The sequence below is a fragment of the Ctenopharyngodon idella genome, chromosome 20, assembly GCF_019924925.1.
Source record: "Ctenopharyngodon idella isolate HZGC_01 chromosome 20, HZGC01, whole genome shotgun sequence".
Taxonomy (NCBI): domain Eukaryota; kingdom Metazoa; phylum Chordata; class Actinopteri; order Cypriniformes; family Xenocyprididae; genus Ctenopharyngodon; species Ctenopharyngodon idella.
In genome coordinates, this window is record NC_067239.1 from 3315942 (window position 1) to 3578069 (window position 262128).

The following is a 262128-nucleotide window of genomic DNA, read 5'->3' on the forward strand; positions in this document are numbered from 1 at the left end:
ACAATTATCCTTGATCTTCACTGCTTGTAAGGAACTGAGGGTAAAACAGGATTCTCACACAGGATTGCGCTTAATCAGCAAATACTGCACTTCCATAACAAACTCATTCAGAAAGCCTCTGTCTAAGTTCTGTTTGTGCCTAGGTTAATGGAAGCAGCCATTCCCAGCTGCAGCATACATGAAATGAAACCTGTGGGAACCACAGCAGCAGTACAGTAAGATCAGCATCAAGCTATGTAAAGATTAAAGATGCAGTCAGTGACTCCTGAGAAACACTGTTGATATTTGAAATCATCCCAAATAAACACACCCCTGCTCCACCGCCAAAATGGACCAACACGCAATGCAAGAGTGGATGTCGTGTCATTATAGCTGAAACGAAGCAAAATAATGCTTCGTGAAAAATAAAGCGAAGATGGCAAACAAACAATAAAGAACAAAAAATGAACATACAGTACAGAAGAGTATATCCAAGCAAGAGTTAGTTGTTAGTCTCTAGCAGCACACCAGCTCCAGACGAACAATGATACTCAAAACTGTCCTGTTATTATAGCTTATATTACAACAACAGCATATCTTGGTTCTGTGAAACATAGCACACCTGTGGTTTTCTTTACACATCACATTATGCATAAAAAGAAAAGAATTTACATTTTGAAATTTTGGCAGAAATATTAAATTAAATTAGTAAATTATAGCATACATTTTGAACTATAATAACCTTGATATCTTTCTTAAAGGGATAGTTCACCCAAAAATGAAATTTCTGTCATCATTACTCACCCTCAAGCTGTTCCAAACCTGTATGAATTTCTTTTTGTGCTGAACACAAAAGAAGATATTTTGAAAAATATGAGTAACCAAACAGTTGATGGACCCCATTGACTTCCATAGTATGGAAAACAAATACTATGGAAGTCAATGGTGCTCTTTAACTGTTTGGTTACTGATACATACAGGTTTGGAACAGCTTGAGGGTGAGTAAATGATAACTGAATGTTAATTTTTGGATGAACTATCCCTTTAATACTGCCATCGAGGGACAAATAAAAATATTATATTGAATATTGCTGCAAAGTCTATATCAAATGTTCTGATATAGCAAATGCCTTGTATTTCTCACACTGACCTACTGGCCTACAGAATCATTATGGTTTGACAAGCTCTAGCTGACAAACAAATAAATGGTGTTTGAGCACCTTTACTGGCTGCCTGTAGCACTGCACTCCTATCTATAGTTTCAGTTTCCCCTTTCAAGTTCTCTGAAGTCACACGCTACAGACACGCCTTTTTGCACTTTGAGGCTCTAACACAAATAATCAGGAAATGAATTCAACTCTTCGGCTCAAAGAACCTGCAACGTAAGCTGTTGTGTCTGTCGCTCTTGTTCATATGCAGTGAAATGGCAGAAGCCAGTATTTCAGTGGGACAGGACGAGTTCAGCTGTCCAGTGTGTCTGGATCTACTGAAGAATCCAGTGACCATTCCTTGTGGACACAGTTACTGTATGAGCTGTATTACCGGCTGCTGGAATCAGGATGATCAGAAGGGAGTTAATAGCTGCCCTCAGTGCAGACAGACCTTCACTCCAAGACCAGCTTTAGGTAAAAACACCATTTTGGCTGACATGGTGGAAAAACTGAAGAAGACTAAACTCCAAGCTGCTGTTCCTGCTGGATCTGGAGATGTGGAGTGTGACGTCTGCACTGGAAGAAAACACAAAGCTGTCAAGTCCTGTCTGGTGTGTCTGGAATCTTACTGTCAAACTCATTTTGAACGTCATGAAGAATTTCGCCCAGGAAAGCCACACAAAATGATTGATGCCACTGGACGACTCCAGCAGATGATCTGTCCTCAACACGGTAAACAACTGGAAATCTACTGCCGCACTGACCAGTGCTGTATTTGTTACCTGTGTACAGTTGATGAGCACAAAAACCACGACACTGTAACAGCTACAGCAGAGAGGACAGAGAAGCAGGTATTAATCAAATTATATTACTAATTTAACATTTACAAAATTACATTTCACATACTTAAAATGTAAAAGCTGCTCCACTCTTTCTGGGTTAAGAATATTTTAATATTTGTCCATTTGTAAGGAAAGAGCCAAGAGGCACTTTTTAAATGGCAAAAATGATTATAGGCTATCAGTATATTTCATTATAAACAGGATGTGACAATGTGTTTTTAAATCAGCGTGTGTAGATGAAAGCTATATTTTAAGAGTGTAGTCATTACATTTTAATGAAATAGTGGTTTTCAGTTTTAAGTAAGACTGCTGATCGTTTGTAATAGGATGCGAGTGCATACCGTAAGTGCAGTTACATAAACAGTGTTTGTATATCATTAACATTACATATGAAGTCTAGTGATTTAGTGACTCAAAAATAATTCTGTTAGAGCATTTTTCAGCAATTTTGTTGTTCAACAGAAACATCTGGAACAAACACAAAGAAACTTCCAGAAGAGAATCCAGCAGAGAGAGAAAGATCTTCAGGAGCTGAAAGAGGTTGTGCAGACTCATAAGGTGGGTTTTCTACGTGTCGACTGAGCCCAGTGGCACACAGTCCATGTGCAACTCTTGTGCAAGAGCTGATTGTGATGTGTGTCCTAACAGCGCTCCACAAAGGCAGAAGTAAAGAACAGTGAGAGGATCTTTGCTGAGTTGATCCGCTCCATTGAGAGAAGCCGATCCAGGGTGACACAGCTGATCAAATCTCGGGAAAAGACTGTAGTGAGATCAGCTGAAAAACTCATGAAGCAAATGAAGCAGGAGACTGATGACCTGAAGAGACAAGATGCTGAGATTGAGCAGCTTTCACACACAGAGCATCACATCCTTTTCCTACAGGTAGTAGAACAGGATAGTGATATATATACTAATATATATATATATATATATATATATATATATATGCTGAATGGTTGATATCTTGTCTGCTGAGCTACTTCTTGTCTTTATTTGATGACTGTTGTTTGTCTGCAGAGTTCCCAGTATTTCCCATTTCCCCCCGAATCAACAAATATTTTCAAGATTGTCATCAACACTCGCATCCATTATGATGATATTAGAAAATCTGTCTCTCTGCTACAACAGAAAGTTGAGGATTTCTGCAAAGAGGAGATAGGAAAGATATCTGGTAGAGGTAAAGTACTGTGGATGTTCAAATATTTGATGTGCATCATGTAACATATAGATGTGATTGTTATAAATTTTCTCTTTGAATAAACATCATAATTTAAATGACTGTTTGTTTCCATAGTGAGACACATTGAAGTCAATTTCTCATCTGAGGAAGAAGAGGATGAGGAGGAAGATGAGGATGAGGAGGAAGATGAGGAGAAAGATGAGGATGAGGACGAGAAGGAAGATGAGGATGAGGAGGAAGTTGAGGATGAGGACGAGAAAAAAGAGGAAGATGAGGATGAGGAGGAAGATGAGGATGAGGACGAGGAGGAAGTTGAGGATGAGGACGAGAAGAAAGAAGAAGATGAGGATGAGGAGGAAGATGAGGATGAGGACGAGGAGGAGGTTGAGGATAAGGACGAGAAGAAAGAGGAAGATGAGGATGAGGAGGGAGATGAGGATGAGGAGGGAGATGAGGATGAGGAGGACTTACAATGTAAGGTTACTAAAAAAATGCACACACAATGTATGCTTGTAGGCAGTGCTGGATAGTAAATGACTATATGTGATTTGAATTGTGTAATCAGGTTTCAAAAAGTAATTGTAATTAGATTATATTGTATTATAAAAGCTCATAATCAGATTACAGTTACAGTTCTTATTTACATGTAATGCAGGGATTCCCAAATTTATTTTGTCAGCAGAACCTCTTTGAATTAATATATTCACTTGAAGTTCCCCCTGAGTTAATAAGTTAACAACATATACACTATTATGGTCTGTCAAGATGTTGCAGGATGTAATGCAGTGCCATGTTGACTGCATTATCCACTAACCTGTCTGCTCAATAAGCAAACTGATGGGGTTCTAGCAAGGGTCCATTGATATCCTTTAGGTGGGCCAATACCAGGCTCTCAAATGACTTCATGACCACGGACATGAAAAGAAACAGGTCTGTAAGTCATTCAGTCCTGTGATCTTTGGATCATTTGGGATGGGGATGATGGTGAAGCGTTTGAACCAGGAAGGGACTTTGCACTGCTCCAGAGATCTGTTGAAGATCTGGGTGAAGATGGGTGAAAGCTAGTCTGCACAGACTATCAGGATGAGACACTGTTTGGGCCAAGAGCTTTCCTAATCTTCTGTCTTGTATTTGGTGATGTCTTTCAGGCTTTTCCACAATGATAACTGAAAACTTTCAGCTTTTCAGAGTAGCTTCTCTTAGCTTCTTACCAGTGTTTTTTTGTTTGTTTGTTTGTTTGTTTTGGCCAAATTATACAAGACTTGTCCCAACTTCTGTAGGCATCTTCTTTGGCCTGACTAAGCTGTCTGAGTTTTGCTGTAAACCAGGGTTTGCTGTATTTGAAAGTTAAATAAGTCATGGTGGGAACATACATGTCCTCACTGAAACTGACGTAGGATGTCACAGTATCGGTGAGCTCATCCAGATCAGTGACTGCAGCCAAAACACTCCATTCAGTGGAGTCAAAACAGTCTTGTAGATCCTTCTCCCCTTTGTAGGTGCATCTCTTTACAGTTCTTACTGCAGGTTTAGCAGATTTAAGTTTCTGCCTGTAGGTCAGGAGAAGATGAACTAGGCAGTGATCAGAGCATCCCAAAGCTGCTCTGGGAACTGAGCAATACACATTCTTTGTTGTGGTGTAGTAGTGGTAAAGAATGTTTCTGTCTCTGGTGGGGCATGTAATGGCCTCTGTGTATTTGGGCAACTCAAGGGAAAGGTTTGCTCTGTTAAAGTCCCAGAGAATAATATCAGAGTCTGGATGTTGTTGCTCCATGTTGTTTATTCCATTTTGCATAGACTTGAGGAGGGATGCTCTGAACAGATGGAAGCCTGGCAGATGTAATCTACTGTCCAGAATAGATTAGTTTAGCCAGGTTTCTATGTAGCACAAAGTAGCAGAACTGGAAATGTCCTTATTTGTCCTGGTAAGGAGAAGAATTTCACCTGTAGGTGAATAATTCACAATGGGGTTTTAAAGCCAAACTGTCAGAGCTTTACAAACATGTCAACACATTTCACTGATTTGAAAATAAGTAGGTGAGAATTGCCTAAAGCAGTTCATCCACTGTAAATGTTATGAGAAAAAAGTTATTAAAGACAGAACAAACAAACAATTAATTAAAAAAACCTAGGAGCTCCACAAACCAAGAACTTATGGAACATCTCAGTCGTTTGTTTTATATTACAAATTTGCACCTTTTCTTGACTAAATGATTAACTCTAGACCATGAACTTTCCTCCACAGTGTCACAGTCATTGTCCAGGTTCTTCAGAAAACCAGGCTCACAGCCCAGACCCTCCACAACATTAGAGTCATGGTCCAGGAGCTTTAGAGTGCCAGGCTCACAGCCCAGACCCTCCACAACATTAGAGTCACTGTCCAGAAGCTTCAGAGATCCAGGGTCACAGCCCAGATCCTCCACAACATTAGAGTCACGGTCCAGGAACTTCAGAGATCCAGGGTCACAGCCCAGACCCTCAACAACATTAGAGTCACTGTCCAGAAGCTTCAGAGATCCAGGGTCACAGCCCAGATCCTCCACAACATTAGAGTCACGGTCCAGGAACTTGAGAGATCCAAGGTCACAGCCCAGATCCTCCAGAACATTAGAGTCACGGTCCAGGAACTTCAGAGATCCAGGGTCACAGCCCAGACCCTCCACAACATTAGAGTCACTGTCCAGAAGCTTCAGAGATCCAGGGTCACAGCCCAGATCCTCCACAACATTAGAGTCACGGTCCAGGAACTTCAGAGATCCAGGGTCACAGCCCAGATCCTCCACAACATTAGAGTCACGGTCCAGGAACTTCAGAGATCCAGGGTCACAGACCCTCCACAACATTAGAGTCATGGTCCAGAAGCTTCAGAAATCCAGGGTCGAGGGGCGCTCGCGGACCCTGGAGAAGATGGCCACCTAATTTGTAGCTCCGCTCCCAATTGTTTAATAAATTGCTGCCCTCTTCGATTTAAGTTTAAGAATCTCCTAATTAAAAAGCTCAGTACACGACTAACATGTCTGAGACTCAAGATCCAAAGGACTTATGAACTTCACGGTCACAGAAAAAGAAGAAACAAACTGCTTCAGCAGAAACATCCTCATCTTCAACGGAACAAACTGACCCAACTTTGAATGAAATACAAGCGCTTAGCACCCGGCTGGGGAACATTGATGGTCATTTTGACACTATCGAAAATTGTCTTGATGCTATATCAACCTCGGTTTCTGCAATTCACAAGACTTTATCCAACTTATCACAAAGTGTGTCTTCAAGTGAAACCTGCTTAATGGAAGCTGAAAACAGAATTTCCACCACAGAAGACGCTCTGCGGGCCCGCAAGGGTGAACTTTCTGCTTTGACGAAAACGGTGAATCAACTTCAAGCTAAAGTGGATGACGTTGTGAAGAAGATCTTAGTCGATTGCAAAATGTGGATTCGCGTACCCGGCCAAGCTGTGTTGTTTTCATGATTTGGAGCTTTGCACTTTCAGTACTCCAGCCGCAGTGGAGGAGTTCACAGAGACTTTCCAAAATAAGTGATAAAGGGATTCTTATAATACTCTCTCATCTTTGTCATATTCAGAGGAGTAGTAATTTTCCCGGGTTCTCATATGCCATTTATTTGTTTCTAATCTGTTTGGAATGGCAGATGTGACTGTTAGTCCATTTAACGGACTTTACGGACATAATACATAATACAACTCCCACTCAAACTAACTGATCTGCTTTATGCCACGCTAGGGCTGAACTTAATCTTGATCAAACCAATCATGTTAAAAAGCTACTGTTTCTTTCCAAACAAAATTATTACGAGCATGCAAACAAATCTGGTAGACTGTTAGCATATCAGATTTTAAAAAAAAAACAATCTGAGAAAACAATTAAGTCTCTAAAGATGCCGGATGGTATCACAACATACGATCCTGCACTGATAAGCAATACATTTCGATCCTACTATGAATCACTATACTGTTCACAAAACAGTGCTTCACAATTAGAATTTCAATACTCACATCAAATTCAAAATACATTTTTATGGACGTACTGGATATTATTCGGCGCCATGATGAACATTGCAATTCCGGTGTTGTGCATAAGCTGCCGTCGCATTCTTCGTGCTGTCTGTATAAAGATACAGAGCAGAGACTGTGCAGCAAGTTGTATTGACAGACTTTAGCGATTTAAAGAAGAGAAAACTTCAGAATAATGTCACAGAACTCATTCATGAAGTTGTGTGACCAACACACGGCATTTGATCGAATTATTGAGTTTACACAAGGTAAAGTTTAATTGCAATATTGCCAAAATCCCATTATAATCGCATCATGAGGGTGGATGTAAAAACATTGATTGATCCGAGCTTATGCACCTCTGTTTTTGAATGAAAAAAGCATTTGTGGATAAATTTGTTAATACCCAATAAAAAATGGAAAAAAATGCACTAGTGTGATTTAATTTTTAACCAGGAAGTTGCATGAAATGTTTTTATTTTGTACAAAATAGTCATTTTTGACCAGGAACACCACAAATGACCAGCCTACAAAAAAATAGCTCATAAATCTCTCGTTATGCTGTATTATCACCAAATATTTTTCCCACCGGTTAATCGATGTGACAACACCAGTAATCCCGGTATCACCGGGTGGAGTTTTGTTTATCAACATTGGAGTTTTCCCTCTTTTCCACCTCGCTCTTAAATTGCTTATGAATGCCAAATTAGTGATTAGTTATAGTAATTAATTAATTAGTGGCATTCAGTTTTTTATTTGTAGCGTCTGTTCTCTAACTGAATTAAATTATTTTTATTACTAAAATGACAGTGGGGGCGGGGTTTTCATGTTTTATAAGGACATTCCACAAATAATATTTTTATACTGTACAAACTGTATATTCTATCCCCTAACCCTAAACACAACCCTCACAGAAAACTTTCTGCATTTTTATATTTTCAAAAAAAAAACGTAGTGTGATTATTATAAGCTGTCTTCCTCATAGGGACCAAAAAAAAATTCCCCACAAGGACAAGAATTTTAGATATTGCCGTCTTTGTGGGAACATATTGTCCCCATAATGTAGGGAATACCTGAACAACGCAAACACCTTTGCAGCTCGTTCATGACTTTCCCAGCAGTCTAGAGGAAAAAAGTACAGAATCCAAACATGCAGGACTTATCCCTCTTGACAGGACACAAGAATGCATCTCATTCCAGAATACAAATAAGACACACACAGGACAAAAGGACAGACAACTTCTCTGTCTTGCTTTAAAAGCAAGCATTGTATTTGAATACGCAGTCTCTGTAGTTGTGGTTTAGCATGGGGGAAAACCGAATCCCACTTACCAAATCATTTAAATTAGGGAAATGATAGATATCTAACAGATTTGGCTATTGTTAGGTTTACTTGTTTTGTGTTTAGCACTGTCCATGAGGGGGCGACCCTCTCCATGTAGATTAGAAGACACTACTGTTTAGAAGCCAATATGCCTTAACTTTTCGTCTGATGTTAGTGAAGATAATTTTAATTGTATTTCTCAAAAGTGCACTTCATGTATTAAACTCTTTTAATTACTAAAAACTATACACCAATAATGACAGAAAACGTATCAACAAGCACAAAATTCAGCTTGATCCAGTGCAAAAATCTGGCACGTGAGAGTCTAAGGGAGAGTGTTGGACAGTCTTTACAGAAGATGTAAATGAAGACTTAATGCAACAGTTAGAGCCACACACATTCACCCTGTTAAAAGACTAATACACAGAACAAGATATAAAAAAAACACCCACACATCTTGTCTGTGGTCTTGTTTTGGAGGCTTTTTTTCATATTGCTCAGATCGACACTGATGTGCTCATTTTAATGAATGAGTGTGTGCTGGTGGGCTTGTATGTGTGTGTGTGTGTGTGTGTGTGTGTGTGTACTGTTTTGTATTCCATGCAGGTCTCTGTCGCCAACAGCCGATCTATATTTAGCCTTACACGTGAGGCAGCAGGAAACAGGAGGGTAATGCTGCTCTAAAAATACCCCCGTTCCTATCGCTAGAACTTCTCATCATCAATCTTTGACGTACTTTCCCCTGCGTTCTTTTATTTAATCATATCACATACATTAACTTCCTGAATGCATTTTTTCCCCTTTATCATTATGTGCCCTGTTATCATTGTACTGATTTACATCTAACTCGTTTCTGTTTAATTTGTAGCTCTCAGCTCCCTACTGCTGCCTTGCTGTTTTTAATTGGTTTTTTTTTGTTTTGTTTTGTTTTTTTCATTTTTAAAGTCACCATAAAATCAAAATGGACAATTCTTGTGTTTTTTTAACAGGATATTATTAATGATTTTCCACATTTACCCTGTTATGACACGACTGAAGGTCATGAGGGTCTTTAACTTAATGTTCTTAAGTGAATTAAATAAAGGATTGATGATGGTGACATCTATTCCCCTTGCAGTGTGCCACTTCAGAGGAAGAAAGACAAAAGAACAAAAAGTTACTCAGATTTTCCATCACCAGTGGAGGAAATTAGCAGTTATTAGCAGTCATCAGTGATCAAAGAGGTGATGTAAAATACTCCGAAACAGGCATCTACACAAACATAACAGATTTAGGCACAATATAACACTTCTCAACTCGTTCTGGTCCTCTCTGAGTGTAAATGATGGTTTTATCTGTCACTTTACTTATTCGGAAGCTCCTTTACTTCTCATGTGTTTGAGTTTTAAACTAGCTGACAACATTACCAACACACAGCAACGTCAGATGCTAACGTTACTATATTGAAACACGTGCGAATATAGTTAGCGCGCTAATACGCTAATCGCGATAAGCATCTCACTTTAACAACTTCGATAAGGCATTTCAAAAATACATATACAGAGATGTACGTTATCTTGGTTGCAGTATGCCAGTTACCCGCTTGCAAAATTGTTGTGTACACAGAACAACTTTTTTGAACGTTAATGAACTTTTTAATCTGCTATATAATATTGAACTATAACACTCTAATCAACTGATTTTAATGTAATGGCTTTTATATATTTAAAATCTATTTATCTGTATCTATTTACATATTTACTTATCTAAAATGAAACTGGGATACATAAATTAAGGACATGAACACAAAACATAACGTTACGTTAGACTGTATGTTTTCTTACCTGATAAATTATTACCCCCCTCGTTGAGGTCTCTACCTGATTGCCTAATCCTAACCCCACCCCTAATCCTAAACCTACCAATACTAAGGGGGGTAATAATTTGGTGGGGGTCAGAATTCGGCGTCGATATGTTTGCATGACCCTTTCTCTGTATTCACATTCCAGCTTTTGTTCTCAGTTGACAAGTCACAACTCAAATTCGCTCAAAATAAGAATTTAACACCTAAGACCCGTAAGACCTTCGTTCATCTTCAGAACACAAATTAAGATATTTTTGATAAAATCCGGTGGCTCAGTGAGGACTGCATCGCCAGCAACAACACTCCTGTTTTCAATGCCCATAAAGCTACTAAAAACAGTTCATTTGACTACAGTGGTTCAACTTTAATATTATAAACCGACAAAAATACTTTATGTATGCCAAAAATAACAAAATAGCTACTTTATTCCACAATATCTAGTGATGGGCGATTTCAAAACACTGCTTCATGAAGCTTCGAAGCTTAACGAATCATTTGTTTAGAAACAGTGGTTCATAGCGCCAAAATCCCATGATTTCAGTAAACGAGGCTTCGTTACGTCATAAGTGTTTTGAAACTTCAATAGTTCACTTGACTCTGGAAGTTTGATACATGCTCCGAACCACTGATTCGAAACAAATGATTCGTTAGGCTTCGAAGCTTCATGAAGCAGTGTTTTGAAATCAGCCATCACTAGATATTAATTGTTGAATAAAGTCGCTATTTTGTTATTTTTAGCGCACAAAAAGTATTCTCGTTGCTTTATAACATTAAGGTTGAACCACTGTAGTCACATGAACTGTTTTAAACATGTTTTTAGTAGCTTTCTGGGCATTAAAAAAGAGAGTGTTATTGCTGGCTATGCAGGCCTCAAAAATTTGATCAAAAATATCTTAATTTGTGTTCAGAAGATGAACGAAGGTCTTACGGGTGTAGAACGACATGAGGGTGAGTAATTAATGACCTATTTTTCATTTTTGAGTGAACTAACCCTTTAATCTTGCCGAGCAGCAGCAGCACACAGACAACTGAAACTGATGTATTTTCAATTTTGAGGCGCGCACAGTTGTCATTGGCCATTTTCCTGGATGAGAGTCAGATTAACCAATCATGATCAAAGCAACAGGGTGAAACAACCAATAGCAATTGTTTCAGCGTTGTTATGGAGCAAAATCTGTGTATTTTGTTTTATTTGTAGTATAATGTTGTTTCAACAACTGACATTATTTCAAACTTATTTCAACTTCGAAGGTTCGGTCATGTGCCGGCTGGGGTTTCACTCAGATATATAGTAAGTCACAATAGGGAAGAAAACACTATCACAACTTCCATTTCATGTCGACTTTAAGATGCGATGTAAAGTTCGAGATGTTTTGTTTTTTTTCAGTGAAAATCTGCAAATATTTCTCAGCTTACAGGCTGTAGTTCAGCCTCTTAGTTATGAAAAATAATTAAATAAATTAATAAATAATAGCTATGTCTTCCTACATGGTTGTTTAAGAAATAAAAACATACACACTTCATCAATTAGGGTTAAAGGAACTGTTCATTGTTTGAAAGCACAATATCATTGTAATATATAATGAGACTGTTTGGCCACCAAAACACAACAGTATTATCTTCTTTTAATTTAATACTTTTAACAATCAGTTAATTCAGTAGCAAACAATGCAAGATACATATTTGAAATCATCCTTGCTGAAATAAAGATGTTACTGCAGGCTACAGTTGTCACATTAGAAAAGACATTATCTGACTTCAGGGCCGTAGCTATGGTATCCAGGGCCCCGGTGCAGGTTGTAACTGTGGGCCCCCTTTGTTGGGGGGTGGAGTGTCATTGAAATCTATGATGTTTATTGTGACTATCCAGTGCTATCAGAAGTTTGATGAAGATGACACGGTTTTGTGATAGAACAGAGTTTGCTGCCAATACAGTAAATGTTCTCACTGTACCATATGACTGATTCTATATTGTGGTATAATAATAATACAGCTCTTTTAAAATGTTACTTACAAATAAAGAGAGAATTTGTTGATGTCATGATTGTGAAAGATAATCGAACAGATACTCTTTGCTTCTGCTCTTTGCTTCTGATCCATCTTGCTTGCTCTTTACTTTGACTGACTTTTTCTTTTGGGATCATAGAACCATGTTCTTTTGGCACACGTATGCTCAAATTATTGATGATTCAAGTGGCTCCATAAACAGGGGAGATGGTTGCAGAACACCTCGACACAGGTATTCACTGTTCTCTGTTTTATCAATGACCTTGCAACATTTTGCCATCTTCTAAAATAATGCTATTGTCTGGCTTTGAAGAAATGGCATTGCCTCTTTGAGTACTTTGTGAAGTTGTGCCATCTTGGATGTCTTTGATCCTTTTCACAATCCGTGTAAGAGGGCTCTTTCCTGAGCGCACCATTCTCTTCAACTGCTGCATGTAATTCTCAAATGGGAAGGCACTGCATTCATCCGGACAGCCACAAGTTATTGCATCAGAAGCTAGATGAAGCATTGAATGTACATTGTACACAAAGAATGATGGTCCGTACAGCTCCCTGCCCTTAGCTCATACAGGTCTTGCCACAGAATTCCTGATAAAACCAGGAATTGTCTAAGCTCTATTACCACTCAATCAAGGACTACATTTCCCATAATCCATTGCTCATTACCTCTGACTATATAAGCCTGGTTTTCTCAGCCATTCTTTGCGAAGTCTTGCATGTGTCATTGCTGCATTTCTGAACGTTCTGTTTTTGGTTTTCTCATGTTCATGGTTTTGACCCACTGCCTGTTTTCTGGATCACCCTGTTTACCCGAGATTCCTTCCTGGTGTTTGTTTTGGACTGTTTGCCTGTGTTTTGACCTCTTGCCTGTTTTTGGGATTACGTCTTTGGATTACTCAACCTTTGCATCTCCGAGCAGTTCATGACATTTATGAACAAGAGGACCTTTGCAAGCACAGATTTTACATGACATTTCACAGTGGTAAGTTCCTAAAGATCGGTGAATGGTCTTACAAAATTGAGAGCCCCATAGCTAAACACTTCATCAACGTTGTAATGTTAGCTAGCAAGCTAGCGGAGCAACAAATAATACAACATACTTACAGGTTGTGATCCATAAACAACTGATTGTCCCAACAAAGTGGGAACTGCTCCATCTTTCAAGAGAAGCTTTTGTGCGTAGCCGGCATTGTACTCTCTTAGGTTCTGGAAGCTGTCCTTTGTAAAATGTGTGGCACACAGATAAATGTTGGGGTTATAATGTTCAGGAACAGAGTTAAAAATAAATTTAGTCTGAAATTTAGTCCAGTTTAAAAGCAAGTCTCTTCAACATGGCAACAACGCGCTACTAAAGCAGGTCTTCTCTTGCGCAGCTCAACCAGGCCTCTCTTTTTTTTTTTTTGCGTATTCCATGGGTGGGGAGTATTTAAAGGAGTGACTTCACAAGTCGTTTGTAGTCCCAACAAGCCGTTTGTTGTAGTTCTTGAAAAGTGCTTTCTGTTAAAGAGAAAATCTCCCTTTGGAGTGGACTTTGAACTTTAACCTTGCAGATCTTTTTTATACTCAAATAGCAACAATACACAATAACTAAAGTTGAAAAAGTGAAAAAGCATAATAGGACCCTTTTAAGGCACTGAATCTTGTCATAATGTCTTGACCATGAAAAGTCGCTCTGTAAACTCTGAGCTGTGCATGTGCTCATCTGTGTGGGCTGTGCAGTTCCTAGTGTTCCCTCAGATTTTCTCCTTGAGGTGCGAGTGTGTGCATGTGTGGGCGGCTCAAGCGCACGTGCCGCTTGTTGGGAGCATTTTATCAATCGAACCAATGACGCATGTGTGTCTCAGGGTTTACAAACACATTGTCACAATTACTGGACTGCACACATCTGCTTCCTTACTGTCAAACACACACTGTAATGATTTGAATGTTTGGGTCTCTCACATAGTGTTTATATTACATCATACAGCACTTTTAGAACTACAAATAATACTGTAATACATTTAATTTACATGCATTGTATGTAGGCTAACACAGACCCTGTAAAGTGTTACTAGAGATTAATGTGAACATATATGTCATATTTATAAAGAAAATGGTATGAAATACAAATCAGCAAACAGTTGAAATAAGTCAAATTATACTGTATATAGATCAGAAATCAAGCTTTCTGTAGATTGGGTTTTAATTGGGGACTGAATCAGGATGCATATGGACCTCCAGAGGTTTGTGTGTTTGCTTGACGTCATCTTGCGTCAGCAAAAAATGTCACATGCGGATAAACAGGATGGTTGCCATGGTGGTTATAACTTAAATCTACATGCATCAGTCTTTCAATGTTTGCATGTTCAGATTGCACTTATCATTCCCAATCACACACAAACACAATCTGTCCAGTGGAAAACTGTCTTTAAGGTACATACTAAGTTCACTGCCTTTAAGTCAAGTAAAGTCACCTTTATTTATATAGCGCTTTATACAATAGAGATTGTTTTAATGCAGCTTTACAGTGATGACAGGAAAATTATGTGTTTCAGCTGAAGTTCTGTTGTAAAGTTCATCAATTATTAAAGGGTTAGCTCACCCAAAAATGAAAATTCTATAATTTATTACTCACTCGAGACATTCCACATCCGTAAGAACTTCGCTCATCTTCGGAACACAAATTAAGATCTTATTAATGAAGTCTTTCTGTCCCTCCATAGAGATCCAATGCAACTACCACTTTCAAGGTCCAGAAAGGTAGTAAAGACATCATTAAAGTACTCCATGTGACTCTAGTGGTTTAACCTTAGTTTTATGAAGCGACGTGAGTGCTTTGTTTGTGCAAAAAAACATAATTTAGCACGTTACTTACAAAAATATTGATCTGCAATGCGCGTTCATGAGAGCATCGCGACGCATGCGTATTGTGTGTTGTGTTCAGACTCGCGCGTCAACGCACGTGCGAGTGTTCACGAGAGCTTCGCGACGCACGCGTGTTGTGTTCAGACTCGTGCACTTGCGTGAGTGTTTACGAGAGCTTTGCGACGTATGCGTGTTGTGGTCAGAATCGCGCATCACGAGAGCATCACAAAGCATGCGTTTTGTTCACGTGAGAGCTGACATTGTTACGTGAACATGTTTTGGATAATATTATTTTGTAAATAAAGTGGTAAATGATGTTTTTTTTTTTTTTGCACAAACAAAGCACTCGTGTCGCTTCATAAAATTAAGGATAAACCATTGGAGTCACATGTTTTACTTTAATGATGTCTTTCCTACCTTTCTGGACCTTGGAGTGGTAGTTGCGTTGGATCTCTGTGGAGGGACACAAACCTCTCAGACTTCATCAAAAAGATCTCAATTTGCGTTCCGAAGATGAACGAAGGTCTTACGGATGTGGAACGACACGAGGGTGTGTAATAAATGATTTTTCGGTGAACTAACCCTTTAAATTAGTTAATTTAATCTATAAGCAGTTCTGCAGAAAACAGTGATGTTATCGTTTAGCTCTGTTCAGTTCTCATAGCCTACAACAGCGTCAGTACAGTCAGATCAGTAATATTGAATATTAAGTGTCCCAACTAAGCAAGCCAGAGACAACAGTGGCAAAGATTAGGAACCCAAATTCTATTAGGTGACAGAATGGAGAAAAAAACCTAAACCAGGCTCAGTCGGGGGGCCAGTTCTCCTCAGGCCAAAGAATGAACACGGTGTGATTATAACGTAGACTGCATCACAAGTCAGAATTCAGATCAGGATCAGTAACATTCATACTATATATTCATCCAGTTCCTTTTTCTTGAAGATCAGATTCATCAGATTCATCATGCTGGTACGCAGCCAAAGCCTGCTATAGCATTTTGGTCTTGTCTAGGTGCAGGTCCACCATCTGATCTGGATATGACTACTCATTCCAGCAGTTAAGTGTTGACGCAGCTCTCACTCCACATTAAAGTTATGTTCTGTCATAAATCAAATGAAGTGGGTCAGCTTAAGAAATGAAAGAGTGTCAGAAACTGACAGCATATATCTGGCAGGATTAAGTTATTAAGTTATTACAAAAATTACGGCTGTAGTGCTTCATAGTTTGCAGATTTAGAGCATTACAAATAATACATATATTGAAAAAAACCTTATCTTTACTTTGCAGTTTTATACAAAAAAAAAATGGCCTTGTCGCACTGGATTTTACTAAAACTATTTTTGATTTGGAAGCATATTGAAATGGATCTCTCTTTCTTTAGTAAACCTTAAACATGAAGGTATGACGCATGAGACCATCATATGTGCATTTTTTTAAATCTATCCATATGATAGATATGCGTTTATCTGATCATTTCAGGATCACGCTGGTGGCGTGATTAGGCTAGTAATATTTACAGGATGTGTATGTGTGTATCATTAATGTCTTAATGATAATTTAAAAATGCAGAAAGGTAGAGTATAGAAAATGTCATTAGCTCAGTATAAAAACTGTGTTCGATTCTGACAGCATTGTTATAAAATTATGGAGAAAATTTTCAGTGCTCAAAGCGCTCATGGCCACATACTTCTGACACACTCAGCTGAAATTTAAAAGAACATTTATCATCTTTCATGTGCATGCTGTCAATCAAAAGACATGGCAGATGAAAAGAAACAAGACAAAGTTCTAAAATAGCACTTCAAAAGAGTGCTGAAAAAATGATCAAACCAAACACATCCTCAACACAGAGGTTGACGTCTGATTTGCCACTCATTTCACTATCCACAAGTTCATGTACAGTATGCAATGAATCATTTGTACAAATGTACAATACTGTTTGTATACTGCCAATAACTATCCATTGGCTTCTTAATAAGTTTTAGTTTGGTTGAAGTTGAAGTTATTAAAGTAAGTATTCAAGTTTACTATATTTTTTAGTAGTGTGGAGTGTTATATACCTGCTGTATGACTGTCACTGAAAAAACAGACTGAGACATTGGATAGTAAGTTTTTTGTCATTTTATTTTTCTCTTCATTTTACTCAGTTTCAGTCTTATTTTTTGCAACTGTAATGAGGTTTTATATATATTAAAAAAATCATAGAAAAGCTAAGTTTTAACTTTTCATAAGCACCGATAAGGTGGGGTTGATGGAAATTATATTCCTCCAATCATGCAATGCACATCACTCAGAGACATTAGCCACATTTAAAGGGTTTTACTTATAGTAATAATTAAATACTTAAGTAATTAGATAAAAGCATTAATGATCTTTCAGACTAAGGTTCTTTCCACATGAGATAAATAAATAAATATGCAATTTATAAATATGCAAATAAATAGCAAATAAATTTAAATAATAGCTTTAATAGGATTAATGATAATGCTTTCAATAATTATATATATATATATATATATATATATATATATATATATAGATATATTTATTTATTTATTTTTATTTTTTTTTAAACATGTGGCATATGTGGTACATCTTACATAAAGAGCCCATGTCAATCAAATGAGCTCTTCTTTGGCCACTGAATGAAGCTGACAGTGCAATTATACAACTTGCACAAAGAATATGAAAACTTATTCTCTATAAAAATTTGAGATGTTCAACACACATACAACTATAACCCACATATATACTTCACATTTTTGAATTCTTTTTGATTATCAACAGTGTTTCCCTGAATCCATGTTCAGATTAGCAAACACCCTGATCCTTGTAGCAATCACATAAATACACACAAAAGAGATCCAAAAGCAGGGTCCAAAATTAGTCTTTTGCCTCACCTGCCAATAGAAGGTATAAATTTACTGGACATAAATATTTTATTTCATTGAGTAAACTGTATTTTGCATGTTTGTTTTTTCAAAAGTAGTATTATTCCTGCATATTGGTGAGTGCACTTACAGCTTCATATACAAACTGTTCTCCATTGATGCGTCCGAAATCGCATCCTATATAGTAGATACTCTAACTTTACTTCTTGAAGTTTGTGACCGTTAAAAAGGTATGTTCTATATGGTATGAATGTGTGTGGCATGAAGTACTACATCCGTCAAATTGTCACTGTCATGTGACCTACGCTGTCAGTTGAGTCGCTTCACTGCCCTTCACACAAATCATCTCCTGTTTCCTTATGGGATAATACAATTTCCATTGAATGCGCACTCCAGAATCTTGCCGGAAGTAGTAGGTCATCCAGGTACTTTTCGCCTACTGTTTTATAACTAAGTATGAATTCAGACAAACTACTTGGCTCACATGCTGTTTTTCACATACTATATAGTATGGAAGTATTTGGATGCAGCACATTTCTCTGTAGAACTGCTTACAGTATTAGGGTTTTGTTTCTCATTTTTAAGTTTTGGTGGCTTAATGTGAGTAATATGTATCATGTAGCAGTTCTTAATTATTTAATCAATTTATTTTTAAGTGTTAAGTTTGGCCCCTGTCGGAAAAGTCTTTCCAAATTGTCTTAGAGGGCCAGAAACAAAAGTATTTACTATTACAATCTTAGAAAGAAAGGGGTTCAATGGGGTTTTATATAGAACCCTAAACCCTTTATTCCAAAAAGGTTCCATATAAGGAAAAATTTATTAAAGGTGCCCTAGAATTTAAAATTGAATTTACCTTGGCATAGTTGAATAATTAGAATTCTGTAGAATTAGAATTCTGCATTTTTCCCATACACTTTTGGAAAATCGCAAAAAATAAGCTCTGTGTTTAACAAAGGGTTATGACACTTACACGTTTTGTCTATCAAGATAATCTTTACAAGTTAACACAATATTTATACATTTTGAAGCTTAAATAAAGTTGTCAGATATAAAAAGCTAACAGTAGGCTATAAACGGACTACAGCACACCATGGTCGCAGATCAACGTCACCACCACCAAGCTTCCTCACACTTTATTTAAAAAACAACTTTATTTAAAAACAAGCTCGCTGATTATGATCTGCGCTGTGCATGAATACTTGTCCACTTGTTCATGAGAAATGCTGTCCAAATGTCCTGTTTGTCATGATGACGTCTAAAGTCCCGCCAAAGGAAGTAGTCCCTTTTAGCAATTTGTTAGCAACCGCCGTTTTTAAGACACAATAAAGGTTTAAAAAAATCACAAGTGGGTTATAACTGGTGTGTTTTATGTCATAGATCAAAACGTGAAAATATTTAGAGGCTTTGTTAACCACAGACCTTATTTCAGGCGATTTAGCAAAAACCCATTCAAAAAACCCATAGACTTTAGGGCGATGGAACCGTAAGTCCTAAAATGCTAACTCAATTCCGGGTTTTGCATACAAAAACACGTCATCTCTGAGGTACTCTATTAACGTCGTGGAGCTGCACAGCCGAATCATCAGACGTTCTGCAGGTATTGTGAAGCATGCAAGTAGTGACAATAGCGAAAATGGCAGATGGATCGATAATAACTGTTCATGATCCATGATATCATGATATATTTAGTGATATTTGTAAATTGTCTTTCTAAATGTTTCGTTAGCATGTTGCTAATGTACTGTTAAATGTGGTTAAAGTTACCATTGTTTCTTGGCAGGAACACACCAAGCCAACGGTCGACGGTCCCCGTCGGGCAGTTTTTGTTCGTCGGCCGACTAAGTTTTCTCAGTGTCTTCCGCACCGTCTGCTTTTTTTCGGCCGATTCAACATGTTGAATCGGCATCGGAGCTCGTTGGTCCGTCGGGCCATCTGATCATTCTGATTGGCTGTTCAGCTACTGCCACCTGCTGGTACGGAAAGGCATTTCCTCTTACGCAGGCGCAGAACGGATGTGCTACTTGGCCGTCGGCTGTCGAGCGTCGGTTTGGCGTGTCAGGCCAACTTTGGACCCAGATGCTGCTGACGTGAGCCAACCCCGCAGTCTGCTTTCGTCGTCACTAGTTCGTCGGCGTCGGTTTGGTGTGTTCCTTTATTCACGGAGACCATGTTGTTATTTTTATTTTTAAACGCTTGCAGTCTGTATAATTCATAAACGCATCTTCATTCTTTATAAATCTCTCCAACAGTGTAGCATTAGCCCCGTTAGCCACGGAGCATTATCAAACTCATTCAGAATCAAATGTAAATATCCATAAAAATAATTACCATACTTACGTGATCTGATATGCTGCATCATGAACACTTTTTAAAGATCCATTTTGAGAGTTATATTAGCTGTGTGAACTTATTCTATTGTTTATGCAATGTGTTATAGAGTTGCGACTCATGCGAGCTTGGGGGCGGGGAGCACGAGCATTTAAAGGTGTACACACACTGAATCGGCGCATTTTTAATTACACCCCAAAATAGGCAGTTAAAACATGGTATGATAAAATAAAATTATCCTGTGATGGAACATGTAAAAGGTTTTACAAAATTGATGCAACTCTTGATGGAAATAACATGACAACATTTATTTCCATCAAGATGTGCATGTCAAGATCTTGTATTGACAATGCAAGAGGTGAACACTCTGTAAAGTCTACTCCAGCACATCCCAAAAACTTACTGAGGTTTTCATGTGTGAAAATGATTCTTCATGCTCCCTCCCGATTCTTTCACAGTTTGAGCCCAATGAATCTTGGCTTTCTCATCCTGGAATATGGCCATGATGTGTCTTCCTACATGGTTGTTTAAGAAATAAAAAGCTATACACTCCATCAGTTAGGGAAAGAAAAACTGTTCCCAAACATATAACATGCTAGGAACATATAATAATAATCACAGCAATAATGATCCAATCATAGACTCTTAAGTATTTGACTATTTAAATCCAAACAGGTTTCTCCAACAGACATACACCTTCACGTTTACCAAAGCAACTTTCAAGAATGCATATGTGTTTGTTCCCTCAGCAGATAACTAAGATGTGCGTAACACTTCATTTAAAAGTTCAATGAGCCAAAAAAAAAACCCTCATACATTGTGTCAGTTGTCCATAAGAAACCACTTGTTCCAAATAAATAAATAAATAAATAAAAAAACAATCATCAATATGTTGTTCGGAAATATTTTGCTCTCAGCGTCTTAATTGAGGCATATGTCAAAGTCTATTTACTCCCCTTTGAGACAAGTGAATACACACACTCACCGCACGAGTATAAACACACACCCACACACAGGCTCAGGTGTTACGGTTTGGCGTTTTTGGTAGCTTTGCCATGAGCAGGCACCGTTTCCAAGGTGATCTCCAGACTGTCAATCTCGGAGCATCTCCGCCCCCTCACAATCACCCGCACGGACTTCTTACACTCCATTGTTTGGCTCTTTGGTTTGAGTTCTTTTATCACTCTAGGTTCTCGTTCCGGCTCCAATTCGGGTTCGGTGCTGTCCTGCAGAGACAACTGCACAGTGTTCACGTTGACGGGACAGCGGCGTGGGAAGTGCTTAAACTGCTCAAATGGGTCGTTGCACCTTTCGCAAGGGCAGTGACAATGACCTACGGGCCCCCCCATGGAATCTGAGATGGATTGGCCTCTTCGCCGCAGGGGCCGCAGACTGAGGGCTAGCGATGGGCGGTAGCTCCAGCGGGGAAAACATTGGCACAGGCAGTGGTGCACGCAAACCCCTCGCAGGGAGCGCATGTCCTTGCAGAGGAGGTGGCGGAAGTTGGGTTTGAGCAAGAGGTAGATGAGAGGGTTATAAAGAGTGGAGGATTTGGCAAAAACTGCGGGGATGGCAAAGGCCAGGGGCGAGATGTCCTCAAAATGGCCGAACGCCGCCCACATAGACACCAGTGCGTACGGACTCCATGCAGTGAAGAATCCTATACACACCGCCACACTCAACTTCAGAAAGACAGAGAAAGATCATGAAAGAGACGCCATGAAGAACCTCATGAGGACCATCATGAGATCATTTTACAACATTGGAGGAGTTTACATGTATGTCGGGCAGCTGTTGGCTGCTTTTCCTGATTTTTTTTTTAAAGAAAGTTTTTGAAAGAAGTCTCTTATGCTCACCAAGGCTGCATTTATCACAAATATAGCAAAAGCATAAATATTGTGAAATATTCTAACAATTTAAAACAATTGTTTTCTAATTTAATACATTTAAAAATGTATTTTATTTCTGTGATGGCAAAACCACAAATCTTGATATTTAAATAAAAAAAAAAAATCATTTAATAATTAATGTGGTTTTGAGTGGAAAATTAACTATTTGTCTAATTGTTGTGTGATGTAGTTACTGTATGTTAGTGTGTCAACAGTTTTGAAAACGTATCTTTATCTTAAAGGGTTAGTTCACCCAAAAATGAAAATTCTGTCATTATTTACTCACCCTCATGTTGTTCCAAACCCGTAAGACTTTCATTCATCTTCGGAACACAAAAGATCTTTTTGATGAAATCTGTGAGATTTCTGACCCTCCATTGACAGCTACACAACTGACACTTTGGCACTTCAAAAAGTTCATAAAGAGATCGTAAAACTAATCCATATGAATTGAGTGGTTTAGTCCAAATTTTCTGAAGAGAGACAATCACTTTATTGATGAACACACTGAATTTAGGCTTAAATTCACATGTAAACATTCATCAACTCGCACATCAGTTGTGGTAAACAAAAGCTCAAGCATGTTTGCTTGACGCATGCGAGAACCAATAAGGGTTCATTCTCCTGGTTACGCAGCACGCTTGAGCTTCCGCAAGAACCAATGAGGTTCATTCTCGTGTTACACAACACTTTTGAGCTTCTGCAAGAGTTTTTGTGTGTCATTCAGGTTCGGCTGAGCTTCTGTTTATGTTCGCTGATCAATGTTTATGTGTGAGTAAAAGCCTAAATTAAATCTGTTCATCATATAAAGCGATTGAGTCTCTTCAGAAAATTTGGACTAAACCACTCAGTTCATATGGATTAGTTTTACGATCTCTTTATGAACTTTTTGAAGTGTCAAAATTTCAGTTGAGCAGTGGTCTATGTAGGGACAGAAAGCTCTCAAATTTCATCAAAAAGATTTTCATTTGTTTTCCGAAGATGAACGAAAGTCTTACGGGTTTGGAACAACATGAGGGTGATTAAATAATGAGTGCATGACACTCAAAAATGAATTTTTTTTCATCACTTACTCACCCTCAAGTTGTTCCAAACCTGTATGAGTTTCTTTCTTCTGTTGAACACAAAATAAGATATTTTGAAGAATGTTGGTAACCAGACAGTTGGCGGTAGCCATTGACTTCCATAGTAGAAAAAAAGTACTCAAAAAGTCATTGGCTACCATCAACTGTCTGGTTACCAACAATCTTTAAAACATCTTCTTTTGTGTTCAACAGAATAAAGAAACCCATGACAAAATTTTAATTTTTGGGTGAACTATCCCTTTAAGTAAAAGTAAACACTTGTTAGTAATTGTGAAAAAGAAGAGGATATTTTCATCAAAAGACAAAAACTGCTAAAACAGTAAACCGTGTGAAAAAAACAAAGACTGCACCTTTACCTTCACTATAATGGCCTGGATGTTCCCCATGCGTGTCTGCGCTGAGACGTGCTGCTCCACCGCTCTGCGGGACTCTCGGACCGTGAGCAGTATGCGTGTGTAGGAGACAATGATGATGCCACACGGCAGCAGGTAACAGGCGATGAAGAGCACTGTGGTGTAGGAGCGGGCAACTGAGTTGTGATTGGACCAGGCCCAGTCGATACAGCAGGCCGTGCCGTAGGGTTCCGGACCATACTGCCCCCAGTGGGCAAGAGGGGAGCAAGCGAACACGAGAGCATAGGCCCACGCACACGCTATTAACACACGACCGTGCTCATAGCTGAACCTATTACCTACAGATACATACATATACATTATAGATGGCTACAAATATAATATAATATAATTTGAATCATTCTCTCAACTGAAGTGTTCACAAAATACTGATTTATTCAGGAATGAAACATTAAACCAAAAAATAGTACATTTGTAAATTGCAAAATAGATGTATTTTTACTAGTGGACTTTTGGACCCCACTGAATTTAACATAATAAAAACTATAATGTATAAGGTATGAATACCGTGAAGTGGATAGCAGACTTTGAGGCAGCAAACAGTGCTGAGTATAGTGAGAGTGGTCAGAGAGCAGATCCCGAACAAAACACCACAGAAGGCATAGACTACACAGACTGTCCTTCCATAAAGCCACCTGCAAAAAAACAGAAACAACACTCAGTAAGAAACGTCAAGATCAGGTAAGATCAATGATAGATATTTGATGTAACATTCAGAAGTTATTTCAATATAAAACAAATGTGGTCTAGACCTTCTCAACGAAGGATCTTATTTTCCCTTTTCTGCAAAATCACCATTTTTGCATTGCACAATATAGCTATTTAATAAAACCACTATATTTTGACTCAAAAACAAGACAAGGCAAGTTTTTTTATGTAGTGAATTTTATAGACCGAGGTCATTTAACTTGCTTTATGCACATATAGGAGAAACAGGGCTTGACATTAACTTTTTTGCTCACCAGTCACTGTGGCTAGTGGTTTTCCAAAGTTTCTAGCTGCTCAGCATTTTCACTGGCCACAATTTTGACATCAATACCATGGGGAAAAACTGCCTTATAGATATTTTTAATATCATCTCATAATTTGTCAGCAGGTATATTAGGCTGCTGTCACTTTAAGATCTGACTCACGGATCCATTATACTGTTACACATGCGTTTTCTTTCTCAAAGGTTTATGTTCACTTAAAACTTAACTGACTGTGTTTACCTGAATACTCACCAAGACCGGCATTTTGACATTATTTTGTGTGTATTTGACTGTTTAAGTGCAATAAGCAGCAAAAAAGAACTCAATTTAGTACTGAGAGGCGGCTTTATGTGTGCACACTTTGAGTGTGAGCACAAAATCTGCAGAAATGAGTAAAATTATGTGCAATACGCACAATACCACGCCGAAATTCAAGCCCTGTAACACCAACAATATTCATCTGGATCAAATGAAACAAGAGAGTGAGGGGAGGAGGGTTTGTGTGTCAACTTGCTGTCGGAGAGATGAGAGAGAGAAAGAGCAGCTGGTATCGTGTATATATTCTGAGGAAAATGAGTATTGGAAGAGTTTCAGATATTTCAGTATCTATATGTATCGAAAAGTCAATATTTTTGACAACAGTACATTAGACTTAGTTTATTATTTCAGACGCCTTTTTTTCCAAACACTATGCCTGTAAAATGTATATTATATATAAAACTCAACCCACCAAAGTGACTGCGTTACACGCTACTGCTGAAATACACCCGCATTTGACAGATGTTAATGTCAAGCCCTGAGGAGAAATATAAATGTTTAAAATCATTAAGGATAAAGAATACAAATTATAATAAACATAAAGAAATAAAATTTTAATTAAAAATGTATTTAATACAAATATAAAATGTTAACAAAATAAGACTGAAATAAATTACTATTCTTATGAACTGCATTAACCTAACAATTTGTATTTTACATATTGTTGGGTTAATGCAGTTCATTATAATACTGACATAGCGTTAATACTCATTAAAAAAAAGTGCATAAATGCAAATTACAGACTGAATAGGAAAACTGATCATTTTGTTAAGGCATAAACAACAGTATTCATGCAATTTACCAGCGTAACAAACTTAGGCAAAGTATTGTGTCAGGATAATCCACATAACCAAGTGACAGATGAATTTGTGCCAAAATATTGTAGAGTTTGATTGCATGCATGTCCTCTGATGTCAAAAAGAAAAGATAGGGGAAGCATTTTCTCCTGTTTATTGTGCTATGCATGATTATATGATTGGTTGCATTTTATCTGCTGTCTTACACCCACCCAACAAATGTGTGATAAAGTACATTCTCCCCTTGTAATGGATTGAGTTTGTTTGCCTGATGTACAATCCACCTCCGCCACAAAATGAGAAAGACATAAATAATGCACATCTCTGACTTGCGTTGCATTCCGGACTCAGCATGAAGTCACACAAGCTAGTGATTGCAATTGTCATTCTTAACCACAGTCTGGAGTAAAGGACAGTTTAACCTTGATGACTGTGGTCTGGATTTATGTGTGAGAAGTGCTCTGGCTGTGACACAGAGTCGCTCTGTACAAAAGGAGCCATTCAGATTTGGTCTGTCTACTGCATTCTTTACATGACTGCTCCCATTATCATTATCTTTGAGTTTACCAGCCGGTTTCCTCTTGATGGAGCATTGAACTGTGTGTGTGTGTTTGTGTGCATGTCTTATATGAACCATTTTGCCTTGGAAACACGATAAGCTGAAGCAAAGTGAAAAGTATGTGTGTACAGGACACAGAGAGAAGAAGAGAGGGAGAGCGCAAAGAAAAAATTAAACCTTTACAAACTCTGAAAACCTATTCATACTGTAATTGTTTCTCATGCGGACCTAAGTTATTTTCAACATTTACAGGGGTTAATCGTGATTTTATTGTTGTCCAAATCCAAAAATGTCTACCACTGCCCATGTAAAAATTCTCAGCCGAATTACCTACTGTTTTTGACAAACACCGAGGTCGTGTGGTAATTTAACTGCCATCCAAATCCACATCTCTGAGTTTATTAAAGGCAATAAATCTAAATCATTTCGTAAATCCTTTTTGAAAATATTTAAAAATATGGTAACACTTTACAATAAGGTCTCATTTGTTAACATTAGTTAAGCTCTTTTTGATGAAGTCTGAGAGGTTTCTGTCCCTCCATAGAGATCCAATGCAACTACCACTCCAAGGTCCAGAAAGTTAGTAAAGACATCATTAAAGTACTACATGTGACTCCAGTGGCTTAAACTCAATTTTATGAAGCAACGTGAGTGCTTTGTTTGCGCAAAACACAAAATATACCACTTTATTTACAAAAATATTGATCTGCAATGCGCGTTCACAAGAGCTTCACGAAGCATGCGTGTTGTGTTCAGACTCACGTGTCAACTCAACGTGCATGCGCGAGCGTACACAAGAGCATCACAACGCATGCGTGTTGTGTTCAGACTCACACGTCATCTCAACGCACATGCGCGAGTGTTCACGAGAGCATCGCGATGCATGTGTTTTGTGGTCAGACTCGTGCGTCAACTCAACATGTGCAAGTGTTTACGAGAGCATCGCGACGCATGCGTGTTATGTTCAGACTCACACGTCAACTCAACGCACATGCTTGAGTGTTCACGAGAGCTTCACGACGCATCCGTGTTGTGTTCAGACTCACGTCAACTCAACGCACGTGTGCGAGTGTTCACGAGAGCATCACGACACATGCGTTTTGTGGTCAGACTCGTGTGTCAACTCAACGCACGTGCGCAAGCATTCATGAGAGCATCGCGACGCATGTGTGTTGTGTTCAGACTCACGTCAACAACGCACATGCGCGAGTGTTCACGAGAGCTTCACGACGCATGTGTGTTGTGTTCAGACTCACGTCAACTTAATGCACATGCGCGAGCATTCAAGAGAGCTTCACGACGCATGCGTGTTGTGTTCAGACTCACGCGTCAACTTAACGCACATGAGCAAGTGTTCACGAGAGCTTCATGACGCATGCATGTTTGTATTCACGTGAGAGCTGGCTTTGTTGCGTGAACACACTTCGGATAATATTATTTTGTAAATAAAGTGGTAAATTATGTTTTTTGCACAAACAAAGCACTTCATAAAATCGAGTTTAAGCCACTGGAGTCACATGTATTACTTTCATGATGTCTTTTTCCTACCTTTCTGGACCTTGGAGTAGTAGTTGTGTTGGATCTCTATGGAGAGACAGAAACACTTCATCAAAAAGATCTCAATTTGTATTCTGAAGATGAATGAAGGTCTTATGGATGTGTAATGACTCGAGGGTTTTCATTTTTATTTTTGGGTTAACTAACCCTTTAACAAAGATTAATAAATGCTGTAGAAGTGCAGTTCATTATTAGTTCATGTAGTTAACTAACGCTAACTAATGAACCTTATTGTAAAGTGTTACCAAAAATATAAACAAAGCAACTGGGTTTACCTTATGTAAACAGGTTACATTAACTTATTTCTGCATCATTTTAAGAGATAAAATGCAACACAGAAAACCATTTGTCCATTTTCATGTTGAGCATAAGACTGAACATGTGACTAAACATGTGACTGACCAAACGCATGAGTTTTATTACTAAGGAGCCATGTCGATTTATTTTTACAGATGTCCTCATGAGAAACAATTTCCATCCTAATAGGGCTTAAGGCCAAAAACCAATAACCCCCAATAAAAATAAATGTAGGGGTCTCCTGCTGTTACAGTTACACTGCAGCACAGCCTGCATGCTGCTTATGTACGCGGTCCAAAAAGGTCCTCAAACTTCTCTCTTTCCTGTACTTTTGCCATTTTTTATTTTCTTATTTGTGGTACCTGTGGGCAAGGCTTGAGGTGACCGCGAGGGGGTAGAGGCTGAGGGTCATGCCCAGGTCACTGATGGCCAGGTTAATAATGAAGAACTCGGCTGGTTTTAACAGGTGCTTCTTCTTGTAGGACACATACAGCAGCATACTGTTTCCACATAGTGAACAAACACCTGCAGGACAAAAAATGTGAGATGAATTTGTGGTATTATGTGGCACAAAATCTTTCTGAAGCTTCATTTTTTATCAACCAACATATTGGACCTAAACTATGCTCTCATTTATAAATTCTTGATAAAAGTAGAACAGTTGCAGAAAATATATTTGTCAGTTTAGGCATTAGTCCCAAAACCTGGTGTTTTGAAGTGATTGGCTTCCTCAGGAGTTTTTAGAAAGGCAGTTTTTGATTTATTACTTTCATAACATTATTTAAACAAAATTTTTCAGCTACATAAATTACACATACTTCAAACGTGATGGTAATACTCCACAATTAGGTCTCATTAGTTTACATTAGCTCATGCATAAACTAACATTAACTAAAAATGAGTAAAGCATCTGTCACAGTATTTATTTTGGGGGGTTTTACAGTTTTTTATTAATAAAGTAAATGGTATTTGATCCGCGATCCCACTAGTGAAGTTAGACCCCCAAATTGTTGTGCCTCGTTAAGGTGATGTCACTGTCTGAGAACTACGGTGGCCCAGTAGTGCACAACACAACGAAATTAAAAAAGCAAACATAAGTTCACAACACAACGAAATAAAGCCACAGCACAACGAAAATGCTCCCGACCACTAGGGGTCTCTCAGAGCTCGGTAAAGTTAGTTTTCCTTGGCACTGTTCTATAAAGTCGACAGTCTTATAAAGATATCAATAGCATGATTAGTTTTAAGTATGTAAACATTGTATATCGACATTAGATCATGTGTACATCAAAGTCACACCATCTGCAAATGATGTGATTCCAAAGACTTTTCATTAAAGTTTTTGGTACTTTTGGTCCACATATTTTATCAATTATTAACAAATGTCTGTCTCAGAGTTGTGTCCCAATGAGTTTGAAGCATGCGGTACAGCCCCTGCTAAAGAAACCTGGTCTGGACCATTCTGTGCATCAAAATTTCCATCCTATTTCTAAACTTCCTTTCATAGCAAAAATTCTAAAGGTTGTATTCTGTCAGTTGTCTTCATTCGAAGCCAATATCCTGGATAAGTTTCAGTCGGGTTTAAGAACCAGCCATAGTACAGAGTCTGCCCTCATTAGGGTGCCATGACATTTTATTAAGAGCTGACCATGGAAACTGTGTCGGCCTTGTCTTGCTAGACTTGAGTGCAGCTTTTGACACACTGGATCGTGTCATTCTGCCTTGAGCTGTGTGTCGGGGTAAATGAAGTGGCCTTGGTTCTCTTACATGGAGGGCAGAACATTCGCGGCAAAGATTGGAAACCATCATTCTTCTTCTGCTCCTATAACTTACTGGGTACCTCAGGGCTTTATTCTACTTTTCTCCCTTTACATGTTGCCATTGGGCTCCATATTTAATAAACATGACATTTTATATCACTGTTATGAAGATGATACAGAGTTGTATTTTCCTTTTAAAGCAGGAAATAATGTGGCTGATTGCCTTGAGGATGTGAAATGCTGGATGAATTCCAATTTCCTAATGTTACATGACAGAAAGTCTGAAATTGTAATTTTTCTGCAAAAAAGCACAGTGTGTACTGCCTGGGACAGTTCCCATCCTGCATAAATAGTCATGTGTCATTAATTTTTGACTCAGACCTCAAATTGGACCGTTAAATATATGCAGTGGTAAAAAATTTGACTTAAGAGTATATTATTCAATCATCCTCAAGATCGTTAAGATCAAATTCTCAGATTGTGCTTTAGATTCCGCTCACACGTCTTAAGATTATGCATTTTCAGTTGTGCCTCCCAGATTGTGGAATGATCTTCCTTTCTTTGTGCATTCTTCGACTACTGTACAGATGTTTAAATCACGTCTTAAGACCCACTTGTACTCATAGGTGTATGATATGTTTGTATATTTAATGTGTTTATATCATTGTACAACACTTTGCTTTTACAGTTTTTAAAGTGCTCTGTAAATGATGGATGGATGGATGGATGGATGGATGGATGGAATGATTTATCAATGTTAAAGGGTTAGTTCACCCAAAAATGAAAATAATTCCATCAAACAAAATTGGAGTTATATTAAAAAAAATATTCTGGCTCTTCCAAGCTTTATAATGTGAGTAAATAGTAATGATATTTTAAAGCCCAAAAGAACATATCCATCCATCAGAAAAGTAATCCATACGACTCCAGGGGGGTTAATAAAAGTCTTCTAAAGCAAAGCAATGCGTTTTTGCAAGAAAAATATCCATATCTGTAACTTTATAAACTAGAATCACTGGCTTCCATACGCGAGTCGATTCAGGCAGAAGAGTGAACTCTGACCTGACACATGACGCATTGATGAACGCAGAAGTGCAAAAGAGCAAACAAAACACCGGTCACAAATTAGAAGTCTAAAACGAGAATTTTTAAATGTTGGAGGAGCTTGAGTTTGTTGCCCAGCCCTGTTTGTTTGAACCGTGAGAGGCGTCTACTCTCACCTAAACTTACACTACTCCTACATCCTACGTCATACCCCAGACCTCGACTCTTTCGTGAACATGCGGACAGACGTTACTGGAAGCTAGTGATTATAGTCTATAAAGTTATAAATATGAATAATTTTCTTACAAAAACACATAGCTTTCTTAAATCTTGAGAAACACATGCATTAAACTATGCGTCTGGACTCATTCTCAAATGAATGTAAAAACACCTACATTCCAAGGTAAATTTATGTTAATAATTTAAGAGTTATGCATTTAAGCACTGATTCAGGTAAAGTTGATATAGCAACAAAAGAGTTAACTATAGTTTCTATAGTGGCAAATAGTAATGCTTGCAATACCACACTTTATTGCAGCACATATCTAGTGCTGCTTGAAAGTTTGTGAACCCCTTGCAGAATCTGTGAAAATGTGTTTTTTAATAATTTTAACAAAATAAGAGGGATCATACAATATGCATGTTATTTTTTTATTTAGTACTGCCCTGAGTAATATATTTTACATAAAAGATGTTTACATATAATCCATAAGACAAAAAATAGCTGAATTTATTAAAATGACCCAGTTCAAAAGTTTGTGAACCATTGATTCTTAATACTGTGTGTGGTTACCTGGATGATCCACGACTGTTTTTTTGTTGTGTGATGGTTGTTCATGAGTCTCTTGTTTGTTCTGAGCATTTAAACTGAGCTCTGTTCTTCAGAAAAATCCTCCTGGTCCTGCAAATTCTTCAGTTTTCCACTATCTTTTGCATATTTGAACCCTTTACAGCAGTGACTATATGATTTTGAGATCCGTCTTTTCACACTGAGGACAACTGAGGGACTCAAACACAACTATTACAAAAGTTTCAAACATTCACTGATGCTCCAGAAGGAAACATGATGCATTAAGAGTCAGGGGTGAAAACTTTTGAACAGGACAAAGATGTCCAAATATTTCTTTTTTTTATTTTTATTATATTTTTTATTTTTATTTTTTCATTTAGTACTGCCCTAGCAACAGAAGACACTTAAATGTTTGCCAGAAGACACATTAAGTACAATATTCCTTGATCTTCAAATTCAAAGGTTTTCACTCCTGACTCTTAATGGATCGTGTTTCCTTCTGGAGCATCAGTGAATGTTTGAACCTTTTTTAATAGTTGTGTTTGAGTCCCTCAGTTGTCCTCCATGTGAAAAGATGGATCTCAGAATCATACAATCACTGCTGGAAAGGGTTCAAATATGCCAAAGATGCTGGAAAACTGAAGAATCTGCAGAACCTGGAGGATTTTTCTGAAGAACAGAGCTCAGTTTAACTGCTCAGGACAAACAAGCGACTCATGAACAACCATCACAAAACAAACAAACAGTCGTAGATCATCCAGGTAACCACACACAGTATTAAGAATCAAGGGTTCATAAACTTTTGAATTAGGTCATATTTATAAAATCGGCTATTCTTTTTTTTTTTTTTTTTTGTCTTGTGGACTTTATGTAAACATCATTTATGTAAAATATCTTACTCAGGACAGTACTAAATAAAAAATGACATGCATTTTGTATAATATTAAATAAATTACTCACATTACTCAAATTACTCACATTTTCACAGATTCCTTAAGTGGTTCACAAACTTTCAAGCAGTCTGTATAATAAGTATTCTTTTTTTTTTTTTTTACCACTTTATGAGCAAATTTGCTCATGCTGTTCACAGAAATCTCTAATTCATTCTGTTTTGTAAAGCTGAGTGAGCAACAGTAAACAAGAGGATGGAGCTTAGTGAAAAGCTAATAATTAAATGCTTAGAAGTGCTGTTGTGTACGACAACTTTGTGACCAGCAACAGGCCATTAGAAATAGTAATGTTGGTTAATGTAAGATTAGACTGTTTTTCTTTTTTTCCTCCTTGATTTATAAACATTTGGACTGATATTAGATTATTAAATAGCTGTTCCAGCCATTTACATTATTATAGACTTGCTTTAAGGCTTAACAACAATGATTTGAAGGAATATTCCTTGCCTGTCAGATTTCAGCATTATTAAATCAGCTTTAATTGGATAAGACATTGCCTCAACTACTTCATAAAATGGAACTTGGAAAAATGGAAATTATATCATAAAATGCGTTTTTGGTCTATTAAGCAATCTGACAGAAATTTTCAGCAAACTCCCTTTAGATCATGAACCAAAGTGTCAGGAAATCTCATCAAATTTACACTGTAGTGTCTAAGCTTCAAATGTGCTCTGAGCCCTTCTGTAAAGGAACAGCACACACACCACTGAAGGCTGAAACCTTGGTTTAAGGACTTATAGCAATAAACTTAAGCTTTAATGCATGTGACACTGAGATCTTTCATCAATAAAACACGCCATGGTAAAATTCCCATGAAAGGTATCATGTAAATAACCTGACACATGGTGTCAAGGTGTATTTCACAGTAATGAAAGACTGAATGTGCATTATCACTCTTGGTACAGCTTCTTATCAAATAAATAGAAATGAAATATTGATTTTAGAATGATTTTATGTTTCTTGCAAAGTATATAAAGCTTCCGCTAACGGACCTTTTTCACATTACTCCACTATTGCATTCCCACAACTTTTCAAAAGAGTGATACAAATGGTCATATAATATTCAATCATTATTTAAAAATGAAAATATGAAAAACAAGTTTTTATGAATTATTCCGTAAATGCCTTATCAGTTTGTGAATAGGGTCCATACTCCATTACATTGACTTTGCGTCATATATTTGATCAATGTAATCAGATACATTCCTTTTGGATAATTTAGGTTATATCTCCCTTTATAAGATGTGATTTTAAGTTTTTGCTGAAATATTTCTTTATTTTTCTGACATTAACCATGATGTTAAACTGCAAATTTTTACACTTAGTTTTGACATCTTCCTCACTGAAAATTTCCACACTTGTAAAATCTTCTTAAACTCATAATAGAAAGAATACCAAATTTCTCAAGGACCATAATCTTTTCTTCCTCTTATGTTCTTTTGTATGTTTCAAATGCAGCTCTTTTTCTTTTTGCAATCAACAATAAATGACAAAAATACTCCATTACGATGTAGAAAACAATATATTAGAAGTAATACGAGACAGCTTAAATAGCAAAGTTATGTTGCTATGGTCAACAGTAAAATATACAGTTCAACAGTTATTGTATACAAATATTTGATGGTTCAGTGGTCCGAATCAAGTACAGATGCAACGAGAGGGAATAAAAGAGAGTGAGAGGCAAGAGACACAGAATAAAGGTGAAGGTCAATGCTCTGTATGTCGAATTGCAAAAGCCAATTAGCATTTGGCATGTAAGTGTCCTGGCACTCAATCCACCTCCATTGTTTCTGTACCGAGCGCATCAGTAATTATGAAGCTGAAAGTGAACACTTTCATCAACCGTCTAATTGTTTTAATCACGCTGCAATGAGCTATGCAAGGAACCGACAAATAAGTAAATAAATAAATAAATCATTTAGACCAAGGAGGATTGTAAGATGTTCTGTAGTGTTCCACCGACAGTTTGTTTCACATAAATAATCAATGAACACTGCAGAGATCCACAGTGCACTTCAAATGAAACATTACGGCACTACAGCGTTTTCTATCAAAGCAAACTGAGGGCAGCACAACAGAAAATGCCTACTTGTGTTCGCGCTTTGTGTGCAGGCAAAGGTGTTACCTTCAATCCAGCCATTCATCAAACAGAAAGGACGTTTGCAGAGATCTTTATTAGAAGGAGAATAGATGCTGAGTTGAGTTTAAATAACATGACTACACACACACACACACACAGTCTACACAAAGTGTGTAGCATATATGCGCATGCAAGGGTGAAACTGTGGCGCTTTAGCATGCAGTATTTTAATACAAAAGCCATGTTATTCACAAATTACCATGAAGAAATGCTCAGGTATACCTGGCTGCAGACAGAATGGGGCGGAGCAACATGTGGGGGGGCAACATGTGTTGGCAAAGCTAACCCCACCACCATTGTAAAGGTATTTTAGCCTAATTAATTATATTTCCTCTTTATATTTGCTATAAACCTTTATCGCTTTACCCTGCAGTCAGTTCACCCTCTGCCTATGAAACAGGTTATTCAGAAGGGCGTTTGTGTGCATGTATTAGTGATCATTGCAGCAGAAATTGATCAATTATGTGTGTAGTTTGTGTGTGATGTGGGAAACAGCAAAGCACTTTATCGTGGAACATATATAGCCTACATTTTGCATTTATCTGAACCGCTGAATTTGTTTTAAAGGGGACCTATTATGCCTCTTTTTACAAGATGTAATAAAAAGTCTCTGGTGTCCCCAGAATGTTTCTGTGAAGTTTCAGCTCAAAATACCCCACAGATCATTTAATATAGCAAGTTGTAAATGGGTTTTTGAGTGGAAGGAAAAACATGCTGTTTTTGTGCATGTATCTTTAAATGCAAATGAGCTGCTGCTCCCCGCCCCACTTTCCAGAAGAGGGTGGAGCTTTAACAGCTCATGCCTCGAATACTCTGCCAAAAACTAACAAAACATCTGTTTAGTTTTGATTATCATCTCTGTCATGGCCACGCTCACGTGACATTGAAATTCTTCGTCATCATGAAAGTTATTTATTTGCATGCGTTTTAAAGCCATAACAGTTTAATCTTCTAATATATGGTTTTCTGAGCGCACACATCCAAAGACAAGCTGGCTGTCAGACGATGCATCGCTTCAGTATTAAACTGAGTTCTCTTTCACGTCTTATTGCACTTAAACTGACAAATACACACAAGGTTATGTCTAAAACACACAAAGTTCACATACACACAGTCGGTTATGTCTGTGAATGTAAACAGCAGGGAAAGAAATCACATGTGTATATTAGATCTGTGTATTAAAGTGACAGCAGCGTAATATACAGTACCTACTGCTGTTAATATGAACCAAACAACAAAAGAAAAACAGAAGATCACTCACTGCTCTTGACTGAATAACTTTGGTAGCTTTAATAAGAATACATTTCTGACTTGAATGCTGCTGTTAAATGCTCTGGTGAGGAGATAAACATGGTGGACTGTGTACAGCTCACTGAGGGGAGGAGCTAAGCTAATAGGGCAGAGTCCGTCAGCAGTCGTGGGCGGGGCTTCTTACATAAGAGTAGGGGGAAATCTGGAACTGCTCATTTGGAGAGACTGTTTATGATTTATGGGGATTAAAAAAAAAAGGAATGGGTGGATTTTTACCATTATAGGCTGGTTGTTTACACACACTGTGGACACACATCTGTGTTCAAACACCTTATAAAAGTCAATTTTGCATAATAGTTCCCCTTTAAAAGTTAACTAAAAGACACCAAAAGAATCATTAATTTCTTTGAGGGTATTAAAGCTGCGGGTTTCTTAAAGAAAAAGAAAAAGAAAGTAAAATGAAACATTTTTGCTCAATGGGAACATAAACAATTAATTTAAATATTATCTGATCAGTTTATTACCCCCTAATATCCATTTGTGATCATTTTTTATAACCACATAAGAATCTTTTGTCTTTTCTATATGAACATGTGCAGGTGTATCATGGCCATAACCAACAATCTGGACATGTGTACATATTTCATTTTCAAAAATAGTACCTGAGGTTATATAAAACCACATGAAAAATCAGCAGTAGAAAAAAACTCTTATAACATTCAAATAACATTCGAATAACACACTAGCTCTAGTACACCATCTTCACAGGGTACAGTAGAAATATGCCAAATATATGAGCTTTGGCCATGATGAAGGCTAGGCTATTTCATTCATTTTATCAATGACGGAATCCACAACATACAGTACATTAATGGCCAAGTTAATTTAGCACGGCAAAACACACTATATGTATTTTGAATACATATATGTATTGCATGTCTGTGTATGTGTGCTCTTTATTCTATACTACTCATGATTTGCCTTACCGCAAATTGCACAGTGTTCAAATTGTGATCAAATTCCACTGGCTTGTTTGTGCCATAATTCCTTAAGTGATTCAGGCACTAAAACAACACATCCAGCGCACAAACAAAAAATGCTATCACCAAGCACAATTCCTAGTGCTCTGATAATCACAAACCTACCTGTATCACTTACTATCACCTGCATGTGGTGAACAATTATATATCATTAAAAACATCCAGCATCGGAGATGTAAATACTGAGAGTGCAGAACTGTACACCTGTGCGCTGTTTCACTCACTTATGTTAATATAAGGGCACAGGATGCCAGGACTTTTATCTGAAACACCACAGGCATGTAATTGCCTGAGCGGTCCATGCTTTCTCTCAGTGGTAGATGGAAAACCTGTAATTCTGTTATGGTTCACAGAACAAACTTGATGAGAATGCAGATGAAAAAATAAATGAATTCTCGCTCTCACCAAAAAGGGCGTAAACCACGCCCACTGTGATGTCAGCAGCCACCGGGATGTTAGACTGGAAGGTGCTGTTATCCAGTCCTCGCATCTGTAACACACACACACAGATCTGGAGTGATTGTGACAATTTTCTCCATCATTGTTGGACAAGAAAAATGAACACCAAGGAAAACCTCAAAAAAAAAAAAAAAAAAAAAAGCTCACACACTTACAGAGCAGATATGTGGATTACAGAAGACTGCTATGGCTTTATAATGAACTACCTTGATATTCTTTGAGTCCATTATTTTGATGTATCTGGGAATGAGTCAGGAATCTGTGCCATATGTGTTCCCATAACTTACTACTGATATCATTTGTAGGACATTGAACTTAGTCTCATTATTTAATGGATTTGACTGTTTAAGAGTAAAAATACTAAATATAGGCTATATATATATATATATATATATATATATGTCAACCATGTCAAAAGACTTTGCACATAATTCATTCAAACCTTTTAAATATTGCTTTTATTGAAATTAATATATAAAGCTTTCACTGCCTGGGTATTTTTTCTAAAATGCTTTATGCATTTCTAAGAAAATACATAAGTCTTTGCCTGTGCATTTTTGTTTAACCCCTTCCATGCAACCCCCATTTTGGCAAGGGGGGTAAAATAACATACCCAAAATATAAAGTTTGTCATTCTGAATGGACACATAACCAACATATATTTAGAAAGCCAGCACTTGAGAGTTTACTCTTCAAGACTCGGAATTACTCAGACTGTTATTAATATGGAGATATACAGTCAAACCAAAATGTATTCAGACACCTTGAACATTTCATTCATTAATACAGTTTATTCACTATAGTTTAAAAAAATGGTAATAAAATATGACAAAATCTCAGAGTGAAACTGTGTCAGAAAAAAATTATCTTACTTATGTCAGATAACACTTAAGCAAAATATGGTCAGGTCTAAGTGTCTGAATAATTTTTTTGGTTCCAAATTTTTATCAATTTTACTGGTAGTCCACTGTATATAGAATTCTTGGGTACAATATGTCACAGTTTACTTTATTTTGCTATCCTCACTTACATAAATGAACTATAGTGTCCTGAACCCACTAGGAAAAATATATCAAAAATGTCTGAATAATTTTTGGTTTGACTGTGTAAGCTTGAACATAAAAATATTAAGAACATTATTTTTAAATGTATAGAAATATTATGTGGCTGTGTTGTAGCAACTTACACTCTAGAAATGCTGGGTTAAAAACAACCCAAGTTGGGTTAAAGATGGACAAACCCAGCAATTGGGTTGTTTTAACCCAGCGGTTGGGTTAAATGTTTGCCCGACCTGCTGGGTAGTTTTATTTAACTCAACTATTGTTTAAAAATTACTGTATTGCTTGCTTAAAATGAACCCAAAATATGTTGGAGGTTTATTAATATGAATTTGGGTTCATTTTAAGCCAGCCACAAGCCAAATAAAACTACCCAGCACGTTGGTCAAACATTTAACCCAACCGCTGGGTTAAAACAACCCAATTACTGTGTTTGTCCATTTTCAACCCAACTTGGGTTGTTTTTAAGCCAGCATTTTTTTTTTTTTGAGTGTAGAAACACAATGAAGCTGAAGCCACAAGTCTGCTCATGCTTCATTTCAAATCTGAGGATGTTATCTCTAAAATTACGAATTTTATTAAGTGTTTTCTAAGACCATGTTATGTGTGTTTTTAGAGAAGGCTAATAAAAGGCTAATAAAAATATGTATTGCCCCCTCCCTGTAATGCTGCATTCACATGGGGCATCCGCATCAACGCTTGACGGAGGGCGTGTCTGAAGTTTGCGCTGACACGACCGTCATAGTGACAACAGCCAATCACATTACTTTCCGGTGTTGCATGAACGGAACTGGCTAGCGTCTGTGATCTGATTGGCTGACGCCTATGTTGGCGCTTGAAAAGTTGAGAAATCTTCAACTTCTGCCGCGAGCAACACGAGTGAAGCGACGCAACGGAACCCACAATTCAGTTCGGTAATGCATGAAGTCACCCATTCAAAGTAAATGAGAAGCGTTAACACAGACGCCCCGTGTGAATGCAGTGTAAGCTCCCTTGCAGTCTATTATCTATGTCTGGTGTGGCGAACTGCCCCATTCATGTTTCTGTTGTTCTCACTCGACAAACCTTTCACACCTCTGCCGGGTATGAGACCTAATCTTCATTATTCTTTTATCATTATTCTTTTGTTTATATTCAGAGGCCATTAGCCTTTATTCTGGCATTATGGCTTTCCACATCCACATCGCTTTGATGCCAATATACACTTATCCACCTAATATAAATAGTCTTTTTAGAAAACAAAACAAAACATTTTCTTATGAACTTATGTGAATTCTTTTGACATCATACATCATGAAATATAACTAACATTAGAGCTACAATTAGCATAAAGCTGTAATAACTTCCTATTGTGATCTAATGTGGATTTCAGTCATATAATGTTGTTGAAATATGTTATGTATAGCCTTTTATATGCAGCTAATCACTACACCTGCTTAGCATTTAGAATGTAAACATCCGTTATTGATAATACCCCAGATCTCATGAAAATCACACACAAATCATATACTATCGTAATCATTTGTTTATTAGCTTCTTTGGGTTGGTTTTTTAAGGAGCTCTGAACGAGGAAGTGTACAGGATAACGTCATCTGGACGGGCAGGAATTATGGTCACATTATATGATTGACAAGTCTAGTTCATAATGCACACAAACCCGGACAGGTCAGACAGACAGGTCAGACAGACACTTAAAAAAAAGTGTAAATAAAGCATCTGCCAAATGAATGCAATTAAATAATGCAATTAAAGTTCTTATGCAGTTCACAGTTAATCCTGACATCAAGGCTAAGAAGTATTGTTGTGAAGATTTGTAAATAAACGTGTCAAAGCTTTGAGTCAGTTGATCTGCCTCTCAAAACCAGTCTGAAGAAAATAAAATGATGATAGATTGTTCATTTTAGTATGAGCTGTTCCTTTAACCTGCTTGCAAACACAGCTACAGATGAAAGATTGCCAGAGAGAAGGAGATGGGGCGAACGAAAATCTGCTGACAGTACCAAGTTATTCTTCTATCGCATGGCCTCCTTATCTTGTACAATCATTTCAGAAAACATTTGGGCATGCTTGCTCAATCCTTCCTATAATCTCCTTTTCAGTCAATCTGGAGCTAAATCGTTTGTCTCAATTTGTATTAGAAACGTGTGCATGTGAGCTCTAGACCCTTTGACTTTTTGCTGAGAGTAACAGTTGTGCATAATTCTTAAAAACTGTGTGTATAGCCTTTTAAGTTTCATTAGGCTAATTGCCAGGCTCTTTAAATCACATCTGTATAAATATTCCATCTCTCTCCCTCTTCCTTACCTACTTCCCTCAAACGCACACATGCAGCATACTGATCAGCTGTGGAGCTAAAGGCTGAGTCTGCACACCCAAACCTCTCCGGAGACTGAGAATCCCAGACCTACACTTTGTTCTTCTACACAAATTCATTCTGTTAGTAAAAGAGCTTTAATGTTTTATGGTATATACGCAAACTGACAGCATTCCCTTAAGACAAGTCATCAAAGAACTCTGTACATCCTGGAGGAAGAAAAAAGGTACTGTTTCACTGGTGACCTAATATTTCGCGGCCTTCCTCAGATGTATTGAGATCTGAATCTCACCACAAGGCTGCTTTGTGAATAATATTTTGTGTACATAATATGTAAGCCAAACAGTTCCTCATGATTACTCAGCTAACAAAAATGTGTTCTACGAACATGTTGCTAACATTGCAATTAGGTTATGAAAACATAATTTCTGATTGTTCTCTGACCGTTTAAAACATTCAGTTATTTTCAGCATTTAAAAAACAAAAATTGTGAACGTTAAGGGAACATTCCGTTTTATTATTTTTCAAACATTATGTTAACTTTACTTTTTACTGTTTTTGGAATATTCTGAAACAAGTAGTAATATTAAAAAAAAACAAAAAACAGACGAATATGCAACTAAAATGTTTCACCAAAAAAAGATCAATAAATGATGTATAAATAAAGTTTTTGTGCCAACATTTTGAGAACATTATTAAACATCAGGGGCCAGTTGCATGAACATAGCCTTTTTACAAGATGTAATATAGTCTCTGGTGTCCCCAGAATGTGTCTGTGAAGTTTCAGCTAAAAATACCCCACAGATCATTTATTATACCATTTTGTAAATGCTATTTTTGAACGGAAGGAAAAACATGCTGTTTTCGTGCATGGGTCTTTAAATGCAAATGAGCTGCTGCTCCCCGCCCCCTGCTTTCCAGAAGAGGGCGGAGCCTGTACAGCTTACGCCTCAGATATTCTGCCAAAAACTAAAACATCTGTTTTATCTTGGTTTTGATTATTATCTTATTCGCAGTCACGCTCATGTGACATTGCAGTTCCTCCTCATCATGAAAGTTAATTATTTGCATGCGTTTTAAAGCCATAACAGATTAATCTTCATATATATGGTTTTCTGAGTGCACACATCTGAAGCACGCACACACAGAAAGCTGACTGTAAGACAGGCGCGTCGTGTGAGTATTAAACTAAGTTCTCTTTCTCGTCTTATTGCACTTAAACTGTGAAATACACACAAGGTTATGTCAAAAACACAAATTTCACAAACACAGTCGGTTATGTCTGTGAACGTAATGATCTATTAACATTACTGAAGAATGTTTGCTCATAACTTTGAGGGAACCTTGCCAGAACATTAGCCAAAGTTCATAGAACGTTCCCTGTTAGCTGGGTAGAATATATAAATGAATATATCGCTTTTGCCTGTAAAAATTACAGATATCATCAACATCCCTTTGAACATTCGCTTCTAGTCTGCCATTTCAGCTTCTCACGCATACAAACACACATTCATCTTTGTTGAGTCTCTTCGCTCGAAGTGTTATTATTAATGCCAAATATTCGCACAGCCAAAGGCTGGTTGGGGGTTGCATTCCTCAAATTAACAAAACTAGATTTTGCTCCAAAATGACTTCACTCCATACCTGTACTACAAGATTATTTAAAAACACTGCAGCCTGGAGTGTTTGGTGCCTGTGATGTTGCACATATCTCATATTTCTTATTAAAAAACAGCTTCAGAACAGTCAAAACACACACAGCACAGCACAGTACTGGCAATGCCAGCGATTCTGTGAAGTTGATGAATGCTCACACAGCTCAAACTGGCATATGTGATTCTTTGTAAAACTGATAATTAGAGAATGCCTTTAATTCACCTGCTGCTTGATCCATCAGTGCGGTAAAAACATCAGCTGAGAAATGAGGATCAGTCAGCCAAACAGTCATCCACTGATTACACACACAACACATGAATATACATATGAATGCAGTGCCATTCACAACGGAAAGGTCTGAGGTCTCAGTCTGTGATTTAATAAAGGAGGGACCACTGTGCTGTCTCCATCAGATTGTCTTCACGTCTCCAGATATGCATTTATAACTCAATCTATATGTATTGTAACCCACTCTCTACAGGGCATGCATTTATATCAGTCAGCCGCACTGATTCAAAATCCATCTGCATTTGAAGTCGGTTCCAAGAAGAAAGTGTGGTTTTGTCATTTATGTTTGCACCGTCGTCACGTATACTCAGTCTGCTAATAAGCTGAGAAAACTTCATCTCACATCTGAATTTACCATGAAATGATAAACAACAGTTCTGAGGATATTTTCAGAGTTCATAAATGAGGAAAACAAGCTGTAAATATAAGTAATAATAAGTCTTGTGGAAGTCATATGATATCAGTATGACCTAACCACAGTAGACATTGAGAGAGATAATATTTAGATAAGTGGGGGGGAGCCTTTAGGGGTCCTGTAAGAAACTGTCGTACATTTTATATGCATCAGTTCAATTTGAGGACAAATTTAAGAGAGCTTTTTCAGTCATCACACTGAACGGAGTAAAAAGAAAAATATCTTTGACTCTGACTTTTACCTGAGCGTTTTAGATGTGACACTGTCTCAGTCCGCATCACATTCACATTGGTGTTTTTAGGAAGCCAAACAATCTGATTTGACTTAAAAAATCATCATTGAAATTTTGGGTCTACAGACTGGACTTAGATAAAGCCAGGATTAGGCCTTAGTTCAATTAGGACATTTAAGTATAGCTTTTATAAACATTACTGGTGTGCATCTTGAGACAAAACAATGGCACTGATATATTTTAAGATATGTCTGTGCAAGATGCTCTTAGTTAAAACAAACATGCATTTTAGTCTGGGACTAGGCTTAAAGGGTTAGTTCACCTGAAAATGAAAATTCTGTCATTATTTACTCACCCTCATGTCGTTCCACACCCGTAAGACTTTCGTTCATCTTCAGAGCACAAATGGAGATCTTTTTGATGAAATCTGAGAGCTTTCTCTCCCTCCATAATTATCACTTTGACACTTCAAAAAGTTCATAAAGAGATCATAAAACTAATAAAAGACTAAATTCAATCTGTTCATCATATAAAGCGATCGAGTCTCTTCAGAAAATTTGGACTAAACCGCTCAATTCATAGTTTTACAATCTCTTTATGATCTTTTTGAAGCGTCAAAGAAGTGGTAGATGCATATCTGTGTATGGAGGGACAGAAAGCTCTCGGATTTCATCAAAAAGACTTTATTTGTGTTTCGAAGATGAACTAAAGTCTTACGGGTGTGGAACGACATGAGGGTGAGTAATTAATGACAGAATTTCCATTTTTGGGTAAACTAACCCTTTAAGCCTAGTCTGTGAAACCGGAGGTTAATGTAGAAATTCAGATCTCACAGTGTAAAGCTATAAAATAAACAGTAAATATACAGAAAGTAACTGCTTAAACTGAATTAACTAAATTATTTTTTAAACAATTAACTCATTGACTATAAATTTATTTAAACAATTTACAGGCCCCGTAAGGCATTAAGACAAGCTTTCAAAGATTTTGAAAATATTTTATCCATTTATCCCAACAAATCTGCTGTATCTTCATTCCATTCTAATAATAATATTATGTTTATATTACATATTGCGAATCGCAACTAACGGCTCAGTCCACCGCTCACCCCTCCCTTTTAAAGTACAAAGAGAAGCTACGGTGGCCGACACAGATGAAGATGTCGTCATCTGAGACAGCAGAGAGTAGCCAATGAGCAGTTTGTCCGTTTAGGGCTACTGTAGAAACATGCCGCGCAAAACGGAGATTTCGATGTAAGGGGACCAGCGGTGTATGTAGATAGAAATGGCTCATTCTAAGATAATAAAAAAAGAACGGTTCATTATGTAAGGTCTTTATTCACCACTGAAAGCATAGGTATGTATATTATATTGCATTTCTGTCAATAGATCCTCCTAAATATTACACACTGGACCTTTAACTCCAAGACAAAAACATATTACTATTGTACACTGTAAAATGTAAAATGAATAGTTAATTACTAAAGGACAGTAGTAAAATTGCAATACTTTTATGTCTTCATTTCTTCACTTGCAGCTTTTATTTTAGGGGAAAACTGCACTGAGTCCTTTCTTTTAGAGCAAGGGTTTTCAACAGGGGGTCAAATGCGGTATTTCAAGTGGTCTGCCAATTACTGTTTGACCTCAGACTAATACAGCACTTGTTCCACTGCTAAGTTTGGTAACATGAGGTCTCTGTATCTACTAATGCAGCTTTGGGTCACCATGATTTTGCTAAGTAAGACATGTTCCTGGATCAACATATTTTGTTGATCGTGGAACAACATTCCTGTCCAAAAATGTAGTCTTAACCATATTCCTAAACCTAACCCTACTATAACTTATCCATAAAATCAGAGTGAAATGACAGGTGAATAACAGATGTATAAGCACCTAAACCTGGTTGTAAGCCTAAACGTGACATAAACGGTAAACTCGTCCCTCGAATCTGATTGGTTGATTGGAATGTTGTTCCAGGATCAACAAAGATGTTGAACCAGAAACATGTTGTACTTGGTGAAATCAGGTTCACTGGCAGCCTTGGCCTGAAAGACTGAAGACCTTTATTTAGAGTGAACCACAAAACCCAACAAACTAATGTAAGTGTCAATCACTGTGTGATTTCCAAAGCTTGATTGTACAGAAAGCATTTTTTTTCTTAAGATTTACAAGAAACAGCCTATATATCATAAACATTCCTGATTATAATCACACAAACTGACTGTATTAACTGTCTGCAGAGGGTTTTAAACAGTATTATGTGCTTTCCTGTCTGTTTTGATACAGTATGCCCCAGTGTCTGGCACTTTCATGTTTTCATCACAGTAATATACTTCCTAAGTATGATGAACTGTTAAAGCACTATAAGAATGTATGTCAATTTACTATATTGATAGAAGGAGGGGCTGCAGTCAGGGACGGGTGAAGGAGGAAAGAAAGTGTTACACTGCTCTTCATCTATGAGATGAGAAGCACAACAGACTCCAGGCTCAGACCACAGGCACAGCTAAAGGCTGTTATCAATGAACTTCAATGGGAAATGCACTAGTAAAACTGCAGATTTAGAAGGAAAAGGCATTAAATATAATTTAAGGTATTTATTAGATTACTGGAATATTTTAAATATTAATATGAGCTAAACAAAATTATCATAGTATGGTTTGTTGGTCTCTGTTTCAGTAACTGTAGATCTGTGGTTGAAGAGAGTTTCACTGCGGCAGCAGCAGGAGTGTTGTAACACAGGGCGGGAAATGAGCTAGAGCTGGGAGAAATCACCGTCGCACATGACCTCCATCCCTCTGTGTGACAGTAAAAGCTGTAAGTCTCACTATAAAAAAAACATAAAGGTTTCATGTACAAAAGTACAGTAAAATATCACACCTGGCTTGCAATTTGAGATTATGTTAATGGATGTTAAATGATAGAACTGGTTACATCTGAATCAGCAGTTTCTCTTGTTTTCATCTTAAAAAAGGATTAAAAAAATATATAGTGGTTGATCATACATGAAGGGTTGTAACCATGTACTTATACTGGACCCACAAAAATGGTACAAAATAGGACAAAATTACATGCATTTATTGGCGAGGACATTGCATACACTCCGACTGACTTTATATCAGCTTAATGATATTTTCTATGGCCTAACCCAACCTAATCCTCAACCTACCCATCACAGAAACATGTGCAAAACACTAGATTTAAATAAAACATGTTTTGGCCAATTTATGAACCTTTTTAACTGAAGACCAGTAAAATGTCCTTACTAGTTGGTTGTCATATTATTTCACTATATAAGTGAGAACATTTGGCCCTTACAAGTACAGCCAAACCTGTACACACACACGCTGGGTTACCAACATGCCGCATTTTTACTTTTTTAATTTTACAAGTTGTTTTTCTCATGGGCACAAAAAAATAAATAAATAAATAAAATAAAATCACAAAGCCAAAAGTGTCTGGTATTATGTCCTTTTATTGTTCTATATTTCATAGTTCTATTGTTCTCTCTCTCTCTCTCATATAATATTTTATTTATTTATTTATTATATATGTATATATATATATATATATATATATATATATATACACACATACATACATACATACATACATACACAGTATCTCACAGAAGTGAGTACACGCCTCACATTTTTGTAAATATTTTATTATATCTTTTCATGTGACAACACTGAAGAAATGACACTTTGCTACAATGTAAAGTAGTGAGTGTACAGCTTGTATAACAGTGTAAATTTGCTGTCTCTTCAAAATAACTCAACACACAGCCATTAATGTCTAAACCGCTGGCCACAAAATTGAGTACACCCCTAAGTGAAAATGTCCAAATTGGGCCCAAAGTGTCAATATTTTGTGTGGCCACCATTATTTTCCAGCACTGCCTTAACCCTCTTGGGCATGGAGTTCACCAGAGCTTCACAGGTTGTCACTGGAGTCCTCTTCCACTCCTCCATGTTAGAGACGTTGCGCTCCTCCACCTTCCGTTTGAGGATGCCCCACAGATGCTCCATAGGGTTTAGGTCTGGAGACATGTTTGGCCAGTCCATCACCTTTACTCTCAGCTTCTTTAGCAAGGCAGTGGTCGTCTTGGAGGTGTGTTTGGGGTCGTTATCATGTTGGAATACTGCCATGCGACCCAGTCTCCGAAGGGAAGGGATCATGCTCTGCTCATTCATGGTTCCCTCAATGAACTGTAGCTCCCCAGTGCCGGCAGCACTCATGCAGCCCCAGACCATGACACTCCCACCACCATGCTTGACTGAAGGCAAGACACACTTGTCTTTGCACTCCTCACCTGGTTGCCGCCACACACACTTGACACCATCTGAACTAAATAAGTTTATCTTGGTCTCATCAGACCACAGGACATGGTTCCTTAATCTGCTTGTCTTCAGCAAACTGTTTGCGGGCTTTCTTGTGCATCATCTTTAGAAGAGGCTACCTTCTGGGACGACAGCCATGCAGACCAATTAGATGCAGTGTGCGGCGTATGGTCTGAGCACTGACAGGCTGACCCCCCACCCCTTCAACCTCTGCAGCAATGCTGGCAGCACTCATACCTCTATTTCCCAAACACAGCCTCTGGATATGACGCTGAGCACGTGCACTCAACTTCTTTGGTCGACCATGGTGAGGCCTGTTCTGAGTGGAACCTGTCCTGTTAAACCGCTGTATGGTCTTGGCCACCGTGCTGCAGCTCAGTTTCAGGGTCTTGGCAATCTTCTTATAGCCTACGCCATCTTTATGTAGAGCAACAATTCTTTTTTTTCAGATCCTCAGAGTTCTTTGCCATGAGGTGCCATGTTGAACTTCCAGTGACCAGTATGAGAGAGTGAGAGCGATAACACCAAATTTAACACACCTGCTCCCCATTCACACCTGAGACCTTGTAACACTAACGAGTCACAGGACAACGGGGAGAGAAAATGGCTAATTGGGCCCAATTTGGACATTTTCACTTAGGGGTGTACTCAATTTTGTGGCCAGCGGTTTAGACATTAATGGCTGTGTGTTGAGTTATTTTGAAGGGACAGCAAATTTACACTGTTATACAAGCTGTACACTCACTACTTTACATTGTAGCAAAGTGTCATTTCTTCAGTGTTGTCACATGAAAAGATATAATAAAATATTTACAAAAATGTGAGGGGTGTACTCACTTCTGTGAGATACTAATATATATATATATATATATATATATATATATATATATATATATATATATATATATATATATATATATATCACACACCACGTTCCAACTTTTTATGCAAGTGACATATCAGTAAGATTTCAGTTCAATAAACATTCAGATTTTAGTTTTTCTAAGAAAATGTTTGTTTGTTTATTTATTTATCCATGTCTTTTTAGATAACTGGTATCAATCTCAGACAAAATAATTTGCTGTCTATGGTCTATGGAAACCCTACTTAGAGGTTGTTCCACATTATTAAGCAAGTCACAGTTCTCACGCAATATGGGGAGGAAGAAAGATCTTTCTGAAGATGAAAAGCATGAAATGGTCCGATGTTGTGCAAAAGGCATGAAAACAACTAATATTGTGTGAAAAGTGAATGGAGATTATCAAATTATCATAAGATTTGTGAGTGATTTAGAGCACAGCAGAACTCAGTCAGATAAAGGCTTTTTAATGAAAGTTCCTGTCAAAAAAATTAATTGTATTAAAAGGGCAGCTATAAAAAGCCAGTGTTGAGCAGCAAACAGGTATTTGAAGCTGCTGGTGTCTCTGGAGTCTCAAGAAGCTCTCCATGCAGGCTGGCAGTTGTGCGTAAAGATGCATTTTAGCCACCACTAACCAAACCTCACAAAGAGAAACATTTACAGTGGGTGTAGAAATACATTTTCAAACAGTTTTATTGCTGTGGTGTTTTTTTGCAGCATGGGATAGTGCATAGTGCATTGTATTTCAGAAGACACTATCCTCCTTTTTATACCATAGCTGAAAATGGCCAGTTATGAACTCCACATCTCTTGCAAAAGTCATTTTAATACCCTCAGAGACCCTAAAGGGACCTTCCATCTCACTTCTCAATATTCCAGCCCAAATCATCACCAGCTAACTCCTCGCTGACGTCGCAGTCTTGTTGGAACGTGGTGGCCATTCACCAACCATCCAGAAATCCATCCATTTAGACCATCCATTATAGTACGGCATTAATCAGTGAATAAAACTATTTAAAAATGAGTCTTCATGTATTTCTAAACCCACTGTAAATGTTTCTATTTGTGAGCTTTGGTTTGGAGAGGCTGAAATGCATCTTTATGCACAACTGCCAGCCTGCATGGAGAGCTTCTTGAGACTCCAGAGACACCAGCAGCTTCAAATACCCGTTTGCTGCTCAACACTGGCTTTTTTTTTTTTATAGCTGCCCTTTTAATACAATTAATTTTTTTGACAGGAACTTTCATTAATAAGCCTTTATCTGACCGAGTTCTGCTGTGCTCTAAATCACTCACAAATCTTATGATAATTCGATAATCTCCATTCAGTTTTCACACAATATTAGTTGTTTTCATGCCTTTTGCACAACATTGCACCATTTCATGCTTTTCATCTTCAGAAAGATCTTTCTTCCTCCCCATATTGCATGAGAACTGTGACTTGCTTAATAATGTGGAACAACCTCTAAGTAGGGTTTCCATAGACCTGGCAAATTATTTTGTCTGAAATGGATACCAGTTATCTAAAAAGACATGGATAAATAAACAAACATTTTCTTAGAAAAACTAAAATCTGAATGTTTATTCTACTGAAATCTTAATGATATGTCACTTGCATAATAATTTGGAATGCGGTATATATATATATATATATATATATATATATATATATATATATATATATATATACATACATTTTAATACAATTTTTACAAATGAGGACTTCCCTAAAAGGATGTTGTCAGATTTAACTCAGTTCTGGGTACAGTTATGCATCCAAAATATGATTAAGTAGATACAGTAGACACATACAGTACACACAAAGATGACTTCTAAATTTGGTAACCTAAACCTAACGCATATTATAACAGAAAACTTTATGCATTTTTACAATTTTAAACATACTATATTATTATTATTAGGCTATTATTATTATTATTATTATTATTAACAAATGAGGCCATCCCTAAAAGGAGGTTTTAGGATACTTTTGTAAGGTTTATCTCATATCTGAATACACATTTGTCCCCAAAATATATACAAGGTAAACGCGCAAGCACGCACACACGCACGCACGCACGCACGCACGCACGCACGCACACACACACACACACACACACACACACACACACACACACACACACACACATTCTGTTATGTTTTTAGAGTCGTTAGCTATTGCTGTTAGAGTTGCTCTATCGATATATTTATTTTTAAATCGTTTTCTTTTATTTATTTATATTTTTTAATTAAAATGAAATGAGCGAAGGGAGGCGATAAATATTCTGAAATATAAGTAGCCTACATTTGATTGCAACAATAAAGTCACTTAAAAATTGTAAAATGTAGGCTACATGTGTATTTGTTGTTACAAACACCCAAGTAGTGGGGTTGATAGTGACAGCACTCTGTGTTTGACAATTATGCAGTTTATGAATAAGTTATAAACTGCATTAATTTGCAGCAGGTAAACATGGAGATGAAATATTAAAGTTTGAAACATACACTGCAAAATAACTCTTGAGATACAGACTTTTAAGCAAAATGTGTTACAACACTCCCCCGGTCTCAATGCGAAGAGAAGCGCAACACTCACAGCCAATAAGCGCACAATCCTTCAGCTTCTTTCATTCACTAATAAGAACAAATCCTGGGAAAACACAAACACGTGAGTTTGAGGCGCTGGATTACAACTAATCAACAAGTGTATGGGGTGTATGCATGATGAATGCCATCGTGAGACACCAAAACTGAAGAGAAAAGCGGAATAATAGCAGACACTCGGGTTTCTGGCGCGCGTCTTACCAGCACCAAACTCTCGCGTCCACACCTGCCCCGTGCGCGCGCTATCTATCCACATGCACCTGCTCGCCTGGACATATTCGATGTCATCACTCAGCAAATTCCTTCAATGCAAAGTGGGTTCAAACAACCCTGACTTCCACTCAACATCACCCTCTTACCATGGCAGCGGTCAGCCTCGCCTCTCCTCGGGAAGCCGAAGGGATTCCTCCGCTTTATCCGTCAAAGCTCCGCAGTTCGGACCCACATCGCGGTGGCACGCGCAGTCGAGTGGATGCGCGTGGGAGACCAAAAGCGAGATCAGACCTTCCGGTGGTGATCAGAGTTTTTCCTCAAAACTGTGTGCGCAAACGCACGTGCAGGTGATCCCGAGGGGTTCACAGTGAGTTGTGAATGACCCCCCCTCCCCTTTCTATAAAAGAGCTGTTGTACTGAATGTCTGATGTGCGCGACGGTTAAGAAACATTTTGACGACAGCGCGCGTTACTGTAATGCAGCCTCACACACACTACACTAGATCAAGTGCAAAACTATTAGTGCTTTAAGGCTGCTTTTTTTCTTATTCAAAATTGAATGTATGAATAATTACAATAAGCAAATAATAAAAAAGAAAACAGAAGACATGGAAAGGAAAGGAACGGAAAGACACGAACGGAGATGAAAAGGAAAGAGGAAAGAACGAAACGCAACAGAAAGGAAGGGTAAGGGAAAAGAAAACAAAGAGGGGGACAAAATTGCATTTAATGAATAAAATATCGGCAAGCCTTCAGGATAACCAGAGATTAGCTTTAACCTATTTAATCCCATCCACCATTTGTGAGGAAAAATTACTTTTGAGTTGAAAGGGTCTAAAAAGAAGTTGTTGCTGTATTAAAATACACAGCTTTGAGCACAAATTAAGGCAGACTGAATTTCAATTATTTTTGACGACTTTGTTAAAAAATACAACCACTTAAAAAAAAAAAAAAAAAAAAAAACGTAAACCACTATAAACCGTGCTGTGATTCCGCACACGAGCGCGCGCGCACGCACATCAAATCGAACGTGAGCGCTCATGCAATCTGAAGCGCATGGAATTATGCAGTGGCGGGAAGCGTGTACGCGGAGGTTCACCGGGCTGAACAATCCTTTCCTCCAGCGTAATTTTACCGTTGACAGTTTATCACACATACACATATGTTCAAGGTCTATTTTTAGTTAAGCCTTTATCCAGAATACCTTTACAACTAACTGTAACTAAATAAACTTAATCATGTGATTTACAGTAGCACGATGATTTAATGTAGACCATGCCGTTTCTTTTAATGTTTGTGAATTAAAAGAATAATGTTAGTCAATTAGTTAAACAATCGTTCCAAATGTTCATTTGGACCTGAGCAGATATAAATGAATGTTCAATAACTGAAATAAACTGTTTACAAACTCTTTACAAGACATGTGGATTCAGATATCTAGAATGTTGTTTTTTAAGGGATAGTGCACCCAAAATGAAGATTCTGTCATCATTTACTCGCCCTCAAGTTGTTCCAAACCTGTATTAATTTCTTCAAAATATGATATTTAGAAGGATATTGGTAACCAAACAGCTGTGGGGCACCATTGACTTCCATAGTATTTTTTCCCCATACTATGGAAGTCAGTGATGCCGTCAACTGTTTGATTACAAACATTCTTCTGAATATAGGCTATTCTTTTGTATTCAGCAGAAGAAAGAAATTAATACACCCTTGGAACAACTTGAGGGTGAGTAAATGACAATTTAAATTTTTGGGTGAACTATCCCTTTAAATCTGGTTATGGCATTTAGGTCAAAGACTATAGAATAACACAAGACGTGTCACTCGTATTGTTTTGAATGGGAGAAAGTGTAACGCGCAATATGGCGGAATAAGTCCCGCCTTCAAAATAAGAGCCAATCGCCGACTGGTAAAGTCATCGCGTCACTGCAGTGGCCGTTAGAAGCACCGGTTTCTATAGAAACAGTCAGACGCGCGCCTCCTAAACGAGGCACAAGAGACGCGCATTTAGGTCTGCGCATGCGCATTAGCTTGATCCAGCCTAAAAAAATAGTTTTTTGTCATGATTCGAGCGTTTGGAAAAAAATGTATGAGACAGCTGTTGTCAGATTTCATTGGTGATTTCAAATATGAAATTTAATCGAAAGCTTGGCAAACAGCTTTGGAGAATTTGATGTTTCCCCATTTAAAGAGATAGGAGTTGCACTTGCATGCCGAGAGGCGTTTCAAAGATGGCCGCCGAGTGAAATGACTTGTCTTAAAGGGACTTTCTTTAGGTTAAAGTCCCCCTGTGGTGAAAATCAAGTTTTTAATGTGCATGTGGTGATTTTAATATGCTTTGAGACAAACAATGTGCAAATTCATAAGTCAACACGATTGCTGAATATTTTCTCTTTAAAACTGCAGTGGAAAAAAGACGGATTTAAATCGCTGGTGTCTGTGACGTCACAAACTACCTTGTAACCAATCACGTCAACGAGCCGACGGGCTTTAGCATATAATTAACTCACCGCTCATGGGAGTTTCAAAGAAGCCAGGTTATCCCGGTATATTTTTCTGTTGATATGAAAAATCGTGTAGATTTAGCAATATGGCGGCTGTATGATGTATATTATGATGTTATGATGAACTATATGTCTTTCTCCACTGACGTTCTGAGTTGTTCAAAGCGTTTGTAAGGATACTGATTGTTAGAAGGCAGCTGACTCTGAGATGACGAACCGGGAACATGGTTTGTGTAACATTAGTAACACAGTATTAGCAGCTGTTTGATCATGTAGTCAAGCAAAAGGCCAATCATATTAATTACATCATGTGTCAAACGTTATAAAAAGCGATAGTGCAGCGTTTACCTCAGTAAGTTGACCGAGTGGATCTCTGAGCCCGTGTGAGTAAGTGGAGGTGGGGCTAATTATCATATTCATAGATCCGCTTATACTAAATAAGTCAAGGGTGTAGAGTTACATTCAAGCTATTTTAAGGCATGAAGAATTTATTATTATTATTTTTTTTTTTTACATGAAAAAATGTTTAAATATGTAATTCTGGTGATCAAACATAAGTTTTAAGGGATAAAATTATTGACTACAGGGGGATTTTAATGTGTTTGTACCAAATGGTGATTATTATCAGAATAGGCCTATTCATGTGCATGTAAATGCAGGAGAAAGGGAAAGCAACACTGAAAAACAACTATAGTTGAGTTTTCAAAGTGGGTAATTTTACTGAAAATTATTCCAGTAATAAACCATCATAATAAAAGAAATCTCAAACCTCAGACGATAATTTCAGATAATTATTATTATTAAAACAGTATGGCAAAAGAAAAACTTTTGTGATTTTGAAAAAAGTTCAGAGATGAAATATTCATTTGTGCTAGAACAAAGTATGAAGCATTCAGGGAAGAAAAAAAAAAAAAAAAAAATCAAATGTGTGTGTGCACTTATGTCTATTGCTCTGAAATTCATCACATTCCTTTCACTGATGTTTCAGCTGCCAACGTCAACAGAATGATGTTCAAGCATGTAGGTTTTTTTAGCTAGTTTTTGTTTGTTTCAGGGACAAAATGCATACCATTTTAGATGAACCTAGTGGTCCAATCCAGCAGTCCAACTTTACATACAGAAAATAAAAGCACAATGACACTGACAGAACCAGCCGTGTTGAACCATTTTAGACCAGAAAAGCATTTCTGGCAAGATTCTGAAGCTCTGTTGTGTGTTACACTTGTTAAAAATTCCAGAAGCCAATAAGTCAGGCACAAAAAAAGAAAAATACTATTATTAAAAACAAATCAAAAGCCTCATATTCATCATTTACCACAATTACATGCTTCCCAGGGACTGCATATTAGAGAACAAACTTGTGCGTTGTGCGCTTGGTAAATGGTACTTGTCAAATCAATATAGTAAATTGCATGTTTAAAAGAACAAACCCTAAGAAGACAACAGGCAGCCAGTTTCTTGGTTATTGGTTACATTTTATTCTATGTACAGTAATTTGTTATAAATATAATACATCATTTTTTTTCAGAAAAGCAGTCATGTAGATACATTTAAATAACAGTTTGATCATAGTAGTGGAAATGACAATGAGAGCTGAGGTGGTGGGAGAGGATGATTGGTTTGTAGAAAATTAAAAATTTCCAGAGAAAACAGCACAGCCCACCCACACAAAGATGCACAAACAAAAATATGCTCTCAAACTGTGACTTTTACCCTCTTACAGGTCCTTAAAAGTCTCACTGGGCAACATGGATTCTGCCAATTCCTCACTGGGTTACGAACATTAAGATGGCTCCTCGTCTGGACTTCACCAATCCCGCTGGCTTCTCATAAGGTGATGTTAAGTTGCAGTCTGACTGAATGAGGCAGAATACGCCATCCTTTCAGCAGTTGCAATGTTCTCAACCGCAGCTCATCAGGTTACAGCGTTTCATCTTCTGGTTTTAAGATAGCACTGGAGATGTTTTTATGTTACTGTGGCAACAGATCGCAACCATGAGATAGCCAGCAGGGCAGAATGAGGCAGAGATGCATTGCCATTTACATTACCACATGTTTGGGATCTTGAAAAAAAAAAAAAAAAAAAATGTAGTTCTAAAAACAAAAATATTTCATAAAACAAGCAAAAATCTTCAAAAAAAAAAAAAAAATACATGTCTGACACGAGAGATAAATTAACATGGGATCCAGTCACGCTTCAGGTGCATTTAAGACGAAACATCTAGAGTCTGTTTGTGTTTAGCTCACCATGGCAAGCACATCAGATGCAGTGTTAAGTTGAAATATTTGTGTTCAAGTCTTTTTAATTACTTATCTCTCTCTCAATTAGATTTTGCTTAAGCAAGAAGTAGAAAAATCTTGGACTCCGGTCTGTTTCATTTATTTAGGTGAGCTGAGAACAGGACAACGTCGCGGAGTTACTCAAACGCTGTTGATGATAATAAGCGCAGGCATGGCGCTCTGCTGGCTGGTCTCACACATAGCGCTGGTCTGTGCCAACTTGGCAAAAACACGAGGTGTGCCCAAATTATAAACTCCAGCCTGGAAGAAACAGGCTTTCAAGGAAAGCGTGTACACCTCTTGTGCTTGGAGTTGCAACTTATATTGGGTCTGGCCCAGCCAGCTAAACGAACCATGCACTTCCAGAGACTCCGGGCTGCATAAAGAGACAACGAGAGTGTGAGACAAATACTCTAAATATTGATAACATTTGGACTTTAAGGCCCCGGTATACTCACGCTGAAGTTGTTTTTAGTTCTTCGCTTAGGGGTAAAAATAAGTTCGAAATACGTGACCAGTGGTATACTGTTAGTGAACTGTTGAGAACGGCATTTAGATGAATATGTAAATGTGTGCTGCACGCTTACAATAACAATATAAACAACAAAAATGACAGCGGGGAGAAAACAGGAGTTAAAGAGATAGTCCACCCAAAAATTTAAATTATCCCATGATTTACTCACCCTCAAGCCATCCTAGGTGTATAAGACTGTCTTCTTTTAGACGAACACAATTGGAGTTATATTAAAAAAATATCCTGGCTCTTCCAAGCTTTATAATGGGAGTGAATGGTGCTTACAGTTTTGAAGCTCAAAAAAGCTCATCCATCCATCATAAAAGTAATCCATATGACTCCAGGAGGTTAATAAAGGCCTTCTGAAGTGAAGCAATTGGTTTTTGTAAGAAAAATATCCATATTTACAACTTTATAAACTATAATATCTAGCTTCCAGCAAATGGCTGTACACATCGAGTTACGGCGAAAGAGTAACCGCTGACACGACGTATGACGTAGGAGTAGTGTAAGCTTAGACGACCTCTTGCGGTTCAAACAAATAGGGCTGGGCAACAAACTGAAGCTCCTCTTCTCTTATATCGAAATCCTCTGACATTTCTATTTAAAAATTCTCAATTTAGACTTCTAATTCATGACTGGTGTTTTATTTTACTCTATCCTCTGTGCTTCCACATTCGTCAATATGTCATGTGTCATGTCAGAGGTTACGTTTCCGCCGCAAGTCAACTTGTGTATTGATGTTTGCTGCAAGCTGGTTATTATAGTTTATAAAGTTATAAATATGGATATTTTTCTTACAAAAATCCATTGCTTCACTTCAAAAAGCACTTTGTTAACCCCCTGGAGTCCTATGGTTTACTTTTATGGATGGATGGATGGATGGATGCGCTTTTTTGGGCTTCAAAACTGTGAGAAGAGCCAGGATATTTTTTAATACATCTCTGATTGTGTTCATCTGAAAGAAGATAGTCATATACATCTAGGATGGCTTGAGGGTGAGTAAATCATGGGATAATTTTAATTTTTGTGTGAATTATCCCTTTAAGAAAGCATCTGATCAGTGATGTGGATATGTTCGCACCAGCTCTGCAATTTGGCAGTTCAGTAAAGTCACGTCACATTTATTTAGGCTATATAGCAATAGATTGTTTAAAAGCAAGCAGGTTTACATTATTAAATATGAAAAACTGTCAGTATCTCTTTCAACTAGATCTACATCATTGTCTACTAAAAAGCAGCTCTCCAGCTTTCTCAACCTCGATGGACTGAAGCGAAGAAATTAAGATTTCCACGTCAAAGAAGGCAGAGCCTCAGAGCCACACCTACCTATTATGTCACTTCCACGGACCAATGGTAGTTCAAAAGGTGTTTACCAGCCAAAGCGAACTTTTTCGGAAAGTTTGCCTTGGCAAGCCATTTCGAACTCCCGAAACAACACCAACAAACTTTGTTCTGACCTGATTTTGTTCAAAATGACGTCACACGTTAGTTTTTCGATTTTGCTTGAAGTATATCGGGGCCTTTAGGTATCAGGAAAAACAGATGTACCTGGTCGTTTTATGCCGCAGATCAATGATGACGTCTACCTGAGCCAAGGAACAGTTGGACAACGTCAGGGTGACTGGTACCATACATAAACTAGGGAAGAAAAGGAAAAAAAAAGAAAAAAAGAAAGTCAAGTACAGCAAGACTTGAAAGATGGGTTTCAGATGTAGGTCTAATTCTTGAAATTTCTCCTCTTGACGCAGTGCATTGTGCAACCTCCACAAAAGTATGGCTGCATGATATATTGAAATTAATATACATCGAAATATCACAAATGTACATGGCGATATGCATATTGCAATAATAGGCTACTTCCAAAAGCTGCAAAAAGTCAAAGTTTTAGGTCAACACGTATAGCAGAGAATAGACTGGGCAGGCGACTGTTACTTACGTGTGACTTGCTTGATGTTAAAAAGAGTTATTAAGCACAATAAGCTGCAGAAAACAACTAACATGATGACACACCTGAAGCGCACACACAGAAAGCCGCCTCTCAGACAACGAGCGATCGCAAATTCAGTTCTCTTTTGCACCTTATCACACTCCAATGGTCAAATACACAGTGTTATGTTAAAATGCCTTTCTTGGCGAGTATTCATGTGAACACAGTCGGTAATACAGTATACCTCTTGACTGAATAACTTTTGTAGCTTTAATATGAATCGTATATTTAATTCACGTGAAGACTGTGCAGTTTTATTTCTACATTTAATTATTCATTTTCTGTATTGTTTCTTACTTGAATGCTGTTTATTTCATTTGTATCTTTGTCCTATTATTTGTAATTGATTTGTGACATTACTATTTATGTAATGCTAAAACACTGCTGTTCACTTTCAGGTGAAGTAGTAAGGCTTTCTTTTCACAGAAAGAATGTGAAACATTTATTGGTTATATCAGTTTATAGTTTTTAAATATATTTAAATATAATTTAAATTGATTTTCCACACTTATAGCATTATCGTATTGCATATTGAATATCACATTATTTAACAAGTTATCTCATACCGTGCAGCCCAACACAAAAGCAAACCAAAAACAAACAGTTTATTCTTTAATTGAAAAATGCACTAGAAAACAACCTTTCTTGCATCTCATGACCTCATATTGGAACTCAATGCGCCCAAGTTTTCAAGCCAGACAAAATTGATTATTTCATTTTGTGATGTAAGAGAGAGCGGTCTTGACTTTCATCTGGATATTACTTTGATCAATGGTTCTCATAACTTCTGTTAATCCCATACTGGTGCGCAGCAACTTTAAGTCATTTGTCCTGAAGCACAAATATGGATGGACTAAACCTCTGCCTCTTGAACCTCCTGAACATTTATCTCATAATGCTACAAGATGTTTGGTTCAATTTCCTGGCAAATCTTTCTTTATGTTAGGGCTGTTGCACAGTGGGATGTTTTTAGGTTTTAAATCCTGTTCCTATCTCCCTCCCCATCCTAAAAAAAAAAAAAAAAAAAAATTAAAATAACTACATTAAATAAAAAAATTAACCCTATATATTTTGTAAAAAGCATGTTATAGATTTTATTTTGAACGATTATTTTGGAACTTGTAACATTTCATCAAAATGTCAACTAGATTTTCCAGTGAAAACGAATGCCGAACTTCTCAGACCATTTAGTCTGCTAAAACTTTGCTCCTCCACAATCGACCTCAAGCTCACATTCATTTTGAAGTGCAATGCACATATCTCAAAATTCAATCAACAACTGATGAATAGAACCAAGTCCCGCCCTACATCTCTTTTCTTTTCCGATAATCCATTACACTCGCATGTACATCACATTACGGAAGAAAAGATTTGCTGCTACTTCAGTTTCATCTCAGCTTTAAGTACTTTTTTCCAACTGTGGTTTTATTTCAGCTAGTGTGATATCCTGACTGAAAAGAAGGAGAAAAAAAACAAACAAAAAAAAACAACTACAAGCTATTTGTCTGTTCACACTAAGGTCCTGTTTACACCTGTTATTAAGATGTGTTTTGGTCGATTGGATCACAAGTAGATGAGGGAGACATACTCGTTTACATCAGGTGTTTCAATCCATCTCTTTTGTCTTTTGTCTTCGAGGGGAGGGTCTATGGCCAGGTAAATGTATGGGTTTTTTCAGATCTTTCGATCTAATGGCCAAATAAACTAGAGCAATTTACATATGAATGCGCACGGAGACAACAGGAAAACATTGGGAGAGTATCAGCTTTTGTTTCTGCTCTGACAGCCGCAAGACTGGCCGAATGCTGTGAGTGTGTGTTAGAAATCAGGAATGGTGAGAGAACATTGTGCTTGGTATGTTTTTCATCTTCAATCCAAACTTGGGTCTTCAGCTGACAAAGTTTAAATCCTGTCTGGTTGGCATGCTTCCCATAATGTTTACATGTTAGGTCAGTAGGTGGAGAATGGCGGTCTTTTGCAGCTGTTCAAACACAATCGACCACATGAGTGTCTACACTACGAAAGCAATCCGTTCGAATGTGTTTTCGACTACTTTTGGAATTTGTCGAAAGTGGACAAGCTCAAAACGTTTTACACACCGTTTCCACCTGTATTTAGCGTTGTCTACTTGTGATCCATTCGACCAAAAAGCATCAGCAGGTGGAAACGGTCTAGAAGTGACTATGCTGCGTTACGCAGTCAATCTGAATGTATCTGATGTGCAGTATATAGCTATGCTGTGTGGGATTTTTGGCCAATGAGATTTCACTATGGATAGTGCCACCAAAATAGAAAGCAACAAAGTGACAAAATGTCCTAACGCTTGTGTTTGGTTAGGTCAAAAAAAATTGACAGGAAAGAGCTTTTAGTGCTTGACAGATTTGATTAAGACACTTTGTAAGGGTTGTTTATAGTGGCAGGGACTTGGGTCTATCCATCGGTTGTTGCTTGGATGAAGGAAGATCTTAATTCCTTAAGTCCAGCAAACATCACCAGAGAGAAGTCTGTCGTTTCACCAGATCACTTGCAATAAGATGCATTTAGAAAATTTCCATTTCATACCGACTTGTGATTCATCTCGAATATGTTTTGCATTTAGGTTAGTTTGACCGAGGACAGGCCTTTGTTTCTCACAGAATGACCAAATAAATTTATGCGAGCACATTCGCAAAAAATCCAAAGCTATGAGTGATGACTGAGTGCTTAGAGTGCCATAACCTCGACCTGGTCCAGTTTATCTCAATCTTTCACACTTTAATGCGAACACACCTACTTTCCACGCACCACTGCAGAGCTAGGCCAGACAAACGCTCCTGTGGGCGTAACTGGGCATTAGTGTACGTCTGTGCAAGTCTTATCACCTCCGAAACACAGTCGGTGGATTTCGGTAAACCAATTCATGTCTCTTTGAGGTTTTTAAGAGTGTTTGTTTGTGTGCGCTTCACCTCTTTTGTGGGAAGGGATGATCATAAGACTCTGGGTAGTGGAGGCAGGTCTTTATGAGGTGGGAAAGCTGTTCCAGAGAGGGCTTGCTTACAGGAGGTGGAATGTCAGGCTTGAACTTCAAAAGCACCATCTCCTGAGTTTCCTAAAAGACAAAAAAGCAGAAGTTTTATTCAATCTGAATTCTGAAAATAGCTTTGTTAAAGAAAGCTTTTCATTTGGTTTAAAGTGCGTACATGGCTGAGAGAAGGAAACGAGGTGGATGACTCTGAATGAACGTAAAAGGGAGAAAAGCACGTGAGTGTTTCTATAAAAAGACTTTGAGATCAACATGTCTGACGCCATTCCCTCACGTGAGGGACTTCCTCTGCCATGAGTGAGTGTTGCTATGCAACGGCGCGCAGAGAGAAATTTTAGACTGGATGGAATCAGGCCCAACAGGAGGAGGGAAACAGAGGGGGAAAAAATTAATGAGCAAAAAGAACAACTGAAATAACAAGTGCATGTGTCTTTAAATGCAAATGAGCTGCTGCTCCCCACCCCACTTTCCAGAAGAGGGCGGAGCCTGTACAGCTCGTGCCTCAAAATTGGTTTTGATTATCATCTCTATCACGGTCACACTCACGTGACATTGCAGTTCTTCATCATCATGAAAATTAATTATCTGCATGAAAGTTAATTGTCTGCATGCGTTTTAAAGCTGTATCAGTTTAAACTTCTAAAATATGGTTTTATGACTTTTTTGGCATTTTTGTGGAAAATGTCACATTTTTTTCAGGATTCTTTGTTGAATAGAAAGTTCAAAAGAACAGCATTTATTTGAATGGAAATATTTGTACCATTATGAATATCTACTGCCACTTTTAATGCATCCTTGCGGAATAAAAGTCTTTCAAAATCAAAACTTAATGGCCCCAAACTTTTGAATAGTAGTGTGGGTTTGGAATGACATGAAGGTGAGTAAATGATGACACAATGTTATTTTCTGAGTGTACCACTTTTTTAATGCACAATATCTGCTTGGCATCTACTACACTTACAATGTATAGTCATCAAATCAGCAGAGAGCTGTCATTTTGTACAAAACACCCACACAGAACTCTCCAATTCCTTCACCTTGCTAATACCATATATTAAATCCTTGTGAACACACACACACACACACACACACACACCTGCTTTTTCTGCTGCTTATTTTTCCCATTACAGAGCTATAACAGGCAAGATAATTCTCTGCAGTGAACATCAGTAAACACATTAACCGTCTGTATATTAATCTACAGATTGAAAAAGAGTAATCTCTAGTCTGGAAAGTCAGCATGCAGATCCAAACGCAGACACACGAAGGTCAGAGCCTGTCTCTCTGTGCTGTCTGGCTCTCTGACCGTTTAAAGCACCTTTGGATGAATCCATCTTCATAAAGAGCCGGACTCACTTATAATGCTCTCAAAGTCACTTTGCTCTTGCACTCTGTCTCAGATGGAGAAAATAGAAAGTCAAATTATGAGAGGAAGACTTGAACGAGAGCCAGAGCAGAGGACTCTGTATTTATCTTGTATTCGAGGGCTGTACGCACTTCTCTTATCATGGTGTAGGGATTTAAAGTACATTCATGTAAAGTATTGAGTAGCATCATACAGCCTCATTTGAAGCTAATTTGCAGTACACACACTGAAATTAAACTATCAAGGCCAGACACCTCACAAGGAAACTTAATGTTCTAATGTTAGAAAAAGAAGGGGATAAAGACAAAGTGCATGGTGTGAAATGCTGAAAAAAAGACGTAATGCGAAGGCCAAAAATGTCCATCTGTGATGGGCTCTATTAATTTGGTGAGGCTTAGAGGGGTCTGGGTTCCTCTGGGGCACTCACACATTCTAGTGAACCACTCTGAGACCCCTGAGAAAGTGTTAAAACTCACCAAATGTTCAATTTACTAAATGTCACAGAGTTTTTGCAAGGAACATAAGCATATTAAAGGGAAAGTTCACCCAAAAAGTAAAATTCTGATATAATTTACTCACCCTCATGTGATTCCAAACCAATAAGACTTTCGTTCATATTCAAAACACAAATTAAGCCATTTTTAATGAAACCTGAGATTTTTCTGCCCATTCTACCAAACACTTCATAAAGCTCATACAGACATTGTAAAAGAAAACCATATGAAGTCATCTAAAAAAAACCAAGTGTGTCCGACTACGTCCCGCAGTACTACAAACCACGCCCCTACTAATTACGCCCCCTGCAATGAAACAGCCATTCAGGATGTCATCAGAGCCCCACCCGCTGATGTCATCACTAGTGCTGCTCTTCTTCTACTTCACCTTCTTTGTTTTTTAAGCTTCACTTTCGCCACCTAGTGATGAGGCATATAGATCGTATAACATCACCATTTTAATTATTAAGTATTTTAATTATGAAGCTTAACAGTAAATTTTTTTTTTATGGAAAGGGTAGGTTTAGGGTAAGGTTTAGGTGTGGGGGTAGGTTTTTAGCTATAATTACCATGTATTAATTTGTAGGGCTGCCTTTGACTAAAAAATTTTCTGGTCGACTAGTAGTCGTTCATATTAAGCATTAGTCGACTAATCGCACGTGTATTAATAAACCATATAAATCATAATAATGAGCCTTTAATGCCTAAATAGCCTAATCAGCGCTTAAGCGCATGCATAAAGCTTGCCACAGCACACAAGCAGAAGTAATAATTATAAATGCGTCAGGGAAATACAGCAAGGAGAATGTTTTAACATTTTAATAATTAATTAATAAACTAGTGTTTTCTGTATTTTCGGATGCAGCGATGAAGTTGACGATGCTGACTTGTCATCTCCGCAGTAGTGGATGCGCCTATGTGCACGTTTCATACGGATTACATAACATGAAAATATTTGTTTTCCATTTGAATTAGTTCATTTAAAAAGTAGACATTTCACTTTCTATAGATATGTTTTTCATGTCTGTGTGACAAGTTTACAAGGTGTTTCGGTTCTTTCTTTTTTCCGACCTCAAGTTCACAGAGAGAGACGGCAGAAATCGCACCGTTTGCTTTCATTATTTTACAAAAGTATGTTTTGTTGTTATTGTGAGTGCCCGCAAATAAGCGTAGACTCTTTACAGATTCAAAAGATGCATTACTCTTATCTGTATGACCAAAAATAACATTTTAAGTGCAAGTGATCGCACCGGCGCCTCCATGTTAGCGGTCATGCAGTAAGCGCGCTACTATTCAGCTTTCACACTCCCCACAAACACTTGAATAGCCCACATTTTTCTAGGTTAACGTTAAAGTGAGAGGCCATGAAAAGTTGCTTCTACTTACGTTTCATATGATAAGCCATATTTGAGGTCGATGAATGAGCATTTGGATCTCATGCCCGATGTACTGCATTTATTATTTAGACCAGCTGTTAACGATCTGTCCGTCACAGACTGCGTGACTTTGCCACTTCCTGTGGAGTATTTTTTTCTTGCGACTAATAAAATTTTGGTCGACTAAGCCTCTTCTCGTCAACTAACGGTTAGCCGACTATTAGGGGGGAAGCCCTATTAATAGTATAATGTTTTACTACAAAGCGGTTATTTCAAAATTAATACGATTCGTAAGCAATACAAGCTCATCTTACAAACATTTCATACATAAAACATAAAATAATTTGCTTTAAATGATTGTTTTAGTCAATGACATCCACACTGGTTTCTTTGCAGGAGGCATAACTTCTTGTAGTAGGCATAATTTGCAGGGGAATGGTTTGTAGTACCCTTCTCCAAAAAACATGATCGCTTTATATGATTTTATTCACATACTGATCAACATGCATACACAAAACCCATCAAATATGGTAAACAATCTCAACAAACCTCATTGGTTCTTGCACGTCAAGCAAGTATATGTTTTAAGCCTCTGTTTCCCATATTTGATGTGCTCTATGTATGTGCATCATATAAAGCAATCGTGTCTCTTCAGAAGACTTGGATTAAACTACTTGATTCACATGGATTGCTTTTACCATCTTTTTACTAACGTTTTGAAGTGCCAAAGTTTTAATGGAATAAACTTTCAATGGAAGGTCAGAAATCTCTTTAGGTTAAGGGAAATCAAAGAAAAATGAACAACACTATACAGTAGTTTCCATCAATGCAGTGAACTACTTTTTTGGCTTCCACAAGTATCCAGGTGTCTCCAATAAAATCACACACAATGATGAGCTTCAAGGTCTGTGTCCTCCATTTTATCTATCCTTGCGCCATGAGTATCAAAGAAACTTTCTTCCAACCTTCACCCTTCATAAAACGCTGCAAGGTCAGGAGACTGAAATTATTTATTTTTTTTCACATTCTTCAATGTGCCTTTATAACTACCCATGCCCTACAAAAGTATCAAGGCTCTGATACACTCCTGACACATCAAGCACATAAAAACGACTTGAAGCGAGAGTGTCAACAAATGCCTTAACAATTCTGATGTCCATGACTTGAGCGATACCGAAAGATGAACACAGCCATGAATTAAAATCTCTTTGACCTCTCTATAATAAGTTGGTTTGATCTCTGATGGATCTAATCAGAAAGTAATTCAAGAAAGGCATGCCTTCAGTGATTTAGTTCAGTGCTCAAGTGCGTTATCTTGAGTTAACCGTTTGCCAGTTGGGAAGAATCAATCGGTGATGAATCAGTTCACTAAAATTCAATAAAATTTGATTTCCAACCCTACTTTATGAGACTAACATAGGCTCAGTAAAGGTGATGATACACGGGGCAACTTTTTGATCAATGTTGCCGAGCGAAGTTGCTTGGGCACTTTCCCAACAAATTTCTATCTGGATACTTTAGATCGAAATTTGTTGCCCATTCTCAATAGGAAAGTGCCCAAGCAACATCGCTTGGTAACATTGCTCCAAAATTTGCCCCATGTATCATCAACTTGAGACAATTTTCTTGCAGCATCAAATGACAAGACATTTTAAAGTTATAGGCCAAAACTTAGACAGCCAGGTCATTTGTAAGGCCCACATAAGTCAAGACATTTATTTGCAATTAAATTTAAAACATCTGTATAAAATATTATAAAGTTTTGAGAATTGTTACTTTGAGTTTGGATCTTTCACTGATACACTAAAAAAAAGGGCAAACTATTGCTTAGCAAATGTCATTTTGTGTTCATTCAATTGAGCGCTTAACCTGAATGTACTAAGATGAGGACATCTTGGGCCTTGTTTATTCCCGTCTATACCTGGTGTTTTAATCCTTCTCTTTTGTCCACTTTCAAGCACTTCTGTCCTGATTTCTTCAAGAGGATGGTTTATGGGCAGGTAAATGTATGGCTTTTTTCAGATCTTTCGATCTAATGGATGAAACTCACGCAATTTGCATATGAATGCAACCAGAGATGATGGAAAACCACACAGAGAGCATCAGCTTTCGTTTCTGCTCTGATAGACCGCTCCGAACGCTGTGAGTGTGTGTTAGAAATCAGGAATGGTGAGCGAACGTACATTTTTCGTCTTCAAACCAAACTCGGGTCTTCAGCCGACAAAGTTTAAATCCTGTCCGGTTAGCGCGCTTCCCATAATGTTTATGCATTAGGTCAGTAGGCGGAGAGTAGGTGGTCTTTAGTGGCTGTTTGAACACATTTGACCACATAAGCACCTACACTATGAAAGCAATCCATGCGTTTTCAAGTGGTTCAAAGTTAAAAAATTTTTAGACCATGTTTACACCTGTATTTAGCGTTGTCCACTTGTGATCCGATCGACAAAAACGCATCTTAATACCAGGTGTAAACAGGGCCTTGGTCTGTCAATGAAGGACAATTGAAAACACACACAAAATATTATTTGGTCATGTGCATACGTAAGTATACACTCACCGAGTCTCGTTGAAAAGATACAGTGGTCTCCTGCACTAGAGGAAGTGACTATATTCTCTATGGAGTGACGCTATATTTATGCACATTTATAAAGCACCCATGTGAAAAGATGAATAGCAAAAGAGTGACATTGTGAGATATTGTGTACTGTATGTGCAGTACCTCTTTCTGCGAGAGCGAGCAGGCCTCTTTGCCAATGGTTTGCAGTGCAACATGAAGCTGCCCCTCTAAAATGAGCTGCTTGTTATCCTCCACAACATATGCCTAAAACAATACATGGCATGATTAAAACAATGACATTCTGACCTTAAATCTTCAATAGTGTCACCAAGCATTAATTACAACAAAAATTCTGTGAGATAAAAGTGACGATTTTCTATTGACAGTAAAAGTCATTAACACCAGCAGTGTTAAAGCCCAGTGTATTGATCCAATACCAACACTTGCTAAATAATTAAGTCAATAAGTTTGGCGAATAAACATAAGTTGCTGGTAATATTTTTAGGAATCATGTTCTAATAAAGGGTTTAAATCAGTCTCAAACAGAAATTTCCCAGGGGCCAGTTGAATCAGTTGAAGAGCTTACAAAAATTAATTTTTAACTGTAGTTACTTATGGAAGGTGACATATTCCTACCCATTGGAGGAATAAAAACTATATGCAGATTTGGACTGCACTTCTTACTGTTAAAAAGTAGTGCTGTTAACAGAATAATCATCATTAATCTTATGATTTCTGAACAGTCCTCAGGAAACAGAAAGAATAAGAAACAGTCATATTATCAAATTTGGTAAATGTGTTATTGTGCTATTAGGTAAATCATAAATTACTGCCTTGGACATTAGGTTAACATTGTTAACTTTGCTAGTCCTAATAATTCTTTAATAAACAAATAAAATAACCCAAAATATAAAAAATTAAAAATGTATATATTTTAGGGGTGTAATGGAACATGTATTCGTCCCGAACCGTCAAGTACAGACAATGAATACAGTCAGTCACAGGCGATCCACACTCTAATCCCGAAGGGGGCAGCGTGTGGTAATGCAACGCTGTTTGCTAACCGGCACAACAAGAAAAAGCACAGAAGAACAGATGATCTATGCATAGATGTGTTTACGTGTAATCTCTCAACCAGTGTTTCAACCACAAAAACACATCAGTAAAACAGCATGAGAATAATATCTCACGTAGCATTACATTTACCTCGGGCAAGTCATTTAGTGTCCACAGCATGTTAGTTCACTGGAGAAATGAACTCTAGAGGGAGCATTTCACTAAATATATGCACTATACTAGCTTGTATATTCATTATATTTACTTTACCTGTTAGTAATATCTTAACTATTTAATAATATTTAAATAAATGTGTCATGAAAACAAGTTATGACAGTAACTGTGTAAATGATCATATTTCAAAAATGAATTGGAGTAGAAAAATAATTGTATAATTAGATTTAGAAGTTAATGCAAAACCTGCCTTGTGTGCAATTTACATGTTTTTTTTTATTTTTTATTTGAGTGTTTATTATTATATCAAAAAACAAATAATAAATGTAATAGTTTGGGCTCTGTTGTTAAATTATAACCTTTAATATTATAGTAATGTGCAAGAAAGGGCTCCCTGTATATAGTTTACAGCATTAGCTGAAATAGATTTATTTTATCCTTAAGAAAATGTTAATTATAATTGAATTTATTTAAAGAGAGACATATTTTGTTCAATAAACCATGTTTAATAAAAAAAGAAGAAAAAAGATGCAATTCTATGTCTAGTTTTCTCCCTCCTGTTGTACTGAACCGTGACTTCAGTACCGAGGTACTGATGTTTGTGTACCATTACCTTCCAAAGGACGATGATGTCAAGCTCTACTTCACTGCATTTTCTGATGATGTTTGTAACACTCTCATCAATCCCGCTCTGAGGCGGGAGGTTGTGTCTCTGCATTTGACTAGCACCACCTGCGGACACGCCTCCTCTCCTGGGCTCAGCGGGCAGACTCCTCCGGAAGAAAAAATCAGCACATGGAGTGGTAGAGCTGACAATCTAATGAAAGAGGAAAAGACAAAGAGAAAGAAATATGCAGAGGACAATTGAGAAGCTGAAGGAGGAAGACAGCGAGTGACGCTTAATCAAAAAGTCATTCACGAAAAGCGTGCCCTTTAGCGGGCACTTCAGTGTTTAGTTCAGTGCGTTATCTTGAGTCCATCGTCTGACGATCAATTGATTCACTAAAATTTTATTTCAGTCAAAATCATTGAACTAGTAGTGAGAACAAAAGGGCTTTCTTACTTGTTCGTTGCCAAGGTTGAGGTCGGCAAAGGTGTATTTTTCTGCTGCATCTGAAGTAGCTGAGACATTGAGAACAATAAAAGTCAGCATGTTCAAACATCAGTGTGTCAAACACAGTTTGCTGTGTTTTCATTGGCCGAAAGCAGCTGATTGTGGATGCAAAGTCATATCTAGAAATTTATTTGATAAAATGCGATTCTATCTATCTAAGTTTATGCACATTGTCTTACAGAATAAGAAAACCCAGCTGTAGACACATAATCATGATGGATGTTTTTCCATCGAAGTTTATGCAACTGTCACATGATCTGCTAAGGATGAGGCTGTGAGGGTTTGTGTATATATGTGCATGTACTGGAAGCCTTACCTTCCTCTGTTCTGCATCTGGTGGCTTTGAAGCACAGCTTCCCCCTCTCCCTGCTGGCCAGCTTAGAGTCTGCAAACACAACATGAAATGAAGGAAAAGACAAGAAAAAAAGATGAGCGTTCATCCACTTATTCTCAGAAAACCTCTTTTTGATGCTCCCACATCATAGGCCCCCATACACAAAAACAGTTTCGATGTCAAGGCCAGTTAATTAAGCAAGTTCAAAATTTCAAAGTGCACTGATGAATGCAGGGCACTTTCCTTGTTTCTCTATTATTATTTCAAAGGACAAGTTTTAATTAGGCACACATTAGACCACCTTGAACAACATATTCAGTATTTTTGAATGTATATTCAACTTTGGTCACAATTGCATGTATTTTCATAAACCACATGACAGTTTTGTGTGTGTAAAGGCCCCAGTATACTCACTGGAAAGTTTTATTTTTCTCTTTTCACTTAGGGGTAAAAAGCTTGAAATTTAATGCTAGGATTAAAGAGCATTGCTCTATAAAACAGATTGATTTAAAGAAATCAGCTTTCCAGTATTAAACATGAAAAAACAGTGTCAGTGTTGCTTACAATTAGAACTACTATAAAGCAACACTCCAGTGTGTCCATGTTTTTACTCGGTCCGAACTGAATTCCACAAAACTGAATACAAACGAACTCTGTTTTGGCCTGATTTTATTCGAAATGACATAACACCAGTTCATTCTTTGAATTCGAGGCCTTAGCAGCCCAAAAAGTCATTATTTACAGAAATCTTCTCTGTCATAGCTCTCAAATCTCATTTGTGTTTGTGCATATTTAAAGGCACAATATGTAAGATTTTTGGATTAAAATATCCAAAAACCACTAGAACAGTGTTATATATTTTGTTGACTTGAATACTTGCATTATCCCAGGTATTTCCAAGAATGTTTAAATCCAGAGAAATAAGCAATTTTAACCAGGACACGGACCATGTCCATGCTTCGCCTATCAATGACATCATACCTGCGTTATCCTCGATTTCCAGTTTTATGGTTCCATGGAAACACCAAAGACGCTTTATTATATTATATGTTTTATTAGACAGGTGAACAACTGTTTGAATACATTTATAGACAGAAAAACAGCTCAACACATTTAATCTTATTGTTTGAATCTCGTTTTCTTGATTTTCCGCGAGTACCATGTTTTTATGCCTCAGAGAAAAACACTATTTTGTCAAGTAGCTTACATAGCATAATCAGATGCAGCTTTATTTTTAGTAGCAGTAATACAGCATTTTCTCCGTCATTCAATGTTTTAAAATCAATTGTATGCCATTTATCAACACAAGCCATCCAGCATTTAATGATATTCTAATATCGATCTAGCTTACTGCAGTGTGCAACAAGTGTCTCACAGCAGCTGCCGAGCGAACACACAGAGTAACGTTATAACATAATTTTCCACACACTCAAATGTATCTAATATGATAAACAGTGCTGTGTTACTCCACATACGCTTGACCAGAAGAAGCGGAAGCGCTGACTGTGGCATAATAAAACTCCCGCTGCTCTCAAGCCATGTGTCGCACTCGTCTCTCATTAGCAATCGCTCCAGCGGCCTCGTTCCGCTCCCACAGCTCTCGGCCAGCATATCATTTCTGTCCGAGTCCCATTGGATTCTTTTCCACTGGTTGTGAGGTAAAGACGACAACTCCCAAGATTCCGCGCTCAATCTCGGTGTCATCAAACTACGCCTTTGTTTTGAATAGGCCTTGAATTTACATACAAATTTTCCTTTTAAAATTGCTAGATTTGTTGTCATTGACCATAAATGCCATTGGTCATCATTTTTCTTGTAACTATGTACCAAATTTGAATATGCGAAGTGAAATCAGTCATATGGGACTGAAACACCATTAAGGTGAACAAATGATGACTGAATGCTTATTTTTGAGTTAACAATTAAAGGGATAGTTCACCCAAAAATGAAAATTCGATCATCATTCACTCACCCTCATCTCGTAACAAACCCATAAGACTTTCGATCATCAGAACACAAATTAAGATAATTTTAATATTCTTTCATGATTCTTTCAATCTGTTCATCATATAAAAGTGATCGTGTCTCTTCAGAAGACTTTGATTAAACCACTCTACTTTTAAAATTTCTTTATGTACTTTGTGAAGTGTCAAAGTTTTGCTGAAATGTACTTTCAATCTCTCAGGTTTCATTAAAAAACATCTTCATTTGTGTTTTGAAGTTGTACAAAAGTCTTATTGGTTCTGAATGAAATGACCTTGAGTAAATGATGACAGAATTTTTATTTTTTGGTGAACAAACAATCCATCAGCCATTGTGATAAACACATCAAACTTTCAGATTATATCTTCAGAACTCAAGGTCTTTCAATCCCATGATGCTCTGTGCTCATGTTTTATTTTAAAAAAAAAAATATTTAAAGACATATAAATCTTACAACAAGGCAGCATTCATTATTTGTTTGTAGCTGCAGGTCCGTCCTCCATCATCTCCTCAGGTTAGTCACTCTGTTCCATCAGACTTTTTAATTAAATAAAATAAATTAATAAAAACTACTGAATTAAAGAACTTCCAAAAGGCGATGCAGCGTAAACACAAACACTGTTAAACACAAGTCGCTGGGCTTCTGTGTGAGACAGAAGACTGATTTTTTAAGTTCACACACTTAACAAGCAGACACAGATTTAGCCTTGGAAGTGTTGCGCTCGGTTAAAAATGCATTATTTTCAAGCCATGTGTTCATTTACACTTTCACATAATGAAATGTATTTACCCATCTGAAGCTGAAGCTACGAAACGAGCGCATGCACAGGATTTATAAGCCTGGATCATTCATATGCCTGGATGTTTCACGAACTCAGCACAATTTGAATGTGACCCAATTTCATCTCAGCATTTCAGAGCTGCTACATCACTCTCTGCAGGGTGTGTACTAGCATGCGTTTCACATTGTTTAAGGTGTCAGTGCACCCGTACAGATGACTCAACACAAACACAATGTGAACCACTTTCAATGGGCCACTTAATGGCTGCCGGTCACAGAGTGTATCATCGTGTGTTAGTTGCTGTTTCCAGCTTCTTTTGATATTTTGCCCGCCCCGCTGGCATGCAATCAAATTCCATTTCATCAATATTCACAGTGCTGGCGGTATATATGGACTTATGTAGGCAGATCGCTCTCTAAACAGTCACCGTGATTTTGCCGAATAAGACTACTGTATTTTGTTGATCCTGGAACAACATCCCTGTCTGAAGATTTAGTCTTAACCATAACCCTACCCTTAAACCTAACCCTACCCATAAATTATCCCTAAAATCAGAGTGAAATGATGTAAAAGCTCCCAAACCTGGTTGTAAGCCTAAACTTGGTAAACTATAAACTTGTCCCTCAAATCTGATTGCTTGATTGGAATGTTGTTCCAAGATTAACAAAAAATGTTGATCCAGGAACATGTTGTACTTCACACAGCACTTTAACGAAAGATCCGTGTGATGCTTCAAAGAAACTAGTACTACAAACGTGCAAATCCACATATTAAAACTCACTAGTTGGTGGTTTGTCTGAAGTAGGGGCTTTCAAACTTTTTGAAACCAAGATTCCCCAAACATGATGATTTCCCCTTTTCTAAAATAAAGGCAGTTTTCAAAGTGTTCCTTTAATTTTTTGTGCAGTGTGTGTGTAGAAGTGGATGGAAATGTGTGGCTGGAAATGAAAATTATCAACCTACAGAGGTATGAATTCAAAGACAAGCCGAAAATCAAAGTGAAAAAATGATGCAGCAGGCTAGTCCATTTTGCTGAAATTTCTTTGCAGCAACTCAAAATGATACTCAGCAGTTTGTATGGCCTCCACATGCTTGTATGCATGCCTGACACCATTAGGGCAAGCTCCTAATAAGACGACGGATGGTTTCCTGGGGTATTTCCTCCCAGATCTGGACCAGGACATCACTGAGGTGCAACCTAGCGGCGTCGGATGGACCGAAACATAATGTCCCAGAGGTGTTCTATTGGATTTAGGTCAGGCGAGCGTGGGGGCCATTCAATGGTATCAATCCCTTCATCCTCCAGGAACTCCAGCATTGTTGTGCACCAGGAGGAACCTAGGACCCACTGCACCAGCGCAGGGTCTGACAATGGGTCCAAGGATTTCATCCCGATACCTAATGATAGTCAGGGTGCCATTGTCTAGCCTGTAGAGGACTGTGTGTCCCTCTATTGATATGCCTTCCCAAACCATCACTGACCCACCAAATGCCAAATGCCAATCAAGCTCCATGGTGCCGGGCAGTGAGCACAGGGCCCACTAGAGGACGTCGGGCCCTCAGGCCACCCTCATGAAGTCTGTTTCTGATGGTTTGGTCAGAGACATTCACACCAGTGGCCTGCTAGAGGTCATTTTGTAGGGCTCTGGCGGTGCCCATCTATCCTATTCTCTAATTAAAAAGTGTTCCTTTAATTTTTTTTGAGCAGTGTGTATGTGTGTGTGTATGTGTATGTGTATATATATATATATATATATATATTTATTATATAATCTCTCTCATGGGAAAATCCTTTAAAAGGACAAAGACAAAGACATCGCTTTACTCAGTGGACATTCGAACTGATTTTTTTATTAATGGATATAACATTATGGACATCGACCTGGAGAATTAATGCTATATCAGATGCAGGTAATACACTCGTTTAGTTGATCTCTCTCTCATAATACCATAATACTCTACATAATACAATAAGCTTCAATGAAGCGACTCAACGTTCCTTCATTACTAGTTCTAAAGTGACGTTTTAGAATTAGTAATAGAGACTTGGGCTCAACTGTTAAACTGTCAACTTGAGATTTGAATCCATGGTGGAAGGAAAGAAGGAAGTAGTTCTGCACAAAAGAGGGTTTTAAAGACACTTCGTTGTTTCTTATTTATTTACACTTGTGCTGCAGAACTGTTCTACAAACGCAATATCACAAATCCTAAATGTTTTATTAGGGCCGTAAATTAGTAATTGGCCGTAAAGTTCTTTCTTTTTTTTTTTTTTTTTTACATTCGTCAAATTTGATAAAATTTCTGTTTCATTCTGAATGAAAATTGTATGGAAATATGAGATTAATGGCAATTATTTTGTCCTACTGGCACCACAAATTTGCATAAAAAAATCTAGATATATTAGTCAGTTTCTGGATGACCATTCTGCCAACCCTTAGAAGAAATATCTACACATGCAATCATACACACAGAAACAATTTCACCACCACTATCATCATTATCTCAGTCAGCAGGACCAGTTATATTCAGCACCTGAATGCAGTCACTGTATCCATAGTAACTATAATAAACCTTGATAAGTGCCAAGGAGAAGAATCAAAATTATGATTATCCTGAGCTCAAGATGAGACGAGTAAAAAGGACAAAAGAATAAAAATACATATAATTTATGAAGGCCCACCATTATTCACTTTTGGACATAGTGTAGACATAAACACATCTCCTTTTGTGGTGGACAGAAGAAAAAACTCATACTGGTTTGGAACCCAATTCAATGTTTGGGTGAACTACTTCCTTTAAAAGGAGCGATCCACAGTCTATCAAGCAATGTTGAGCAAAACACTTAACACCCCAGGTGGCTGAGGGAGGAATAAAAGTGACTGCTAAGCGACTAAGTGCATTTTCCCCAAAGCATTCTAGAGGATTCGTACCTTTATCTCCCACAGGGTTGATGCACTTGTGTAGCCTCCATTGCCGACTGCTGCTGGACACTTGAACTATGTGGAACTCACGAACACCTGCTTCACTCTGAGAGAGCGAGAAAGAGAGAAGATTCACATTCAGAAGATGAGATTAAGCTGATCTCCACAGAGAAATCAACTCAGATAACAGAGGAATGGGTGGGGACTGTGCAAAGACCAATGATTTGGGCCATCAAATTAATATGACAATATACTAATATAATATAGAGTAATATACACTACACTACAATACAATACTATATAATTTAGTTAAGGAAGTAATATAATATAATATAATATTTTTTAAAAATGTCTATTCAACGCTTTACTCGTCTGCCACAATAACGTAATGCATTTGAATCTTCTTTATTTGGAGGCTTTTCTCAACAAATATTGATATAAGTGATTAATTGTACTTAATGTGATTACTCAGAACGTCATAAATTTATTTTCATTTATATTTATTCATTTTGACAGCCCTGCTTATGACGTGTTTTCTTAACCTGCATGGAAAAAGTCAAGTTTAGGAGAAAACCTCATATATATATATATATATATATATATATATATATATATATATATATATATATATATATATATATATATATATATATATATATATATATATATATATATATTTTTTTTTTTTTTAATTGGTACCAGCAGGTATTGAAAATTTACTTGTGTATGCTCAATTACCTCATTTTAAAATGTAGATTACCTTTGCTGTCATCTAACACTCACTTCAAGATAAAATTGAAAACACTAATAATAATTTAATAACACTGTTAAATGTGATCTTAAGCAAATCTCAAGATGAGTGTTTCATTTTTATGCTGTACATTATAATGCTGTGAAGCCTAAATTCACTTGTAGCATTCAAAACACTTAATTTTAGTTGTCAAATTTATTTTTTTATTTATTTAGATATAATAGTTTATTATTTTATTACTATATTATAATTTTAATATCTGTGCATCCCTAATTCCACAGTGTTTATGCATATCAGAAAGTGCAAAAAGAGAAAGTATTAACATGAAAAAAAAAAAAGACACAGCAGCTCTGCACGAGTCGTCCGTGTGAGGGAAAGAGCTCACCGTGTTAATGTTCTCCACGTCTACAAAGACCAGCATGCTGCCGTTCTTCTCCTCCCTTCCTCTGCCCTCCTCTGTCTCTCTCTCTCTGCCGTGCAGCGTGTTGCTGCGGCTGGCCGTGGCTCTGACGCTGAGAGAGCGACTTGCGCAGATGAAAGCCGTGTGCCGAAGGACCCTGTGACTAAAAGATTCAGAGAAAGTAAAGATGAGTCACTGGATGTCGTGTGACACATTATCAAACACTAAATGACGTTACAGGACAATTAGTCCTCGTTAAACATCAGACAGAAAATTCCCAAATGAAAATGTATGTGCTCATGTTTGATCATCATCCACTTAACAGTGTAAAAACAAAATTGCTCAGCATAAAAAATAGCCAATGAAAGGAAATGAAACTGTCTTTAACACTCTATATGCAGTACGAGTTCTATTTTTGGGCTTTTTCCTTTATTAGATAGAACAGTCAAAGAGAGAGAGGAATGGAGTGGAGAAAGAACCACAAACCGTGACTCAAAGTTATGTCACCCGAAGTACTGTTGTGCTATATGTTGGCACACTACCCACAAAGCTATGTCTTTGACTGACCAATATTTCTTACCAATATTTACAAATTTCTACTTGGTTATCAGTTTGTCAATACCCATAAATGCTGTCATTTTGTGGGTCTCTAAAAAATAGCATCCTTTTAACTAGAAACAACGGTATCCACAGGCAAAGTAGCTTACTTACGGAATGTATTGTTTGTTTAACTTAACCATAAAGTACTTTTATATACTTTTTACATTACAGCAATTCACTGTCAAGTGATCAAAACACCTCTAGAAACATAAATTTATAACTATTACATATATATAGTAATATTGTTACTAATATTACTATTATTTCTATTTAAAAATAGTAAAACATTACTGTAATATTATTATTAATGATCATAACTTTGTATTGTTTAACAATAAATAAAATGTAATATTTTCAAACACTTCTAACAGTTTTAGTAATTAAAGGGTTAGTTCACCCAAAAATGAAAATTCTGTCATTTATTACTCACCCTCATGCCGTTCCACACCCGTAAGACCTTCGTTAATCTTCGGAACACAAATTAAGATATTTTTGTTGAAATCCGATGGCACAGTGAGGCCTCCATAGCCAGCAATGACATTTCCTCTCTCAAGATCCATTAATGTACTAAAAACATATTTAAATCAGTTCATGTGAGTATAGTGGTTTAATATTAATATTATAACGCGACGAGAATATTTTTGGTGCACCAAAAAAAACAAAATAACAACTTATATAGTGATGGCCGATTTCAAAACACTGCTTCAGGAAGCTTTGGAGCGTTATGAATCGGCGTGTCGAATCATGATTCGGATCACGTGTCAAACCGCCAAACTGCTGAAATCACGTGACTTTGGCGCTCTGAACCGCTGATTTGAAATGCTCCGAAGCTTCCTGAAGCAGTGTTTTGAAATCGGCCATCACTATATAAGTCGTTATTTTGTTTTTTTGGTGCACCAAAAATATTCTCGTCGCTTTATAATATTAATATCGAACCACTGTACTCACATGAACTGATTTAAATATGTTTTTAGTACATTAATGGATCTTGAGAGAGGAAATGTCATTGCTGGCTATGGAGGCCTCACTGTGCCATCGGATTTCAACAAAAATATCTTAATTTGTGTTCCGAAGATTAACGAAGGTCTTACGGGTGTGGAACGGCATGAGGGTGAGTACATTATGTAAAAAGAAATTACATTATTTTCATTTTTGGGTGAACTAACCCTTTAAAATATTCATAATGCATGTTTGTATTATTGTAGTCTAATTATTAAAAAATTTAATTAAAAATTGCTTCTGCATACTAGTTATCAGACACTTAAATATAACATTAACCTTTGTCTATATTGCAAAAAAACCCCTCTTTTTTAAGTACTTAATCTGTAAGTACACTTAAGTTCAAATAAATAAATGCAGGCTGCTGCTACTACTTCCACCATGTGAAGTCTTAGTTGTGGTTATGTATTCATATAAACTTGCGAGATATAAAGTCAGAATTGCATGATATAAACTCACAGTTGTCATTAAAAAGTCAGAATTATCAACTTGTAATTCTAAGAAAAAACGTCAGTCTTTTTTCCCCCTCACAATCGGACTTATGTCGGATTTATATCTCGCAATTCTGACTTTATAAGACGCAATCGAGTTTATATCATGTAATTCTGACTTTATAACTCGCAGTTGTGAGATAAAAAGTCACAATCACCTTTTTTATTTTTTTATTTAGTGGCGGAAACGAGCTTCCATAGAATACAGCCAAAAAAGCTGCACTTGCCTGAGGAAACCTTCTCAAACAAACAAACCCAGTGTAGTTCTTTTTATTGTCCATTATTAGTAAATGTGTAAATAGCCATGTACCTGAGTTTGGCAGTCTTCTCTATACTCTCATAGTAAAACAGGAAGTTGATTTCATGGACACCCTCTCGGTCAGGCCCCCTGAGCCACAGTGGGATCTGTAACGCCTCCCCTGGTCCCAACACACCTTGTGACAGGGGAATCTCTGCCACCACCGGCCGGTCACCGCTGGTGACCCCGAACACTGCTGGTGACACGAGCGTCACAGTGGCCGCTGACGGGGGCATGGACACAGTCTTGTAGGCGGAGCAGTGCTCTGCTGCTGTGGGGGTCACTGGGGTAAGGTCAGAGGTGGCACTCCCGAACGTGAAGAACTCTGGGTGTGTGGATGCCACCCGAAGACCAGTGAGAGGGACCGCACTCACGTTCACAAACTCCACCCATGCTTTTCGGATCTCGCCACACAATAAACCAGTAGGGAAGTTAATGAAAAACACCTGGGGGGAAAAGAGAAATAGTGATTACATGGTTTGTCTAACAAAGAACTGATTCCTTGCATAAAGTCTGGTCCACATGTAGCTTGTTCTCACCAAGAACCACCACTTTCAGTATATATAGAGTAAAACAGATACCATCACTACCGTTCATATCACTGTGTATACAAGCGCTGAGGAAGCAATCACATGGCAGCAAGTCAGTGCATTTAGGCATGTAGACATGGTTAAGATGATCTGCTGAAGTGCAAACTGAACATCAGAATGGGGAGGAAAGGTGATTTAAATGACTCTGAACGTGGCATGGTTGTTGGTGCCATACGGGCTGGTCTGAGTATTTCAGAAACTGCTGATCTACTGGGATTTTCATGCACAACCATCTCCGGGGTTTACAGAGTATTGTCCGAAAAAGAGAGAATAAGTTGAGTGTAAGTTCTGTGGGCAACAATGCCCTGCTGATGTCAGAGTCAGAGGAGAATGGCCAGACTCATTCCAGCTGGTAGAAAGGCAACAGTAACTCAAATAACAACTTGTTACAACAGAGGTATGCAGAAGAGATCCAATTAAACTTACAGTACTAACCGTTTCCCCAATCTCGTTTGCTTATGAAGTTGACACGTGATGAATCTGCATTTTGGCTGTCATAGCAAATGAAATTTCCTTTAGCCTATGCTAAATGGCTCGTCAAAAACTGTTCTTTAAAAAGTCGATTTTTCACAGGTGTTTACCCGTATTTTGAATTAGCCATTTCATTGTGAAGTTGTGTTGTGTTTTGTTTTAGGAGTGAAGGACATTTCCATAAAATGAACGGATGTCCTGGCAGAAAATTACCAGTATACCTTTTTTGTTTTCTATGGATTTTTTTTCCCTCTGAGGTGTAGTGGGTCAGGCATTTAATCAATATTATTAAATCTTAACAAAGTGTAATTCATTAGAAGGATTTAGTACGCTTCAATATTTGACCACTGTTTATGATAAATACATGCAATGTTATAGTACTTAAATAATAAAAAAAATACAAATAATGGTCCTCAATCATTACATTTTACAATGTGTTACAGTTACAAAAAATGAAATCCATAATCATTAAAGCATTTGGTAACAAACAGAGATTGTGAGTGATTATGACAGTAAAGGTTGTAAGTTTCAAATATAGCTAATGAATAAAAAAAATATATAAATATATCATTTGTATGTTGACACATACATATATACAAATTAACTTATAAAACAGAAGTTGTTATATTAGAAGCTCTAGGTGTACCCTGAAACTCAGCTCACTCGTTTGATTGTTAAAAAGCGCAAAAAAGGGTTCATACGGTCACCCTTGATATAACATTTTCTGGAGTCTCGTTTGCAAAATGAAACGAAAATGAAAAATTTGAAAACTTAATTTGGTGCATTTTAATTTTTATTCCAGTTAGTTTTAAAGGTTTTCATTATAGTTTTTTTTTTAATCCAACATTCAAAGCTTATCATAACCTGGTTATTCATATGGTTATCATAACTACCTGGTTATGTTATTTTATTTTAGCTAATGCAATGTTTTTAATTAGTTTCAGTTTTCGTTAAAACCATAACACTGAATCAAACGGGTTTATTTTATTTTGAATCAAATAACGACACACATACATAATCGCGCCTCCTGCCATTTATTTGTGACATTTGGAGAAATATTTTTGTATTCCCACATGTTCACTTCATATTTCTTCAGAAAGAATCGTCATTTCTATTAATTTTCCACAGGCGAGTCTGGCACCCCCAACTCAAATATCAAGCTACGCCTATGCAATAGAAGACTGGAAAAATTGCCTGGTCTGATGAGTCTCGATTTCTGCTGTGACATTTAGATGGAGGGTCAGAATTTGGTGTAAACAACATGAAAGCATGGATCCATCCTGCCTTGTATCAGTAGTTAAGGCTGCTGGTGGGTGTGTAATGGTGTGAGGGATATTTTCTTGGCACACCTTGGGTGCCTTAGTACCAATCTAGCATAATTTAAACACCACAGCCTACCCGAGTATTGTTGCCGACCATGTCCATCCCTTTATGACCACAGTGTGTCCATCTTCTGATGGCTACTTCCAGCAGGATAATACACCATGTCACAAAGCTCAAATCACCTCAAACTGGTTTCTTGAACATGTCAAGGAGTTCACTATAAATGACCAACACAGTCACCAGATCTCAATCCATTAGGGATGAGCTGGAATGGGAGATTCGCATCATGGATGTGTAGCCGACAAATCTTTAGAAGCTGTGTGATGCTATCATGTCAATAAAGACTGAAATCTCTCAGGAATTTTTCCAGCACCTTGTTGAATCTATGCCACAAAGAATTAAGGCAGTTCTGAAGGCAATAGTGGTCCAACCAGCTACTAGAGCAAGGTGTTGCTAATAAAGTGGCTGTGGATTGTATATTACGAGAAAATTCTAGGGCTGCCCCCTAATACTCCACTAATCATTAGTCGACTAGAAGAGGCTTAGTCAACCAAGAATGTTATTAGTTTTTAATTTTATTAGTAAAAAAAAAAAAACAACTTTGTGGCGAAGTCACGCAGTCCATGAAGGACAGATCGCTAGCGGCGGGTCCTTGTGGTAATTAAAGTATTTCGGACAGGAAATCCAAACATTCGCCTATCTTCCATCGACCTAAAATATGGCTTATCATTTGAAACATGTAAGTAGTAGCAACGTTATCCTAGATAAATGTGTGCTATTATTAGGTTTGTGCAGAGTGTGGAAGCTGAAGTATAGCGCACTTTACCGCATGACATGGATGTGCTGGCGCAATCACTAGCATTTTTTCCTGATAACAGCGGAAAAAAATTAAAATACTCCGTCATTTTTGAGCATACAGATAAGAGTAAATACATCATTCAAAACTGTAAAAGGTCTTTTATTTGTGTAAACTCACAATAACAAGAAAACGTTGTGCCTTTTTAAAATAGTGAAAACAAACAGGATGCGCTTTCTGCCGTTTCAGTCTCTGTGAACGTCAAAAAAATAAAACAAAACTCAGTGTATACTTGCCTCACAGAATTATTTCTATAGAAAGCTTGAAATGTCAAGTGATTGTCAACCAATTCAAATGGAAAATCAATATTCTCAGATTATGCAATCTGTATGAAATGTGCATATAGGCGAGCCCACTACTACACAGATGACGAGTCAGCATTGTTGACTTAATCTCTGCAGCCGAAAACAAAGAAAACATTAGCAATAAATTACTAAAATGTTGAGACAGTCTCCTTGCTGTTTTTTCACGATACATTCATAATCATTACTTTTGCCGGTGCACTGTGGCAAGCTTTATGTGAGTGCTGATTAGGCTCATTATTGTGAATTACATGGTTTATTAATATACATGTGCGATTAGTTGATTAATCGCTTAAATTAACGTCTACTAGTTGAATAGAAAAATCTTTAGTCGTGGACAGCCCTACAAAATTCAAGTGTTTTTTACCTTGGATGCATGTAAACCTATTGTAGGAGACAATATATATTGGGGCACTTTAAAGGGTTAGTACACCCCAAAATGAAAATTCTGTCATTAATTACTAACCCTCATGTCGTTCCAAACCCGTAATATTTTCGTTCATCTTCGGGTCACATATACGATCAAGTCTCTTCAGAAAATTAGGACTAAACCACTCAATTCATATGGATTAGTTTTACGATCTCTTTATGAACTTTATGAAGTGTCAAAGATCAAGTTGTGTAGCTGTCTATGGAGGGACAGAAAGCTCTCAGATTTCATCAAAAAAGATCTTCGTGTACCAAAGATGAACAAAAGTCTTATGGGTTTGGAACAATATGAGGGTGAGAAATTAATGACAGAATTTTCATTTTTGGGTGATTCCTTTAAGGTCAAACTTTGATTGACTCAAACACACCTCCAGTAAGGGCATCGGAGGGGTGATAATGGGGTCCAGGCGGCGGTCTGATCCATATCTGACGGAAGTCTTTTCTTCTTTGGTCACATTGAGTCTGGGCCCCTGGATCTCCAGATTCTGCTGTCCACGCACACACATCAGATCACCGGCCGGTGAGCCTGCAGCACAATCCGACCACATCTACAGTTAGTGTTACATCACATAAATCCCATTCACTGATGGTTTCAGTGTTTACACGCGTGTCGAAGAATGTGCATTTGTGTTACACCTTCACTGTTGCCCACTTCTCCAGTGTCCAGGTTGTACACCACACCAAGAACATGCAACTCTCCTGTCTTACGAGGAAGCAGCTTCAAACGAGCCTGGGAAAGTGGAAGAGAGAGACAGCCAATTCAGTTAAAGCAATGTGAAAAAAGAGAGACTAGAAAGGGAGAGAGAAGAGGAAAAGGTGCTCGAACCACTTTGGTCTCCTCTGGACTTATGGTGAACTCTGGAATGACTTGCGTATCAATGATGTCATTGAGGGCCGTGGTCTGGAACGGATTCAAATGCACAGAAGTTAATCAAACTGATGAGAAACTCAAAGCTGGATGCCTCAGGCACGATGAACCGAGAGACAATTAACAGTCTTACTTCTTTCAAAGACACTGCCTCTTTCTCATTGGTGATGGTTTCTCCAGTTTTGCCTCCCTGAGGGTCTGAGAAGTCTTTCAGAGTAAACTTCCACAGCAGAGACAGAGCCGACAGAGCCAAGGGAACCTTCAAGGGGTTACGGAAAACCACCTCCACAATGATGGGTTCTGTGATGCAAAATTAGAAAGAAGTCAATGTATTAATAGCAAACGACATGACAGAAGGAGAACAATACATGACTCAGGATCTGAGGATGTACCAGGTGAGCTGATACAGTGAAAGGCAAATGCAAAAGGCTCAAGTATCCTGAAGCTTGATACGTCACAAAAATATATGTTTATATACACAAATATACATAATATTTATTAAAGCTTGTGACAATTGTCATATTTACTTGTTGTTAAAATACCATGTTCTGTAGGGCTGCAACAACTAATCGATAAAATCGATTATTATCGATAATGAAAATAATTGACGTCACTTTACAGTAGTGAATAACACATTTCTATGGACAAAACACATATGAAAAATAGCAGAGGACACAGAGTGAGTTGCTGCGGGAAAGGTACATGATTCAAGTTGTCCGAAACATGAGAATGCTTTATATTTATAAGCCCTTCAAACAAGTTTACGCATTTATGCTTTGACCGACACGTGTGCAGCTTAATGTCTCTGACACGTGTTTACCTGAATGCATAACTTACGTTTTATGGTTATATCCTTATCTGTAAATGTTAGAAAGTCCCGCGAGTATTTTCATTTTGCATATTCTAACAAGCGTCTTGTTAAACAGACTTCAACGAATGAGCGCCGGTGGGCGCATGTGTGTCAAACAGATGGAGCACAATAATTCTGATTAAAATACATAAAAAAAAATATACATTCAAATACATTAAAAAATAATAACAAGAAGAAAAAATAATAGACAGATTAATCGATTATCAAAATAATCATTGGTTTCAGCCCTAATGTTCTGTAATGTTTGTTAATAAATACAAAAAAAAAAAAAAAAAACCCACAAAAATCTGACCATTTGTAGTTTAGGCCTTAATTATGACTTTCAAATATACACTACCATTCAAAAGTTTGGGTTCAGCTAGATTTACATTTTTTTTTAAATCTCAAATGCATACAAAGGCTGCAATTACTTGACCAAAATACAGTAAAATAGTAAAATAACAGTTTTCCATTTTAATATATCTAAAATGTAATTTATTCCTGTGATCAAAGCTGATGTTTTCGTCATCATTAATACAGTCTTCAGTTTCACATGATCCTTCAGAAATCAATCTAATATGCTGATTTGATGCTCAAGAAACATTTCTGATTATTTCTTATTTGAAATAGAAATCTTTTGTAACATTACAAATGTCTGTCACTTTTGATTAATTTCATCTGTCATTGCTGAATAAAAGTATTAATTTCTTTAAAAAAATTTGACCCTAAACTTTTGAATGATACATGGCTATTAGTTACTCATTATATCCTCAAAAACTAAAACAAACAAACAAATCTATGTAATAGTGGTAATATTATCAATATTGGCACTTCTAATTCTTGGTTAAACAAATATGATTTAAAATATTTTTAGTTTTAGTTTTTATTTTAGGTGCAATTAAGCCTGATTAAATTACAGAAAAGTGTGCACTTAAATAGTTAAACAATTTTAACTGATTTAAGCCCTGTATTATATCAGATTTTTTTGTCAACAAGCAAACATTTTTACTGAGCATTTAAAAGAATGAAACGGCTTATATTTTTCCTTGTCGCCTGTCTTTTTGACATCATTACTGAAGGACTGAGCACATTCTTGAGGTGCCATTCAGTGCTGTCAAGACAATTTGCCTGCAGCTCTATTTTTATTACTCACATTTACAGCTTGTCTGATTGGCTCAAACATAATATCTGTTGTTTCCATGAGCAAAGATCAGGTACATTTGAGAGAACCTGCACCAACCATTGAAATGAACAGGAATGCTACCATATAGCTTTCTCCAGGTATCATAGACTTCCTTGTCTAAACCTCGTCAGAAAAAGGCAGAGAAGGGTCAAACCTATGCAACAACCAAATAACTACTTGATCTCACATAAAAACTCTGGAATCGTCATATTTACAAATAGTATGTTTCCTTTGATGTGCTTTGCTGCTGAAATATTTGCTAATAAAGGAATAAAAATAAGTAGGAACATGGCAAGGTCACCAAAGGTTGTTTGCAGGTTCTTCCTGTTCCTCTACACTCCTCCCCTTGCTGTGGGGTGTTGAGAGGTGAATGTTCATCCATTATGATAACTAATTCATTTCTATGATCAATACTAGTTTCACTTGCACTACTGAATATTCCACTGACGAGGCAAACCGGGTCAAATCCAGGAAAGGGTCTCTGCGCTTCATTAGCTCTCACAGTCAGTTTCTACAGATCTTAATGAAATAAAGAGGAAAGCAAATGGTGAATAATGGATCCCAGTCCAATTAAAAATTGACTAATAAACCAAAAACGAAGCCCCGGAAGGCATCAAAAGCAATCACAAGGCCCCTTAAGTGCTTCAAAACCTCAACAGAAACCAAGAGTTAACGGAGCAATCAAAGGAATGGAAGTGTCTTAAAAATGAAAATCCAAAAGACCAAATATATAGCACAAATAAAAATGCTTAAAAAGCAAGTGGAGGAGGGAAAACATACCCTCTACCACAGCGAGGGGGTATCTGAGGTTGTCTGTCTGGCTGTTTAAGAAGCACTGGGAGGGCTGGAAGGTGATGGGCACCGTCCCTCTGTTCGCCACGGCGACGACCTGCTCCTCCAACTCTCTCCACAGTTGGGAAAGATCGCGGTCAAACTCCTGATCCAAAGTGACATGTGTTGCGGCCTGTTTCTCGCCTGTTGAAAAACAAGTCAGAGATTACAAAATGCAACTGATTACATACAGGTGAGACAAATAATATGGGCATAAATATCTAGAATTTAAGTTCAAATTGGTATGGATGTGTAAATAAAACTTTATATTTTAATAGCGGTCACTGGCCATCATTAATTACTATTTTGCATTCACTAACTAATTATAAAAATAAGTATGTATTCATAAAAAATTATTCCATGTTATCTGCATGTATAATTATACAAGAAAAAAAGCGTTTAAAATATCTCGATGAAATTTATTAAAGGCACAATATGTAGTTTTTCGCCTCTAGAGGTCGCCTATTTAAAACAAAGGCGTAGCTTGAAGCCGAGATTGAGCGCAGAATCATGGGAGGTGCTGTCTTTACCTCACAGCTGGTGAAAATCTGATGGGATTCGGGTAGAAATTATGTTCATGGATGATATTATTTACGTTACTGTAGTATGAAGCAGAGCAGGAGAAACCACTCGAGCGATTGCAAATGAGAGACGAGCGCGACATGTCTCGAGAGCAGCGGGACTTTTATTATGCCACAGCCGCCGCTTCCGCTTCTTCCAGTCAAGTGTATGTGCGTATGTTATGCAGCTCTGTTTATCATATTAGATACATTTGAGTGTGTGGAAAATGATGTTATAACATTACTCTGTGTGTTCGCTCGAAAGCTGCTATGAGACATTTGTTGCACACTGCAGTAAGCTAGATCGATTTTAGAATATCATATTAATAAATGCTGGATGGCTTGTGTTGATAAATGGCATGCAATTAATTTTAAAACATATTGTATGATGGAGAGAATGCTGTATTACTGCTACTAAAAATAAAGCTGCATCTGATTATGCCATGTTAGCCAATTGACAAAATAGTGTTTTTCAAAATAGAGGCATAAAAACATGGTACTCGCGGAAAATCAAGAAAACGAGATTCAAACAATAAGACCAAAATTGTTGAGCTATATAACAATGATTAGTTTTATGTCTATAAATGCATTCAAACAGTTGCTCACCTGTCTAATAAAACACATAATATATTGGTATTTCCATGGTTTCTACAAAATAAAACCGGAAACCGAGGGTAACGTGGGTATGATGTCATTGATAGGCGACGCACGGACACGGTCCATGTCCTGGTTAAAATTGCTTATTTCTCTGGAAATAAACATTTTTGAAAACATTTGGGATAATGTAAGTACTCAAGTCAACAAAATTTATAACACTGTTCTAGTGGTTTTTGGATATTTTAATCCAAAAATCTTACATATTGTGCCTTTAATAGTCAGTAGGATTTTTCTGAAAAAAAAAATGTCTTTTTTTTTAAGCAAGAATGCATCAAATTAATCAAAAGTGACAGAAGACTGTTTACATTGTTAGAAAAGATTTCTATTTCAAATAAATGCGGTTCTTTTGAATTTTGATCAAAGAATCCTGAAAAAAAAAAAAAAAAAAAGTATCACGGTTTCCGCAAAAAAAAAAAAAAAAAACCTGTTTTCAACATTTATGATAATAAGAAATGTTTCTTGAGCATCAAAACAGCACATTACAATGATTTCAGAAATAAATTACATTTTAAAATAAATTAAAAAAGAAAACACTTATTTTAAATTGTATTCTACTGTTGAACACACTGTGTGGTCCAAATGTCTGAGATCAACACTAAAAATCTAGGATTCAAAACTCAGAAATAAGCAGAATGCTTTAGGATTGAAAACAAAGCAACATTTACAGTATGACATAAATAGTGAGGAATCTTAAATGTTTCTTTCATTCTTTTATTCATTTTATAGTCTCCTAATCAAATAATTACATTTGTGACATTGATCATGTGACACTTTACAGACGAACAGATGTTCTTCTTTCACTGAAGCTCAAGACACTCTTTGGATCATTTCAGAGAATATGGAAAATGAGGTTTCCTCACACATTTCTTCTATCCTTACAAATATGAGTGACAAATAATGGTAGTGAAAAAGGAATATTTGTGAATTAAGAATATATAAACTCAACAGAGCTGCCTTATGTCCAATCAGCTGGTGTCTCAGAGGACATTTGGGATTCAGAGCCTAAGGCAAGCGAAGCACTGGAACAGACAACAGGTACGTTTATTTATCATTCAACACACATCACATCACTACACCCCCATCCCCCAACTCCCTGCTCCCCCTTCAGTGTGAGATCCGGGCAAAGACTTTAATTAAAAAGGTTTTCACACCTCCTCGGGCCTGTTCTCTTCACTCCAACATTCAATTCCCTGTTTTTTTTTTTTTTTTTTTTTTTACATGCGAGTTCCGTGATATTCCTGAGTCTTTTTGTTTGCTTCTCTTTAATTGAAGCAGAGCTCGTTGCAGATATCGAATGTAGTAGTCCGTGTTCTTTCTCTTATTTTAAATGTAATTTATTCTGTGAAGTGAGGGGCAGCTCCTCAGCACTGCTCATCTCTTTTGAGTCTCATTTGAAGTTTTCACTGGAAATTACTTTTTTTTTTTTTTAATCTGAGTACATAAATGGTGCTGTGTTCATCTTCATTTCACTGTGGGCATGATGAGAGAAAGGTCATCACAACTTAATTTGGATGTTAAAATATGTCATCCGTAACAGTTGTGCTGTGCTATGTTTATTCATGTGCAGGAACAGTCAATTACGTCACTATTCAGTTCACTTTCTAAGGGAATACGATTGCTTTTTGTGTGAATAATGACTAAAATTACTTTTCTTTTATACAGAAATGCTTTGAATATACACTACCGTTCAAAAGTTTGTGGACAGTAAGATGATTTAAATGTTTTTGAAAGAAGTCTAATGCTAAATACCAAGGCATTTATTTGATTTAAAATACAGTAATATTGTGAAATATTATTACAATTTAAAACAAGAAGATTTTTACAAAATGTAAAATAAGTGTCTGTGTATGTGAAGTTTTAGCTCAAAATAACCCAAAAAAACATTAATTACAGCACTTTTTGGGGGTGAGCAAAAATGCGCCGTTTTTGAGTGTGTCCCTTTAAATGCAAATGAGCTGTTGCTCCCGGCCCCCTTTCCAGAAGAGGGCGGAGTTTCAAGAACTCATGCTCCGGAATACAGGCAACAAAAAAACAAGACAATCTCAAGCACCAAAAATGTCACAAAGGGCACTCATTTGCAATTTTTAACTAGGAAACTCGTTTATGATAATTCAGATAGCACGTGAGGATAGCATCAGTTCTAGATATGACGTTTGAGCACGAAGTGTTGGTATTTACCATAGACTGTATAAAACAATGGACGTAGTGTCTGTGACATCACCTGTAGTTTTCTGAAGAGCATTTTTGAAGCCCAAAGTGGGCAGAGCCGGCCGTCGCCATCTTGGCAGCGCGTCACTCCTGGATAACCGAAAATGGTATCTGAACTCTTATATATATATATAAAAATTCGGATGCAAAAGCCGCTAAACGCCACCTTCGTCGAAAATGCGATAATGATATTGAGCAAATGCTCTCCGCACATAAGTAGCTATATGTTCATCAAATACTTTCACTTCAAATCTGCTAAATCTGCTAAATCAGCCCATTCAGAAATACCAGTTTGTTTGCAGAAACCACTAAACGCCATTTCCCTTTGTCAGCAAAAGCCTGTAAGTCCACAGAAGAACCAATCGGAAAGACGCGAATCAAATCATATGATTTCAAGACGAATGACAGTGTGCGTATGAACCGGCTTTCAATTGACGAGCTGCAAGTTATCATCATGTTTTGTCCATCGTTACAGTGGCAATGACAGGATTTCACAAGTAGCAAGTGAACACAACAGTGTTCCTTTTTCTGCTGTAAAACTCACAGAAACAGACGTTTTACGATGTCTCGTTGTCTGAAGAGGTGGACTTGGAGGTTTTTGCAAAAAAAAAAGTTAAATTTTGAATTGACGTGACATTTTTGAAAATAAGGCATTGCAATAACTGACTAACAACCTTTTCATTGCCATTAAAGTGAAATTACTGAACCTAAACATAGGAGCCTGGTAAAAAAAATGCTCATTTAAAAGAAAACATGTCAGACGGACTTAAAGGTTTTTGCAATGGAACTCTTTATATATACTTCCAATATAGTCTGTGTTAGTAAATGTTACGCTATTCATCAAGTCCCGCACGCTCACAAAATCTCCCATTATAATCAACGAAGCCGCCTACACTGCAAAATTAATCTCTTACTTACATTGTATCAGCACTCACAGAGATTTCTCAAGAGTGCATAATTCTTCTATAACGGGATGCTCAGCACACTCAATAGAAGTGCATATGATTGGCTGTAATGCTCAAAGGTGCAAAAAAACAATGCGAAAAAAAAAACATCTTAGATCTCAAACATGGCCTCTCTGCACTCCAACTGATGGAAATTTGTCATAGTGATGGAGAACTTTAATCCCTGATAACGGTTTGTAACAACATGAGGGCAAATAAATATATACTTTTTTATTTATTTATATACATTATTTAAAACATACTTTTTTATTTTCTGATGAACTGTCCCTTTCTGTGAATGTGTGAGACACACAGAGGGTGCTTACCTTCAGCGAGTCTACGTTCATGGCCGAAGAAGACGCGTGTTTGTGAGCTGTGCAGACAGGGCAGGGGCAGCTGCGGGAGGGAGCTCTCACCGGTCAACTGACTCATGCTCTGAGGGCAAAAGGTCAAAGGCTCATAAATATCAACATCATTTTCACTTCTTTTCACCTACAAGTTGTACTCAGGCATCCACTGAGTACCATCCCTTCAATGGATGCCTTCTGATTGGCCAACAAAGGTCATGTGATCCTGCATTGCTTCTGCACAGTAAATATTTTACATCAAATGATCAGTATTAAGGCCCATTGACAGCAGGAATAAAGAGCATAAAGATAATTATAATAGCATGTCTCTTTATTTTAAGTGCAGGCTGCTGCTTTAAAGTCTGGTGGACTCTGTTTGGCCGTCATTGTTTTTATAATTCATCAAATCTGAAAGTGATTTCAATGATATCATTCCTCTGTGTCTTAACTGTTATAGCTGTGGTGTAGACGTCCCTGTTCTCAAAGAATTATAACAATTCTTAAAACGTTATAGTTATTGTCCTTGATGTTTTGTTTATAAATAACGCTATACTAGGATATGTTTTGAACGTAACAGCCAATTACAGCGTTGTTACTGTTAACTAAAACTATTAAAATCATTGTCGGTAACTGAAATTAAACTGAAATAAAATATCAATATTAGATGGAAAAACTATTAAAAAAAAAATAAAAAAAATAGAAATTAAGGCTGAAAATTAACACGTTAACACATGCGATTAATTTTTTCAGTTTAACGTGTTAAAAATATTTAACGCAATTAATACAGAATCTGTTTTTTTTGTGTCTGTGTCTGTGCGAGACACACAGACACAGAAAATTAAATTAATTTAATTTTAAAATTAAATTAAAAAGGCACATAAAATAATGAAAAACAAAAATTGAAATGAAAATATAAAAATCAAATTCAAATATTAATAAATACTATATAAATACTAATAGTAATCACTAAATACTAGTAGTGTTTAAATACTAAAATACCCATTCCCAGTCTCATTTCACTTTTAATCATGCAAACTCATAACAAAAAGTCACATATTGTATCAGTTAAGAGCAAAGAGAACTTTGCCTTCAATGAAATGAGACACTGGTATTTTACACAACTGTTCCTGGAATGGTAGATTGGCAGCGTAAAACTCCCATTAAGAAACAAGGCAAAGCAGAATGTTGTCATTTCCTCTTGTTATGTATTCAGGCCCAATGCTTGAGGGTGATGGAGTTTTGTAGACCAGAACCACACAAGGACAGAGCGCTGATGAGACGGACTCAACCAAACGATGACGAAAGAGCCGTCTCGCACAGACACAGACAGTTAAACTCAGGGCTAAAGTCTGATTGTGGTGGGGGAAAAAACTGGGTCAGTGGCCTGAATGTGACACTATCAGAGTCTAGCTGCTTTCTGAGAGCAATACAAGAAAATGTAGCCTGGTTCAATGTGAAAACTGCTCTTATCTTATGACTCTGTTTGGATAAATAGTAAAAATGGCATGTGGTAAAAAGTAAAAACATAATTAACTGTCATTATTTTCATAATTGAGTAACCGGTGGATTATTTTGGTGATTAATCAAGTAATCGGATATTTTTGGGTGGTAATACCAATGAGGCAATAATTTTTGGTTCAAATAAAGTATCAAAAGCAAGTAATCATATGGTTTTATAGAACAACACTGTTAAAATACATAATATAACATACATAATAGAAACAATCATTTTATGTATATTATGCCTGCAGAGGGCGCCAACGGCCTGGTGTTTTTACACTTTACAGCAGATCAAATCCTCCAAAACCAAACATTTAAATCTTTGATATTCGGATACTTCCTTATGATGTAAATGGTACAGCCACTGTAATTTCTTGAACAAGAATATGTGGACATCAAAACATGCAAACTCAGAGCGAGGGTAAAACTTTCGTTTTGAAATCTTGATGAACAGTTCGCATATTTAGAAACATATTGATGTATTCTCCTGTGTTGGCGTAGGTTTATAAATGTTTTACCTTACCGATCTGATGAAATGGCACAGATTGTGTTCCCAGATGAACGTTATAAGCAATCCAAACTCACAGCATATGCAGAGATGGAGATTGAGACGCGCTCCACGCATGTAAATGATAACAGTTCATGTGGAGCAAAATCTACTGTGAATGGAGCCGCTCTGAGACACACGTGATCTACACGCATGTAAATATATTAAACCCGCAGGGCATATATTTATGTAATTGAATCGTAGCCTTTGTGAATTCACAATAGCACTATGCCATAGTTTGGTTTTTAAATGGTTTTAATACATTGTGCAGCCTAAGAAAACAATCTAATAATGCAGTTCATGGATTCTCGTCCGTGAAATGCGCCACTATTTTGCTGTTATCAATTTTTAAAATTGAGTATTTGAATTTAATCAAGGAACCGTGACAGCCTTAATATTTTCCTTACATCTTAAAACATGAGTGTACACATAATAATCATTATTTTCAAAAAAGTTTGAATATACAATACTGTTCAAAAGATTGTTTGATGTTTATGAAAGAAGTCTCTTCTGCTCACCAAGGCAGCATATTTTTGATTAAAAATAAAGTAAAAACAATAATATTGAGAAATGTTGTTACAATTTAAAATAACTGTTTTCTATTTGAATATATTTTCAAATGTAATTTACACCTGTGACAGAAAGCTGAATTTTCAGCATCATTACTCCATCTTTAGTGTCACATGATCCTTCAGAAATCATTCTAATATGATGATTTGCTGCTCAAGAAACATTACTATCATCAATGTTGAAAACAGTCATGCTGCTTTATAATTTTGCAGAAATTATACTGGTTTTTTTCCCCAGGATTCTCTAATGAATAGAAAGTTCAAAAGAGCAACATTTATTTGAAATAGAAAACTGTTGTAACATTATAAATGTCTTTAATATCAGATCAACTGAATGCATCCTTGCTAAAGAAAAGCGTTATTTTCTTTAAAAACTTTTGAACAGTATAGTATATTTCCAAGGTAAAAATATTTTGTACAAATATCATTCATTAATAATTCAGAAATATCATTAAGCTTTGTTGGCTGCACTACATAACTTTGATTTGCTAGACAAAAACTTTCAAATATTTATAATATTTTAACAAAAATAATTAGCTTATTATTATATTCTACCTATGGTTTTCTTTTCAAGAATGAGGCTTTGTACCATCCTAACATTTTTAACTTTATGAATAGTTAATTTTAAGGTCCATTTTGATTTCATCTTGACAAAATGTGATACCCGTGTGTGTTGCTAACCTTGAACACATAGAGGTATTCCCTGAGGAAAGCAGCCTGCTGTACAGCCGACTGTTTGCTGTCATTGATGAGAATGTGCCGGAAGGCGGCCACTGCGTTTTCCGGCTGCCGCAGAGTGAAGGACTGCCGACCTATGGTGAAGTTGATGTGATCTTCAGCCAGTGACCAACCTTTACCTTTATACACCTGCAAAGCCTGGCAGTAGCACCTCAGTGCATGTCTCTTCTGGAACAGAGAAAGAGAGAGTGTGAACTGACATATTAAAAGAATACACCCACATCCATGTGAGCACTTCATCATGTTACTGCGACGTCCAGTAGCTTTCACAGCTGTTCAAGCAGCATCAGCTTCCAGGTGAAAATTGACAGCCTGACCTCATCTGACCCTGTAAACACAGTCGCCCTTTCTGGCTACTTCAGAATGGGTGCCATTTCAGACCCTGTAGGCTTTAGTTTTAGTCATGGCAATAAGCAGCAAACTTAGATGAGCAGGTTTCATCCACTTTGAAGAAGTTATGACTAAAAATAATGCGATTTTAAATTTACATTTCAATTATCTCAACACGTGATCCATTTAATACAGTGGTTTTCAACCTTTTTGGCTCCAAGGCAACCCACTGTCAAAGACCCCCCCCAAGATATTTCTGCTACAATGAGAAATGCTCACTTTCAAACTTTATTTACAGAAATAGCTATTTTAAACCTTGTTTCTTGCGTCTGCAGTCATACCTGTCCAGCTTTGCTGAAACGATGACCAGCCAGTATCATGTGGAAGGCAAACTTCCTCACCATGGGGCTGCGCATATTAATGAAGCAGTGAGCCGCCTGCTCCAATAGGATTGCACTCCGCAGGTCAGAGTCCTATCAGAGAGGAAAAGAGGAAGTGAAGTGAAGTGTCCCAGCCATGGGAAATCCCCTTAACCAATGAAAGGATACTATGACAAAGATATCACTTTCCTCATTCAAACTGATTTTTTCCCCCATGAATATATGATTGACCTGAAAAATGAAAGCTGTATTATATACTTGGAAATTTATGAGCAATATCACGCTCATAGCCATGCGAAATGGCTCTATATCTACAGGCTACTGGCTGCAGTGTTAATTTTGTGTTTGTTTTTTTGAGAAAATTAAACACTAATTTCATATATATTATCTTTCAATAATTCAAGCACTTTTTAAGTACCTCTTCATAAATATGGCTGTTTTCAGTGTTTTCAAGTACTTCAAGCACTTTAAGCACCTTGTGCGAACCCGGTTGCTTGATTAATGGGTGATAATGATGAAGATATGACTCTTAAAAATGTTGGTACAGTCTTCAGATGTAGATGTGTCAACAGGGACTTGAACTCACCTCACTGGTCATCTTGATCAGAAGTGTGGCAGCATCTGAGTATTTGGCCTGACTCTTCAAAATCTCAGCACTTAAAAGACAACACCGCTCAGCCAAAAGCATGTTTCTGTGACACAACCACAAAAAACAACATGTTACAGAGTTCCAACAAAACTGAAGAAAAAAAAGAAAAGAAAAAAAAAAGACCTTTTAATCAAGCGTTCAAGTATTTAAGCAACATAAACTGTCTGGCCTAAAAACAGAAGCAACACCTAAAATTAGTTTTTTTTTATTTGTTTAAAATACTAATAAAATCGTTAAAATGCTAAACAATGTAAAAGCCACAGACATTACCCACAAAAAAAGAAAACAAGTACGACCGCTTTAAAATTTTTTTTTTACTTATTTAATAAAAACATTAAAACACTAAACTAAGGGTGTACTCACACTAGGCGTTCTGAACCGTGCCCGAGCACGTTTGACCCCCCAAAGCCCGGTTCGTTTAACAAGTGTGATCGCTCCGTTCCCTGCCCGTGCGCGGTTCGTTTAGCCGGCCCTGGCCCGCTTAGAAGAGGTGGGCCAGACCGTGGTTCGCATTCAGTGTGAGCGCTAACCGTGCCTAGAGCACAGAACAGTTACTACTTTTGTGTGCACTACTGCCATCATTACGACGGCAACATCTTTATTACTACTGATAGTACATTTATCAATACATGTAATTAAATCGAGTGTATTTGGGTTTATAACGGGTCTGGTTTTCACTTTATTGATGAACAGGAATTGTAGTTTGCAAGTAAAGCTGCAAATTCCCCCATTAACGTCAGCTGCCTTCGTAATAATCCTCTGATACGTGCTATTGAAAATCGCTGCACGGCATAAATTATAAATAGCCTATATTAGGCAGTATCTTAGCGAAAGTGCATTTCTTCCTGTTTTCTTCCATTCAGAAAGTTGCATCGTATATGACTCAAGCGTGCTCCGGCCCAGAATGTTAAAGGGTTAGTTCACCCAAAAATTAAAATAATGTAATTTATTACTCACCCTCATGCCGTTCCACACCAGTAAGACGTTCGTTAATCTTCGGAATGCAAATTAAGATATTTTTGTTGAAATCCAATGGCTCAATGAGGCCTCCATAGCCAGAAATGACATTTACTCTCTCAAGATCCATTAATGTACTAAAAACATATTTAAATCAGTTCATGTGACTACAGTGGTTCAATATTAATATTATAAAGCGACGAGAATATTTTGGTGCACCAAAAAAACTTATATTACTTACTATACTATAAGACTTATATAGTGATGGCCGATTTCAAAACACTGTTTCAGGAAGCTTCGGAGCATAATGAATAGGGCTGGGAATCGATTCCAAAAAGAATCGATTCCTCGATTCTGAGGCGTTGGGAATTGAGAGTCGATTCCAAAGGTTGGAATCGATTCCATTAAGGGGAATCGACTCCTCTTTAAGATTTTTTTTTAACAAAAACCGCGGCCTGTAGCCGATTTCATTTGAAAAAACAATGATCTGATTTAACTGATTTAAATATGTTTTTAGTACATTAATGGATCTTGAGAGAGGAAATGTCATTGCTCCCTATGGAGGCCTCACGGAGCCATCGGATTTCAAAAGAAATATCTTAATTTGCGTTCCGAAGATTAACGAAGGTCTTACGGGTGTGGAACGGCATGAGGGTGAGTAATAAATTACATTATTTTCATTTCTGGGTGAACTAACCCTTTAAGTGCAATATGAGTGCGGGCCAGCGGGGGAGTGGGGACAATCGCGCTCGGGCTCGGTTCAAGGCAACCGTGCCTAGTGTGAGTACACCCTAATTTCTAAAAGCCACATAAAGTGATGTCCAGTCTAAAAATGGAAGCAAGAACGAAAATACATTTTATTTATTTAATAATAATAATTTTAAAAAATCATTAAAAGACTAAACTAATTTTTAGAAGTCACAAATACTGATTTTTTGGCCTTCAAAAGAACGCAAGAACTAAAATTAATTTTATTTATGTATTTATGTGTGTATGCATGAATGAATGCATGCATGTATTTATTTATTTATATTAAATAAACATTAAAACACTAAGGTAATTTTCAAAAGCCACATAAACTGATATCAGGCCTAAAAAAGGAAGCAAAAACTAAAATTAATTTTGTTCATTAATTTATTCATTCATTTAAAATAGTAATAATAATAATAAAAATTATAGCTCTAAACTTTTACAAGTCACGAAATGAACTAAAACACTAAATACACACACACACACGTATATCTCAATGAAGCAATAACATGCTACAAAAACAAATGCAAATTAAAGGGATAGTTCAGCCAAAAATGAAAATTATCCCATGATTCACTCACCCTCAAGCCATCCTAAGTGTATATGACTTTCTTCTCTTAGACGAACACAATCAGAGTTGTATTAAATAATATCCTGGCTCTTCCAAGCTTTATAATGGGGGTGAATAGAGGATGAGATTTTGAAGCCCAAAAAAGTGTATCCATCCATCATAAAAGATATCCACACAGCTCCAGGGGGCCTTCTGAAGTAAAGCGATGGGTTTTTGTAAGAAAAATATCCATATTTATACCTACTAAAACAACTAGCTTCTGACAGATGGCCGTACGCATCGATTTACAGTGAAAGAGTAACCTCTGACCCAACGCATTACGTATTGACGAACGCGGAAGCACAGAGGATAGAGCAAAACAAAACACCGGTCATGAATTAGAAGTCTAAAACAATCTTTTTTTAAAGAGAAATGTCGGAGAATTTCGATATAAGAGTAGAGGAGCTTAAGTTTGTTGCCCAGCCCTGTTTGTTTGAAACGCGAGAGGCGTCTAAGCTTACGATACTCCAATATCCTGTGTCATACATCACGTCAAGGGGTTACTCATTTGGTGCAAGTCGACTTGCACAGTATACGTACGGTCGTCTGCCGGAAGCATTTTTAATTTATTTTTTAAAGTTTTAAACATGGATATTTTTCTTACAAAAACCCATCGCTTCACTTCAGAAGGCCTTTATTAACCCCCTGGAGCTGTGTGGATATCTTTTATGATGGATGGATGCACTTTTTTGGGCTTCAAAATCTCATCCACTATTCACTCCCATTATAAAGCTTGAAAGAGCCAGGACATAATATAATATAATTTAATATAACTCCGATTGTGTTCGTCTGAGAGAAGAAAGTCATATACACCTAGGATGGCTTGAGGTTGACTAAATCATGGGGTAATTTTCATTTTTGGGTGAACCATCTCTTAAATGCATGTTCTTACTTGCACCCATCTCTGTAGGTCTGAATGGCCGTGTCCATGTAGTGTGCTGGGTACGGCCTGGCTGCCGTGTTATGCAGAAAGGCAGCGACAGCAGCCATCTCCTGTAGAGACAGAGACACCAGGCATGTTCAGACAGTATTACTCTGATTACCACCGAAACAGTGTCCGTGGAGCTTATTTTGGGCAGCAGCTGCGCTCCGACTGTGGTGTGCATCTCACCAGCGCTCCCGCGGCATATAGCATGGCCTGGTCGGAGAGGAAGTCCTTCTTGGCAGTGTGGTAGCAGTTGTAGGCCAGCTCATAGTGCTGAACTAAAAAGCAAAGGTCAGCCATCTTCCTGATCTGAAGCTCTGGAGCCTCGGAGGGATAGCTGATATCACAAGGGTCAATATTCAGATGAGAAAAGAACAACAGAAACATCTAAATGTGTACTTCAGGTCACTTACAGCAGCCCTGCAGTGTTCTTTAGTTCAGCAATACTCTTCTCTGGGACCTTCCCTCCACCAAACAACTTCTTAGTGGCGGTGAAAAGAGATCGGCTCAGGCCTTTTCTTGAGACAAGCTAGAATGAGAAATAAAGAAAGATGAAGACAATGAAAGAAAATTTCAACAGCTGTGCAGAACTTTTGGAAATATATATTTTTTTAAAAATGGAACAATAAATTTGCATTACTGTCAAAAGTTAAAGGCATAGTTCACCCAAAAATGAAAATTTGATGTTTATCTGTTTACCCCCAGGGCATCCAAGATGTAATAAAGCCAGTGTGTGAGGTCTGAACGCATTCTGATGACGGAAGTGATGTCTCGCACTCATTGAAGTATAAGCGCGAGACATCACTTCCATCATCAGAACGCGTTCAGACCTCACCAACCGGATGCGCAAGGCAGTTGGACATAGTGGTGTTTTAGAGGTAAAAAAATGATATAAATACTGTTCGGTTTCTCGCACAAACCGATCGTTTCATGTCTTAGGACATCAATGTGTCATCACGAGCCGCAGGGTTTAATTTGGATTTGTCTGCGCATGTTTTTTCGACTCTTATAGATGGAGTTACCATTGACAAGCATTATACGACTGACAGACCGCAACGGTTGGAGTTAAAAATCATCATTTGTGTTCTACTGAAGAAACAAAGTCACCTACATCTTGGATGCCCTGGGGGTAAGCAAATAAACATCAAATTTTCATTTTTGGGTGAACTATCTCTTTAAGGAAATAAATATTAATGGATCCTCGGCTTGTACTATTGGGTAATTGAAGCCTTGTAGATGAAGTTTATTTTGAAAGTATGAAAACTGCTTTATTATGTACATATGCAGCCAAGATATGCATATTAAAAACACAAAAACACAAAATAAATCAACAACAAAACAATAGAGTAATACTATACAGCCAACAAGAATTCATTATAAAAAGTATAATGTAAGGAGGTAAACAGAAAATATATGATAAGATGCTGGAGCCAAAAGTAAAACATGATTTTCTGAGTGATTTTAATGTATAAGGGGTTATAAAATAAATATATCATGTACTGTACAATTTAAACAAGACTGATGTGGTTTAGCTTCTCTGTTGTTTCTTTTATTTGTATTTCTTTGCTCTGTATATTTTATAGGAACACATTTTTTTGTGACAAAATTATAATTTTTCTAAACCTGGTAAGCAATTAATAAACAAATTACAAAATTATTATATAAAATAAAATGTAACATATTACAATTTTACAATTTTTTTTTTTTTTTTTTTTTTTTTTAAGAAAATATATATACTTCCATAAGTTTAAAATGTTGGGTCAATACGATTTTTTTAAGAAATTGATAGTTTTGTTGTGACAAATGTGTCAGTAAGACATTTATAATGTTAAAAAGATTTACATTTCAAAATAAATGCTTTTTAAACTTTCTATTCATCAAAAATCATGGCAGCACAACTGTTTTCAACATTGATAATAATAATAATAATAAATGTTTCTTGAGCATATTAGAATGATTTCTGAAGGGTCATGTGACACTGAAGACTGGAGTAATGATGATGAAAATTCAGCTTTTCCATCACATGACATTTTAAAATAAATTAAACTAGAAAACAGCTATTTTAAATTGTAATACTTTTTGTATTTATTTATTTGATCAAATAAATGCAGCTTTAGTGAGCATAAGAAACTTCTTTCAAAAACATTTAAAATCTTACAGACCCCAAACTTAATATTTCCCTCAAATAAAAGTCTAAATGTACACAAAATACCTGAAAAGAGAAGAAAAGAGAGACTTGAGATGAATTATATTTAACATATAATTTGTGTGTGTTTATGTACCTGGTCATTTAGCTGGCGTATGTTTTTCTCGATGTGTGGCAGTAATCCTCTGAAGGTGAACTCCTGGATAAACTGCCGGATGTGGTCGTGGTCATTTAGGGTCAGGCAGGTTCCACGAGGGGTCGGAGGGGTGTGAGGGGTCACGCTGGCCTGTTTTTGAGGTTTCGTCACATCCACGCTGTTTACAGACTGACTGGCGCTGTTGCTGGGGTAACCGGCATCAGGGGACTGGTCCAGCTGCAGAGGATGAGTCTCTGAGATGCCGTCTGCAAACACGAGTGGAACATCTAATTAACATTAGAACAACATTTCTCATCAATATGAGGTTTATAACCAAAATCCCTGATAATGGGATTCAATTTGAATGGACTAACCTCTAACTGAAGGATCAAGACCATCTTCCTCTGCACCGATGTTGTTTTCAACCGCATTATTCACAGCAGATTCTTCATACAGCTCCTATTAAACATCACCAGGGTTGGGGAACATTTAATTTGCAGATCAAATGCAGATTTTCAAACCCAATATAGTCAAACACTAATAATTCCATTAGGCCAACACGTTTTTACATTTTTCATATCAGATATCTCTCTAAATTAAATATTTTAAAACAATTAACATAGCAATCAAAATAGATCTTAGATTTACCAATAATTCGCCACACTGTTTGATGAATTTATAAAAATAAAGACTGAGATAAAACACTGGAGGAAATTATAGCAAATAAAAGTATTATATTATAGCAGGGTTTCCCATAAAATGGGGTTTGATAAAAGCTGATGAAAAGCTAATTAAATCATTATTAAAATGTAAAATTATAATAAATGAATAAATCATTTAAAAATAAAAACAAATTAAAAAGCTAACAAAAATATACGTATATATAAAAAAGTAATGTAAATGTGATGTTAAATTATTGAAATTTACAACTAAAAATTTTAATTATAAAAAAATAATAATTTTAATTCAATCAAAATAATAAAAAAATACCATTAAATTTAATTACTAATTTTATGGACTATGGTGAAAGAATACTATAAAAATGTATATTATTATTTATTCAACAGTTAATTCTGGTTCTCAAATCTGATTGGCTGAGACCTGTGCAATATTCCCCCAGTATCAGCACTCGAACCGTTTCACCGTTTGTATCACTCCGTTTGCGGCAATGGCGGTCGAGCAAATCCACCATAGTTTTTTTTACATACTACTGTTATTGTGTCACAGAATGTAGTTTTAAGAGTTTCTTTTAGGTGAGAATGAAGTTATTTAGACCTCAAATATATGACTCAAATATAAACAGCGCCTATTTTACAATTTGTTTAGACGCTTTCGCAGATGCGAGCTCCAGGCACTACTTTGTATGTTTGACTGAATTGTTTGCTTGTGTTTATTTCATATTGTGTTTTATATTGACCATTGTTGTTAATTTAAATATTATTGTTCAACAAATATTATTTTACAAAAATAACATAACGTATTTCGGTATTGAGAAAGGGTTAGTGATCGTGATATGGACTTCAGTGAAAGTTACATTATTATGCCATTAGATGGTGCAAAGACTGTCTTTATGAGTGAGTCAGTAGCAATTTGAAAGGGACTGGTTGTAAACAAGAAAGTTGTTTTAGCGCGGTCATGGGAAATCTTTTAAAAAGATCAAAGACAAAGATATCGCTTTCCTCAGCGGACATTCAAACTGATTTTTTATAATGGACATAATATTATGGGCATCGACCTGAAGAATGAATGCTAAATCAGACGCAGGTAATACACTCGTTTAGTCGATCTCTCTCTCATAATACCATAATACTCTACATAATACAATAAGCCTCAATGAAGCGGCTCAACGTTCCTTCGATCTAAATATTTTGGTTTCACTTTTCAGGAAGTATGCGTCACATTTGGTTTACGCCATCAAAACGTTCGGCTCTTGGCCAGATAACACTGCAACGTGGACCAGAATTTATGACGATCAAAAGTTTATGAGTTGTATGTTCATTGCCTGTGGTGAGGTTGTGGCACTGGCACTCACAGGGTTGTGCATGCTGGTCTTGTGTAAGTACTGACTCCACGGGTCTGGCATCTGTTCGTCCGCACCAGTGCTACCGCTCCGGGAGTTTATCTTGAGCAGATAGCAGCCCTGAGTACCATACCGCTGTTTCATATCCTCGTACGCAGAGTCCGCCCTGAGAGACACAGAGATAGACATTAATAGTTGTTCTATGCCATCATAAATATATATATATGACAGCCTAATCTTTCTCCCCACAGTCAAGTTATCTTCTATTCATCAGGCCTTGAGGCTGCAGGCAGCACACGATTACCGTGATTGGCAACTTATCTATATGCGGTATTCTCGGAGGAGGAAGTGGAAAGGAAAGCAAGCATGCCTGTCACTCAGCTGATGTCAAAAATGAATATTCACAGAAAAGCACATTGCAAATTCAGTTCATGTTGCTTAAAGGTTCATTTTTATTCTACTCATAGTAGTTTCTCTAATTAAATGTATTCAATTCCAAAAGAAAAGCAGAAATGTTTTCTCCTGACATAACTTTGGTTTTAATCCCTGAGGCAGGGTTGGATACATGTTTCCAGTGTTAATCAACTCTTTTTGTTTAATTGCGGAATCAGAATAAGCAGTGGGAATTATCAAAGGCTTTGAACTGCATATGGAATAAAGAGCGTTTACGATTCACTCGGCACTGGACATTTATTTAAGAGAAATACAAGCATTAAGTCTGAGCACAGTTCAGCTAGAATATTGAAGAGGTTTAATTAAGAAGCATATTTCCGTAACAGTAACAATGATGAATCGTGAGTGAACACTCTTTATGTACATGTAGATCTATGCAAAAGCACACAATCACACTAATAGTATTTTTTCTGTTTCCTTTTACCTAACTTACATAATTGAAGCAGAACTGAATTGAGCACCTACAAATTTTAAAAACAGCCTACATCAAGAAAACAGCAGTTATTTGAATGAATGTGCATGCATTTTAACCACCAAAATAAAAGTACTTAAAGAACAAAATGTAAGGACAAATATTTTGCCATTTTTTACTTGGCCTCATGTCATACAATCTGTTATTGCTGTTGTTTTTTCTGTGTAACACAAAAGCAGAATTACTGTAAAATTATTTAAGAATGGATAAATGACAGTTTGATCATATGTGTGAAGCTCCATATTCAGGAAAAAATTATTTAATTCAGTTAAGTATGAATCTAATCAAGTCGCGATAGTCGTTTCTTCCCTATTCGAGAACAAGAAAACAAATGTAGAGCGGGACTTGATTTAGTCAATCAGGAAATAATCGTTGTGGTTTGCTATTGCTGTGATGTCATTTGAGTGACAGGTTGTCCCGCCCTCACGCCAGTAAACACGTCATAAAGGATATGCAAGTGGGAGGGAAAGTTATTTTGATTAAAGATTAAGAGGGCACATGAATTTAAAAAAATGATGAAGTGCATATAAATTATTTATAACAATACTGCAATATACTTAAGTATTGTCAATTTTTGATTTCATTTTTGGGTGAGCTATCCCTTTTAACATCATGTGTGGCATGTCCAAGAAAAGCGAAATGGTTGACACAGCCAAATATCTCTGACTAAACATTAAAACTTGTTCAAGAGTCAATCAATGATTATTCATCTGACTGTCTGACTGTGTAAAAGAAGAAAAAAAAAAAAAAAAAGAAAAAGAAAAAGAAAAAAACAATCAAGGTACAAGAACAATTGAGACAGACGTGCACACACACACACACACACACACACACACACACACACACACACCTCTGCTCGTCTCCGTCACTAATATCGTGAAGCAGGACGTAATATTTGAGCGTGTTGGGGATGAACCATTTGGGGTGGGTGTATTCTCCACTGTGCTGAATTCGGTGCTGTTCTTGGGACAGCTTGAGAAACTGCTCTGTCGGCGCCGCCTCATGGGATGATACCACCAACATACCTACAGCCGAGTTCAGGAAATCTCACAGAACACAGATTGAAGTAACAGCAAAACAGAGGAAAGAAAAAGTGTTACACAACCAAAAAAAGAAAGAATAAAAAAAAAAAAAAAAAGGAGGAGAAGAGAGTGCTAAATACAAGAGTGAATACATATTCTTATCCGAAACCAATTCAAAAATCTTGACAGGCTGGGTAAGCAAGCATATTAGAATGATGTGAAATGTAATAATGCCACGAGATCTCACGATATTAAAATGTGACGAGATTTCTTGTCGAGGTAAAAGCTGTCTCACGATATCGCCATGACGGAGCGTGAGGGTGAAATTAGCATAGATTATGCCCATGCTACATTTACTTTACATGCCCACCGCACATCGCTTCCACTGTCGTTTTGCTTTTTTTATAGAAATAAAAACCATTTAATTCAGTTGGATAACGGTCACTTCAGCTGTAAACTATTGTAAACGTCTGCTCATCCAGAGTCTCGCACAGTGCAGCAGGAATCACAGTTCAGTGATCACGTGACGAGAGTAAAGCGAGATGACTGACAAGACCATGGCTTAGGATTAGTTGCGCAACAGAGCCTAAGCATTTGATAAAATGTCTTATCTTATAGAATGCGTGTTCAGCATCGCCATTCCCTATGCATAAGCTGCGTCTCAGTTCAAAGGCTGCGCCCTCCGGAGGTCACATTTGAAGGCTGCATACATCATGGAGGTGGTCTCATGTAATTTAAGAAAAGTAACTGTTAAAAAAAGTAAGAAAGAAATTACAGTATTTAACACCTCATGAGGAATAATAGTCAATTTTATTATGGTTACTTTTCTTAAAAAAGACATCCTCGATGACGTATGCAGCCTTCAAATGTGACGTCCAGAGGACGTAGCCTCCAAAATGAGACGCAGCTATAGAGTATGTGCGATCGTGAATTCGAAAGTAAAATGCAAGTTCCCTGATTCTTGGCTGAACATTTTATATGGTCAAAATTTCGTTGTGTCCCTTGTGGTAAAAAAAGAGGAGAAATAAAAGTATAAAAAAAGACAAACAAGATCGAGTTATTAGGAGATGGGCAAAGAAAGATGTTTTCATGTGTTTTAAAGGATACAGGCCAGGTAGTGGTTGAGAAACTCGTGCTCTGATGCCGGCATTGACTGCAGGAAGTTCTCACGGTAGGTCTCAAACCATGGTGTTGTGGCTGTAAGATAAACACACACACACACACACAACACAAAGAAATATTGTCTTGTTTCAGATAGAAGATTAATACAGGCCACATGACCAGCCCTCCAGGCGAAAGAAGAGAAAAGCACATTATGAAAGGCAAGACGAATAGAAAAAAAAAAAAACCAAGAATTTTGATATTCGACGGAAGCTTAAAAGATCATATTTTAAGAGTCTTTAATAGCAAAATAACAGATTTAAAATAAAAGGATGTTAAAAAAACCCCTAATAATTTCACAATAATTTATTTCAATGTAAGTTCAAACAAGTGGCATGTAAAATGCTCTCAAATATCCTACATTTCAGATCAATTTTGTGGGCAACAAAAGGTCCATTGTCTGTCAATATAGTGTAATGATGAATGAAGCACAGCTCACAGAAGTCAAACCAAGCAGCTGTCTGTTGGTCAACCTAAAGATACTGTGAAATCTGTGTGGGGAAATCGTTCGCCCTCACGTAAAAATCCCAATCATGCGTATCCCTTTTGAAACTTGATTTGGCCCACAAAAATTCATGAAACAGAAAATGTGACCATACCTTAAATCAGGATTACAGCATCTAAAATCTAACATCACACTGAAACCCTTCATGATTTAATTAAGATTCAATTTAATTTTGCTTATAGAAAAGCAGGATGTTCAAAACACGCATCAGCATTCATGATCAATTTCCCCCTTTCAATCTATCGAGCAACGAGGGAAGTTGAGGATGAACTGATTTTTATGCTCCAGATTCATTAGTTCAGTTCCTTGACATTTGGTCTCAATCAACGGTCCTCTCTGAATCATTCATGACAATAAGCACACGGCATGATGCACTTCACTCTGGCTGCCTCACAGTCAGTTCTTTATCTGAAATTTTACAGAGAGGGTACAGCTCAAATACCATGTCGACACTACAATACGACAAACCATATCTACACATTATAATAAACAAAGCGCATGATTGCTCTGATGATTACAATGGCAACATTCTAGTGAGATGAACTAGGCTAATTCACATATACATATACATATGAATTATGGCCCGGATAATTAAACATTTAGCTGAAGTTTAAGTTCACACTGAATTTTTGCATAATGAACATTTTAATTTGTTTTTAACAATAATTAGCACACCCCTGCAGTAACGCTGTGTATCCCATTAAAGACCCCTGCTAAGAAGACAATGTGTTAATGTAGCGATAAAGGTTCATCATAATTAAAACATTATTAATATAAAGTAACTAGCATAATTCACAATATAAATTTGGTATATTTCCTGGTGTCTGATTGGTGTCTCATGAAGATAACATTAAACATGTCTATTTTATATGCTTCCTACTCGTTCAGACAAACTACAAGGCATTTTTGAAAATGTGTTTTGCATTTTCTAAATACAAAAGTTAAATAATATTCTCCAATGTTTTACTTGTCAGAGAGCATTAGTGTATTAATACACTGTTTATAAAAAAAAAAAAAATCTGTTACAGAAAATAATATATATATATATATATATGCTAGAGTAAAACCCTGTTAACTGCAAGATACCTTGCCATATACGATGAAAATTAGCAAATGTTTTAACATTGCATTATTTGAAATTTTACTGTCAAATACTATAACATAGCATAAAATTTATGTTTAAAAACAGTAAAAGGATTATATTTTATATAAATAATTTATAGGCTCTTCTCATTTTACATTAGGGTACATTACATTAGGGTGTTTTGCATTACATTTTCTGTTCTTTAGTTAATGATTATTGCATTATTTTAGTGTTGAGCGTTTTCCAGATGGTGTTTTGTCTTTGTGACAAATAGACACAGTGAATGTCTATTTAACCAGTATTGGCCAAGCCACTTACAATGAATTCTGATTCATCATGTGGCTTTCCATCTTACCACCTGTTCATATTATTACAGTGGTACATCAGTACTTTTTAAGTACTGATGTACCACTGGTGGGTACTTTTTAAGATAAAAATCAGATTTTGGTAGTTCAAGTTGATTGGTTTATTAATATTAAATCACTTAATGAAATATACGTTGTTCAATATACAGGTATCAGTATGCCATCCCGTAATACCTGAAAGATAGTCACAGTATTTTTACGGTGAATTTTCGGCAACCACAGCAAATTCAACAGGATATTTCTTACAGTGTATAACAACAAGAAACCAATATTTCACATTAAATCAAAATGATCTGTAAAAAGTGCATATAAAGTCAATCTCTACTTCACAGCAACAGGAACAGTGGATCTACAGAGAGGAGGAGACGCTAGACTAGAAAGTGAGACTGAACGGATAAAATGACTCATTGAACTGAAAACCTTACAAAACAAACTGAAAAGAAAATAATAACACTTAAATTTCAGTCGAAACAATCGTTAACTATTGTCTAAACTCTCAAATGGAACACTGATTAGATATAATGAAGAAATCGCTAAACCGTTATAAGACAGTTTCAGCACAATGAGTCATTTCCCTTGGATCTATCTCAAACACACACAAGAAGCTATAGGACCACCACCAACATCCGGAGAAAGCGGAGGAAGCTGGATTGGAAAGAGGAAAGGAGATTTAGCGACAGTTCTGCTACGGAGCGAGCTGGGCCAGGAAATGATGTGGAGAAGGCGTCTGAGGAAAGCCCTCTCACGCACTCCCAGCACGGGAAGGAAGGGAATACCTGTGAAGTACTTGGACGAGCTCAGCTGGGTGAGTGTTTCTTTCCAGTCAGAGTACCAGGGAACGCTCGCTTTGACCGTGCGGTCTGAGAGGAGAAGAAAGTCTGGTTAAAGCTCACTGACAGGAACCACAAAAGCGTAACGCATCCAAAACCAAAACACAACCCACCCCAAACCCTGCAGATGCACCTGCGATGTGCACAGACTAGGGCTGCTCGATTTTGGCAAAAATCATAATCATGATTATTTTGGTCAATACTGCTGTATACATTAAATATAGACTAATCCTTATTAGAAACTACAAAAGTTATTCATTAAAGAGCAGTGAGTGATTTTGTTGTTCGATTAACATTAATGACTGCCGCAGATTTATTAGGCTGCTGTCACTTTAAGAGCTGCGCGGATCTAATATACTGTTGCACATGCATTTTCTTCCTCAACTGTTTACATTCACTTAAGAAATAACCGACTGTGTTTACGAGGATACTCTCCAAAATGGCATTTCAACATTTTTGTCTGTAGCCCACAGTATGCTTTGCTTATGCACATTCTGCCCACTGATCTATATAAATGACTAATATAATATTAACTATAATCATTTATATAGATCAGTGGTTGATCAGAGCCGCCTAGGGAACAGTATCTCTTTCGCGGCTTAATGCGCTTTTAAAGGGTTAGTTCAACCAAAAATGAAAATTCTGTCATTAACTACTCACCATCATGTCGTTCCACACCCGTAAGACCTTCGTTCATCTTCAGAACACAAATTAAGATATTTTTGATAAAATCAGATGGCTCAGTGAGCCCTCCATTGCCAGCAAGATCATTTCCTTTTTCAGTGCCCAGAAAGGTACTAAAAACATATTTAAAACAGTTCATGAGTACAGTGCTTCAACCTTAATATTATAAAGTGACGAGAATACTTTTTGTGCAAAAAAAAAAAAAAAAAAAAAAACTTTATTTAACAATATCTACAGTAGTGAAGGGCGGTTTCAAAACACTGCTTCATGAAGCTTTACAAATCTTTTGTTTCGAATCAGTGGTTCGGAGCGTGTATCAAACTGCCAAAGTCACGTGAACTATTGAAATTTCGAAACACTTATGACATAAAGCCTCGTTTACTGAAATCACGTGATTTTTGCGCTCTGAACCACTGATTCGAAACAAAAGATTCGTAAAGCTTCGAAGCTTCATGAAGCAGTGTTTTAAAATCGCCCATCACTAGATATTGTTGAATAAAGTCGTTATTTTTTTTGGTGCACAAAAAATATTCTCGTCACTTTATAATATTAAGGTTGAACCATTGTAGTCACATGAACTGTTTTAAATATGTTTTAAGTACCTTTCTGGGCACTAAAAAAGGAAATGATCTTGCTGGAAATGCAGGCCTCACTGAGCCATCGGATTTCATCAAAAATATCTTCATTTGTGTTCCGAAGATGAACGAAGGTCTTACGGGTGTGGAACGACATCAGGGTGAGAAATAAATTAAATTTTTGGGTGAACTAACCCTTTAATAACACTGGTTAATATCAAACATCCCACAGTTTGGCAACAGTAGTCTGCATTTTACAGCACTCACTTATTCGGCTGATTTGGATGTTAAGTTTGGCTTAGGAAGGAACGAAAGCATACCGCTGTGAAGGAAAGAAAGGTGTGCTGGGCAGAATATAGCAGAAGGACAATAATCGTTTTACGTCGATTATCTTGTTTTCATAATCATTGGAAGCCAAAATTGAAAGAAAAATCAATTACGATTAATCGCACAGACAATATGTCAAAACCAATGGCTCTGTGTCTTTGTATAAATGGTTTGTTCATTTTAAATACTGATAGTATATAGTAAAATATATCATGAGAATGATTTCATAAGAGTGATGTAATTTTTTTAAGTCATTTTCAGTGAACTATCCCTGTAACTTAAACTTCTACAAAGTGCTAAATCTAGCACTGTAGATGCAGTAAGTGAATGAGCATAGTTTTAAAATCCCATTTTCCTGATTAGCTTAGACATGGGCATGTTTCAGCGTCCCCCGCTGTGAGGAAAGGCAGTTGACTAAATATAATGTATGTGACTCAAAGATTACATAGAATGAATAAACCATATCATAATTTGCCTTTAAGACACATATAAAACAACTACTGGTACCAGTTCTAGCAGAAGCAGGGGTAGCAGAGAATGGAGTTTGATGCTTCTGTCCATCAGTCAGGGCGAGTAGAGCACATACACATCAAACCAATGCTTCAAAGTCAATATGAAACACTATTCACATCCCCTTTTGCTTCCATAACATGACACATTTCTGAGTGAAACAGAATGCTGTCTGAAAAATGTAGAGGGGGACTTAATTTATTGCATTGTGAAAAGCAACCAGAACCCCGAAAGAGAGTTTGCAGATTATGAATGGAATGATCATTGTAATCCAGGAATCAGGCTTTATTTAATTCTAGAAATTGAAACGCTGGCCCACCTGGCCTAGAGGAAGGAAAGTCGTTTCAGAGCTGGAGGAAGTTATTTTTATTAACATTTGGAATAATATGCACTGACAAGTTATGTGCAATATAGTGTTACTGTTAAAACTATTAAAATTGTTTTCCGTTAATTGAAATAAAGCCAACGTAAAATATAAATAAATTACATGAAAAACTTAAATTTTTTTTAAATGAAACAAAAATGCGAAAATGTTGGCTCGGCTGAACTAAGATTAAAGGATTAGTTCACTTCAGAATTAAAATTTCCTGATAATTTACTCACCCCCATGTCATCCAAGATGTTCATGTCTTTCTTTCTTCAGTCGAAAAGAAATCAAGGTTTTTGAGGAAAACATTCCAGGATTTTTCTCCATATAGTGGACTTCACTGGGGTTCAACGAGTTGAAGGTCCAAATGTCAGTTTCAGTGCAGCTTCAAAGAGCTCTACATGATCCCAGACGAGAAACAAGAGTCTTATCTAGCGAAACGATCGGTCATTAAAAAAATAAATAAATAAATAAATACTTTTTAACCACAAATGCTCGTCTTGCACTGCTCCGTGATGTGCCACCCATTACGTAATCATGTTGGAAAGGTCACGTGTGACGTAGGCGGAAGTGCCGCGGTAGGGCGGAAAACTCAATCTCATTTTCTCCTCCAACTTCAAAATTGTCCGACATCGTTGTTTTACCTTATTTTTGTAAAGGTCGTTTACACTTGATCGGTACTTCCACCTACGTCACACGTGATCTTTCCAATGTGATTACTTAATGCGTGGCGCATCGCAGAGCAGTGCAAGACGAGCATTTGTGGTTAAAAAGTATATAATTTTTTTTTTTTTTTTTAAATGACCAATGGTTTCTCTAGATAAGACCCTTATTCCTCGTCTGGGATCATGTAGAACTCTTTGAAGCTGTACTGAAACTGCAGTTTGGAACTTCAACCCATTGAACCCAAGTGAAGTCCACTAGAAAAATCCTGGAATGTTTTCCTCAAAAATCTTATTTTCTTTTCAACTGAAGAAAGAAAGATATAAACATCGTGGATGACATGGGGGTAAGTAAATTATCAGGAAATTTTATTTCTGAAGTGAACTGATCCTTTAAATTGAAGTACTAAAATTACTAAAACTGCATTAAAAAAAAATCAAGTTAGAAATAACAAAAACAACATAAGCATATATTAAAAAAAAAAAAAATACTAAAACTAAATTTTTAAATTAAAAATATAAAAACAAAAGCTAATTCAAAATATGAATAAATATTACAAAAGTATATAGAGAATACAAAAATAACACTGATGCAATAGAGCCAGGAATATGTATTAAGTACGCAGTCACTTTTGATTTCATGTTGACTTTAGAGCATAGTTTTATGGGACCTTACTTTCACAGCCAAACCAACCAGCTGTGAAATTCACAAATGCAAGTACACTAACACTGTGTATTTCATCTAGACTCTGGCCACGTACACACTGTAAAGTTTCAGGAGTGACAACCGGGAGTAAGTCCTCTAAATTATTGTTCCGTGTGTGTGTGTACAGAACATGACTCTCTCCCAAAACTGCAATGATTGACACAGTAGTAACCATAGCAACGGTCTGGCATCTCGCATGTTTGGTATCCGCTATTCTGACCAAAGAAATATTACAGCGATGAAAGAATTATGTTCAGCAAGATTAACTAAAGCACAGTCAACAAAGGCATCATGTTTTTCTTATGCTTGTAAAGGCTGCTTCACAGAGAGCGCTCTTGCAGTGTTGCCATATCCACTTATTATAAGCGTTTTTAGGCTTGGCTCATAAAGCGACTGAGCTTACAGAGTTATTAAAGTGCAATATTTTGGTCTTATTTTCAGCATGAAGCATTTGGATTTATTTCAGTTTATTGTGGGCTTGTTCACTGTTTTTCTAGCAAGATCTGGCAACCCGAATGAGTCAAGGCTTGTACCGCTTTCCCTGTGATTTCTTGCTCAGCACATAAAGAAGAGAGAAACACACCTGATGCACGTTAAAATACGTCATTAATTTTCATCAGTTCGGTTCCGTACACGCTGCAGAGAATTTCTGTAAACGCAGTTGTCACTACCTGTATTTTACGGGAGTTAATTTGGTTGTAGAATGCGGTTGTCATTCCTGTAAATTACTGAACTGTGTGTACAGGACAGGATTAAGCACTAAAAGTGAATTGACAACCGAATTTAGTTGCAGTCAGTGTGTATACGTGGCCTCTGTTGTCATAATCAGGTGCTGTTCAGTACACAGCCAGTGTGCGTTCATCTACATTCATTCAGTTAAAAGGAGAATGCGGCTGGTGTAGTTTGGTGTGTTAGTGTCAGGGCAGGGGTTTGTCGGGGCTTTAGGCCCACCCGAGTGATTGGTGTAGCAGAGGGTCTACGTGGGGGACAGGATCTACTGGCAGCCTATGATTTGAGAGGGAACCATACACATCACAATCGTTCAAAGGGTTAACAGCACAGCATAGCATAGCACAGCACACGTGTGTGTGAGACCTGGCATACACACACTGGAGGAAAGCGTGTGTATGAGGGTCAGAGCTCTTACCAAGAATTCATCCATGAGAAGTGTTGGGGGGAGGGGGGGTGTTGAGAAACGAAAAACAAGATCAGAAACGATAAATCATAACTGTGTAATACAAACCAAACCCTTTAATTTCATGGAGAATTACAACATCTGATTCTCACTCTTTTCCTCAAGGGCTCTGCTGCCCTCATCAGGTGCTGATATGAGAGGCTACTATGAAACCAGCCTCATTTACAAAAAAAAAAAAAAAAAAAAAATGTTGATATTATGAGACTGCTCATAATATACATATTCCTTTCCTCAAATGTTTACATACCGCCTGCAGATTTTTTTATTTATTTTTTTTAATTTAGAGAAATCTTTTTATGTGTAACACGCTTTGAAAATGTATAAATGTCTGTAAAAACAATAAACCAGTATACATATTCAAAATGTGTTAGTTACACTGGGGAGGAAAACATGCTGAATAGACAGATAAAATAGTATAGTATTTATTTATTTTTAAAGCCGTTTCAATGCAGTGTTCATGACTATTTAAATAGTATCAAATTTGTATGAATACTATAAAATCAAAATTCATCACATTTTTGAAAGGTCTACCATTACTTTGGAAATTATCATGACGACCATTAATTTTGGTACATTAACATTATTTTGAAAAGTGTATATGAAGCAAAGAACAAAATCACTTAATTTTACCTCAGACCTAGCATGCATTCTTTTTCTCTGTTTTCTCTGTCATTAAAGGGTTAGTTCACCCAAAAATGAAAATGATCCCATGATTTACTCACCCTCAAGCCATCCTATGCGCATATGACTATCTTCTTTCAGACGAACACATTTTGAGTTATATTAAAAAATATCCTGGCTCTTTCAAGCTTTATAATGGAAGCAAATGGTTACGTTTTTTTAAGCCCAAAAAAGTGCATCCATCATAAAAGTAATCCATACGGCTCCAGGGGGTTAATAAAGGCCTTCTGAAGTGAAGCGATGGGTTTTTGTAAGAAAAATATCCATATTTATAACTTTATAGACTATAATCACTAGCTTCCGTCTGAAAGAAGAAAGTCATATACACCTAGGATGGCTTGAGGGTGAGTAAATCATGGGATAATTGTCATTTTTGGGTGAACTAACCCTTTAAGTGTGCTATTTTAAATGGATCACTGAAAAGAGACAGTTTTTTGACTAACTTCCGAGAGTTTCTTAGACTAGTTGGTTACAAAATTTCAGTTTAAACATTATGGAAATTAGTTGTGGTGCACATCCCTAGTATCCATAAAGAATGTGTATATTGTGATACATATTGTTATCAACCAAAACAAAGCATGTGATAAAAATGCTTGCTTATACTACCCAGATTCATTGTTGGCTACTGAATAATGCAACTGATAGCCACATATTTCATAATATGTATATTTATAATGTATATATAATACATTATATATACACACGATACATGTATATATAAAATATCTATAAAGGAGATTCTGCAAGGGCTATGTAAACTTATGAGCAGAACTGTAAATATGTTGCAATAGGAAACAATCTGCCAGTTCCTGTTTCTGTTCACTTTAGGCCATTACACTTTCCTCCTTTAAAAACGTGGCAGTAACATTATCACATCCTCTACAGACTTCCCCAGCATGATGCTGCGAGCAGAAAAACTCTTCACAAGCACCTACCGCTTATGTTGAGGTCGTAGTCTCCAGCCGTGATGACGTTGCCAGGCGACCCTTCAGGAGGCTGGCAGACAGAAACCGCCTGGCTGAGGAGCCTTTGCAGCTCTGGGGTCTGTGGAGGCCGCGTATTGATCCCGGTCACGCTGATCCGAAGACCCTTTACCACAACCACCTGGTTGTTGGGATCACGCAGATGACCTACAGTTCAGTAACGGGGGCAAAAAAGAAGAAGGGAGTGGAGGAGAAGTTTGTCAGTTGAACTAGCGAATGCCAAATTCATAGTGGTACTACTAGTTTTTTATTATTTTCAGTGGACAAACTTTGGAGAGAAAATATATAGTTTATTATTTCTTTATTTTAGTGCATTATGGCTGCCAACTTAAAAATGTATCAAGGTATAGGAATGTCACAACACAGCTGGGTTTCCACTAAGCTTATGACGTCTGACCAGACCTCACCATATCACTCTTTATACACCCTTCCCTGTTCAAGTATGTTGCCACCCATTGATGTTCACACCCTCTTCTAAACACTTTCCCATAATGCGCCCTTGTTTTCTCACTCCACACTTCACGTGATAAGCAAAACATGAAGAATAAAGATGAGACTTTGCTCCTCTGCTGCTAAGGCATTCCTGAATAAATCCAATCACATCACCGAGGGACAAACACACACACACACACACACAGAGAGCCCTGTGTTCATTTGGGTCAACCCAGCTGTGTTAATATAATTTCTATGAATCCATAGCACACTGCAACAAATGAATGTGGGAATTTGACAAGTCAATCAGAGCAGTGACGACTGACTGTGGCCCTGTTTCCACCTGGTATTAAGATGTGTTTTGGTCGATCGGATCACAAGTGGATAGCGCTAAATACAGGTGTAAAACGTTTTGAGCTCATCCACTTTCGTCCACTTCCAGAGGTAGTAGAAAACACATTTGACCAGATTGTTTTCGTAGTGTAAATGCTCATGTGGTCGAATGTGTTAGAACAGCCACTAAAGACCACCTACTGACCTAACACGTAAATATTATGGGAAGCGCGCTAGCCAGACAGGATTTAAACTTTGTCAGCTGAAGACCCAAGTTTGGACTGAAGATAAAAAAACCATATCAAGCACAATGTTCTCTCACCATTCCTGATTTCTAACACACACTCAACTGCGTTCGGCTTGTCTTGCAGCTGTCAGAGCAGAAATGAAAGCTGCCGCTCTCTGTGTCTTTGCGTCGTCTCTGGTTGCATTCATGTGTAATTTGTGCAAACTTATTTTGTCCATTAGATCAAAAGATCTGAAGCCCATACATTTACTCATGCATAGTCTATCCCCTCGAAGAAATCAGGACAGAAGTGGTCGAAAGTGTGTAAACACCAGGTGTAAATGAGTATGTGTCTCCCTCGTCTACTTGTGATCCGATCGACCAAAACGCATCTTAATACCAGCTGGAAACAGGGCCTATAAGCAACAAAATATGTGCCATATTTTTCCACAATATCATGTATCCTGAATGGCCAATATTCTCTGAATGCAATGTGATAGGGATTTAAAAGCTGTTCAAAGAACAGAAACTGAAAACGAACAAAATAAGAAACAGTGCACAAAATCCCTTTCAATTGTTCCAGAGTAAAACATTATTTTTAAAAGCTGGTAACCAGCTAATAATGTTATTTTATTCCAGTAATTTCTCATGAAATCAAAGAATTTGTTGCAGTAAATTTTCAGAATTGCACCCCTTCCGGTCTGTGAATCCTTTCATAGCCCATCATGTGTTCAGTGCCAACTGAGGCGACTGGACAGATTCTGTAGCAAGAGGGTGATTCAGTTTATTCTGTCCTAATCAGGATAACATTCGGAAAGGAGGCCAAAGAACACAAAAATATCTTTTCTGCACATTTTGTTTCTAATCCCTGGGCTAATAGGAATAGTTCTTGTGGTAAGAGCGACTGACATTTTTTAATGAACCGTTTAAAATGACATCTGTTATCAAACGTACACTACCTTTCAATTTTTTTTTTTTCAAGAAAGAAATAAACTAATACTTTTATTCAGCAAGGATGTATTAGCTTCATGAAGCTTCGGAGCGTAATGAATCAGCGTATCGAATCATGATTCGGATCGCGTGTCAACTGCTGAAATCACGTGACGTTGGCGCTCTGAACTGCGGATTCGACACGCTGATTTATTATGCTCCGAAGCTTCCTGAAGCAGTGTTTTGAAATCGGTCATCATAACTATATAAGTCGTTATTTTGTTTTTTTTTGGCACACCAAAAATATTCTCGTCGCTTTATAATATTAATATTGAACCACTGTACTCACATGAACTGATTTAAATATGTTTTTAGTACATTAATGGATCTTGAGAGAGGAAATGTCATTTCTCCCTATGTAGGCCTTACAGAGCCATCGGATTTCAACAAAAATATCTCAATTTGTGTTCTGAAGATTAACAAAGGTCTTGCGGGTGTGGAACGACATGAGGGTGAGTAATAAATGACAGAATTTTCATTTTTGGGTGAACTAACCCTTTAAGCAGCACAGCTGTTTTCGACATTGATAATAAAAAGAAATGTTTCTTGCGCAGCAAATCAACATATTAGAATGATTTCTGAAAGATCATGTGACACTCAAGACCGGTGTAATGATGCCGAAAATTCAACTGACGCCACAGGAATAAAATATGTTTTAAAATATATTCAAATAGAAAACAATTATTTTAAATTAAAATAATATTTCACAATATTACCATTTCCTGTATTTTGATCAAATAAATGCAGCCTTTGTCAGCATAAAAAACTCTTGCCTTAAAACTCATTAAAAAATTTTATTGATCCCAAGCTCTTAAACAATATTGCATTGTGATTTAATGGCAACATTACTATCAAAGGCTAGTACGCCACTGTAAACACCTGCAGTCTTCATAAATTGAGCCAGCTGACCTGACTGCCTGCCTCTTTAGGATTATCTCATATACTTTACTAGATTTAGGCAGGTGATTAACAGCACAGGCCCAACACAGACCTCTGCAGCCAGTCCAGTGGTAATCTTACCCTCACCAACAGAGGAATCTGATCTGTGCTGTGTCTGTCTGAGGCTCTGGTCACTAAACAGTCAGGTGAGCGGAAATCAGATCAGATTTCACGAACAGAGAGATCAAATTCAGATGAATCCGGGTTGCAACCCTTCCTGTCATTTGACTGAGGCTCAGGGCTGGATTATGGTCCGAGCCTCATGCTATCAAGGGCCTCCTTACAACGGAAACACTAAGGACCCCTAGCGCAGGGGATGCCAAACTTTTTTGTCAGCTGATGTAAAATATTTAGTACCCCCTGAAATTTTGGGAAATATTTCAAGAATTTAACAACACATTTGTATGTTAATGGTTAACTGATGCTGGTTACTAGGACTGTCCCCGATTTCTCTAGTCGACTATTAGTCATTCATTTAAGCCATTAGTCGACTAATCGCACACTTATATTAAATTTCATTATTTAAATATATACTGAGGAGAATACTAAAATGAGCGTTTAATATATATAGGCGTAATATAGCCTATTCCGTGTTCAAGCGCACACATAAAGCTTCCCGCAAAGCACCGGCAAAAGTAATAATTACGAATGTAGCGGGGGGAAAAAAAAGCAAGGAGACATTTTAATTATTTATTAATAAACTAGTGTTTTCTGAGTCAGTGTCGGCTGCAAAGATGAAGCTGACGATGTTGACTCGCCATCTCAGTATAGTGAATGCACTATAGAGAGAAAAGAACTTTTCATACGGATTACATAAGTGCATTTCTTTTCGATTTGAATTGGTTAATTTAAAAGTAGACATTTCAAGCTTTCTATAGATATATTTCTCATGCCTGTGAGTAGAGTATACTCTGAGTTTTGTTTCATTTTTGTGACAAGCTCCAGTTCAGGGAGACCGAGACGGCAGAAAGCGCATCCTGTTTGTTTTCTATATTTTACAAAGGCGCAGTGTTTTCTTGTTATTGTGAGTTTACACAAATAAAAATAGACTGTTTCGAATGATGTATTATTCTTCTCTGTATGACCAAAAATGGCAAAGTATTTTAAGTTGTTTCTGCTGTATGTTCCCGCTGTTATCAGGAAAAAAATATATTATTTCTGTGACTAACCGACTAATAACATACATTTTTGGTCGACTAAAGCCCTGGGTTTTTACACGTTAGCACAGTCGAATGCACAGCCTTGCAAAGTATACTTCATTTCGTACTTCGTACGTGTACACAGGCGTTTGAGGCATGTGCAGTTTTGAGCAATCTCTCGCCACGAGTTACAACCCATGTAAACATCTTTGTGTTCTTTCATGCTAGAGTTGTACAAATGAGGGTAATTTCTAACCTCTTCGCACAATCTCTCATCTATGTAGGCCTCCATTGTCGCTGTAGCTTGAATGCGTTCTGGTCTGTTCTGTTTATGCAGGTTTTTGACTACCTTGTGAATCGACGCCCCAAGGGCACAGTTGCCACCTTGTGGATAAACAAATTACTGCAAAAAAATAAATAAATGCGCATGTGCGACCGGCGGTGCGCGTACAGTACGCGCATACTATTCTGATGACAAAATTCACGTCATACACACTGTACACTGACCCTCGCGTTTGCATAAAAAGTGAAGAATGATTTGGGCTTAAAGGCGCAGTGTGTAATTTTTAGCGGCATCTAGTGGTGAGGTTGCGAATTGCAACCAACGGCTCACCTCAAAGATGTCGTCATCTGAGACAGCAGAGAGTAGCCTGTCAAGCAATGAGGTTTCTTACACGCTCTATAGAGCAGTTTGTCCATTTAGAGCTACTGTAGAAACATGGCAGCGCAAAATGGCGACTTTCATGTAAGGAGACCCTTATGTAGATAGAAATGGCTCATTCTAAGGTAATAAAAACATAAAGGTTCAGTATGTAAGGTGTTTATGCACCACTGAAAACATAGTTATGTATATTATATTGCATTTCTGACAATAGATCCTCCTAAATATTACACACTGGACCTTTAAGCCTCTTCTAGTCAACTGTTATGGAGTAGCCCTACTAGTTAATGGTTAAATGACATGCAAATAAACAGATGATTAATTTAATCTTCTCTTAGTAGCCTAAGTGTTTCGATTGTTTTTATTTTACTTTATTTATTTTGCTGAAATACTAGTAAAATGCTGTAAAAACCTATCCACATAAATGTAGGAAATTAAAGTGATCTTAGCGCACATTGCATTCCTAAAATGCACTGCACATACAGAGATGGTGAGATTGGTGAGAAGCAGCTGCTCTGATGCTGAAAACACTGTAAGATAAAATAAAAATATAGTGCTGAGCTTTACTCTAATACATGCAGCACAACAGACTATATACATATTTAATTAAATTCCCACCTTTGATTTGATAAACACACTAAACCATATCATTTCAGCCATATCATGACAAGTGGAGTCCCAGGGCCTCAAGCTGGTGCAGAAGCTCCAATACACACAGCATTTTTACCAAAAGGGCCCCAGGCCCCTCAGCATACAGTGTAAGATGGGGCCCAGAAAACTATATTTAAACTAATATTATCCACCAAAACATGACCTTTTCACATAAAGAAAGAGGTCTGCCACTATAATCAGCAGTAGCTGGGGAACTTCAAAGAAGTCTGCCCAGGGGCCTCACTGGACAAAAATCAGGCCCTAAAAATCTAGTGAGCTGCCAACCTAGACAGCATTTCTGGGATGTCTCTCAAAACCTAGTGACCCACCTATTTAGACAGCATTTTGGGGCGTGTGGCTAAAAATCCACTGAGCTGTACACCTAAACAGCATTTTTGGGCGTGTGTCTCAAAACCTACTGAGCTGCCTGCCTTGACATCATTTTCGGTGTGTCTCAAATCCTAGTAAGCTGCCTTCCTATAGAGCATTTTAGGCATGGCTCTCAAACCCTACTGAGCTGCCTACCAAGGCATAATTTGTCGCGTTTGAATGTTTTAATAGCACCTAGTCAGTTTTAGGCAGTGTATAGGCAGACAGCTCACTAGGTTTTGTGACACAGCCTGTGTGTGTGTGTATAACAACCGTCTTCTCGAATGATAATCAGTTGTGATGTGTGTCCCGCGGTTGTCTGATCAGCTGGGTTCTTACCCTCGGACGTCAGGCGGCAGAAAGGCCGCAGCAGCTCGGGGAAAGTCAGGTTGTTTTTGCGGGTCACTCTCTCCGCATCCTCGCTGCACAGGACGGCCACCATCGGCACGAACGAGTCCTGGATGAACTCCTGCACTGACTGCACGCACTGAGCCATGAGCGCGCGCCTCGTCTGTTCTTCACCGAGCTCACGGATCTGTTGTTGAGTTGAAAACAAATACCTCCTTTACTGACAGCCAACGGCAGACATGTTGAAATCTACTGCTGCCTGCTGATCGATTTTGCCCAAGAAGCTTAGCGGCGGTCAGGTGACTTTACTTCCGCAATGACATAAAAGCTCCACGTCTTCCATAATAAAAGTCCTGTTGTCTGTAAACAACTTTTTACTTTCGGTATTTATGATGGACAAAGATAAACTGACATATATAAATGATACAGGGTGTTGAATCAACACAAAATTGGTGTCAAAAGTGAAACATTACACTGCGTAGTGTAATAATAAAAAAATAATAAATGTAACTGCGACTTTTTACCTCACAATTCTGACTTTTTCTTGCAATTGCGAGTTTATAGCTCACAATTCAGACTTCCCCCCCCCGCAAGTTTGCAAGTTATGAACTCGGAACAGAGATAAATAAAGTCAGAATTGCGATATATAAATTGCGATATGTAAACTTCTGTGGCGGAAACTAACTTTAGTAGTTGACACATAAACGAACCTGAACACATTTTATATAATGGTTGTTAATTTGACACAGTTTTAGACAGGTAGGTAGGTAGATAGACACTACACACATATAGACATAACGAAAAGTTACAATGGCCCGGGGCATTGTGAAGGTGTGTCAGCAACAAAGGTTCCCATGTCAGCTTTGTCACTATGAAACGTGGCAGAGGAATTAAGTCATATTGGAAAAAAGTGCCTGTTAAATGGCATAATTAAAATAGCATGTCCAGTATTAATGAACCAACAAAACCCACTTCTCCTATATAATCAGTTTAAAGGAGGTTATATATATATATATATATATATATATATATATATATATACAATCAAGGTAAAGGAAGTTCCATATTTATCATAAAGAAAAGAAAGTAAACTGAAGAGAAAACACTCCTTCTTTATGACCACAAGGAAGTTGACTGTACTTAAGCTTTGCAATCTGAAAGTGAAGGTTTCAACAGAGACTTGATTGCCAGAAGCCGAGTTAGACAGCTGACGATATGGACATGTCTGCTTCAGACGAAGAGTGTCCTGTGTGCAAAGGGATAATAACTAATCCTTCTCAACCGTCTCCATGCTGTGGAAAAGTGTAAGTGTGATTTATATTTTAAATATATACTGATTTTGGTGCCTTCGTGTGGATACTTCACAAACAGACAAACTTGTAGATCGATATTGCAAGTTTTAACATATATGCTGATATATACGCCTATTTTGTAATTTTATTCAGAAATGTCTTGTATAAAAAATGTATATTTGTGAAACTGATAAGTGATTGCGGGAGCCTCATGCTCCTTGTGACTTTTCTCCTTGAGCCTCATGCTCCTTGTGACTTTTCTCCAAAATGTGCCTTTGTATTTAGAAACAGAGTAAATTTCCGTTAATTACTTTTTTTCATGTACTATACATTTATATTTTGTCCTCCTCCACATATAAATATCATTTCTCATAAACAACCTGAGTAGTCAAAAGCGAAAGTATTTCTAAAGGGAAATTCCATCACATGATAAGTCAATTGAGGTTAGCCACTGTAATCTTCTTCTTCTGATAGTTGATTATTTTACTCTCTCACACACTATTTGTCTCACTCTGTACTTCTAGATTTTGCCAGAGATGCCTCAATCAATCTTTTCGATTCAGGACTCATTGTCCACACTGCAGAAGCAGCGCTTATGCAAATAATCCATTTGTGGTAGTAAGTAAACGCCCTGCTAAAGTCTTTCTGTAAGCGGAGTTCATTAAAGACTAAATGCTTATGTATATTTTAATTGCAGCCTTCAAATAGAAGGAGACATCTGCGCCCAATCCTGCCAGGAAATTTTGATACATTTAATTCAAGAAGACCTGTTGGCTCAAGCATACGGAAGTAAGTCTCAGCCAAATGTCAACATTTAGTGCCTTTTCTATCAAACTCGAAAGAATTTAACACTACTTTTAAATTAACAGTATCATCAGCCAACTTCAAGATTCACAGGCACAACAGACAGGCACTGCCGCTCAAGTCAATCTGCCCAATCAGGCTGCCCCGGCACCTGCCCCACAAAACCAAGCCCCTCCCCTTTTCATGTCCTCTGCACAGCCCGTTCCAATGCCACGGATTCGAGTTCAGCCTGCAAATTTAATGACTGCCATGCAACCTGCAAACTTAAATGCTGCTCCGGCTGGTCCTATCCAAGTCGCCCAGACACCTCCCCCAGCTCTACTGCAGCCATACTCCACCCCACTGCTGCCAAACCCCGCCCCATCGCTGCTAAACCCCGCCCCGCCCCAGGAAGATTTGCAGGCTGTGCTTGATGAGTGGTAAGTCCCATCAAGAGGATAATAATTTGACTGACATACACTATGGTTTTGATAACTCATATTTTGTTTAATTCACAGGCCATGGCAAACAGAGATCACTGTAATGGAGATGAATCCGCAACCTCAGAGGTGAGGACATCTGTTTATCCACTTCTGCTCACAAACACACTGCACTGCCAAAAACATGTGGAAAACCCCTTCCAACGAATACCTTTGGCTATTCCTGTAATTCAACAAATCCTAATCCTACAGCATACAATGACATTCTAGAGCAGGGGTTTTCTTTTAGATGCCACCGCCCCCCAAATATTATATCATCCTCATCAGTGTTGGGGGTAACGCATTACAAGTAACTTGAGTTACGTAATCAGATTACTTTTTCAAGTAACTAGTAAAATAACACATTACTTTTTCAATTTACAACAAAATATCTAAGTTACTTTTTCACTTTTATTGACTGACAGCTCTCCTGTCCCCATGTTGAGAAAATAAAGTGCAGAGGTGTTGTGTGCGCTGTGTGAACATGATGGTTATTGTAGTTCTAGACTAAATGTGAACATTCATTTACTCATCTCACTTGCCCAAAAACATTCAGTATTCCTCAAAATGAATAAAAACAGTGAAATGCAATCTCAGAATTTTACGCAAACCTGTAATAATTAGATATATTAAATTACACAAATATACTTTATGTATTTAATCTCACTTTATTAACCAATGTCTTTGCTGCTGACCTTCAATGATCCAATTCAACCATACAAATAAGCAAAAATTACTCTATATTAGATTTAGAATTAAGATTGTTGAACTTCCTTCTCTTGTATCCTATTCTTCTTTAATCCAGAATGGCAGCACAGCTAAAAGGTTTGTTTGAGCTGCGCCCTCTAATGTACAGATGTAAATATGCATTTCCTTCAGCCAGAGGATTATTTATTTCTCTTTTGGTGTAAAAGGGCCTTAATGAAAATAATGTCATTTATTACTCACCCTCATGTCGTTCCACACCCGTAAGACCTTCGTTCATCTTCGGAACGCAAATTAAGATATTTTTGTTGAAATCCGATGGCTCAGTGAGGCCTCCATAGCCAGCAATGACATTTCCTCTCTCAAGATCCATTAATGTACTAAAAACATATTTAAATCAGTTCATACAGTGGTTCAATATTAATATTATAAAGCGACGAGAATATTTTTGGTGCGCCAAAAAAAAACAACATAACGACTTATATAGTGATGGCCGACTTCAAAACACTGCTTCATGAAGCTTCGGAGCGTTATGAATCTTTTGTGTTGAATCAGCGGTTCGGAGCGCCAAAGTCACATGATTTCAGCAGTTTGGCGGTTTGACACGCGATCCGAATCATGATTCGACACAAAAGATTCATAACGCTCCGAAGCTTAATGAAGCAGTGTTTTGAAATCGGCCATCATCACTATATAAGTCGTTATTTTGTTTTTTTGGCGCACCAAAAATATTCTTGTCGCTTTATAATATTAATATTGAACCACTGTACTCACATGAACTGATTTAAATATGTTTTTAGTACATTAATGGATCTTGAGAGAGGAAATGTCATTGCTGGCTATGGAGGCCTCACTGAGCCATCGGATTTCAACAAAAATATCTTACTTTGTGTTCCGAAGATGAACGAAGGTCTTACGGGTGTGGAACAACACGAGGGTGAGTAATAAATGACATTATTTTCATTTTTCAACTAACCCTTTAACTTTTGACAAAAATAGGACTTTTTTTGTTATTAAAAAACAAACAAGCAAGCCTACAATTAGTTACTTTTTTAGGGAGTAACGCAATATTCTAATAAGCCAGCTTTATATCAGTTATATATTTTCATGTACAAAGATCCAGTTTATATTGTAAATAGTAAATGTGAAAGTGAAAAGTGAAAGTGACATGTGAAGGCCAAGTAAGGTAAACCATACTCAGAATTTGTCCTCTGCATTTAACCCATCCAAGTTTGTGCACAGTGCACACACATTAGGAGTAGTGAGTAGAGAACACACACAACACACACTGAGGTGCCTTGCTCAAGGGCACCTCAGTCATTTCCTGCCGGTATTGAGAATCAAACCCACACCCTTCAGGTTCTCAGTCTGACTCTCTAACCATTAGCCACAACTTTTAACATTCTAACAAAAAATGGAACCTTTATTTTTTGCAGCCTTGATACATTATCCTAAAAAATAGTCTTTTACTTGTAGTTATTTTACTGATTTTTTTGTTTCCAGTTTAACTGTGAGGACATTTGCGTGCCCATACTGCCAGGATGATGGACTGGATGAACTTGATCTACGCGATCACTGCAATAACCATCATGCCAATGACTTCAGACGTGTGGTCAGTGATTCTAATATCCAATGTGTTGAATTAAACTTGCAGCACATTCATTTAACATATTAACGAGTTCCTTTCAGTTATATTTATCTCTGCATTTTAATTTGAGAAAGTATTTTACCATTCCAAAACTACACACTTCAGTTTTAAATGACTCAGCAGTGCTGACTGCTACACACTCATGATTTCTGTGTCCTCTGGCGCCCTCTAGGTGTGTCCAGTGTGTGTGGCGGCACCCCACGGTGATCCGCAGTACTACAGCCGCGACTTCATTGGCCACCTCAACCTGCGCCACTGCTACTACATGGACGATATAACTGTAAGTCATAAACACGTACACAAATCAAAGAAATATATATTCACACACTGTCAATGTTTAACTGTAATCCTTTATTTCTCTGATCCGCAGAACCTGCACCAATCTGATGAGATGAACCTCCAGTGTGCAATTCTAGCATCATATAGGCAAAACATTTAAAGCTCATTTTCAGAAATATGACAACACAGTTCTCAGGGGTTTTTTTTTCTGAACAGCATCTAAAAAAAAGCTTGAAAACAACAGATGGACACACCAGTTAAAGATAAGGTATATTGAAGATATGATATTGAACAATTTTACCAATATGAAGTAAAACATTTTAACATTTTTTGATTGATACATTTTGATTGAACTGCTATTAAAGGAACAGAAAATTGTTGATTATCTGATTTAAGCGGTGTTGTATTTTCATATGACACCATTTCATCATATAAATTGAAGTTGTACTCTTTTCACATTTTCATTCTCTCTGATACATCTTGATCATGCCTGTAACGAGTTATCTGCTGAAAACATTTTGCACAATTTCGCTGCTCTTGCACTTTCTTTTTAAGATATAAGATGGCTATCTTATACATTTTATGTGGGATTTAGGATGTATTATACCTGTGGAATAACGTCTGAATGAATTATTTGAATGACTTTTTGAATGACATCCCAATGTGAAAAAAATGTATAGCTAATTTGTGTAATAAAAGTTTCTACTGAAACAACATTCTACTGTGAAAAGGATCTCTTTTTCATCACAGACTTAATGTCCCCCTGTAGTCATTCATTTTATCCCTTAAAACTCATCTTTGATTACCAAAATGACATATTTAAACATTTTTCCTGTGATTTTTTTTTCTTCTTGCCTTAAAGACCCCCTGTGGTGAAAATCAAGTTTTTAATGTTGTTTATATGTCTATGTAGTGTTTTTAATATGCTTTAAGACAAACCATGTGCAAATTCATAAGACAGCACCATTACTGAGTATTTTATGTTTGAAACTGCAGTAAACCAAAGACAGTCTAAAACCCGCGGTTTGAAATCGGTGGTGTTTGTGACGTCACAGACTACCTTGTAACCAATCACAACAACGTGCCGGCAGGCTTTAGCATATCATTAACTATGACTGCTCTGAAGCAGGAAAGTCTCGAGAGAAGCCAGGTTATCCCGGTATATTTTCTGTTTATATGACAAAATTGTGTAGATTTATCAATATAGAGAGTCTATTACGATGTTATGATGAACAATATGTCTTTCTCCACTGACATTCTGAGTTGTTCAAAGCGTTTGTAAGGATACTGATCGTTAGAAGGCAGCTGTCTGACATGAAGAACAGGAACGGTGTGTGTAACATTAGCAACACATTATTAGCTGTTTGATAACGTAGCCAAGCAAAAGGCTAATCATATTAATTCATATTAATTAATGACAGAACCGTCGCAAGGGCTGTGCCAAAGTAAAGTGACAGCTGACTTGAAGTAAAGCCAATGAAGTTCATGTTTTTGTCCTTCGAAATATTTTAATACTATAAAACATAGCTAAAACAATATTGCTCTGAGCGTGTGACCGTGATTCATGTGCATATGTCAGTCAGTGTGGCCTCGCACGCCAAGTTCTGAGAGAGCTATTCAGTCCATTATAAATTCTGATTTTTTCCGCCTCTGGAATGGATCAAACCATAGATATTAGCCTACCTGATAAGCTTAAGTAAATACTCTGGAAATCCGCGCTCATTCAAGGATGTGCATTTATTTTGCAGGATTGCATCTGAATGTTTTTTTAATTCTGAAAACTCCAAAAAAAAAAAGCAACGAAATTGTCAAACATCCATTTAGAGCATGTTCACAGAGGAAAACTGCTGCTAGTTCTCTTGATACTGTCTGTTTTACTGAGAAATCGCCTCAGGTGATTCAGTGAGAGAGCAGTCCAAACAAATGCGAGTGGATTCAGTCAGACCGTTTTGCAAAGGCGTTTTACCAATTCATAATTTAAAACACAATTTAAGCGTCAGGAAAATATGAGCAGTTCAGTTGCACAGCTGTTGAACTGAATATACGAAGCGAAGCAAGCTTTTTTTTCTTAAATATCCACAACACAAACAACAAATTGCTCGTCAACAGTAGGCTCTCCGAGCTGGCGTGAGCGAGTGGAGGCGGGGCTAATTTGCATATTCATTGATCCGTGTATATTAAATGAGGCAAGGGTGTAGAGCTACATTCAAGCTATTTTAAGGCATGAAGAAATTTTTTTCACTTGCATTTTTTTTAAATATGTCATTTTGGTGATCAAAGATGAGTTTTAAGGGATAAAATAATTGACTACAGGGGGACTTTAAAATAGCATGAATGTAACTCCTTGCTTCATTTAATATACGGGGATCTATGAATATGCTAATTAGCCCAGTCTCCACCCACTCGCACGAGCTCACAGATCCAAGTGTCAACTTACTGAGGTAAACGCTGCACAGTGGTACCGGACACATGACGGCATTTAATATGATTAGCCTTCTGCTTGACTGCATTATCAAACAGCTGCTAATAATGTGTTGCTAATGTTACACAAAAAATGTTCCCGTTTGTCATCTCAGAGTCAGACAGCTGCCTTCTAACAATCAGTGTCCTTAGAAATGCTTTGAACAACTCAGAATGTCAGTGTAGAAAGGCATATAGTTCATCATAACATCGTTATATACATTACACACCCGCTATACTGCTAAATCTACCCGATTTTTCATATCAACAGAAAAATGTACCGGGATAACCGACTCTCCTGCTTCAGAGCGGTCAGAGTTAATGATATAAAGCCCGTCGGCACTTTGACATGATTGGTTACAAGTTACTGACGTCAGAAACACCAGCTATTTCAAACTGCGTTTTTAAAACTGTCTTTAGATTTAAACAAAATACTCAGCAGTGGTGTTGATTTATGAATTTGCACATGGTTTGACTTAAAGCATATTAAAAACACCACACAGACATATAAACAACATTAAAAACTTGATTTTCACCACAGGGGGACTTTAAGAAAGTGTTTATAAGATAGTGTGCAAACAAGCTATAAACTTTCAGCCATGTCATTATCAATAATTACTTTTATCAAAATCATATCCTATCAGTTGCAGGCTCTTATCATTGCAGACTAAGCACTTTTTTTCTATAAATTGGTTAATACACAAAACACACTGATGTTTTGAAGAGAAGAGCTCAGAGTAAAGCGATCTCATGGCTTCTCTTCATACATTTCTCATTCTGTCCGTATGTGCCACGGCTCTGTGTTTGGTGAGTCCAGAATTCAGTACTTTGTAGGTTGGTGTAGATGTCATAGAAAACCACAATTTTGTGATCATATGTTTAATAATGCAAGCTAAGCAAAAGCAAATTATCATATTTTAGAGCACAGCTAGTTTAGTTGTATTCAAATGTATTGATCCTGTTCAGGACTGAATGAGTTTTATGATGAATTGGTTTCATAATAGTAGGTTATACAATATCAAGGCTTGCACTGTAATAATTTGTTGATGTACATGTGCACCTTTGACACTTTTTCCTCAAATGTTTTCTTTCAAAGCCAACATCTTCACTGTCAGGTGAGTCATAATAATCACATTCTCTCAAAATAACATTTGATTTTAAAGGATTTTATATTCTATGCTCTGGATTTTGACTTTTTTTGTAGGCGAAACGGAGATTGATGTAGATAATGGAAAAGACCTGGATATATTTGAAATAAATGAAGGTTTGTGGAAACATTAATATGCGTCTTTAATCTGTAGCATTATTTCAAACCACTTCTGCAGTAACCGCTGTGTTGTTCAACAGAGGCAGGACTTCAACTGGTGGAAGGAGACATTCTGATGGAGAAGGTCAGTGTTTTATAAAACACATTCTCATGACACTTTCTATTAAATAGGACCTGTATATATATATATATATATATATATATAAGTTTTAGGAGATGCTTAACCAGAAAATGTAACATAAACATCAGGATGTCAAACTAAATATTAAAGGAGATGTTTTTATTATTAGGGGCCAAGCACTGAAAGTGCGATGGCACCTATTATTGTATCTGTTGACGTTCTTCTTATTATTATTCTTCCACTCTGGGAGTCTAACGCCGCCCATAGAACCGCTTGTGGGAAAGTTATGAAATTTGGTACTCTAATAGAGGACAGTCCCAACATTATCTACAGCAAATTTGGTGTTTCTAGATCAAACTCTCTAGCGCCACCACTTGTCCAAATTTTCACTCATGTTTACGTTAATAACTTTTGAACCATAAGGGTTAGAAAGAAAATTCTTTTTCACTCTGATTCCCGCCAAAAAACCTACTCCCCTTAGACGGTTGCTCCAGTTTTCATGAAAAACAGATCATCTTCAGACTATGCTGAACCATTCTCGAATAACGCGCAAACAAATTCAAGCATGCCAAATTGGACACGAGGCTATATCTCCGCAATGCTTTAGCATATTCTGACCAAACTTGGTACATGTCATCACAAGCATGACCTGAGGCTACGCCTCATTTCAGCACAGCGCCACCTATTGGTGCGGAGATAGCAAAATGGATATTTTTGGTTATAACTTCCGAACGGTTTGGCCAAAAATGATAAAACTGGTCTTGTTAGATTCAGGGCAGCATGTTGAGTTGAATGATATCCAATTTTACCATATTGGCCATTTTGGGCATCGGCCATTTTGCATTTTATAGCAAAATGCTCTATTTTTATTTGAATGCTTTAGCGTATCATTACAAAACTCAGTATGGGTCATCAGCACGATGCCCAGAAGGAGCCTGAGAAGTTTTGAGACAGTGCCACTTAGCGTTAAAACAGCGTTCGTGAATATCTTCGAAACCGTTAGTCTGATCGAGACGAAACCACTGTAGGAAATTTTGAAACATAGGTCGTTGACTATACATTAGCCCAAATGCCAAAACTTTGATAGTAAGTGGCAAAAAAAATGCAATCAAAGTGATGCATGGGTCATTTTTTTATGTACTCATACATATATATGTCTATAACTCCTAAACAAAATGAGATATTTTCACCAAAAAGACACTTATTTATGGGCACACTCTGAGGACACATACAAAAAGTAGTGGGATTGCACCTGTTGGTGGCGCTTTAACTGAACAAAATATTAGATTGCCACTAACTACAATAAAGTATATGAAATAAAATGCTGTATTTTACTGATGATTTTACTTCTTGCTTGCTTCTTTGTGCTTGGCCCCTTAATGGCTGCTTGCCTTTATTTTATTTATTTTATTTTATTTTACACAACTATATTTACACGTCCTAAATTTTAGTTACAAACCTCATAGAAAATTAATATTATTATTATTATTATTATTATTATGAATTTTCTATGAGGTTTGTAACTAAAATTTAGGACGTGTAAATATAGTTGTGTAAAATAAAATAAAATAAATAAAATAAAGGCTAAACAAGTTACAAGTTACTCGCAAATAAAATAACAGGGATGTGTAAATTAAGCTTTATCCATGTTTGGTTTGTGTTTAACAGGGAGAAGGCAGAAACAGTATTCTGGGTGAACAGTATCTCTGGCCTACCACTGTGCCGTACTTCCTAGACAGCAGCCTTGGTAGGTGAATTTATAATAACTGATTCAGTTCAGATGAATAAATGCTTTGATCTTTATCTGACATTCTCGTTCTAACTTAATCCCTCACTGTCTTTCTCTCTTTACACGCTCGTTCTCTCATTCTCATGTAATTTTCAACAGAAATCAATGCCAAAGGTGTGATACTGAAAGCAATTGAGCAATACAGACTGAAGACCTGTATTGACTTCAAACCCTGGAGTGGAGAGCCAAACTACATTTCTGTATTTAAGGGCAGCGGGTGAGGAAACTTCACACATTACACTCAATAATCCAAATTATATTCACATTTATTGGATGGAACATATTGTGCTCTCACACTTTTCAATACAAAAACAGAAAGTCCTACCCTTTATTAACAAAAATAGATTTAAGTAATTTAATTTAAATGTATTAAATTATTGGTTACACTTTATTTTGATGGTCCACTTTGTAACTATATCAGCTAACTCTTTGACCTTAGAGTATTATTAGACTGTTACGTTAGGTGTTAGGGTTCGGGGTAGTAGAATAAGTTGACATGTACTTGCAAAGTTACTTATAGTCAGCAGAATGTCTGTTGGGGAGCATAAAAATAAAGTGTTAGCATGTTAAACAGACAGTCTACTAATACTCTAATGATTGCTAGTTGACATGTAGTTGCAAATTAGTGAAAGTTAGTTGACAAAGTTGCAAAGGTACATATATAGTTAGTAAAATGTCTAAAGTGGCCTTTGAAATCAAGTGTATAATATTTTAGACCAGTAATAGCATTTTAGAACTCTTCAGGCATGTGCAAGCTGCAACAGTATGAAGGACTTTTTGCAACGTTATTTTTGCAGCAGCATGAAATTCAGGATTTTTCTCTGTTCTAGATGTTACTCAAAGGTGGGGAACCGACAGATGGGGAAACAGGAGTTGTCAATTGGTTCAAACTGTGACCGTTTAGGAACAGTGGAGCATGAGTTTCTGCATGCGTTGGGTTTCTGGCACGAGCAGTCCAGATCTGACAGAGATGACTACGTCACCATAGTGTGGGACCAGATTGTAGAGGGTAATAACTGAATTCATAAACATGTATCAATTCATGCCATCAAATAATAAATCTCTTTTTAGTGATATCATTCTGTCTTGCCAAACATGGTTTGTTTCTCACATAGGTAAAGAGCACAACTTCAATTTATATGATGACACAGTTTCAAGCTCTCTCGGTGTGCCTTATGATTATGGTTCGGTCATGCACTACAGTAAGATGTCCTTCAACAAAGACCAAGAGCCAACCATCGTTACCAAGATACCAGAATTCTTGAATGTGATTGGTCAACGCATGGAGTTTAGTGACAGCGACCTGCTCAAGCTAAACAGGCTATACAATTGTAGTAAGTTTATGATTACACTTTATAACACACTTTATGTGGGAGACCAGTTGACCTTGACTGGCTGAATAATCCTCCATTAATTTGTAATAACTTTATTGAAATTAGTTTGACTGATAAGATAAAGATTGCTTGCGCTGTATATACATGCTCAATACTTGGCTTGTCCCACTCATCTCTCACTCATCTCTCACTCATCTCTCACTCATCTTTCAAAACTTCCAGCTAGAACCTCAACTTTTCTGGACTCTTGCCACTTTGAGGAACCGAATATCTGTGGTATGATCCAGGGAGATGGTGGAAATGCCAAGTGGGCTCGTGTACAAACTGTAGAAGCCGGTCCAAAGACGGACTACACAACTCTGGGTCAATGTCAAGGTATATGAACACCCCTAAACACAAAAGCAGGATTCAACCCAACAATGTTTTTAAATCTTTTTTTGGAGCTATGTAACTGGCGACCAAACTTCTTGCAAGTGAGCTAACAGAACTTAGGTTTCCATTTATGTGCCATTGTACAGGGTAGCCCTGCCCATTGTGAAATCTCATTTGTCCAAAATCCAAAATTATAACTTGTTAAATATGGATATTTTTCTTACACAAACGCAATCTTGGGGTATTTTAAAGTGAACTAATCCTTTAAATGGGATGGTAGCGTGTGGAAAACATATTTGTTTATTAAATGTTGTCTGTTCACTGGTATACCACCACTGTGGAAATAGTTGAATATTTCATAGTCCATAATCCTGCATTGATAACTCTTTTATGATATTATGGTGGCACTTTGGTCTTCATTATAAACATGTTTTACTGACACTATAAGGAAATATCATTCTTTGACCTTCTCTAGACTCTTCTTGTCAAGGGTTGATATAATCACATGTAAAATGATCTTTAATCTCCATTATAAGGTTCAAAGAGGTGTGAGAAAGCGACAAGACTTAGTAGCCTATTATCTAATAAAGTTTATACTTTTACAGGGGTTGGGTACTTCATGCATTTCAGCACAGCCACAGGTACCCAAGGAGACAAAGCTTACCTGGAAAGTCGCCTCTTTTACCCCAAAAGACACTCCCAATGCCTGCAGTTCTATTATTACAGCAGCGGGGGCGCTGATGACCAGCTAAACATCTGGGTGCGCGAATACACAGCTGAAAACCCCAAAGGAGACCTGAGACTCATTCAGAAGATCAGTGGTAATAAATCAAAATATTTAAAATGCCAAATAAAGAACTATTTAACTTTAAAGGTTTGGTCACATGTACCATTGTTCAGCAAAATTTTGCAGAAGAAATCCAGTCGCTCCAATAGGAATCTGGGCGATCGGAAATTTTGTGTGAAGGCAAAAAAGGTCCCCACGCAGATTTCACTCGAGTTTAAGTTGGTCGTGTGAATTCAATGCCTTGACCAATAGAAAGCTGCTTTGTTTAAAATTGATTTCTGTCTGAGCTACTGAAGGGGGCGCACACGGTAATGCAACACTATGTGCTAACTGCCACAACAGGAAAAAGCGCAGAAGAAGAACAGACGACCTATGCATAGATATGTTTACGTGTAATCTCTCAACCAGTGTTTCACACATGGAAAGACATCATTAAAACAGCTTGAGAATAAATCTCTCACGTAGCATTACATTTACCTCAGGTAAGTCATTTAGTCATTTAGTGTCCACAGCATGTTAGTTCACTGGAGAAATGAACTCTAGAGGGAACATTTCACTAAATATATGCACTATATTAGCTTATATATTCATTATATTTACTTTACCTATTAGTAATGTCTTAATTATTTAATATATGTTTAAATAAATTTGTCATGAAAACAAGTTATGACAGTAACTGTGTAAATGATCATATTTCAAAAATGAATTGGAGTAGAAAAATAATTTTATAATTAGATTTAGAAGTTAACGCAAAAACCTGCCTTATGTGCAATTTACATGTTTGTTTGTTTTTATTTGAGTGTTGATTTTTATATCTAAAAATATATAGCAACTGAATTTAATAGTTTGGGCTCTGTTGTTAATTGTAATCTTTAATATTAAGTAATGTGCAAGAAAGGGCTTCCTGTATATAGTTTACAGCATTAGCTGAGATTTTTTTTTATCCGTAAGAAAATTATAATAGATAATTATAATAGAATTTATTTAAAGAGAGAGACACAGTTTGTTTAATAAACCACTGTTTAATAAAAAAAAAATAAAAAAAAAAGAAGCAATTTTGTTTTCTCGCCCCTGCTGTAACGAACCGTGACTTTAATACTGAGGTACAGTATGCACTGAACTGTCATGTTTGTGTACCGTTACACCCGTTACTTCTGCAAAATTTAGTGACCACACCTTAAGGACAAATTGTTTTGCTATTGGTAATGTATACTTGTATTATTTAGGTGGACTTAAAGACTCCTGGGAAATACACCATGTGACGCTGGATGTCTCTGATAAATTCAGAGTGGTGTTTGAAGGAGTTAAAGGAAGAGACGCATCAAAGGGTGGCCTGTCTCTGGATGACATCAACCTCTCAGAGACCCAGTGTCCTCAGTACACTTGGCGTATTCATGATTTTACCAGTCTTCTTGCTACAACTGCTGCCGGCACCAAAACCTACAGCCCCCGCTTCCTATCCCCAGATGGTTACTCGTTTCAGATTGGTTTGTACATTAATGGCTTAAAGGATAGCCCAGATAATATGGCAATCTACCTCCACTTGACCTCTGGACCTTATGATGAAAATCTCCAATGGCCGTGTCCGTGGCAACAGGCATCCATAGAGCTGATGGACCAGAATCCAGACATACAACACCGAATGAACAACATAAGGATGATCACTACTGATCCAGCCAAGACCTCCACTGACTGTAAGATATAAACAGTGTTGGGGAGGCATGAAAGCAATGTTGGGGGTAACGCATTACAAGTAATGCGAGTTACGTAATCGGATTACTTTTTTTCAAGTAACACGTAAAGTAACGCATTACTTTTAAATTTACAACAAAATGTCTGGGTTACTTTTTTTCTTCCTATTTTTTTGACACTGTCCTATTCATTCTGTATTCCAGAATGGCAGCAGGTGAGAAAAAGTAATGCAAAAGTAACATAATGCATTCAGTGTTGGGGAAAGTTACTTTTAAAGTAATGCATTACAATATTGCATTACTCCCTAAAACAGTAACTAATTGCGTTATTTAGTTACTTTTTATGAAAAGTAATGCATTACATTACTTTTGCGTTACTTTTTCTCAACTTGCTTGTTTGTTTGTTTTTCATTAACAAAAAGATGTAAAGATGTAAAGGCCCTTTCACACCAAAAGTTAATGAATAAGCCTCAGGCTGAAGGAAATGCATATTTACGCCTGTACAGTAGAGGGCGCAGCTCAAACATTCTGCATTAAAGCTAGGATACAGGAGTTCAACACTCTAAATTTATCAACATGGGGACAGGAGAGCTGTCAGTCAATAAAAGTAAAAACAAAGTAACTTGCGTTACTTATTTGAAAAAGTAACTTAGACATTTTGATGTAAATTGAAAAATGAATGTGCTACTTTACTAGTTACTTGAGTAAAAGTAATCTGATTATGTAACTCAAGTTACTTGTAATGCTTTACCCCTCAACACTGAGCGCATTACTTTCCATAAAAAGTAACGAAGTAATGCAATTAGTTACTTTTTTAGGGAGTAACGCAATATTGTAACATTACTTTCAAAAGTAACTTTCCCAACACCGAAAGCAGCAGATAGTAGGCATTTTTATGAGCCATTAATGCATATATGCGAAGTACTGATACACGTTCTAGATTATTTAGGCTACGTCTACATTCATCCGGATACATTTGAAAACTGTGTATTCATTTCAAAACGCTCTTCGTCCACACTAGAGTTTTTAAGCATTTTCCAAGTTTCTCATCCACACTGAAACGTCAGAAAGCACTTGAATCATCTTACTGCACATACGTAAAACATAATGAAAGCTCGCTGAAATGATACCAAGAGACCAGACATAATAAAGTTCTCATATTGTTCTAGCACAATCATTTTATTAACAAAATATCTCACCACTTACTGGTGCATTCAGGTTGCACACAAAATTGCATTTCATTTAAAACGCAGTTGTCTTCATGTTTTGCCACAGGACAGCAATTTTCTGTCATCTATGCAGGAATGTAATATACATGAAGATAGTATAAAGTAACATTTATTCCATATTAACACTATGAAATGAATAGCAGGCACAACAATGCCAGTATAACCATAGATATCTATGAGTACAATATGCATCAACATTCATTTTTGAATACTTCCATTTTCACAGTCCAGACTTTTCAGATTTGTCCACAGGAAAGCATCTTCAAATACAAAAACGCATAAACAGAAGGCAAAAACGTAAAGAAAAAGATGTATTTTCAAATCTATCTGGATTAATGTAGACACAGCTTTAGAGATAAATGACAAGACATTTTATAAATATTATATTTTCTCTTTGCACAGCCATGGGTAATGTGGAGTATTTCTGGGATGACCCACGAAAAGTAGGCAGTCTAGTCACTGACACAGATGGCAGTTCATACTACCGGGGACCCGGTTATGGTACCAGCAGTTACATCACACATGATCGTCTGAAGAGTCGAAGCTTCATTAAAGGAGATGATGCCATCTTCCTCCTCTCCATTGAAGGTTTGTGAGCAGCAAGTTTTTATTCCATTCCTGTGAAATTCCTATGATATATGACATAAGTTGACTACTAACTTCAATAGATGTGACTGGACTTTTGGAGCCTCAGTCGAGTGAGTTTGGGAGACGGGAATTCAGAGATCTGCGATTAGAGATTGAGGACTCCAGTGGAAGCTCTACAGCAACAGTGGCAGTAAGTGTCTTTGTGGGAGCTGCCATGTTCCTTGGTCTTGTTGTGAGTGCACTGTTCTACATGCGAAGGAGAAGACGACAGATGGAAAGAGACAGAGAGATTGAGCCGGAAAGGACAGATGGTTGTGAGTGTCCATATACATAACTCAGTTTTCTTCTTCCACACCTGATAACTGTACCATTATCAAATATAAATGCATCTAACTCCCATTATCCTGAATTTTCTCTTACAGAACCCCAAATGTCCATTTAAAAGAAGAGTGGACTCAAAAACCTAAATAAATTGATAAAAAAAAAAATATATATATTATATATAATCAACCATTAATGCTCACAATTTATTAGTAATTTGCTACAGTCTGTAACAGAGCTGGCATATAAATACTTTCAATGTTATCTACATTTCTGAATTCACAAAAGCTGCAGCTGTCCATTGGCAATCCTTTAGATGAGAAACACCACGTTCTCTGAGAGCATGACCTGGTTGTCATCCTGCATGCGCTCCAGCAGAAGGTTAATCTCGGTCTGGTCAAACTCCTCGTCCTGGCCTTTGTTAATGTGAGTCAGAAGATCAGGCACTGCCACAGACTGAGACCGGGTCACCTTGAAGGCTTTCAGTAGAGCCGCCTTGAAGACTTTCAATCTAAAAATGTAGCAAAAGGTCACATGAAAGGCTGTCAAGAATCAGTCTCCATATCTAATGTGCAGTTAGCCTGTTAAATTGACTAAAACAAATGTAAATAAAATAAGGGAGTGGAAACAAAAGGAGAAGAACCAACCTAATTCTAATTTATTATTAATGTCTGCACTGCTGCTGGATAGACAGAGTTGGACAGAGTTTCATGTCAAGGAGCAATATTTTTTACAATTTGTCATTTACAAAATAGTAGAAACACTTAAATATAAAGTATGGTTTTGATTGTTTTCCATAGTGGATTTGGGGAAGAGAGTGAGAGAACCCAAGTGTAGTCTGGTGGAATGATGATTGATGTAGTGCAAACTTTTCTAATTAATGGAAAATTAATGTAGGAAAATTCACATTATTGGCACAGGCTGAATCTGAAAATGAAGAGAACTGTACCTGTCCTGACTGATGTCAGCCTTCTTCCTCTGACTGCTCCTCTGAGACACCGGCCTGCTCTTCTGACTCGACTGAGCTGTCATCATTAACAACATCACCACATTTGGATCAGTTTCAAACTTATCACTGAAAACATTCAAAATATTAACCCTGTAAAGCCCGACATGAGAAATGAGTCAGGATTATGATTCTATGATTATTGTTTATGATTATGATTTTATGATTAGTTATATTATGGATTTTATTATTAGTTTATGATTGGTTTGATTATAATTTCGTGATTATCATTTTATAAGTCAAGATCTGTAGTTTGTGTATTGTGCAAACAATGCAAAGCAATACAATACAATGATGACAAGAGATCTACAAATATACGTTCCTCAATAGCCTGACGGATCATATTCGATACTGACATTTAAACATGATATTTCTAAAAACTGATGCATGGATAATCAAGTCATCTTTCATCTTGAAATATTGTAGGCAATTGTTTAGGTTTAGTTTATAAAGCTCATTAAACTTGTCAGAGCAAAAAGACGTGTACCACAATGTGAAGAGGGTGTTTAGAAGTTTAGATGCCTTATAATTTTACATAAATGATACAGTAGGCTTTATAGGGTTAAAATTCAGTGTAAAGAAAAACAAATTAACTGGGTTGAACTGCCTTGACATTTAATAAAACAAATAAACAAAAATCTGTATTGGCTCCTAGCAAAGCTAACTGAGAAAGTGAAACTCAATCAGTTGACCTACTGTTTTCCTCCTCTGTGAAATCATAAGGGTCAGAGTCTTCTCCTTCTTGGGTCATTTCCACATCATCATCTTTAGAGATGCGAGAACGCTTCCTGTAGACAGAGTCAGCTCACACCTGCTACTTCACCTGATCTTACTGTAGTGTCAATCTCCCATTCACACTGACCTCAGGCTCCTTTGACTCTCTGTCTCTTGGCTCTGAGAGACGTCCATCTCGGAGTCCTCGGGTACCTTCCTCTTCTTATCCTTCTCCAGAATCTACAGTCAAAACAAATTACATTAAACATAAACGGAGCAATTCCAATAGGGTCCTCGCACCAGCAGTGCACAGGCCCTAACAAGCAACACTGAACTACTATCAGTTCTGGATGTGAACAGTTGCGTACCTTTTTGAAATAAGCAAACTGCATGAGTTCAAGTGCAGCTTCTGCATCTCCCAGATCGATGGTTTTACTCATGCGGGCCTTGGCGTGAGCTGTAGACAATCGAATCATGGTTTCCAGAGCTCGAGCGGTCACAGGCATCGTCTGAAGGAATGGACACAGTCAGTCTATTCCAAACCAAACAATTGCAGAGTAACAATAGTATGATTCATAATATAAATGCATAGTGGTACATCTGAACTTTAAACGGGCTCTACAGACCCTGGCGGAGTCACTGTTGACTTGGTCATGGCTCCGGAGTCTGGAATACTCCTCTGCTATGTAGTCCGATGCCTCCTGCGTCAGGACCGGCTTTACCAGCTTAGCAACATGGATGTACTTCCTGATGAACTCCATGGTAACAACCTTCTCCCTTTCAAATGATTATGATGAGCACCACAGAAACCCAATGGATTATGGTAGACTGACTTTGTTACACACTTTCTAAGGAAACAAAGTAGATTTTAAATCTAAGTGAAGAGAGATGTACTTTTTCTTCCTGTGGCCATGCAGGACAGTGTCTTTTTTCTCATAGATCTGTAGCTCCTGCTCAGCTGCTTCTGTGATGTTTGGGTCGTCTGTGGCGAATACGTCTACTGTACTTCCCAGCGGCATTGCTGTTGGTACAGACATGACAGAATGAGAGCAACAAAATGTACACAACTTGAATATATAAATCATATAATCAGTTGCTATAAAAATGAATCATAATATATATGAGAGAGAAAGAATATAATGCAAAAAAAAAAAAAAAAAAAAAAAAAAAAAGTACTTGTGTATGTGAATAAAGATTTTTTTATAAAAAACGTAAAATAATTCATTACATATATACGCACGTGTCTATTGAGAAATACATAATGTAAAATATTTATTACATATACATATGTATATAAAATATTTTAATTTAATTATATTTCTCTCTAAACAAATTATATATATATATATATATATATATATATATATATATATATATATATATATATATATATATATATATACACACACACACACACACACACATACACAATATAATTGAAGTCTATTTAAAATATTTTTAACTTAAATTATATAATATTTATTAAAATATATTTGTTTAAAATATAAAGTTAATATATTATTGTAATTACCACTACCAAAATACATATTTTACAAAAAAAAAATTGAATATTAAATTATAAAGTTATAATTGATATATGTATATAATACATACTTGATAGTATTAATTTTGTTTCACTTCAGTAACATAACTGTTATCAATCAGTGTATTCAGTACAAGTGTTCAGTCCAACTTAGCCAGTGAACCCAAGTTTGGTTTTTATGGTTAAAACAATCCATCAACTAAAACAAAGTTTGACAACCACCGATCTACACACATCTCCAGTGCTGTTTGTGCTCTGGCCTCCAGATGGCAGTCTCACCTGCTCCCTCCGGCTCTCCCGGCGCTCTGTAACGATGCATCCGCAGCACATGCTCCGAGATCTCCCGATCGCTATCCGGATCCATCTGATCCAGAACAATGAAGAGCAGATCAAATCGGGAAAGCAAGGAATCCTGGAGCCCGATGTTCTCCATTGGGGTCTTATACTGGTCATACTGGGTGAAGAATACAGTAGGATTATTAGAAACGAAAGCAAACCAACTACCATATATATTTTACCAATCAAGTCATTATTTACCCTTCCATACACCGGGTTAGCAGCAGCTAACACACTGCAGCGAGCATTAAGCCTCGCCTGAATCCCAGCTTTGGAAATGGTGACCCTACCCTGCTCCATCACCTCATGGATAGCTGTTCGGTCCATGTCAGACATCTTATCAAATTCATCAATGCACACCACACCTCTGTCAGCAAGAACCATGGCTCCGGCCTCCAAGCGACGCTCACCTGGATTAGACAGGATGAAGTGCACTTTACAGTTTTTAGCTTCTGCCTCATCATGCCAATTTTAAGATGCCATTGTTGCCAGATTTGACAAATCTTGAAAAAGTTGAATACTTGCAGGAATAGAAAAAGTATACTCGGGCATTTCCAAGATACACACTGAGTGAAATGATTTGTCTAGAAATGTCTGATTTTTTTTGGCTGAACACATGACAAGTGTTACCCGTCTCTTGATCAGTCGTGACCGCTGCTGTCAGACCCACCCCAGATGAGCCTCGTCCAGTGGTGGGAATTGCCCTCGGTGCCGTGAACAAAACATACCTCAGCAGCTGAGACTTCGCTACTGAAGGATCTCCTGAAAACAGTCAAATGAAAAACACTGAACTATGGGTCCAGAACTGACTTAGCCAGCCAGCTAACCAATACATAAAAATACATAAAGTTTCATATAAGCAAATAAATTACATATAAATAAAATAGAAAAGAATTTATTTAGTCGATTTACATAATTAAGGTTTCATTTATATAAATATACAGTGTTGACTCCAGTGTTTATTCAAAGTGTAATAAAATTAATACAATTTCCTAGAGAAACAACAAGTTTAAGATATTCTGGCATGAGGAGCATAGTGGTGGTTATTTAAATTTATTCATTTAATCTATACATTCATATAAATAAAATATTTAATCTTTAATGTATTTATACTAATGTAATCTATTGATATAAAGTGTTTCTTTTTATAAATCATTTTTTCCATTTATAATAAAATGTATATAAATTGTATCAATAGATTAAACTTTCATAAAGATTACATTATAATAAAGATTTGATATATATATATATATATATATATATATATATATAAATTAATCTAAATAATTCTTAAATGTATATAAATGGATTAAATTTGTATAAATATTAAACTTAAAGAAATTAATAAAATATAGTATAATATATTTAGTATATTATAAGTTCTTATAAGAACTTTTTTTTATTTTATATTTATATTTAAAAAAAATTATAATAATATATTAACATTTTATAATTTATATTTTATAATTTTAAAATTTATATTTTATAATACTATAGATACTACTAATAAATATGGATTAAATACATAATGTATGCAAATAAATTATTCATAAATAAATTATATAAATAAAATTATATAATATATATAAGAATTTCTCATTTATCATATATACATATTAGTGTGTGTACATACATAAGCTGCAAAAATACTGGAGTTCATTAACAGACTATGACAAAGGTGATATTTCGAGCACACATGCTCTTCATCAGTAACATTATAAACTTTAATATATTTAGATTTTTTTCCCTGTTATACATTTTTACTAAACCATAATCATAAACATCACAAACCTATGAGCAGAATATTTATGTCTCCTCTGATGCGCGTTCCGTTCTCCAGGTTGGTCTCATTGCCTCCCAACAGCAGACACAGAATGGCCTTCTTTATGTACTCATGACCATGGATACTGGGAGCCAAAGAACGGCTCAGCTGCTCAAACACATCCTGAAACAGAACAATAATCTTACCTTGCATAGCAAAGATGAAACCGATCAGGGCTGAGTGTCACAAAAGCACTGCGAGCCTAAATACTTTGTAGAAACCATTAGCACTAGTACTCTATGGTCTAGTTTGAGAACTGCAGCCAAGTTCAGAATAAACTACTAAGTAAATAAAGCGGTCTGTCTTCTTACTTTAGAATGAGCTTTGCAAAACTTCTTGATCTTGGCAACATCATCTGCAGAGAACGTCGGCACAATCTCTTTACTCATAAGCTTCACATTGTTAGCCAACAGGATTGTTCTGCAGAGAATCAGGAAGTTAATTTCATGTCTTCAAATTTCAACCTTGATCAAGTTCAAGTTCAAGTATACACACACCTGAAGGTCCCAGAGGTGAAGCCACCCTGTTTCGCAGGCAAGCAACGGTAGACCCCTACAATCTGCACACGGTCACCTGGTTTCACCCTGTCAACGAGGTCATCGTTCGCAATGATGTCGACAGATCGTGGCAGCTGTCCTGCTGGGGCTTTCTCAGGCATCTCCTGAATGGTCAGCGTCTGGTGGTCCTTATAGCAGCACAGCCCAAACTCCGTCTCCAGAGGATTGTTTTCTTCATCCTACACATGCAAGATTCATTGTGTGATTCTTGTGTCCTCATAACACTTAGTCAGTGGTTATCATAGCATGATCATTTACTGGGATTTTGCCAACTAGGACATGCTCCTAGATAAACATCCATGCTTCTATGAAAGGAATGGGTTACAGGACCAACAAAAGATGTCGATCCAGGAGCAAAAAATAAAAAAAAATAATTTAATTTTAAAAATCTAAATGAAATACATTAAATTGTTTTTTAATTACTTAAATGTAACTAGTTAAATTGATAAATCTAATACATACATTTGTATTTAAATGTATTCGTTTAACTATATATGTTAAATATTTATTTAAATATTTATATGAATACATAGTTGAAGAGTTTAAATAAGTTCTATAAATACAATTATAAATAACTTTTTTGATAAATAGTCAAATTAAATGCTTAAATAGTTTATAAGCAAATACAGTTTAATAAATAGTTAAACATTTATTTATAATTTTATTTAACTACTTAAACTATCTACGCATTTATAAACTAATAAACTATAACCATTTAACTTTAACAAAAATAATATACATTTAACTATATTTGCAATTTTATTTATTTAGCTGTTTTTTTATTTTGTTAAAGTTAAATTAAATGGTTAATATAGTTTATAAATAAGCAAATAAATAAATAAGCAAATAGTTTAATAAATAGTTTATTAAATTAGTTAAATAGTTAAATACAATTATAAATAAATTTTGTTAAAAGGTTAAATGAAATGGTTAAATAAATAGTTTAATATAGTTTATAAATAAGCAAATAAATTAAGTTTAATAGTTTATTAAATTAGTTAAATAAAGAGTTAAATAAAATTATAAATAAATATATTTAACATTCTTTTGTTAAAAAGTTAAATGGTTAAATAGTTGAATATAGTTTATAAAACTATAAAACAAACAAATAAATAACCCACACCAATGTAACTTACTTTGGTTGGATAGATGGCACTGGAAGGAAAAGCATCCAATGAAGTAAGATCAGTGTATTTTCGTTCCAGGGTTTTCTTAGTGGCTGGACAATAGTGGACACTACGCATAATCTTGGGCCTGACCAAGGAACCTACAGATCACATCAAAATTACAAGTTAGAAAAGACAACGTGTCCAACATAATATAATGCATAATAATCATTGAGGTGGAATAAACACACATCACATTATACAGTAGATCTACACTAAGTGTGAATCCACAGCTCTGACCTAAACACTTCGATCTATAAAAATCAAGGTTCAGAATAAAATTTCATTATTTTTAACTATTTGAAAAGAAAAGCATAATACGATAATTTGTAAAATGAAGTAAATCCTACTCACACTTGGTCACAATGCCTTCCACACACACGAGATTTCCCAGTAAGCGTGCGCTTAGAGTACGTGGAGACACATGTTTGCTCCCAAAGCTGCCCTCAAAACCAACGTGGAACTCTTCAAACTGCTTAGCGTAAGTGGTGTCTATTGAAGCCACGAGGTCCTTCAGAGCTTTCTGGAACGCCACCAGCTCAGCAAAAGCATTCTTCAGTAATCTATTGAGAAGAGAAAATTATTCAGATCAGTGTCAGAAGATTCAGGGACAAATTCAAGTACTTCATTATATGAGAAAATTGAAAAGTCAGAACAATTTTTTAAAATAATGCTCACTCTTTAGCTCTTTTTTCACTTTTTCGTCGCAGATCATTAATGTTAACAATAAGGCGACACTGGCCCTCAGACACCATACTCCTGACCTTCTCATGATAAATACCCTGGTCTTGCTGTAAATGACAAAAGATTTAGTGTAACAAAGTGTTTACACAAAACAGGTCAAAAAGAGAAAGAAACAGATTCAAATAATTCACATCATCATCCAAAAAGTCCAGGTACTCCCTCTGTGACTCTCTCAGCTCAAGGTCCTCTAGCCCAGTATCCATTTCTGCTACACCTGTGTCAGCATGTACATTACAGACACTACAATATCAAACCATTTATAAGTCAGCTTGGAAAATCAAACACAAACATAAAACACAACCAAACGTCTGTCTTGGAAACCAGATGGGGCCACAGTCCTGCCAATCAATTATGTTAATTAGGCTCATTAACCTATTCAGAGCCTCTGATTGTCAATTATACAAAGACAGAGACCTAGCTGCTTAACTGTTAAACCAGATGAATTTGATAGAAGTGCCTTGTTTGTAAAGAACTAGGAGGGCATTTACACGACACCGTTTTCAACTAACAATGTAAAATATTTATGCGTTTTGGCCATTCATTTACACAACAATGGCATTTTGGGTGCCTGAAAACGCAAACTTTTGAAAACTGGTTTCAAAATGCAAGTTTTTGCAAACGGTCTCTGTGTAAACAACAAAAATGCAAATCTGTGAAAACGATGACGCCACGCACATGCATATTAGATGTTCAGTTTATAGTGTTTTATCGCCATCTAATGGCCTGACAGCAGAATACAGCGTTTTTAGTCGTTTTCACGGATTCGTGTGAATGGGTATCGTCTTGACACAATGGTGTCGTCAATATGCAGAAAACTCAAAGGAAAAACTCCGTTTTAAGCATATCATTGTTGTGTAAATGTAAGGGGCTGTTTACACGACACCGTTTTCAACTAAAACGTAAAACTTTTTATGAGTTTTAGCTGTTCATTTACATGACAATGGTGTTTTGGGTGCCTGAAAACGCAAACTTTTGAAAATGGGTTTCAAAGTACACGTTTTTGAAAACGGTCTCCGTGTAAACAACAAATCTGTGAACACGTTGACTTCATGGACATACGCATTACATGTTCAGTTTATAGTGTTTCATCGCCATCTAATGGCCTGACAGCAGAATACAGCATTTTTAGTCGTTTTCGTGGATCCGTGTGAATAGAGTACCTCAGCGATGACGTGTTTTTGTAGGCAAAACACGGAATTGAGTTAGCATTTTAGGACTTCCGGTTCCATCACACTAAGGTCTATGGGTTTTTTGAATGGGTTTTTGCTAAATCGCCTAAAATAAGGTCTGTGGTTAACAAAGCCTCTAAATATTTTCACATTTTGATCTATGACATAAAACACACCAGTTATAAGCCGCTTGTGATTTTTTTTAAACCTTTATTGTGTCTTAAAAACAGCGGTTGCTAACAAGTCGCTAAAAGGGACTACTTCCTTTGGCGGGACTTTAGACGTCATCATGACAAACAGGACATCTGGACAGCATTTCTCATGCAAAAGTGGATAAGTATTACACATCGCAGATCATAATCAGCGAGCTTGTTTTTAAATAAAGTTGTTTTTTAAATAAAGTTTGAGGAAGCTTGGTGGTGGTGACGTTGATCCGCGACCATGGTGTGCTGTAGGCCGTTTATAGCCTACTGTTAGCTTTTTATATCTGACAACTTTATTTAAGCTTCAAAATGTATAAATGTTGTGTTAACTTGTAAAGATTATCTTGATAGACAAAACGTGTAAGTGTCATAACCCTTTGTTAAACACAGAGCTTATTTTTTTGCTATTTTCCAAAAGTGTATGGGAAAAATGCATTGGCTTTCGATCGAACCTGTGCGCCACTAACTTCCGGGTTGGCCTACAAAAACACGTCATCCCTGAGGTACTCTATAGGGATCATTTTGAGAATGGTGTCGTCTGTATGCGGAAAACTGAAAAGGAAAACTTATCTGTTTTAAGCATATCATTGTCATGTAAATGTACCCTAAAAACACAACTTTTTTATGCATTTGGCCATTCATTTACACGACAAAGGTGTTTTGGGTGCCCGAAAATGCAAAATTTTGAAAACAGGTTTCAAAGTGCAAGTTTTTTGAAAAAGATACCGTTATCTTCTCTAAACTACAAAAACGCTCATCTGTGAAAAATGTGATGGTGTAGTGACAAATTGGGTCCCCCCCCAAAATCTATTAATTAACAGTTAATCAAGTGTAAGAAATTATGTTCAATTGGTTTTATTATGCACTAATTTATTTTCTTATACATTGTAAGCTATAAGTGTATTTTAAATTAATATTATTCATATATCAGTCCTTCCAGGATTTCACAGGACTTTTTTCTGATTTTTGCAGCCTAAAATGACTGAATTTGCGGCGGCTTTTCTCAAAATTTGCGGCAATATTTACAGCATTTTGTTGTTTAGCAGTAAAAATATACAACAGACAACATTCGTTTAACATCATTATACTTTTCTGACCTCGAGAACCACTGCAGGGCTCCTGACTAACATTTGAGGGCAGTAGCACCCAAAAATGAAAATTTCTGTCATTAATTACTCACCCTCATGTCGTTCCACACCTGTAAGACCTTTGTTCATCTTCGGAACACAAATTAAGATATTTTTGATAAAATCTGATGGCTCAGTGAGGCCTCCATTGACAGCAAGATAATTTACATTTTCAGTGCCCAGAAAGCTACTAAAGACATATTTAAAACAGTTCATGTGACTACAGTGGTTCAACCTTAATGTTATGAAATGACGAAAATCCTTTTTGTGTTTTTTTTTTGTGTGTGTTTTTTTGTGCCAAAAAAAACCAAAATAACCACTTTATTCAACAATTTCTAGTGATGGGTAATTTCAAAACACTCTTTATGTAGCTTTGAAGCTTTACAGATCTTTTGTTTCGAATCAGTGGTTCGGAGCGTGTATCAAACTGCCAAAATCACGTGATTTCAGTAAACGAAAGAATAATAGTAGTTAATAATCTCTTATTGGCCTGTTTAGGAGACTAAGAGACTATTAACTACTATTATTCTTTTTAATTATAGGACTACTAATGTCTAATTAAAACATCTACAAATGTATAAAACTGATCAGAGATCAGGTAAAACCCATAGATGTGATTAATGGGTTCACAGAGATCATCGCCCCCCATTGGTGAACCATTGAAATTTCGAAACACTTATGCCATAACGAAGCCTCGTTTACTGAAATCACGTGACTTTCGCTCTGAACCACTGATTCGAAACAAAAGATTCGTAAAGCTTCGAAGCTTCATGAAGCAGTGTTTTGAAATTGCCCATCACTATTTTTTTTTTTTTTTGGGGGCGCACAAAAAGTATTCTTGTCGCTTCATAACATTAAGGTTGAATCTTTAGTAGCTTTCTGGGCATTTGAAACTTGCTGACAATGCAGACCTCACTGAGCCATCAGATTTTATCAAAAATATCTTATTTTGTGTTCCGAAGGTCTTACAGGTGTAGAACGACATGAGGGTGAGTAATTAATGACAGAATTTTCATTTTTGGGTGAACTAACCCTTTAAGTTCTAAGGTGGCACAAGCCCCTGATTTGGCAGCGCTGTGAGGGCTGACAGAAAAGCACTGAGCTTGAGTTGAGATGCAGACACTATTACCTTTTATTTTATTGTTAATAAATATTAAAAATACTAGGGTGTAGAAATGGCTAATAAGCCAATAAGTGCTCCTCTGCAGCATCTTCTACAGTGATAATTTATTGTCTTTTTTTATTTCTAAATAAGTGTTTGCTTTCCTACAATGTGAAACCTTTAGTTTTACAAATGGGGACAAACTATATGAAGGATGAACAAATAATGTTTTGGACATCACATTAAAAATAACATTCAAATTGGGCAATATTTAAAGATTTGAAGTGCTGGGAAAAGTTGTGTGAAGCACTTAAAAGCACTCGAAAACATTAGACCATTTCTGCCACAAGTTGTTTCTGTTAGTGTTAGTGGCACAATGTTTATCATGGTTTCCAGATTACACGTGCGCTGTGAAGAAAGCGCTTGAATTCACCGCAGAATTAATAACACCACTGTGAAATCTAATTCACATTCGTCGCAGAATTCTCTGTTAAACCACAGATACCAAACAGTTTCCACGTCGGCACTGTTTGATCTGATATCTGTGGTTTAACAGAGAATTCTGCGACAAATGTGAATGCTTCTCATAAGATTTCACAGTGGTGTTATTAATTCTGCTTTGAATTCAAGCACTTTCTTCACAGCGCTGTGTAGAAATGGTGTCGTGCGTTCAAGATCGGCCTGCTGCTCTGAACTTCGCATTGTCTATTATGGGCCATATGCACGGAGCGTTCTTTAGAACTTCCGCAATAATATAAGCCAGCTCGAAAACTTCCGGTGAGATGTCATTTGCTGGTGTGTTGAGCATCAGTAGTGTAATACTTAGTTTATAATCAGAAGTCACTTAAATAGTCAGGCATAGCATCAATTTAGTTATTCAAATGTAAGACAGCATAAAAAATAAATGAATAGAGACGTACCTCAGTGTTCCTCCTCGGCTAAATTCAATTCGACCATCAGTTTTCACACTTTTATGTGAAAAAAAACTTCAAAAATTAAATATTTATTGTGCACTTTAGTTAGATTAATTGAATAAAATGTGTTTTCACAAGTGTGCCAAAATCATTGATCTTGCGCTGCACTGACTGACAGCTGCTGTGATTACAGAGGGAAAGAGTGGTGCTCGCTTTCTGTGTAATTCATTCACAAGAAAAGTTATTGTTTTTCATGAGATTTTGTGAGTACTTCATACTTCACGTTGACAAAATGTATTTTTAAACCTAGTTATTTTATAATGTATAATATTTAGTCAAAAACGAAGTGAAAAATGATTAGAGGAAATGATATATGCGCAAATAAATGCTACTTTGCCGCCATCTGCTGGTTAAAGTGGTAATTATTGTCTTTTTTATTTTTAAATAAGTGTTTTCGATCAAATGTTCAATTTCCTACATTTTTAAACGTTCGGTTTTACAATGGGAACAATCTCAGAAGGATGAACAAATAATGTTTGTGGTCATCACATTAAAAATAACATTTGAAGTGCTGGGGGAAAAAAAATGTGTGTGCGTGTGTCTAATTACAGACACAGCGTTTTTAAACGGTCCCAATAGCTTAGTCTTTATTGCAATCAATAAAACTGGTTTATTGGCAAATTAGGTAAATGTGATAACTGCATTAAAATATGAATTCAACATTAAAAAGTCAACCACTGATGGTTTTGTGTCAATGTACAGAGAGTACAGAATGAACAGCTAACAGTTCACCGGAAATGCTCGAGCAGCCTTAACGACAATCAGGAAGTAATCGTGCATATTTCGTTTGCACGAGCGCTCTGTAAAAGTAGTCTTTCTTTACAAAGTGACATCGCCAACTACTGACCTGGCATGCACATTGCATAAAACACCACTTGCTTGAACCAAAACAATGGAAGAGCAGATGAATGTGGTCCTTGTGAAATGCCAAGTCACATGCAGTAGTGTATCTTTTTGCAGCAACCCTCACATTAATAATTGATTCTTTTAGAGACATTTACATGCTATCATAATAGGACCCCCTAAAGACGTTATTGGTAGGCTATAGTAGTCTGACAATGACTTCAGAGAGTTGATTTCGTGCTGCAGGATATTTATATTTGACGTTACATAATCCGCATACAAATTACCTAATTTCGACATTCCAGAAGGAAGGCGCCTCAGGAAACAACCCACTTCAAGTGCTGTTTTGTTGCTAAACTAAGAAGCATTTTGAACGAATCTTTTAAGTGATCAAAAATCTTTTTTTGTTCAGTGCATTGCACTATTTTAAAGCGTGTCGAGTGACCGTCTTCAGCGTTCAAAAGCTTGGACCTGTTGAACGAACACCCCCCCTTCAGTCCCAGCTCTTGAAGCAGCTGGATGAATCGTCTCCTCCGTGTACAAGTACCTTGGTATGTCGTATTCGTTCATCATATGACAAAATGCATGAAAAACGATATCTTGTCGTCATTTGTGGGGGAAAGGTTTATGATGGTGAAACTAGTGGCGCGCGCCTTCGAAACACTGCTTCATGAAGCTTATACAAAGCTGTTTCGAAATTGGTTTGTAAACTATGTCATTATACATGTTTAAAGTCTTTGTACTAAGCTTTCCTTGCACTTAGCTACACAATTTTGACTAGCAGCAGGTGGACCGCTCCGAATCATTTGTTTCAATAAGTGAATGAATCTTTTTAGTGAACTGATTCAAAAGATTCGAGTCTCTGATGAATCAAAAACCATGCTCTTCCTCCAAAACAGAGCCACTTCTGTTGCGGACACAAGTCTGTGACCTCTGACAGCAGTCTGCCGTGACCCTTGCTCCCGTTAACACGGATTGAATCTTTTAGGAGCGCGAATAAGCGATCACACAGATAACGAGGTTTGTCGGTGCTTTTCAGGATAGCCGCGTCTGTCACCTGTTTATCACCTGCTCAGCCCCACCCATTCTATAGGTAACCACCGCGAGATTTCACTGACGGGTTTCGGTTATAATCTCGTGTCTGTGGGAAAGGTAAAGTTTTGATTGGGAAAACCAAAACAAATGTGATCGGCGCCCTATACGCAAGTAAGTTGTCTGTGTACGTTGTGTTTACAAACATTCTTTTGGTAATTTGTTAAGAAAAAACGAAAGTGTAATGTTGTTTTTGCTGATGTCGACTGAAACAAGACAGGTGAAACTTACCGATACTGAAGAGTAGGTTGCTTTGCGTTGAGGCAGAAAGCTGAAACATCTTTCGTTAAAAGAACGGTTGTGATTATGATTTGATCGACAGGCTTCCATTTTTAAAATGCAATGTATTTTACTGGAAAAAAAATATTGATATATAATATACACTATAGAGATTTTACTCTATAAATTCAAAGTCCACGGTCCTCTGGATGTTATGGTGAGTCCGTGCACAGATAAATCAGTCACTTATAGGCTACAAAACCGTATATAATTAATATATATACGTAAATAATATGTATGTATAAGTATTATTTCCCTTTTTATATTGAGATATAAGTATAGTGTCTTGGTTCCCTTAAAGTCTGTCTGGGGGCCCTGGTTCTATAAAATTTGAAAACCTCTGCTATAAACACTTAATACACCAAAGCATCTTTCCCTCATGAAGCAATGAGCCAGCCGTCCAGAAACCAGCGTGCGCAGAGAGATAGAAATGGGGGAAACTATACTGAGAAGAGAGACAGAGAACACCGCAGCCGACGGGACAGTCCTAGTGACCGACGGTCAGGCAGTGAGAGGTGAGACGACATACTACCTGTTCAAACAAACAACAACATAAATTTACACCGAAAGAAAAGGAAGTCATTTTTTGCTTTGCATATTGTACGTCATGTATACTGTATCTGACCCAGGTCTTCCAGCCAGCCTCCGTACTACCCCAGAGATTCTCAGAGACCCGCGAGGAGCGCTCCTCGAGAGGAACACCCGCAGTCAAAGTGCTCTTACATCTGTTCAAGAACAGGTAGGCAATCACAGTCGGCCATAACTATGGATGGGAGGCAAATGTTGCAGTATGTGTGTTGGAATGCATCCAGTGCATCCAAACAACTGCGTCAAAGAGTCTAAACCTGTTTCAGGTGATTCTCTGAATTTGGGTGTCAATTCTGGGATCATGATTTTTGATCTCACACAGATCTGGTTTTACTTTAGCTCAAGCCACACCTTCTGACGTGACACAGTGAATTTACCCCTTTCCTCCTCTCAGCTGGTCTAACTGGTTTAGCTCTTTAAAGCTTGTTGATGGCATTCTTTCATTTAAGTTTCGTTGTTTAAACAAACACATGCACCAGGTATGGCATGTATTTCACTGTTTATGTGAACTCAGAGTGTTATAAAGTTATATTATTTTATACAATTATATGTAAAAAAAAATAAAAATAATAATAATAAATAATAATATTAAACATATTTTTGTTGTTCACTTGATATTATGTGATCTTTATAGAGTGCAACAGTGTCTGACCGGAAAGTATATTTCCATTCATTTTTCCTATAGGGATTTAAAAAAAAAAAGTCTTCATTACAGAGTTTTAAGCCATGAAACAAGCCAATCAGCTACGAGGTGAATCATAACACCACAAACTTTGACTTGAAGCAAAAAAGTTTTTGAAAATCGGTCAAAAAGACAAAGGTGCAAGACTGTGTACATACGAAAATGATTAAAAATGATGGACAAATATAAAAGTACTTGTTTACAAAATGCTGATATATATACAAACATTTCAGTATTTTGAGAGCGCAGAGAGATCAACACTACGTCATTCGCAGTGCTTCATGGGAGTGGACGGAGCTAAAGAGCTATTTTGGTGTGTTGCTTTTTTCTACTCTCTGTTTGGTGTAATATTCTGTACAGCATTATTGGTAAGGTAGTTTTTCAATAGGAATTCCACTATTAAACATGATTAATTTAAAAAAAAAAAAAGCTGAAGTAATGTGGGCTGAAGGCTTCAGCAGAAGCAAATACCATGTATTAACAACCTCGTAGCTCACAGTAGGTCTGTCTTTAAAGGTTTATAAGTTATCATTCAAAATCAATTTCCCTCTGGAGAAAATGAATGGAGTTTTTACTTCCGCAACCCGACTGTTGCGCTCTATTGGCATGCTTGCAAAAAACAGAAGTTCTTTCATAAAATGAAATGGTTTGGTTTTTTTTTTTTATTTATATAGCACTACTAAAAACAACCGAGGTCGAACCAAAGTGCTTTACATAGTATCAGTACAAAAGTAGCAAACAGACGATAATAAAAAATACACGTATAAGCAAATCAAACAGCATAGAGACCACATTTACCCCGTACAAGTTTAACTGTTGTATGCTGCCTGAACTCAGTGAGATTTCAGCAGGTTCCTGAATGCTGACAAGGAACACACACACAGTTTGTCATTCTTCCACACACATACAAACATGCTCAGTTGTGCACAATAACAGTACATTGTGTAATTTAAGGGCACTTACAGATGTATTGATTGTCTTTTAACCTTTTTGACTCAAAGGCCCCCTATTGTCCAACACAATTTTCGAAGGCCCCCCATATTGCCTCTTTTTGCTGCTCTTTAAACTTTTGACATATTAATATATTAAACATGTTTTATTTTGTGTTTTATTTTTATTTCTATGCATGTTCTCTAATAAAAACAATAGTTATTGAGGGATACAAATAAATTAAGTTTACAATTTGTGTTTTAATTAAAGGGTTAGTTCACCAAAAAGTGAAAAATCTGTCATTAATTACTCACCCTCATGTTGTCCCAAACCCATAAGACCTTCGTTCATCTTCAGAACACAAATTAAAGGGGACCTATGATGATCCTTTACAAGATATAATATAAGTCTCTGGTGTCTCCAGAATGTGTCTGTGAAGTTTCAGCTCAAAATACCCCACAGATCATTTATTATAGATTGTCAAATTTGCCCCTATTTGAGTGTGAGCAAAAACACGCCGTTTTTGTGTGTCCCTTTAAATGCAAATGAGCTGCTGCTCAGAGGGCGGAGCTTTAACAGCTCGCACTTCAGTTGCTCAACAACAACAAAGCTGGAGAATCTCACGCAGCCAAAATGAGGATTGTCAGTAACGGTGTTCAGCCTTACATTGTTCAAACCGGAGTCGACACTGATGGAGAGACTCAGGAAGAAGTTACAACTTTTAGGACGTTTCTGAATGGTTAGTGGATAAATTTATGTAGTTGCTGTGGACACTCACAGCAACACTCTACTACAAAAACTCTTCCTCTTCTCGAAAGCAGTCCAACAACATAAACAGCGTAGGAGACTGACAGGGAAGAGACAAAAATATTGAATAAAGTTATGTTTGTTTTGCTTTTGCGCGCAAAAAGTATTCTCATCACTTCATAACATTAAGGTTGAACCACTGTAGTCACGGACTATTTTAAAAATGTCTTTAATACCTTTCTGGGCCTTGAAAGGTGCAATGACGTTGCTGCCTAAGTGTGGTTCAGAAACCTCTCAGATTTCATCAAAAAATATCTTAATTTGTTTTTCGAAGATGAATGAAGGTCTTACAGGTTTGGAACGGTATGAGATTGAGTAATTAATGACAGAATTTTCATTTTTGGGTAAACTAACACTTTAATTTTTCAAACATGTTTATAATACTGCTTTTACTATTTTTCACACACAGTGTAAATATGTCTATGTACTTGAAAACATATAGCTGTGTTCCTCACAAGATGATCATTATATTTTAGGCATTATAAAGTTAGAAAACCCGTGCTCTAAACAAGATTGCAGTTTCTTATGTAGTTGCTTGCGTTTCTGTGTGTGTTTCAGGTATTGTGTTGATATGTGCCGTCCTGACCAATGCGTTGGTGCTCATCTGCGTGGTGGCTGCTCACATGTCGCAGATGGGAATGTCTGCAATGGGTATGGGCGGCACAAGCTTCATTGACGCCATCATTCCTTTTGAGGGGACGGAGCTGCAGAAGGTGCGTGATCTTGACATGCAGTACGGACAAATGAGAGCACCTCTAGTCTATGGAGGCGTGGCATTCAGCCTCACATTTGGTATACTTTCACTCCTGTTCGTAGTGTCCGGCAGCAAACCCGCCCACATACTTCCACGGAAGCTTCTGATTGGACAGTTTGCATTCCTGATCACTGGTGCAGTGGCTTATGTGGTTGCTGTAGGTTTGTACCTGCATTTCGTGATCTACGTTAACTCAACCGACATGTGCCTTCAACGTGAACGACTGTACGCTCGTAATGGATATACCTGGATGAACTGTAACGTAAATGGGGGGGATGCATCTGTCGCACTATTTGGAATCATAACTGCAATTCTGTATGCTGTTGGCGCCTTTTTAACAGGAAAAACAATCCAGGATGTCCGAAACTACTTTAAGGAGCGTGACCGCTACAAAGCCAAACGAAGAGAACAAACCAGAGATCCCCAAGAAAGAACTCTTAATTCTGACATTTATGTCTGAGTTGTGCTACAAAAAATGTGGACTTAAACTTTCTCGACTGGATGTACATAAACTGGTTTTAATTTGTTTTTCTTTGTTTTTCTTTTTTTTTCCTTTTTTTTTTTTTTTTACATTTTTTTTACATTTTTGATCAAGAAATCTGTTTTTAGAATTTTTATTAGAGTTGAATTAGTTTTATTTTAGTTTTTGCTGTTTTAATATTTCAGTTAATATTAAATAAATACTGCATAAAATAAAATGAAGCTGTGGCTTTTAGCCTCATGAATAAAAAATAAGTGAATATAAAACTATCTGTATTATTAATATCTGTATTAAATATATGTATTGTTTTAATGAAAAAGTTCAATCAATAGATAGTAGAATTATGTCATTTTTAGACATGAAATTTGGCATTGAATATTGAGTTATGCTGAGCAATTTAAAGGGTTAGTTCATCCAAAAAATGATGTTGTTCCAATCCAGAATTACAAAAGAAGATATTTTGAAGACTGTTCAGTGGTTTGTTTTGGTTACCACTTACTTCTATTGTAAGGTAAAATATAGCTGCGAGCAGCAAATATTGGGGTTCAAGCACTTTAAGACCTTTAAACTTTTTAGCACTGGTGTAAAAAGTTAGGATGTTTTCTTTAGCAAGCATACAACCATGTGCATCTGAAATGGAAAAGACAATTCACAGCCAATAATGGCAATTTACTAAAGAAATACATGGTTTGAACAGTTCAATTGACAGTGGCGGTCCTAGAGGCAAAGTTGCTCAGAATGAGGAGCTCTACCATGCGGTATGAATGTTGCGGGCGATAAATTGCGTGATATCCGATCCTTTAGGCACATGAAAAATGTGATTATTTGGAATATCTCACAGGCCTCTAGGGCCGTGAGTCAAACAGGCCCAGCGAGTTTCGTTCCGATCGACCTCCATTAAACTTGTCAGGTGCTCAGATTTTATTGTCCACTGGCAGACAAGTTTTTAGAGATACGCCAGTGTCCTCTAAGACAGTCTTGGCACCTTGGACAAAGACACCACATGGCATTTTTCAGGTCAATCAGACTTTGAGAATCTTGCTGCACCGTTTTAGTTCCAATCAGGTTAAAAACCTAGGATTAGTTCGCAAAAGTAGGTTTTCAAAAAAAATACAAAATACAAAAAATTTTGCCAGGGTGATGATCAAATCTTGAGCCAAGGATTCCAATAATATAAGACACTTCAGTCTAAGCCTATCAATTTAGGAGTTATGAGCAATTTTGTACTTTTCACCGCTGTAACACCCCCCGTCAGGCCAATCGGGGCGAGCCTTGGTGACGTAGTAGACCATGTGAGTATGGTGTCTCTACGACTTACGGTTTGGTCTGCCTGATGACTTTTAGGTGAGAATGCTGACCCTTTGGAAATCTAACAATTACAATAGGGTTTCAGAGCTACGTGCTTGAACCCCTAAAAAAACACTGAGAGATTTCTCAAAATATCTTCTTTTATGTTCCACTGAAGAAAGAAAGACAAAGGTTTGGAATGACATGAGTGTAAATAAATGATTTTGGGTGAACTGTCCCTTTAATCTTAATGATTATCTATGGCTGATTGTCCAGTAGGGGGCAGCAGATGAACATGCAATTCTGGCCCCTCAGTGTGACCTCACACTATGACCTTAAATAGCATTACAGCTGAATGTGACTTTAGCATTCATGATACAATCATTTTTCCCCACTGTGACACATGTAATATTTTTCTAGATGTTATTAAAAATGATTTTGAAGATTCCTTATGGATATGAAGTTGTTTGGAATTAAATAGTAGATATATTTATAAGCAATAACTGGAAGAACCTCAAGTTTTTCAGCAGCACTAAAAATAAATTTGTGTTTCATGCTGAGGCTTTAGCCGTCACACTCTTAGAGCTGTTTTCAGTTTGTGACTGACAGTCCTGATGACGCAGCTCTAGATACAGCAGTAATGTTGAATGCACATGCTGGTAATATTTAACCTTTATGACCCAGTTACAGTCAATGCATGGAAGAAAAAATATGTGGGCTCACATAATTTCAGTTATTCAGAAATCAGTGAACTATTATGATAATTGTTCGTATTTTATGATGCAGTCTGTTTCATATCAGGTCTGAAAAAGAAAAAAAAGAAATGTCCATTATTACTACATCATATGTCCACTGTGTGACTCAGGGCTTTTTCTTTGTAATAGGGAGGTGTGTTTCCCTTGGTAGTGTTTCTTTACTCATGCTTGCCACACAACAAGTGCTGACAACGGATAAACACACGCACATACACCACAACGGCCAAAGTACATTTGAGCCTAGACCAGACAAAGCCTTTCGCTGTCTTTCTTTTCTCTTTTCATATTCGCAGACGCAGAAGATTACTGAGAGGAGATTTCATTTTCAGCTAAACAGAAGGGTGAGTTCTTTCAGCCATTTTCTATATATATATGTTGAATGAATACAGCACTCAGGTGAGCGATAATTTGTGTTTTGTTTCTTGTTCTTTACGGATCTCGTTGGAGGTTGAAGGTTAAACAGGTTAAGGATTAAATATACTGTAGATAAGTGACCAGACGCACGTATGGGTGGAGCACATGGTGTAGGTGTGCAGTGCTTAAAGTGAAGGAGGATGAACTTTAAGAAATCTGATCTGCTGTGAACAGGGAACAGGGTGAGCAGATCTATTGTGTAAGAGCCTTTATACGCAATCTAAAGTTATATTATTCTCCATATTGCAATAAATGGACAAAAAAAAAACCCTTTGCTTGAAGTGGAGGATGGGTATGTTCAGAAGCAGGTATTTATACTGAGACGTAAATAGAAGCGAGAAGTGAAGTCATTGTGAAGTCCTCTCTGTCTCTTTAATGTGTTGTCTATAGGTGTGTCCACTTTGTGTCAGGTCAACTCAAAAGAAATACTCTGATTGGCTAATTTTGGATCTGTTTTGCTTCTCCACCATCACATGACACTGATCCCATGTATTGTAACCTAAAGTGCAGTAGTAGTGTGAGTCAAACAGTTACTTTCTTGTTCTAGAGGAAGAGAGATACTGAATAAAAAGAATAGAGGAAGCATCTTTGGTGTAAAAGAGAGAATGTGTCCAAATAAAAGCAAGAGATTTATTTTAATCTCGTGACTTGATGAGGGAACTGTGGCTGCTTAATCAGATTGTGGCTTCGGTTTCATTTATGCATGTATTTTTAAATCAAATATCCTTTTCTGTACTCTACTTTTCAAAAGTTTGGGGCCCATAATATTAAAAAGTGACGAGACATTTACATTAAAAAAGCCATTTACATTGTAACAAAAAAATCTATTTAAAATAAATCTGGTTCTTTAAAACTTTTTTAATGATGAGAGAACACTGACAAATTCTTAGTAATACTAAGAAATGTTTGTTGAGCAGTAAATCAGTATATTAGAATGATTTCTGAAGGATCATGTGACACTGAAGACACTAATAATTCAGCTTTGCATCACATAAATAAATAACATTTTAAAATATATATTAAAATAGAAAAGTTATTTTAAATCTTAATAATGTTTTACAATATGACTGATTTTACTGTATTTTTGATGAGCAGAAAAACATTTTAAAAAATCAACCCAAACTTTTGAACGGGTAGTTTATACTTTTTTTGTCCTAACCAGATGTCCAAACTTAAACTATGAAAATCCATCATACAAATATTAGCTAATACATTTTAAAATGTGAACTTTATTAAATAAAATTTATTAATAAAATTAGTCAAATTTGATATTTTATTTTATGAAAATTATTTGCATAGGCAATTTTAACACATTATTTGACACATTCCTACTGTCCCTTTGTTGTCGCATAACTTCCATCATGACCAGTAATTTAAGTTTTATCAAAAGTTGGTTTACTTGTTTACCAAGGAGACAACAGTGACATTGAAATATGAGACTTGTGAAGAAACCAAAGAAAAATCAATCAGATATTTCCAATCAGGCTTTGTCAAATTATATAAAAAGAGATTAATTCTTTGTATTTATTATGCCTGAAATGCTAGCTTTGATATCAAGCTTAGCAAGACAAAGGAGTTGACCATTTTATTAAGAAAGTTATGACGATATTATTTTCACCATCAGTATTTCCACTACAGAAGACTTCTCTTGTGATGCATTTACTGTATGCATGTAAATTGAGAGAACAAATTACTAATCATTTTCATGTATTAAAAACTAGTGAGTGTGAAAAGTGTTGAGCGCAGGAAGTGCAGTTGAAAAATACACCCATCTAATCAAAGCATGTATTTTTAACTGTATGTGAGATTGAAACATGTCATGTACAGGGGTTGGACAATGAAAGTGACACTGGCAAAAATAGTGTTGGAGGTTTCACGCCTATATATGCACGGCCTGGAGGACAGTCTTCACTGATTTCACTTTCCATCAGTAAGAGCAGAGTGTGAAGGTTGAATTGGCAGAGCAATAGCACAGCTGGACATGAAATATTGCAATCAACATAATATAATGAGAGACATATTAGAGTTCAAAAGAGGAGAAATTGTTGGTGCGCATTTTGCTGGCTCATCTGTGACCAGGACAGCAAGTCTTTCTGTTGTATCGAGAGCTACAGTATCCAGGGTTAAGTCGGCATACCACCATGAAGGACGAACCACATCCAACAGGAGTAATGGATGTCCAGGTACTAACCTGGACTGTATCCAAAAAACAAAACCACAGCTGCCCAACTCACTGCAGAATTAAATGCACACCTTGAATCTCCTGTTTCCACCAAATCTGTTTGTAGAAAGCTCCAAAGAGTCAATATTCAAGGTCAGCCTGCTCGACCTTGCGGAGTCACTCGTGCCAGTGCCAAATCTTGGGCTGTGGACAATGTGAAACATGTATTGTTCTCTGATGAGTCCACCTTCACTGTCTTTCCCACACACCGGCTTAACACCCGGATTGTTGCTGCCCAGAGTGAAGCACAGTGGTGGTTCAGTGATGGTTTGGGCTGCAATATCATGGCATTCCCTACTGTGCTTGATGGGTGCGTCACAACCAAGGAATACCTAACAATTCTGGAGGACCATGTGCCATGTATCAGCATGATAATGCACCAACACACACAGCAAGACTTGTGACAGAATGGTTTGATGAACATGAAAGTGAAGTGAACATCTCCCATGGCCTGAACAGTCACCAAATCTAAATATTTTTGAGCAACTTTGGGGTATTTTTGAGGAGTGAGTGAAAAAAGTTTTTTTTTTCTCCCCACCAGCATCACATAGTTGATCACCTGGCCGCTCTTCTGGAAGAGAAATGTGGCAAAATCTTTCTGGCCACTGTCATTCCCAAGACAAACCGATGCTATATTGGCCTCAAAAGACAGCCCTGCACCATACTAATAAATTGTTGTGGTCTAAAACCATGTGTTTCAGTTTCATTGTCCAACCCCTGTATGGCCTTGATTATGATTTCACTTTTTCAACTTTAGTTAGTGTGTAATGTTGCTGTTTGTGCATAAACAACATCTGCAAAGTTACGATGCTCAAAGTTCAGTGCAACGGGAGATATTTTCTTTTAAAGAATTCGCGTTTTAAGGACTACAACGAGCTTCTTCCCGGGTTGGTGACATCACTAACCCTAAAATTTACATAATTTACATAAACCCTGTGAAGACACAACAAAGGGGGTGAGGCCATTTTGGGCTGCTTTAGAGAAGAGGAAGAGTTGTTGTAGTAGAGTGTTGTTGCCATGCCGTAATTTTACGCCGGACTGCTTCACAAACGAGGGTCAATTCAACACTGGATTTGCACACACTGTAAAAAGTAATACGCTATATCTACTCCATAAAATTTTGGCAACAGATTACAAGCAATATTATTAATTAAATTTAACAAATAGAATTGAGTTAGAATTAATCTAATTAATTCCTTAAATGTCAACCATTTAAAACAAGCAAAATTTAAGTAAAATTTAAACAAAAATATCTGAATATCAGACGTCAAAGTTGAATTAAGAACTCTTTATTTTTTATTGCCAACATTGAAAACACCTGATAACAAGCAGAATCACTGAAGGAAAGAGAACACATGAATTAACAGAGGTTTAGATGTTGATGTTGATTTTATTTAAAATATTTGGTCACCATCATGGTGATCGGTGTTTCATTTTGTTGTTTAGTTTGACTTTTTGCTTTTTATGTCAGTTTGTGCTTTTTGTAATGGTGTTTGCTAATTTTTCTTGTTTTAAATGGTTGATCTTTAAGGAATTAATTTGATTAATTCTAACTCAATTCTTATATGTTGAATTTAATTAATATTGCTTGTAAGCTGTTGCCACAATTCTATTGAGTAGATATAGCGTATTACTTTTTACAGTGCAAAAGATTAACATGACGGCACATGCTAGTCGATGAGTTGAATCAACTCCACAGCAACTACATAAATTTATCCACTAACCATTCAGAAACGTCCAGTTTCATTCTAAAAGTTGTAACTTCTTCCTGAGTCTCTCCTTCAGTGTCGACTCCGGTTTGAACAATGTAAGGCTGAACACCGTTACTGACAATCCTCATTTTGGCTGCGTGAGATTCTCCAGCTTTGTTGTTGTTGAGCAACCGAAGCGCGAGCTGTTAAAGCTCCGCCCTCTTTTGGAAAGCGGGCCAGGAGCAGCAGCTCATTTGCATTTAAAGGGACACACAAAAAACGGTGTGTTTTTGCTCACACCCAAATAGGGGCAAATTTGACAAGCTATAATAAGTGATCTGTGGGGTATTTTGAGCTGAAACTTCACAGACACATTCTGGGGACACCAGAGACTTATATTACATCTTATGAAAAGGGGCATAACAGGTCCCCTTTAAACTTGAAGATTTGTATGTGACTTAAATTATGCACAAAGTTCTGCACGTCCAATTGTAAGTGTCCAAGGGCTTGACAAAGCTCTACTGTTACTGTATTTTGCCTGTAGTTCCAACCAGTGCCGTTCTTCCATGGATCCTTGAGATTTGCTCATCCCTACATGCCAAAACAAATGCTTGTAAAGAGTCCTGCACATTAATGAACTGAAACCAGTCTCGTTTTCTCTGCAGATCTCCTCATATGAGGGAACACTACTGTGATGGCGGAGGGATCTGAATTTGACCTGAACTACATTACGGAGCGCATCATTGGCGTCACATTCCACCAGTCCTGCACAGAGCAGATGTACCAGCACAACCTGCACAGAATCGCGCAGATGCTGCAGTCCAAACATACTGATCAATACATGGTGAGCAGGCAAGAAAAACAAACAAATCACATGACTGTGTCAGAGTGTTACTATTGGGGTCACATGAAACAAAACCTTTATTTTCCTGCATGCAGGTCATCAACTTAGCCGAACACAACGATGATCTCAGCAGGATGAATCACAGGGTAAAGTTAAACTGTGTCATGTGACTGTTACAGATGTGTGATGGAATGTGCACTACCATTCAAAACTTTGAAGTCATTTTTTAATATTTTTGAAAGAAGTCTCTTATGCTCACCAAGGCTGCAATTATTTTTAAAAATACAGTAATATTGTGAAAGATTACAAATTAAAATAAGTTTTCTATTTGAATATATTTTAAAATGTATTCCTGTGATGTCAAAGCTGAATTTTCAGCATCATTACTCCAGTCTTCAGTGTCACATGATCCTTCAGAAATCATATTTGCTGATCAAGAAACATTTCTTATTATCAGTGTTGAAAACGGTGTTGCTGCTTAATATTTTTTTGGAAACTGTGATATATTTTTCAGGATTTTTTGATAGAACAGAAAGTTCAAAAGAACAGAATTTATTTGAATTTATTTTTGATCTTTATTGTCACTTTTGATCAATTTAATGCATCCTTGCTGAATAAAAGTGACCCCAAACCTTTGAAAGGTGGCATATGTATAACTGTTGCCTCACATCTCTGATTGTCAGGTGGTGGATTTGGGCTGGCCGGAGAGTCACGCTCCATCACTCCATCTGCTGTGCTCGCTGTGTAAAAACATGAACAACTGGCTGAGCGCACACCCTGAAAATGTGCTGCTGCTGCACTGCAAAGTGAGATGTGAAGTTATTTGCAGTTTATTCTCGGGTTAAAAGTCCATTATTTGCCTCTGGGACTCCTGTAGTGTGTCCTGTAGGAATGTCACAGTTGGTTAACTTCTTCCTGTCTCTCTCATAGGGCAGCAAAGACAGGGTGGGTGTGGTAATATCCTCTTACATCCAACTATCTAATGTTTCCTCCAGGTACAACTTAACAATTCATATCCTTTGTTACCAAGTCAAAATATCTTTAAAAAGACAATTGCCTTCTCAGATAAGCTGCTTAAAGGGATAGTTCACCACAAAATGACAATTGTTAATATTAGGATTTACTCACCCTCATGTCTTTCCAAACCTGTATGATTTTCTGTATGATTATAAAAAATGGCCACTGGAGCTTTCAAGCTTTGAAAAACACACAAATGCGTCATAAAAAGTAGTCCATATGGATTATGCACTATATTTCAAGTCTTCTGAGTTCATATGCTAGCTTTGTATGAGAAACAGATTTAAGTCATTATTCAATGAAAATATTGACTTCATGAGCAATGTTTTTTTTTAACAATTTTATTTTTCCTGATATTAGTCTTAATATCATTATAGTAATAGCTCCCTTTCGCATCAGTCTAAAAATCTGTATTTGAATATGTAAAAGTGTTGTTAACTGATTTTGAATTGCATTTTGTGGCATGTACTGTATGTTAGTTGATCGCACAAGTAACCAAACAAATATATTTTAAAGGTTTGTACATTAATTTGTGACCTGTTTCAAATTCTCTTGTACCTAGTGAGGAACATGCATTAGATCTGTACTCCATGAAGAAGTTCTGCAGTGATAAAATGGTTAACCTCATGACTCCATCTCAGAAAAGGCAAGACTCATTTGTTTATGCATTAACTTTCTTTTTTTACTGCTACTACTGTATATTGGGGGAAATGATTCATTTAATAATTCACAATTCGCCAAATTATTTTTATCATATAATACCATCAAGTTTGTGGTCAGTAAAAATGTTATTTTATTTTATTTTATTTTATTATTTACTCTGCAAAAGATTTATATTTCAAATAAATGCTGTTCTTTTGATCTTTTTATTCAACAAAGAATCTTGAAAAATATGTATTATGGTTTCTGTAAATATATAAAAAGTCACACAACGGTTTTCAACAATGTAAATAATAATAAGATTTTCTTATTAGAGTGATTGCTCATTATTCTAATTATGAAATTCTAATTTCTAATTATTCAAATCAGGGTAACACTTTATTTTATTGTCCTTGTTACATGTAGTTACTATAGTAATTACTATAAATTGTGCATAATTACATGCAACTAACCTTACCAACGCCCTAATCCCATAGTAAGTACATGTAGTTAACTATTATTACTCGGTACTAATTACACTATTATGGACACCTTAAAATAAAGTGTAACCCAAATCATCATATTAGAATGATTTCTGAAGGGTCATGTGACAGTGAAGACTGGAGTAATGATGCTGAAAATTCAGCTTTACGAAAACATAAATTCAAATATAAAACAGTTACTTAAAATTGTAATCATTTTTCTCAATATTACTGTATTTTTTACTTGGTGAGCATATAAGAGGCTTCTTTCAAAAACATTAAAACATTTTACTGACCCCAAACTTTTGAAAGGTAGTATACTGTATGGTCATGTGGAAAATTTTGCACACTTTGCTAGATTAAGAGGGTGACACATGCTTACCAAATGATCCATCTTAACCCATTCTCCCCCTACTTTATATGCATTTTCATTGTGAAGAACTGAAATCTGTTGCTTTACTTCTTAAAACATACTGAGGTGTTGGTCATGCTGTGGCTTTTGATCACTCAACAGTCTGTCATGAGTGAAGGTTTCACTCTGGAGAGCGGTTCAGGGTCACACATGAGAGGAAATCCCCCAGTTGCAGTCTGGATGTCCTGACATTATTCCCACTTCCCTTTTCTGTGAAACATCTTCATTTACATTTTTTATGTAATCTTAAAAGCCACCACCCGTCACCCCTCATGCACGTGCAAACTGAGAAAGTTCTTTCCCTGCTGTTTTGTGTATTATCGTTTTCCTTGCCTTATGCTCTCCCATCTATATTGACTCTAGAAACACTTTTCAGTAAAATGAGTTATTGTAAAGCTTTTGAAATGGCAACATAAATATTCTACTCTGATCTGTTGCTGGAACAACACAAAGAAGCTGTTTTTGGCGACACTGAAAAGAAGCTATTTATTCTCTTTGATAGTGTGGCGCACCCAGAATAGCAGTAAATCAGGGAGGAATGTTAAAGAGATAGTTCACCCAAAAATGAAGATTCTGTCATCATTTACTCGACCTCATGTTGTTCCAAACCTGTTCGAGTTTCTTTCTTCTGTTGAACACGAAAGAAGATTTTTTTGGATTGTTGGTAACCAGACATTTGACGGCACCCATTGACTTTAGTAGTATTTTTTTTTTCCTACTATCGAAGTCAATGGCTACTGTCAACTACCTGGTTACCAACATTCTGCAAAATATCTTATTTTGTGTTTAACAGAAGAAAGAAACTTATACAGGTTTGGAACAACATAAGGGTGAGTAAATGATGACAGAATTTTCATTTTTGGATGAACTATCCCTTTAAGAAATGCGTTTTTTTTTAAGGGATTAGTTCACTTCAGAATTAAAATTTCCTGATAATTTACTCACCCCCATGTCATGCATGATGTTTATATCTTTCTTTCTTCAGTTGAAAATAAATTAAGGTTTTTGAGGAAAACATTCCAGGATTTTTCTCCATATAGTGGACTTCACTGGGGTTCAACGGGTTGAAGGTCCAAATGTCAATTTCAGTGCAGCTTCAAAGAGCTCTACATGATCCCAGACGAGGAATAAGGATCTTATCTAGCCAAACAATCAGTCATTTTCTAACAAAAAAAAAAAGAAATGATATACTTTTTAGCCACAAATGCTCATCTTGCACTAGCTCTGCAAAGTGCCACGCATGACGTAATCACGTTGGAAAGGTCACGCATGACATAGGCGAAGTACTGATCCAGTGTCTACAAAACAAACGTGCAAAGACTAAATCAAACGCCCTTTACAAAAAAAGGTAAAACAACGATGTAATTTTGAAGTGAACTAATCCTTGGTTTAAAATATTCATGCATTCTTTTTCCCCCTAAATTCCATTGTTTTTAAATCCTGATAATAGCCAAGACTGATGCTAAGGTCCAGACTGATGCTTTTTTGCTGTTTTATCTAAAGTTGTGAGGCTTGATTTATTACTGTCTGGTGTCAGTATGAGTGACTGAGGTGTTTGTGGATGGTTCAGGTATGTGCAGGTGTTTGGCAGGCTGCTTACCCACCAGATCCACATAAACCCTTCTCTGCTCTCCATCCACCGCGTTAATATCCATCCCATTCCTGACTTCCACCCTACAGGTGAGAAAAACACCCATATACATCCAGTCATTTAAGTTTTAAGTGAAAATGTTTTTAGTTTCCAAATAATTTCAGTATGTCACCCCATTTAATATCTCAAATATCTATCTTGAACAATAATAGAGATCAAATCAAATGATAGAGATCATACAATAATAGAGATCAAAAAGATTCTTGTTCTTGTCAAATTCTTCTCCTGAGAAAAATATACCTCAATAATCTTAAGAACTAGTTCACCCCAAAATGAAAATTCTATCATCATTTCCTCACCCTCAAGTTGTTCCAAACATGTATGAGAAGATATTTTGAAGAATGTTGATAATCAAACCATTTTGGTGACACTGAGACATTTCAAAAAAGAAAAAAGAAATTCATACATGTTTGGAAAGAAATGAGTAAACGTGTGTAAATGATGAAAGAATTGTAATTTTTGGAAATGAAAGTTGTGTATTAATGCAATTTTTAAACTTTTTTTTTTTTTTTAAATGAACAATAATCAACATATTAATCTACGTTAATGTTTATTTTTTAAATATAGTATTTTAAATATAAAGTATTGTTCTTGTTAATTCATGTTTGTTCATAACAGATTAATTAACTAAGGTTTTTTTTTTTAATTATTTATACAACTTGAAACATTAAAAATGTATTAAAATGTTTATGTAGAAATTAACATTAACCTAGATTAATAAATGGTTTAAAATCAGATTCTTCCAAAACCATTTTATATAAGCTATATGACCTCCACATTAAATTTACAGTGTGTCAACTGTATTTAGTTTAATTCGTTTTCACTGTTATTTCTCCAAGGACGTTGAGTAGAAACATCTGAGACAAAGTTAATACTTAATGACACAACTGAGATCTCTATTAAGTGAACTGTTAAAAAAACGTAATGCAGTTTTTCTCTGGGTTTGTTTGTTTTCAGTGTGTCAGCTGTTTATCAGAGTGTATCAAGGCACGCAGACAGTGTACACATCAGGAGTGCAGTAAGACACTGGATATTACATATAAATACAATATAAAAAAGTAGATTTTGTAAAATGATGGGTGTATTCTGTGTATCATCATGTTTATCCATGTGATTAGCTGCAGTATATTTAGAATATGTGTATATTTAGTGCTTGTGTATGACTCTCAGTCAGGTTGCCGTAGGTCAGACGGACAGTGTGTGTTTTGTTCTGGAGCCCCCACAGATGATCAAAGGTGATGTCATGGTGAGACGTCTCTCTGTCTCTTACACACACACACACACACACACACACACACACACACACACACACACACACACACACACACACAGCCTGTGTAAAGGTTTGGCTATCCTTGTTAGGGCCAAATGTCCTCACTTATATAGGGAAATATTATGATGACAATCAACCAGTGAGGACATTTTAGTTTTTGCACTAATCTTATGAAAACTGCACACTGTATCATCTTCATTTCTTCTTTCTCTGCAGATTGCGTGTTATCATAAAAATGTTCCTGTGAGGACTCATGAGACAGTGTTTCGTGTGCAGTTTCACACCGGCGCTCTGTCTGGAGACCAACTTTCCTTGCAGAAAGAAGACCTTGATCATGCCAACAAAGGTACACAAAGTGTTTTTGGTAAAAAATCATCTCTCACAAAAGTGGCACAAAATGATTTGAAGCTAAAAATCTAAGAAAGTATTTGCATTTGCAAAATAACAAACCAAATTTTATCTTGTGTGTAGCACACATACACCTTTCAAGACAAAACATTACGATTCAAAAGTCAAAATGGTCACCATCTATATTAGGTGCATTGTAATTATTGTGTTTACGTTGTATTGCAAAACACTTTTGCTGCTATTGAGGTGGGATACAGGTAAGGTATGGGACACGTTTGGTGGTATGTTTAAGGTTAAAGGTGGGTTAAAGGGTAAGGGCAGGGTCAACGGTGTAATTATAGATGTAATTACAGTAATTAAATACAGCTGTAATTACATACAGGTATTTTTTAAATAGAAGTACAATGTAAAAACATGTATGTACACAAATAAGTGCATTGCATGAAATGGTTATTTTATATGTTAGTACATGGTAGAAACATAAAGACACTTAATATAAAGTGGGACAGATTAAAAAATAGATACATTGTTCAAATTGATGACTTTTACCGCAAATCTGGTTGACAAATGTTATTGGAAAATGTTCATAGTTAGTTTGAAGTTGACTCTGAGAAAAGCTTTAGCAACAGTATTTTGCAGACGCCATTTGATTTGATATTTTGTATCTAATGTATTCCATACCAGTTGTGGCAAACATATGTTTGTACTTCATCAGGGCTTGACATTAACATTTTTGCTCACCAGTCACTCTGGCTAGTGGTTTTCCAAAGTTATTAGCCACTCAGCTTTTTCACTGGCCATAATTTTGACATTGATACCATGGGAAAAACTGCCATATAGATATTTTTTATTTTTTTATTTTTAATATTATCTCATAATTTGGCAGCCGGGTATATTAGGCTGCTGTCACTTTAAGATCTGACGCACGGATCCATTATACTGTTACACATGCGTTTTCTTTCTGACTGTGTTTATGTAAGTACTCGCCAAGGCCTCCATTTTGGCACTATTTTGTGTGTATTTGACTTTTTAAGCACAATAAGCAGTAAAAATTATCTCAATTTAGTACTGATAAGCAGCTTTATGTGTCAGCACTTTGGGTGTGAGCACAAAATCTGTGGGAATGAGTAAAATTATGCGCAATCCCACAGCGAAATTCAAGCCCTGTTACACCAACAATATTCATCTGGAGCAAATGAAATGAGTTAGTGAGGGGAGGAGGGTTTGTGTGTCGACTCGCTGTCGGAGAGATGAGAGAGAGAAAGAGCAGCTGGTATCGTGTATCTATTCTGAGGAAAATGAGTATTGGAAGAGTTTCAGATCATTCAGTATCGTTATGTATTGAAAAAATCAATATTTTTGACAGCACAACATTGTACAAATACCTTTATAAAAAGACTTCAATTGAAAAATGTATATATTATATATAAAATTCAACCCGCCAAAGCGTCTAGTAGGAGTGACTGCATTACACGCCACTGCTGAAATACAATAATGTTAATGTCAAGCCCTATACTTCATTATTTTGAATGCAGATTGGTGTTTCCTGTTGTGTGAGTGAGTGCGTGACTGAGCATGTGAGCATGCCGAATGTTTTTGGTAAATAATGACAGGCAAGACAAATGGTGGCCCAAGCAGATCTGAGAAACAGACAGACAGCTTAACTCTTTACACAAACACTTCTGTAATTTTGGTCCTTACTCAATGGGAAACCTTACACAGTCAAGACAACTGTAATGTGGATGGACAGAAGCGAAAACAGTCACATGGCTGTGGCCAGTGTGCTTACATGTCACACATACATCAACTATCATTGAACTCATGTGTGTTGATGTTCCCACATTGCTGTGTGGCGTAGTTGTTTCCATCCCTTTCAATCCTTATAGTCATCATTTGCTTTTGTCTCCATTCAAGATCCAAGATTCCCTGAGGACGGTGTGGTGGAGGTGATCTTTTCAGAAATTGCGGAGAGAGATCCATCCCTTGCTTTAGGTATCCTCACATTTCTCTGTAATGGAAGATGTTTTGTAGGTCTTTGTGAATTTGTATTATCCAATATGGCTGGTTTAGGTATTAAATGGAGAGTTCACCCAAAAATGAAAATTAGGTCATCATTTATTCACCCTCAAGTTGTTCCAAACTTGTATGAATTACTTTCTTCTGTTGAACTCAAAAAGAAGATATTTTGAAGAATATGAGTCACCAAGCAGTTGTGGGGCACCCGTGACTTCCATAGTATGGGGAAAAAAATACTGTAGAAGTCAATGGCCGTCAACTGTTTGATTACCAACATTCTTCAAAATATCTTCTTTTGTGTTCAACAGAAGAAAGAAATTCATACAGGTTTGGAACAACTTGAGGTTGAGTAAATGATGACCTAATTTTCATTTTTGGGTGAACTATCCCTTTAACAAATTTAGTTATAAATGATCACACTGTGTTTCTCTATTTCAAGACTGTGGCTCCAGGAGGAACAGTTCAGCCGTTGTCATTGAAAAAGACTCTCTGGATTCACTACAGGATCAATGGGACTTCAGTGAAAATTTTACAGCAGCAGGTAATACTGGACCCCTCAAGTTCTTCATAAGGTCTTGAATAGAACTGTGTGAGTTTTCCAATGCCTGATTCTGATATCTAGACTTCTATCTAAACTTCTATATACATGGGAAAAGCAAGACTTCTTGTCACATATGTTCAAAAGTTTTGGGTCAGTAAGATTTTTTTTTTTTTTTTTTAAGAAATGTATACTTTTATTCAGCAAGGATGAATTAAATTGTTCAAACATGACCGTGAAGACATTTATAGATTTCTATTTCAAATAAATGCCCTTTTGAACTTTCTATTCATCAAAGAATCCTGAAAAAAAAGCATCACAGTTTCCACAAAAATATTAAGCAGCACAACTGTTTTCAACATTGATAATGATCGGAAATGTTTCTTGAGCATCAAATCATCATATTAGAATGATTTCTGAAGGATCATGTGACACTGAAGACTGGAGTAATGATGCTGAAAATTCAGCTTTGATCACAGGAATAAATGATATTTTAAAAATACATTAAAATAGCAAACATTTATTTTTAAATGGTAATTTTCACAATATTACTGTTTTACTGTATTTGTGATGAAATAAATGCAGCCTTGGTGAGCAGAAGAGACTTCTTTCAAAAACATTAAGACCCCAAACTTTTGAAAGGTAGTGTAATTCAGCAAATATATTGAAATATGAAGTGCTTTATGAAGATAAAATGTTTTTGGTAATTTAATTGCTTTGCAGAAATATTGAAACAGTAAAGCAGTTATGAAGCACAAAAGTAAAAAAAAAAAATTCGAAAACATAATTGTTGTAGCCAACAGAACTTTTAAAATGACAACTTTCAGCCTTTTAAATGCCTTCATGATTTACTGTTTTGTTGTACAGATATTAGAATTTTACCCTTGTGACAACTTTCCATGAGACAACTAACCAGTGTATGATATACAGCAAACATGATGTGTGCTAAATTGATCAAATGAAGTTTATTTACACAATAATTCACTCAAACTATTGGTCCGTTTAGAAAAATAACAAGGGGAAAAGTTCTGCTAGTCAGCATAGTGACTATAATTATTAGTCAAAAAGGCCACATATTGGACGATTATCGCTATACAATGATTTGTTGTACACTAAGTTTTTAAATCCATCATGAATCACAGTTGTTTTAACTTTTCTGACACATCATATCTATTTTGTTTTCTGGAGTGTTGTGGAGGCGTGTTTCAAACGGAGTCTGTATATACATACTACAGGCGCACTAAATCTGGCTTTGGATTCACTAATTTGGGACATGTTTTCATTGTACTTCATAGGCCTTTTGTGGGACTTCCTTGGTGAAACCATGGGATTGTGGATATTTATTTTGGAAGAGGAAAACAAAAGCATGAATGCACATGTAAGCAGTGTTTATGTCAGGATGCAAAGAATAGTTTTCCGAGACATGAAGTCTCTGTAATGGTCTAGTAATTGTGAAGTTATGGTCTGCTACAGGAAACATGCTTTAGCTCTAATACCGTTATTAAGTCTGGGCACTGTTCGCTGAGGTTAATTGGAACATACGAGACTGTGCGGGACTGTTCAGGGTGGGTGGAAAAGCTTAACCCCCTATACAATAATAGTAAAATTCTTGTATTTGACCCCAATCTAATCTTGTTTGGTCTGAGGACTCCAGACCATAATGACCTGCCAGTTACCATAGTACCGCCACAGTGCGCCATGCTATTGCCTTTCCCTTGAGGGTTTGTAATTACTGTAAATGTTAACGTTGCTGCACTAAATGAACTGTAGTAATAGAGAGCTGCTCAAAGTATATGATGTTTTGTCCAGAAGAGCGAGTCAGAATATCAAAGCAGTGGGATGGAGCTCAGACATAACAGACCCAAATGACTTGTGTTATTCAAGGGCCAGCATGTTGGGTATGGGCTAAAATTTACTGCCAGTTTTTAATTTAAGTTGTCTTCTAGACAAAGAGAAATAAGGCAGAGAAGAAAATAATATGTTGTGATATATAATTGACAGCAAGCATAATGGTATTGGATCATTCTATGTAATAATAAGGTGATATATAAAATAATTATTTTTAAAAAATATATATATACTTAATGTGTTTATAAATTTTACAGGATAAATTAATAATCTTAATAGATATAATTATGCCTTCTGAAAGGAAACAGATTTAACATTAACAGGGTTGATAATTGTACATTTCAATTTGATATTGACCGTTCGTAAAGACCCGCCCCCTTTAGTTACTGTTGCTTTGTCCCACAAGCCATGCCGCTCTCACGCCACACATCATGTTGTCATGCAGCAAAAAATACATCGTGGAGCAAAGAGGACACAACACGTCGACAGACAAGACAGAACAGGTTACTTTTGATATGAAACAAAGTCTCAAATTTAGTAATTTTTAAAGAAATTTAAACAATAAATACCGTTTTTCTTTAATGTGTCGCGACAGATCGCTGTAGCGCCTCGGTTCAAGCTGCTCGTGAACCGATCATGTCTTCCTACTAGTTAATTTATAGCATCAAATAAACATAAATGAACATCAGAAGGAATGTTGTTTCAACCGCGAAAAGACGTCAGTTCACACAATTTTTTAGGTTCAAGCAAAGACTATAGAATAACACAAGATGCGTCACTCGTATTGTTTTGAATAGGAGAAAGTACAACGCGCAATATGGCGGAATAAGTCCCGCCTTCTAAATAAGAGCCAATCGATGATTGGTAAAGTCATCGTGTCACTGCAGCGACCGTTAGATGCATTAGCTCAAACCAGCCTGAAAAATGCCATTTTTTGTCATGATTCTAGCATTTAGAAACAAAATTTATGAAGATTTCATTGGTGATTTTAAATATGAAATTTAATTGAAAGCTTGGCGAACAGCTTTGGAGAATTTGATGTTTCCCCATTCAAAGAGATAGGAGCTGCACTTGCATGCCCAAGAGGCGTTTCTAAGATGGCCGCCGAGTGAAATGACTTGTCTTAAAAGGACTTTGGTTCAAGTCCACCGACGTTGATCATCTGACTCTCCTGACTGCTTTGTCGGACATAACAGCGAATTCGGCATTATGATTGGTTAGATCGCCTGTCAGTCAAACTCCCGGCAAAGGGTCAATTACAAGCTCAAGATTGTGAATCTACAGTGTGCTTTTTAGAAAGCTATTTCTAAATTGATATTTTTTACAAATATCCACTTTTCAGTTATCAGATGGTTACTATATAAAATCATGATACGTTTTATTGTATTGCAAAACGTAATATATATAATAAAATTGTTCTGGAAGACTTAATGTCTTGGAGAGATGATAATTTTATTGGCAGTATTATTTTATGGCATTATAACAAAGTTTTTGTTATTTTGGGCATAGTTTGTTACTTTAAATTGGAAAAGCTTTATGATAACAGGGTTGATACAATTTGAAATAAGCTTTTATTTTAGTATAAATCATTTACTTCACAAGGCAACAATGTCAATGATATTTATTTTGAAGGTAGATAAAGTTGCTAAGACGTAAACACCAGTTTACCAAGCATGTAAAAAATGAAAGTTGCCTTGAAAAAAAAGAAAAAAAAAAAAGAAAAAAAAAGCAGTATTTAGGGAACTATATGATAAACTACTGTTCAAAAGTTAGGGGTCTCTAAAACGTTTTAATGTTTTTGAAAAACACTAAAACAGTTAATAATTTTGTAAAATATTATTACAATTTAAAATAATTGTTTTCCATTTTAATATATTTAAAATGTAATTTATTCCTGTGATCAAAGCTGAATTTTCAACATCATTACTCCAGTCTTCAGTGTCACATGATCCTTCAGAAATCATTCTAATATGATGATTTGGTGCTCAAGAAACATTTCTGATAATAATCATTTGAAAAACTAAGGAGCCCCGCACATGACATGCAGAAAAAAATAGTAGGCTAAATCGTGTGCACGATTTACTAATTCATTCCCTCAATTTGCTAAATTGTACGCACGATTTATAAATTGAGGGAATTAATTAGTTAATCATGCGCAAAATTTTGTAAATCAAGGGAACGAATTACTAAATCGTGCGCACGATTAACTTTTTTCCTTGCATGTCATGTGCAGGAAAACAGTTGTGCTGCTTAATATTTGTGTGAAAACATAATGCATTTTTTTCAGAAGTTCAAAGTTAAACAACGTTTATTTAAAATAGAAATCTTCTGTAACATTTTGTTGCATTTATTGCCATTTATTATTCATCCTTGCTTTTCTTAAAAAAAAAAATCTCACTGACCCAAAACCTTTGAACAGTACTGTATAGAGTAACATAACAAAATTAGAGGTGGCTGGCACATCTTACCCCACCTTCCCCATTACACAATATTGAGTTTTGCAGAAGTAAATCTGCTTCAGGGAGCGGAACATAGTGAGTGTTTAACTTTATGAAAGTGAACTTTGTACTCCTTGTCTAGTTAAAGTTCAGGGAACTAGTAAGTTACTCTTGTTATGGTGGCCTTTTGCTTTTGGCTGCACAGAGTCTTGTGTTTTAGATACTATGCAAAAGAATTGTAAATTCCAGGGCCAGATATTTAAAGGCTGGGAGTTTCTGTTCACAACTGTAAAAAATCAATCCCAACAGCTTAATGTGCGCGTGTCATATGGGACTGAGGCTTGATGCACATCTGGTTGTGTGATTCCGTCCCAAGCAGCCGTGTAATTTAGAGATACCTCATGGTTGGAGCACAAACAGCCTTTACAATTTACAATACATAAGCTCAAATATAGAATTACACACGCTCACTAACACACACTTATGTCTGTAATTATTGCCATTCGCAGCGACAAACAGTCTGAAGGAATGCTACTGCCAGCCGACCAAAGTTTCATGCTGTTTTTTCTCTCTCCTGTTATCTTTCTTTTGCTTTCTTTCAATCTCCCTTTCATCATTTTGTGTTTTTTTTTACCTGGCACTCTTGTTCTTTAGTACATCAATACCTCCCTTATCTCTCTCCTTCCCTCAGTGTCTCTCTGCGCTCCGTCTCTCCACCCACACATAACTCCGCCCTTCTGTTTACATTCCCCACTCCATATTTGGAAGGCTCAAGGTCCTCCGAGCGTCCGTGCGCACTCTACAACAAGCATATGTGTGTGTGTACAGCTGTATTCTGAGGAGCATTGGCTGGTTCAAGTGGAATAATGCTTCCCAAGCCAGGATTTTCCCGTACACCCAGGAGGGGCACCTGAAAGGGGTTACCTGTGTGTGGAGGTGGAGAGAGAGAGTGAGAGACGGGGAGAGCGAGCAGCACTGTAAGAGAAAAGGGAGGAGGGAAAACAGGGGAAAGGGAGGAAAAAGATTGACTGAGAGAAAGAAAAAGAAGAAGAGGAAAGAAAAGGAGACCCAGGGGAGCTGTTATCACCTTATGGGAAAGAATGCAAGCTGCCTGTCTGTTTAAAACTGCATGAGGCGAGAAAGACAGGGCATGCAGGACAAAATGGGAACAGTCGCCTGCAGGATAAACACGGTCAGGACTGCTTGCCTTTTCCCCACTTTCTTTATTCATTCAAGAAATATTGTTTGTTTTTCTTTTTTTTTTTTTTTTTTTTGTATGTTGTATAAACTCTCTCTCTTTTCACTTGTGTCTCTTTCTCTTGCTCTTTGTGATTGTTTCCATGGTCAAAGTCATCTGTTGTCCTCTCAGATACCTTTGGGGTCTGATTCGAGAGGATGTTTCTGGAAAGCATTAGGTTTGTGCCGCTCCGTGCATTTTCGAAGCGGTGCGAGGTGGTGGGATACATTTTCAACAGCAACACGGTTGATTTATTCTGTGAGCTGTTGAAAGCTCTTGTGATAAACGAACGCAGTTGTGCTTCATTTATCAGGAAAAGTTGTCACTTTTGAAGTACTTTTGAGAGTTTTTGGTTTTGCTTTTGAAAAACAGTGATAAAACATGGGCAGAATATTAAGAAATATGACTAAGAAAGGACTTTTTGTTAGATGCAAGGTCAAATTGAAAGTCAGTGTCAAGTTTGTTGTTGTTGTCCATTGGTCTGTTTGAGGCTTTGAGCGAGTTATAGATTTGATCAAGTGATCTGTTAAATGTTTATTTTAGATTATGATAAAGTTTGTATGATAGTATGGTGACTGTTGAATCACAGTTGTTGGGTGTGTGTGTGTGTGTTTGTGTGTGAGAGAGTTGCCAGCTGTGGCGTTTTATCATGCATGCCTGGTATTTGGATTTCAGCCTCTTGAGACTAGAGAAGCTTTACTGGTTTAGTTAAAAAGACTCTGTTTTTCACCAGTTCACATACTGACCAGTTTTGCCGTTGTCGGATCAGTCTAGGTGTCTTTCACTACTATATATTTAAGTAGTGTACTTAATGTGTTCATGTTGTATTGAAAAACACTTTTTCTGCTATTGAGGTGGGATACGGGTAAGGTACGGGACAGGTTTGGTGATCTGGTTAGGTTAAAGGGTTGGTTAAAGGGATAGTTCACCCAAAAATTTAAATTCTGTCATTAATTACCCACCCTCATGTTGTTCCACACTCGTAAGACCTTCATTCATCTTCGGAACACAAATTAAGATATTTTTGATAAAATCCAATGGCTCAGTGAGGCCTCTATTGCCAGCAAGATAATTTACACTTTCAGATGCCCAGAAAGGTACTAAAAACATATTTAAAACAGTTCATGTGACTAGGTTCAACCTTAATGTTATGAAGCGATGAGAATACTTTTTGTGCACAAAAAAACCCCCAAAATAACGACTTTTCAACAATATCTTGTGATGGGCGATTTCAAAACACTGCTTCATGAAGCTTCGAAGCTTTACAAATCTTTTGTTTTGAATCAGTGGTTTGGAGTGCCAAAGTCACGTGATTTCAGTGAATGAGGATTTGTTACGTCATAAGTGTTTCGAAATTTCAATGATTCACCACTGGGGGGCGTGATTTGGCAGTTTGATACACACTCCGAACCACTGATTCAAAACAAAAGTTTGTAAAGCTTCGAAGCTTCATGAAGCAGTGTTTTTAAATTGCCCATCACTAGATATTGTTGAATAAAGTCGCTATTTTGTTTTTTTTGGCGCACAAAAAGTATTCTCGTCACTTCATAACATTAAGGTTGATCCACTGTAGTCACATGAACTGTTTTAAATATGTTTTTAGTAGCTTTTTGGACATCTGAAAGTGTTAATTATCTTGCTGGCAATGGAGGCCTCACTGAGCCATCGGATTTTATCAAAAATATCTTAATTTGTGTTTTGAAGATGAACGAAGGTCTTACAGGTGTGGAACGACATGAGGATGAGTAATTAATGACAGAATTTTCATTTTTGGGTGAACTAACCCTTTTAAGAGGTAGGGTCAACAGTGTAATTGCAGAAATTAATTACACTGTAAAAATAATTGTTGGTTTAACTTAAAATAAGTTTCCTGGTTGCCTTAAAATTTTGAGTTCATTAAAATTCAAAATTTGAGTCAATACAATGAAGGCGATTGGTTTAATCAACAGAAACTCAAAATATTATGTTATCTGAACCACATTACTTATTTAAGTTCATTTGACAAAAGAAAAAATGTTGTGATAAATCATGAAAATATTTTTTACAGTCTGCAGATGTAATTATATGCAGGTATTTTTAAATTTAAAAACATATGTGCACATGAGTGCATTATATCAAATTATTAATTTATATGTTAGGATTTAGGGTTTTTCATTAAGATTTTTCCTTTGGCTTTTAAATTATTGTAGAAAATAAGCTCTGTGATAAACAAAAGTTTATGATTCTTAAATGTTTTGTTCATGTAATCTTCACGACTTTTATGAATTTTGAAGCCTAAATACAATTGGCAGAAGTAAAAAGCTAAACGTAGACTATAAACAAACTTCAGCATCACCATCACTAAGCTTCTGTCAATTCTTTCAGTCTTTGTTTAAATACATTTTCCCTGAAAGACTGAGTTAGAATAGTTTGCAAAAGCATGATTATAAACACAACAAGGCTGTGAAAGCGGACTAGTAAGTGAGTTTATCTGTTCGGCTGATGACGTTTAATGTCCCCGACAACCTCTTCAGTCCCATTGAGACACTTGTAAGCAAACACCTTTTTCAAGACAAGTACAAGCTTTAACAAATCACATGGGGGGTATTACTGATGTATTTTATTTTGTAGAATAAAACATGAAAATATCTTGAGCTTGTGTTCACCACAGACCTTATTTCAGGCATTTAACCAAAAACTCCCATTGACTTCAGGACAATGCAACTGGTAGTGTTAAATTGCTAACTCGTTTCCTGGTTTTGTCCTAAAAAAATACTTCATCCCTGCAGCACTCAATTGTCAAAATTGATCATAGAGTGTGGCGTGATGCTAAATGTCTGTGTTCACGTGTGTTTATACAGCCTGCATGTGTGATGCTGCCTTCTGGCTTTGCGTTGAACAGTAGATATGTGTTATCAGTCCTGATCAATGCTGCGAGACTGAGTGTGTCGTGACACATGATGCTATCTGCTGCGATCTGTGTTCAGCTGCTGCTGGCTGACTGACTTGTCTTTGCTAGAACACACACAATGGCCGCACAAAGACATATCAAGGTCTGTGTATTTGTGTGATGACTAAGGTGTCTGCAACTTGCTAGAGACGTGTTAACATTACCACTGTACCCCAGACTATGACACACAGGGCTAAATGTAGGAGGAGTGGGTGAAGATAAGTGCTTCCATTCTGACAAACATGTTTAAAATGAAGTACGTGCACATATCAGAGATCATGGATGCCAGATACAACTGGGAAAATCTCTATAATCGCAAATGTAGCTGAAATCTTTTGCTTTTGCATAATGTTTCATCCACACCAGTAGGTGTCAGTATAAAGTCATATAGGCCAGATACATTAGCTACAAAATATGCTAGTATTGTACAATTATGATAAATATAACAATTCAGTTTACAATGTCTTCAAATTGAGTAAAACATAAGCAAAAACACGTGATGTACATTCTTTATTGATGATTTTTTTTTTAGAAGTAAAAACCTTTTCAAATTTTTTTATAGAAAAGGTACATTGCCCATCTTGCTCCGACCAAAGTGATTTCAATGCACATTGTCATAATTATGACTTCCCAACTCATAAAAATCAAGTTCAAGAGGACTTGAATGCTTAATAAACTGTCTTGAGTGATTTTTTTAAATCATAAAAAGCGTTTATGTTCAGCCCAAAGGGCACTGCGAACAGCAAAGGACACAAGTGTACATCGATATCAGAGTTGCCAGGTTTTCACAACAAAACCCGCCTAATTGCTACTCAAAACTAGCCCAAAACTAGCCCAATCACGTAAAATTCTGTGTTTTTGGTGGGGTCCCCCTGGTAAAATTCGCACTGCAAGGGCTAAATATCATGTTATTTGGAGTTGCTTCAACCTGCGGACATGAAAAACAACCCACGGCAACAGTGTTAAAGTAGCCCAATTCCGCAGGAAAACCGTGGACTTGGCAACACTGGTCGATATATCACTTCACAGGAAGTGAAATGCGAACATAAATCACATAAACATTTAGGAGAATCCATACATACTATAAATGAGACAAATTACATTTATGTTCGTATTGAAGATTGTAACAGTCACCAAGATTAGGGGTTATTTTAAATATGATTATAATATATTATTAATATAATAATTTCAATGTAATTTATTTTAAAGATATTATGTCTTCTAGAACTACACATGTATTTATGCTATATTTATTTACTTGAGTATATTTGCTGCCCAAAGTGTTTGTTTCATGATGTTGCAGGGCGCTCTTAATAAACAAATTTTGCCAACTGTAGTGAACTTCAAATCCCTTACATTACGTAGTGTCACTGTGAATTGAAATGCAACTTTTTTTAATCCCTTAAATGTATATAGTGGTGCAGGGATGACGCATTTTTGTAGGCTAAAACAAATTAGCATTTTAGCACTTCAGGTTCCATCGTCCCAAAGTCAATGGGTTTTTTGAGTGCGTTTAATTGCTGAAATAAGGTCTGCGGTGAACACAAGCTCAGAACATTTTCATGTTTAATCCTATGACATTAAAAACATCAGTATTACCCCACTCGTGAAACTCGTTTTTAAGCTGTTATGTGTCTTGAAAAAGGTGGTTGCTAACAAGTGGCTAAATGGGGTTGTCGCAGACATTAAACGCCATCACGCCGAACAAGCAAGCTCAGTCCGCTTTTACAGCCTTGTTGTGCTTATAATCACGCTCTTACAAACTATTCTAACTCAAACTTTAAGGGAAAATGCTTTTTAGATAAAAACTGAAAGAGTTTTCGGAAGCTTAGTGATTGTGACGTTGAAATCATGCGGCCATGGTGTAGTTTGTTTAAAGCCTATGTTTAGCTTTTTACTTCTGCCGATTGTATTTAGGCTTCAAAATTCATAAAAGCTGTGTTCATTATCTTGATAGACAAAACGTGTAAGTATCATAAACTTTCGTTGATCACAGATTTTGTTTTTTTGCGATAATCCAAAAGCCTATGGAAAAATCCTGTTGGGTTTTTGTTAAGGGATCCAGTGTTATTTTAACTTCCGGGTTGGCCTACGTCATCCCTGTACCACTGTATTATACTGATTCTTTTCGTTCTTTCTTCCACAGCCAAGCCAAATGAAGGCACCCATTCTCTGAGCAGTGACTCTGGACTCTCCAGCTCCTCCCAGTGGACTGGAGGACAAGCCTCTGGCCTCGCAATCAGCTACAGCTCTGAGGAGCATACCCAGCTCCACAGAGTTACTCCTGGACTCAGAATGGAGGAGGAACAACCTTCTCTAGACATCCCGAGACATGACCCTATAGCCGGTCAAGCTGCATTTGATCATTCCAGACATTTAAACGGTGAAGCTCTGTTCGTAGAGCGGGAGACGGACATTATAGATGATGACGACGACATCACCACCCCTAATGCTGCTGTTTCAGACTCTAAAGACACACTGTCTTCAAAGGAATTATCTGGTTTGTCTTCAGGTGAATGTCAGAACTCCATCCAATCGGATGATTGTCAAAGTGGTAATGTGAGTTCCTCAAACACACTCATACACTCTTCAGTACCTGCTGGATATCAGACACATATATGGGTGAAACAGCAGCAGTCGGTGTCGCAGTCCACCTCTTACACACACACTCCATCAGACAGATACAAGGAGGAGATGGAGCTCCACAGAGGTGCAAGCAAACCTTCATTACCAGACAATGGCTTTCCAGAGGCGCAGTCAGAGCCAGACAAGGACGATGAGTTTGCAACGCTGGCTTTGGATATAGATCAATCAATCGAACAGCTCAATCAGCTGATCCTGGACCTCGACCCTGACTTTGAGCCAATCCCTACACAAGCAAGGAATCACATGACCCGTTCAGCCTCCCCTCACACCAATGGAAAGACGCACTCAGATGGAAGGGCTAAATCCCACCAATCAGGTAAGAGCAAATCCTGATACATTCACCAATCCTAAATCCATATATTGATTCCAGCTTTCCAGCAATCCACCAAAAAAAGTTCCAGTTATATTTTAGCTTGCAATACTTTTGACACAAAGGATAAATTAATTTGCGACAGCTACTTTAGACGGTCTAGTGCAGTGTAGACATGGTGTTCGTTATATTTGTTTATATCAAGTTTATATCAAATACAGTTTATATCAAATACTTTAATTTTAATTGAAATAAATGCTCAGCATTTCATTGTTATGGTTATAAAATCAATTGAATATCAAATACAAAAGTAACTGTAAAGAGACATCATAACACATCCAACAAAATGGTGTTTATTTTATATACACTACAGTTCAAAAGAAGATATTTTTCATTAAATTGATCAATAGTGACATAAATAAATAAACACTGTTATTTTGAACTTTATATTCATCAAATAATCCTGAAAAAAGTTAAACAGCAACTGTTTTTAACATTGATAATGTTTTTTGAGCATCAAATCAACACTTCTGAAGGATCATGTGACACTGAAGACTGGAGAAATGATGCTGAAAACTTTATTATTTCACAATATTACTCTTTTTATTGTATTTTTAATCAAATAAACACAACCTTGGTGAGCATAATAGACTCACTTTCAAATTCTTTCAAAAACATATAAAAATTTTACCAACCCCAAACTTTTGCATGGTAGTGTGTACAGGTATGTATATAAGCATATATATATATATTACCATCACATTTCAAATATATATGTATTTTTGTCACTTTCAGTGGCATTTTTGCATGGTTCACTGGTTAATTTCTGAGCCTGCAGTCTAGTGACTTTGAATTGATGTTTCCATTGAGGTTTCTATTGGCAGGGGCCTAATTTATGTTAATAAATGCACACAAGTAACATACAATGGGTCTCTATGTGCAGCTCCTGACAGGTTTGCTAAAGAAAATAAAGTCCTGCCTTTCATTTCAGTGAGTATGTGTGTGCGTGTGTGTAAGTGTGACTGTGTTTGAATATATAAACATCCAGGTCTAGTATGGAGTGCTTGCGTCGTGTAAACGTGACCTCTGAGCTGCCTTTGTTTAAAATTTGGCATAATCATATTTCTAGTGGTGTAATAAAACAGCCCTTGACAACTATTTAGTGACTTCCTATAATGTTATATTGACTGCTGCTTTTTACCAAACACATCTGTGATGCAGTCTCCATGAACTCAATACTCTGGCTCCTTTGACCCTTAGCAGACTGAACGGGTCTTGTTGCTTTGAAGTGTGTCCCCTGCCTTGCATGTGTCCCTTTTCTACTCTTTTATAAGATCCTAAGATCCTTTTGGCAGGATCAGCTCATGTCAGAGCAGCTCTGGCACCTGGAATGGAGAGTCCTTGAGTTGAGTGGTGAATTCATCCTGATGAACAGAAATCTATGCATGGTGTTATTATTACTGTAGTATGTCACCAGATATATGCCCTGTGGGGGTGTGTGTGTGTGTGTGTGTGTGTGTGTGTGTGTGTGTGTCTATGAGTGTTTGAATACACATGGTGTAAGGGCTGAGGAATGCTTTTGAAGTGAGCGTATCCTGACACACAAAACTTGTTGTCTTTCCCCATCGCTGATTCTTGAGGATTTTTACAGTGATAGTTAACAGAGCCTGTCCTGCTGGCCATTTGTAATCAATTATTACCATGTTTTATAGTCATTATGAAAAACTGGGATCCAAAGTTTTTTTTTATTTTTATTTTTTTATTTATTTAAACCTGAAAAAAATCAAAAAGTGTTAGGATTAAAAGATTCAAGAAATGTTATGTAAAATAAATAAGAATTTTTTCTGGACTGTCACTTATGGAATAAGCAAATTTGCATTATTGATCATGTGACTTTTTGTACAGACAGTCAGATGTTTTTGCTTCCACTGAAGCTCAAGATCCACTCTGGATTTCAAATAATTCTGGAGAATATTATTCATCAAGTTTCGTTTTCATACAGCTTTCATTTGGTGCTGTTATTAAAGCAAAAGACTAATTAAAAATATATATTATGAAATTAATCTTTTTCATCATACTGTTATGGAATAATACAATTTATATGGGAAATTGTTTAAAGAAATATGCAAAACAGAAGAATTTTCGCTAGTCTTGTAAAATCCACTTGTACACTACCGGTCAAAAGTTTGGAAACATTACTGTTTTTAATGTTTTGAACGAAGTCTCTTATGCTCATTAAGGCTGCATTTATTTCATAATAAATACAGAAAAAAACAATAATATTGTGAAATATTATTACAATTTAAAATTATGGTTTTCTATTTTAATATACTTTAAAATAAAATTTATTCCTGTGATCAAAGCTGAATTTTCAGCATCATTACTCCAGTCTTCAGTGTCACATGATCCTTCAGAAATCATTCTAATATGCTGATTTGATACTCAGTCATTATCAATGTTGAAAACAGTTGTGTTGCTTAATATTTTTTTGGAAACTGTGATACTTTTTTCAGGATTCACTGATGAATAAAAGGTTAAAAAGAACAGCATTTATTCAAAAAAAAAAAAAAAGAAAGAAAAAAAATTATTGACCCCAAACTTTTGAACGGTAGTGTATATTCATTGTTACAAAAGATTTCTATTTTAAATAAATGCTTTTTTTTTTTTTTTTTTTTTTTTTTTTTACTTTTTATTCATCAAAGAATCCTGAAAAAGTATCACAGGTAATAAAATAATACTAAGCAAGACAACTGTTTCCAACATTGATAATAAATCAGCATATTAGAATGATTTCTGAAGGATCATGTGACACTGAAGACTGGAGTAATGATGCTGAAAATTCAGCTTTGATCACAGGAATAAATTATATTTTAAAGTATATTAAAATAGAAAACCATAATTTTAAATTGTAATAATATTTCACAATATTATTGTTTTTTCTGTATTTATTATGAAATAAATGCAGCCTTAATGAGCATAAGAGACTTTCAAAAACATTAAAAATAGTAATGTTTCCAAACTTTTGACTGGTAGTGTATATACAAAATTTTATTTTGTTTATACTAAAAATCTCATGTATGTATGCATTTACTTATTTATTTATTTTCATTTATTTATTTAATATTAATTTAATACTTATTTAATATTTATTTATTTATTTTTATATGTATTTAATTGTATTTATTTAATATTAATTTAATACTTATTTAATAATTATTTACACCTTTATCTATATTTAATATTTATTTTTTTTTTACTTATAAAACATTTATTTATTTATTTATTTATGAAATGTATTTTATTTTATTTTTTAATGGTTTTTGTGGAATGTATTTTATTACAGCCCTGAAGTAAATGGCTCTTGTTTATGTAAGGTCATAAACTTCTCCTCATGGCTTTTATCAAAAGAAGCATTGTATCAGAACATGCTATTTTGGGTCATGCTGTTTGAAACACTTTAACTTTGTTTGATGTTGTTAGAAAATCTTGAATGAGAGTGAGATTTCAAGGCTGGTCACAGTCAAATATGAACTACCATTCAGTGAATATCAGTTATAAATGCCTACTAAATAACTCTCTCTTTCTGTGTCTCTCTCTGTACAGGTTGGAGACAGAAACAGCTCAGTGATGTCTCTGAATACTCTGTGCTGCGGAGTACGGCTGGTGATCGAACCCAGAATATTCAGAGATTCGGCTTTGACACACAATCTCTGGTATAAATATACACATATTTATACCTGCACAATTACCTCATAAATGTATAGCCTCAAAATGTAAAACATTACACATTTTAACTGGAAACTAGTGTGATTGAATTGCTCACCAACCCTGTGCAAACTTCTGCCCAGTCAACTAAATACAAGTTAAACTTGTATTGAACCTGGAACTTTCCTACAACAATACCTTGTGTGTTTTTGTCTGTTCCAGAGAGGTCTACATCACACTGACACTGTTGACTTTGGTGACCTCCCTCCAGAGATTGACAGCTCATTGTGGGTGAGCCTCAATCAAGTTCCGCCCACACCGGCATTTCCTGTGACACCCCCAACTCCATATGGTAAGGCTGACACAGTGTTTGATGTTTGTTATGTGAGTTTGAAGCCTTTCACAGACTTATTACCCTCTGCTTATGTAATCTTTTTTCAATAAAAAAGATTACATGAGCAGATGTAATCTTTTTTCAATTCTTTTTAAAGACATCATAGCACCCTTGTGTGGTCACTTATGAAAAAATCCCATGGTATTTAGACATATAGTACTATAGTAATACCTTTACCATGATGGTAACTTAACATTTTTCTTTGAAATATCATGGTATATGATTATGGTAATACATTATACCATATACGTATATTACTATGGAATATGTATCATATCATATGACCTAATAATACAATACAATTGTGCTTTCCAGTAAATAAGTTGAACAATATAAACATTCACATACACAGACACATTAAAACCTGTGAACTCTGCTCAGATGTAAAAGCCATACTAAAAAGATACGCCTTCAAATGCGATTTAAAGGCATCCACTGTTGGAGAAAATGTAATATGCAATAGAAGAGAATTCCATTATCAGGGAGCAACAGCAGAAAAGGTCAAATTTTAATCTAGTTTTATGAACTAGAGCACCATATAGTTAGATGATCTCAATTTTCTAGTATTTTGTTGAAAAATCAAAAGGTCAGAAGTATATTGTGGTGCAATGCCATAAAAACTTTAAACAAAGAAAAACCATCTTAAACTGAACTAAATTTAATAGGCAACTGATGTAATGATGTTAAAACTAGAGCAATATTCATCTTCTTTGTACGGGTCAGAAGCCTGGCTTCATGCATGAATGACGGTAACCAAGTCTTTAGTAGAAAAAATCGATTTCAATTTGGAGATAAGTCGGTAGAAGCCAGCCTTATAACACTTATCAAGTACCAATGCAAGAGTCTAGAATAACACCCAGGTTCCTAACGCGATCAGAAACGCTTAGTGAAGTAGAGGCTAGCCTACTTATAGTCTCCTCGGAATAGCACACTGTCTTATTAGGGTGCTTTCACACCTGAGTGTTTGTTTCGGAACCTGGTGCGTTTTCTCCCTTGGTTCGGTTCCTTTAGGCATATGTGAACACGGAAATCGTGCTCGGGTCCGCACCAAAACAATCGTTCCGAGACTGCCTGAACGAGGCGGTTTGTAAACGAACTCTGGGGCGGTTCGCTTGAGATGTGAAAGCAATCCAAACCAACGGACCAACGAACCAAACTATATCATAATTCATAATGGGAAACGTGTTATATAAAGTGTTTGATTCTGTGAGTGAGCACATTAGTTACTGCAGTTGGAAACCAAAAAGCGCCTCTTCATCTTAAAATGTTGTGTAATTGCGCTTCTCTGTGTGAGACCCGACGAAGCCTTGATTCCCGCTCTGCTGCATTATAACATTCGTATAGTGTTTGCATGTGTCTCGATACAGTTAGCCAACAGTGCTGGGAGATCCAGAGAGAGCGCGTTTGAATTTACCTCAGCATTAATATGAATGTAGTATATAATTTAACAGCTGGAATGATGGCTACATTTGTATACTTTTTGTGTGTCTCGACAGTTACAAATAAAGCCACAATAAGCTAAGCTCATGGAGCGAACTTGTTGTTGGATGACGTAGGGGAAACTCTGACCAATAAGAGGACAGTTTTACTCGCATGTGTTTTGCATAAACACATTTTAGTACTCTTTGAAATGTTGCCTTGTGAAAGCGAAACGAACCAAGAAGAAAATGCAGCATTGTTACAAATTATGTCCCAATTTTGGAACAAAACCAATGATCTATAGGTATGAAAACACACTTAGTGTTAAGATGGTGAAAATGACTGACAACTAGGCTTTATCCTTACCTAAGCAATGTACTAGTGGCAAAACAATTGAGACCCACTTGGATCGAGTGGAATATATAGTTGTGTATCATCAACATATATATGATACAAAGTGTTGTATTTACGAAAAATTGAGCTTAATGGACACAGATACAATGACAATAAAATTGGTCCCAGTATAGAACCCTGTGGCACAACACTACTTAATGTGCTTAATTGTCACTTTCTCCTCACAGTAAAGAGTGCACATGACTTCACCCATTCAAGACCTGGTTCTCAAACCAGTAGACACTACATGAGCTCTCCAATATGTCAAGGTAATTAGCTACATCCTTATGCTACTTCCTTTTACTGCTACTTTAACAAAATCGTATCTGCGTCTACATGAGAGGATGAGAATGTGTGCAGATATCATTTTGTGTATGTCTTTGGTCAATTCAAGGAAAGCATTCAACTGTATTTTGCACAAATTTGACCTTTCAAAACGGTCCCCTGTAGCAAAGTTTGTCTTGCTGCTGTCACAAAATCTGTGCTGCTCAAAATAACTCTGCTACAGGATGTGGCCCTCTGGGTCAGGATGCATACTTCCTGTAACCTGGCCATTCAGTGCTTTGGGAACTTGGAACTGGGTGCTTGGAATTAATCTTTTGCTATCTCTTAACCCCCTCACACAATACGGATTAGCGTCTATTGTTCTTGCGATCTCCAGAAGCTTGTTGTTGTTGTTGTTGTTCTGTCTCATTTGTTTCTTTTTTCACTGTGGAACAACTGCCCGGGTTAGTGTTGCCAGAACCTTTTGTCGACCAATTAATTAGCACAAAAAAAAAAAAAAAAATTAAGGCAAATATTTGAGCTAAGTGTACAGAGTCATGCTTGATGACGAAATGTGCACTCGGTGTAGACATACTGTAGCATACACGTAAACAGAGGTGGGTAGAGTACCCAAAAACTGTACTCAAGTACAAGTACTTATAGAAATATTTACTCGATTAAAAGTAATAATTTTAAAAATAGTTACTTAAGTAAGAGTAAAAAAGTATCAAATTAAAAAAAAAAAAAAGAAAAACTATGTATTTCTTAACGTGTATTGCATTAAAGTAATGAGAGGAACGTCACCCAACATAACGAAGTAAAAGTACTTTTTTTTTTCATTAGAAATGTACTCAAAGTTGCCATCTTTAAATTAAAATCTATTCTTAAAGGTACAATTTTTCCAAAAATTTACTAAAGTAAATGTAACAGAGTAAATATACTGCGTTACTACCCACTTTTGCACGTAAAAACTGTAAATGGCAATTTAACAAATGTTATTCTGTAAATATTTTCTTGATTTACCAGTCAACTCAATATTTGTTAAACCTATGGAAGAAAAAAAATAAAAAAATATTAATTATATTTATAATCGAAAACAACATCACTTTCACAAAAACTCAGAAAAAGATTCATATAATTGCACTCATAAAAAAAATTCATTCCATTGGTCAGTTATGTAACTTTTAGGGAAATACTATTGCCTGATTACATCTTAATGAGGAGGCACAGGAAAACAGGAATAAAGATAGATTGCAAGAGCAAAATAACTGTATTATGTTATTATATTACAACATACCTCACAAATCCAAAATGACTATATTTTATTTGTGGATTTTTGTTGCCACTTTTTATACTATATATTTTACTTTTTACTGTATGAATAACATTAAAATAAATGCAGCTACGGACAGTAAACATAGCAATTTTTTTTTTTTTTTTTTTTTTTTTACAATTAAATAATAAATAATGTTCAAGTCAGATTATCTGTCTTATAGTCCAATTTTGGTCATTACAAGATTTCTTAGTATTTTAAATAAAAAAAATAAACAAAGTGATTATGAAATAAATTTAATTATACAATGTTTAACACGTCCGGCCTTCAGCAAGTCGGCCTGGAGGACGGAGGAATGGGAGGATGTTGTAAATTTTAATTTCCTGATGTGAGAAGATTTGCAGGTTATGTAACTTCAGTCCATCTATGTTTTAGTGTCTAAATAAACAGGAGAATATAGAAGATCTCATAGCCAAACTCTCACTGACAGACAAATGCAAATATTTACACAGACGTTTGAGGGGGAAGGAAGGGAAAAGCACTGCCCCTTTAAATGGATTTATATGCTACTGTGGCTGAGGTCACATTAGGGATAAACAGGGAACAGGAAAAGTTTGTTTTTTATAGCAACAATCTAAATATGATTTTTTTTCTTAGTAATTTAATTTAGATATAAGGATAAATTTAGCCATGAATTTTGACCATTATTTAAGTTTTTTTTTCCTTTTTGTTCTTGTGTGTTGTTTTGAAAAATGTTATTTAGATATTTATCTTTATATGGGTCATTGACGAATAAGGTTTTTAAAAGTGTAAAAAAACATTGAAATATAATTAATTTTGAAGCTTTATTAAGTGTTAACAATGAGATTGTGGTTTTTATAATCAATTAACACTGCTTTTGTCATTTTTTTTTTTTTTTTTACAAGATGGACAAAATTTGTCATCAAAAAAGTCATTCGGTTTAACCAAAATTTCGGTTTCACCGAATGACACTTTTGGTTATACCGAATGACGCTATTTTCAAACAATGCTAACAGGCTGATATCTAGCTAGCTAGCGAAAGGACAGTCAAACATTTTATATTTAGTACAAGTTTTTAAAATATTACAACATTTTCCATGTTTTATAGCGGTTGTACCGAATGACCTGATGTTTTGGGACATGCGTATGAGCAAGTGAAAACATGAATTTTTCAAATAGTTAAATTAGAGTTAGTTACTTTGCTTCACAACCATGTGGTCCTTTGCAAGTGTCTAAATGATGTCACATCCTGTCACATGATATTGACCGCATGACTTGATCCAAAATGGTCCCTTTATATTGGTTACTCTGAATGACATCAATGAAATTCATTTTTTTCGGACATTCTTTCTCATAACAAAGCAGCGACTTCTACAGATAATTTTAATACCATTTTGCACTATGTTGAAATATGATGTTACAAAATCATGCCAGAATAAAAAACAAACAAACATTTATTTTGGCCTTTGGACAGTTAAACCAAATGACTTTTGATCCTTCAAAATCTTTAAAATACCTTTATATGTAGCAAAATATTACTGAAACCTTTTGGATTTAATAAAAGAGATCTAGTTGTACTACCTTACATACTTTGGATGTCATATGTTTGTTTTTTTTATTATTATTTAGGCCTTTGGACAAAAAAAAAAAAAAAAAAAGACCCATCACGTCATTGACCCTTATACACTACTGTTCAAAATGTTTTTTTAAATGTCTTTGAAAGAAGTTGTTTATGCTCACCAAAGCTGCATTTACTTGATTAAAATACCCTAAAACAGGACTCCCTTTTTCATTATCCTTTGAGGAATAGAAAAAAAAAAAAAATCATTTATTTAAAAAAAAGTGACTTTTGATAATTTTAATGCATCCTTGCTGAATAATTCTTACTGACCCAATAATATTATTGGGTGTTTTTGAGCATGCTTCAAATTGCATGAAACTCAACACACGTCAGATATGTAGTCCAGTAGACATGGGCAAAACCTTAGAAATGGACAGGAAAGAGGGGCTCTGTAGCGCCACCTTTTGAGAAAAGTGGGGGGGTTAGTTTTACCTACAGTCACCAAACTCGGTACATATATTGATCTCATCGAGCTGGACAACTTTCTGATTTACAGTCATTAGCTCCGACCAACAGGAAGTCCGATATTTAGGTTTGAATGTGAATTTTTTTAATAATCAGTCTCTTAATTTTTAACTACTCCTCCTATGGGATTCTTATGATTCACACCAAACTTTCAGAACATGGTGGCAAGACATTGAAGATGTTAAAATAAGTCTCATATTTTTACATAATTCTTTTATATTTCCCCAGTTTAAATGCATATTGCCCGTCGTGCACAGTTGCCCTAAAGCCACCAGGGCTTAGACCCATCATCGCTGCTTGCAGCTATATTTTAGTTTTTTTGTTTGTTTGTTTGTTTGTTTTTCCCAAAATTTTGAAGCACAGACTTTCTTTTAGAGTCTTGTTTTTTAAGTTTATTTTGATTCCAGCAGCAGTTCAATTTGATTTTATCAGAAAACCTCTGGTGAATTTATTTTGTTTAAAGATGTTTACGTAAATTAGATCAATATTTAAACAAGTGAAGTATTCTGTTTAAAGGAAGAAAGTCAAAATACACATATTCTGAAAACAAGTCATTGTCAGAGATAAGAATGCTTGCATGTTTTTACTCCAAAACAAGACCAAAATGCAGATTAAGACTGTTTTGCATAGAAGCAGATGTTGTGAGCAGCAGCACATGGTGTTGAACATAAGGGCATCCATAAAAGGACATCCTCACCCCTGACCCCAGTGCTGCCGTTTGGTTAGGTGAAGCAGACTGTGAGAGTCTGTGGAGAACAATGCTTGAATGGCCTATCAAAGGCCGGAGAGCACTCATGAACTCATATGGTAATGAAGCCATGGGGGTCTTTCACTGCCTTTCTGCCTCATGCCAGTTGGGGGCAGTCATCCTCCCTCCCTCTTCCTTTCCTTCAGCCCTCCCCCTTCCCTCCCTCCTCAAAGCTGGAGTCAGTAAACCAGCGGCACAGTCCTGCTGGAAGAGTGACGTGAAGTAGTTTTCCATCTGGGGTTTAACAGAATTCCAAAAACTCAATGACTTCATTCAGGCTAGACACAAATGAGTAGAGAGAGAGGAAGGGGACAGAGTTGGACAGAACAGCAACTGTGTGACGTGCTGCCCGTGGTCAGTGTTTGTGCCGGGAGGCAGACAGAGAGAGAGAGAGAGAGAATGTGAGGTGGAATAAGTGACAAAGTAGGCAATGTTACAGTCTGGGGCCATGAAAGAGTGACACTGGGAAACAAAGTGAGCGTGCAGGAGCGTCAGGACGCAACAGTGGCCGGCAAGTCCAGTTAATCTTCTGTGGATGTGTCTTGTGAGGAATACTTCAGCATGACTGCTTCTCTAGGTATGCTGGAAAAGATCTTGTCATTTTGACCCAACTTTTTGAGTCTTGATTGCATTTTTGTGTGTGAGCATTTGCCTGTGTGTTTGTATGCTAATACCTCAGCCATTTGCTGTATTCATCTCTGGTAGACTTGAATTGTCTCCTTGTCAGCATGAAGTCTATGTGAACATCCCCCTCACTATGGAGAAGACTTTCTCTTCTCTTCTCTTCTCTTCTCTTCTCTTCTCTTCTCTTCTCTTCTCTTCTCTTCTCTTCTCTTCTCTTCTCTTCTCTTCTCACATCTTTAGTACACTGCAAATCATTTTTAATCACTATGTCAGTCTTGATTTTCAGTAAAAACGTAAATATCCTCTTTATGGAAAATTTCTTATGACATGAAGACTTGTTTTCAGAGAAACTATCTTTATTGTGCACAAGTGGTTTCTCTTGTTTCATCATATATTATTAAATTAAGTTTAATGAATTAAATTTAACTTAATGAAGTTTATGTGAAGCATAAATGAAATAAATCTGTCAAAACCAGCACCTGGGTAAAAATAACAAAAATGACCAGTAAAATTACCCAGTGAACCCAACATTTTTTTTAGAGTGTAGGTCATATCAAAATGCATATTTGGACAATTATTTAATTTATTTATTTATTTTTATTTAATTTAATATTTAATTTTTTTTAAATTAAATTTTTATTCTTTATAAACATCTTTATTTATCTTGTTTTGAGGATGTTTAGATATTTTTACTGGACAACGAGACGCAAAATAGGATTTTATACAGGATTATAGGATGGATTTTCATATATAATATGTGTTCACATTATATGCTTGATTTTTGCACACCAAACTGCTGAGATGGCAAAAAAGGCGAGTGGTTTTCATTTGAAGAGGACAGTGTGTGTGTGTGTGTGTGTGTGTGTGTGTGTATGTGTGTTTGTGTGTGTAGTAGGTTTGTGCTCTTTTGGTTTGTTTATATGTGAATGTTTCCTGTTTCAGCTGGCTCTTAGACTTGCACACTGTGTCTGAAGACCTTAAATACTTATTTGCATTGCAATAACTTTACTGATAAAGACAAACACATTTAAAGCCCCAATATTTGTGCTTAGACTACACTATTTCTTGTTGGTTCGGTCAGTGTTTGGCATTCCTCATGTGCTTTCTCACAAACAACAGAGCGCAACTTTACCAGTGGGGTATTTTGTGGAAAACATCTTGCTTTCACTCTTTTCTAAAAGCTCATTTACACTTGACTTGTCCTGTAATTCACCTCAGATTGGTGATTTAGGTTTGGCTCTTTCTCGTCTGGCCTGGCAGATTTATCAAGCGACCATGGGAGGTACTAAAACAAAGAGAGATGGATGTGGAGCTCTTGTCGTGAGTGGATGTGTGTAGTGAGCTCTCTGATGGAGGTGGAGTGGAGACAGTGGACGCTATTCTTCTCTCTGTCTCTGGACAAAAGACAGTTTTGTGTGGGCCTGTGTCCAAATGAATGTGGACGAGGAAAGAATGTGTTATGTAATCGGGTTAGTTTGAACTGAAATTCATTTAATACGAGTTTGAGAATGAAAAGCACGCAACTAAATTATCTAAAGCAAACAGTTTGGTTTGTTTATTACTGTTCTTTTACCAGGATATGACAGAATTTGACAAAGAATAGGAACAGAGGCTTACACTGAATGGAGCGACAAAAAATTTCAAATACTGGACTGGTAAATTGTGCTTATGTTACAAAAAATACAAATGTGATTTTAAAAAAAATTATTAAAATGGTGAAAAAACCTAAAAGAAATAAAAGTCAGTTATAGCATCTATAAGTTTACACCTCCATTACATAATTAAGTTGAAAATGTTAAAAAAAAAAGCATCTAAAATACTACTTACCATTAAATAATTACATTATAAAACTAATAACATTTAAAAAAAGATTTAAAATAATATTAAATCTTTTTTCTCTTTCAATAATAATATAAAAACAATAAACTTATAAAAATGAACACAGCACCCAATATTAAATACTTTTCCTTAAATAATTACATTATAAAATAATAGAAATAAAACATCTAATGTTAAGTACTCTTTTTCCTTAATAATTACATAATTCCCTTAATAATTACAAAAAGGCTTAAATTGTACAGCATATAATATTAAATACTTTACCTTAATTACTTTATAAAATTAATAATAATAAATAATTTAATATTAAATACATTATCTGTTATTAAACTTTTTTTATGTACACTCTAAAAAATAACTGTAAAAATTGAAACAAATTTACACAGTAAAATACTGTTTTCCAATGCATTCATGGGTAATATTTGTCGTTTAAAGAAAAGAGGCCTATAGGCTACTTTCTCGAAAACGACAAATAATATTACCCAGAATGCATTATAATATACAGAATACATTGTAAAAACAGTACATTCTGGGTAATATTTGTCATTTTCGACAAATAATATTACCCAGAATGCATTGTTCAAATATTACCCAAAATGCATTTTTATGGAATATTAATTTTTCCATGGAAAACGGTATTTTACTGTGTAAATTTTTCGTTTTTTTAGTTTTTTTTTTAGAGTAGTGCTGTCAAACGATTAATCGCAATTTAAAAAAAAAAAAATATATATATATATATATATATATATATATATATGTGTATGTATATACATGTACAAGCATAATATATTTAACAAAAATATATTTATATATCAAATATTTATAGTTATATATATATATATATATATATATATATACATATTATATATATATATATATATATATATATATATATACATATTATATATTTTATATATATATATATATATATATATACATATTATATATTATATATATATATATATATATAATTTCTTTTTATGTATGTGTATTTATATATACATAATAAATATACACAGTACACACACACATACACTATTGCCAAAAGTATTGGGACACCCCTCCAAATCATTGAATTCAGGTGTTCCAATCAGTTCCATGGCCACAGGTGTATAAAATCAAGCACCTAGGCATGCAGACTGCTTCTACAAACATTTGTGAAAGAATGGGTCACTCTCAGGAGCTCAGTGAATTCAAGCGTGGTACCGTGATAGGTTGCCACCTGTGCAATAAGTCCATTTGTGAAATTTCCTCACTACTAAGTATTCCATGGTCAACTGTTAGTGGTATCATAACAAAGTGGAAGCAATTGGGAACAACAGCAACTCAGCCACAAAGTGGTAGGCCACGTAAAATCACAGAGCGGGGTCAGAGCATGCTGAGGCGCACAGTGCGCAGAAGTCGCCAACTTTCTGCAGAGTAAATAGCTACAGACCTCCAAACTTTGTGTGGCTTTCAGATTAGCTCAAGAACAGTGCGTAGAGAGCTTCATGATATGGGTTTCCATGGCCGAGCAGCTGCATCCAAGCCTTACATCACCAAGTGCAATGCAAAGAGTCGGATGCAGTGGTGTAAAGCACGCCGCCACTGGACTCTAGAGCAACGGAGACGTGTTCTCTGGAGTGACGAATCATGCTTCTCTGTCTGGCAATCCGATGGACAAGTCTGGGTTTGGCGGTTGCCAGGAGAACGGTACTTGCCTGACTGCATTGAGCCAAGTGTAAAGTTTGGTGGAGGGGGGATTATGGTGTGGGGTTGTTTTTCAGGGGTTGGGCTTGGCTCCTTAGTTCCAGTGAAAGGAACTCTTAATGCTTCAGCATACCAAGACATTTTGGACAATTTCATGCTCCCAACTTTGTGGGAACAGTTTGGGGATGGCCCCTTCCTGTTCCAACATGACTACACACCAGAGCACAAAGCAAGGTCCATAAAGACATGGATGAGCGAGTTTGGTGTGGAGGAACTTGACTGGCCTGCACAGAGTCCTGACCTCAACCCGACAGAACACCTTTGGGATGAATTAGAGCGGAGACTGCGAGCCAGGCCTTCTCGCCAACATCACTGCCTGACCTCACAAATGCGCTTCTAGAAGAATGGTCAAAAATTCCCATAAACACACTCCTAAACCTTATGGAAAGCCTTCCCAGAATAGTTGAGGCTGTTATAGCTGCAAAGGGTGGGCCAACTCCATATTAAACCCTACGGATTAAGAATGGGATGTCATTAAAGTTCATGTGCACGTAAAGGCAGGAGTCCCAAAACTTTTGGCAATATAATGTATATATTATGTAAACACAAACTTTTATTTTGGATGTGATTTAAACGTGATTAATCGTTTGACAGCACTAATGTTTTAAAATAATAATCTTAAAAAATTAACATACATATAAAATTTATCCTAAATTCATGATGTTGTTAATTGCATGTCCAAAGCATATTATTTTTAAATAATAAATAATGTTAAAGGGAAATTTCGGATTCACACAACTAGTCTCTCTGATCACTGAATACTTTTCTAGTCATATTCAGTTTTGGTTCCTTTATTGTGAGTCACAAATGAATGACTGTTAGTTCAGTCCATCAGCTGTTTGATTGATGTGTTGAGTGTGTGCAGTATATTGCCATATTAAGACCACAAATGGACTGAAATAGCTATTTTAGTGTGCTGAATACCTATGCAGTGAAAAAGTGTTATTTTTGGTCAGCATGTTTTAACGCTGTAAGGATAACGGGACTGTTGTACAGAACATCTAGTGCACGGGTCTTTAACACCACAAAGAAATCATGTGCATCATGTGGTCGTGAAGGCATCTGAAGTCTTAGAGGAAGCCCAGGTGTCACATTTAAAACTCAAACGAGCTAAATCTTATTGCAGACATATTTTAGACCATGTATCATAGCGCTGAAGTAATGCCCTTGACTGGAAAGTATTTAATTCTCCTGCGTTGAATTCTCTCTCTTTATTTTTCCTCTCCACACATTCCCTATCCAGCTCAGCTTTGCAGCTTTGATCACAACAGCTGGACATTTTTCAGCTCGGCTCACTGCGTGTGTGTGCGTGCATTCCTCCTTTGAATGGCGAGTTTGTTAAGTCCGTAAAACTGAAGTCGTCCTTTGTCTCATTGGCATGCGGGAGATTTAATCCTGAAAGACCTGGACTGAGCAGACATACACACAAACACGCTTACACACACTTTTATCGCCTTTCGCTTTCATTTGCCAGACAAATTCCCAACTCCTGTAAGAGGATGATATGACATGCTGAAATGGATGAGGCTTATACTTTCAGCATGACTGCATTTAACAGTCTGATACTCAAATTTATGCCTGTCTTTTTGTTCTTACACTGTTTTCATTCATTTGCAGATGATAGTACTTTCCAGTGTTATTTTAGTATCATTGTTGTACCATTAAAGTTTTTGTTAATACTAATATTCAATTTTACTTTTATATTTTGTTTTAATTCTTTATTTTAGTTAAAGTTTTAGTAATTTTGTTGTGTTGTCTATTTGTAATGTCTATAGCTTTTAAGTTTTAGTTTATTTGGTTTTAGTTATTTTAGTACTTAAACTTATATAATATATATAAATAAAAATAGAAATAAAAAAAAGTTTAATATTAAATGATGTATTGCTTTTAATATTCAATTATTATTTTAAATACTATTATTCATTTTATAATGTAATAAGGTAAAGTAATAAACAGATGCTTAATTTTTTCTTTGTATTATTTTTCATAATGTATTTAAGGGAATTATTTTTATATTTTCTGTTTTCATGTTAAGTTTTAGTATTTTTGTTATGTGTTTTTGTCTTTTTTAATGTTTATATAGTTTTTTACTTTATTTTAATAAAGTTTGGTTTTAGTTATTTTAATACTTCAACTTAAATTAATCTAAAATAAATAAAAAATATAATAATTTATAATAATAATTTATAATAAATTTAAATAAAATAAAAGTTTGTTTTTTTATACTTTATTTTATTTTTAGTTAATGATAACCTGATGCATTTTAAAAAATGTCACATCGCAAAATAAATGTCAAATAATTAAGTGAACTGCAAAAAAAACAAAAAACTAAAAGATACATTAAAACTTATATTAACATATATATACTTTGCCTTAAATAATTACATTATAAAAATAAAAAGCAGCATTAATATTTAATACTTTTCCTTTAAATAATTACATTAAAAATAATCATATTAAAGAAAATATATTAAAATACAGGAATCTAATATTTAATTAGACTCTTTCTTTGAGTAAGTGAGGTCATTTGTGATTTGTTGACTCTTTTTGTGATAACGTTTCATCCCAGAGTGCCGCGCTGGTCTCTGAACTTGGGTTTTGAAAGCTTGAATAGCTAGAAACATCTGCATTCATGTAAATTTTGGTATGTTTTGAGCCATAATATTTAAGTTATCGGTAACACTTTAGAATAGGGAACATGTATTCACTATTAACTACGACTTTTCCCTCAATAAACTCCTAATTTCCTGCTTATTAATTGTTAGTAAGGTAGTTGTTAAGTTTAGGTATTGGGTAGGATTAAGAATGTAGAATATGGTCATGCAGAATAAGGCATTAATATGTGCTTAATAATTACTAATAAACAGCCAATATTCTAGTAATATGCATGCTAATAAGCAACTAGTTAAAAGACCCTAAAATAAAGTTATCTTTTCAACACTGAACTGGGATGTCTGATGTCTTAAATTCAGTGCTGCTTCATTTTTGGCCCATAATAAGTGTCCGTTAGACCCTCAGGCCTCTTTCTTCTTTCTGGAAGGGTCATGCAGATCTTCTCTTCTCTTTGAAGGGCCGGTGTAGTTCAACAGATCATTGACCTCTTGGCCCACCGGATGGTGCAATCCTCATGTGACCCTGACATCTGTTGATGTCATCAGTTTCCGGAGAATCATGTTGGGATGCCTTTCTGCTTCATTTGAATCCATTTTCTGTACCTCAATGAACTTTCATGCAAGTCCAGGCTGGTTTATGCTGGTTTTGTGTTATGTAGATATGCTTTTCAATAGGAAAAGTTAACTAGGAGGGTCCAGGTGAAGTTGATTAATAAAGGAAACCTTGCTGGTTAAGCTAGTTATGAAGCCTGGTGGGACAAACCAGCATCCCATACTGACCACCTGCATCCAAAACACAACATGTGCCGGTGACCAGCTGTGCTGCTGTTTTGATCAGAGAGAAGTGGACCAGATGAATCTCTGCAGCAATTGTGGGATTCCTGTGCCTTGGGAATGAGTTTCAGGGCTTTCTGGGCGGGTCATGATGTCTATTTTGGGAACACTTTGAGTCTTTTGCCTCCAGATGTTGTTTGTATGTTTATGTTTTTATGTAATCTTGGTTACATTTTCAAACACAACATCTCCTTGACAACGCTATCATATGATGTGGTTATGGATGCGGTCATGGCTGAAGAAGAAGCTATCATGATGCTTCGGTATATGTTTGATTAGTAAACGTCTGTTGAAAGAGAACATTCATGGGAATCCAGCATAAAAGTCTGTAGCTAATTGCATTTTGTGTAATTATGGAGGGGTGGTTACTTTGGGACTATTGGATAAATGTACAAAACATCAGCCCTGCTTCTTTGTTGGTGTTATGGACTTAAAATTTCACATGTGAGTCCCTTTCCTTATGCCATGGGAATAAATTTGCCTCAAGGACCAATAAGCTCTACCATATTTTTATTTATTAATATTTTTCCCAGTATTGGACAACTTCCATCTCATGAACTCCTCATTCAATGGAACTAATGCTTACAAGACTATCAAAAGTTGCAGTTTTGACTTGTGATTGTTGTGGTTTATCATTGAAGTTTTGAACACGTGCATGCTAATTTCTCTGAGAGCAATGGGTCAAATAATATGAATGCACAGGTATCAATGCTGAGCATCTATATTATAGATGAAATTTAACTACACAAAATGCTCTATTTCATCTGCTACTTCACAGTCGCTTCATTATGCTTCTGCTAACTGCTGCTTGAAGCTATATTATTTTGTTGTTGTTCATATTTAATTAAAGCTAAGGTCAAAGAGGATTTACCACAAAATTAATTTGATTATATCCAGCCAGTTTCCAGACAGAAAGGGTGGGAGAGGAGACAAACAGAGAGAAATTCCTCCAGGGTCCCTCCCCTGTGGTTTGTTATGTGCACAATCTGAAGAATGCGTGTGTATGGGTTTCTGCCAAACCCACAAGCCCAACTCCCATACAATAGTCTATCCAATAATACCACTTGATTTATTACCTGGATTTGGCAACTAGTAGCAGGTTGCACAGCACAGGTCTTCAAATATTTTGTGGGCGTGCAATAAGACATTGCTTATACTGAATGGAATCTTCCAGAAGAAACTGGGTGAAGGTGTGTGTGTGTGTGTGTGTGTGTGTGTGTGTGTGTACCTGGGACAAAATATCCCCACAAAGATGGCAATATCCAAAATCCTTGTCCTTGTGGGGACATTTTTTGGTCCCCATGAGGAAAACAGCTTATAAAATGTCACTGTTTTTTTTGTTTGTTTGTTTGTTTATTTGTTTGTTTTTAATGTAAAAATGAATTTGAATTTAAAAAGCAATTTGAAAGCATTTTGAAAGCAGGCGTCTATCAGTGGACCGATCCGCTGATAGACGCCTGCTTTCACACACTTCCGTGTGTATCTGTAAGCGCTCTGTGAAGAGCATCAAAGATGTCTATTTACAACATGTTTTTGAAGCGTTGATCATTGTAGCCAATCACAGACATATCTGTTGAGCACGTGAACACAATAGCCAATCAGAGATGTTTATGAATCCGCTCAACAGCGCTCAAAGCATCACATTTTTAAAATGTCAGTACAGACTTGGTATCGAAGTCGGTACTTTTGACAACACTTAGAATATACAGTTTGCGTATAAAAATCATTGTCTATGGAAAGTCCCCATAAAACGTTTGTGTGTGTTCATGTTTAGGTCTTAAAATTCCTTGTTTGTTTGTTCTCTTAGAGTCACGAGGATACGTGGACAGCATGACGCACACATCTATGTCATCCGACGGAGAGCTCTTCCACTCTGATGTCACAGGAAGTCCCGCCTCCTGTCAGAGGATGTTTGGATCCATGCACTCCACCCCCAGCCCATTGGTCAACACAGACAGGTACTGACTGTCAATCAACATCAGCAACCAATAGGGATGCATTATAAATCAGTACAATATTAGTTATTGATTATATTGGACATTTAATTGTGCATGTTCATTTCCCTAATTTCACATTTAGATTACTCACCGAAAGTTCATATTTTAAAACGTTAAAAATGTATTCATGCACTTAAATCTAATCTTAAGCCATCTAAAAATGAATATCCATTTTTCATACTGTAGATTATAATGGTGTGATGGTAGTGTACTCACAAACACACACACACACACACACACACACACACACACACCAGGGGCGTTTCCTCCGAGGAGGCAAGGGAGGCAGTGCCTCCTCAAAAAAACTGAATGAAAAAATAATCGATATTACAAAAAATAAAACAACGCAGATATTACAAAATGTGACATTAAAAAATGTAAAAGTCAGTAACAATTTCCAACAGTCCAGCTTTTTATAAAGTAACAATGTCCAACTTGCCTCCCCTGAGCCCACTGACTTAAAACAGACCCCCTAAAGTGTGCGCTGGGTTTGGTGTGGGGTAAATGAGAATAAATGGGGGAAAGTCACGTGAGAGGAGGCAATGCCTTCATCACGCTTTGGATATGATCAGTTATGATTGGATATGATTGGTTCACACGATAAATCCCGCCTCTTGTTTTCTTACGCGCTCTCATCATTCTGAATAAAGACAATGATGGCATTAATGAGAAGACTAATTAAAAAGTAAGTAAACAACTCAGCCATTTCACCGCTTTATGTCACATCAAAATCAAACTTGAAATGGCCTGAAAACATGATGACTGTGGGGGTTTTTAGTGAGCAATCAGCTTGGTGAAATTAAAGGTACATCTTCGTGTCTGTGTCTGTGGCCAGTGTGTACAAGCTTGATGACTGCTGAAAATAAGATAACTATTAAAATGAAAAGCTGAACATTAGTTCACAAATAATATATATCAGTAAGAATTTTATTATTACTACATTCCTAACAGCCAAATCGAAACATCTCCCACACAATCAAAGTAAATTCTGGCATTTCAGTAACAACGCATGTGTGGTCTGTTGTGTATCTAGTCTATACTTAACAATGTATAAACACATGGTGGGGTGTGTTTGTCTATGTACATGATATGTAAGAGATAACTCTGTGCTGTGGTCTCTTCTCCCTGCAGCCCCACTCCAGCTCATTCCTGGTTAGAGGGTGGATCCAGCACCCCCTTGAGTCACTACACCCCCCAGCCCTCCCCGCCCCTCACCCTCTCGGCACCCAACTCCCACAGCTCCCCTCGAGGAGCTCCTCGCAGCCTGACCTCCTCTCTGGAGAGCAGTCTGCTGGAGGCGGTGGAGGGTCTTGAGGCTCTGGGTCTGGATGTGGCTCAACCTCCCCTACTGCCGCTGAAGAGACGAGGGACGGAGGGCTCAGAGACAATGTTGAGTTTCCCGCTCAGCAGGAGTGCTACCAGCACGTCCTATGCTAGTCACAACACCTCACCTACAAGATCTACACCGAGTCCAGGTGAGTAGCGTGCCTGTCTGCAAGTGCACACACAGCCAGAATTACCTTTAAATATATAATGTAATATTATTTTTATTTGCAGATTTCATGGCCAGTAAACTGGAAAACGTGAAGTTTGTTCAGGATACGTCAAAGTACTGGTACAAGCCGGATATCTCGAGAGAGCAAGGTAACAATATTAGATCATCAGTGGGCCTTAGTTGAAGGTAGAGATCATGTTAAATATGAGTTGAACAAAAGTGAGTCTGTAAGGGATATGCATTGCTATTCAAAAGTTTAAATGTGTTTGAAAGAATTCTCTTATGCGTTTCAAACCCATTAGACTTTCATTCATCTTCGGAACACAAATGAAGATGTTTTTGATGAAATCTGAGAGCTTTCTGTCCCTCCATAGACAGCTACACAACTACCACTTTGACGCTTCAAAAAGTTCATAAAGAGATCATAAAACTGATCCATATGAATTAAGCGGTTTAGTCCAAATGTGCTGCGTAACAAGAATGAACCTCATTGGTTCTTGTGGAAGCTCAAACGTGCTGTGTAACATGAGAATGAACCTGATTGGTTCTTGCGGAAGCTCAAACGTGCTGCGTAACACGAGAATGAACCTCATTGGTTCTTACAGAAGCTCAAACATGCTGCGAAACATGAGAATGAACCTCATTGGTTCTTGTTGAAGCTCAAACGTGCTGCGTAACACGAGAATGAACCTGATTGGTTCTTGCGGAAGCTCAAACGTGCTGCGTAACACAAGAATGAACCTCATTGGTTCTTACAGAAGCTCAAACGTGCTGCAAAACATGAGAATGAACCTCACTGGTTCTTGTTGAAGCTCAAACATGCTGCGTAACACGAGAATGAACCTCACTGGTTCTTGCAGAAGCTAAAGTATGCTATGTAACACAAGAATGAACCTCATTGGTTCTTGTTGAAGCTCAAACGTGCTGCGTAACACGAGAATGAACCTGATTGGTTCTTGCGGAAGCTCAAACGTGCTGCGTAACACAAGAATGAACCTCATTGGTTCTTACAGAAGCTCAAACGTGCTGCAAAACACGAGAATGAACCTCACTGGTTCTTGCAGAAGCTAAAGTATGCTATGTAACACAAGAATGAACCTCATTGGTTCTTGTGGAAGCTCAAATGTGCTGCGTAACATGAGAATCAACCTCATTGGTTCCTGCGGAAGCTCCAAATCCAAACGTTCCTGCGGAAGCTCAAGCGTTTGGAGCTTCCGCAGAAATGAGGTTCATTCTCGTGTTAAGCAGCAATGACATGCGGGTGAGTAAATAATGACAGAATTTTCATTTCAGGGTGAACTAACCCTTTAAGGTCATAGGTCACTTGTCGTGTTGTCTAGAGTTGACCACTGAAATGTATGGAAAGACGATTTTCAATGATTGCTTGCTGAATGTTATGAACACTGTAAATACAGTGATGTGATACATTGGACTGAAGTTACTTCTGTCCCTCACAGCCTTGTTTTTACTTGCTAGTTTTTTAAGCAGGCTGGAAGTCTGGCAGCTGTTTTCAGTCATATTAAGCAATGGAAAATCCTTTTAAAGTCCTTCTAGTGAATCAATTCATTCAGATGGTAATAAAATAATAAAACATTCACCAATTCATTTGACTCTGCACAGATGTCTATGCTGCATTTACTTTTTCCATCTTTTTGTATCAATATTATAAATGATATTATTGATTTTTGGCAACAAATATTTTTGACAATTTTGAAAAACAGTATAATATTTGGTAACACTTTAGTATGGGGAACAATTCTCACTTTTAACTAGTTGCTTAGTAGCTTGCATATTGGCTGTTTATTAGTACTTATAAAGCACATATTAATGCTTTATTCTGCATGACCAAATTCTACATCCCTTAATCCTACCCAATACCTAAACTTAAATGCCACAAGTACCTTACTAACTATTAATAAGCAGTAAATTAGGAGCTTATTGATGCAAAAGTCATAGTTAATAGTGAATATGTGTTCTCCATACTAAAGTGTTACCCAATATTTAGTCAAATGCTCCTTATCACAATGTCTCCTGTGAAAGAAATGGCTTTTTATTGTTCATTGGTGTTATATAATGTAAATTGATCAATTGATTATTCTCAAAGTATCTTAAAGTGGATCTCAAAGTAGCTTCCATCACCACAGTCTACCCTGGTATAAGTGTTATGTCCTCTTTGCTTCTAAGATGACTGATTAATACATCTGTGTTTTTTATTTTATTTTTTTGCTGTAGCAATTGGCATTCTCAAGGATAAAGAGCCAGGCTCCTTCATCATCAGAGACAGTCACTCATTCAGAGGAGCTTACGGATTGGCCATGAAGGTGGCCACGCCCCCACCCTCCGTTCTACAGCAAAGCAGGAAAAGTAAGAGAACGCTGCACATTACTTTTTATGACAACTCGAGCTGAACGATGAAGCAACTGACTGGGCAAACGCACAACCTGCCCATAAACTATACGAGTTTTGAAAACATATTTTATGTAACTTAACAAGTACTTGGTGTGGAAAATATCCGACTCCGGGTTCCTGGTTTGACAGTTCTCGTTTTTTATGGAATATTGCAGTATTTATTATAAATGATTTATCGTGCACATCACTATTTTTTAAAATTCATGTTCCCTCTTAATCTTCAATCAGAATAACTTCCCCTTTCTTTTGCAATGGAATCTCATCTCTTCTCTGATGATGTGTTCACTGGCGCGAGGGCGGGGCAACCTGTCACTCACATGACATCGCAGCAATAGCAAACCACAACCATCCAATGATCCAATCATTCCAGTCTATTCCCAATTTTTTGAGAAGCTTTTAGATCTAAGTTTTAGATTGGCAAGATTTTTTTATGTGTTTGAAAAAAGTCTCTTCTGCTCACCAAGGCTGCATTTATTTGATTCAGAAATCAGCAAAAACAACAATATTGTGGAATATTTTTACAATTTAAAATAACTGTTTTCAAATTTAATATATTTTAAAATGTAATTTATTCCTGTGATGGTAAAGCTTAATTTTCAGCATCATTATTTCAGTCTTCAGTGTCACATGATCCTTCAGAAATCATTCTGATATACTGATTTGATGCTCAAGAAATGTATTATTACTATCTACATCAGATAAATGCTGTTCTTTTGAACTTTCTATTCATCAAAGAACTGTTTTCAACACTGATAATAATAAGAAATATTTCTTGAGCATCAAATCAACGTATTAGAATGATTTCTGAAGGATCGTGTGATACTGAAGACTGGAGTAATGATGCTGAAAATTCAGATTTGCCATGTATATCACAATAGGGAAGAAAAGACTATCGCAACTTCCGTTTCATGCCAACTTTAAACACTCCGTGTAAATATGAACTGTCCATAGGCAACTATACATGAATGAACCGCAGTGAAATATTTGATGGACTTTAAGACCCTGAAGAGCTGGACATCCTGACACTATTGTGTGAGGAACAGCTGAATGAGTGTGAACACAGCTGGAGCGTTCATATCCAGAGCCCCTCCGTAAACACGGTGTGTCTCTCAATCACAGGAAGGAAGGGAGATACACACACACACATACACACACACTGTCCGTCTCCATTTGATTCATAGTTCTAGATGGCTCTGTAAGAGGGTTTTTTTAGCTATCATTTATTTTCTGTATCATGAGAAACTGCATTTTGAGATAAGAGTTTATTCTATCAAACAAACTCTAATATCTCAAAGTCTGTCTATCCTCAACATTAGTTACGCTGTTTGGTGTTCAGAAACTTGGCCTGCCCAGAATGAGGTATTAAGGAGGAAGCAGGATATATACTGTTGTTCCTAAACATCAGAAGAACTCATGATTAGAGTAAAATGCAGGAAAGTCTGTCCTTGTGCTGTTGCTTCTCTGTAGATCCCAAAATTAGAAACAAGCAACTGAAATGCTCTTTATATATAACAAGATCCCTGATCATTTCAGAGCTACTTTCTCAGTTTGTATGACACATTTCAGCGCATTTCCTCTCGCTACTACACGTTATTGCTTTGATAATTAAAAATAATTTGACATATGAAGTCATTTCCTGTCTCTTTGCACAGTGGGTGATCTGACCAATGAGCTTGTGCGGCATTTCCTGATCGAGTGTACACCAAAAGGAGTGCGGTTAAAAGGCTGTCCCAACGAACCCTACTTTGGTAAGTACCTGTTAATGTCTGCATGATGTTAATGAGGACATGAGTGCTGCTACCTGTAGTTAAAGCCTCATCATTTGCATGGTCAAGATCTCCCTCTAGTGGCTGTAATCATTTTCTTTTCACTCATTTAGTAGGGGTTTTTTTTTTTTTTTTTTTTTTTTTTAAATGAATACTTTTGTTCAGCAAGGATGCATTAAATTGATCAGAAGTGACATTAAATACTTTTTTATTGTTACTAAAGTTTTCTATTTCAAAATAAATGCTGTTATTTTGAACTTTTTATTTCTATGAAAAAAATCTCAAAAAAAAAAAAAAATGTATCAGTTTCCACAAAAATATTACGCAGCACAACTGATTTCAACATTTATGATAATTAAAAATGTTTCTTGAGCAGCAAATCAGCATATTAGAATGATTTCTGAAGGATCATGTGACACTGAAGACTGGAGTAATGCTGCTGGAAATTCAGCTTTGAACCACAGGAATAAATTGCATTTTAAAATATATTAAAATAGAAAACAGTCATTTTAAATTGTAATAATATTTCTCAATATACTGTAGCATAACAGGCTTCTTTCAAAAGCATTTAAAAACATCTGACTCCAAACATTTGAACAGTAGTGCATATCTTTTTAAATAAGCAAAATTGCAACAACCATGCAATCTTGTATAGAAAATAATATGGTAAAACATTTAGCTAAACTAATCAAAAATGTTATGTTTTCTTGTATGTATAGGAAGTCTCACAGCTTTGGTGTGTCAACATTCCATCACACCCTTGGCTTTACCCTGCAGACTTATCATCCCAAGCAGAGGTACGTCATGTTTTTTATGGAAGCCACTGAATAAAAAATAAAAAATGTAATTGCGAATTTTATCTCACAATTCTGACTTTTTTTCTCGCAATTGTGTGATATAAATGTATAAAGTGATATAAAATATAAAATTATAAAGTGATATAAAATTATAAAGTCAGACTTGCATGATAAAGTCGCAATTGCATGTTATAAGAGAGAGATATAAATTCACAATTCTGACTTTTTTTGTAATAATTGCGAGTTATAAAGTCAGAAATGTGAGATGTAAACTTGCAATTCTGAGAAAAAAAAAGTCACTTTTTCCTCAGAATTGGACATTTTATAACTACAAATTGTGAGAAAAAAGTCAGAATTGCGAGATATAAACTTGCAATTCTGAGATAAAGTCACTTTTTCCTCAGAATTGGACATTTTATAACAACAAAATGCAAGAAAATAGTCAGAATTGCGAGATCTAAAATCACAATTGCGAGAAAAAAGTCAGAATAGCGAGATACAAAGTCGCAATTACCTTCAATTTTTTATTCAGTGGCAGAAACAAGCTTCCATAGTTATTAGTGTCTGTTTTTATTATTTTATTTTTTTTAGTGTTTCTGTACTAACTGGATACTTCTTTTAGACCCTCTAGAAGAGTTAAATGAATCTCCAGCACAAACATCTACAAACTCTGCAGCAGAGCTTCTTAAACAGGGAGCAGGTAATTGAATATTTGTGCGCATGTTGAATTTCTTCAGTGGTTATTTTATAGAAAACGTGTTTGATGTGCTAATGTGTATATGTGTGTTGTTCAGCGTGTAACGTGTGGTTCCTGGGCAGCGTGGAGCTGGAGTCTCTGACAGGAGTTCAGGGTGTTCAGAAGGCCACCACTGTGATTTTCAGTATGGATCCACCAATCACATCCACTGTCGTTCACTTTAAAGTGTCTGCACAGGGAATCACCCTCACAGACAACCAGAGGAAGTGAGTCTCTCTCTTTAGGTTTCTTAAGTTGAATATTCCTATATTTCATGGTCAAGTGGGTTTTTAGGGGGAGTTAGCAATAATGTAATGCCATAATTTTGATGATAATTTGTGTTAGTGACATTTCCACTTCAACATTATTCAGAGATGATTGCTATTTTGAAAACTAATTGTAGGTAATGTTGTGTGACATGTTTTGCCCCATGTCTCTAATCAGCTGTTGTTTAATTTGCTGTGTATAATTTATTTTTGTAATTTTTTATAATTTTTAATTAATAATTTAATAATTTTTTATGTTTTTGAAAGAAGTCTCTTCTGCTCACCAAGGCTGCACTTTTTTGATCAAAAATACAGTAAAACAACAAAATTGTGAAATATTGTTTTCTAATTTAATATATTTTAAAATATAATTTATTTCTGTGATCAAAGCTGAATTTTCAGCATCATTACTCCAGTCTTCAGTGTCACATGATCCTTCAGAAATCATTCTAATATGATGATTTGCTGCTCAAGAAACATTTCTGATTATTATATTATTATTCTGTGCTGCTTAATATTTGTGGAAACCGTCTTTTTTTATGAATATAAAGTTCAAAAGAATAGCATTTATTTGAAAAAAATATTTTTTTAATATTAATTTTATATAATATATTTTAATATTATAAATGTCTTTACTGTCACTTTAGATTAATTAAATGCATCCTTGATGAATAAATGTAAAAATTTCTTTCCGTCCTGAGTTTTTATATTAATTTGTGTTTCCAGATTGTTCTTCAGGAGACACTATGCTGTCAACACAGTGATATTCTGTGCCCTGGATCCTCAGGACAGGAAGTACGTAACACACAAACACACACGTTGGGTTTTCATGTTTTATGGGGACTTTCCACAGACACAATGATTTTTATACTGTACAAACTGTATATTTTATCCCCTAACCCTAAACCTACCCCTAAACACAAAGCTCACAGAAAACATTCTGCATTTTTACGTTATTAAAAAACACCACTTAGTATGATTTATAAGCTGTTTGCCTAAAAAAAAATGTCCCCACAAGGTCAAAAATATCTGATATTGCTATTAGGGGTGGGCAATATGACCAAAATCTTATATCACTTATATTAACTCTCGAGCTTAATGAACACAAGTAAACAGTCAGTGATAAAATAAGAACAAAAAAACTAATTACAAGCAACAGGACAAAACTACAATAGAACAAAAACACAAATAAAATAGACCTACCTGAAAAACTTCAAGCACTAGAAATAATAAATACTACATACGTGGTATAAAGTAATCAGATATATATATATAAACACTTAATAGTCTTCACTGTGTAAATTAAATACACATTTATTCTTATTAAAGTTACAAAAGTGATTCGGTCAAGAGCATTGAGAGATTTTCTCTTTTGTTGTTTGATTAACAATAATGAGTATCCTCATAAACACAGTCATTAATGTCTTAAGTGAACGTAACCAACCTATTGGATCTGTGCGTCAGGTCACTTTAAGACCTGACGCACAGATCCAATAGGTTGGTTACGTTCACTTAAGACATTAATGACTGTGTTTATGAGGATACTTGCAAAGATGGGCATTTTGACACGCAAGTAAGTGTATTTAACCATTCAAGCCCAATTACGTGGCAAAAAGAACTCAGTTCAGTACTCAAGCGCTTAATGAGCAGCGACTTTGTGCGCGCATCTCTCAGACAGCGTTCAGAAACAATCTCTCAGACAGAGCGCACATATAGCGAAATGAGTTATCTTTCGCTGCTTATTGCACTTCAACGGTTTAAAATCAGCAATGCTTAAAAACACATGTAAACGATAAGATTTCGTGACCATGCAGAACAGCAACGTCACATGCGCGTAACCGCGAAAGACAAATATAATCCAATATCTCTATCGGTTGACAATTTAATTCAACATTTAATTTTTTGTTGGGTTTTTGTGGGATGTTCTGACTTCTCTACTGATCTGTTCACAGATGGACACGAGATGGCTGCACATCTGCAAAGTGAGTCCCTCTTTTAATCAGTCCCAATCTCAGTTTTGAAGTAGTGCTAGTTGTGTATTTGAGTAAACGTGCTCTTTGTACATGTGTGTACATTTATTCATTGTTGTATGCGTGTGTGTGTGTAACAGGATCTTTGGCTTTATTGCGAGGAAAAGCGGAAACAGCACAGAGAATGTGTGTCACCTGTTTGCCGAACACGACCCCGAGCAGCCCGCCAGCGCCATCGTCAACTTTGTCTCCAAGGTGATGATAGGCTCTCAGAAGACCAAATAGAAAAAACACACGCAGAGATTCTTGCGGATGGGAACCGACTCCACATCCTCAACTTTAAATGTAGAAGACCAAAACATATTTACACTTTCGCTGCAGTTGTGATCGGTTTCGCTTGAAACAATGAAGTTGTGTTGAGACAATGAAACATCAGTATTGTAATGGATGAAACTTCTCCCTGTTATTTGGACAAAATGGGGTATCGCTAAACTTCATGGGGACCAGGAACAAATTTATACATTTATAGGTGGACCTTAATGGACAAGTCCCGGGACAACGTTCCTGATGACAGCTCTGAGGATAATTTTCCCAGGACGTCTTTGAAATCCATGCAGTACTGTTGCATCACAGGACACCAGTACATCCAGTAGGGGGCGCCACACTTCTTTGGCTCACTCTCGCACTGCCATAAACAGAGTCTGATCAAAGCAAAGTTGAAGGCCTAAGGGGAAAAATGACTAACAGTTATTTTATTTTAGCTGCCTAGAAGACTTTTTTTGCAGTTTTGTTTGCAGTATTTCAGAGGTTCCTGGTTTCGTTTTGTAAATAATAATGATTAATTTGTGTCTGGGCACATCCACAAGATGCAGACCAAAGAGCATTTTGCATATCAATTTACAGAACTTTTCGATTTTATAAATATATATATATATATATGTGTGTATACATTATCAAATACCACTTTTAATGTTTTTATAGCTTAAAATATTCAGTGCATTGTTGTTTATCTGTGTATTTGTTCATAAGTGCGGAGCTAACATTTTCAGTCAATGATAAGTGGTTTCCTTAAAAAGCATGTTGGCTTAACTTTGTTTATATATTTGGAAATATTTATCATATAACTCATATTCTGTGTATACTCATCTCTTACTCATCTATGCGGCATGAGTGTTAAAACGTCTTATTTGATAAATCACCTCATTTGAGGTAAGCAACATGACATTACTCATGTAAACTCAGTACTTCTGACATTATTTTTCACTGAACAAGTGTGTAAATGCTTGATCAAAGAGGATTCTGGGTTAAAAGTTTCACTTGGAATAAATCTGAATCAGACATAAATGTGCATGTGCCATTACTTTCCTTACTTTAAGCTGCAAGGACCGTGTTTTCATTACTGTTCTGTACTTTTCTTCTTCTGTCTAACTCTTTGGTTTATTTGTAAACTGTTTTATGGACTGTATACATGCACAGAATACAATAAAGATATTGTATGGTACTAAATTGAGACAGTGTTTGTCATGAAAGGACATTTACGAGCTTCTGTTGATGTGCTAGTTGGTAAGCACTAGTTGGTTAAGCTATTTAGCAGCTTAAGACCACAAACACAAAAATGCTAATTCTAGTTATGATGATTTGTTTTCTTACCTTATTATGGCTGCAACAAACTTGGAGTTAGTGGTAGTGATCTTTCAAATGGCTGTGCTATTAAGTGTGATATTGTGTTATTTTGTAGGTACCTAGCTAGCAGCTACAAACATGTAAGCTGCTCCCAAAGCTGTGTATTATAAGTACGTACTTTGTGACTGTTAAAAAAAAAAAGTATGTTCTGTATAGTATTATTTGTGTGAATGAAATTCGGATGTAGGCTACTACATCTGTCGTGTTGTGTTTGTCACGTGACCTACCAGCTTCAGTTGCGTCGCTTCACTGCTATTCACAAAACTTCTCCTGTGGCCTCATGGGATAGTAAAGTGCCAGTTGGACTTGAAGTAGTCATCCAGGTACTTTTCACCTACTGTTTTATGAATTTGGACATAGGCTAACTTAGCTCACATACTGTTTTTCACCTACTATATAGTATGGAAATAGGCATTTAGAGGCATAAGGACTGACTGTTTTTTAACTTGTTAAGCAATATTTTTTTTTTTTTTTTTTGCAAACCATTTCTCTGCCTTTACAGTAATGCCTCGTTCTCACCAAGAATGAAAACTTTAGCGTCCACACTTACACCGTGTCCTAACCAGACGCGACGCCACGACACGCGATAAAAGGTATCTTTTCCATGTTAATCAGAGTTTTGCCCTAACTAGGATAATTTTCGCGATAATTTTCTATTTTAGAAACGGTTTCTATTTTTCTGCGACGTCGCGGCTGGAACAACAACACAAAGCATGGCAATGATAATCTCAGGCACTGTTTATGTGCTTAATTTAATGTTAACATTTAATTTTATGTCTGATTTGAGTTTGATTGAGTTTTGCTAAATCGCCTGAAATAAGGTCTGTGGTTAACAAAGCCTCTAAATATTTTCACGTTTTGATCTATGATATAAAACACACCAGTTATAACCCACTTGTGATTTTTTTAAACCTTTATTGTGTCTTAAAAACGGCAGTTGCTAACAAATTGCTAAAAGGGACTACTTCCTTTGGTGGGGACTTTAGACGTCATCATGACAAACAGGACATTTGGACAGCATTTCTCATGAAAAGTGGATAAGTATTCACACACAGTGCAGATCATAATCAGCGAGCATGTTTTTAAATAAAGTTGTTTTTTAAATAAAGTGTGAGGAAGCTTGGTGGTGGTGACGTTGATCCGCGACCATGGTGTGCTGTAGTTCATTTATAGCCTACTGTTAGCTTTTTATATCTGACGACTTTATTTAGGCTTCAAAATGTATAAATGTTGTGTTAACTTGTAAAGATTATCTTGATAGAAAAAATATGTAAGTGTCATAACCCTTTGTTAAAAATGCATAGGCTTTCGATCGAGGGAACCCATGCGCCGCTAACTTCCGTGTTGGCCTACAAAAACACGTCATCCCTGAGGTACTCTATAACCCATCTTCCTTCCGTAGAAATCAATGATCTCCTTTAAATTTGTTAATCAAAGTGAGAACCCCAGCGGAGTAGTTAGATCCGTGACTAAAGTAGGCCTCATCACCCCACTGTGATTTCCAAAAACGAACAACACTCTCACAGGAATGAGTTTCTTGTAACAGTATTAAGTCAGCATTAATTCTTCTACAGTATAAGAATAAGGCTTTTCTTTTAGTGAGATCTCTCAAGCCACGACTGTTTAACGAGATAGTACTCAAAGAGTTAAACTCCAAGTCTTGCATTTGCATAGGAGAAAGAAAAATAAATAAATAAATGAAAATAAAACAGGAAAAAGTAACTTGAATAAGAGCACTAACAAGAACACACAAAGGTTTTAAAGCTTGACAAAGAGGTAGTTAAAGCTAACAAATACCCTATAACTTAGGGAAAAGTGCAACTGTATGGGAGGGCATAACTTACTTATGATGAAGGAACCACAACAGAGTACAAAACTTTCACGTTGCTCCATAAAGCAGGTCTGCAATTAGAGTTTGTCCATGCACAGCTCAGAAGTCAAGTTCGACTGCAGATGCTCCATGAAGGTAGTCTGCAAATAAAGAAATTAGTCTGTCCGAGCACAAATGAAACGTTCAATTGGAATGCTGTTTGTAAAGAAACTAAACAAGTGCAACTCATGAGAAGAACACAGGGGCAGACTGCAAAACACGAAAAACTGTTCACGCGCAATTCTCGAGTTAAATTCAAATAAGCTGCTCCATTAAGGTAATCTGTGAATATAAAACAGTACATCTCAAGGGTAAAGTTCAAGTTTTTTCACAGCGACAAAAGCATGGGGACCCTTCCATGAAACCTTCTTCCCCTCCTCACGAGCCTTCTTAACCAACGGCCATAATTTGGCTCTAGCCTCAACATCTTGTTTGATCAGCGCCTCCTTGATCCGAAGCTTGTTTTCTTTTAGATAGCGAGAGTCATTCGCAGCACGCCATACCATGTCTCTGTAGGTTCGCATGGTAAAACGCACGATGATGTTACAAGGTGCTCCGTCGGATCTCCTTTGCCCCAGGCGGTGTACAACATCAACTACATCATCCAACTTGTTCTGGATACTAGGGACCATCTTTCTTAGGATGTCGATTGTCACGCTTCTCGCATCTTCTCCATCGCACTCTAGGACCCCCTGTAGCTTGAGATTCCATCTACGTGAGTACCGTTGCATTTCATCGAAGCTTTCTGCTGATTTTTCCTTTTTTTGCCCTTTATATCACGGCAGAAGGTGCAAGTATTGCCAGAAAAATATCGAAAAAGCATACATTTTCAAAATTGTAACTACATACTCAAATTTCTGTTTGTTAGCTTCAAACTCCTCAAACTACTTAGACGCGTATAAAACGTGATCATTCACACCGCTGCCATCTTGGAAACCTACGACTTGTGTTGTCTTGTCTGCTGAAGGAAGTTCTTATATAGCATGACCAGTCACGTGACATTTAGAAACGAGGTGATGGGCTCAAAAAATCCTCATGAAGCAAAGATGGCAGCATCCAGATTGTGTATTTCCAGGACCAGCCGAGCAACTGCCATTGAAATGAATGGGAATGCTAACGACTAACCATTTTTACAGGTAGGCCTATGCTACGACTCACATAAACTGGTTGAAATTAGGTTGAAAATTAATTCCTCAGGACACTTCTGTCAGGTAGCTCTCGTAGGACAAGAAAAGCTTTATTATTACAACTTTGACCATTTCAAAGACATTGATTCAGCATAATGTGGTAGACTGCAGGTGGCATGAGCTCACTATATTCTCTGGTGAGAGAGAGAGAGAGGGTAGTATAATGGTTTGCTTATTCAGACTTGGTCGGATATAAAGATAGTGTCTCACTTGTTCAGATGTGATTACTGATTAAACAAACTGCCCTTTATACAGGCTCGGGGCGAGGGGGTGGAGGTGGAAATTAAACAAGAAAGAATGAGACACAAAGAAACTGAGAAAGAAAACGAGTTTTCTGAGTCAGCTAAACTGAGCGCCCCCTTCTGGCCCACCTTCCCAAATACATCAAGCTCTGAGAGTGTGTTCTCTTGCTTTTCTGTTTCTTTAACCTTCTCACTATATGGGCTTCAGTATGATTGAGAGCAATGCCAGTCATGCAACTCTCCAGACACACACACACACAATTCATCTCAACACCCCGCAGGTCTCCACATGTTTGCATAAATGCACACATTGGAAAAGAGTCACAGTCGGGAGAGTTTGATTAAGCGCTGTGAGTGTATTACGCATATCTCAAACAAAGACCTGTGTGTGTGTACGTCTGGAGAGCTGTGTGTGTCAGCCATTCCTCTTCATCAGACTCATGGTCACGACTATGAGCTCTGTGTTTTTTTGTGTATGTTTAGTTTTGCACGTTTTCGCTTGCCGTCGAGTTTCAACATTACACCGGGAGTGTGAGCTTTGGCCATAAAGGCACATTGTGAGGGGCGGCTGTGTCATAAGTGTGGCCCCGGGGTGGTATTTTCTGTATGGATACAGACTTTGACCCTGAGCTTAATTATTTGTGGGTTGGGGGTGCAAGAGGTCACTGAAAATTTGTATTTGAATGAAATGTGATAGACAGGGGTACGTGCAGTGCGTGGTTGGGTCCAGGGTTTATTGTGGTTAAACTAAAACTAGAACCATAAAAAAACTGGTACTTGAAATAAAATATTTATTTCAGCTGGTTGATCTCTTTACCATCTCAGTTTTATATTTAGTTGAACTTGATATACTGAAACAACTAAAAGTGTTTTATTAATAATTTTTACAAATAATTTTTACTGGAATAAAAATGTGTGTGTGTGTGTGTGTGTGTGTATGTGTATATATATATATAATATTTACTAATATATATTAGTAAAAATATTTAAAAAACTAATAAAAATGAAAACTAAAACTCTTAAACAAAAACTAACAAAAATTGCAAAACTTTAACAAAAATTAAGAGGAAATTCTAAAAATGAAAATTAATTAATACCAATAATTAAAAATGTTTAGGTGTTCTTGTTGCAGTTTGCCACATTGGTTTAACATGCTTATTTATTTATTTATTTATTTATTTAAGGGTCAGGGACATGACTTTTTCCCCCCGAGTATATATATATGTATATATATATAAATACATTAAAAATGTAAAATTGGATTTTGTTCATGCAATACATTAAATGCAATACATACACTGAATTTGCTTTTTGAATCACAAACATTTAATTCTTGAATTAAATTTTGTTTTGATATTTTTTGGGGGACAAAGTCAAAAATTTCAGGGTGATACAATATTGATTTCATTATAAAGAAAAACGCCTTATGTAAACCTTATAGTATATATTGTTGTTTGTATATTTATGTATGTATGTGTATAATTTTTCAACTAAACTGCTTTACATGCTTATTAATATTTGACAAATGTTTGTCCACCGAAATGATCCTTGTTAGGTTGATCTTTTTAGATTAGTTAAGGTTTTAAGATGTCACGTGGTGCAACTCCTCAAAAAACCTTTAATTTTTATTAACTGATAATTAATGATATTTCTAAAATGTAAACCTTGAAAAACATGTTAAGAATATTTTTGAAAATAATGATTAAGATGTGTACACACATGTATAGGTGTAAGGAAAATATGCAATTACTTTTTATACTTTATGGTTACACCACATGACATATTTAGAGTCATTCAATTGAAACTTTGCTTAAAAATTATATAAAGGTTTTTTGAAATTCACATGAAACCAGGCATGAACACAAAAGGTTTATTTCTAAGTACTTACACATTTTTTCAAACTAGATATTTCCTTTATCATAGACACTCTTTTTCCATAAAAGCCACACGTAACCTTCATGTGTGTGCATACACACACAGCCGAAAAGCCAAGACCTTGTTGTATACCTCCTTCCTGTGTGTTTGTGTGTGTGTGTGTGTTTGTGTGTGTGTGTGCGTGTGTGTGTGTGTGAGTGAAACAGATCTGGTGGGGTGGGGGGGTTGAAGGGATGACCTCATCAGGAAAAGAAACTTTCCCACAGTCTGTACACAAAGCCTGCTGTCAAAAGGTGAACTGAAAGAGAAAGAGAATAAATTTAACACACTGGATAAAAAAGGCCTTATCTCAATATACAACCTCTCTAAAAAAAAGACATCTCAGCTCAAATATTTAGCAGCGAATAAATAGTGGCTCTTACTCATGTCAAATTTGTTCCAGAAAAGATTCTTGAGAAGATGATGAGGTGCCATTTTGTCTTGTCTCATTGCCAAGCTCTTAACAGCCATCACAAGGGGATCATCGGTTTATCGCGCAAGCAAATATTTTCTTAATGACTGTCAACGTACAATATATGACACGTCTTTCTTAAACACTCTTGACATGTTTAATTCGGCGCTGGAACACGTAAACATGACTGGGCTTTCAGTCGTAGGCGGTGCTGATTAGCTGAGGCATGCAATATACATGCACGGGTGATCATTACAGATGGTGGCCAAGTGCACGAGTTACGCCTCTGTGACAGAACACTGGACTGATGATGTTTTGCTGTTAAAATGCTGAGTGTTTTTGTCTGGCTTGCAGATTGCAGTGGTTTCTAAATGAACCAAATGAGTGTCTTTCCTGGAAATGGTGTTTTATGCTTTTGCACTACACAACCCTCTCATGCAATATGACAGCCACATTCTTGGACCTCTTCTCAGATGGACCACAGATTGCAGAAAAACTGTAAAAGTGTGTGAATGTTACCATATGAAATATGAAAATGCTCGATTACATGCTGGATGAGGGATTCTGATGTCTGGTAAAGTCAAATTCAGTGGCGCTGGTACAACAGTGAGGACATCTGAAGAGAATATTGCAATGTCCAGTGGCTTAACTGCCTTAGTATTTCGGAATGAAACTTTTTGATTTTGTTTGAAACATCTGTCGTCCTTAATAAATGTTCTTGCTAGACCAGACTGGTTATGTTTACATGCACCCAAATAATCTGTTAGTAATCGGATTGATGGCTCAATTGGATTGAGAAGCCTTTGTGTAAACACCTCAGTCGATCCGATAAAGCTCGATCCAACTGAATTTTTGATCGGATTGAAGTGGCTGATGTAGACCTGAAATAATCTGATCAATATGAAAAAAGTAACTAACTGTTTATCTTCTCAGTAAGATTTGAAAATACCTCGCACACGTTTACATATGTTTTACTTCTTATGTTTATTTATTTCAAACTGGTCATTGGAGGAGACTGAATATTTATTAAAATAGCCTATTTGCTAAAAAAATAAAATGTATTTGTCAGCTTTCCTTTTAGATATGTCATTAAGGCAAAAACGACAATTATGTTCACAGTTGAAATGTTGAAATAAATAAAATATAATTTATTTAAATGGTAATAAATACTTGCAAACATGCATTCAATCTTCCATCCATCATACATGCATACAGACTTGCATTCATACATACATGCATACATACATACATCCATGCATGCATACTTAAATGCAAACATACATACTTACCTGCTTGCATACATACATACATACATACATGCTTGCATACTACCTTATATACTGTATATACATACTTGCATGCATGTATGCATACATACATACTTGCATAAGTCACTTTGGATAAAAGCGTCTGCTAAATTATTAAATGTAAATGCATACATACATACTTACATGCATCTAAACTTGCAATTAGTTAGGAAAATTCCAGTATCAGTTATTCCTCATTCAGAGATTCCTCATCCTCCCATGATGGCAGCTTAACTAAACGGGCAACAGGCCAAAGATAAGTTTGCCCTTTTACTTGCACTTCTGCAGTGTGTATGTGATTATCTGCTCCTGCATATGTATTAGTGACTTTGCCTATAGGCCACAAAGCTCGGGGCAACTGTGGATCAATTATCATGACAATCTGACTATTGCTCCGATTGGCATTGTCCTTCTGCCATTCTTGGCGGGGCTGTAGGCTTGGTAAGTAATGCCAGATTAAGTTAACCCAAAAGTGATCAGCTAGAATTTGGCTGTGTAGCCAACGCCATCTCCCTAACTATCACTAGATGAGTAGATTGCTTGTGGAAGTGATGCATTGCGACGACTCATTAGCAGTAGACTTGGTGTGACTGGGTCCGGGTCGGCAACATCTGAAGAAATGTACCCGAGTGGCTTAGAGTTGATGATTCCCTCAACTTACACTAGCACTGTATGCAAGACTGGTTCGGTCACTGTTTGCCAATTGCCCACTGATCATATCTCTCACTTCCAGGTCCCAAGTTTGGAGCATTTGGAGGGTTAAACTGGAAAGCAATTTCCTGGCCTGCTAGATGTTATTTAAGTGGAAACTCTAATGGTGCAAAGGCTTCCTGGAGTTCAGTGTCTCCTCCTCGGAAGTTTGTGCCTCTATCTCAAATGGCTTACCACGACGTGACACAAATTGTCTTAATGCCATCAGAAAGGCCTCCATGTCCATGCTCTCTAAGAGATCAAGATGTATGAAACTTGTTGTCATACATTTCAATATGATGCCCCAGGGTTTCTCAGTGCGTTTGCACAATTTAATAGTGAATGGTCCGAAACAGCTTTTACCAGTGGACCAGAACGGTGGTTTGTATAGCCATAGGCATGATGGGGGCAAGTCTGCCATCTTCGGAATTACAGGACTTGCACTCCATTTTTGACACGTTTCACAATTGTACTCGTGGTTCTTGATGGATTCTCTACCATGCATAATCCAGTACTTCATCTGATATCATAATCCAGTACAATCCATCTGATCTCACCTAAGACCCTCTCTGGACCTGGATGCAGGAGCTGGTTGTCATATTCTATGATTAGAAGCATTGTAATCTGATGTTTAGGGTCTAGTATCATTGGATGCATAGTGTCTGGATCTAGGCCCTCAGCTCGATGGAGTCATTCCCCAACACAGATTAAACCAAGTGTTTGGTCGTACTCAGGGGAACGTGAAGCAAGACAACTCTGGACAGATATGGATTTACCTTTGGTCAGCGCATCCACCTCTTCTAGGAAGCTGTCTCTCTGAACTTGTCTTAACAGGTGTAGTTCAGCTGCTATGGCGTCTGCTGCAGTTATGATAGCAGCCACCCGTGAAGGGACTGGTGAGTTGCTTTCAACAGTTTGTTCCAACTCTTAATATTGTAGATGTTAGGATGGGCTTGGCAAGACATGCATTACCACAGAATGATTGTTTTTTAGCTCATCATTGCCATCAGGAGCTGCTAATTTAGGCAAATATGGCCATGTGTTGGGATGTTGGCGAAGGAACGGTGGTCCCTGACTCCAGTGACATCCCTGATGTCCATCTCTAGCAAAGTCTTCCCCCTAGTCAGGTCATCCGCTGGGTTATCTGTGGTATTGACAATGCCAATTTGACACCAAAGTCACGTCCTGGATTTCAGTGATGCGTGTCCTGACAAAGACTTAGCAGCAGGAGTCTTATCTTAGCCAGCTCAGGACTGTTGTTGAATCGGGCATTAAGATCTGTTTGCGAGGAGCCACTCTGGACCTTCACAAAGGCTACATGTTGATCTTGAGTGTGAAGGTAAGCAACCAACCTGTATGCCTGTTCGGAGGCATCACAAAAAATATGGATGGTTCTCTGGGTGCCTTCTGTGTCAGCGCACGGTGGGATGTATGCTCTGGGTATTTCCACAGTGTGCAAATTGTCCAGATCAGCCTCCCAGGCTTGCCATTGTACTAACAGGCTTTCAAGATTGATGTCATCCCAACCGATCTTGAGTTTCCAGAGATCTTGAATCAGCATTTTTACTTTGGTGGTAAAGGGTATAAGATATCCAAGTGGATCATATGGTGTGGCCAGAACTACAGTTGCAAGAAAAAGTATGTGAACCACTTGCAGAATCTGTGAAAATGTGCAAAATTTTAACAAAACAAGAGAGATCATACAAAATGCATGTTATTTTTTATTTAGTACTGCCCTGAGTAATATATTTTACATAAAAGATGTTTACATATAATCCATAAGACAAAAAATAGCTGAATTTATTAAAATTACCCAGTTCAAAAGTTTGTGAACCCTTGATTCTTAATACTGTGTGTGGTTACCTGGATGATCTACGACTGTTTTTTTGTTGTGTGATGGTTGTTCATGAGTCCCTTGATTGTTCTGAGCAGTTAAACTGAGCTGTGTTCTTCAGAAAAAATCTCCAGGTCCCAAAAATTCTTCAGTTTTCCACCATCTTTTGCATATTTGAACCCTTTCCAGCAGTGACTGAATGATTTTGAGATCCATCTTTTCACATGGAGGACAACTGAGGGACTCAAACACAACTATTAAAAAAGGTTCAAACATTCACTGATGCTTCAGAAGGAAACACGATGCATTAAGATTCGGGTGGTGAAAACTTTTGAACAGGATGAAGAGGTCTGAATTTTTCTTATTTCGCTTGAATATCATTTTTTTTCATTTAGTACTGCCCTTCGGAAGCAACAGAAAATACTTGCATGCTTCCCGGAAGACAAATTAAATACAATTTACCTTGATCTTCAAATTCCAAATGTTTTCACCCCCCATCTATTAATGCATCATGTTTTTTTCTTGAGCATCAGTGAATGTTTGAACCTTTTTTAAAAGTTGTGTTTGAGTCCCTCAGTTGTCCTCAGTGTGAAAAGAAAATCGTTCAGTCACTACTGTAAAGGGTTCAAATATGCAAAAAATGCTGGAAAACTGAAGAATCTGCAGGACCTAGAGATTTTTTCTGAAGAACAGAGCTCAGTTTAACTGCTCAGAACAAACAAGGGGCTCATGAACAACCATCACAAAAAAGATCAATGGTTCACATACTTATGAATGGGGTTATTTTAATAAATTCAGCTATTTTTTTTGTCTTGTGGATTATATGTAAATATCTTTTATGTAAAATATCTTACTCAGGACAGTACTAAATAAAAAATAACATGCATTTTGTATTATCTCCCTTATTTTGTTAAAATTATTAACATTTTCACAGATTCTGCAAGTGGTTCACATACTTTTTCTTGCAACTGTATGTACAAATTTCGTAGCTTGGGATTGGAGTATTCAAATTGGTGATATTGGTATCAAAGGTGGTCAGTGAGACAATTCCAATGAAGACCTAAATCTGGCTCTTGTGGGTCTGAACTATGCTCAGAAAGCCACAGTTCAGTGCTGGCTGCTATGGCTTCAACTGGGAGGTGTTCTACTACAGCAAGTATATTACTGGCCCACTGGTGGACTTGAAAGCCTCCAGAAGACAAAAGACTGCACATCCTTTCGATGAGGTTATGGGCCTTCTCCGGGGAGTCAAGAGTCTGCAAACAGTTATTGACATAGAATGCCTGCTCTACAGACCTTTGAACATCTTCGTAACCTTTGCTGTTGCCCTTTGCATGCCTTTGGAGTGCTTATGTGGCGCAACAAGAACTGCAGGTAGTGATAAAAGGAATAACGTGCCATTCAGACACTTGGTTCTTTGTCCCTCTTCATGTCCCTCCAGATAAAGCATAACAGTGAGCGATCTTCTGGCAAAAGACTGATCTGGTGGAACATTACTTTAATGTCTCCACTGAGAGCCACCATGTGCTCACGAAACCGAAGGAGCACACCAAGCATGGAAGGACCCAAGATGGGACCCGGAAGAAGGTGATCATTTAGCGCTTGTTCTCTGTATTAATACAAGAAACTGAAAACAAGCTTTGCTTTGTTTTTGTGGTGGACAAGTGATGAGGGTGGTACCATGACTCAGTAGAGGAATCTACAACCTTAGGTGTCAATTTCTTCATATAGCCTGCAATTTCAAGCTTTTGTACCTCTTCACAATAGGTCATGGCTTGTTTGGTGTCATTTGCAATCTGTCACTCTGTACTTCGAAGTAGTGAAGGACAGGCAGATTTGGCTGCCAGACGGAAGGACTGTCCTTCCGTCTGAGAAGCGGTGTAGCATATCTTATTGTGCCATCTACATTTACCCTTACAGTGTGCTGCTCAAGCAATTCAAGTGCTTGCTGGTAAAGCTTGGATCGGGTGGCTTGGATCGAGTGCTTTCTCACTGATATAGGGCAATGTATCAATTTGCCACAGTTTCTCCACATTCTTTTGGAGATCAAAGTGGGGAGAGCTCACTGTGATAAAGAAACAAAGCTGCTCGTCAATAGGGAGATGGAACGAGCTGGCAGGACCTTGAAGTGTCCATCCAAGGGAAGAACATTTTGCTACAGCAGTAATTTATCTGGATTACTACTTCTGTTGTAGTACACAGAAGATGATGCCTGACTTGGACTTCTCTTCCCTTTCCTCTGAGGCTTCATCTGTTCTTGAAACATGTCAACAGATCTTCTGGAGATATGCTTCACCTGTGATTTTAAATGAAGCCAAGCTGATAGGTCCAGCAAAGTGTATGCTTTGTCTGTTCCTGTGATTAGTATACCACGACTTAGACAATGCTTGACAAACCCATCACGGTAGCTGGCAGGCAGTTTGACTAGCCGTTCTCACCCTCTAAGGAACGAAGCATGCCCACAAGAGCATGTACTGAGAGTGCAAAGTTGTCAAATGTTTCAGCATCCCCTACTCTGACTGGTGGAGAGTTCAATATAGCTCCAAGTTCACTCTGTACAAGCTTGCAATGCCGTTGAATTCGGCTAAATAGAAGCGTCAAACTAATTCATAAATGTTGATTTCAAATGTAATTTTTAATTTAAAAATATGCTTTTTGCATTCTGAATGGTGTAATTAGATTCAAATTATTAACCAAATATTTCTTTATTTTCACATTTTAATATCTTTAATATCTTTCTATTATTACAAACACTTCAGGAAGTCAAATATTGCACTTCAGATGAGTGAGTGTAATAGGGCTTTGGCCCTCATGTTGACCTGGGCCTTTGGGTGTCAAGATACCCTGGAGCTTCTGCTTTGAAGTGAACAGTCCGCACACGCACGTGCCCAATTTTCAGAACATTCCCTTCGCAGCCCCCTGTCTCTCGAGACAGTGAGCTCAGCAATTTCTCCTTTACTTGCTCAGAAACAGGAGTGCCACTCACTCGCTCTCACGTTCCCTTTCAGCTGTAGCCTACGTGCTTTACAGCACATGCTCAGTACACTTTTGTGATCTAATCCCTCAGTGTATTGTCTGTGAATTGAAATACCCACATACACATTCACACAGAGACTTAATGAACCTGTATGTGGGTGATCACACTTACTTCTCAGCCAAAAAGAGGCCAACAGATTCATTTTCATGACATCAGCATTTCTGCAATACACTTAATGAGGGAGTCCCTGTGTGTGTGTGTGTGTGTGTGTGTGTGTGTGTGTACACACTACCATTGTGGTGTTTTTCGGTCTGTGAGGAAGGATTCTGATACAGTGTGTCAAGGTATATGATTTGAGTCACACCAGTGTTGGTTGCATTAATGGCATTTAGCTCTGTTCCAAAACTGAGTTTCCTTGCTTTCTACTGCCAGCATACGCAGCTGCCTTCTAAGGCAACATCGTAGCTGAAATAGAATATCATAACTGACAGTTTTGAAACTCTTTACGTAGGAAGTTGCCTGCCTGTAACATAAACAGTTAGTGCTCCTCAAGTGATGAACGATAATAGAGGCTTTCACACCGAATAGTTCTAGGAACTCAGTTCTAGGAACTAGCCACTGGGATAGTTCCCTGAGAACTAATTTCTCCCCCGGGCCATGTTCCTGGTTGCATTCGCACCTGCAATAGGAATTCTGAAGCGTCTTTAGGTGCAGCATTTACAAATGCTAAAAAATGGTGGATGGAGGACACCGTGTTCGGAGCTGTGTTTGTTGTGTGTCGTGGATTTCATGATAACGGAGATGGAATGTAACCGCATAATTTACGCAACTGAAAGAGCAAAAAGTAGGGCTAAGTGACAAAATCTCTTATTACGGCTTTCAGTATTACATATCATCATGACGGAGAAAAGAACACAACCCTGCAGACAGGTAAATGCCGTTATCGCTGTTCTCCATGTTCGTGGAGTAAATATGTTTACCGGGTGCCGGTGTTTGACTAATCAACGTACACTTACGTCACTGATAGTTCCTATAGTGCTAGTTTAGACCCTACACTGAAGTAGGAGCTAATTTAGTTCCCCCAAAAGGAGTTCCTAGAACTAAAATCATTCTTAGCTCCTGTGGTGCGAACACGGCAAAATCCGGGTACTTCAGCCAATAGTTCTAGGTGCGAAAGTCCCTAATGAACATAAACAACTTACAGAGCTCTTACTTGTACCACCTGACTGCTGCAGATTCGTTTCAGCGTTGATAGTGTTGACATAGAAATTTGTTTTAAGACTGGCTATAAGCAGCTTTATAAAGAATCGCTCACATATTGTGGTCAGGTAGAGCTATGCATACATTTGACCAGTTCCTGCATATAAACTAGTAGGATGATTTATGTTGCCACATTTTGGTCTGCCTATAATGGTTATTGCATTATTGGATTATCTTGGCAATAGAGTTAGAGCTAAATGGCTCTATAATCATTGTTTTGTCACTACTGATTTATAGTCGATGAAAATCTAATATCAACCTCAGCGTTGGTCCAACACTGGCCCTTGATCCAGAGCAGCTGTGAGTTCTGACCCAGATTCCAATGGCTTGTTGAGAGGAAGGAGCATAGAATCCAGCTAATCAGGCAGTGAAAGAGAGGATAGAGGGAGAGAGAGGGGAAAATGAAGAGATCAGGAAGAAAGATACGAGAGAACGAGAGAGAGTGAGCACGAGAGCGAGAGAGGAGGTGCATGAGAGACAGATGAGGTGCGTTTATAAATACCGTATAAAGGTCGTTTGGGATAACTGCATTGTCACAGGCCAAAAGTACTGTCGCCAAGGGCAACCACTCATTCCCACACACTTAAGTGGGGTCAAAACTGTCCCCTGGGATATCTAGAGATAAATAGAGAGCAGAGAAAATCATAGCTTTGGATTACAAGAGCACTTGGTAATTTTAGTTTATGTTGCACTGTTTATGGCAGTTGTCTTTTACTTACTGACACCCAGTAGTGTGATTTTAACATCATGCAAAGGTTTTCGGTTATAAGTGCCATTGTAGAAATGTTTTATATGCAATCAGACATGATTCATTTTTTCTGTTAACCAAAATGACCTATAACAGGGATTGTGAGAAGTATTGAGTGGTTCCCATGATCAAAAATGACAGTAAAGGCATTTATAATGTTATAAAGGATTTCTATTTTAAATAAATGCTGTTATATTAATCAAAGAATCGGTTTACATAAAATATTAAGCAGCACAACTCTTTTCAACATTGATATTAATCAGAAATGTTTCTTGAGCAGCAAATCATCACATTAGAATGATTTCTAAGGATCATGTGACACTGAAGACTAGCTGAGGTATGTAGATAAAAGACATTTAAAAATGAAGACAGAGCATTCTTTATGCACAGATGATTGGAGGAGGGCTGTATGTTCATGTATTGGTGTAAATGTGCTGTAAATGCACAAGCAAAACTGATTTCCCTCAATAGTAGGAGAACCCGTGACCCCTGAGGTCAGAGGTCAAGACCCCCAAACAGGCCCACAAGAGTTTGCCTTTTAAAAGCAACCTCATCTCACTCGAAACCCCTTGGCTGGGGGCATTACATCATCCTTTTCCCATCATTATCAGGGGTGTAGAGAGACTGACTCTCTGTCTTTGTGTGCGCGGGGGTCAGTGGGTGAGAGATGGAGATGTCCAGGAACAGAAAGGGATAAAGAGATAGGATAGAAAAGTGGAACACAGAGATTCTATTTAAGTGACGAGAAACTGGTCTGTGCAGTCTGTGACCCAGCGCACACTCTCTCTCCCCAATACACACACACACATACAAGCTCACACGCTCCATAGGAACAAAATGGCACTCTTGGCTTAGCCCAACAATGTCAGTGACACTCTAGTACCGGCTTATGGGTTTTATTGTTAGAGTACAATCCTCTTGGCATTGTGCTTAACAATGCCCTCAGTTAATGGGCAGTCTAACCTACTTGCATTGTCTCTAATTGGTCTCTCTGGAGCAAGAAGAGAGAAAGAGAAGGACCAGGTTGGAGAGGGGAAGGAGCCGGGGCTGAATCATCGCTTTAGTGCAGAGTCAGGGAACAGGCTTGGACAAAGGAGCTTTTGTGGCACCCGGGCCCAAAGTTCAGGAAATGCACCTGGTTCCCCCTCTCCAGCTGATAAGAGCTCTCACTAGCCATTACCTCATCTCTCTCTCTCTCTTTCTCTCTCACACACATACATGTACGTTGCGTTTCCATGTTTTATGGGCTCTTTTCATAGACAACGATTTTTATACTGTATAAACTGCATGTTCTAACACCTAAACCTACTCATCACAGAAAACTTTCTGCATTTTTAGATTTTCAAAAAACATCATTTAGTGTTATTTTATAAGCTGTTTTCCTCATGGGGACCAAAAAATGTCCCCACAAGGACAAGGATTTCAGATATTGCCAAAGGATTTCAGATATTGCCGATATTTATTTATTTATTTTTTTGATAAATAGAACTAGGCCCGGACTAGCCATCATGATCACCTCGAGAATTCTCTCTGGCCTGGTCACTGATTTGGCCCACTGCCCTTTTTTTTAGCTTATTGTTATTTTATATTATAAATGTAGGCCTACTATATATTATAATTGTAAAATGTACTAAAGTGATCTTTTCCGAAATCTGCATTCGATAATAAACCAATAATAAATCGTGAATCATTTAGTCTTGACTGGAAATGCTACGATTCAGCTCACGACAGTTGCACGACTCCGCCATTACTGCCAAATGGTTTCAAACAGTGTAATCGATGTGAGGGGCTTGAGGATGGAGAGGAAGCGGCCAGGTGGAGCAGAGAGGGAAAGCTCTCCAAGAAGAAGCAGCAAAAAATAGCAAAATTACTGACCTGTTCAGGGCTTTAAAGGGTTAGTTCACCCAAAAATTAAATTTCTGTCAATAAGTACTCACCCTCATGTCGTCCCAAACCCGTAAGACCCGTTTGTCTTCGGAACACAAATTAAGATATTTTTGATGAAATCTGACGGCATTCTGTCCCTCCATTGACTGCATTTGCAACTTGATCGTTGATGCTTCAAAAAGTTCCTAAAGTGATCGTAAAACTAATCCATATGAATAAAGAGGTTTAGTCCAAATTTTCTGAAGAGACTCGATCACTTTTTATGATGAACAGATTTAATTTAGGCTTTGAGGGAACCATGGCAGAGCAGAGACAGGGAGTACACAAAGTTCAGGACCAGTCTCCTTGACCGTGACAGAGAGCACAGAGAGTTCAGATACGGCTTCTGTGGTGTCAACAGAGCTGACAGAGAGCACAGAGAGTTCTGAAATGGCCTTCGTGGTTGTGGTGGACGTCGCTGCCTCTGGGGAAGTGTGTACAGCCCAGACACAAAATGGCGGTTGCATCACTGGGAGCCCCGAGGAAAGACAGACGGGCTAGAGACCACTGGGACTGCCGAGCTAGAGAGCGCTGGCACCACTAATCTGCTGGCGCTCACACCGACATCAGTGGTGGATCAGCCACGCTAGATGCCATTCTCGTCGGTGAGGTTGATGGTGGACCAAGCTCTGCGGCCGTTCAAGCTTGGGCTGTGTAGCCCCCCAATATGTTTAGGGGAATGATCCTCCTCCTCCTAAAATGACAAATGGGACATGCTACGGTCTCATGGACTTAACGGACACGGCAGCCATTGTAAGTCCACAAGACGGTAAGTGCCATTTGGGACAGAGCCTTTGACTGTCGGGTAGAAGTCTGCAGCTTGCAGGCTCGGTGCGCATCAAGGGTGCATATCGGCTACAAAGGGGGCACTCGCAAGCACCCTTCTGTAAACTAAAATGACAACTGGGACACCCTATGCCTACAGTCTTGTGGATACACGCCATTTTAAGTACACAAGACCACAAGTGCACATGAAGTGTGCCATTTGGGACAGGGCCAAACATGCACTAGACATCCATAGCAAACATCCTCTGAGAAGGAACAAGGGAAACACAAGGGCTATATACAGTTTACACAAAGGATAACGAGCTAACAAGACACACCTGGGAACAATCAGACTAATCAACAGGGAAAACTACAAGAACTACAAACATGGCACTAGAAACAGGAAATACAACAAAAGTCCTGACAAGATGTGGGGAACATATAACAAAATGTCTTTGCTGTCACTATTGATCAATTTATTTGATTTAGTGCATCCTTAAAGTATTACTTTCTTTAAAAAATAAATAAATAAATAAATAAATAAATAAATAAAAACTGTTTCTTACTGATTGAAACTTTTGATCAGTAATTACTCTATTGGAACAATGGAGGATTTTCCAACACACATAAAATCCAATAATGATCCACAAAAAGCAGTACCAAACAACTAAAATGTCAAAACACATTTTTCCAAATGAGTGTTGAAAAAGTTATATAGTCACACCTGGACTTCCTTTACACACATTGTTCTAATAGACATGATAAAGCTAGACAATACCAAAATAAAAGTCATCCATATTGTCATGATTTCATAATCAAAACCATAATATATCCATTATCAATACAATAAGTTTTACAATTAATTAATCAATAATTAATTAAATATTCTTAACTAAACAAACAAATCGATTTAAAATGAATAGGCTCCAATGTTGTACCTTATATGATTTATTCCCTCTCTTCCTTTGGCTTTTTTATGTCTTCCTCTAATTAGATGTCCTGGCACACACTCTCTCTTCCTGTCCATCTTTTTATGGCCATGCCAGATATCCTCTTTTACACTGGCCTACTTTTCTATCTCATGGCAAGGAGCTCTCCTATAGATGGAGTTGGCGCTGAAAGAGGAAATAGTTCCAGACTAACAAGTGATCTAAATCTCTTGAGGGGCTTTTATGAAAAAGAAAATGTGAGGAATTGTGCTGGTGGCATCAATGGTTTTCGGATCTGTACAAAAAGTCTACTTAACAACAACAAAGTCGGATGTTCATGTACACACACACACACACACACACACACACAAGCGCGCTTGTTAGCATCAGAAGCTATGGGAATGAGGAGAGGGAATGCTCTCTGGTATTTGGACAGTTTTGTAATCATCAATCACACATGGTTTGTCAAAATAAAAGCCATATTGAACCACAGTGTAAAAGTATGCTTTCTAATGTTTAGAAACCCAGATAGACATTCCAAGACGCCCAGAAAAACGTTAAAAGGAGGCCAAAATAGCGATATCAAATTTAAAGTTTGCATTTAAGGAATTACATCACAGTTAATCAGTCTTGCTTAATGCATCAGTGTTTGCAAAGCTGTACAACATCCACAGTCACGGTTGGTATGTATGTCTTGCTGTTCTTCCAGATCATAACTTTAGACTTGGCATTGCTGGGATACATGTTAAGGGAAGGCATCTGGTGAAGAATAATATAGAAAATATTTTATGGCCTGTATGGTTTGTGAGTCTGTGTGTGTGTGAATTTGGATATGTTAAAAGTATATGCATGAGCAGGGGCTGCTAAAATCTGCTATACAGAGATTTGGTCTATGAATACACTCCAGGGTACTTACTTTTTCTGTCTTTTTATAGCTCAGATTGAGACTTAAATAGCTGGTGAGTTGGACTTTGTGAAGTTTTTCCATATGAAGCAGGGTAGAGAAATGAAGACGGATAAAAATGGACATAAAGACAGGGGTCCTATTTTGCAAGTCAAAAAAAAAAAAAAAAAAAAATGTATATTATAAATATAGCTGAGAAAAGATAGCAGAAGATATACAGTCAAAGACAGAAAGTAGGGGGAGAAAGAGAGAAAGCAATGCATTGGTACTTTTAAATAGACTTCATGGAACACCAAATCCCTTCCACCAAATCAGCTGATGCCTCATCATTTGCCAAGGGGGCAAGGAAAGACATACGTGGGCATGGGGGGACAGGGGTGGAGGCGAAAGATGAGCATCATTGACAGATCAGAAGCTTTGCACATTCACCATGTAAGAGAAAGAGAGTGATCTTCTACATTGTGATAACAATCACTATTGACCTACCGTTATTTTACTATATTTTACTTTGTGCAGTTCTCATTGTTTGCAGCTATGCTGCAAATGTTTTGGACGCAAAGAGAGAAAGGGATTTTCCCATTGTGATTTGGGGATGGAAATTGTTGCATGTCCAGCTCTAATCACTGATCGGAAGTGAGCACAGAGAGACAACCCTTGTGAAAAAGGGTTCACTTCAGCATACTTTTAAAAAGAGACTGAAAAGAGTATGAAAGTGTTTTACAGTTAAAAGTTATATTAAATTCGGTAACACTTTATTTTACAGTGTCATTGTTACATATGTTACATGCAGTTATTAGAGTTATAAATTATGCATAATTACATGCAACTAACCCTAAACCAAACCAAACCAAATCCTAATCCTAACCTTATAGTAAGTACATGTTACTTAATATTACTCAGTACTTAAATGTATAATAACTGTGTAACAAAGTCAAGTCAACACATGAATATAAGTGTACTTCTTTAAAACAAGACAAATCATTATTACAAAATCATTATTACAACTTACTTAAAGGGTTAGTTCACCCAAAAATGAAAATTCTGTCATTAATTACTCACCCTCATGTCGTTCCACACCCGTAAGACATTTTCGGAACACAAATTAAGATATTTTTGATGAAATAACTAAAGTGACTCAACTAAACTAAAATAACTAAAGTGGTTCAACCTTAATTTTATCAAGCGACGAGAATACAAAACAAAAATAACGACTTAATTCGAAATTTCTTCTCTTCCCTGTCATGTGTGTGATGTGGACGCTTCATAGAATTAAGGTTGAACCACTGTAGTCACATGGACTATTTTAACAATGTTTTTATTAACTTTCTGGGCCTTGAAAGTGGTAATTAAATTGCTGTCTATGGAGGGGTCAGAAAGCTCATGGATTTCATCAAAAATATCTTAATTTGTGTTCCGAAGATGAACGAAGGTCTTACAGGTGTGGAACGACATGAGGGTGAGTAATTAATGTAATTAATTAATTTTGGGTGAACTAACCCTTTAAATGTGTTAAGAAACAGTCATGAAAGTGTACTCTCTTTAAGTATACTTAAAGGTGCAGTGTGTAAATTTTAGCGGCATCTAGCGGCATCTGCGAATTGTAACCAACGGCCCAGCACCGTGCTCATCCCTCCCTTTCGAAGCACTTTTAGAGAAGCTACGGTGGTCGACACAAAGACAAAGATGTTGTTGTCTGAGACACCAGATAGCCAGGCAAGCAATGAGGTTTCTTCTTACTTCTAACAAAGAACGGTCTCTGCTTCTAATAAACCAGATGACTACTACTACTTCTTCTTCATGCATATTCAACGTAGTGACGATGCAGGCTGCTTCTAAAATCACCAATGAACATAGAGACTAAACGTGTTTGTCCGTTTAGGGTTACTGTAGAAATGGCTCATTCTAAATACATAACGGTTCATTATGTAAGTTCTTTATACACCACTCAAAACATAGTTATGTATATTATATTGCATTTCTGTCAATAGATCCTCCTAAATTTTACACATTGCACCTTTAAGTGGCCTTTCATTAATAATTTATTATCTACAAGTTTTTTTACTTATAAGATTTGAAATACACTACAAGTGCATATTTAATACAATTAGGCACACTTCTGTTTTACAAGGGAATGAAAGGTGTGAAATACAGAAACAAATCTCCAGCACAATGCAGAAATTCTATGTCAGTTTCCCAGAATTCATAGGTTTATGAGGAAAGCAGGCCCTGAAGCAGCATTTCTCAGAACCCCTACCTCTAATCGTGTGTGTGTGTGTGTGTGTGAACTCCTCTGTGTGTATAACTGCCACAGTATTTAGATTCCTGAAATGTTCTAAATGCTCATCGCTTCACTTCCTCCTGACTGATTCTGATGGTGTGTGTTATGATGAAAGTGTCAAAAAACAAGCCTCTTTGCATTTCAAAAACTACACAAGCAGAAACAATTGAATTAAACCCCCACAAACACGTTGGCAATGTTTGGAATGAAAAACCAACTTACTACTTACTTAATATTGCACAGTATATTATACATGGTTGCATTACATGTGTAAGATAAAACTTCAGTTGTTACTATTCTAAACACAGCCATTAATTTATTGTGCCCCCATGCAGTGTTTCTCTGAAAGTAAGAAGACTTCCACACATCCAACAGTAAATCTCTGCTCACAGGGCTCAGCTTACCATCAGGATGTGCTTCTGCTTTCTGGGACACTCCATCTCCTCTCTTCTCATTTTCGGCACTCCATCATTATAACATACCCTTCCCACTTTATACTTCTCTCTCTATTTTTTCAGCCCACTCTAAATACTGTGATGCACAGGGGTGGGGGTGTTTTAGTTTTGAATATGTTATACAGCTTCAGGGCCCTGTGAAATTGCCTATTAATTCTACATTTCTACACTCTGTGTAAAAAAAAAAAAAAAAAAAAAAGTTGAACCATAAGTGGGTGATTCAACATCATAATGGAAAATACACAAACCAATGGCTCAGAAGAAAGAAATGTAGGAGTTGTGAGGAATTATGGAGAAACAGGGAAAATTTCTCTAAAGCCGAGTTCACACGATTTGGCTGTCTGAGACAAATGTTGAAAATCCTAAAAGATTTCTCTGATCCTAGGCCAAAATCTGAAGTCTTTGATCGCTAGTTTGACATAATCAATAAAGTAAAAATAACAGTAGAGCAAATGGAGAAATATTGAATAAAATAATGAAATAAATGATAAAATACACTTTTCATTTAAAGTTTATTTGTATAGCACTTTTCACAATACATATAGCCTATTGTTTTAAAACACTTATTACAGAAAATGTTTCTGTGTTACAAATAGGAAGTATTCTGTTATCGGTCAGAGATGAGTGTGTCAAAGTCATATGGCAGTAATATAAAACAACTATAAGATAATATAGGTTATGTGGTACGCAAGTAAATGTCATGTAGGCTATTCAGTTCAGTAGACATAATGAACGTGTAAAGCAATGATTACAGTCATAATGATTACAATATTAAGGTAATATTGGACATAGAAAAGTTGCAATAAGATGCATTACTTGTGTTCCTGAAAGTTGTGTAAGGTTAAAATATTTTTTTCTCAGCATTATTTAATTGAGCCCCAATTTAAGAATCATTTCATATACGGAAACCTCATGAATCGTAATATCATAAATCACGCTGAGGAAGGTCTGGATACAGACAGTAAAGTGAGATGCTATAAAGGTTTGTCCCATGACACTCAATCGGTCTGTGTGACATTTTGCTGTTTTAAACAGCCATCTGCAGTATGTGGCAGCTCTACTGTCTGGTAGCCAGATATCCACAGTTTATTGGAGTCAGCATTTGCAAAAGTCAAGGTTAGGCTTGCGTGTGTGCGACAGAGAGACAGCACGAGAGTGAGGTCAGAGGGAGAATGTGTCCAGAGTTCAAAGGTCAAGGGTGAGTAGTAAAGCTTTCATTGACCAGTTTAGGAAATGATCTACAAACACAAACTTTCATGACCTCGTGCAAACATATAGAACTCTCACTTGACATTAGGTGACGTTTCCTCGGGTGCTATAGATGTGTGTGTTTGTACGTAAGCAAATCCTCTTATGAAGAAGGCGATAGAAATCCTCATTTGAGCGTTTAATCTCTGGTTTGACGTCTGAGCATTTAATTGGTCGTCCAGTGACGTGACTTCAAAGGCAGCCTCGAATAGTTAACAGGGAACGAATGCATTCCACAACTGGGTTGTGAAAACTTATAGGGTATGTATTCTTGTTTGGTGTATATTAATGCACACGCATAACAGACATGTTCTTTACACATACATTAGTTCTCAATGAACAGCTATGCAGGTTTGCAACCAGCAGAGGAAAATTGCATCAGCATTGTGGGCAGATAAAGCACGAGGCATGACACATTAAAAAATAGCGCACACTCACCCTGACACACTTTTCCTGTCACACTTTCTATCTGTTAAGCTAGTGTACACAAGTAGTACACTAGCATAAACACTTTGGGCATATTCCTAGTTAGCATCACTATGACCTACTCACTTCAATGGGAAGAGCACTTGAAGTGAAGGGTGAAGGCCTTTACTGCCTCATATGTTTCTTTTTGGAACAAGCTACAAGAAGACATGCGTCACTGCCAGTTTAATTTGAATCAACGTTATCTTGATAGTCTTTTTAGTCTTTTCTTCCCTATTGTGACGTATATCCAAGCGAAACGGCTTCTTAAACAAGAAAAAATGTAGGGCGGGACTTGATTTTGTCCATCTGGAATTGATTGGATGGTTGGATGGTTCTGTTGTTTGCTATTGCTGTGATGTCATTTGAGTGACAGGTTGTCTCACCCTCGCGCCAGTAAGCACATCATCAGTGAAGAGATGTCGCTGCAAGAGAGAGGGGAAGTTATTTTCATTAAAGATTATGAGAGCACATTAATAAAAAAAAGAAGATGAGCAACGGATAAATCATTTACAATAAATATGGCAATATTCCACAAAAAAAAAAAAAAAAAGAACTGTCATTTTTTTTTTGTTAAAGAGCTAATTATTCTAAAAGAGTAGCACAGTGAATCACACCTTTTAAAGATGCCTTTCCATCTATATCTTTCTACTTGTGGTCAATTCCTCTCTCCCTCTGATGGGCACGATCGCTGTCCTCAATGCCTGGGTCGCTCCCATGCAGAGACAGCATTTGTGGAGTGATCATGCTCTCACTGCGAGAGCATGGCTATTGGAATATTGGGGTTGTGGCTCTCTTTCTTTTATAAAAGACCGAGAGCAATCTCAGCTGCCTCCCACCCTGGTCCTTCTACCTCTGGGTACGAGGCCTCGGTGGTAAGCGCTGAGTGTAATCTAAGCGCTGCAGCGGGAGCATGCTTGCTGGGTAAATCCCAGCGAACCTCCCATGCTTCAGCACACTTGTTTCCACCATTTCAGCTTCCGGATAAGGTAGGTGGTTCACCTCACAGTGAATTTAATATCTCATTTGGAGAGGAGGAGGAGCACTCAATTGCAGCACTGGAGGGCGAGCTATTGCCAGAGGCAGAAGATTCACCTGGTCTCCCACTCTCAGGTTTGAAGGCCCAGGTTGAATCTGACGCTGAGCTGGCAGCTCTGCTTTCCTGGGAAACCACGAGCATCAGGCTTGAATGGAATCCTTTGCCCTGCCCCAAGTGTTCGCAGCTGGATGATTTGTTTCTGGGATTGTGACGTATAGCCATGCTCCACCCCAGTTCCTTTCTTCCCAGAAGTGCATGAGGAGCTTACGAAGTCATGGAAGGCACATTTTTCTGCCAGAACACGACTCTGGGGCTCCTCTGCCCTCACTACCCTCGATGGTGCATCGCCCAGGGGTATTCGGACGTTCCACAGCTGGAGCGTGCGATTACGGTGCATCTATGCCTGCAAAATACCGCCACCTGGAGGTCCCAGTCCCTGATCGTCACCAAGTGGCCCCATGTGAATGCTGCCCCGTCCCCTAGGAGCATGGGCCAGCAGCTAGACCATGATGGTCATCTCGCAGGAAGGTGGTACCGCCTGCCCGTCAGCAGGCAGCTAAAAACCCGCAAAAGGCTTCTAAGCAGCTCTGAGACAGGCGAACCAGGGACAAAGGAGACCCTGCTGACCTGCCCGCCTCTGAAGATGAGACGGCCCTCACTCCTGCTGGAGAGACAGGAGGAGAATTTTTGTTTGGTTTTTCCTTTTATTTTGTCTCTTTCATGGTCAGAGAAGGGCCGTTTCCTCTTTCCCTGGGTCATCCTCTAACACTAGACAATTCTACGTGATTGAGTTCACGAAAATCAAGCTCCCATTCAAGACACTCACGCAGAGGCACATGCTGACATGTGTCTAGCGTCAAGATTGGTTCATGGCGATAGACCTGAACGATGCATACTTTCATGTCTTGATCCTTCCTCGGCACAGAATGTTTCTTCGGTTCGCCTTTGAGGATCGGGTACAAGGCTATCAGTACAACATCCTCCCTTTCAGTTTGTCCCTGTGTCCTTGTGTCTTCACGAAAGTCACAAAGGCTGCCCTCACCCCTCTCAGGGAAGTGGGCACTAGCATACTTAACTACCTCGATGACTGGCTGATTCTAGCTCACTCTCGAGAGTTGTTATGAGAACACAGGGACCTGGTCCTCAGGCACCTAGCCCATTTGGGACTTCGGGTCAACTGAAAGAAGAGCAAGCTCTCCCCCGTGCAGAGCATCTCTTTTCTCGGTGTGGAGTTGGACTCGATCACCATGACAGTACGCATCTCAGAAGATCATGCTCAGTCAATGCTGAAGTGCTTGAAATTATTTAAGCACAAGACAGTGGTCCCACTGAAATACTTTCAGAGGCTCCAGGAGCATATGGCTTCCTCAGCCACGGTCACACAACTGGGGTTGATGCATATGAGACCACTTTAGCATTGGTTTTGGACTCGTATCCCGAGGTGGGCATGGTGTCCTGGCACACACCATGTGGCCATCACACAGATTTGTCGTCGCACTTTCAGCCCCTGGGCGGACCTCACGTTTCTACGGCCAGGTATTCCCCTAGAACGAGTGTCTAGGTATCTTGTCCTCACAAAAGACGCCTCTCAGACGAGCTCGGGCGCTGTGTGCAACAGGCGTGCAATCACTGGACAGGATTCCGTCTGCGCTAGCACATCCGCTGCCTAGAGTTGTTGACTGTGATATTGGCCCTGAAGCGGTTCTGTTTGCTGGTTCAGGGCAAGCACATGTTGAACCAGACTGACAGCACTACAGGTGGCATACATCAACCACCAGGGCGATGTCCACTTCTGCCGCATGTCACAACTAGCCCACCATCTCCTCCTCTGTAGTCCCTGCGTGCCACTTCGGGGCTTTCTTAATCATGAAGCTAAAGCTCTCTCATGACAGGTCATGCTCCAATGAGAGTGGAGACTCCACCCTCAAGTGGTCCAGCTGATTTGGAGTCGATTCGGTGAGGCTCAGGTGAACCATTTTGCCTCCCAGGAATCCTCTCATTGAGCTCTTTGGTATTCCCTGACCCAGGCGCCCCTTGACACAGATGACACAGACTAGCGCACAACTGGCATTGGGGTCTGCACAAGTACACATTTCCCCCAGTGAGCCTGCAAGATCAGGGAGGAAGGAGAACAAATCCTAATGGTTGTGTCCTGCTGGCCCAACCAGACTTGGATCTCAGCTCATGAGCTCATGCTGATGGCACTGGCCCCTCCCTGGTGAATCCCCCTGAGGAAGAATCTTATGTCTCAGGGGCAGAGCACAATCTTGCACCCGCGCCCGCGACTTCTCCACATAGTAATCCCCTTTGGGGTAGGATGTGGTCTCCGTAGTGATCCTTTCTCGGCAGAAAAAAGAGAACACTTCCCCAACGTAAACAACAGGCGGCACTCAGCCTAACTAAAAAAAAATCTTTTCTTGAAAAGCAGTAGAGGCCCTACGGCTGGAGTGACCTCTCCCAAGTAAGGTGGTCCCCTTGATAGGGAGACCTGAGGTCATTTACCCTGGGCGTAGGAAGGTTGCAAGACAATGTAGCTGCATTTGTTTCTTGGCACATGAATGCTTGCCAGCATCTGCACCACCAACTCTCGTGACGCAGTTCAGCAGTTGTGGCGTTTAGTATAGGGACCCCTAGGGTCAATCACTCAACACCATGTCGAAGAGACGTGGTGTCCCTCCTGCTGCAATACTGAACTGACCACTGAAGCCTCGAGATGCCATTTCAGCTCCTCAGCACAAACCTGAATTTGTGGGGTAAGCTGGCCTCCTTTTATACCCCTATGTCCAGGGGAGTGCCAGGCATGCAAATTCCACACACTAACTTAACTGGCCTTTTTTGAAAACGTCAGAGGTATTTGGGGCTCCCAAGAGTGACCCCTAGTGTCAATCACTCGACAACATGTCTCGTTCCCTCCAACAGGGAACAGAAGCTAGGGAACATCATTAACTGTGACGATATATTACCATACTGTTGTTTCTCTTTTGGATCTCACATTTGTTCAAGTGTGCATCTTATCAGAAAACTAAATCAAGTTTATAAAAAATAAACAACTTACTTAAAGGGAAAAAGAAAACAATAGGATATACGAATTATAAATGAAGCAATTCCAATAGGGTCAGTGCTTGAGCCCTAATTAAACAAAAATATTAGCCATTTTGAGTGTTATGTCAGTAATTACGGTAATCCTCCTGACATAGCATGAATGCACGTTTACTTCTTTTTCATCAGGCAAATCCATGATTTTCTACTTGGAGGTAGGCATTGTTATTTAGGGGGAGTGGACAGTCTCACTGTACAGAGCATTTGATTGGATTGGAATTTTTGTAAACATTAGTGTGAACAAGAAGGGTCATCAAGGATTTTTGGGACAAAAACAGTATTTTTGAGACAAAATAGTATTTTAATATTACATGAAGGTTTCTGTTGTTATTAGGATATCTACAAATAACTTTATTTTAATACTTATATAAATATATTAACTAACAATATTAACTAATATTTTAAGTTAAGAGATCAGCTAAGACAATGAGACTGAAATTGCAAAAAAATGTCATTCTGTGCGTGTGTGTGTGTCCATGTGTGTTTGTGCACACAATTATTTAACCCCTGTAGCGTCACGACTATGGGGGAGGAACATCACCATTACTTTCGCCACAGCGGGCTGACTGACAGATTGCATTCGCTTTATTCAAGTCCCTCTGATTGGCCGATTCGATCTCCTGATACCAGTAGCTCCTGCAGGAGCTACTGGTATGTCACACCATATGACGTGTGAAAAACGCACATGCAATTACAAGCACATACACATTAGCAATATAATCAATATTAGTATGAATAACACCTAGAAAAGTCAATGTCAGCTGCATTTGGGAAGCTAAATAAATATTTATTATTGAAAAAAATGTAATTAATCTGTGATACGAATTTTATTAATAGAAGAGTGGAATCTGAATCCTTAAAATGTGGACTAGAACATAATATAAGTGATTTGAATCTCAGTGATGAAAATCCCTTAAAAAAAAAGTAACTTTCTGAAACTCAACATGCTGATTTTCTTTCAGTACTGTAGTTCTATCCAGTCTCTTTCAAGTAACCCTAATATGATGGTGGAAATGTTATTTGTCCAAATTCTCTGCTTTTTATGGCACTGGCAATAAGTGTGTTTGTGTGTCTGTGCCGGCAATCCCATTTGAATTTGTGCTGGCCAGTGGACTGGTATATGTGTGTGTGTTTGCCCTAAAGTCGTTGTGGTTGGATGCCGTCCTTTTAACTTAATGAGAGTATGTTCTGTATGTCTCACTGGGGCACAAATACACGTTGTACAGACAGAGCAGCATATCATTACAAATCGCTTCAGAAAAGCCCAAACCAGACCCAGACGTGCACACCCACGCTCCTTAACTCTACACACACCACAGGCTGTCTCTTCCACTCGTACGCAGATACTTGCCCTCAGATACACACCCTGCCATTTTTAATAGACACACGGACACACATACATGCTATTAACTCAATGGCTTTCATATGCAGTTCTTAGGTACTGGCTTTTTGCAAGGATGTAACCATTTCAGCAGGAAGTTGATCTTGAGCGGTTGTTGCTCTAGCATTGAAGTACAGCACGTTACCGTCCGTGTAGCTGCACAGTCCTGTGAAACTGTTCATTTAGCTTTGATTTAGGGATACTACAAGTACTGTAAACCCAAATAAGTTGGTAAAACTCAAAAAATTTGAGGTAATCAGTTACATCATTTTTTTTTTTTTTTTTTAAGTTAAGAAATTCAAAGTTTAAGTAAGCAGATTTCTGGCAGATTTCAATTTTGTACTCATACATTTTAATTGCTCTTAACTTGAAAATTTTGAGTAGGTTAATTCATACATTTAACTTAAATTTATCATGTAATCTCAATTCAAATATTTTTAGTAGTGGAAATTTAGCTAGCTATAGCAAATTTAGCAAATGCTAATTGGTAACACAATGTTTTGATACTGTTAGCATAGCATAGCAATTGCTGAAGGAGTATGGCAATATAGAACATTTAACCATTAAACATTACTAAGTCTCACAATTAACATTAATATTGCACAAAAAACATTATATAACACTTAATTTTAGCATTTACTCTCCCTTTCCAGTGCCATGGCAAAACATGCTCGGAAATAGCCCAGTTTTGGGTAAATTTAAGTTTGTCTAAATTAAAAGTTCATAGAACTCAAAACAATGAAACAAACTCAGATTACTTAAAATGTGTCAGTTTAGTGAACTCAAAAGAAAAAGAAAGTTCTAAATACTCCAAATAAAAGTTAATTTGATTGAACTAATTTGTTTAATTTGAGTTTGCCCTACTCAAACCAATTAATTATTTTGAGCGTTAGAGTTTACAGTGTGGGATTTCTTACCTTTGCTTTTCTCTTTTTATTTTTGCCTTAAAAAGTCATTTGACCATACTGTGAATGTTAACAGTTCTGAGTGAGTGCTCTTAAAGGGATAGTTCACCCAACAATGTAATTATTATTTATTCACCCTCATATATTTCTTTATTCTGTGGAGCACAAAAGGAGTCCAAATGTCCAAGCTGAATTTTCAGCAGCTATACTCGAGTCTTCAGTGTCTCATGATCCTTCAGAAATCATTCTAATATGATGATTTGGGGCTCAAGAAACATTTCTTATTATTATCAGTGTTGAAAAGAGTTGTGCTGCTTAATATTTTTGTGGAAACCATGAAAGATTTTTTTTCAGGATTATTTCATTAACAGAAAGTTCAAATGATTGTGTGTAAGAGCATTATGCTCATTCTTCAAAACAACTTCTTTTGTGTTCCACGGAAGAAAGAAAGTCAAGCAGGTTTGGAATATTGATTACATAGTGACATGTTTCAGTTTTAGGTGATCTATCACTTTAATTCTAAGATTTGCAAAGTCCAAATGTGTGTGCTTGTCTGCTTGTGTGCATGTCCATTAATCATGTTTAGTATTTGCTTAGAGTTAATAAATTCAGGTTTAGTCAGGAGTGTGAAATATTTGCATGCTGAAAAAGAGAACGAAAAATAGGGTCAGTGAGGGTACATGATGCAGACTATTGAACTGTACAACCCTGACCACTTGCTGTGCGAATACATCCCCTGACCTCGGATAACATCATTAGTGAAAACACACTGGTTGTTCGTAACCATGGCTGAATTACCATCTAACAAGATCTTTTCTAAGGGCTTTTGGTGCTTATGTACTGGATTTAGGAAGAATGTGTTACTAACATACAGGGTACTAAAACTGCATATAACAGGGTACTATAGCCGCATATTACCACATTTTAATGAATCTCACTGTAGATCTTCCTCCGCCCTTAATTATTCTCATGAACAGTATGACCGAATAAATCATGTGTAAGAAGTTTTCCTAGTGGAATGCATTTTAATAAAAAAAAGAAAATCTAATAAAAAGTAATCAAGTTTTTATCGCCCCCAGATGAGTCGTCCTTTTCCACTTGATCATTAGATCCAGCTTTCCACAGCGATTCATTTGTGTGTTTGCATTTAGCTGCTTTTATTGTGGCCAAATTGTTTTGATTTCACGAATAGCGGTCGATGGTTACACATAATTATCAAGAATTTAGCAAGTCCTGGTCCAATACTGATAAAATCAAAATGTACAAGCCAATTTTGTCATACACGCACACAGCACAATGACAAGTGAGCATTTCTACAGGATTTATTTGAGGCTGAAACACTGTAGTTCTAAGATTTTGGCATGACAAAGAGATGGGTATAGGGTGAATGGTGACAAGGTCATTGGTGTTGCTATAAACTGCCTTTTAATAGGCTATATTTAATAGCATAGCAGATTTAGAATTAAAATACGTCTTTGGTGCTTTTTACAGCACATGAATCTTCATATTTCATATTTTTGTGAGGATTTTGAGAGATTGAGTATCTTCAGAATAGATTTAAATGGTAAAATGTGTTGCTCTGATTAAACTATACTACACCATTATTGGTAGCTGAGGATAATCTGTGAAACTTTCTAATGACTAACAAGCTAGTCAAGTCACCTTTATTTCTACGGCACTTTATGCAAAAAGCAGATTATTTCAAAGCAGCTTCACTGTAATAAACAGGAAAATAACAGAATCAATGATACAAACGTCATCAGATATGACACAAATTCAAATTCTTCTGTAAAACAACTCTACAGAAGTCAATAGTTCAGCTAAGGTCAATTACGTGTTGATTCAGTTCAGTTCAATAACAGTGTCAGTGTTGCAAAATGAATCAATTATGAAACAAATTTGATTCACCTATAAAACAGCTCTACAGAAGACAATAGTGTTGTTATTCAGCTTGATTCAGTTAAAAATTTTTTGTCATCGGATAGTGTCGGTGCACTGAATATTAAGTGTCTTTTAAATCCCAACCTAACTAACCAAGCCAAAGGTGACAGTGGCAAGGAACACAAACTGTGGCCTGAATGATTACTGAATAAATAAATAGAGAGAGAGAGCAGGATGGATGGATGGATGCATGGATGGAAATAAATAAAGGGATGGATGGATGGATGGATGGATGGATATTAAAGCCCATTAGCTCTTGAGGCGTGTTTCTGGTTCCTGAATTTTCCATGGAAAGCATCCTTTAATGAGGATCCTTCCATTGTTATAGTTCACAACAGAACAGTACATCCTGCATATCTTAATGTACCGAGCCCGGCATGAGATTTGAAGTCACTTTTCCAGGAACCGGCCCCTGAAAACATCCCCACAGCCAGGACCTGTTGCTGAACTGGCCTCTGAGGGAAACATACATATGGTGTGAAGTGAAGTGGGTCAGACTGAATCAATTCCAGAGGCGGCTGCATGCACATATCAAGACGAGGTGTATCTTAACATTCTTATAGCCTACACTTATACACTTTTTTATGGCTGAGCATGAATGTGGGTATCTGCATTAGAAAGTTTCAATAAGGTGGAATGCTCCATCACCTTCACTCACTGGTACCTGTTTTTTCTTGCTTAATTTGTCATGGTCTCCAGCTCCGAAAATCATTAGAGAGAGTTTTTTCTGCTCACCAAGGCTTTAGTTGATTAAAAATACAATAATATTGTGAAATATTATTACGGGGGCCCTAAAGGGACAAAAATATTTAAATTCTTTTGCGTTCTTCCGAGAAACTTTGCGTTCGCTCGCAAAAGTTTTGCGTTCCCCCAAGAAACTATGCACAAAGAACTCAAAACTTTTGTGAGAGAACGCTATAGCATTAACATCCAATTTTTCCTCCTATCTCATATTTTTTTCATCACCATGTCCCTTTAGGGTCTTTTTATATTAATGCAGTTTTAAATAACTGTTTTCTGTTTGAATATATTTAAAATGTAATGTATTCCTGTGATCAAAGCTGAGTTTTCGGCATCATTACTCCAGTCTTCAGTGTCACATGATCCTTCAGAAATCATTCTAATATGCTGATATGCAGCTCAAGAAACATTTGTTATAATTATCAATATTAAAAACAGTTGTGCTGCTTAATATTTTGGGGGAAACCGAGCTACATTTTATTTCAGGATTCTTTTAGGTCCTACCTGTCATTTTTGATCAATTTAAATCATCATTGCTGAATAAAAGTATTAATTTCTTTTAAAAAACTATAGTGCCCCATGTGGCTAAGAATGCAACATGTTCAAGTGTTGCATTATAAATTGCACATGTTAGCTTGTTTTCACACTTCATAAAAACATACTTGTATTGAGTCTGTTTTAGGCCCAACATTACCGCAAGATGCCCCCTACCAGATCACACCCTCCTCCCTTCTGCCTTTGTTTTTTCCATCCTGCACCCTTTCATTTTGCCTCCATCAGTATCTTTCTCTCCCTCCCTCTCTTTCTCTCTCTAAGATAAAAGGTTGAGGGATGTGCTCCCCGCTGACTCTGAAATGGCCAAAACCTCATTTGAGTGTTTCATGGAATTTAGCTCCAGATGTTTCCCAAGAAACCCTCTTTACACACTAAACCCACAGCATCCCTCATGGATGAACCCCTGCCATAGATTTATTGACAGGCATTGTTCCAGTTTGTTCCTGAAAAGCAGCTGCTCTCTGAGAACAAGTAGGCAGTATTTTATGTTACGCAAATGTCCAAACTTTAACAGACTTTATAACGCTGTATTATAATGGATTACATTGAATAGTAACAAACTAGATTTGTAGGTCTACTTTTGGTCTCTAAATGTGTCTCATCTCTCAATTTTATTTTTTACATTTTATTTTGTAATTTTATTTTTTTTTATTGGCATTTTGTTGTCCACAAACTGTTAACAATAAAAAGTAATAGTACACCGCATGATTTGACAAATCATTCATGTCCGTAGCACAAGAATTTAGTTACAAGGCAAAGTTTAGTATGTAGGTTTAGGGGTTTTGAAAAAGCCATAACAAGAACCACTAATGACACTAGAGCACACAAATGGCCAAATTCACATTGCGTAAACTCAGATTTTTGGTTTTACAGTAGAGAGCGGTGATACGCACTCATGGTGTGACTTTAACCATAAATGGGAAACCCTGGGAAAGGGTGAATGCCCTCCGAAGTGAAACACAATCATTCTCCGTCCAAGAAAACAGCAACAAAAATACCAGGCTCGGATGGTGACTTGGAAAAATATGTTTTATGGAGTGGCAAGAAGGAAAAATAAAATAAAAGCAAACAAAAGCTGGCGAGTTAAAGAGCGGAACGACCTGGTTCCCATTTATAGAGCTGCTGCAGAAAAGACAATCAAGGCTTTAAGAAATTACGATGCTGGATTACCTCATACATAGGGCCTAGTAGAAAACTTGAGGAGCATCTCTTCCATATGTATATACTGTATTATAGACATACAATATTTCTTACTGTCAATCCAGCATGTCACTCCACTTTGATCTAATTGTAATCGGACTAATAGCACAGTCGGGATAAAAAAGTCATGCAACCACGTAGATCAGAATGAAATGGCCAAATCCGTTTGAAATTTCATTTGGATTGTAAGGGTTGATTTAAACCATTTCTTCCCCATTCAATAGGACATGTAACTCTTGATCTGAAAACCGAAACTGGAACATTCTGTGCAAAGATGTAAAAATGGCATAATGGTGTATAATGCACAGAACAAGCTGTTGTTGTTGTTGAATGTAAGCTGTTTCCCAATTCAGAGGCTGCATCCTCCAAAGACCACGCCTTCAAAGTCTGTAAATCACATAGATATAAGTCACCATTTGAAACGCTTTAAAGTTTGTTTTGAATAAGTAGAAATTAAGTATTAAAAGTGTAATCTGGAATTTTCTCTCAAAAAATCCTGAAGTCACCAGCACACAATGGATCTTGATATAGGCTAGACTGTGAAGGATCCACTCGTTCTATACTTCGCGGCTCAAGGAAAGAAGGACGCATTTGTAGGAACAGCCTTTGTCACGCCGCTGTGACGCATTCGGCCTTCGAATACAGCCTTCAAAGGACTCGGCCTCTGAATTGGGATGTAGCTATGGTGTCATAAATGACTGTCATGTCAATCTAATATGCTCCTTCCACTCATCGTGTGTGAAGTGGTGCAGGACAACATTGTCCCACCAGTCCTTGCTTTGGACTCTCATCTGCAGACACCTTGTTTTGGGCATGGGATAGGGTGTTATCTATTTATGCTTTATTTATGTGTTATTTATGCTTTATAAATATACGCAGCACTTCACAAAGCTTTGTGTGCTGGTCTTCTCCTAATTAAGATGACAAGCACACGATGGAGAAATGATGAAGAAATTGTATTTTCTCCAATAATCTTCGAACATTTAATAATAATAAATAAACTACAAAAAATAATCTTTACAGTACTACAGTTCAAAAATTGTTTAGTGAATTTCCAACATAGTTTTCATTCTTAAAGGGATAGTTCACCCTAAAATGAAAATTAAGCCATCATTTATTCACCCTGGTGTTGTTCTAATGCCGTATGCCCTTCTTTTATATGCCCTTCTTCTTTTGTCATAAAATAAGAATTTTTAAAAAATTGCACTCATTTATGTAATGCACTGCCATTACATAAATGAGTGCAATTTTTTTAAAAATTCTTATGCTATGTTATTTTTATTTTTATGCCAATTCTTATGCCATGTAATTCTTATACCCCCATCGCCCCTCACAGGTTGGGGTCGAGACTGTGTTCTCCTCCTGGCCCTTTACTGCGGTGGCAGCACCTGGGGGTAAGGACAGACAAGGCAAGAGAAAAGGAGAGGAAAGGATGAGGAGACATTGAGACAAGAGAAGAAAAGAAAAAAAAAATCTTGGTCCGGACCCGGTCCTCAATCAGTCGAGAGGCCCTCACTCGTGGTGCCATGCGATGGTACTGGATGCTCCTTGGTGGATGGCTCCTCCGTTTGGCAATGGCTCCTCCGGTTTTGGGCAGCTGGCAGCAAGTCCCCTGTTCCCTGCTCTTCCCCCGTCATGGCAGACGGCAGCAGGCTCCAGCCTCAACAAACGGCGGCGACTCGACCCAGGAGCATGGCAGCGAGCTCTCCGTCCCACCTGTTGCTCAATAAACAAAATAAAGTAAACAAAATAAAGTAAAGTAAACAAACAACCAAAACAGAAGTAAAGTGTCAGCCCCAACATAAAATCCAGGCCTGGTCCTCTCTCATCCTTCACTGTCGTTGCTCCTCCATGAGAAACTAGCTCATTAACACTCGTGTCACCGGCCTCACTCCATTCCCACGGCTGTGCTCTACTCCTGGACCGACAAGCCAGAGAAAAGGAGGCGGAAGGTTGAGGAGAGACAGAGATGAGAGAGGAAAAGAAAAAAAATTCTTGATCTGGGTTCGGTCCTTAACCAGTTGAGAGGCCCTCACTCGTGGTGCCATGCAATGGTACTGGATGCTCCTCGATGGATGGCTCGATACTCCTCCACCTCCTGGCAGACGGCAGTGGCTACTCCAGTTTTGGGCAGCCGGCAGCAAGTCCTCAGTTCCCTGCTCCTCCCCCTTCATGGCGGACGGCAGCAGGCTCTGGCCTCAGCAAACGACAGCAACTCCTCCACCCCCTTACGGAAGACAGCCACCCCTCCTTGACTCAGGGGCACGGCAGTGAGCTCTCCATCCCACCTGTTTCTCAATCGTTCCAGCACCACCACCTCGGGCAGCCACTGCTGGGCACTGCTCCTTTGTGCGGTTACCTCAGCACCACGATTCCCTTCAGCAGCGAGGGCTCTCCAACAGCGTGTCCCCCCTTCCTCCTGGGTTTCACCGAAACCTCACTCCGACAGACCACTTTCACCGACCTCGCTCCGTTCCCACGGCTCTCTGCCCCACCCTGCTTGCCAAAGTATTATTTAATAGAATTCCTGACCTTGGTAAATATATCCATTGTGTTCATCATACGTTTTTGTGTTCACATCTGTCAACTTTCATTCTGACTGTTATCAGTTCCGGTCTGGTGATATTTGTACACGGATACTTTTTTGGGATTTCTAGGCTTTGTATTTCAGTTTTTGTTAATCTTGATTTCTCACAACTTGTGTGCTTTTTCTGAGCGACACGAAGCTAATAGAGTCTCACGAACAGTCATGTGGCCATGCAGAGAAGACCAATGGCCAAGGTCAGGAATTCCATTAAATAATATATTAAATTTCAGTTTGTTTTTCACCAAACCCTATCATATACCCCCAGAACATTTGGTATATACGGCACGTGTTGCATGGAATTATTCTGTGATACTTTTGCGTCTTTTTAAAAAGCTTGATGCTGGTTGCTATTCGCTGCCATTATACGGACAAGCGCGAACGTGACATTTTTAAAAAATTCTCCTTTTGTGGTCCATAAAAGAAAGACGGGCATACTACATTACAACAACACCAGGGTGAGTAAATGATAACTTAATTTTTATTTTAGTATGAACTATCCCTTTAAGCAGTTCATATTCATCTTATGCACCCACTGCTTGCATCTGCAAGCGAAATATGGGGAAGAATTTGCAGTTCTTGCTGAGGTGGCTTTTTTTGCTCACCACCCCAGCATCCTGGAGACTGCATTGGCATGCTTATTCTCAAGTGCATTTGCAGATTCCAGTGTCCCATAGCTAATGTGCGACCCCAAACCCATCCCTTCCCTTCCCTTCCTCCCTTCACATTCCTGTCATGATTTGCTGGCTGTCAGCCTGTAAGTGATAGAGGCTGTCGGTTCTGTCATCACGGACAGTGAGTTAGGGGATAAAAGTGACTGGCGTGGGAGTGTTATTTACACTGTTCCAGCATCACAACACTGCCAAACAATACTTAAACGCACACACTCGCAAATTTACAGATACCCTCCACACCAGCCACGTCAGTGGGGAAAACCAGGACATGTTCTGAGAATAAACATTTCAGGAGGCAGGAGGTAGCATCACATGTAACTTCTGTGAAAAGGCAATCCCAGAATGCACTGAGACCGTTTTGGTAAACAATCTTAGATGGCTGGAAAGAAGAGAGAAATGGTGACTATAAGAAATGCTTCATGCCTAATATTTGAGTATGCTATCTGTTTTTATGCTTGTGACAGCCTGTTAGCTTAGCAACATGCTAAGGTCAAACTAGTCTCCTGTGCACTTTGTGTTGCTGCCCATGTACAGTGTTCCAAATTGTTTATGTGATCGTGTGAATAAATAAGAATGGTGCGTAGGTATGTATTTGTTTTGCCCTCTAAATAGCCCAAGGTAGGGTAGGATGCGTAATTTCCTCACTTTTTTCCCCTGACTTCTGGTGTTGTGACCCTGAAGAGCCATTTTGAGGGACGAACTCCTTGGTCCAAGAGTGTGAGTGCGTGAGCTGTTAATGTGGATAATTTCGGGGTTGAGGACGCCGTGTTCACCCCTTGGTGTGTGCTCGTTCGTGGTCCAGTGACTCTTTGCTTCTTTCTCTTTCCACAGGCCAGGTATAACCTGTACTATTTTAAGTGGTGGGTTGTGATTTTAATATTTTGGCAAACGGATCCAGATCTCAAAAATGGGATTCTAACATTTAAATTAAAGTTAAATTGTCTATTCATCCCAATCTATTATTGATGGTCGTTTTGTTAATAAAAGTATTTGTACTTGAAGGTCACATCATGTTCTCTTTTGCTACTGGCTGTTAAACTTGTGTTGCTGCAAGGTGTTAAACAAAATTATTTTCGTGGGCATAAGTCCCCAGTGGCTTAGTCGGGAGTTAAGTGTGACCTTTTGATACAGATCGGTTACAGTTCCATGACCTTTCTTAGAAGGGAACAGCCTATGTAGGCAGTAGGTAGCAATCATCTAGGTTTTGGAGCTGAGCTGTAGAGATCTTATAGTGAAAGGTGTGAGCAAGTGGTGAATGTAGACAGCATTGGGCTAAACCTTTACTGGGTTTCAGTGGAAAAAAAATAAATCCACAAGGCAAGAAAGATAGTATTTGTTGTTCACAGTGTTCAACAAAATATCTGAGTTACTGTTTCAAATATGTAATGCAAGTTACTTTGATTTCCCATTTATTGACTGACAGCTCTCTTGACCCCATATTGAGAGAAATCGGGAGTAATGTGCAGAGGTGTTGTGTGCGCTGTGTAAATATGATGGTTATTGTAGTTCTAGACTAAATGTGAGCAGGCATTTTCTCATTTCACTTGTACAAAAACAGAGTCAGTATTCCTCAAAATGAATAAAAACAGTGAAATGCAATCTTTCTCTCTCTGCAGTCTCTCTGCAATAATTAAATGTTAAATTAAACAAATATACTTTATGTTTTTAATCTCACTTTATTAACAAACGTCTTTGCTGCTGACCTTCAATTATTTAATTCAACCATACTAATAAGGAAAAATGACTTTCAGATAAACATCACATTTGTGTTTTTTTTTTTTTTAATTTTTTATTGCTTAAGTAAAGGTTTGTTTGAGCTGCGCCCTCTACTGTACAGGCGTGAATATGCATTTCCGCTCTAGGCTTATTCATTTCACTTTTGGTGTGAAAAGGCCTTTACATTGGCCAAAAATACAACTTTTTTGTTGTTATTAAAAAACAAACAAGCAAGACCAGCCCAGGTGAGAAAAAGTAACACAAAAGTAATGTAACATTACTCCCTAAAAAGTAACTAATTACGTTACTTAGTTATTTTTTTATGAACAGTAATGTAATATTGTAATGCATTACTTTTAAAATAAATCAAGAAAAATCAAGAAAAAATTATTTGGCGCAAGTAAAATGTATTATTTTACAAAATATTTGTGTGTGCTACGCATCTGTATGTTTGAGTAGTGCCCTGTTAACTGGTTCCATGGCCACAATGAAACACAAGTAGTGACAGATGTTTTTTTCATATTGTGATGTAAATCTGAGTGTAACGGAAATGTAGGGTGTGGACTTGGATCTATTCATTGGTTGTGATGTGAATTAATGCGAATTGTGGAGGGGCGGGTTTAAGTGTACTAAATGATTGGTCAAAAAAATATATTAAAAAAATAATGTGAAACGTATACATGGATGAATCATTCACAATAATGTATAATCTATACCATGAATTTACAAAATACATGGGGTGAATTTTCATTTCATGCTGGCTAGAAAAGGTGAGGGAAATGTTGATTATTAAAAAAGAAATTAATAAATTAATTAATTAATAGTTGACATTCAAGTAAAAATGTATTGTTTACCCAATATTTGTTTTACAATTTTATTTTAAGTTTATTCCAAGGGACAGCATACTTGGCTACACGTCACGGCACTTTTTTTTATTACGGTAGTATTATGGTAGTGTGTCGTTAGCTTAGCAACATGCTAATGTCAAACTCTATTGAAATTAATTGCGTCTCCCCTGTGCCCTTTTTTGTGATGCACTGCCCTGGTAGAGTGGTCCAAATCTGTTCTCTGACAAAGGTCGTCATGAAAAATCCAGCATAAACCAGTATGAATTTCATGCTGGTCCAGACTGGTTTATGCTAGTTAGACCTAGTAGAGTGCTAGCTGGATGACGAATCTCTTGTGCGAAGCGTAATTTATGTGACGCTGCCTTGGTAGAGAGTTCCGGTCACTTATGTGGTTCCATGACTGTTTAGAAGCTGCCTTAGAAGGCAACTGCCTATGTAGGCAGCAGGCAACAAGGCCGCTGGAGCTATGGTGAACTTAGTACTTGCAAGATGCATGTGTGTATGTGTGTGTGAGAGAGCATGTGGTGAATGGGGACAGTGTTGGGCTCTAAACCTTTATTGGGTCTGTTCCATCTGTTTTGGCTCATACTCAAACCATGCAGTGCGAAGTCATGCTCGGATCTCACACATTCCTTCAGCTTTATATGCTCTACTGTGCGCTCACTATTTCCATCTTCAGAATTGCTCTCACGGAAAAGCTTTTCCAAAAATAGAGCGAAGCTCAGAGAGCTTATCGCAAAAACACAAAATGATTATGTTCAGCCTGCTTCGCTTCTAGGATATTTCTCACAGTGACAAACCACCTGTGCGTCACGCCTGCTTTCTCTAAATCGGTCTGAGCTCCCTCGATTTCCATTCTGATCTTGCTCTGTAACCTAGCAAAAGCAAATCTTTTCTGTTACCCCCCCACCCATTAGCTTCACTCTCTTTTTTGCTTCTGCAATAGCCGAACAGCGAGTGATTATAACACGGTGGAATTCGATCTCTGCGCTGTTAAATCACATGCTGTGACTGTAATTATTCGTTCCTGAAGAGAGAGAGAGAGAGAGAGTTGGGCACAACAGAAGAACAGAGCACAGAAACATTCAGGACATATTCAGCTCTGGCCTTTGAGCGCAGTGCGCATTTGGTTTCCTTCCTGGTTGAAGTACAGTTGCTATCGAATTCTGGAGAGGCTTTGGGAAATGTGCCATGGAAAGATGATGTTCTTCACAGGCAATGAGTTTGTTTGAGTCACATCTGAAAAATAATGTCTCCGTGAGTTTAGATTCAATGAGGCCATTTATCTGATAATGTTGTTTACATTTTTTAGCCTGCAAATGGGCACAGAGACCTCGCATTCAGCGGTTTCTTGGCTCAGTGTGTGAGAGGCATGGTCGTAGATTTGGCTATGTGTAATGTAAAACAACTATTCAATGTTCAGTATAAGTATTGTATGTTTGTATGCGGTATTTATGTTTTATATCCCTTTCAGTTTCTTTGACGCTGACTAGATTGAGTTGTTTATTCTTGGCACATTCGATCTGGCTTGAACAACTGCAGATCTAGACCGGCGGTGCCACTGGCTCTAAGCTGCGTTTTTACGGTTTACATTTTAAAGCAACACGATGTTTAATTTTGCATTTATAATTATCTTATGAACTAAAATTTAAAAACACTTCTTTTTTTTTTTAACTGTATACTGTATATATATACTTTAAACATTTTCATTCATGTAAAATAAAATATTTTATATCAATAAAAATGTCTAAACAGCACACTTAAAAGTTTTTAAAAGTATTTAAATCTATAAATAAAATATATTTTATAGAAAATATGTATAGAATAATTTTTTAGAATACTTAACCTCATTTTACCCCTCAATTCTAATTACTACAACATGATAAAACGATGAATGTAGTTAAAATATAAATTATTTACTAAATATATTTATGTATTTATACATCATTTGTAGTACTGCCATTTATTGATTTAAAAATTATTCATTTTAATTTTTGAAAAATCGCTTCAAAACAATATTTATTACTGTATAAATACAGTAAAGAATTGACAGCACATTAATAAGAACCATTAAAACAAATGAGAAAGAAAATAATAAATGTAAATAATGTTATGATATAATGCATGATACAATGCAAACAATAGCAAATTACATTTTCCTTATGCAAAATATACATTTTCTATCTTTTTTCTTTCGGTTTTGGGGTTAAATAACATGAACATCTTGTGAGATTCACTCAAATACTCTTCCTAAAAAAGAAAAACTGCTCACTTGCAGAGACATTTTGTTCGGCTGTTTGATGAGAGAGTGTTAGGCAATATTTTATAATTTCTTTGTGTCACAACATCAAGATTGGCACCAAATTAAAATCTTATTAGAATCACATGGTATCCTAAAACAAGTGAAATTCAGATACTTTCAGAAAATTTTTGTCCCAGCTGTTATACACAGTGAAAACATATGTTGAACAGAAACAGGCAAAGAAAATCTTTTTTTTTTTTTTTTTTTAAATATGTGACCTTGGACCACAAAACCAGGCATAAGTTGCACGGGTATATTTGTAGCAATAGCCAACAATACATTGTATGGGTCAAAATTATCGATTTTTCTTTTATGCCAAAAATCATTAGGATATTAAGCAAAGATCATGTTCCATGAAGATATTTTTATATTTCCTTCCTACCAAATATTGTCCTATCCTAACAAACCATACATCAATGGAAAGCTTATTTATTCAGCTTTCAGATGATGTATAAATGTCAATTTCCAAAAATTGACCCTTAAGACTGGTTTTGTGGTCCAGGGTCACATGTATATAAATTATGTTAAAGGTTTAGTTCACCCAAAAATGAAAATTGCTATTACTTATCCACCCTCAAGTTTTTCTAAACCTGTATGAGTTTCTTTCTTCTGCTGAACACAAAAGAAGATATTTTAAAGAATGTTTTTAACCAGACAGTTGACGGCACCCATTGACTTCCATAGTAGGGAAAAAAATACTATAAAAATGGGTGCCATCAACTTTCTGCTTAAAAACGTTCTTTAAAATATGTTCTTTTGTGTTCAACAGAACAAAGAAACTCATACAGCTTTGAAACAGTGTAAATGATGACAAAATTTTCATTTTTGGGTGAACTGTCCCTTTAAGAACAAATCTAATCTTGAGATGCACATATGCTTGCAAGACACAGCCTGACACACAAACATGTGAGCCGATATGTTTAATGGGACAGAAAGCCTCTATACCAGCGATAAATCATGCTGTGTGTGTGTGTTTAGTGCATTAATGCATATTTGTGTGTGACCAGACAGATCCATAATATGGAGTGGCAATGCCATCAGGGATGTGCTGTTTTCTATAAAATTCCCTTGGAGGAACGAAACAAATAAATCAATTTCACCACCCCCTTCTCTCATTCCCCTCCGTCCCCCTCCAGAAACCACAGATGAAACCGGTATTAAATGAGTGTCGCACTGACAGCTGTCATACGTGACACACAGCAGAGCAGGAAGGACAATTAATGATTTACCATCCAACTCCGAGATCAGCCAGAGGAATGTGAATGAGAGACAGTGTGTTGGAGACGTGCTGACACTCAAATAAAGAGTGTGAGATTCAGATAGATTATAGAGGATATTAAGACTAAGAGACGCTTAAAATGTAGGCCCGCAATTTGGCGTCCGTCCTTTTCAATAAACATTCAGCCAGCTGCAATAATATTCACAGAAATAAACACTCAGACTCACACACACACACCGGCAAACAGGCGCTTCTAAGTGCAAATGAATGATTTTGTTACACAAGTTTTCTTGCTTGCACTGATAAGAAATCGGCGATACGATCTAGGTCAATAACTCATTGTCATGGATGACACCATCAATCGCTATCTTATCAGATCGTAGAGTAAGGGCGCAGTTTGATTTTCCGTCTCTCTTCCATGCACGCGCTAGGCATGCGCTTTGTCCCTCTTGTGCAGGCGCTGTGCATTCCATTCCCAGAATGCTCCTGGAGACCAGAGGAGAGCCCTCACGTGCAGAATCCCAAAAGGGGAGGAATTCCTGAGGTATACAGGCAGACAGACAATAAGAAATCAAGAGTGGGAGAGCGAGGGAGAAATATGCAGAGTCATAAGAAAACTAATCTTAGTAGCAGAGGGTGCTGTTAGTGGGGTTGTGTGTGCTGGGGGGTATTTCCTTACCCCCTCTGCTTGTTTTCAGTGGGCCAGTCTCAACACCGGGGTCTGCAGGCAGGCCTGTAGGCCTTTATTTTCCCAAAGCTGGAGCCACCGAACTGTACAGCCTGTTCAGACTTTGTGTTATTACAGAGCAGAGGCAGGAGGGGTGTTCAGCGCTGAAGCAGCACAATCCAACATCCAACCCACACTCTAATCATCTCTTACCACCCAGTGAGAAGGAGAGATAGACAGAAAAAGAGAAAGAGGGATGGACGGATGTAGGCCCAACGCGAAAATTCACAGGTCATCATTTTTCTCCCCCAGGCCCAGGGGTTCCTAGCTGTCCCCCCGATGGCGGTCCTGAATGGATGGATGGATGGTGAAAAGTTGCAAATGATCAGTGAAGATTCTGTATGGATGAATGGACTGATCTGGGTACAGCAGGTGTCATGAGACCGCTAATGCCCGACCACCCAAAGTGCATTTTCCACATTATTCTGCAGTGTTCAGAAATATTCAGAGGTGAAAACTGGTCTAGACTGTTTTTTAAAGGGTTAGTTCACCCAAAAATGAAAAGTATCCCATGATTTTCTCACCCTCAAGCCATTCTAGGTGTATATGACTATCTTCTTTCAGACAAACACAACTGGAGTTATATTAAAAA

At 37.1% G+C, this 262128-nt stretch overlaps 8 protein-coding genes across 27 annotated transcripts; 5 read left to right on the forward strand and 3 right to left on the reverse strand.

The window, feature by feature from the left end:
- Window positions 1–1279: 1279 nt before the first annotated feature.
- Window positions 1280–7590, forward strand: LOC127502170 (E3 ubiquitin/ISG15 ligase TRIM25-like). 7 transcript variants are annotated; one of them, XM_051874810.1, is made up of 8 exons: window positions 1280–1981; window positions 2435–2530; window positions 2621–2854; window positions 2990–3149; window positions 3267–3626; window positions 5398–5433; window positions 5494–5554; window positions 5735–7590. In XM_051874810.1, exons 1-8 carry the CDS (start codon window positions 1403–1405, stop codon window positions 6069–6071), a joined length of 1863 nt encoding a protein of 620 aa, XP_051730770.1. In that variant the 5' UTR covers window positions 1280–1402; the 3' UTR covers window positions 6072–7590. The 7 variants fall into 7 exon arrangements, with proteins under 7 accessions (XP_051730770.1, XP_051730767.1, XP_051730766.1 ...); XM_051874807.1 differs by having other exon boundaries at window positions 1281–1981; window positions 5494–7590; XM_051874806.1 differs by having other exon boundaries at window positions 1282–1981; window positions 5398–5674.
- Window positions 7591–17753: 10163 nt separating this feature from the next.
- Window positions 17754–52806, reverse strand: opn7a (opsin 7, group member a). Of its 2 annotated transcripts, XM_051874815.1 has the most exons (6): window positions 51847–52806; window positions 37666–37750; window positions 28648–28810; window positions 24294–24421; window positions 23730–24064; window positions 17754–22081 (listed from the first exon to the last, which is right to left on the reverse strand). In XM_051874815.1, exons 1-6 carry the CDS (start codon window positions 51847–51849, stop codon window positions 21425–21427), a joined length of 1371 nt encoding a protein of 456 aa, XP_051730775.1. In that variant the 5' UTR covers window positions 51850–52806; the 3' UTR covers window positions 17754–21424. The 2 variants fall into 2 exon arrangements, with proteins under 2 accessions (XP_051730775.1, XP_051730776.1); XM_051874816.1 differs by lacking the exon at window positions 51847–52806 and having other exon boundaries at window positions 37666–38272.
- A 2854-nt stretch (window positions 52807–55660) lies between these two features.
- Window positions 55661–123355, reverse strand: trappc8 (trafficking protein particle complex subunit 8). 6 transcript variants are annotated; one of them, XM_051874791.1, is made up of 31 exons: window positions 123046–123355; window positions 116919–117113; window positions 110223–110291; window positions 107439–107528; window positions 106160–106334; window positions 104397–104550; window positions 102739–102823; window positions 102365–102630; window positions 100496–100611; window positions 100269–100419; window positions 100050–100150; window positions 96778–96883; window positions 96379–96422; window positions 96153–96282; window positions 95425–95649; window positions 92107–92215; window positions 87361–87555; window positions 84681–84847; window positions 84506–84580; window positions 84316–84409; window positions 84048–84205; window positions 79721–80154; window positions 77306–77483; window positions 76179–76275; window positions 70466–70534; window positions 70099–70157; window positions 69649–69852; window positions 67968–68069; window positions 61936–62078; window positions 58552–58641; window positions 55661–56862 (listed from the first exon to the last, which is right to left on the reverse strand). In XM_051874791.1, exons 1-31 carry the CDS (start codon window positions 123200–123202, stop codon window positions 56628–56630), a joined length of 4473 nt encoding a protein of 1490 aa, XP_051730751.1. In that variant the 5' UTR covers window positions 123203–123355; the 3' UTR covers window positions 55661–56627. The 6 variants fall into 6 exon arrangements, with proteins under 6 accessions (XP_051730751.1, XP_051730750.1, XP_051730753.1 ...); XM_051874790.1 differs by having other exon boundaries at window positions 110223–110306; window positions 123046–123354; XM_051874793.1 differs by lacking the exon at window positions 110223–110291 and having other exon boundaries at window positions 123046–123354.
- An 835-nt stretch (window positions 123356–124190) lies between these two features.
- LOC127502177 (uncharacterized) lies at window positions 124191–128956 on the forward strand. 2 transcript variants are annotated; one of them, XM_051874820.1, is made up of 8 exons: window positions 124191–124358; window positions 124871–124964; window positions 125044–125135; window positions 125216–125569; window positions 125648–125698; window positions 127817–127925; window positions 128134–128241; window positions 128332–128956. In XM_051874820.1, exons 1-8 carry the CDS (start codon window positions 124270–124272, stop codon window positions 128398–128400), a joined length of 966 nt encoding a protein of 321 aa, XP_051730780.1. In that variant the 5' UTR covers window positions 124191–124269; the 3' UTR covers window positions 128401–128956. The 2 variants fall into 2 exon arrangements, with proteins under 2 accessions (XP_051730780.1, XP_051730781.1); XM_051874821.1 differs by lacking the exon at window positions 124871–124964 and having other exon boundaries at window positions 124258–124358.
- Window positions 128957–131396: 2440 nt separating this feature from the next.
- On the forward strand, window positions 131397–140446 carry mep1ba (meprin A subunit beta a). Of its 2 annotated transcripts, XM_051874813.1 has the most exons (14): window positions 131397–131507; window positions 131797–131815; window positions 131905–131964; window positions 132048–132091; window positions 133757–133835; window positions 133977–134094; window positions 134708–134886; window positions 134993–135211; window positions 135434–135586; window positions 136189–136404; window positions 137597–138064; window positions 139693–139878; window positions 139959–140192; window positions 140301–140446. In XM_051874813.1, coding segments are annotated over exons 1-14 (2034 nt in total). In that variant the 5' UTR covers window positions 131397–131450; the 3' UTR covers window positions 140303–140446. The 2 variants fall into 2 exon arrangements, with proteins under 2 accessions (XP_051730773.1, XP_051730772.1); XM_051874812.1 differs by lacking the exon at window positions 140301–140446 and having other exon boundaries at window positions 139959–140243.
- mcm3l (MCM3 minichromosome maintenance deficient 3 (S. cerevisiae), like) lies at window positions 140392–148413 on the reverse strand. The gene is made up of 17 exons (XM_051874803.1): window positions 148219–148413; window positions 148022–148134; window positions 147698–147906; window positions 147314–147444; window positions 146118–146356; window positions 145932–146040; window positions 145590–145743; window positions 144429–144560; window positions 144000–144208; window positions 143742–143916; window positions 142814–142940; window positions 142546–142696; window positions 142288–142428; window positions 142068–142159; window positions 141902–141993; window positions 141149–141224; window positions 140392–140710 (listed from the first exon to the last, which is right to left on the reverse strand). Exons 1-17 carry the CDS (start codon window positions 148288–148290, stop codon window positions 140512–140514), a joined length of 2421 nt encoding a protein of 806 aa, XP_051730763.1. The 5' UTR covers window positions 148291–148413; the 3' UTR covers window positions 140392–140511.
- Window positions 148414–153559: 5146 nt separating this feature from the next.
- Window positions 153560–160853, forward strand: si:ch211-191a24.4 (uncharacterized protein LOC100150331 homolog). Of its 3 annotated transcripts, none has more exons than XM_051874824.1 (4): window positions 153560–154056; window positions 155262–155391; window positions 155506–155615; window positions 158442–160853. In XM_051874824.1, the coding sequence occupies exons 2-4, from the start codon at window positions 155264–155266 to the stop codon at window positions 159095–159097; spliced, it is 894 nt and encodes a 297-aa protein (XP_051730784.1). In that variant the 5' UTR covers window positions 153560–154056; window positions 155262–155263; the 3' UTR covers window positions 159098–160853. The 3 variants fall into 3 exon arrangements, with proteins under 3 accessions (XP_051730784.1, XP_051730783.1, XP_051730785.1); XM_051874823.1 differs by lacking the exon at window positions 153560–154056 and adding an exon at window positions 154366–154711; XM_051874825.1 differs by lacking the exon at window positions 153560–154056 and adding an exon at window positions 154768–155033.
- Window positions 160854–161315: 462 nt separating this feature from the next.
- On the forward strand, window positions 161316–217021 carry si:ch211-191a24.3 (tensin-3). 4 transcript variants are annotated; one of them, XM_051874797.1, is made up of 27 exons: window positions 161316–161501; window positions 166152–166330; window positions 166426–166476; window positions 167014–167136; window positions 167261–167325; window positions 167910–167993; window positions 170451–170560; window positions 171489–171549; window positions 171702–171777; window positions 172021–172150; window positions 174067–174144; window positions 174608–174709; window positions 185305–186120; window positions 189718–189827; window positions 190042–190171; window positions 192214–192294; window positions 205883–206033; window positions 207204–207547; window positions 207630–207716; window positions 209800–209931; window positions 211629–211724; window positions 212462–212539; window positions 213162–213239; window positions 213334–213502; window positions 214268–214336; window positions 215494–215523; window positions 215652–217021. In XM_051874797.1, exons 2-27 carry the CDS (start codon window positions 166181–166183, stop codon window positions 215794–215796), a joined length of 3546 nt encoding a protein of 1181 aa, XP_051730757.1. In that variant the 5' UTR covers window positions 161316–161501; window positions 166152–166180; the 3' UTR covers window positions 215797–217021. The 4 variants fall into 4 exon arrangements, with proteins under 4 accessions (XP_051730757.1, XP_051730759.1, XP_051730758.1 ...); XM_051874798.1 differs by lacking the exon at window positions 161316–161501 and adding an exon at window positions 161593–161756; XM_051874799.1 differs by lacking the exon at window positions 192214–192294.
- Window positions 217022–262128: the final 45107 nt, after the last annotated feature.

Bases quoted from the DNA above. Each gene is read 5' to 3' on its own strand.
- LOC127502170 (XM_051874804.1), top strand. From the start codon at position 1,403: ATGGCAGAAGCCAGTATTTCAGTGGGACAGGACGAGTTCAGCTGTCCA. The intron at 2,531-2,620 runs GTGGGTTTTCTA...GTGTCCTAACAG, and splicing joins AGGTTGTGCAGACTCATAAG to CGCTCCACAAAGGCAGAAGT. The intron at 3,627-5,397 runs GTAAGGTTACTA...TTTCCTCCACAG, and splicing joins GGATGAGGAGGACTTACAAT to TGTCACAGTCATTGTCCAGG.
- opn7a (XM_051874815.1), bottom strand. The intron at 28,811-37,665 runs GTGAGAGCGAGA...TTTGTCCTGCAG, and splicing joins CGTGGTTTACGCCCTTTTTG to GTGTTTGTTCACTATGTGGA. The intron at 24,065-24,293 runs GTATTCATACCT...ATGTATCTGTAG, and splicing joins AGTCTGCTATCCACTTCACG to GTAATAGGTTCAGCTATGAG.
- trappc8 (XM_051874790.1), bottom strand. From the start codon at position 123,202: ATGGCTCAGTGCGTGCAGTCAGTGCAGGAGTTCATCCAGGACTCGTTC. The intron at 96,283-96,378 runs AAGTGATATCTT...TCTCTGATAGGA, and splicing joins AAAATCAGTTTGAATGAGGA to CTCTGACCTGCGGAGTGCAA. The intron at 84,206-84,315 runs GTGTAACACAAA...ATTGTGCTGCAG, and splicing joins AGAAGTGGGCAACAGTGAAG to GCTCACCGGCCGGTGATCTG.
- LOC127502177 (XM_051874820.1), top strand. From the start codon at position 124,270: ATGGACATGTCTGCTTCAGACGAAGAGTGTCCTGTGTGCAAAGGGATA. The intron at 124,359-124,870 runs GTAAGTGTGATT...CTGTACTTCTAG, and splicing joins TCTCCATGCTGTGGAAAAGT to ATTTTGCCAGAGATGCCTCA. The intron at 125,136-125,215 runs GTAAGTCTCAGC...TTAAATTAACAG, and splicing joins GTTGGCTCAAGCATACGGAA to TATCATCAGCCAACTTCAAG.
- mep1ba (XM_051874812.1), top strand. From the start codon at position 131,451: ATGGCTTCTCTTCATACATTTCTCATTCTGTCCGTATGTGCCACGGCT. The intron at 131,965-132,047 runs GTTTGTGGAAAC...GTTGTTCAACAG, and splicing joins TATATTTGAAATAAATGAAG to AGGCAGGACTTCAACTGGTG. The intron at 136,405-137,596 runs GTAATAAATCAA...TGTATTATTTAG, and splicing joins ACTCATTCAGAAGATCAGTG to GTGGACTTAAAGACTCCTGG.
- mcm3l (XM_051874803.1), bottom strand. From the start codon at position 148,290: ATGGATACTGGGCTAGAGGACCTTGAGCTGAGAGAGTCACAGAGGGAG. The intron at 146,357-147,313 runs GTAAGTTACATT...TTGCATGTGTAG, and splicing joins GTGCCATCTATCCAACCAAA to GATGAAGAAAACAATCCTCT. The intron at 143,917-143,999 runs GTAAATAATGAC...TTCTTCACCCAG, and splicing joins CTAACCCGGTGTATGGAAGG to TATGACCAGTATAAGACCCC.
- si:ch211-191a24.4 (XM_051874824.1), top strand. From the start codon at position 155,264: ATGAGCCAGCCGTCCAGAAACCAGCGTGCGCAGAGAGATAGAAATGGG. The intron at 155,392-155,505 runs GTGAGACGACAT...TATCTGACCCAG, and splicing joins CGACGGTCAGGCAGTGAGAG to GTCTTCCAGCCAGCCTCCGT. The intron at 155,616-158,441 runs GTAGGCAATCAC...TGTGTGTTTCAG, and splicing joins TTACATCTGTTCAAGAACAG to GTATTGTGTTGATATGTGCC.
- si:ch211-191a24.3 (XM_051874797.1), top strand. From the start codon at position 166,181: ATGGCGGAGGGATCTGAATTTGACCTGAACTACATTACGGAGCGCATC. The intron at 172,151-174,066 runs GTACACAAAGTG...TCTCCATTCAAG, and splicing joins CCTTGATCATGCCAACAAAG to ATCCAAGATTCCCTGAGGAC. The intron at 206,034-207,203 runs GTACTGACTGTC...TTCTCCCTGCAG, and splicing joins CCATTGGTCAACACAGACAG to CCCCACTCCAGCTCATTCCT.